Source organism: Monodon monoceros, unplaced genomic scaffold (assembly GCF_005190385.1).
Source record: "Monodon monoceros isolate NGI ecotype Baffin Bay Population unplaced genomic scaffold, NGI_Narwhal_1 Super_Scaffold_16, whole genome shotgun sequence".
Taxonomy (NCBI): domain Eukaryota; kingdom Metazoa; phylum Chordata; class Mammalia; order Artiodactyla; family Monodontidae; genus Monodon; species Monodon monoceros.
This window is the reverse complement of record NW_021703772.1, coordinates 58,855,029-59,143,386: the sequence shown is the minus strand read 5'-3', so window position 1 is coordinate 59,143,386 and position 288,358 is coordinate 58,855,029. Positions and strand designations below refer to the sequence as shown.

Genomic DNA, 288,358 nt, shown 5'->3' with positions numbered 1-288,358 from the left:
AGGCAAATTTGTTGTCAACCTAAAGCAACTGCATAGGATGTTATGAAGTCATTTTATATATTAACTTTACCCTATATTTATTTTATTTTCCTATCATTATTTTTATATTGTTTGATTTCATCTATTTACTTAACCTTATTTATCCTACATACTATTAAAGCCACCTCAAATCATTTTTGGAAGTAAGGCATAAATAAATAAATTTATTATTAAGGCAATATACCTGACACTCATTTAAAAGACTTAAAAAATATCTTGTGTGCACAGACTGACCCTGTAGGAATGTTTTCTTGGATCTCTCGGTGGCTCTTCTCACAGATACCTCAGTGTGAAACTAAGGAACTCTGTATCATGAATTGTTTTAACCAGCTGACCTGTAAATGCTCACTCAGTGCCTCTAGAAGCAGAAGGGCAAATTCAAGTTTGTGTAGGAAGTTGTCCTGATTCTGGCCAAACCCTTGTGTGACCAAGCCCTCTTCTTGGCAGTGGCCAGAATACATCGTTAGGTCCAATGACCCTAGGGAAGCTGGGGTGTTCTGGTGTCTCCTCCCCTCCACATAGTTGCGACATTGTTCAGTAAATACCAAGGGCTCTAGAATTCAAATCCCAACCTAAAATTGTGTGCATAGGTTCCTGGAAGTGTTTTAAGGTCCCTAGTAATTAGGGTTATTTAGGAGTGGCCCCAACATTTCATTTTGTACTGTTGGAGATGAAATCTAGGGATTTGCATGGAAAGTAGCTAAACATCTATGGGGTGACACAATTTTGTCTTGGTCACTGTATCCATTAGCTTTTAATTGTATATAAGAGAAATCTAACTCAAATCAGCTTAAAAAATGGAAAGGAATTTATTGGCAGAAAAATCCAGAGGCAGGGAGAATTTTATGCGAGAATTGATCCGGAAGCTCAACAATGTCACCCGTGTCATCCTGTCTGTTTTTTCTCTCTCCTCCTCCTTGCGCTGTGTCAGCTTCTTTTTTTTTTTTTTTGCGGTACCCGGGCCTCTCACTGCCGTGGCCTCTCCCGCTACGGAGCACAGGCTCCGGACGCGCAGGCCCAGCGGCCGTGGCTCACGGGTCCAGCCGCTCCGCGGCATGTGGGATCTTCCCGGACCGGGGCACGAACCCGTGTCCCCCGCATCAGCAGGCGGACTCTCAACCACTGCGCCACCAGGGAAGCCCTGTGTCAGCTTCTTTTAAGGCTGGTTCTCCTCATCGCTGTGGAATGGTTAGCAGCAACAACTAGGGTTAGATGGGTCTTAATTCTCATCTACGGGGAGAAAGCATCAGCTTTTCCTCCCTATCAGAGCTTCGTTATGCTTAGACTAACTTGTGTCGCATGCTCACCTCTGAACCAATCAGAGGAGAGACGTGATTAAGGCCAAATAGTTCCACCTGGGGAAGGATCAAGGACGTCCAAATTACACAGCTAGAAATTTGGCGGCCCTAGTAGGAGCAAGGAAAGAAAGGAGATGAATGCTTGGAGAGTGGGAGGTGAGGGAGAACAAATAACAAGCTCACTACCATCACTAGAGTTTTAGGGAAGCACTCTAGTTTGTTTATGGATCCATGAAGACCCTCTAGTGTCTACCTATAGAGTGTTGAAATGGTTCTGACAGGTTGAAATAACGGCATCATTGCTTTTTTTGAACTTCCTGCACAATATTATGGAGGAAGGAAATCCATAGTTAGAATCTGGACAATGTATTTTAGGGGAGTCACAGCAGATTATGTAAAGGGAAAAGGAAAATGGATCTGTCTCACTCATACTAAGTACGTTTAGCTCCTCAGTGAGAAGCCACAGTTAGAAAGACTGGTAACCAGCTAGGAGCCAGGCTAGTACCGAGAAGTGGAGGAGAGCTGTGGCCTCTGTACTGAGTGTAGACCAGTGGAAGAGATGCACAAAAGACCCTAAAAAAAGCAACATGTATGCTGCCTGGCAGGACCTACTGGGCAGTTTCATCAGGCAATAGAATTTAAGGACCCTTAAATTCTAATCACAGCAGCCTGTGATTCAGTAGGTCTGGGACGGCTTGTTAGACTTGGGTTTAAGCTGCAGGTATCCCACAGCCTGGAAGTTTCTGTTGGTACAAACAACACAGCCAACGGTAAAAGAGCCCTTAAAATAAACCTTCCTTCCATTTCTGTCTGATCACGAAGATCCTGACTGGGCTCAACTTTTGCTTGGGGTATGGAGCCTGGCTTTTTAATCTAAGGATTAAGAAACCCTTAGATTTTGCAGAATCATTTCTATTGTATCTCTCCTTGAGGTCTTTCTGGCTCATAAATAGTTTTGCAATGTATATCACAGCCTCTATATTTGACTAATAGTTTGCACAAATAATAAATTCTTCCAGGAGTAAACAAGCTCATATTTTTGCTGTTTGTAAACTTTATTGCTATTATAAAATCAATGTTTTGCAACCAGAACTCTTAATGGATGGTAGTGGGGGCCGTCCATGGGCACCGTGGACTTTTCTCCTTTTCGGGGTGATTTTCTTTTCATATAAAATGTTAGTGTGATTTTATATGTGTAATAATCACTCCTCATCATAAATATCTCAAGAGTTAGGCAAGCAGTGTTGTATTAGTAATGTGCAAAGCAGTGTCTGTGCTCATGGATGGATGGTCCTTCCCAACACAGACTACAGACCTGGCTGAAATATGGCCGTCTCAGGAGCGATAAAGGCTTCAAATATGATGAAGCTTAGAAATGCGTAACCTCTGGTGGAGGCTCTTTTCAAACACTTCAGCTTTCTTCCTTGACTCTCAGAATTGTCTAGATTAGAAACTCCCAGAATTACCTTATCCGTTTCCCAGTTTTGTCTTGGGCTGACTCTCATGTGACTCTTTGAGCTGTTCTCTAGTGCAGACATTCTTTTTTCTTTTTTAAAATTGGGGTATAGTTGTTTTACACTGTTGTGTTAGTTTCTACTGTACAGCGAAGTGAATCAGCCATATATATACATATGTCCCCTCTTTTTTGGATTTCCTTCCCACTGAGGTCACCACAGAGCACTGAGTAGAGTTCCCTGTGCTACACAGCAGTAGTACATACATTCTAAAACATGTCTGTATGTCAGAATTACCTGATATTTTCTTTTTTCTTAGTGATTTAAACAAATCATGTATGGACATGGAAAATAAAATTTCAAACATTACAGAAGGGAACGAAATGAAAAGATAGGTGTCTCTTCCTGCCTGGCCTTATCTCCTAATAATTTTTAAAAATAATTTCTGTTTTATATTCTTTGTCTGGTATTTACCTCCATAATATTCAATAACATGCTTGCTTTTTTTTTTTTTTTTTTGCGATACGCGGGCCTCTCACTGTTGCGGCCTCTCCCATTGCGGAGCACAGGCTCCGGACGTGCAGGCTCAGCGGCCATGGCTCACGAGCCCAGCCGCTCCGCGGCATGTGGGATCCTCCCGGACCGGGGAACGAACCCGTGTCCCCTGCATCGGCAGGCGGACTCTCAACCACTGCGCCACCAGGGAAGCCCAATATGCTTGCACTTTTATTCACGGTGTTCTTCAAAATATTTAACAAGTGGTAAGGCATATCCACCAACCCATCAAAACTGCTGCCAGTCCATGGTATTGGAACAATTTCCTGGAAACCCCTGCTGCATCAGGGATTAACTTTTATTTGCAGGGTTATGGGGAGATCTGAACGGGGTATATTAGTTTCCTGTAGCTGCTATAAAAAAACTGCCACAAACTTGATGGGTTAAAATAGTGCTTCACAGTTCTGGAGGCCAGAGGTCTGAAACCAGGGTGTCACTGAGGCCTTACCCCCTCCCAAGGATCTGGAGTAGAATCCTTCCTTGCTCCTTCCACCTTCTGGTGGCTCCAGACGTTCCTTGGCTTGTGGCTGCATCACTCCCATCTCTGCTGCTGTCCTCACATGGCCTTCTTCTCTGTGTCTGACACTTGTCACTGAATTTAGGGCCCATCCAGATAATCCAGGATGATATCATCTCGAGATTCTTAATTCACTTATTTCTGCAAGAGACCCCCTTCCCAAATAAGGTCACAGGTTCTGGGGGTTAGCATGTGGACATATCTTTTGGGGGGCCACCAGTCAACCCACTATACAGAGGAAGAGAGGGTTGTGAAAATGGCTTTTTGGCAACTAGCAATGAAGCATTGCAATATTTTAACCTATTTGTCTATGTTGTAAATCTTGCTTTTATTTCTTGATTTATCCACTTTAAATAGTATCTATTGATCTGGGACAGATTTTCAGACCCATTCAGATCTACTGAATCACCTGCATTTTTAAAATCTGACTATTCAGATGATGTTGTCTAACTGAGCACTGCTTTGGGAACTATTGCTTTAGAGCTGTGATTCTTAAATCTGGGGAGAAAGGACCAGAATCTCCAAGGTGCACAAGAGAGGGTGATGAAGATGGAAATGTGTCTTGAAAAAGTGTGTTTACCTTTGAGCTTGTCTTATTAATGACATCAAGATTACTTGGTTCTTTCAAAGCCATTAGGGGGGCTTATTTTTCTAGTTTTCCAAAAGAGGCTGTTTCAGAAGACATTTTCCAAAGAGCCACCGGTCTCACTAGTCCCCAGGTCTACAAAGATATGGCTTTACCCAGAGGTGGCTGGGCAGTCTCAAGCTGCTTTTCTATTTATTTATTTAGTCTCTATTATTGCTTTTCCTTCAAAAACAATTTCTTAAATACACGAAAGAGGCAGAAAGTGAGAGCAACATAAAGTCTGCCAGTGTAATAATAAGGTGAGGCTCGCTGAAGCTCACACACTTTACTGTGAATCTGTTGGCTCCCCTTGTGGAGTGGGGCAGCTGCCCAGCCCCCAGCTCCTCCTGCGCCCATGGAAATGCTCCTTCAGCTTCCTTGCCTCCTGGGCAGGTGCATGGGTAGCTCCTGGTAACCTGTGCCAGTTCCCTGAAGGCTACCCCACTGTAGGAGTCGGAGGCTTTAAGGCACTGAGAGACTGGCATGGGTTCCCTCTCCTCCTCCAAAACCCCTTCTGTCCTCGCCTCTCTCCCACTTGATGTCATTGTCCCGCTCTGATAGCTGGCCTGCTAACTTCAGGTCCCCCATCAGACACAGAGACAGCAGACTCACATAACTGCTTACCACGCTCCAATGATCAGGCAAGGTCTCATCCCCAAAACAATGCCTTAAAGCACTCATTGTGGTTCCACTTCTAATACTGAATGGGACATTATTTTATTATTCTGTTTTTGTTGTGTTGGAGGGGATTTATTTTGAGGACTTAACTTCCCTATTATATTTTCAACTAGAACTAGAAGCATGTTGGGGGAAATAGGGATTATTATTTTGTCTTGCTAAGGTGGCCTGTCACACATTCTGAATACCTTGGCGACCTCTCCAGCCCTGCCTCTCTTAGCTCTTGAGGTCCATCTTGACCTCCAGACCCTCAATTCCCTTTCACTGTGTCCATTTCCGGCTTTACTCATCTCCCCACTCAGGCTGGTCTATAGCTTTTGGCATCCCTGGCTTTCTCTGCTCCCACTTCCTTCACTGCCAAGCTTCTTGACATGGCAGCTTGCCCTGGCTGTCTCACTGTTTTCTCTTCTGACATCCTTTTGTCCCATAATCATTTCTCTTGCATTCTGCAAGGTCATAGATATTTCCTAAGCCTAAAACCCAACAGGTCTTTGCTTAGAACTTATCCTCCCTGACCTAGTCACAAAATGTACCATGGCTGCCGCACCTCTACCCAAGAAGCTTGTTTTCCTTCTCTTTCGTGGTATTATATTTCTGCCCCCACGTCTCTAACTGCTCCTGCTCTAACTCACTCTCTACCTTTTCTTTCTGTTTTTTAAATAAATTTATTTATTTATTTTTGGCTGTGTTGGGTCTTCGTTGTGGTGCGCGGGCTTCTCATTGCCATCGCTTCTCTTGTTGCGGAGCATGGGCTCTAGGTGCATGGGCTTCAGTAGTTGTGGCTCGCGGGCTCAGTAGTTGTGGCTCGCAGGCTCTAGAGCGCAGGCTCAGTAGTTGTGGCGCACGGGCTTAGTTGCTCCGCAGCATGTGGGATCTTCTTGGACCAGGGCTTGAACCCATGTCCCCTGCATTGGCAGGTGGATTCTCAACCACTGCGCCACCAGGGAAGCCCTCTCTAGCTTTTCTTGTCACACCAGGCTTTCAAAGCAGCCATCCCCAAGGGAAGGAGCCTGCTATGTGGTTATTTGAGGACTCGCAAGCTAGTCTGCATATATCTTAAAGCAGATACTTTGACTGACTTAACTTTGTAATCTCTCACAGTTCTTGAATAATATTTTTATTAAAATTTTCAAATCCTCAAATTTTTAAAGTTAATTATCATGTTCCACCTCCCCCATCCACCTCCCCCCCCATAGTGCCTTTCTGGTTTGAATACATAAGCCACTGGGGGAAAATAGCATTCAAAGTACTGTTGCAGAAATTTGCTTTACAGTTGGGTTTCCAGGAATATATCTATTCTTTTAAAGCAGAACTAAAGGAAAACAGTATAAATTAGTTTAAAACTGGTACCAATGCCTAGCTCTTTTTTTTTTTTTAATAGAGGTTTTTTCTCTTTTTATTTATTTATTGGCTGTGTTGGGTCTTCGTTGCTGCACGCGGGCTTTGTCTCGTTGTGGCGAGCAGGGGCTACTCTTCGTTGTGGTGCGTGGGCTTCTCATTGCGGTGGCTTCTCTTGTTGCACAGCACGGGCTCTAGGCGCATGGGCTTCAGTAGTTGTGGCTTGCGGGCTCTAGAGCGCAAGCTCAGTAGCTGTGGCGCACGGGCTTAGTTGCTCCGCGGCATGTGGGATCTTCCCGGAGCAGGGATTGAACCCGTGTTCCCTGAATTGGCAGGCAGATTCTTATCCACTGCACCACCGGGGAAGCCCTGTAGCTCTTTTGAGATAGACTGATGTTCTTTATTTTCTAAACCAACAAACTGTCCTGTCAACTCTGTATCAGTGCTTGAAATCTTACACATTCTTCCAGGTTAAGCTCAAATGAAGCCCCATGGTATCATGGATTCTTTTCTAAAGGCCCCTTAGTTGAAAACTTTCTCGTCTACTTTAAAATTCATACAGATATTCATTATTTTCTCTTTGATGGGCTTCTCACTGTTGTGGCCTCTCCCGTTGCGGAGCGCAGCCTCAGCGGCCATGGCTCACGGGCCCAGCCGCTCCGCGGCATGTGGGATCTTCCCGGACCGGGGCACGAACCCGTGTCCCCTGCATCGGCAGACGGACTCTCAACCACTGCACCACCAGGGAAGCCCCTAATTTCCTTTTTATTTATTTTTTCTTGTAGAGCTCCCTGTGCTGTACAGTATGTTCCCATCAGTTGTCTATTTTATACATAGTATCAATAATGTGTACGTGTCAATCCCAGTCTCCCAATTCCTCCCTCCCCACCGCTCTTGCCCTTGGTGTCCATTACAGTTCTTTTCATACGTGTCTTCTATCTTGTCCTTGGTAAGTTCCTTGATGTCAAGGTCCCAAAGTCAAAAGTTCACCACCACCACTCTTTTTTTGTTGTTGTTGTTGTTCTCTAGCTTCCTCCTGCTGGCTCTATACATTGCATAACTTAGGTCTTTGATAAGTGTTTTAACATTTAAATCGAATGGACAGATTTAGAAAGACAGGCCTGAAACTGAAGCAGTGTGGGAGGAGACAGCTAACTCTAAGCACAACCCCAAAGCCACCTGCAAAAGATGGAGTGAATCTGAGTGGAATCGGTGGCATTTCTTTTCCTCCTTGAGGCTGAGCGCTCAAGCACAAAGCCCACAAGGACCCACAAGGATGAGCAACCATGAGAAGAACTTTAGAATTTCAGCATGAGGTCTAATTTGAGTGTCTGAATGAAATCTCAGCTATTTCTTGAAATTTCAGTATTTCCTGAACCTGGAAGAAAAGCAGAAAATCATTTGATGAGAAAATTTTTAAAAGATATTTAGAAGTTCTGTTTATAGCCCTAGTTCAAGCCCCAGGAGGCTACTGCCTACTGCCTTCCCCGCAGCCAGGTCCTTCTGGATTTGGAGCATCAACATAATCAAAGGAAAGAAAGGCAATCTATTAACAGCTCTTCAAGGACTCCTTGAAACAAAACAGAACCAAATTCCATCTTTGTTCCCACTTTGTTCAAAAGGTTTTCCTAAAAAAAAAAAGATTTTCCTTCTTGTTTGAAACAGAGGATCATCCGTGTTTCCTTAAAATATGGACATTTTTTTAAGACTCTTAGGCTGAAGGTCAGTTTGGAGTATCAGATGGAGACAGCAAACCAGCTCAGATAAGACTTTCCAAAGCTATCCATCACTGGAATAAAAGCCGAGCAGCCGGTATTGATCCTAATCCTGAGGACAGGTTGAAAGGAGGCGGTAAGGTCACAGCTTCGTGGTTACTCACTCGGGAATATGAAAGAGGTGAGACTGTGATGAAGATGCACTGCACGGGCAACGGGAACCATCACGGACCAGGTGGAAAAGGTGCTTACGAAACACGTCAAGCATGATCTGAAAAGCCCTGTGCCCTTATGTCACCCAAATCAGGGACCCCAAAATGGAAACTAGCGGGCTTGGATTTTCTTGGCAGAGAAGACAGGACTGATTGTTAACCAGGGTGAGTCAGAGAAGAGGATTACACTCTAAGGCCATGACAGTGATAGCACATTCACAACTCTGGCACAACCAGATTGCAAGCCTCCTGATAATAAGCAGGTCATTGTGTTCCAGGCCAATACTCTCTCCTACATTTTGGGGTCTATATCTCCTTTGTAGATATTTCTATTGCTTGCTCACTAAATTTTAGAGTTTCTACTAGCTCCACTATCCTCACTGTACATGCTTTCCTGGACCCTTTTCAGGATTTCCTGGACTCCCCAAACTGTACAAAGCTCAAATCTCAGTACACATACTTGCATATGGAAAAAATGTCGCTTTCTTGATTTTTTCTATAACTTAATTTGTTTTGCATCACCATTCTACTGAAGCAGCAGAAATGTAATCTCAGGTATTTATTCTCAGTCTAGGGTTTCTGCTACCACAGGCAGACATCTCTGCCAAGCCAAGGGCCTGCCTGCCCTAAACTCACCCTACAGGCCCTGCCCTCATGGTTGCTGCAGGACGACCCTCTCCAGGGCCACCGACATCCGTATTCCTAAGGCTCCTCTTCCCTCCACCTTTGATCCCTCAGTGCAGCTGGGGCAAATCCTTTCTGGTCTCCATGCTGTTGGGGTAAGAGGTGGTGGGTGGGGAGTGACCCCCTCTCCTTCAACTCTGAAATGCTGAGACTGAAACCTTGATCTCTTTGTGTTCCCTTCAGTATATGGGTTATGGAAATACAAAACCCAAGAAAATGCTCCCAGAATCTCCTTTGAGCCCAGGGTAAAACTCAAATGTGGGAGGGGCAGAGTCGGGCCCAGGGGAACGCATTGGTTAAGGGTTCCAAAGTGGTATCCTGGGCTTCCCTGGTGGCGCAGTGGTTAAGAATCCGCCTGCCAATGCAGGAGACACGGGTTTGAGCCCTGGTCCGGGAAGATCCCACATGCCTTGGGGCAACTGGGCCCGTGCGTCACAACTACTGAGCCTGCGCTCTAGAGCCTGTGAGCCACAACTACTGAGCCTGCGCGTCTGGAGCCTGTGCTCCCCAACAAGAGAGGCCACGACAATGAGAGGTCCGCGCACCGCGATAAAGAGTGGCCCCCGCGTTCCGCAACTAGAGAAAGCCCTCGCACAGAAACGAAGACCCGGCACAGCCAAAAATAAATAAATTTAAAAAAAAACAAAACAAAAAACCAAAATGGTATCCTATAGCAACACCTGCAAAAGCCAACAGTTTGTGAACCCACCCCATGGATCGTTTTTGGTCTCCTGTCACACTGCAGTTCACGTCTTTTCTTATTATTAAGGACCCCTTGCCTGCTTTTATCTTCACTTTTTTAAACTTTCCTGAGAGAAACCACCCACTGTCCACCCCTCCAGTCTAATTCTCCTCTTCCTCTCTCTTCCTCCACAAACACTTTCAGTGACTGTATTCATCTTTATTATTGATCAGAGTTTGAAATTATAGCAATAGAGGATGTCATTGTTGTTGTTTACTGAAACATTGATAACGAATAAATCTCACATCTCAGGTCCCATTCCTATCAGACTGCAATGTTCCATACATGGGATTATTCTGGAGACCTGGAGCTTGCTCTCTTTAGGTTGTACATTTTTTTTAAAGTACATTAAATAACCATTTTTAATAAAGTAGATGTAATAGCCATTTTTAGATTTTTTTATCTTTATAAAGCACTTTTGTGGTGGTAAAATATACATCACATAAAATTTACCATTTTAACCATTTTTAAATGTACAATTCAGTGGCATTAAGGACATAACATATTGTTGTTCAACATTTACCACTATCTTGAGAACTTTTTCATCATTCTAAACTGAAACACTGTACCCAGGTATTGTCTAATAACTCCTCATTTACCCCTCCCCAAGCCTCTGGTACCCACTATTCTACTTGCTGTCTCCATGGATTTGACTATTCTATGCACCTCAACTAAGTGGAATCATAAAGCATTTGTCCTTTTGTGTCTACCTTATTTCACTAAGCATGTTTTTAAGGTTCATCCATGTTGTAGCAGGCTGAATAATATTCCATTGTACACATATACCACATTTTTGCTTATCCATTCTTCTATGTGCATTTAAGTTGTTTCCACCTTTTGGCTATTGTAAATAATTCTGCTATGAACATGGGTGTAAAAATATCTGTTCTCTAGTTCCTGCTTTCGGTTCTTTTCTGTGTATCCCAGGAAATGGAATTGCTGGATCATATGATAATTCTATGTTTAATTTTTTGAGAAACTGCCATACTGTTTTCCATTGTGTCTATGCCATTCTACATTCTCACCAGTAATGCACAAGGATTCCAATTTCTCTACATCCTCACCAACATTTCTTATTTTCTGTTTTTTTTTTTTTGGTTTTTTTTTTTTTTTAAATAATAGCCATTTTAATGGATGTGAAATGGTATCTTGTGGTTTTCTTTTTTTTTTTTTTTTTTTTGCGGTACGCGGGCCTCTCACTGTTGTGGCCTCTCCTGTTGCGGAGCACAGGCTCCGGACATGCAGGCTTAGCGGCCATGGCTCACGGCCCCAGCCGCTCCGCGGTATGTGGGATCTTCCCGGACCGGGACACGAACCCGTGTCCCCTGCATCGGCAGGTGGACTCTCAACCACTGCGCCACCAGGGAAGCCCCGATCTTGTGGTTTTGGTTTGCATTTTGTTAATGATAAGTCATCTTGAGCATCTTTTCAGGTGCTTATTAGCCATTTGCATCTCTTCTCTGGAGAAATGTCTATTCAAGTCCTTTGCCAATTTTTGAAGTGGGTTGTTTATTTTTGTTGTTGTTGAGTTGTAGTTCATTATATATTCTGGATAGCAATTCCTTATCAGATATATAGTTTGCAAACACTGTCTCCCGTTCCATGGGTTGCCTTTTCACTTTCTTTTTTTTTTTAACATCTTTATTGGAGTATAATTACTTTACAATGGTGTGTTAATTTCTGCTTTATAACAAAGTGAATCAGCTATACATATACATATCTCCTCCCTCTTGAGCCTCCCCCCACCCTCCCTATCCTACCCCTCTAGGTGGTCACAAAGCACTGAGCTGATCTCCCTGGCCTTTTCACTTTCTTGATAGTGTCCTTTGATGCACAAAGGTTTTTAATTTTTATGAAATCCATTTTTTTTTGTTATTGTTGTTGGCCTTTGCTTTCAGTGTCATATCCAAGAAATCGTTGCCTAATCCAAAGTGATGAAGATTTTCTCTTCTTTTCTTCTGAGAATTTTATAGTTTTAGCTCTTATGTTTAGGTCTTTAGATCCATTTTGAGTTAATTTTTCTATATGCCAGAAAGTAAGGATCCAAATCCATTCTTTTGCATGTGGATATCCAGTTTCCCCAGCCCCTTTTGTTGAAATATTACACACTATTCTTTCTTAAACAGTATATGGAAGACAGCAAACCTCTTCTTGAGGGCTCTTTGTCACCCTAAGATCCCCTAAGATCCTTAACTCTTATTCTATGCTGTATTATAGTGACTGTCTCAGGGCTCTCCTATACTAGTGACCTCACACTACTGGGCTTTATTTGTTCCTCTCTAGGTTTTCATTGCTTTTATTTCTCCTCCTTTGTCATCAAACTGTTTACTGTCAAGATCTTAGCTGTCAAGTCTCCCTAATAACAGTGTGCCCTCCGCATTTGTTTCTGTAGACTAACAAGCCTGAGACCCAAACTTAATAAGAATTGTATATAAACTTAAAGTCAGTATTCCCTGAGGAAGGATCTAGTGGATTCATTAACAGAGTAAAGGAAATGATCTTTAGTTAAAGGACTTTATGAGAGCTTTTGACTTTGCTAAAAGATCACTGGCATTTATGTTGAGGTCTTCATCTTTGTCTGATGTCTACATAATCAGGCGTGACTCACTGGTGTACTGATAAATGTTTAAAAACCAGCTTTCAGGGTGGGGAGAGGGAAAGCTTCATTTTATAGTGGTTGCTGATTTCCATGGTGTAAATACTCCCAATGTAGCCAATTTCAAGCTACCAGTTCAGTGATGTAACTGAATGTAGAGATGGGAAGAGATATACAGTAGTGCATCATTAGATAGTATTTTCACTATATAGATACAACAGTCATAAATAACTCCAAGAGCAGAGTTAATAACGAAATGTAGCAAAATAATTAGAATATGATGCATTTTGAGTATTTATTACATTTATTACCTTATTTTAAATATAATTCTTTCAAATGTAAGTTTATACAGTTTAATTCTTAATAAAAACCATTTAACAAGCAGCTCACAAACCTCCTGAAAATTTGACAGTCAGCTCTTGTGAGCTGGGATGAGCCAGCTGCAGCACACTTTTGGCATCACTCAACTATTTTGCACTGAGGATAATAAAATCATAAAGTTTATTATCCCCAGAATTTGCACAGACTCAAAATGTTAATGAAGCTTTTAAAGGTTCAGATTAATTAATAAATGACATGCATGACCAGTTACTAATGGAAACAGGAATATTTGGATGGTATTCTGCAGAATATTAGATAGCTAAAAATTTCTGGGTTCTTACTTTGTGCCAGGCACTATGATAATTTCTTTATTGTCAATATCTTGTTGAATCCTGATAAAAACCCTTGGGTAAGTGTTATTATTATCTCCACTCTATAGATGAGGAAACTGAGGTTTGGGGAGTTTCGTGTGTTCAGAGACATACCAGGTTTTGAACCCATAGCTGCGTGATTCCATGCATTCAAGAATTATTTATTGAAAGCCCACTGTTTACTAGATGATGAGCAGTAAGGTGGACTGAGAGGAGGGTAAGGTGGCCGGACAGAGATTGAAGGGGACCATGGTGCAAGACGAAGCTACAGGTACCTGAGTGGCTAGACCATGCAGAACCTCCTAGGCCACGTGAAAGAGTTTGGTCTTTATTCAAGAGCATTGAAAGCCACTGAAAGATTTTAACTGTAGGATGTGAAATGTGTTCAACTCTGCCTTTTGATGGAATTTTCTGTGTGGGGTGGGGCTCAGTGTACATAGGAGACCGGTTAAAAAAGTCACTACAGTCATCCTGGCAAGAGAAGATGAAAGCTTGGTCTAGGGTGGTGCTGGCTTTGGTTTCCGCAGCTGGATGCATGGAGGTGCCACTTACTGAGACAGAGGACAGTGCAAAAGAGTTCGGACATGTTGATTTTGAAGTTTCTGTATGAGTTAGGAGAAGAGAAGTTAAGTGAGACATTGGACACCAAAGTTGGGGAGATACAAGCCATTCCTTCAGTCTCTGTGCTACACTAATTATGTCATGAGTTGGACCAGATGAATCCTGAAAGCATTTGAGACCTTGGCATTTCATGATGTTACATTCCCTGACATTTCAGGTAGGCATGAAAGAGAGCTGCTGCCTCTTTCCGCATGTGTCTCAGTGCGCTACTAGTGGAAAAAGAATCTTTCTTTGGGTGGACTTTGAGATTTATCTCCTGTGGCATTGCTCCATTTTTATTTGACCATTACAGAATGAACTCAGATGTGCTGGCAAAAGTAAATCTTGACTGGCTCACCAGCCCAGTGCAGCTTCTTGAGGAACTGGGCATGGGAAGGACAAGCCTGGCGAAGCAGGAAGGCTTGCAGAGCCAGGCACACCATCACCAGGGGTTCAGACTTGACCTTGTAAACCAGTCCTTAATGCCAAGCATACAGTAGGATCCAGAGCCACTTAATATGGTTGTGGAGAGAAGGGATGGAGGAGGAAAGTGATGGTGAAGAAAGATGCTATTTTTCTTTTGCTTCTCTTTTTCATTTTTTAAAAAATTAACTTTTATTTTTTCTTTAAAAAATACATGCCAATAGTTTTAAAAAATCAATTAACTTTTAAAAATCTTGTAATAAAAACGGATCCCTTGCCCAGCCTGTCCCCACCTTCAGTCTTATTTCTCAGAGCCTAATACTTTCAACTCTTTTAACTGTTTCTTCTGGAATACACCTCCATATTTCTAAATAATATGCTTATACAGCTATATCGTCATGTATCCATTTTAATGACAAGAGTGTAGCACTTTTGAGCCAGACTGCCTGTTTTAGAATCCTGACTCTGAACGAACTAGCTGTGTGACCTTGGGCAAAGTACTTGAGCTCTCTGTGTCTCAGTTTCCTATTCTATAAAATAAGGATAACAATAGTCCCAATCTCATATGAATTAATCCTTAGAAAAGTGCCTCACAACATTGTAAATCAACTATACTCCAATAAAAATTAATTAAAGTGTGAGAGTGGCATGGACATATATACACTACCAAACGTAAAATAGATAGCTAGTGGGAAGCAGCCGCATAGCACAGGGATATCAGCTAGGTGGTTTGTGACCACCTAGAGGGGTGGGATAGGAAGGGTGGGAGGGAGGGAGATGCAAGAGGGAAGAGATATGGGAACATATGTATACGTATAACTGATTCACTTTGTTATAAAGCAGAAACTAACACACCATTGTAAAGCAATTATACTCCAATAAAAATATTAAAAAAAAGAAAAAGAAAAAAAAATAATTAAAAAAAAAAGAAAAGTGACTAACACTGGCATGTAAGTATTTGTAAAATAAATTAATAATAGGAGAGACATTATCTTTTGACTTCCTGTGGTAGTGTTTGAGGACCTAGCTCTATTACACCACTGCTGCCATCCAGACAGAGCATCCCTCCCACCCTCTGTGGCAAACATGGTTGTATCACAATTTTTGGCTAAAGCAAGGGTCAGTATTTCCATTATTATGACTATATGCAGATTATCACTGCTGAACCAAATGATATACTATATTTATATTTCCTTTTTTAATGTAAATTTTTTGTCTATAATAGAGTTAATAGTTTCCTTATTTCCCCACAATCCTTCCTGCTCCAAGATGGACTGGTTGGTGTTCTTTAACTTTGTGCATATCAAATGTCCTGGGATGTCTCCAATATCAGGTCCCTTTTTTTGGATCCCAGTCCTCTTTCTGGGCCTTTCTCATTTTTCTGGAGCATATCCTTCAGAAGCTTCCTAAGATAGGATGAAAAATAGATTAATCATTTGAGCATGCACATTTGGAAATAGCCTCTGCTACCTACCATAGACTGAATGTATGTGTTTCCTCATCAGATGCATATGTTGAAGTCCAGTGTAGCTATATTTGGAATAGAGAAGTAATTAAGTTGAGGTCATAAGGGTGGGGCCCTGGTCCAGTAGGATTAGTATCCTTATAAGAAAAGACACCAGAGAGCTCAATTGCCCTCATTTTCTCTGTGTAGTCACAAAGAAGAGAGCATGTGAGCACCCAGCAAGGTGGCGGCTGCCTGTAAACAGAGGGAGAGCTGTCACCAGATGCCAATCCTGCTGGCATCTTGATCTTGGACTTCTACCCTTCAGACTGTGAGAAAATATATTTCTGTTGTTGAAGCCACCAAGTCTATGGTGTTTTGTCTGGCAGCCAGACTAATACACTCTCCTGTCTTGCTTGATTGATATTTTGGTAAATATAGAACTCTAGTTTGAAAAGTCATTTTTCATCAGAACATAGAAGATGATAGCATTTGATTCCCATATCTTTGTATGTGACTTTTTTCTATTTAGAAGCTTTTAGGGACTTCTTTGAGTCTCCTACGTTCTAACATTTTACAACGATGTGGCTTTGACAATTAAGTTCTTCATTCATTCATCATGCTGAGCACTTGGTGGTTCCTTTTGATCTGGAGACTCATGCCTTTAAGTTCTGGAAATTTTTCATATATCATTTCTTTGAAAATTTTGTTGTCTCCATTTTCTCTATTCTCTGTTTCCAGGAACTTTATTTATCATGTTAAGAGCTTAGAGACTGATTTTCAATTTCATTTTGCAAAATCATTTCTCTGCTATCCTCCATACCTATATTTTTTATTTAGGTTTCTAGAAGAAATTAATTTTATAAAACAAAGCTTCTCCTAAATATTTTAATTCCAGGTACTATATTTTAAATTTCGAATAGGTCTTTCTTGTCCTCTATATTTTTTCTCACAGTATCCTGCATTTGTTTTATGAATACATCATCTTGATCAGAGGTTGGTTTCTTTTCTTTGGTTAAGATTCCTTTGGGAGAAGAGGAACCAAGATGGCAGAGTAGAAGGACATGCTCTCACTCCCTCCTATGAGAACACCAGAATCACAAATAGCTACTGGACAGTCATCGACAGGAAGACACTGGAACTCACCAAAAAAGATACCCCACATCCAAAGATAAAGGAGAAGCCACAGTGAGACAGTAGGAGAGGTGAAATCACAGTAAAATCAAATCCCATAACTGCTGGGTGGGTGACTCACAGACTGGAGAACACTTATACCACAGAAGTCCACCCACTGGAGTGAAGGTTCTGAGCTCCACGTCAGGCTTCCCAACCTGGGGGTCCAGCAACAGGAGGAAGAATTCCTAGAGAATCAGACTTTGAAGAGTAGTAGGATTTGATTGCAGCACTTCGACAGGACTGGGGGAAACAGAGACTCCACTCTTGTAGGGCACACACAAAGTAGTGTGTGCATCGGGACCCAGGGGAAGGAGCAGTGACCCCAGGGGAGACTGAACCAGACCTACCTGCTAGTGTTGGAAGGTCTCCTGTAGATGCGGCGGCGTGGGGGGGGGGCGCTGTGGCTCACCGTGGGGACAAGGACACTGGCAGCAGAAGTTCTGGGAAGTACTCCTTGGCGTGAGTCCTCCCAGGGTCTGTCATTAGCCCCACCAAAGAACCCAGGTAGGCTCCAGTGTTGGGTTGCCTCAGGCCAAACAACCAACAGGGAGGGAACCCAGCCCCACCCATCAGCAGTCAAGCGGATTAAAGTTTTACTGAGCTCTGCCCACCAGAGCAACAGTCAGCTCTACCCACCACCAGTCCCTCCCATCAGGAAACTTACACAAGCCTCTTAGATAGCCTCATCCACCAGAGGGCAGACAGCAGAAGCAAGAAGAACTACAATCCTGCAGCCTGTGGAACAAAAACCACATTCACAGAAAGACAGACAAGATAAAAAGGCAGAGGGCTATATACCAGATGAAGGAACAAGATAAAACCCCAGAAAAACAATTAAATGAAGTGGAGATAGGCAAACTTCCAGAAAAAGAATTGAGAATAATGATAATGAAGATGATCCAGGACCTTGGAAAAAGAATGGAGGCAAAGATCAAGAAGATGTAAGAAATGTTTAACAAAGACCTAGAAGAATTAAAGAACAAACAAACAGAGATGAACAATACAATAACTGAAATAAAAACTACACTAGAAGGAATCAATAGCAGAATAATGGAGGCAGAAGAACGGATAAGTGACCTGGAAGACAGAATGGTGGAATTCACTGCTGTGGAACAGAATAAAGAAAAAAGAATGAAAAGAAATGAAGACAGCCTAAGAGACCTCTGGGACAACATTAAATGCAACAACATTCGCATTATAGGGGTCCCAGAAGGAGAAGGGAGAGAGAAAGGGCCAGAGAAAATATTTGAAGAGATTATAGTCGAAAACTTCCCTAATATGGGAAAGGAAATAGCCACCCAAGTCCAGGAAGCACAGCGAGTCCCATACAGGATAAACCCAAGAGAAACACGCTGAGACACATAGTAATCAAATTGGCAAAAATTAAGGACAAAGAAAAATTATTGAAAGCATCAAGGGAAAAATGACAAATAACATACAAGGGAACTCCCATAAGGTTAACAGCTGATTTCTCAGCAGAAACGTTTCAAGCCAGAAGGGAGTGGCATGATATACTTAAAGTGATGAAAGGGAAGAACCTACAACCAAGATTACTCTACCCGACAAGGATCTCTTTCAGATTTGATGGAGAAATCAAAAGCTTAACAGACAAGCAAAAGCTAAGAGAATTCAGCACCACCAAACCAGCTCTACAACAAATGCTAAAGGAATTTCCCTAAGTAGGAAACACAAGAGAAGAAAAGGACCTGCAAAAACAAACCCAAAACAGTTAAGAAAATGGTCATAGGAACATACATATCGATAAGTACCTTAAACGTGAATGGATTAAATGCTCCAACCAAAAGATGCAGGCTTGCTGAATGGATACAAAAACAAGACCCATATATATGCTGTCTACAAGACAACCACTTCAGACCTAGGGACACATACAGACTGAAAGTGAGGGGATGGAAAAAGATATTCCATGCAAATGGAAATCAAAAGAAAGCTGGAGTAGCAATACTCATATCAGATAAAATAGACTTTAAAATAAAGAATGTTACAAGAGACAAGGAAGGACACTGCATAATGATCAAGGGATCGATCCAAGAAGAAGATATAACAATTGTAAATATATATGCACCCAACATAGGAGCACCTCAATACATAAGGCAACTGCTAACAGCTATAAAAGAGGAAATCAACGGTAACACAATAATAGTGGGGGACTTTAACACCTCACTTACACCAATGGATAGATCACCCAAAATGAAAATAAATAAGGAAGCAGAAGCTTTAAATGACACAATAGACCAGATAGATTTAATTGATATTTATAGGACATTCCATCCAAAAACAGCAGATTACACTTTCTTCTCAAGTGCGCACGGAACATTCTCCAGGATAGATCACATCTATCAATCAAGCCTCAGTAAACTTAAGAAAATTGAAATCATATCAAGCATCATTTCTGACCACAACACTATGAGATTAGAAATGAATTACAGGGGAAAAAACGTAAAAAATACAAACACATGGAGACTAAACAATACGTTACTAAATAACCAAGAGATCACTGAAAAAATCAAAGAGGAAATCAAAAAATACCTAGAGAAAAATGGCAATGAAAACACGATGATCCAAAACCTATGGGATGCAGCAAAAGCAGTTCTAAGAGGGAAGTTTATAGCTATACAAGCCTACCTCAAGAAACAAGAAAAATCTCAAGTAAACAATCTAACCTTACACCTAAAGAACTGGAGAAAGAAGAATAAACAAAACCCAAAGTTAGCAGAAGGAAAGAAATCATAAAGATCAGAGCAGAAATAAATGAAGTAGAAACAAAGAAAACAATAGCAAAGATCAATAAAACTAAAAGCTGGTTCTTTGAGAAGATAAACAAAATTGACAAACCATTAGCCAGACTCATCAAGAAAAAGAGGGAGAGGACTCAAATCAATAAAATTAGAAGTGAAAAAGGAGAAGTTACAACAGACACTGCAGAAATACAAAGCATCCTAAGAGACTACTACAAGCAACTCTATGCCAATAAAATGGACAACCTGGAAAAAATGGACAAAATCTTAGAAAGGTATAACCTTCCAAGACTGAACCAGGAAGAAATAGAAAATATGAACAGACCAATCACAAGTAATAAAATTGAAACTGTGATTAAAAATCTACCAACAAACAAAGGTCCAGGACCAGATGGCTTCACAGGTGAATTCTATCAAACATTTAGAGAAGAGATAACACCCATCCTTCTCAAACTCTTCCAAAAAATTGCAGAGGAAGGAACACTCCCAAACTCATTCTATGAGGTCACTATCACCCTGATACCAAAACCAGAGGAAGATACTACAAAAAAAGAAAATTACAGACCAATATCACTCATGAATATAGATGCGAAAATCCTCAACAAAATACTAGCAAACAGAATCCAACCACACATTAAAAGGATCATACACCATGATCAAGTGAGATTTATCCCAGGGATGCAAGGATTCTTCAATATATGCAAATCAATCAATGTGATACACCATATTAACAAACTGAAGAATAAAAACCATATGATCATCTCAATAGATGCAGAGAAAGCTTTTGACAAAATTCAACACCCATTTATGATAAAAACTTTCCAGAAAGTGGGCATAGAGGGAACCTACCTCAACATAATAAAGGCCATATATGAAAACCCACAGCAAATATCATTCTCAATGGTGAAAAACTGAAAGCATTTCCTCTAAGATCAGGAACAAGGCAAAGATATCCACTCTCACCACTATTATTGAACATAGTTTTGGAAGTCCTAGCCATGGCAGAGAAGAAAAAGAAATAAAAGGAATACAAATTGGAAAAGAAGAAGTAAAAGTGTCACTGTTTGCAGATGATGTGATACTATACATAGAGAATACTAAAGATGCCACCAGAAAACTACTAGAGCTAATCAATGAATTTGGTAAAGTTGCAGGATAGAAAATTAATGCACAGAAATCTCTTGCTTTCCTATACACTAATGATGAAAAATCTGAAAGTGAAATCAAGACAACACTCCCATTTACCACTGCAACAAAAAGAATAAAATAACTAGGAATAAACCTACCTAGGAAGACAAAAGACCTGTATGCAGAAAACTATAAGACACTGATGAAAGAAATTAAAGATGATACAAATAGATGGAGAGATATACCATGTTCTTGGATTGGAAGAATCAACATTGTGAAAATGAATCTACTACCCAAAGCAATCTACAGATTCAATGCAATCCCTATCAAACTACCACTGGCATTTTTTACAGAACTAGAACGAAAAAATCTTAAAATTTGTATGGAGACACAAAAGACCCCGAATAGCCAAAGCAGTCTTGAGGGAAAAAAACAAAGCTGGAGGAATCAGACTCCCTGACTTCAGACTGTACTACAAAGCTACAGTAATCAAGACAATATGGTACTGGCACAAAAACAGAAACATAGATCAATGGAACAAGGTAGAAAGCCCAGAGATATACCCACACACCTATGGTCAACTAATCTATGACAAAGGAGGCAAGGATATACAATGGAGAGAAGATAGTCTCTTCAGTAAGTGGTGCTGGGAAAACTGGACAGCCACATGTAAAAGAATGAAATTAGAACAGTCCCTAACACCATACCCAAAAACAAACTCAAAATGGATTGGAGACCTAAATGTAAGACTGGACAGTATAAAATTCTTAGAGGAAAACAAAGGAAGAACACTCTTTGACATAAATCACAGCAAGATCTTTTTTGATCCATCTCCTAGAGTAATGGAAATAAAAACAAAAACAAATGGGACCTAATGAAACTTAAAATCCTTTGCACAGCAAAGGAAACCATAAACAAGACGAAAAGACAACCCTCAGAATGGGAGAAAATATTTGCAAACGAATCAATGGACAAAGCATTAATCTCCAAAATATATAAACAGCTCATGCAGCTCAATATTAAAGAAACAAGCAACCCAATCCAAGAATGGGCAGAAGACCTAAATAGACATTTCTCCAAAGAAGACATACAGATGGCTATGAAGCACATGAAAAGCTGCTCAACATCACTAATTATTAGAGAAATGCAAATCAAAACTACCATGAGGTATCACCTCACACCAGTTAGAATGGGCATCATCAGAAAATCTACAAACAACAAATGCTGGAGAGGGTGTGGAGAAAAGGGAACCCTCTTGCACTGTTGGTGGGAATGAAAATTGATACAGCCACTATGGAGAACAGTATGGAGGTTCCTTAAAAAACTAAAAATAGAATTACCATATGATCCAGCAATCCCACTACTGGGCATATACCCAGAGAAAACCGTAATTCAAAAAGACACATGCACCCCAATGTTCACTGCAGAATTATTTACAATAGCCAGGTCATGGAAATAACCTAAATGCTCATCAACAGATGAATGGATAAAGAAGATGTGGTACATATATACGATGTAACATTACGCAGCCATAAAAAGGAACGAAATTGGGTCATTTGTTGAGACGTGCATGGATCTAGAGACTGTCATACAGAGTGAAGTAAGTCAGAAAGAGAAAAACAAATATCGTATATTAACGCATGTATGTGGAACCTAGAAAAATGGTACAGATAAACTGGTTTGCAGGGCAGAAGTTGAGACACAGATGTAGAGAACAAACGTGTGGACACCAAGGGGGGAAAGCTGCTGGGTGGTAGGGATGGTGGTGTGATGAATTGGGCGATTGGGATTGACATGTATACACTGATGTGTATAAAATTGATGACTAATATGAACCTGCTGTATAAAAAAATAAATAAAATTCAAAATTTCAAAAAACCAAAAAACTAATACAAAAAAAAAAAAAAGATTCCTTCTGCTCCTCTGTCCCCTGTATTGTCTCTGGCTTCTTTTTTCCATTTGCTTATGTTTGGTCTCTATCCTGCATGCTGAAGATTTTCTTCAAGTGTTTGCTGATCCTTTATTTATATTAAAGACTGAAGCACTGGACAACAGTTTGGAAAGTCTGTGTGTGTGTAAGTGGGGGGTAGGGGGTGGCCTTTCTGCATGGTGAGTGTCACCATAGGGTGGTTGTGTTATTTATTTATTTTTGGCTGCGTTGCGTCTTTGTTGCTGCCTGCGGGCTTTCTCTAGTTGTGGCGAGTGGGGGCTACTCTTCGTTGCAGTGCGTGGGCTTCTCATTGCGGTGGCTTCTCTTGTTGTGGAGCATGGGCTCTAGGCGCACTGGCTCAGTAGTTGTGGCACATGGACTCTAGAGAGCAGGCTCAGTAGTTGTGGTGCACAGGCTTAGTTGCTCCGCGGCATGTGGGATCTTCCCGGACCAGGGCTCAAACCCGTGTCTCCTGCATTAGGCAGGCGGATTCTTAACCACTGCGCCACCAGGGAAGCCCGGGGGTTGTGCTTTAAGCCACCCTTTCTACTTGGAGAGTCCTAAATGTCAGATTCTGAGATCTTTTCTCGGAGACCGTTCAGTTTTGTTTTCAGTTTTTTTAAAAAAATAGAAGAGTCAGTCCTCCAGTCTCCTGTCTGAGAGGCTTGACTTCTGGCATTCATGGAGTAGGACAAGACTGGGGGGCTGTGTCCCACAACTCTGTACATGGATTTTTACTTCATCCCTCTGTCTGAGCTCAAGCCTCACTCCTATCTTCCACTGACCCTAGGGCCTGGATCTGAAGCCACTTCTGTTCAGTTTCTCCAACATGAACCCCAACTCTCCCATAGCGCTGGGGGGAGGCAGGAAGTTGGATCACTGCTTCTGGTAATCTCTCTGCAGCACTTTTGCTGTTACTTCCTCAGCTCTGCTAAGTCGATTACCAGCTCTCCAACCCAATTGTCATCTTCAAGTAACTTGCTGAAATCTCTTTCACTTTTGTCTCCTCTCTGTCCATGTATGGTAATACCTTTTATTTCTTTAGTGTTATTTTAGGGACATTTGGGAAGGAAGAGGAGACAAATGCATGTTCTAATTCTGCCATATTTAACTAAAAGCCTGTCTCCTTTTTTTCTTTCCTGTTTTAAGATTTGTAATCTGTATAAGTAAAAAGAAATGATTACAGCCTACATACTAATTATTAATTAGCAGAATTAGATAACTTCTCATTCATATGAATCACAGTGACCAAAAATAAACCAAAAAATGAAATTGAGGATTTTTCCCCCCTCTAATCCTCCAATTATACCACAATAAAAGATGTTCATTAATTAACCAGACACTGTTATCACAGCATATTTGTAGATAAAATGTCGACAGGGAATGGCTTCTAAGAAGCAAATCCACCTTCAAAAACTTCTTCAAATTCCCCACATATGAGCTTTTCAGTGTCTGATATGGCAAAGTCTCGTGATCACTTTAGGCTATTGTGAGTTTATCTGAGACAAGCTCATTTTGATCAATGTGATGAGTCCTAATCATAAACGTTTCCTTTGGTTGAATCATGGTGGTGTGCATTCCTGCTAGTTGCGGGAGGGGGAAGCAGCATTTTTGTTGGTATTTGAAGTGAGGTGCTCATCCGGGGACCCCTGAAAGTGGTAAAGGAGCTGGGGTTGCAGTAAAAAGCTCAAGGTTCCTATGGTGCAGTTCTGGATAAAAGCAAGAAATTAGCTCTCAGCCACACCAAAGGAGCTGAGCACCTCCGAGTAAGCACGCCCATCATTCTGATTGAAGTGGAAGAGTAGAAGGTAAAAGAGCTTCTCCTTGGTATCTGAGTACCAGGCAAGTAAAATAGAAAGGAAAAAGCTTTCAGTGCCTCAAGAGCAGTTAACAAACCCTGAAAAGGAAGAAGTGGGCAAAACTGCACTGCCTGAAAGTTTTATTGAGAAAAAAGAGCAAAGAGCTTTATACACAGGGTGAAGAAATGACGCTCTTGGTTTGTAGAAAAGATAATAATGTGAGTTACAGGAAAGAACTGGTAAGAAAGTAGAACTTACAATTCACAAATTTTTATAGAAAGCTACATGTAGCATTCAATACTTTAATAAAACAGAATGGATTTTAAAAAGGAGTAGTTTTTAAATATAGCCAATATAGGAAAGGAATTCCATTCTAACATTGGTAAGAAGATATTCTGAGCTTGGGGAGGAATATTAGGTTTATTTAGCGATGACAAAGTAGACAAGCTAATTCTGTCTAACAGAGACTTGGGCAAGTAAATTCCAGGAAGAGCTGATGACAGGGTTTTTTTTTTTGTTTTTCTTTTTTTTAAACAGAGTCTTCCTCCACCTTGAGTGCCGTCCTATCAGGCAATGCAAGGAATATTTTATCCTTTGATCTGTTACCACATTTTCGCAAAGGCAGATGGCTTGAATGACGGCCACATGCAGAACCGCAGAATCTTACAGCTGGGAGGAGATACAAAGGTCCGTAATGCAGAGTTTGAACCTAAATCCACAGAGTTAAAAATCATAAGTCCTATACCTTTTCTTAAGATCGAAGATTGCAACCATCCCTTGAACAATGATTTTTCCCCCCTTTTATCAGCTTTCTTTAAAGATTGAATGAAATATGTGGGTATAAAATTTTAAACAAATTTGATTTCCCTTTTAATGAAAGTTGTCCTTGAAAAGAATCTCTTTAGGAGATTAAAACTTATTCAGACGATGTTTTGCTTATTCAAAACATTTGTAGGACTCTAACTTTTAATTGCTTTCAGAAATTTTAGCCAAATCAGCTCTTTTTACTCGATTTTTAAACTTGATCATCCATTTGCCGTTTCCTCTCTCCCGTTCTTTGGGACCGCCCAGTTAGTCCTGTTATTCTGCCCCAAAAACCTTGCTGAGATCTGAATGAGAAGTGGCCCATGTGGATATCCAAGGGAAGCGCATCCCAGTGGAGGGAGCAGCTGGTACAAAGGCTCTCAGGCAAGAACAGAGAGAACGACAAAGTGAAAGGAGTACAATGGGAGGGAGCCGAGAAGGGCAGGCAGGGGCCAAATCATTAGAGCATTAAAAAGTCAGAGGAGGGAGTGTTTGGGTGCAACATGTTCTGGCTTCTATGTTAAAAAGTCGCTGGAATTTGAAAGCAACGATGATGTTCTTCCATAGGTGAATGGATTAGCAAACTGTATATGTTCTTACAATGAAATACTATTCAGTGATAAAAAGGAATGAGCTATCAAGTCATGAAAAGACATAGAGAAACCTTAAGTACGTACAGCTAAGTGAACGAAGCCAGTCTGAGAGAGCAACATGCTGTATGATTCCCACTACGTGACATGCTAGAAAAGACCAAACTATGGAGGCAGTAAAAAGATCAGTGGGGGCTTCCCTGGTGGTGCAGTGGTTGAGAGTCCACCTGCCGATGCGGGGGACACAGGTTCGTGCCCCGGTCCGGGAGGATCCCACATGCCACGGAGTGGCTGGGCCCGTGAGCCATGGCCACTGAGCCTGCGCGTCCGGAGCCTGTGCTCCGCAATGGGAGAGGCCACGACAGTGAGAGGCCCGCGTACAGAAAAAAAAAAAAAAAAAAAGAAGATCAGTGGTTGCAAAGGGTTCAGGGAAGTGAGGGAGGGATGAGTATTTATTTACAGGGATTTTTAGGGCAGTGAAATTATTCTGTATGGTATTGTAATGGTAATATACATCATTACACTTCTATCAAAACCCACAGACTATGTGATATGAGTGAACCTTAATGTAAAGTATGGACTTTAGTTGATAGTAATGTATCAATATTGGTTCATCAGTTGTAACAATTGTACCATACTAATGCAAGATATTAATAATAATAGGGGACACTGAGTCAGGGATGGTGGTGGTGGTGGTGAGGAGGTATAGGGGAATTCTCTGTACTTCTCAATTTTTCTGTAAGCCTAAAACTCCTCAAAAAAGTAAAGTCTATTAATTAATTTCTTTACGTCACTGGAGTTGATATTTAAAAACTGGATGGTAGAGGGCAGAGTGATTGCAGGAAGATCTGTCTGGAGCCTATGGCTGCAGGCCAGGAGAGGCATAGGTGGCCTGGACTTTGGGACCGAGTGGGAAGAAGGGAGGAGATGGGGAGAATGGACAGATCTAGAATGTGTTCTGGAAATTATCTTAACAGGACTTAACGGATGGCCTGGATATGAGAGGGAAAGAAAGACAGGACGTGGGGTTTAAGCGACTGAGTGAATGAATGGTCCTACAATTTACGGAGGGGGGGAAAGTGAGAACGGCCTGCCAGACGCACCCGTGCAGATGGGTGGGTGGGCGGTTGGATATACAATTTTGGAGTTCTGGGGCGAGGTCAGGATGAAGATGGAGATCTGGTTGTTGTCAGAATCTGGAAGATGTCCAACCTCACAGGACTGGATAAACTCAACTAGGAAGTGAGTGTACCTAAGGGGGGAGCAAACACTAACTGCTGAGCAGTTCAGCACCAGAAGGGAGCTCAGACAGGAACTGACAAAGAAAGCTGCGAGGGAGCCTCCAGGAGGTGGGAGAAATCCAGAAGCCTGTGGTGGCAGAAAGCCGAGGGAAGACTTCTTCACGCACTGCAGGGAGAGGTACAAGCACCAATGCGGATGAAACACCCCTTCAAACAGCAGGCTCCCACTTTCCCGGGTCAGTTCTGATTCTTCAGCCAAGGGACGAACATGCATCTCTTCCGGGAACCAAAGCCTCGCCCTTGGGTCCTCACATTTAGTACTCCTCTTTGGGAGTCACACAGCATGTCGGTTTAGAGCAGGGGATGGCCAAGTACAGCCCCTGGACCCAATTGTTTTTATACAGCCCACACGCTAAGAGTGGTTTTTATATTTTTTCATAGTTGGAAAAGAATCAGAGGAAGAATATTTTGTGGCATGTGAAAATTATAATTCAAAAGTCAGTGTCTATAAGTAAAGTTTTTATTAAAACAAGCCACACTCATTTGATTGCTATTATCTTCTGACCGCTTTTGCATTACAAAGGCCGAGTTGAGCACATGGGACAGAGACTGTATGACCTGCAAAGCCTAGGGTATTTACTCCCTGTCCCTTTACAGAAAACGTTCTCTGGCCCCCGATTTAGAGTACAAAATCTCATTACCGGGCTTCCCTGGTGGCGCAGTGGTTGGGAGTCCGCCTGCCGATGCAGGGGACACGGGTTCGTGCCCCGGTCCGGGAAGGTCCCACATGCCACGGAGCCATGGCCGCTGAGCCTGTGCGTCCAGAGCCCGTGCTCCGCAACGGGAGAGGCCACAGCAGTGAGAGGCCCGCGTACCGCAACAACAACAACAACAAAAAATCTCATTACCGTGTGTGAGGACTGGCATGACACAAACTTATCTGTCCTCATCATGGATTGTCTTGGACACAGCTTAACTTGAAGTCCATGTATATATAATGTGTTTTTGTCACCATATCTGACACATACGCTTGGAGTCCTCATAGGACCATTTCATTCAGTGACTTCTGAACTTCTGCCTCCTGACGTCTCCCCGAGTTTCTTCCCGCACATCCAACTGCCCACTAGATGTATCTATCTGAGTCGTCCTTAAGCTCATCATGTACAAAATGGAGCTAGCGACCTTCCCCTGAGAACTTATTTTATGTTATCATTCCTTAGTGTGATAGAACAAAAATACATATTCGGTTTTTCTCCCCTTCCTGACACAGCTTCAAAAACTCTTGGAATTTCCTGAGTGATGGGAGCATCTTTTGTTATACCTAATGAGCCCCTTTCAACCACGCCTGAGTTTATGCTAACAAGGTGAGTCCTGGTGGGCCCTGGGGTAGTTTCAAAAGAGGGGCTGGCTACACCAGAAAGGACACATGATTAGAGGGCTGGAACTTTCAGGACTCCTCACCCCGCCACCTCCAGGGAAAGAAGAGGTGCTGGAGATTGAGTGGCCAATCATTTAACCAAACATGCCTACCTAATGAAACCCCAGAAACTCAGAAAAACTCTGAAATGAGGAGACTGGGGGCAGCTTCCTGGTTGGTGAACATACCGCTGTACCAGGAGGATGGTGCACCGCAGCTCCACGGGGGCAGAGGCTCCTACACTCAGGGTCTTTCCACATATACCCTATGTGCCACTTCATCTGACTGTTCATTTGTATCCCTTAAAACAGTCGTTAAGTACCGTACTTTCAGTGAGTTCTGAATCATTTTAGCAGATTACTGAACATGAATGGGGGGTTGTGGGAACTCTCACATTTGTAGCCAAGTTAGACAGAAGTGTGGGTCACCTGGGGACTCCACTTGTGGCTGGTGTCCAAGCCAAGCAGTCTTGGGAGACTGAGCCTTTAACTTTCCGGGTGTGCTCTAACTCTGGATAGCTGGTGTCAGAACTGCATTGAACTGTAGAACCTCCAGCTGGTGTCAGAGAATTGGTGTTAGAACCTGCTTAGTCACAGGCTTCCCCATCCAACCCGTCATGCAAGGTAGAAATCTGATGGTTATTTTAGACTTGCTTTTTAGTCCATACTCCACATTCAATCACTGAGCGATGCTGAATATGCCTTGATTCTGCCTCTCTACCCATGAGCCTCCATCTCCCTCTTCAGCTTCCACTGCCCTGGTTTAGACCCTCAACAAAACATTCACATGGACCGTGATAGTAGCACCCCAATGATCCTCCCTAACACCAGTCTTGCCCCATCTCAAATTTTTTTTTTTTTGCCGCGCAGCTTGTGGGATCTTAGTTCCCCGACCAGGGATCGAACCCATGCCCTCAGCAGTGAAAGCGTGGAATCCTAACCACTGGACCACCAGGGAATTCCCAATACTAGGTTTTAACTAGTGATCTACTGAAAAAATATAGACCAACCAAGTCTTAAAACCATTTAAAGACTGACCCTGCATACAGCAACGATTCTCAAGCCTGATGCACATCACAATCACCTGTGAAGCATTTGAAAAATGCAGGTGTCTGGACTACTCCCTCATTGATTCTGAGATCTAGCTAGGTCCTACCTGAAGGACAACCGGGTAGCTTTTTCCTAGAGTTTTTGGATCAGACACTTTAAGGATTTGTTCTCAAGTATTTGGAATTCATGCTGATGAAAAATTAAATCATGAAATCTTTGAGTTATTTCTTTTTTTTTTTTTTTTTTGCGGTACGCGGGCCTCTCATTGTTGTGGCCTATCCCACCGCAGAGCAACAGGCTCTGGACGCGCAGGCTCAGCGGCCATGGCTCACAGGCCCAACTACTCCGCGGCATGTGGGATCTTCCCGGACCGGGGCACGAACCCGTGTCCCCTGCATCAGCAGGCAGACTCTCAACCACTGCGCCACCAGGGAAGCCCATATTTCTGGTCAAAGAGTAAAGTCTTTCATCTCACCATTTAACATTTTATGGAATTTCACCATTCAGGAGTGTTCAAAGTGCACGTACTTTGCGATTCCTCTACATCCAGTCTCTTTGTTTCTGGATTCAGGCTGCAATTTGATGACTGATCAAAGATTGCAAAACTTGAGTTCTAGTTTCCAAAACTGACTGCATCTTACCTGGGATAAATCCTATTACAAGGCAACTTCTTCTTCTTTTTTAAAAAATTTATTTTTGGCTGTGTTGGGTCTTCATTGCTGCACGTGGGCTTTCTCTAGTTGCAGTGAGCAGGGGGTACTCTTCGTTGTGGTGCACAGGCTTCCCATTGCAGTGGCTTCTCTTGTTGCGGAGCACGGGCTCTAGGCGCATGGGCTTCAGTAGTTGTGGCGCATAGGCTTAGTTGCTCCGCGGCATGTGGGATCTTCCCGGACCAGGGCTCGAACCCATGTCCCCTGCATTGGCAGGCGGATCTTAACCACTGTGCCACCAGGGAAGCCCAAGGAAACTTCTTTTAACTGCCAGAAGAGTTTATGTCTTCAGTAGTGGGAAAGGCTGCCTTCAAGCAGAGAGATCCCTCTTTCAGAACTGGAATGTATGTCCAGGTTTAATGTTAGAAGACTGCAGATGTAGTAGGATTTCAGGCCATTCTTTCTCAGGGTCGTTGCTGTACAAGATGGGGATAATTTTGTTATATCTCACCCACATGGATTAACCATTCCTGTAACATCCTAGGTAATTTAAGCACTACTTCTACTATTTTAAAAGAAATCATTCATTTTATCAGCAATGCACAGGTGATTTGACCTTAAACTTAGGTAATTATAATAATTAAAGAGCTAATGCCACATCCGCAAGCCTGTGCAGACCCTCTCTCATTGCCTATTGTCTAGAAACCATTATCTTGCGCGTAGCTCTCTTTCTGTTCCCTGTTTCTTTGGAGCACTTCCAAGATCCAGTCTGTTACTATTTAAACTCTCTCTGAATGTTGGTATGTTGGTATTTTTGTGCTCTGCCTTGTACGACTTACGGATTTTTGTTTCCTTCTTGGTGAGATATTTTCCATATCCATTCACAACCATTATTCATTCCACATGCTGCAAATATAATGCCCACCTAATCAATCACCACTTCTGCATTTGAAAGTAAAACCATCCTTTCTTTATTATATTGGGCAAATTAGTCAAATGAGTGTTTTCTAAAACTTGCTGCCTTTTTAGGGCCCTTGGCTCTCAGCCTGCCTTTCTCCACTGCCGCCTCCTCCCTTTCTCCTCCTCCTGTTTGCAAACAGTATCTGTTTCCTTTTGTGGTGTTCCGAGTGGATTCTGATCCTCCTGACCGTGTCGCCTGCTTCAACGATCAAGCATCCTTCCTCCGGAGCACTCCCTTTCCGAGAGGGCCGTGCGGGTGGTGCAGAAGCCTTCATCTCCCTCTCCCCGTGACTGAGCAGCGAAGCCCCTTGGAATTAAGCAGTGGAAACTCTCCTCTCGGGCAGATTTTACTTTTAGAAAGCACGGTGACTGTGCAATCAATATTAATCACGGAAAATTACAAAATGCCTTTGTTGATGGTTTGCTGGAGACAGGGTAGTTAAAAAAAAAAAAAAAGAAAGAAAGAATGGAGCAGTTTATATACTCAACTCTTCCCTTATCGGTTCTCCCCCAGTCCACATTTCCCTTAATTTTTCTATTTGAGTTTCATTTTGAGAAGGATTCCTTTGTTTTAAGAAAGCAGAGTTCTTTTGTGCCAATCCCAACATTCTTGTCAATTAAGCCTCTTGAAGAGAGAGAGAGAGAGAGAACGTAGTGGAGCATCTGCTGCCACAAAAAGTCTTGCAGCCAAAGCCTGTTAGAGGGAACTCTGTCTAACTATTGTCCTGGCAAAGCAAATGGCCCTTAGAATCATGATTCTTTCTAATGTATGTGTTTATAAGCAATTAAACTCCAGTTTTAGGGAGGACTCACTAACAGCATACATTACTTTAATAGACATACAGTACTACTTTAAACTGTCTTTGCCATCTGCTCATCATGATTATAAATGCAAAAAGAACATATTTTACATTAGCATCAGAAACTAGTGTGATATTAGGGACTGAAATGCCCATATATGCTCTTTGTACAATACCGAATGCATCTGTGCTATTTTCCTTTTCTTTCCACAATGCAAATCAGAGAAAGAAGATGCTTGTTCCTTGTGGTCTCTTTCCTGACATGGAAGATAATTTTCAGGATGGAAATTCATTAGGAGGGGATTTTGACTTCCTATTCAGGCAAATATGCTTTTAAAACTATATGAGCCGATGTGTCAGGCTCTTGCTGGCCCTATATGGCTATCTTATCTCCTAGCCAATAAGGGGGAAAAAAACCCCAATACACCAAGGGCAGTAAATTACTGTAATCTTCTTTAATGTCCATCTGAGATACAATGCATAATATATAATGGGGTAAGTGGTTTTTTTTCTATAAATAAAATTTAAAAGAAGCATGGGATGCACATGTATTGGTGGAACACTTAGTACAGAGTTGAAAAAGCATCTGGATAGGCATATGCTGTGGTTTTCATCTGCATCTTTATGGTTGGGTGATCTTTCAAGATGGAGAATAATGCCACCATAATGTTGGAGGAAGGAGGAATGAAACAGTTCTATTTTCTCAGCTGGGCTGGTCAAAACCACCATTTAAACATATTCATCTCATAAAAAATAATGGAGATGAGTCCATGAGACTCTCCACTAAGAAGGAATTTTAGCCAAAGTTTAGAAATGTAGGTCAAAGGAAAGGATACTCAGGATGAGTTAAAAGAAGTTCAATAGCAGAGTCTACTTGGAAGAATTTTCCCCCCTCCATAGCGAACTGGATTCATCACTTACTAGAATAACTCAGTTCACACTGAATTTCCAGGTCAACAAATTTAAGAACAGAGGGCAATGACCGTTTCCCCGAGCTTATTAGTGTGTTTCTGTCTTGTTTTCCATCCTGGCCGTATTGGACAGTACAGAATGACAAAGGCATGTATTATAGGGTGAGACATGTTACATGCAGGTGAAGATGAAGACGTACATGCTCGTTAGTAATGAGTGACTCTAGGCTCTGATCAACTCTATGAAACCAGGTAAATATCACCAGAGGTGACTGCCCCCAAGCGGGCAGGACGGAGACCTGCAGTGATCACAGAAGAGCTGCTGGAGGGGGAAGACCATCGCTCTTCTCTTTTCTCAGCTCTAGGTTAAAAAACAAGCAAACACCGCTTAAAATACAGTACTCCACAAGAAAAATTCTGACTTCCTTTGGAATAGCGCAACCTTGTAATTCTGTGAAAGACTGCCTCCTGCTTGTAGTAACTGTCGTTCTGTGTAAGGGCTGAACTTTTCGAGTCCCTGCCTCATAAGTGTGTACAACAAGACAAGCCAACTACAAGACCAACGTCCCTAAAGTACCACATTCCCCATGTTACTCCCTGCTCAGAAATTTTCAGTGACATCCACAGCTGGCATTTGAAGTTGCTGCTGAAGCCTTTGTGGACAAGATCTGCCAACTTCTCATGCTAACTCCAGGAATTCTCTGGTCCCTCCAATTTCTCAAGCCTTCCATGCCCCTCGTGGGATCATGAGGGGACTTTTGCATCTCCGGGTTTGCATCTCTTGGGTTTCTATCATTTGCGCTCTCTCAAGCCAAGGGGCCAAGACTAAGAGACTCTGGGTCCTTCCTCACTGGTCTAATTAGTGCTTTAACACGAGGCCTGTCTCCTCCAAATGTCTCTCTTCTCTCCACAGCCACCCCCCCCCCCCCCCCCCCATCCTTCTTGAAAGGGCTTTTCTCCTTCCAGGATTTTAGGCACTTCCCCCCCTTCCCCCCCTCCCCTCGTGGGTTATTATAGAAACTCTGGTCCTCTAACTTCGGGTCCTTGAAATCCACCAGTCCTTTTTTCCTTCAGCAAAGGTTGGCTCTCACAAACGAAAGCCGGGGCTTTCACAACTTTTGTGTCTGAAACAGGAAGGAAGAAATATTGTCCTTCCTACAAAGCTGGGTTCTGCCCTTCTCTAAAAGAAAGATTACTTCAGCTCCAATGCATGGAGGATCGCAAAGCTGCAAGAATTGGGGGGGAGTAAAGATTACCCGGGGTTACACTTTAAAATAATATTTTACTTCATATGCATTAAGACCCAGTTCAAATTCCATCTTCACTAATCACACAGATTAAAAGTGATTTCTACCACCTCTAAACTCCTATAGCGTGTAGCCCTCATACAGGGCCTGGAGAGCCTCGCCTGCAGCCGTTTCTCTCATCTCTCCAAAGAAGACTGTAATCCTATTATCCTTCATCCTGCCTGATGCAGTCAGTTTAATTAGGAGTTACAGAGCAGTAAGCATCGTCTCCTTCCTGATAGACAGCCTCCTGGCATCTCCCTGGGGGTAATCCTGTGTCTCACCTGGTGGTATAATATGCAGGTGATGGTGATAAAGCCAACCGGAAACCTTAGAGGTGAGTCTGTGACTGGCCCAAATCTCGCCTTTCACACTTGCTCTGCTTTTTGGACTTTAGATGTTTTAAAGTTCAGAGCCACAGCTGTGCCTCACTGTCAGCCAGCCTTATGAACTTGATTTCTGGACACTGAGTAGAATTACTGAAAGGAAAAGATTTAATATTGAGAAAAGTGGACCCCTAATCAATGCAGTCTTCCGATGTCCTCAAATTTGAAATTTGGAAAAATGATTGAACGAAAGAATGTATCACACTGGTCACAAATGCATGTAGTCCTTTCTCCACAAGATTTAATAGTGTTTAATATAGACAGTATAAGTAAAATGTTGGTTAAAATACTTTTGTTTTGTTTTGGTTTTGGTTTTGGTTTTTTTTGCGGTATGCGGGCCTCTCACCGCTGTAGCCTCTCCCGTTGCGGAGCACAGGCTCCGGACGCGCAGGCTCAGCGGCCATGGCTCACGGGCCCAGCCACCCCGCGGCATGTGGGATCCTCCCGGACCGGGGCACGAACCCATGTCCCCTCGTCGGCAGGCGGATTCTCAACCACTGCGCCACCAGGGTACCCCTAAAATACTTTTTTAATTAAAAAAAAAAAATTCCTGCACCTGGTCAAAAGAAATCGAGCAACACTAAAAATTACATGCAAAAGGCCAATGTCTACCTCATCCTAAATTCCTTTCTAGTTTCTCCTCCAGAGGAACTACTGTTAACGGCTCTTTTTTAATCCTTCCAGAAAATTATTGTGCATATACAAGGTGCATTTATGTGGGTACATAATATGCATATCTATATAGCCCCCTCTTCCCCCCATAAAAGTAAGCATACCTTATACACTGTTATGAACCTTGCTTTATCCACTTAAAAATGACCTGTGCATATACCTCTGTCTATGTACAGTTCTTATTCTTTTTAATGGGTGCTTACGATTGCATTATTTGAATGTTTCATACCTTATTTGACCAATTCTCTATGGAAGAGAATTGGTTAATATAATTGACCTAATGTTTAGGTCAATTAAGTCAATTATATTAACGAGAATTTCTATCATCAAATTTCCTAGGCAAGGCTCATGCTGAGAAGTCTAGGTCTCAGGTTATGCTAAATTTCAGTTGGCTAATCCTCCACACACTTCAACTCTGCAAGACCCTTGGTGGCAGGGGGTGTCACTGGTCCTTCTCTGCACAGAAGGAAAACATGGTGGAAGTGTAGCTTTTTCCGGGCTAATGAGGAACACAGAGGCTCTCAAGGCCTATATGGAGCCTTCTTTTGTCTATGTTCCAGTGCTGACTTCATTGGGTTTTAACCCCAGGTCTCTTCTGACCCAGCCCTTGCACTTGTCCAGGCCGGTTGGTTCAGTGTGACCTGCCACCTGTCCTCAGACTATCCTGATTCTCTGCTCACTGCCGAAACCTGTCTTCTCGATCCATTTTGTGTGTTTCACATTTTTGTATCCACAAGTCTGATCTCTAGGAGCTGACCACTCCTGTCTACTCTAGGCTTCTGGGATCCCCCATTGCCCCCTCCCCTTGGTTGGCCTCTGACTCTCAGACAGCTCCTTCCTCTCAGCCCCTCTTGTTGGCCCCCCCTGCTCTTCCAGCCTGTAGTGTTAGAATGCTCCCAGGCTCTGAAATGAACAATACCTGCTTCTCTATCCACACTCTGACCTGGATGATTATGCCAATCCCACCATCTAACATGGCTGAGCAAGGAAAACACCCAGGAAGCATCCTCGACACCTCTCTTTTTCTCATATCCAGTTCACTAAGTCCCATCAACTCTTCTGCTACCATTCTAGTCGAAACCACATGTGTCTCCACGAGCTGGATTGGGGTGAAAATAAGGAAAAACAGCAAAAGAGCAACTAGCCCAAGGAATAAAAATGTGATTAGCATGGATAATGTGAAAGCTGATGTGTTTCATGAGCTTTTGAGCTTCTAATTTGAACAAAATCCCATTGCTAGCCTTTGTTTCAACTGGGGAGAAAAGGGCAAGTGTTGAAGTGACCATGCAGGGTACATCCAGTCATTGCCTGTTGCTGCCCCCTTCAGTCCCAAGAAGGCACAGGTCAAAAGGAGTATGAGGCCGGTCTAAGACTGCACTATCCAATATGGTAGCTACTACCACCTGTGGCTACAGAGCACTTGCAATGTGGCCAGTGCCAATGGAGACGTGCTGTAAGTGTAAAATACAGCCACATTTGAAAGACTTGGGACAACAAGAAAAAAAAAGCATGTGAAATATTTTATTAATAATTTTTAGGGCTTCCCTGGTGGCGCAGTGGTTGGGGGTCCGCCCGCTGATGCAGGGGACACGGGTTCATGCCCTGGTCCGGGAAGAGCCCACGTGCCGTGGAGCGGCTGGGCCCGTGAGCCATGGCCGCTGAGCCTGCGTGTCCGGAGCCTGTGCTCCACGGCGGGAGAGGCCACAGCAGTGAGGGGCCCGCGTACCGCAAAAAAAAAAAAAATAATAATAATAATTTTTAGGTTGATTATATGTTGAAATAAAAATTTGGGATATATTAGGTTAGTATATTATTACTATTCAATCAAAATTAATTTCACCTGTTTCATCTTTTTAAAATTTGGCTATTAGAAAATGTAAATTACATAAGTGGCTTGCATTGTATTTCCATAGGACAGCAGTGGTCTGGAAAGTCTGATGACTGGGGTTTTGAGAATCCAACAGAGTTTTCACATTTTAATGATATCCTGTCCCCATGAAGACTAATTCCTGAGAAGTTTCCATTGTTCAAGAAATGTTCAAGTAATTGAACTGTATTAAAATAATCTTCAGGGTCCAGAGCCCTGATGGAGGCACATCTTTGTCCTCTAAGAATGAATTTAATTTCTAGAAAGCTTTCACTCATTTATTCAGGAAGCATCCATGAAGTGCTTACTATGTGCTGACACATCCAGACAGTGATGCATGTAGAGGTGAAAATGAAAATTTCCTGACCTCAGGGAGTTTATTACATTGGAGAAATAGATCCATAAGTAAACATCCAAAAGAATGATTTTAATGGAAAGGTGTACAAAGTTGAGGAATGTCCATTTACTTGGAGCCACGATGAAGAAAATAAATGATTAAGCTGGGGTTCAAAAGAAAACATGAATATAAAGTAGTGAAACATCGCGTTGAGTGGTTTATAAACAAGATGGACCAAAAATGTGAGAAATAGCAGCATCATTGTTCGTTTGAATAAGTGTTATCATTTAGCCTGCTAACATGACCACTTGGAAAGGGACAACGTTTCTTTTACGTTTTATGTATTAGCATGCTAGTAAAAATAAAATCCTGGGGCTTCCCTGGTGGCGCAGCGGTTGGGAGTCCGCCTGCTGACGCAGGGGACACGGGTTCGTGCCCCGGTCCGGGAAGATCCCACATGCCGCGGAGCGGCTGGGCCCGTGAGCCATGGCCACTGGGCCTGTGCGTCCGGAGCCTGTGCTCCGCAATGGAGAGGCCACAACAGTGAGAGGCCCGCGTACCACAAAAAAATAAATAAAATAAATAAAATAAAATAAAATCCTATATGTGTCTGGCTCCCAGTGCTTCCTCTCAGTCCAGCATTCCCGTGAACAGCTAGGCTGGTTCTGGGTAGGTGGGAGACGTGGCCAGGGATAAGCTTGAGGAGACAGCTTCCAGGGTCTGGGAGCATCTTGTATGGAATCCTTAGTGGGCTGGAATGGGAAACAGCAATGACTGTCTCTGTACCTGCTCATTCTCCTTAGAGAAGTATAGGGATGATATCCAAGTGTCCTCTCATCTAGGCCACTGTAATCTGTCCTATTGGACAGTTAGGACATTTCTCTTATCCCAAAACCCAGTGTGTTGACAAAGGAATTCTACATGGATGCCTACTGTGCACCTCATAATTGGTTCTATTTAAATGAAATTTTTTTTTTTTTTTTTTTTTTTGGCGGTACGCGGGCCTCTCACTGTTGCGGCCTCTCCCGTTGTGGAGCACAGGCTCCGGACGCGCAGGCTCAGCGGCCATGGCTCACGGGCCCAGCCGCTCCGTGGCATGTGGGATCTTCCCAGACCGGGGCACGAACCCGTGTCCCCTGCATCGGCAGGCGGACTCTCAACCACTGCGCCACCAGGGAAGCCCTATTTAAATGAAAATGTTTTGAAGAAAGAATGACTTTGGTGGTTAAGACAGACCAGGAAATCCGTAGGAGACACACCATAATGGAGGGCTCGGATCAGTTGGGGAAGGGTGAGCAGAACCAAGCTTCACGGCCCCGAATTACAGACTCGTCTGATTGATGTATGGTCACACACAAACATTTTCTCACACTGGTAAATGGTGACAACATCGTACAGAGAGTGACTGGTCAACTCCAGTGCAAACCATTAACCACATTAGAGAAAAGAGCTCTGGAGAGGTATCGCTCCACAGTTTTTAACTTCAGAAGATGTCATGAGAAGAGCCACAAATTATTATTGCTGACAGTTTGTACAATTTGTCCCTGGTGAGATGTGTGTGTCCCTACACCGCACTATTTTACATAACAATATGAAATATTAAAAGGGAAAAACGTTTTGTAATAAACAGCAGTTTGGCTGATTGCAGCCGATTATGTTACGCGGCTTGTACTGTGGGTGTCAGAGGAGACGTAATAGCTCCTCTAACTAATCTCCACAGCTGACCTCTCCCCTCCACTGATGAAGCCTATTCAAAAACCTGCTGCCCTTTCTCATTTTCAGATCTTATATTTCTGAACTGTTTTGATCATGCATGTATCTGCTAAAGTTGGGTTCATGATTCGTGTGTGTGTGTGTGTGTGTTTTAAAAAATATATAATGCGTGAAGAAAGATTCCTACCAGGGCTGTCTCATCCATTATTAAAAACAAAACAAAACTACACAAACACTAAAAACATGCATATTTGCAACATTCTTATCAGATACCAAAATGTCATTAATTACAGGTAAAGACCATTACCCAGTCTGAGAAAACTTCTGTGAAGGAATACGGTGCTGAAATTTTTTCCTCCAACTTTAAACTAAAGGGCAAGGATGTCTTCCTGGGGAAGAATGTCGTCTTGGTCATTTCATCACCCTCGATGGCTGGTAATTAGAAGCAAAGTGCTATTCAATCATAAAGCTATTTCATTTTTCTGATAAAAGTTTTTATTTAAATGGGATTTCATAGAGCACATTGCAGAGTATGGAGAACTCCTCCATCAGTAGGTACAGATAAATATGTAAGTGCATATGTGTAAGTGTCTCTAGTTCACAGTTTGCTCTTCCTCTTTTCCCCACATTCAGAGATGTTTACAAAACCACAGGGGAAATGTAGAGGAGGTGGGAAAAGCAGAGCTTTGAAAGAGAGAGATCTTTCTACCCCAGATTATGCAAATGAAGCCATCCCAGGGAAATAAAATAAAGGCAAAAGAGGGAGGGGGAAATGGACAATCCAAAAAGTAAAGTGTATGAATGCAATTTGCTAGGGAAAGGGTTGGACTCAGTACAACAAGGTCACGAAAAGGTACAGCTTTCTATGAGGCAAATACTGGCTGAAGCCGGCTGATAAATATTTCCTGTAGGATTTGAAGCAGGTTGCCACCAGCAAAACGAAAATCCCTAGGGGGCAGTACATAATTAACAATTTGAAGATGTGGCCGTGTGTCATGTCTCAAAGGGAGCCAGGCAAACTTACCCCCCAAAACACAAAACCCGAGTTCCCCTATAATCTCAGGATTCCCGTATAAACAAACATAGGCTTTTCCCCAGAGGCTGGGAAAGCTCCTTTACTCTTGGCTGGCAAATGTTTCCCGACTAATGGTGTCATTTTCCTGTGATTTTATATCAGCATCACCAAACCTGTTCCTCTAGTCTGAGGGAAAGACAGCTTGTTTAGAAAAGCAAAGGAATCTTTTTTTTTTCTCTCTATTAACAAAGAAACGAATAAAATCAGGACTCAGAGGACCAAGCCATTGAGAAGGGGTGCCTGTCTGAGTGTTTGAAGACTTATAAACAGTGACTTTTTCTTAAACAATCGATCTGTGATTACATTGGACCCATGAATGAAAACAAAAGCTCAGAAGACAGTTAACGGCACCAGGAAAGAAGTCATAAAGAGGTTTTGGTGTGGTTTTAGAATTTCTTTGGTTTGTGTCAAGACGGGTTGGATTTTGGAGGGAGGAAGAGGTTAATTAATTGCCGGAGAGAAAGGATAGACAAAAGAAACACTAAACTTTTTATCTCGGGGTGGCACTGGCATCCATTGACGAGAAATCAGCAGTGTTTTCCTAGAGACTCCATCCAGGGCGGCGCCCATTTTGTGTTTGCTCTGCTGCTGAGATTTAGAAGCATTCTGGACCACTGCTCTGAGCCCCAGGTTTGGGGAAGGGAGGTCTGGGCGACGTTCCCAACTCTGACACAGAAACCATGTGTTCCCTGGGAAGTTTCTGAGCTTCTCTGTGTCTTGGTTGCTTCGATTGCAAACTGAGTTCAGATCACTTGCCACCTGCCTACCTAATCAGAATATTGTGAGGGTTAATGAGATTGCGTTTGCAAAGTGATTGCCTCATCATATAACTCCAAAGTATTATTATTCATCATAAAGACACAGCTGCAATATTGTATATTGTTACATACCAGACGCTATGCTTCTATTTTTAGCAACTTTGAAATGAGGGTGTCTTAGAATGATACAGTGGAAGGGTCCTCGCCATTTTACCTGCCCCAGACTCTATTCCGGGGCAGGTGAAGGTCTAACCACCCAAGAGGGCTGGCTGTTTATATTTAGTCTCATCTCTACATCTAAAGGCAGAAACTCTTCCGTTCTCCCTCAGAGGAAATTCCAATGCTGTCATCCTGCTGGTTGAGAGTTATTGCTTAAGTCTGAATTCTCCCTTATGTTTTAACTGCAATCAACTTTTTCTTTGATTAACCTGTGCTTTGGTCTCCCTCACTTAGTACTCTTGGCGGGCAGAAACCATGTCCTACTTGGATTCTTGGATTCTGTGGTCCTAGCCCTCTGGAGGATCAGGCTGGAGGATAACATAAATCCAGGAGTTCTGGGCTAAGGGACGGTGTGACTGTGGTGGGTGGGTGTGCCCAAATTTAAAAAGCAAGTTGCACTTGAACCTTCTTTTCCTTGGACATTTCAAAAAGCTCTATTTGTTGCTTCCAGGTGTTTTGTGCTCTTTGATGCAGAGATTAATGAATGATTCAATCAAATTTCCCTAGTTATCTGTGCTATCTGGTCTATAATTACTATATTAATTCATCTCCACCTCCCAGCCCCCATCTGTTTAAAGATGAATACAACATTTGCTCATATTTCCACTCGAAAGGAACTTTTGTCCTCCATAGTCTTAGAAAAAAAAAAATCTGGGAGCTCAAAGACTCTGTCTGCTTGTCATTAGAGCTGGCTCCCTTGTATCCAGCCAGTGTTTACAGATTCTCAGGAAACATTTTAGGCCCCTGGTCTCATCCAGTTTTAATTTTTCTAATACAGTTGAGTCTTCATTGGTCTACAGATCACACCTGATATTTTTAAAACGTTAGACCCAAGAGACTAATGACCACCTCTGCCTTTCATGGTCCTCTCCAACATTCCTTCCCCTAGTGGAGACCTGCTTAGGCCTCCCCTCCAACAGTTCTTGGTCGTGGCCTGGCTCTGCTGCTATGGAAGCAGTTTCTGTAATACTTGGACCCCAAGCAAGAGGCCTGGGGAGCTGGGCAAAGGATTTGGGCGCAGAATGTTATGGCCTGGGTTTGGTGGGTATCTTTGTTTGTTTTGGTACCTTCTGCATTCCTTGCTGGTTTCACCCTCCTTTCAGGTGTAGTATTCCTCATTTCCATTCTTACACACTTGTCCTATTTCTTTATAAACATCTTGAGTGATCTGGCCTAATTTCTTCTAGTTTTTAATGCTTTTTCACTTTCCCTTCAGCTCTTGATGAAGTCCTGAGATTACCCAATTTGTTTCCTTGTTACTTGTCTGGTCTCTACAACTGCTATGGTTTTTTAGAGCCTGCCTAACTATTCGAATGGCAGTGCTGGATTACTTGGCGTGATAGTAAATTTTATGTGTCAGCTTGGCTGGGCCATGTTGCCCAGATATTTGGTCAAACACCAGTCTACATGTTGCTGTGAAGGTATTCTTTAAGATGTGATTAACATTTAAATCAGTAGACTTTGAATAAGGCAGATTATCCTCCATAATGTGGGTGGGCATCATCCAATCAGTTGAAGGCCTTCAAAGAAAAGCCTGAGGTCTCCCAGGAGGAGGGCCATCTGCTTTCAGATTGCCTTGAACTTGAGCTGCAACATCAACTCTTCCCTGGGTCTCCAGCCTGCCCTGAAGATTTCAGACTTGCTAGCCCCCCATAATCACATGAGCCAGTGCCTTAAACTCTCTCTCTCTCTGAGGCTAGGAGGTATACATACATACATGTACACACTGTTTTGTTTCTCTGGAGAACCCTGATTAATACTCATGGTGTCTGAAACTCCCACTTCAGTAAACCTTTCCTAGCCTGAGTATGCTAATTTTTTCTTCTATATTATCAAGTTCACCGTTTTTTTGTTTGTTTGTTTGTTTTTTTGCGGTACGTGGACCTCTCACTGCTGTGGCCTCTCCCGTTGTGGGGCACAGGCTCCCGACGCGCAGGCCCAGCGGCCATGGCTCATGGGCCCAGCCGCTCCGCGGCATGTGGGATCCTCCCGGACCGGGGCACGAACCCGAGTCCGCTGCATCGGCAGGCGGACCCTCAACCACTGCGCCACCAGGGAAGCTCAAGTTCACCTATTTTTAAAAGCTATTTTGGATTTTTCCTCCTTTTTCTAAGGATCTTGAAAATGATCAATCACCTTGTCATTGTTTCTTCCAAGGATCCAGAATTATGGAGATAATCATCACAATCCACTTATACTTGTGTAGTGCTTCACATTTACAAAACGCATTTAATCTCACAAAACCATGAGGTAGGTAAGGTAGGTATTACTACAGGTGAAGAAAATAGGGTTTGGGCGTCGTAAGTAACTCACCTAAGTTCACATTGATAATAAGTGGTAGGATTAAAAACAAAACTTATTATCTGGCTCTCTTTTGATAAGATGTAAACACGTAATTAGTAATTCCCAAGTCCTAAGATTCCAGCTCTTCTACAGGCCTCATCCTGGATCAGCCTGCGGTGATCTACCAGCGGCCATCCCTTCTCTTGGGCTAAAGCTTTTCCGGGCCTGAGTTTTGCTTGAAAACTAGAGTCTGATGAATACTGTCAGGTCTCCCGTCCCAACGTCCTAGCTCACTATCCAGTCTCTCCCCGAGGCTGGAGTGGAGGGAGGTCATGCTTGATAAGCCATAGGCTAAGGAGCTTGAGCTCTATCTTGGGAGGTGAAGGGGTATCACTGAGAGCTTGCACCAGTCTCTCATCTCTCGGGTTTATAACTTCTGTGATCCCAAGGGAAGGTCTACAAATACTGTTCTTTGTTTATACATGCCTCCAATTTTCATCCCAATATTTCAGGAAAAAATAAGGTTGTTCGCTGCTTTCCTTCCTTAAGTCTTTACAAATGTTTAGGGAATTTAACTTGGAATTGCCGAATCTGGGTCAGAGGCTGGTTTGAGTTATTTCCTGATTTCCTGGAGCTGAGTCCTGTGACTGTGTCCTTGGCCTGCCGACCAGCCTTGACCTGCCGGCGAAGATGTGGGGCAGGCACAGGCGACATGCGTCCCTCCTGAGGGCCTTGGGGGCTCGGAAAAGCTTGTCTTCGTAAAGTCTAGGGCTGCGTGTGGGCAGAAAGAGTGCCAACAGGTCATATCACTGCCTTCATTCATAACCCTCCAGACCTGGAAAACCCACCAAAGTTCTGAAAACAACCTCCTCCTGGCTCAGTAAACCTCATTTTCTGCACAGCAAAGCAAAAGTAAACAATTTTGTTCTTCACTTCTCCTTTCTTTTCTATGCAAAGTTAGCCTGGAGAGGAAACCTTTCCTCCCACGGCCGAAGATTCCGACGTCACACCACTAGAGGGGCCACGAGTTCCTGAGTTGCCGGCTCCTTTGCTAAGGCTACTCCATTCATGCCGGCATCAGTGCCTGAGGGACATGGGGACAAGCGGAGATGGATTTCAAATGACTGTCAGACTGTTTTTAATAATATTGTGAAGTAGGAATAATAACAAGAGAAATAGCAGCTTGCTTAGCACCAGGCACAGTACTGAACCTCTGACATGCATTATTTCATCAGGGAGATATTCCATTTTCCAGATCAAGCACAGGAAGTTTGAGTAACGGTCTAAGAACCCACAGCTGTTCGTGGCTGGAGAGAGAACTCTCAGCCTACCTAAAGGCCCCCGGCCTCTACCAGGAGCTACAGCTGCTGAACGATGAATGCCACTGGGGTGAACCCGGAGAATGAAGCCATTGTGCCCATGGGCTTGTTCTAGTTAGGTCTTTTCTAGAAGAGCAGCGGCTCTAGGTCAGGGGTTCTAGGCACTCAGTATATCCAAGGTCACCCCAGAGTGGGCCCAAACTTCCTGAGCCCTGAGGTTTTCTTGTTCTGATCTCTGGGCCTCCCAGGCCACAGAATTTCTCTGAAACTCATGGCTGCAGAGCTCTCCCAAGTTTGCCTCGGCAATGCTCTCAGACGGTGTTTCCCACATCCTCTTTACCCTGGGGATGTACATCTAGGGCTGATTAGGGGTGAGAGTGTGGGAGGGGTAGGGGGAGAAACAGCCAGGCCAAGTAAGGAATTGCTTCTTAATCGCCTTTCCCTTCTTTTCTGTTGACCTCTCTCATTGCCCTTAACTCTGGTGCAACAAGATGTCCAGGACCCACCAGCCTAGACCTCTTGGGAGACTGGTCAGCTCTGAATGGCTAGCACAGGGGCCATTCCAGATTGCAGGGCAAATAAACACTACCCAGGCATCAACGCACAGCCAGCAAGTGTGCCCTCCTTGGGCACAATCAAATGCAATCTGTGACGTGAGGTGGGAAGATGTACAATTAGGTGAGGTCTGCTCCCACACCCTTAGTGCTACTGTTGCAGTGACACTTGGGTGGGTGGGTGGAGGGATGCAACGCTAATCTCAGAACCAAAGCAATTGGTGCTGCACCCTGAACCCAGCTCACTCCCCACCAAGCACCCAATTCAGAGTGCTCCCTGGCCGGGGCTTTATATTCGAATCCCTGCCGGGAGGTACTGGTAAAAGGGGAGGGGAAACTGGTAAAAGGGGAGGGGAAAATCGGAGAACTACAGCCATTGGGATCTGAAGAAAACCAGAGGCTCGCTCAGGAACCAGGTGATTCATTGCTGGAACATCAACCTTTGCTTTGCTCTTGGGAGTCCTGTAGGCACTGATGGAGCCACTAATGGATCAAGTGAGAGACACAATGAAAGGAAAATGAACACAGGACAGACACGGCTCTCTGCTCTTTCAGCTCTTTGTACTTCAGCTGGAGTGTCTGCATCTCTCAGAGCTCTCTACCGTGCCAGGAGGTGTGCTAGCCTTCTGTCTAGGTCAAGGGTTTGTTGAACACACATTTTATCTCCTCTTGCAAATATGACTACTGTGAGAGGGGACCCTCGTGTCTGTGATTTTTAGGTTTAAAATCCAAGTGAGTCATTATATTTCTTAGATCCTTAGATTGCGTTGGCTTTGGGAAACGCATTTTAAAGTTTCAAGATGAGTATTGGAGTGGTTTCTGGGGGAATTATCCTTTTTGCCTATGTGATATGAAGATTTTCTACTCTTCAGAGCCTACATTCAGAACTCAGTGTAGAGAAACACACACCCCGTCCACAACCCGTCCCACCCCATCCAGGGAGTTTTCCTGTGGAATAACAAAGTGCCCAAAGCCAAGTTGCAGGCAAGGTGGGACTGTGAAACCAGGGAAGTTGGAGGTTACCACCTGCCCCAACGTTTGCGGTACCAGTGTGATTGGGCTGCAGGTAGCGCCAGCATGGCCAAGAAGTTACCACAGCATATTACCCACAAGTCACGAATAATGCCACCCTTTTAAGGGCTATTTGAAAGACTTCTGAAAAATGTAGCCCCTTCCATTCCCAGTAGGAGGATGTTCCCATAAGAAACTTAAGAATTTAGCTGATAAAACAGCTAGAGAAAATAAATTAAGTAAAATCATTCTTTTTATTCCTTTGCAGATATACAATTCAAAGTCAGCGTTTCCCCAGATGTGGTCTGCGGGTCAACTGCAGCAGAATCACCTGGGATTCTTCTGGGTCTCACTCCAGCTGGAAAGCAGAACCTTGGAGGTGAGTCTGGAGTATGGCAGGTAATAGTTCCCTCAGATGATCCTGGGATATCGCAAAGGCTGAGAACCCCCAGGAGGAAGTAATCACCTCACAGCCTCACAAAACCTGCCACTGGGTTGATGTCATTTTCTTCCTGACTTGACATAGATAAAGGTAGAGTCACTCATCTTAGTTAATTCCATTCATCAAGCATTTATTGTGCAACATCGATGTGCTGTCAGGGATACAAGGAAGAGCAGGGCCCAGTTCTTGTCCTCACTCATCTTGTAATGGAGTCAGAAGGACCAGACAAATGCACAAATAGATATAAGGCAAGGCAGAAAACGGTGAGATCTTCCCGCGAGACAGCTCTACCAAGTACCAGCAGTTCAGAGGAGAGAGTGGCCATGTCCTGCAGGGAGAACTAGGAAAGCCAAAGTTTTTGAGATGGGCCGTGAGTGATGGGTAGAATTTCACAAGTGGAGATGTTGGGTGTGTTGGGATTCTGGGAAGAGGGAACGATGTGAGGAAAGGTGGAGGGGCGGGATGCTCAGGGACCACCAATGAGTGGGTTTGACCTAGAAAGCTAGTTTAGAACCATTTCATGACTGTCTGGAATCCTGGGTAGATACATTTTTTTATTGAAATAATTCACATGTTATAAAATTCGTCCTTTTAAAGTGTGCAATTCAGGGGTTTTAGTATATTCACAGAGTTGCGCAACCATGAACGTTCTCTAATTTCAGAACATTTTCATCACCCCAAAAAGAGCTCCCACACCTACTAGCAGCCACCCCCATCCTCCCCTCCTCTGGCCCCTGGCAGCCACTAATCTACTTTCCGTCTGTATGGACTGGGCAGATGAATTTGTACATAATTAAATAGAGAGTAGGGAGCTACTAATTATTTTAATTGAGGTACAATTTGCATATAGTGGAATGCACAGGTCTTAAGTGTACAATTCAGTGAGTTCTGACAAATGTATATACTTATCTTACTAATTCCTCCAAATACAGATGTTTTCATCACCCTAGAAAGTTCTCTGTTGTCCCTTCTAGCTAAGCCCTACTCCGTAAGCAACCACGGTACTGATTTCTATCATCATAACTTAGTTTTGTGTTTTCTTAAACTTCATGTAAATGGAACCACACGGTATGGACATGCTTTTGTGTCTGGCTTCTTCTGCTCAAAATAATATTTTGAAATTCATTCCTGTTGTTGGTGTGTCAGTAGTTCATTGGTTTTATTTTGTTTTGTTTTTTGTTTTTGCAGTACGCGGGCCTCTCACTGTTGTGGCCTCTCCCGTTGCAGAGCACAGGCTCCGGACGCGCAGGCTCCGCGGCCATGGCTCACGGGCCCAGCCGCTCCGCAGCATGTGGGATCTTCCCGGACTGGGGCACGAACCCGTGTCCCCCGCATCGGCAGGTGGACTCTCAACCACTGCGCCACCAGGGAAGCCCAGTTCATTGTTTTTTAATGCTAAAAGTCATGACTCTACCACATTTTGTTTATCCATGCTTCTGTGACGGACATATGAGTTGTATCCAGTTTATAAACAACTGTAAACAAATTGTTCGTAAAAAAAAGAGGAAAAAAGTTTCTCTTTGGAGGGATATATGCTTTCATTTTTTGGTGGGGAGGGTAAATACCCAAGAGTGGGATTGTAGATTAGGGAGCTAACGATTTTTTTAGTGCAAGAATGTGATCCCACCAGAAGTGAACTTTAAGAAAATAGATGCAGCAGCAGCAGGGAGGAAGAATTAGGGGTGGAAGCTAGGAAAAGCAGAGTGGATGACATCCTTCATTACTGGGAGTCAGAATATAGAGCACCTTGGAGAATGAATGGGTAAGTGTGGACGGTGGAAACAGAAGTTTTAATGACTGCTCCTCGGATATTTACCCTCCAAGGCATCCTTAGGGTCCAGGCAGTTCGACTGGCAGAATGATACACTTATTCTTGTTTCCGAGAAAGATAAAGGTTTTGGTTTCAGACAAGGAGATAGATCACTGTCCCCAAAAGCCCATTTCCCTGATAATCTGAGTGCCTGGCTTGGAGTATCAGTTGAATGAATGAACTGCTAGCAATCATTTGTTACTTGGGAAGAAGGAAAGGGCATCGGGGAGAGTGGGTGGGCTGAGGCAGAAGCTCACACACCAGAAATTAGCCCACTTGCTGGACTGGTTGATTAGATTAGTTACTTGGGTAATGAGGTGGAGAATTTTATTCACCAGAAATTCTCCTCCAGAATTGCTCCCAAGAAAATCAGTCAGAGAATGCCCCGTGATTCTTCCTCCCTTCCCCCACTCCCTGGGGAATCTCATGGAACTCCCAGACATGTTTATTCAAAGAGGATATTTATGGGCACTAGAGGCGCAGTAAGGCTGTTGAATTAGAATTTAGGAAATGTGGGTGGTTTTTTTTCCAGATGCTATACTGATTGTGAACAACTTTTTTTTTCTTTTAATATTTATTTATTTGGCTGCATGGGGTCTTAGTTGTGGCATGCAGGATCTTTAGCTGAGGCATGTGGGATCTAGTTACCTGACCAGGGATCAAACCCCAGCCCCCTGCATTGGGAGTGTGGAGTCTTAGCCACTGGACCACCAGGGAAGTCCCTGATCGTGAACAACGTTAACGACCTATTACTTAGTTTCCTTATCTGTAAAATGGGAATAATAATAACATCTGTTTCATTTCCCTTGTAAATAAGCAAATTATGAAAATCAAAAGAGACCGTACATGCTAAAATACTTTGAAAAAGGTATGCTCCCCATTTCCAACCAAATAACCAAACAACCTACAAAAGTTCTCAGCTCAGCTTTCAAGGTTTCCTGGGCCCCAGTGATGTAAATTGCTTCTAGTTTATTCTCCCGCTACTCCAGCCGTGGCTGGCACAGGTCCTATGCTTGCCCACAGCCAGGCTCTGCATTTGCCTCTCCTTGACTGTCCTCCTCCCCGTCCTGGTCCCATGAAATCCTTCCCGAGGTCTGTCACTCACACTAACTCCTTCATAGAGTCTCCTATGACACCCTCTTATTCTGCTTGGGTGCCCCAGATTACAGCAGAAGTCACCCGTCCTGCAGATTTCAATAAAACTGACTCAAGCCAATCCCGTGGGAAGTGCCACGTCCTCCTGTCCATCTACAACTTCCTGGCGAATTACAAACTCCTGGACACCCCTGGCTCCAAGTTGCTGCTCTCCCTGAATTATAAAATTCTCTGTCTCACCTTCTGTGGCTCTTTCTTCTCCCAGTAGATATGGGACTCACCTCACCCTCCTTTTTTATAATTCCCAACACACAAAGCACTCAGAGGAGAAGGGATTTGGTGTCATGTTTACTAGGGAATTGGGACAAAATGGGGAGGTTTATATGCCTGTACACTCTACGCTATAATAATAAATCTTACACAGCCTTACTCTTAAAAATTCTTTGGTTACCCTGCTGTAAGAATATCTCATGGGCTACTTTCCTCCACAGGGAAAGCCACTGCCATTTGGCCTGTCCCCTCTCTCCCTCTTTCTTCCCCATTCCCTCTCTTCTTGATTCTCTTTTTCTCACCCCCAAATTCCTTTAGCCAGTACTTTGTCTCCTTCTAAACTTCAGCTTTGGGGCCTCACCTTCACCCGTGGAAGAGCATATCAGATTTTCTTCTAAGGAGAATTTCCTCTTTAAATACATTTGCCACCTCATAAAATATTTTTTTCTCTCTGTTACGTTAACTAAAGCTATTCATGATTATGTCTTACAGCCCCTACTGAGTTATATGCTCCTTCATGGCATTGTTTATTTCTGATCCATATTTTAAAACATTTCTCCAGAAATGTAAACCCAATGCTCTGCATGTAGTAGACCCTCAAGTGTTGAATGAATGAGTGAGGGAGTGACTGACTGACTGAATGAATGGATGCTGGTATCTTCTATGTAATTCCAGAAAAAGCAGGGTGAAGGAAGCACTGCGTTTCCATGTTGGGGTATTAATATGTTTCAGTCACCACCAGAAGAGAGCAACATGGGGTACAGCGAGTCCCTCTGGATGGAGCTCATCTTGACCCCGGTGAGCAGGTGAACGCTGGGCCGGGGTCCATGCAGGCTTTGTGCTGTCCCTGTTCCCTGGGGAATGAGTATGCAGCACTGATTCTTTTCAAAGATGCTGCTGACCTCTGGTTGAATGGTAACAATTTATGACCATTACCAATGAGAACTAGAAGTGCTCCTTTGACCCACGGGATTTGTCCTCTCCGTCCCATTTGTAACCCTTCAGATCAGATTTCCTTCAGTGAAATCAGAGTTGTCACAAGGAGTACAAATTCAGGGCAGAATCACAAAAGCCCTTATATCTACTGATTGGAAACATGAAACGTGTATTTTATTATATATTAAAAAAACACCTCTGCCATTCATCCTATAAAAAAGGGAGAAAGAGAAAGAAGTCTATGGCTTGAACATCAGTGAAAGAGACTATACAACAAAGAATGTGCCTTTGAAATTGTTGTTGAATTCTGCCGTTCTTTAGATCCTGAAAGTAAAAAACTGTTGGTAGAACTTTATAGTTCACTACAGATTTCATTCAAGAGGTACATGATCTTGCTAAATCTTCACGATAAGCCTATACGGGAAGAATCATCACTATTCCCATTCTAAAGATGAGGGACCTGAGACCAACAGAGGCCAGTTTTCTCAACGTCACATACCTAGCAGGTGGCAGAGCTGCAACCGGAAGCCTGTCTTCTGGCTCCAAATCTTCTTTGCTTTCCATCATGCCGTGCCACCTTGCCTGCAAGATAACTGTCCAGACCTGTCCACACACTGCACATCAGAGTTCTGGGACCTAAAAACCTAAAAGGATCCCACTACCTTAAGAAAATACATAAAATCATTGGCTTAATGAGTGATGCAAATGGGCTTCGTTACCAGCGATATCGTTATATTCCTAAGAGTAAGTCACTGTATCATTTTGCTCTGCTGTATCCCAGTTTTGACCCATTACTTAGAATGAGTAAATCTGGAGTATGTAGCACCTGGTCCAAGAGAAACATACAGGGTTTCAGAAAGCTGAAAGAGAAAAAAAATAGGTGTATGCTTTCTCTCGGGCTCTACGAACTTCTTCCCTGGCTCACTTTGTTGTAAAGGTCGGCAGAGCGTATGGTTAAGATTCTATGTTTTGGAGTCTGGTTGGCGTGGGTGTGTGTCCTGAATCTAACACCAACTTTGGGCAAGTTACTAACTTCTCCAAGCTTTAGTTTCCTTTTCCTCATCTGCAAAATGGGAACACATCAGTTGGGTCCCTTGGTTGCAAGTGACAGAAACAGACTCACTTATGCCAAAAAGGGAAATTGATTAAATGATCTTAGTTCTCTTGCAGAATCAAAGGGAAAGTTGAGGGATCAGGGCCTTGCAAAGAATAGAAACTCTACAGGTCTGAATGGCAGAAGAAACAGACATTCTTGTCAGCACTCTGATATTAGAATGACTCCACCCTAGCCATTTTCCATGCTGGTGACATTCAGGGCAGGCTTGAGTCATGTGGCCACACCTGGGTAGAGAGGAGGGGTGGGGACCTTGACTGACAGCTCCTCCAGAACCGTATGGAATGGTGCAGGGGGAGTTACTCAAAGAAAAATTGGAGTGCTGTTTTGAACAAAGGAGAAGGCAAAATCAAGATTTACTACAGGAATAAAAAAATAGTACTTCATAGGGGCTTTTTTAGGATTAAAAGATACAATAAATTTAAAATGCTTAGCACAATATCTGGTACAATAGGTTCTTGATGAATATTTGGTGGTGTTGGAATGGAACAGAAGTGAGTTGAGAAGGAATATGAAATAATCCAAGGAGAAAAATAAATCAAAAGAGAAAAGGATTCAACAAGTGGCTTGGCAGGGCAAGGTAGAGACCTCCTTCTCCCCCGTTACCATGACGACCCCTAAAATACCATGAAATCTGTGATGAATGCCTTTAATTATTGGAACATTGTATGTTGTATAAAGAATACTAAGGACAGAGGCACCAGTAAATTCAAACAACCAGAGACTATTTCACTGACTAAACTGAATAACAGATACATAGACACATCTATATAGAAAGCAAATGGCAATAAAAGTGAGGTATAGGTGATTCATTTTCAGAAAATTCAGTTTTAACCATCTAAGGAAGAGAATGAGTATTTTATAATTATTATGATGGAATCATTTAAAGATTACAGTAAAATGATTTTCACTTTCTCCTCTGTAACATGAATGAAATGTATTGGCAATTAACAATTATACTCTGATATTTCTGCATACCACACTAACTGCAATGAACATTAATATTTATGTGTTACCCACACTGTTACTGACTGGGCCAGATTTGGTCCCTAGTTTCTCATTTCTCTATTCTTAGAGACATAAATGGGAGTTGTAAGTGAATATCTGAAGGCACATTTTCAACTGCTGTGGTTTATCATTCTTATAGTTTATATCCTGAAAGATTCATAACCATGCCAAATCAGCCCTCACTCTGGGAACGGTCTTAAACAAGTGCCAAATGTATCTGAACAATCACTCACCTTAATGGTGAAAACGTGGCTCTATTATTTCTAAAATCACAAATTAAGATTTTGAAGAAAACAATGATATCTATCAATCTATCGATCTATCAGTCTATCTGTCATCGTCATCATCTATGAGATCAAATGGACACAGCTTCAGACATTTACCCTACTACTGCTTGGTATGATACTGGAGGATGTAGATCTCTTATGGTTCTCAAATCTGCTTGTAAGTCTAGACATTTCTCTAGAATCTTTGTACAAAAGAAGCAATGTGTCCCCTTTGTGGAGCTTCTCCTGCAAAGTACCCCATGCTGCTGCTATCAGAACTTGCCTTTGGGGATTAAGAAATGCCTACAACATTTAAAATCATCCCAGACTTCAGGAACATATTTTGTACCCATTTCCCCCTCATTTATAAGGAAAATGATGTGGAAAAGTTTTAAAACCTCTACTTTTTTTAGAAAACAATCTTTGAATGGACCCACTGAGTGGAGAACCTCTTTTTAATTTTTTTTGAAGATGAGTATTGTTGACTTGAAATGCTTTTCATTAGTGATATCATATGACATCCCTCTAAATTAGTAAATTGTGTCATTATATTTGGGAGAGGCAGGACCCAAAAATGTAGCTTTCAAGAGAGCCAAAAACAAAGGAAGATAGGGTCATTTGTTATTTAAATTATACTATGTATCCTTTGCACTTATATCTGAAGTGGAGAGAATTTTCAAAAGCTTATACTTTTGAAAGCTTATCAGTTGCTTTCAAATGAATTTGTACTTGAACGATGATCTTTGCTGGGGTCCACAACACACTTGCTGTATGGGACATTTACATGCGCATAGTATTCTTAGAGAGACTAAGGTTTCCACAGCATCAAACTCATTGCACTGCTCCAGTGCCTCTCTTAGAATTTGGGTCAGCCTCTCCCAATCAGATACCGAAAAGAAATGAGGCATCATGGGCAAAGTGGTGGCAAATTAGTGGTTTGTAGATAAATACATGCTCATCAGTACCTGAAAGTAATAACATATGAGGTAAGCAAACCGTAAATCAAACTCTTTAACCCTTTATTTAAGATTTTGCATGTATAGTTAATTTTTCTTTTGAACCAACTTTTTTTCTCTTGTATATGGAGAATAAATACATAAAATATCTCAAAATAAATAAAATATAAAATTTCATCTATCTTTAAAAAAAAAAAGGAAAGTATCTGAGGGGATATAATATTCCCTCTGAAGAATCATGGTGCTTTCTTTTTTTTTTTTTTTGCTGTACGCAAGCCTCTCGCTGTCGTGGTCTCTCCCGTTGCGGAGCACAGGCTCCGTACGCGCAGGCTCAGCGGCCATGGCTCACGGGCCCAGCCGTTCCGTGGCATGTGGGATCTTCCCGGACCGGGGCATGAACCCGTGTCCCCTGCATCGGCAGGCGGACTCTCAACCACTGCACCACCAGGGAAGCCCCATGGTGCTTTCTTTAATGAAGCCTGCGCCCTAACATTTTCAGTGATCAGTACCCTCTGGCCCTATTCATAGGAAGTAAATATGTTCCCTTTCTCTTTTGCAACTTTAACATTTGATTACATCTTTAGAAAAAAGGTAGCACTGAATATGTGCTCTATTGTACTACCGTCATGTGGTGATTGATTATTCTAAGAAAAGTTTATACCAGAACAATATAAAATAGAACCAGGGCAAGAAAGGAGAATTTCAGAACTCCAACCATTGTTTCCCAAACTTGAGTTATGTTCAGACTTGTACAAAATAATTTTTAGATGATCATCAAAGTGAAAACATAAAATTTTAAAGTTCTTTCAGAATTTCTAGACCCTATAGACTTCAGCTTGTTAAAGACTGATTTAAACTATTCCAGGTGGATAGATTGATTCTTAGCATTATCCTTATTTTTTCCTCCTGGAAGCATCACAAGAATATCTAGGTAACCCATTCTGAAGTGAAAGTATTCTTACAGCCTGGAGCTGGCCTTTGACTCCTCATATTGCAATGTCTTTCCTTTGAATAAGTATAGTTTTCATCCTCTAGTTAGTAAACTATTCATGTATTCTAAGATAATAATTAGGTTTCCTCAGGTTTGTCAGGTAATATACATCACATCCCATAATCTTATTTAGGGTTCCATTCTTTTTATTTAAAACAAATCTCTACCTGTTTCACTGAAACTCTCTCCCTACTTTCCACTTCCCACCTTCCAAGTTGAAGACCTCTAAACTAGACACAAGTCTAACACCTGGGCCGGCAACGGTCCAGCCGACTGTGATGCAACCCATAAGCAGTCTTAGAATGTTCTTTACTGCCTATTCTTTTAATGGGGAAAAGTGAGTCCGCAAGACATATCTGTGAAGAATCAATAAGTGCTACATCAAAATGAGCCCATTGCTCTTATCTGCAAGATTGTCTCAATAGTTGTGGATGGTTCCTGGAGCCTGGATAAAGCTGTTAGTAGGGTGTTGCTGGGCAAGGCACCCCAGAACCCTGCCTCATGCATTCTCTGCGATCCCATTGTCATTTTTATTTGCATAATTGGCCTTTTCTGAACAGCTTCTTCCCTTAGCCTGGTTATGAAAGGGTGCTTCATAGAAGCTAATGATTGTTTGATTCATGAAAACATGGATGCTTGGCCTTCTTCACTTGCATATTTAACGACTGACAGAGCAGAGGACTTTATATAATGAGGCAGTGTTATTGCCTGAGAAACATGGATCACTTTCCTCCCTGACTCTTTGTGTAACTCTTTCACGTTGGTTGGAAATGTCATCCCCTGTTTCTTTCATATGCTCGCCCATTCTCTTCAGCTGGATATCGGTGGTCCTACCCTTCCTCACTGTGCCTGCCAGTGGGGACACGTGTCTCTGTTCCACGAGCCGTGTTTTTGCCAGTGTCTGCATTTCTAAGTGCTGTGAGGCCGACAACCACGCTTACTACCCTGTGGGCCCCTGTGCCGTGCCTAACCGCCATGGAGCAGCCCCTGGGGTTTACTCTCCTCGTGCAATGAGGCAGCATTTGAGACAGAGGACATGTTCCTAGCTGAGCTACCTAGGAAACTTTTTAACCCTTCAAGCTAGCATAACTTCAGCCTCATCACATTCTGGACTTTTAACACTGGTTTCAGATTCCTGCCAGTGTCCCTAACAGCCAAAATAAGGATTTCTGATGTTCCTGTATTATTCTCCTCCTATTATGTATAGTCATTAATATTGCTTAGTTATGCTCAATGTTCAAAGCACTCTGTATGTGTGTGGGTGTCAGTGTGACTAAAATAAGTTTCAATACACGTAACCTAGTATCATCTCTGTGTTCAAGGGCCGGCTCAAGGGTTCCTTGGGAAAACACGCAACTTTGAAAAATCTGAGTTAAATAGTTAACTTTGCGGTCAGGGTATCTGGACCTGAATCGTGGCTCCACTGCTTACTGTCTCTGTGGCCTCGGTCAAGCTTCTCAGCGCCTTCACTGGTCGCTGAGTAGATGACCCCGACCGGGGAGGATTATATGAGATGATCTTATCAAGCTCTGAGAGCAGTGTTTGTCGGGGGAAGCACTCAGTGATGTGGGTCATTACCAGCTGTGATTCTTCTGTCTTCTTAGGAAACATTGATTTCTGTATCAGACGAGTGACTTACACAGGCTTACGTAGAAAAGAATTTGTTTTTCAGAAGGGAAAGAGCCTTGGAAAAAGTGCATCACATGGAGGTTTCCTTGTGGAGATCCTGTTGCTTGTCGGGTGCCGCCCTGTATTCATAGCCCTAAAGACTGACTTCCAGCTCACCCCACAGCTGACCAGGGCAGAATGAACAGGACAGCTGTTCAGAGGTGAAGTCTGTGTCAGATTCCTTTGCAGAAACAGTTTTTTCCAAAAAGATACAGCAGTGGTTTTTGAAATACACAGCAAGTCTTGCTTCTCACTCTGGGCAGGGTTTCCACTTAACTGGAAACTGAAATTTTCTCTATCAATAGCATGCTTTGCAGCTGCCATTTTCTGGCTCCCGGTGGGTCCACATCTCATCCAGACGCAAAGCCACGGGGCCAATTTCTGGCCTGGGAGGGCTGTTCCAGAGCGTGAGGGTACTTGTTCTTTTAAGGGTGGCTGCCACTTGAGTGCAAGTTCATTGTTCAAAACCCCAGCTGCACTTCATTAGGGTAATGACTGCAGACCAAGAGGAAGGCTGCCTGCCAAAGGTGACTCAGTGGAGAGTGAGATGCTGCTCAGAGAGAATGCAGTTTCACAGAGGGCTGCTTAACCTGGACCCTGGCTTTCATGGGCCCAGGAGGGGAATTTGATTTTCAAGTACTGTGATTGTTTTCACAGGCCCATAGAGGGGATCTTTGTCAGAGCCTAATCATTATCATAACATTTGAGTGGCCACGTAATTCCGTTCAGTTCTGCAAATAACCAGTGGTGTCAGTTATGCACAGGACATGGAGCTGGGTCTTGAGGGAATTCAGAGAAACAAGATGTGGTTCAAGCCCTCTAGTAGCTTACAATTTAGTACAGAGCCCAAGACAAGTATAATCACCAATTATTCAAACAAACAGTCATTGGTTTTTGTCTTATGTACCCGGAAATGGGCCAGACTAGGGAAAGCAGGTGCATCAAGCCAAGTCTCTGCCCTCAGAGAATGAAAGTAAGATACGAGCCATAGGGATTCCTTTCATCGTTTTAAACTCTTTATTTTGAAATAATTTGGAGCTCAGAGAAAAGATGGAAAAAGACTACAACCTGTGTGCCCTTTACCCAGATTTCCAATTCTTAAGATTGGAAATAGTTGCTTTATCATTCTTGTCCTGTTATTTACGTATATGTACATATATAATTTTTAATTTTTATGTAATTTTAATATTTATGTGTTATATATATAAAGCATATATATGTTTTTTCTTCTTTCCCACATAAATCAACTGAGGATAATTTGAAAACTTAAATAGTTCACTGCGTATTTCCTAAGAGAAGAACACCCTCCTACCTGATCACAGAACAACCATCAAAATCAGGAAATTAATATCAATGTAATAGTTCTGTCTAATCTCTAGGACCTTAATTGTCTCAATAAATGGTCTTTATAGCAGGAAAAAAATTCCTTTTCTGGTCCATTATCCAATCCAGGATAGCACATTACATTCGGTTGTCATGTTTTTTTAACCTATCTTGTTCAGTTTCCTAATTCTGGAACACTTCCTCAGTCTTTTCTTGTCTTTTGTGACCTTGGTGTTTTTGAAGCATACTGGGCAGTTATTTTGTAGCATGTTCCTCAATTTGAGTTTGTGGCTTCTTCCTGATTAGATTCATGTTATGCATTTTTGGCAGGAATATCACCAAAGTGACATGGGTCCTCATTATATCATGGTAGAAGGGATACGATATCACTGTGTCTGATCACTGGTCATGTGAACTCTGGTCGTTTGGTTATGGTGGCGTTTGCCAGGTTTCTCCAGTGCAAAGTTATTATTTTTTACTTTGTAATTAATAAATATCTTATGGGGTACTGCTTTGAAATCATGTTAATATCCTATTCCTCCACAAACTCTCAGCTTATTTTATCATCCTTAGATGATTCTTGCCTGAATAAAATATTACTTGATAGCTGCCAAACTATGATTTTTCTAATTTCATCATTACTTCTACCTTCATTAGTTGGCTTTCTACTGAAACGAAGTGCTTTCCCTTTTCCCTCGTTTATATATTCACTCACTTGTTTATTCCTGTCAGCAAGATGCATGGATTTCCATTTCATTGAACGGATCATAATCCTTCCATCATTACTTATATTGTTGCTCAAACTGTCCCATATTTGGCTAGTGAGAGCACCTTTAAGCTGGTTGCTGTGTGATTTTTAACAGGTCCCCTTATCTTTTTGAGACTTCCTTACTTTCTCGAACAGCAAAGTGTTCCAGACCGATCTTGAACTTTGCCTGCCTCAGTCATTTCTCCAAAGAGCTCTGGTTGCCCTGAGTGGAGAACGGTATTTTAGAAACCCAGATCTGGGCACTAGGTATGCTCATTGAATCTAAGCCTTCTCAGTGGACAGATCTAAGGAATGTATGTATGCTTATGCATATGTATACACACATCTGTATATATGTCTGCATCTATGTAAATATATTAAAAGTCATGAATTCACACCAATAATTTCTATTCCAATCCAACACCACAGGGCGCATTTTAGCTTTTACTCTTTCCATGTTTACAACCCCTCTCTTGAGGGAAGAAGCCTGCTTCCATTATCTATTCATATATTCATCTGCTTATGACAGCAATCTCTGGACCCATCTACCCTGCTCTGCCTCTGCAGACCCTCTGAATCTCACCGGCCTCCTAGGCTCTGACTACTTCCTCAGTTCCAGCCCCAGTGGCCCTGTCACTCCAAGCTACGGGAAGGGAACTCATAAATATTTTTTAAAGAAAAGGAAAAAAAAGAAGGGCAGAGAAGAGAAAGAGGAATCACAGTTGCTGTGGCCTGAATGTTTGTGTTCCCCCATAATTCATGTTTCCACTCTAATGCTGAATGTGGTGTTAGGAGGTATGGCCTTTGGGAGGTGATTAGGTCATGTGAGTGGAGCCTCATGAATGCGATTAGTGTTCTTATAAAAAAAATCCCGGGGGAATTCCCTGGCAGTCGAGTGGTTTGGACTCCATGCTTTCACTGCCGAGGGCGTGGCAGTTCCCTGGTCAGGGAACTAAGATCCCACGTGGCACAGCAAGGGAAAAAAGAAAAAAAAGATCCCAGGCCCACTTCCCTCTTCCATCATGTGAGGACACAGTGAGAAGGCACTGTGAACCAGAAAGTGGGCCTTTGTCAGGCATCAAACCTGTAGGCACCATGATCTTGGACTTTCAGCCTCCAGAACTGTGAAAAATAAGCGTTTGTTGTTTCTAAGCCAAACAGTCTATAGTATTTTAGTTATAGCTGCCTGAATGGACTGAGACAATAGTCTTAATAGGAAAAATAATTGTCCAAAATTTATTCCACACTCCATCAATTCCTCTTTTATCCATAGACTCAATTATTAGATTTCATTGTTTGGAGATTTAATGTTTAATATTTTAAAACCCAGAGAATTATTGTACTATTTTAATAGTAAGTATTATAAAATATTTTTGAATTCAAAGTCAAAGCAAGTAATGTATATAATACCTTAAAATAACACCTGTATTTTTCTCATAAAAAAAGTCTTGCCTATAGGAAATTCACATTTTTCTTCTTTCTCATCCTGATTTGTTTTACTGGTTCTTTCCTAGTGACTGGTGTCAGGACCCATGTCTCGTGTGTTTTGAGTAAAAGAAGTGATGACGAGGAGTATTTCCTCCTCCACCCCTGAGTCAGGAGGTGTGTATATGCGTGTGTGTGTGTATGCACGCTACATGCACACTAGGGTTAGTCAAGGGATAACGTGGCAGAATGACCATGTATCCACGTACCATCATGAAATAATAGATATTCCATCATTGCTTTTTTCCCACTCCTTTCCCTTTCCAGAATATTTTCAATGGGCTGGATTTATCCAGGAGAAATCATAGATAGTTGTCTCTGAGCAAAAAAAATAATAATATCTGATGAAAATAAAATTTATGAAAATTTCAGAAAGATGTTACAATTGTACAAAAAACCATATTATTATTGTTTGAAATGAGCATGAGTGTATATTGGATATGTTAGTGACTGATTCATTTTAACAAGATGTCCAGTTTTCTTTCGTTCATCCTAAGGACGGGGACTGCTCCTGGGTGGGGCTGGCTACCTCCCAGCAAGGCTTAGAGAGAATGAGTCACACCATCTGGAGAGAGAGATGGTTGGGGATTACAGTCTTTGTATAACAACAGGAGAAGGGCCCCTTCCTTCCTTCCTTACCCAAAGCCAAAGAAATGGGGCCTCACTAACATCTCGTAAAGATCAGGGGTATCTATGAGAAGACGAGACTGGCACTTCATCCCTTGATTGGCTGACTACTTAGCTACCAGATTTGCTGATCTGCCCCATCATACCAGAGCAGAGGGAAAAAGAATCTGTAAATCTTGGCCATGCTCCAGTTTGATAGCTGCCAAGCTATGATTTTTCTAATTTCATCATTACTTCTACCTTCATTAGTTGGCTTTCTACTGAAACGAAGTGCTTTCCCTTTTCCCTCGTTTATATATTCACTCATTTGTTTATTCCTATCAGCAAGAAATGTATGCATGCTTATGGATGAGCATAAAAGATGGGTGCCTCACTTGCCTGGGGGCCTGAGAGTTTGCCACACATTGTAGCTGATCTTGGGAGCTACGGTGTTGTTGGGATCACTGCCTCATAGAGGGCAGGGAGGTGCACACATCAGGAAATGCAGCTTGAGACCCCCTTTTTGGAGTCAGCTGGTAGATCTAACTAAATATGGCAAGGGTGATACTCGGGCTAGTTAGCTACATGAGCCCTTGCCAGGGGCCACACGCAAGCTACCACCTGTCCACCCTTAACCCAAGACAATGGTCTGGAACAGCAGTTGTGGCCAACCAAGTAGAGGATGGAGGCAGGCCAATTAAAGAAGGAGACATCTCTGATTTTCATGCCTGCCTCACCTCCCCCCGCAAACACACCTGAGGGACTGGCGTCTAAAAGAAAGAGGAAGAGGGGCTGAGAGTCAGGCACTCACCCCCACCCCCGCCGCCCCATACAGTTTTACCCTGTGCTTAGGAAAGAGAAGGAGATGATTTAAAATCAAATTTGGAGTTGAAGTTGCATAAGAACAGGACTGGAAGAAGATTGTTTTTGTTTTAATAACCAAAAAAAGGCTAAAAGTATATGCGATCTAGCCCAGTAGTCATTAGGGGAATCCTTACCCAACAGTAAAAGGGAGGAGGGTACGGTGAACATAGTACAGTTGGTGTCAATTCTTATAAAATAAAATTCTTTAATATTCATAAGCCAAAGAGCTGAAATTTCTCAATAAACCGTTGACATGGACATCTGTTGAAAATGTTATTTCAGAGTGCTGATCTGGCTTGCGAAAGGGTTTCCAAAATGCATCGAATCCAGATATCTGCTATTAGATGCAAGAAACATGTTAGAAACCAAGCGCGATGGGACTGGAGAGGAGGGGGAGGTGACTTCCACAAGGAGACTCCTCCGGGCTCTGCTGGGAAAGTTGCCAGATTGAGCCCTGATGAACTGCCGGCTTCCACTCACTCTGACCAGGGTAGAAAGGAAATTCCTCAACTTCCTTCCTGAAGTTCAACCCAGTTCTGTACTTATTCTTTCCCCTACCCCTAGAACACACTTCTGCACTGACTAAGAACTGACACTTATTGGCCTTAGTTTGCTGGTTGGAATGGAAGACAGCAGGGCTGGCTCTCTCTGTTGTTAGAGAGTTGCTCACTGCAGTCTCTGCATGCATTTGGGATAATATAAAGAATTAGAGCTACAGGGTGTGTCTTTTTATGTGCATACCCTTGAACATACTTCATTTTGTGGGGAGAGGGGAAGGAGTTTGGGACTTAGAGTTGGACAAATGTGAAATAAAATTCTAACTCTTCCAATCCCCAGAAAGACCTGTTAAGTTCTTTGAGCCTCAGTGTCTTTATGCAGGAACATGGGATAACGAGATTGAGGTAACAGAATTACTGGGAAGCTTAAGTGAGGGGATATATCTCAGTACCTAGCACTGCCTGCCAGCTTGAGCACCTCAATAAACACACGTTCTTTCCAACGCTTCCGCACACCCAGCATCTGGTGGGCACAACAGAAGGTGCTCGGTAATTACTTTCTAGCCTGAGTTCTAGCCCTGTCTCAGGGTTGCCGGGCACAATAATCCATTCCAACTAGCCTGAGTGAAAAGGGGGTTTATGGTAAGAACCCAGGAGAATCCCACGCACTGGTTTACTGCGAGCGGCTCTTGGTTTGTAAACACCCCAGCCCCCAGCCCCACTTTGCCCCCGCTGGTAACAGATGCTGGTATATGCGACCCTGTCTTATGAGGATGCTCACTCCCTCTCAGATTCTGCAGGACTTTGCACTTCAGTGCCCCAAAGCTAGCCTGGTCAATGTTTCAGTTCTCCCATTTCAAATTTTGTGGACGGAGAATCTTCTTGTTCAGATTTAGTCAGGATTTTGTCTCTAATCCAAGCAAGCTTGGTCAGAGCTGTAAACCTTCCAGCTGGGCCTACCTCAGCGCAAGACTGCGGGGGAGAGAAAATTGCTGTAGTGAAGGGTGTGCTCGGCCAGGATAGAACTCTCATCACCCGCACAGTCACTGTGATGGAATGGGATTCATTCTTCATTCTATAACTAAGAAGACCACTCAGAGGGTGAACCTCCTAAGCTCATACTATGAAAAAACATCATGTATACATTTTATAATCAATTAAAATTTTCTACTTAAAAAACATTTACCATTTACTATGTGCCAGGGACTATTGCAAGAGTTCTACAAATATTAACTCATTCAATCTTATAACCGGCTGAATGACTCCGAATTTTACAAATGTTATTAAAGGCACAGAGAGGTGGCGTGATTTGCCCAAGGACACACAGCTAGTTGGCAGCAGAGCCAAGATTTGAACTCAGGCAGTTTGGTGTGCAGAGTCCACACTCCAGACCATGATATGATGCTGCAGCTCACACTAAGGCAGCCAACAAACACTTTGAGAGACTGCCTCTCAGCCCAAAGATGCCAGCGTATTTACTCATGGCCTAATGACTTGAGGGTATTACAACGTGTGACCATCCTCTTCAGCATATGCAGAGGTGACACGCTGGAGGCTGATGCCCACCTCCCACTTGTCTTTTATCCTTGTCTGCGTCAATGGCTGTTGGTGGGAGCTCTGCATCTCACTTCATATTACCTCGAAAGGGTTACACATGCTAATCATTCGGTTTTACACTCGTGTTTTTAAAGCCCTTTCACCTCAGGAACATTTTCCATTTTCTAACAACACTTTAAATTCCATTTCTATTACTTGAACATCAGGCACAGTTATGCCATTTTGAGTTTCTTCTTTGCAATTAATGCAATCATATGACACATCACTAATGCCAACCAGGAGTCTTATCGCAAAATAGTATAAATTATCATATTTCTACATACGTTGCAAATGTCTTATCAACATTTTAATCCTGTATATATTTTTATTAAAAAACAGTCTCTGTGCTGGATTTCTGAAACTGTTACTAACAGCCAAACTAGAACAGTTTACATGGCTGCCTCTTTCACAGAGGGAAAGTCTGATTGAAATTGGCAACTTAAATCAGGTTGCATGAGATTTCTTAGCCAATCAGAGAAGCTCTTTGAGCTGCCAAAATTGTTCATAAGACTATAAGGCCATTTTTTTGTATAGCTATATATACATATATAGATAAACAGATGTGTAATATCTATAAGGCCATTTTTCATGTAGATAATATTATATATCAATGTATAGATATGTACAATGAATTATTTTATATGCAAGTTCTGGTACTTAGTAATCAGAATATTGGGTTAATTCTTTAGACAACGATCTGCAAAAGGCATTGGTCAAAAGTGGCCCAAGTACCTCAGATCACTGATCGTGCTTTGGTTTGATTTATACAAAAATGGGTATATAATCATAAAACTTTTTCCAGAGAATCAGTGTAATTTTAACTTGGGTAAGTCACAATTCCTCTACTTCAAATCTTCTGTTCTGCTAAAAAATGATAAAAATAGCTCCCTAGGTACAAGGTGGTGGAGAAAGTGACACCGAAGTATCGGGTCCTTCCTTCACATTCAGCTCTGTCTCAGTGTCCTCTCTTATTTTTTGGTGTCTCTCTTCCCTCTGATAAGACACCCCTTCCTTAACTCTGATCCTACATGTAGCTGGGTGATCCAGCAAACACTTAATGGATGAGGTAACCTGCTGAACACTTAACTTGTGATTTACTATTTCCCATTTTGCAAGAAGATACCAGAAATTACCTCCTGCTCAGCCTTTGGACTACAAACTCACAGGGAAGAATGGAAGGTATTTCCCAGTATCTTCCCCTCCCCTCCTCAAGCAGGAAGGGTAAACAGGACTTTTTGTTTCTAATGTTGAAGCCCTTCCTGTAAGCCACTGAGCTCTCTTCTATTATTGTAGAAAGGGTCCGCAAAACATGGGTTTGGTTCAGAAAATAAGAAGGGGGAAAAGGAGGAGGGGGAAAGAAAAAAGAGCGGGCTCTGAGCCTGCTGGCTAAGTCATATGGGAATCATTTCCAGGGTTGTTACATGGTCTAGGATGTGCTGGGGCTCATGGACCAGGAAAGGATTTCTGAGGGGACATCAGGCAAATGTCCCAGGGGCACTGGTCAGACAAGTGGAACCATCCCAGCACTGAAGCCAGGAATTCTGTCCCATTGTGTGAGTAGGATTCTTGCTGTCCCTTTACTGGAGGGTCTTTGTCTACTATCCTTCTAGTCACAAGGGTATAGGTCCCTACATTTCAAGATCCCACTGGAAAATTTCCTACTTGCACAATAACAAGTACCCCGGGCAGGGCCAGCTCATGAATGTACCACTTGTACAGGACCCACAGCTCAGAAGGGTCCCATACTTGGTGTAATGCCCTGCTGTCACCATCTTGAAATTCTTAATAGTTTTATCTTTGGGCTTGTGTTCTGTAAGTGAAGTCCAGTGTGCCACGCAGCATGTGTGGGAGCAGAGAAGATACCTCAATATGCACGTCCACTGTTCACTGATGCCCAGTTCACATGTAGCACCCGCGATGTTCCACGAGCACGGAATTTCGAAGACCCATGGGGCATGAGACTCAAAAGAAGAGTACAAAGTAAGAGAGTTACATCTGTGACTGAGTAAAATGGAGGTGCTGCCATCCCTAAGACACTACACTTTCTATTTGAATCAGAGCTTGCTTCCAACAGAGAAAGAAGGAAATGGTATCCTAAGAAACACAAGTGGTATTCTATCTCCATGCTACTTCCCTGCATTAGATAACCACTTAACACTGAAAATGATGACGTTGAAGGAAAGAGAAAGATAGGGCAACACGTAATTCTTTTTCCTTTCAGTCCTTCCTTACTCGTTCTGCAAGCTGAAGATAGAAAGTATTGGTAGAATGTGCGTGTATCAAGAAAGAAGCAAAATAAAAAGCGTTCAGGTCGTTTTTTGCAGCATTTCCACTGCTCTGATAAGAAAGAAATACATATGCATGTATGAGCTAGGAAATACAAATTGTGCCATTTTAATGATTCCACATGCAAGTTAAACGTTCTTATATTTGCATTTAAAAGTGGAAATGCACAATATAAAGATGAACAGTAAAATTCATGCCAATAATTTGGAATTTTAATTTTTCTTTCCTTAGAGTGACAAAAACACCATAACAAATCAAGAGAAAGAGGCCATAGAAGAAAGGAAAAATCTTTATATTTGAGCATTCTTAACAGCATTTTTATTTTGAACTGGACTGCACAAATTATGGACAAGGAACCCTGCATTTTCATTTACACTGTGACCTGCAAATTATGTAGCCATCTCTGACCCTAGAGTCCCTCCAAGGCACCCCACTGGGTTGGGAGGGACGTGAGTACTGGTATTTGGGGGACAGGCTGGCATGCCAGGGCACTCTGAATTGGGGTCAGAAGGAAGTAGACACAGACCCCTGCTAAAAGGGCAAGTCTTCCTTACCAAGAGAAAGGATTTGAACAAGACAGGGAACTTGATAGAGTGAATGGGATGGAGATTCAAAGATATTTACCCAGGGCCAAAAATGACCATGGTGAGGGATTTGCGCTCTTGAGGACCTGTGAATTACCAGCCTAGGCTGCAAGGTTAAGGCTTTGATGCTGAAGCTGCTATGTCTCCCCAAGTCAGAGCTGATCGCAAGTTTGGACAGTATCTGATGCTGGTGTGAAGGCTTGCTCAGGCCTAGGAAAACCAGAGCATTGTGGGCTGGGAGGGATCTCTCTGGGGATTACCTAGCCCAGCCTTTTCTCTTATACACTGGGAAACCATGACTCTGAGTATAATGTGGAGGAAACCAAAGCTCTACCTAGTTTTCTTTCTTTTTTTTTTAAATAAATAAATTTATTTATTTTTATTTTCGGCTGTGTTGGGTCTTTGTTGCTGCGTGCGGGCTTTCTCTAGCTGTGGCCAGCTGGGGCTCCTCTTCGTTGGAGTGCGCGGGCTTCTCATTGTGGTGGATTCTCTTGTTGTGGAGCCCGGGCTCTAGAGCGCAGGCTCAGTAGTTGTGGTGCGCAGGCTTAGTTGCTCGGTGGCACGTGGGATCTTCCCAGACCGGGGCTTGAACCCGTGTCGCCTGCATTGGCAGGCGGATTCTTAACCACTGAGCCACCAGGGAAGTGTCTTTACCCAGCTTTCTTTCTAAGTAGTTGTGCAAACTTGGGCAAGCCACCTAATCATTCCAAGTCTCTATTTTCTTAACTTTAAATTGAAGAGGTTAAATTATAAGCCCTCAAAGGAGACTGGGTCTATTTTGAAGAGCCTAATATTTAAATGTGTCACACTGACCCCAGGTATTTGTATTCATTTAAGTCTTACTCTAAATGGCATATTATGCCATTGAAATTGGACATGAATATCTATGCTGCTTCTTTATTAAACTCTTCTTTAAGATAAAAGGCATACTTGATAGGATTATGTGCTGAGAGTCCTGAAACTTTGTGCTCTATTTCATGGAAAAACCCAGATTTTACCCAAGTTCAGTTTGTGGTATTTTGTCAGTAATTTGTGTAGCTCTATAGGACCAAATAATGAAAAACTGTGAACCAACCCTATAAACTTAGACTCATAAGTAATATTTTATGCAGTTGATATTTATATTTGTCATTATGCATTTTCTTAAGTCAGGAGAATAGGAAACCATTAACTAACTTCCACAGGAAGTGAGGTGATGGTAGTGATTTTGGTCAAATACCAGCAGCATTAGGGATTCTGTTGGTCTCTTTGGGAAACCTAATAACGAACTTTATAGACCATTCATCTGATGTGCCATGGTGGGGGCGAAGGAACAGGTCTGGAATGGAAGGCTAATTTGTGTAATCGGCCAATTAATAACTATCACTTTTATGGTCAAAAAAAGAAGGAAATGGGCTGGAGGTGTGAAGGAGCTTTGTCAGAGGTTGAATTGGTACTTCTAAGGTGCCTATCTTTGTCCCTGGCCCACAAATAACACTTTGGGCAGTATGTCGTGAGCCTTGACCCTTTGTCTCAGTTTGGGATTTGGTTTTACCCTGAGGTCATGGCTTTTTTTTTTTTTTTTTTCGGTATGCGGGCCCCTCACTGTTGTGGCCTCTCCCGTTGCGGAGCACAGGCTCCGGACGCACAGGCTTAGCGGCCATGGCTCACGGGCCCAGCCGCTCCGCGGCACATGGGATCTTCCCGGACCGGGGCACGAACCCCTGTCCCCTGCATCGGCAGGCGGACTCTCGACCACTGCGCCACCAGGGAAGCCCGGTCATGGCTTTTTGAACTGGAAGACTCCTGATTTATTTGGAAGCTGTGGCTCTGTCTCTTTCTGCATGTGCATAACCACACCTTGACCCAGCTGTGGTTTCCAACAAGGTTGAACCAGTGCACCCAGAGCTGACAGAATGATCATCTTTACAGTCCTTGCAAACCCTAGACATAGAAATGTATAAATGTGAAGTTCCCCACCTTTATTATCCTTCTCTAATGGCTTTTCTCATGGCAAAAATAATTGGCAAACGTTTAATTTTTCTATTTCTTTTTTTAAAAAAAAGTAAAATCAAGATTTAAAGTATGCAATGATCTGGTGCACAGTGGTTTATAACGCACATATGAGTTAATTTTCAAAAGTGATCTTGAATGTTAGTACTTATTACACTGTACAGATTCAAAGCCATACTCAATGAAGAAATTATCCCCATTTGATATTTGTGTTTTACATTCCCAAACATTTCTCTTTCTTTCTTTTTCTTCTTTTTGTAAAAATAAGATCTGGACCATCCACTAGGATTAGCAGATTGAGCTCCATGATTAGAAGGAGACACCAGAAAGACAAAGACCATAGGGCATCTAGAAGAGGCGAAGTTGCGGGCACTGTGGTCTGTCTGCAAGGGGCGATGGAGGATCACAGCTTCCTCACCATCACCTCCTGACCTAGACTCCCTGTCAACCCCCTGCAGCCTTTGTTCCGGGACTCGTCCACAAACTCTTTTTCTTGCACCTGCTCAGTGTTGACTTCTTGTCCTGCTGCTAAGCTGACCTGGGGTTTTGCCCTGACTGCTCCAAACCCCGCCCCCCTCCTTTTTTTTTTTAACTCTGGACACTGCTTTAGCATCAAGCCCTCGGCTCCACCAGCCTCCAGGACTGGCTTGTTACTAGTTTGGGTTTCACTCAGTTCTTGCCTGTTCTGTGATATTCTAGTTGCTAGAACTGGAGAGAGTCTCCATTTTTCTCTCCACTGATAGCCTTACCTTCTCAAATCATGGATAATGGTGTTAGTGGCAGTAGGGAATATTGGAGGAAAACATTGTGTTTGGTTTCCTGGACTCATTCTCCCTGGAACACACTTCTTAGATGAGCTTTAATTGCTGGGAGAAATTCCTTTTTTTACCCTATAAAGCTCTCATAAGTCTGCTATACTTTGGTTTCATTTAAAAATGAGTTTTCATTGGCTCTACTGTGAAATGAGTGAAGGTTAGAGGCAAATCAAGGCGTTCTAAAGAAATAAATGAATAAACCAATGAAAAAGACACTTTGTACTAAGTACAGAAATGTTGCGCTATTAAAGCTACAATTAAGTTAAATATATATATGATATTATGTGTCTGTTTTGTCAAATATTATAAATCAAAAACATAGTTGAATTTAATAGGTATTGGCAGGAAATTCTCCTTTTTTTATGAATCGCTGTTTGTATAAGTATGAAAATAGATCAGTATCTCTCAGAGTGGAAAAGGTATATTTATGATCCATTATAGTATTTAAGAGCATGGTGTCAGGAGTTGAAACCCTGGGTTCTGAACCTGGCTCTGCCACTTATTAGCCATGGGCCTTGGGCAAATGTCCCCAATTGGAAAATGGAAATAGTAGCAGTACTGACCTCGCAGGGCTGTTATGAGTTTTAAATGAATTAATGTATAAAGTGCTTAGTTCTATGCCGTGCATATAGTAATTACTTAATAAATATCAACTATCATCATCATTATTATTACATATGGGATGAAAAAGAACATAGAGAAACTCTGGAAGAGTTTTTTTTAAGTAATGGGAAGGTTTTGGGAGATGAAGAAGAGGAAACATCAGAGTAAAATGGAAGAAATAGATGTATTTCTATTTGGTTTCCAAAGTTCACAAATAATTTCAAAGATTGAAATTATTTCAAGTATTTTCCTCTGGCCCAGCATAGGGTGCTGTCACATTCACTGGGCGTCTTACTCTATGAAGATTATAATTACTATCAAGTTGATATTAAACCAAGCAAATGAGCCTGACCCAGCAGCCAGACATTGATTTTCAATATCTTCATGTTCTAAAAAAAGCCCCCTAACTTATGGTAATTTAATATGTGCATGGTGCTTCAGATATTCTATTAAACCAGTGAAGTCAAAACCCTAAAATTTCAAGCATTCTCAGATATCAGTTGCATCAGCCAGCCTAGGGCAGTGGCTGAGAGGTGGAGGAGGGAGGGAAAGAAAAAGAAGAGAATACTTTATAATAGGGGGCTATCATTTCCTTTGTCATATTTTGGTTTCTTTAAATTTGTTCAGTTACATTTAAGTCCCCAAGAGCCACAAAAATTATGTCGAACAATAGCAAGGATTTGTGAAAAGATTCCTTGGATAACATTTGAAAACCACAAGCAGCCCTTGAACCTTTTTGCATCCAGTACATGACAGGCTTTGTGAGCTGCAGCCACCTGCAAGAGTTCTAAAATAGATGCTTTCACAAAACAGAGAATTCTCAGAATTGCTGTGTTAATATCATTCTCTTAATTACTTGACATCTGACCTAAGTAGCGGTAACAAGATGATTTCAGCCAAAGTGAAAGGGACATTTGAGGCTGTCATTCACATATTTTTTGGCCACAAAAAAAGAAGAAAAGCACAGCTATTGAGGAAAAAACATCTTATGGTATCAGACAGATTGTCTACCCAGCTGAAGTTCACTAAATAATCACTTAATCTACCGCTTCACTTTTCCTTTGTATATCGGCTTAGATTTTCAACAATACGAAGAATTTACTTACCATTTATATTTGCCATTTGGGGTGAGAAGACGATAGTTTGGGTAGGGGGTGTGGAATCTTCAAAGGAAAATGTATATTATAGTGATTTTGTTTATTGAGATTTTTTAAAGCGTGAAACAAAGCATATAGAAATAAATATTGGTTTAAAAAAAAAGCACTTAGAAGCCCTGAGGTGGAGAAAAACTCCAAATAATGGAAACTTCATTAGAAGATAGAAATTATAAGTCTGAAATTCAAGTTAAATCAGTAACTTCTACTAATCCAACCAAGGTTCCCTATGAGGGTCACATCCCATCTGCTTATTTTCCAGCCCAAGACAAGATTTTATTTCCTATTTGTCTTTCTCTTTTTTCAAACTGTCAACACTGCAAAGCCATACAGCTGTGGGTAAAGCAGCTGTGTGATATTCTGCCTTCCACATCGTCAACCAAATTGTCTGCTCAGTTTTTCTTTATTACTGGTACTGATGGGATAGAATGCCAAGGGCTGAGGGCTGACTTATGTCCATTAACTCTGTGTTTCTCAGGTCCTCTCTTTGGGACCTCTCTTTTCGCTAATCTTTCCCTCCCTCATATTCTTTTTGCCTTTTTTCTCTGCCTTTTTTTTTTTCCTGAGTTTTAGAAAGATCATGTTCATGATACAGTTTTGATTCCTGATTATTTCCTTAATAAGTAGCAGGAAGTTACTGTAACGATGCACTTAAATATTCCCCTTCCTTTTTTGGATGGCTGTGTAGTACTACTGCATGGAAGAATCACACTCCATTTAACTATTTTCATACTTAACCATGAACAATTGCATGATGACTAACTATATACAAATCTTTATCTTCATCTCTGATTCTTTTCATCAGGATGCCTAGAAGTGTCATCGCTGGGTGAAAGGCTATGTGTTTTTAGAAGGTTTCTGATGCATTATGTCAAACTGTTTTCCTTTCTGGGTCTATGAGTGTAGGAGAGTCCAAGCCATTTTTAGTACATCCCGTGTGGGAGAGAAATGTGCCTTCTTTCTCTTCTTGGTGTGATACATGGGCTACGTCAGACCTCAGAGCAGCCTTTGCCAGCCGTACTTGGCGTAAGCATCCTCCAGGGTGTTGGTTACCAATATGGATGTCTGGTGCCCTCGCCTAGAGATTGGACTCAGATTCTGCACGTTAGCGGGCTCCCTGGGGCATACTTACAGCAGGGACACAGGAGAGATGCTCCCTGAGAGGTGGAGTGAGTGGAGTGGGGAGAGGAATAGCAAATGGTGTAAGGCACTTAGGCTTGTGCCTCTGAGGCAGAAACTTTGAACGAAATAATGGGACAGTGTTTGTTTCAGGGTTCTGTAAGGCTGGACCCAAAGTGATGCTGGGAGGGAGAAGAGGTGTGGTGAGAAAAGGGGTGATGTTGAAGGTCGGCATGCAAGAAGGGCAAGGTCAATGTGAGGTAATAGTGTGGGAAGGCTTCCTGGAGGAGGTGAGCCGAGCTGGCTGACAGCTTGCCTAAGGATTATTCTCCAGTTGTTAAGAGTTCGCACATTTGAAATTTCTCCAACACTGCAAATTCTTATTTTGGGCAAAGGCTGTGTGTGTACATGTGTGCATATTCCCCTATATGTATACACATGAATACATTTGCTTTGCCCTAATATCTCATATGTATAAATTGTATGACTTCATTAGATAAGAAATACATGAATACATTTCTCCTATAAAACCTTAAAGCATTGCAGATAAGTCTAAAATTATCTTTAGCTATAATTACCCAACATATACCTCCCACCCCCTGAAGTGACCACTGCCATCAGCTAGGTATATATTTATATACTAGCAGAACTTTTTCTGTACACTTACATCCACACATATCCCTGTATAAAGTATACAGAATAGTTGTAGTGTGGGCACACTGTTTTGCAACTCGCGGGGGAAGAGGGGTGGTGTGGCAGCATTTCGGCCCATTCTAACTTATTTTGGTGTTTTTTGGATTTCAAATTAATTTTATTTTTTGCATCTTTATTGGAGTATAATTGCCTTACAATGTTGCGTTAGTTTCTGCTTTGTAACAAAGTGAATCAGCTATAGGTATACATATATATCCCCATATCCCCTCCCTCTTGCGTCTCTCTCCCCGTCTCCCTATCCCACTCCTCTAGGTGGCACAAAGCACCGAGTTGATCTCCCTGTGCTATGCAGCTGCTTCCCACTAGCTATCTATTTTACATTTGGTAGTGTATATATGTCCATGCCACTCTCTCACTTTGTCCCAGCTTGCCCTCCCCTCCACCCCCCGCCCCCAGGTCCTCAAGTCTGTTCTCTGCGTCTTTATTCCAATTAATTTTTACCTGCACAGTTAATATGACAGTGCGGTCTCCTTATAAATAAATTTTTATAAAAGAAAGAAGTTGCAGATAAAGCTACATTTTTCTTTGCCCGTCTCCTCAATCCTGCTCCCCTCTTCTCCTTTCTAGAGGTAAATCCTGTCATCACTTTGAAGGGCATCCTTGACAATGGTTGTATTTTATACCTTCTCTGTATCTCCCTTAATTCCTCAACATCTAACTGAAATCGATGCAGTTGTAGAGTCTTAGAACCAAAAGGACATTTTACAAATTATCTGGTCTTGCCTTTCATTGTATAGATATAGAAATAATAATGGATCAAATGCCTGGTCTCAGGTCTCACTAATTCCCTCTGCCTTGGTTTTTATGACCCTTAGCCAGTGTGCTCCTCACTTTACCAGTTCGTGTTACTTCTAGCAATTTCCACGCTTACTGTTTAAATGGAAAACATCCTTAGTAGCAACTTCATTTGCAAGGAGTCTGTGAAATTCTCTCTTTTACCAAGATGTAGGCTTTGGGGAGGAAAGAATTAGACCACCAATGTCAAGTCTGAGCTATGTCAGGAGCTGTGCTTCCTGTGACTTAAGTAGCTGAGGGCATCGGGAAGAGTATGGCCCGTTAGTTTGACTTCTGATACTGCGGGTGAAGGGAGGCCTTGGCCCCAACTCTCTGAATCCCTCAGTGGGGCAAGATTTTCATTTTGAGGCCAACCGTTTGAAGACCAGCTCCCACCTTTTGGTTTTCTAACGATGTCAGAGGCAGAAAGAGCACAGCTTGACTCTTGAATTCCAGGTTTAGTCCATTGCAGGGATAAGCAGAAAGAAAGAAAGAAAGAAAGAAAGAAAAAAAAAAAGAACAGAAAGAAAAGGGAAAAAACCCCTCTGGCTCACAAAGTAAGAGTCTTTGAAATGGAAGTTGTGCAGACAGTAAAGGTGAAGGCCACAATGCCATCTCTAGAGCCACGATTCAGACCACAAGGGTACTCCCACTCTGCAACGGACAGTCAAGAGATCTCATGTTCCTTAAGTAACACGTGCCTCAAGAATCAGCGGGAGGCACCTGCACCGCCCCTACCTGAAGATGCCCATTTACAGAAAAACTTCCAGCCGTGGGATTCATACCAGGGACACACTGGCAATTGTGAGTTTCTTTTCAAATCGGCCTCTGTCTGTCATACCTATGTAGTTACAAAATCAAAAGGGATAATAAAGTCCAATTGTATATTCACAGTTTGATATTTCTATTGACAGGGCTCACACAAAAAACACCATTTCAGGAAACTCTGATTCTGTGTCCCTCTACGAAAGGCACTGAAAAGCTCTCCTGTGTTGGAAATCCCCACCCAGCAATCCCTCTAATTCTGAATCTATAAAGTGGCCCCATCGAGGTTCAAAGGTGTCAAATTGGGCCTCCTCTCCCCAGGTTCTGTTTGTGATTTTAAAGAATCCCTCTGATGGTGAGGTAAAAAGGAAACCACCGAGACCAAACCACAACTGAGTTAAAAATCCCAGCTCCTCAGTAGAGAAGAGCAGTTAACCCAAGCATCACCGTACCCTGGAGGGGGACTGGAGCCGCTGCTCCCTCTGAGGGCTTGGGCAGACCAGGAACGACCCTCATATTTGCCCCACGAACCTCTCCTCACCCACAGGAGTCCGTATCAACCCTGAATAGCTCTCTTGTTTTCAAGATGTCAGTATATTTCACCGCCATGGAAATATTCTTCAGGGCCTCCTGGAAAACCATCATGCAGGTGCCTCTAATTTTTAGAGATTTTTTTCTTGGAAAAGAGGTGTGTGTGCTTGGTTGGATTCAAAACCAGCAAGTCTGTTCTTATAACAGTGTATGGGACTAGGCTTACGCAAGAGCAGAGCACATCTGAATGCAAAAATTAAATGGAGGAATGGGAGGAGGGGAACAGGTGCTCTTTTATAAAGGCTAAATTCCATATTTACCAAACTGATTTGCATGAGGCATATTTTCAATGAAAATATTGCTACTCATTTTGCTGCATTTGTGCAACAGAAACATAAGGATGGAGCAGAAGAGGGATGCGGTTCTCAAGCTGTCTTCTTGTACCTACCCTTCAGCCAACAGTTAAATGGCACTTTTGGGAGATTAGCTCTTAGAACTTCTGGCCTCCCACTGCCCAGAGAGCAGGACTTTGGGTTTCCTCTAACCCCAGGGTACAGCCTCGGAGTCAAGCGTTAGAAGCGAATCTAGAAGGGATGATGAGAGGTCGTTCACTCCATGGACCTTCACCAAGTGAGAACATCTAAATTATCTCAAGACAAGAGTTCTATTCTAAGTTAATTCCATGCTTTCTCTTAGTAATCCAAGCCAGTGTTAGGTCTTAGGACCAAGAGTGTCTTCCTCTGCTTTAAATATTTTACTTGTGCTTTACTTCCTCTTCATGTAAACCCCGAATGAAAAAGTGCTGTCAGCCACATAGGTTATCTTACTTACATTCTTAAATCAACCGTATGACATGGGTACTATTACATCCCCATTTTACAGATTAAGAAACTGAGGCAGAGACATGAAGAAACTGGGAGGAGGTCACCCAGCGTGGTAGACCCAAGATTTAAATCCATGCATCTAACTCCCAAGTCTATGGTGGTTCACTTCACCACCACAAGATGCTACCTGGCAATTTCAGGTATGGTCAACTGCAGGTATGGAGTTACTGAGAATGCACTAAGGAAGCTTCAGAGAAATGGAACCCAGCCAGAAATGAGAGGTAGAAGTTGGAATAAAGTAAGGTGAGCAATTGGCTGATGGTAGATGCTGGAGCAATGGCTGGCACAGTGCCCATGCAAATAGACACAGGCTCGCTTACAGGTGGGCCGGTGGTGAGCAGGTTCCAATGAGCAAGGTAGTCTCTTGGGTATTTATAGTCCATGTTCCCCAGAGTGGGTTCCAATAGGGCATATCCAATAGACTTGTTTCACTGGGGGACTCCCCTGGGTCACTATGAAGTTTCTACTTATCTTTGAGAGTTTGCTCTGAAAAGATCTTGTAGAGGATCTTGCAGAGAAGTGAAGTTTCCAGAATGCTTCACTCTTTCTTTGCTGGAATCAGACAAACTTAGAACCAGTTCAGGTTTCCTGTGGATCTTCTCCTTAGGGAAGATCCTAAGGAAATCGTCCTGGATTTCCTTCTCCTTAGGGACCCAAAATCTTCAGATACAGCCTCAAGTTTCAGGAGGAGGGTAGAGGCCACACCTGCTGATGCCGGAGAGAGCGCCCAAGGCAGTGCCTCTTCCTGGCCTGCAGCCGATGTGAAAACACACAAGATTGCTGCACGCACACCCTGGAAGAAGCTGACAGCCTCGGTGTTGGTGTCTGAGGCCAAAGAGAGTGTTTACTCCTCACTGCTCAACGGGTTTGAAATAAGCAGCTCTGCTTTCCCAATGACCATTGAATCATCTAGTTTACCCTACACTCCCTGTAAATAGTTGTGAAACTCCATACTGGCTTGCATTTGCTTAGGTAAATGTCTTATTTCATCCTACATCTTGGCCGTCCAGCATTTCTGTTTATATAAGTACCCAAGCTTCAAACGGGTGAAACAGACGTTAGGCAGAATCAGAGCTTTCAAGACCACCGTACACTGGCCTCTCACACTCCCCATGAAGGTCCTTGGACCTGCAGTAGATTACCCTCTGGGATTTCCATACTGAATCTGTCTCCACCTGAGGAAGACTATTGGGAAGATGTTCTATGTTTAGAAATTAACGTCTCAAGGAAGATTTAATCCCTCACTGGGGAAAAACCAAGCAGATAAAATCTGGGTTCTCCAACTCTCCATGATCTATGGCAAACACAATTTTAATTCTTTCTATAAAATTTGTTATTTGAAAAAAGCAGTACTTCAAGTGGTGGATACCCAATTCTTCAGTCTCTGAAGAGAGTCCCTTGTTTTCTCCAGCCTGCCTCAGAGGGACCCTAATTTCCATGACCTACATAGCACAGGTTGTGATCTGTTTTTACTGTTGTTATCTGATGGTTTGTCTGTTTGTTTCTTAGTGAAGGGCTGGTGGGTAGAGGAAGATCATATATGTCCAAATAAAAATTTTGAAGATTGAAACACAATTCAAGTGTCTCCCTCCCAGTGACCCTCAGGCACTAGTTCATCATGGCAAAGGCAAGCCCAGTTTTCACATTGGTCCTTTGGGAGAGAGTTTCTGCATGTATTAGTGTATGATGTGTGTATACGCACAGAGATAAATGTTTTACACTAATGGAAGCGTACTCTACACACTTCAGCATAATGGTAAAGAGCACATACTCTGGACTCTGCAGTTGGTGTCTGAATCCTGGCTCTGCTGTATGACTTTGGGCAAGTTACTTAACTTCTCTGAGTCTCAGTTTCCTCATCACTGAAACTGGGATATTAATAGTGCCTACTACATATGATTTAATGATTAAATTAATTAATTAATAGAGGTGGAGGATTTAGAACAGTGCCTGCAACATAAATAGTAACTTTTTTTTTGGTTTATCACTTAACTACAGATCTTAGAACTTCTATGTTTGTTTAGATGTGGCTCTTTGTTTCTAGTGGCTGAATAGTGTTCTATTGTATGAAAATACAAAAATGTATTTAACTAGTATTTAATTAATTTTTATTTAACTTTTATTTAATATTTATTTAAATTTACTCAATTTTTATTTACATTTTATTTAATATGTAACTAATATTTGAACAATATTTAACTCCTGATGGTCATTTAGATTGTTTCCAGTCATTTGCTATTATAAACAGTGCTACAACAATTAATCACTGTACCTACATCCTAAAAGGAAAAAGAATTCCTAAGAGTATAATTGCTGAGTCTATTTTGCACAAGCTGACCTTCAAAAACTTTCTTTTAACTTATATTCTCAGAAACAATGTCCAGGGCTCTTGCCTGTGACACTTCTCAATCTTAACCAATCCAAGAGGTGAAAAATGGTCTCCTGGAGTTTGTTTCTTTTACAGTGAGTGAAACTGGGCATTTTTCAAGCACCACGCCCATTTTCCTATGGGGTTGTCTGTCTTTTTCTCGTTGAGCAGTCTGTTTTTTCAACCAGAGATCTTTTCTGAGAGCGACTGGATCTGCCTCCTGGTTGATCTCACTTAAAGTCTCATTAGCCTGTGCAGAAAGGTTTCCACTCTGGTAATTTTATTCAGAATGTTCACAGTACAAATTTGATCCCTGCAAGGATCCGTTAGCACTCATGCAACCTGATCTACTGTGCTGGGGAATGAGAGTTTATTGCATCATAAAAGTCTACCCTTCACTTGTGTTAGGCAATTATTGACATTTTTATGAGCTCTTCCTAACTAAGGTTATCAACAAATAACACACAATTCTTGACAGGGCTAATTCTAGATTGATGTGACTTATTTGATGAACCAACCCCATAAAGAAGCTCTTGGCCCAACGGCCTGATCGTTTAAGGAGAGAAGGGAGATTCCAACTCTGAGTTATTAAGTTAGATTCCAACAGTGAAAAATAATCAGGTGGGTTAGCCTTCTGAGAGTAGGTCCCTACTGGTCAAGGGCATGGATGAATCACTATGATCACTCTGCACCTAGGTTGTTATAACACTATGAATCCCTCCATTGCCTTTTTGATCTGCCGTAGAAGAGGCCAAGTTGGCAAAGGTCCTTTCTGATGGTTTCTATAGTTTAACGTTTATCAGAATCAACCAGGAAGCTACACTTTTCAACAGACTTACAGGTGATTCTGAAGCAGGTGGTCAGAAGACACACTGGGAAACTCAGCTCGCAAAAGCCATGCTGGATTACTGAATCAAGGTATCAAGGGACATGGCCCAGGAACCTCCATTTTTACAGGCACACCCGCTCATTCTCAGACCCCCTGAAGTAGAAGTTCTCCCTGTGCTAGGGAGCACCCCTATGCCATGTTATTGCCAAGAAGAGGCTGACGGTGTTGGAAGAATATTTTGGAATGCGTCCTCCAAAACTGTTGAATTGTTGGTGGTGACTGGAAGAGAATTTAAAGTTTTCCTCTTCCACACACCTACTCTTAGCATCTGTTTTACCTGCTCCCACCCCATGAAATAATAAAGTGAGTGAGGCACAAGTAATCTGTCCACAAGGGAAACAATGGGAAAAGGAGAGCAGTGAGGGGCTTCTCCCCGAGATGTCCCTCTCTGATGTCTTGCCCTCAATTGGGAACACACAGCCTGACACCTGTCTGAGTAGGTGTTTCCTGACACTCCTGTATTTATCTAAGCTGTTTCGCACCTGAAAAAGAGACCCCCTTTTGAGAATCATCCTGTAAGAATAACAGCTAACACTGAATTATACCAGATGCAGTGCTAGGTGCTTTTACACATATTATTACAACAATCCTAGGAGATAGTATTGTTATTATTCCCATTTTACAGAAGAGAAAATGGAGACTCGGGGAGGTTGAGCAACTTGGCACATGTCACACAGCAGGTAAGTGACAAAAAGGATTCAAACCTGGTAACCTGACTTGAGTCCCTACCCCTCATTACTCAGGGCGTGTTGCCCACAAGTAGTTTCTGATCCTCACCAGGTACATCTTAGAACTCTTCCTCATGCTGGTAAGGCAGCATGATCTAGTAGAGCAGGAAGAGTTCAAAACTCAAGAAAACTCTGGAATGCCAGGACTTCCCTGGTGGCACAGTGGTTAAGAATCCGCCTGCCCAATCTATGGAATGGGTAAAAATATTTGTAAACCATATATCTGATAAGGGGTTAATGCCCAAAATACATAAGGAACTCAACAGCAAAAACCCAAACAATCTGATTAAAAAATGGGCAAAAAACGTGAATAGACATTTTTTCCAAAGAAGACATACAAATGGCCAACAAGCACATGAAAAGGAGCTCTATATCACTAACCATCAGGGATATGCAAATCAAAACCACAACGAGATAGTATCTCACATCTGTTAGCATGACTATTCTCAAAAAGACAAAAGATAACAAATGCTGACAAGGATGTGTAGAAAAGGACATCTGGTGCACTGTTGATGGGAATGTAAATTGGTATCGCCACTGCTGGAAAAGTATAGAGGGTTCTCAAAAAATTAAAAATACACCTATAATATGGTTCAGCAATCCTACTGATGGGTATATATTGAAAGGAAATGAAATCACAATCTCAAAGACATATCTGCACCTCCGTGTTTACCATAGCATTCTTCACAACAGTCAAGACATGGAAATAACCTAAGGGTCCATTGACAGATGAATGGATAAAGAAGATGAGGTATATTTGTAGAATGGAATATTATTCATCCTTATAAAAGAAGGAAATCCTGCCATTTGTGACAACACGGATGGACCATGAAGACATTTTGCTAAATGAAATAAGCCAGAGAGAGAAAGACAAATGCTTTATGAACTCACATGTGGAATCTAAAAATATCAAACTCATAGAAACAGAAAGTAGTATGGTGGTTGCCAGGGGCTGAGGAATATGGGAGATGTTGGTCACACAGTACAAGCTTTCAGTTAGCAGATGAACAAATTCTGGGGATCTAAGGTACTATATGGTGACTCTAGTTAACATTATTGTATTGTACACTAGGAAGTTGCTATGAGAGTAGAGTTGTTTTTTGGTTTTTTTTTTTTTGCGGTACGCGGGCCTCTCATTGCTGTGGCCTCTCCCGGACGTGCAGGCTCAGCGGCCATGGCTCACGGGCCCAGCCGCTCCGCGGCATGTGGAATCTTCCCGGACCGGGGCATGAACCCGTGTCCCCTGCATCGGCAGGCGGACTCTCAACCACTGCGCCACCAGGGAAGCCCGAAAGTAGAGTTTTAACATTCTCATGCTAACAACAACAACAGCAACAAAGGTAATTATGTGAGATGAGGAATGTTTTAATCTTATTGTGGTACATATTTCACAATATATATGTGTATCAAACGATCACATTGTACACTTTAAACCTACACAATATCATGTCAATTATATTTCAATAAAGCTGGAAAAAAGTGAAAAAAAAAAAAAAGAATCCACCTGCCAGAGCAGGGGACACGGGTTCAATCCCTGGTCCAGGAAGATCCCACATGCCTCGGAGCAGTGAAGCCCATGCGCCACAACTACTGAGCCTGTGCTCTAGAGCCCGCAAGCCACAACTACTGAAGCCGGTGCGCCTAGAGCCCATGCTCCACAGCGAGAGAAACCACTGCAATGAGAAGCCCGCGCACTGCAACGAAGATCCAATGTAGCCAAAAATAAATAAATAAATAATATACACGTATATAAAAAACCTCTGGAATGCCTCTGACACGGAAATCTTGTGTAAATCAATTTCTTTTACTACCTCCTTCTAACCATATATAAGGAATACTGATGGTATTGTCATAATATTTGTAAAACTGTTTGGTTTGTATAACTGTACGTGCATGTGCAAATATAATATGACAACAGTCTACAGTGTGCCTGGCTGAGGGATCAACCCAAAGGGTAGTAGAGATCTCTTGCAGCCAGCTCAGAATGCCACCAGGGCACTGAGATGATCGTGAGGGTGGGATGCAGGAGATTTGCTTCCTGTCTCACCTCTGCCCGTGTGTGTGTGACTTGGACTATTAGGCCACATCTCTGGAACTCATTTTCTCAACTGTAAAATGAGAAGAACCAATTAAACCAATTGTTTAAAAGTTTTTAAACATAAAAAATAATGCGTAATATATTCCTATTATTTAAAAAAATCCAAACAATGTGGCTAAAGTAAAAACCCCCATTGACTCCCACCCAATCCCACTGATCCCTTGAGTGGAGCTACTGTAAACAATATGGTGCAATATGGCATATGATTCCACCCACTTTCACCATGCACATTCCTTTACAAGTGTATAGATTCTTTCGTTGTTACTTTACATAAGTGACTTCTGATCAGTAGTTCTTATTCATTTTTTTTAGATTTTAAGAACCCAGTGAAAGCTAAATATCTTATCCCCTCCCCTAAAATGTACACGCACACTTTTTTTTTTTTTTTTTTGCGGTACGTGCGCCTCTCACTGTTGTAGTCTCTCCCGTCGCGGAGCACAGGCTCCGAATGCGCAGGCTCAGCAGCCATGGCTCACGGGCCCAGCCGCTCCGCGGCATGTGGGATCTTCCCGGACCGGGGCACGAACCGTGTCCCCTGCATCGGCAGGCGGACTCTCAACCACTGCGCCACCAGGGAAGACCACGTGTACACAGTTTGAATAGAAGATCGTCAAGGATATTCATGGACCCCTTGAACCTCATCCATGGATTCCCTTCCTATGCATTCCAGATTAAGAAACCTGGACTAGAAGATTCCAAGGGCTTTTAGTTCAAAATTATGTCTATAATTTTAAGTACAGGGCCATTCTGTGTTTCTAAACTTTCCATGTCAACCTTTCCCCACACTGTGCCTTTCCACACATTTGCTTTATTTAAATAAAATTTTATTTTTATCAAACTTACATGCACACAGTTTTAAAAATCATATGAGCAAAACTCGTAATGAAAAAAAAAATTCTTCTCCAACTTCATATCATGCTTCCCAGAGGCAACCTCTTTCCTGTCTTTCAGTAGTTTCTTCTGGGATTTTCTCCATGTTTCTGAATAATATGCTTATAACTGGTTTACTGAAAAGGCTCAACTAGATGACGTACAAACAGAAAATGGCTTTATTTTTCTCCAACCAAAGCCTTTGCTCTTTCCCAGCCTTAATGCCATCTCAGGCATATCCCCGAGTGTGTAATTATAATTTAGACATCATAATTTTCTGGGGAAGTCAGTCTAGACCTACTTGTATGTGTCAGTCAAATCTGGGTTAAAATGTCTCCCTTCTCTCAGCTCAGGTCTGGCCAGTGGCTGAGGGCCGTGTAGGGACGAAGATGAGGACGGTGTGCTGGTCAGGGTTGAACACCCCTCCGATGCAGTAGTTCCTTTCTTTGCCTGCTGCTTGGCTCGCCTGAGAAGCCCAAAGTAACCCAGTGGTAGTCACAACTCCAAGGTTCCTGGAACCCTTAGTGCTCCCTGGCACCAGCGTGGCTGAGAACAGAACTAACTGATGTTCACGGAAAAGTCACACTGTCCACTTGGTTGTTGAACGCCTCCCCCTGTGATGGGTGCTTTTTGGTGAATACAAAGAGCCCATAGATACATCCACATACCCCTTCCCCAGTACTCCCTGTCTCTGATATTGCAGTCTTATTCATTACAGGCCACTGGCCAGGAGTCCCTTTCTAACGTCTCACAGGAAGTGATCAGCCACATGTACTGCTCGAAGCTCTGGACGCTGGGAGGGCATCCCTTCACCACTGCCCTTCAGAACCGCCTCTGAGTGAGGCTGCAATGCAGGAGAAGTCTATTCTGAGCCGCACGAACATATAATGTCAACTCCTCAGGAATCTGGCTTGAGTCCTTTCCTCTTCCTTCATTTGGCCAAAGGGGTTCCCAAGAGCACACGGGTGTGAGTTGAGGATGATGTTTTGGTGCAACAAGGTAAGTAATATGGGAATCTGGGCCATGTTTCCATGCAATTTACTTGTGCCTGGGTTAGATCCTGAAAGTACCATTTCTGTTTTTTTTTTTAAATTGAAGTATAATTGATCTGCAATGTTGTATTAGTTTTATCATTTTTGTTTTACAATGGACTGCTGCTGTGCTCCATTTTCCATGCCATCTTTCATGAATTCTCCCAATTATTAGTTTTATTAAACATCATAACATGGGACAAATACACTTGCGGAAAATTTATGCAAGAAGTTTATGCAAGAGAAAACACCTAGACTAAATACTCTCTGTGAAAACTGTAATATAGGACTGGCAAATTCTGGGCAATTTCAGCCTGCAAAGCACATTCAATTATTCCTCAGCCACAGATAATTTGCCTGTTTTCATAAATGGATGTGGAAGCTTGGAGTGCACGAGCTTCTGTGTTTCTTCTCCAGCATTTCCTCGAACTTCGTGCGTACACTCGAATGTGGACTCAAGCAAGAATTTGCTCTCTGGTTACATCAAACCACAGTCCCTTATCCAGCTATGTCTGTGAAAGCCACTGACCTGGCCATAGCTTTATGTTGTTTCACCTACTCTCTCCCAAAGACAGGAACATAGTAAGAGTGAGAGCTCCAGGTCACCTCCCCAGTGTTGCCCAAGAGAGGAGAACTGGAACTTCCAGTGGAGGCTCCAAGCTTGTGTCTCTGTTCTACTCATTGCTAATTCTCTCTTGAGCAGAGAGACACTTTCCTTTTCCAAATGGGTCCTCCCTGAGCCCATTGCTTCTCATCAAAGGTACATCACTTGTATTACCTCTATGGTACATGTTTCTAGTACAATCATATTACCAGTATTGTAAACATTTGCCCCAGTGATCACATTATAAAGAGATGCTGCTTTTTAGTTCTTAAAAAGCAGAAAGCCAGCATGTGAGATATTTCCAGATAATTCTTGCTCTTAATACTTCTTTTCTTCTGCTCTGACTTGGGACACTGAGTGGTGATTATAATTGCTCTATAACACAATGGAATGGATTATTATAGCAGAAGAAAATGTTACAAAGGAGCGCTTAAATCCGTCAAAGCATCCCTTAGCCAAGGTTGCTAACTTAAATGAAGAACTGTTAACAATGTATCTCTTTCATTTGTTAAATGTCATTCTTGACCTTTTATTGTTTCACATTTTGAAAGGAAATTATGGTAAAATTGTCTGAGCTACCCTCCTCTGGATCCAAAGTCTATTTAGTTCTATACCTTGGGTTTGCCCTGAGCTGAAGCTGTCTATACAATCCAGATCCTCTTTCCACAGGGAGCCTGCCAGACCATTTCCAGGGGCAGCAGGTGAGTTTAAGGCCCCCATGAATCCATTCATATTATTACTGAATCCGTAATGGACCCTGGTGTGAGCTTGTTCTGTTCAGAGTCCATATAGCTCTTATTAGGGCCTAATACTGTGTGCCTTTCCTGCCACGTTCACAGATCCTTTGTTAGACTTTTAATATATAACAGTAATAAAATTGTTAAGAATGAGAAAAGAGCAAACAAGATGATAAAAGAGGCAGAAATAGGTCCTATGAGAAAGTGTCTATGGAATTATAGGCTTTATCCTGAAGAAAAGGTAAAAATCTGAAGGGCCATGCTGGTCAGTGAGGCTTCCTGGAGAAGCAGGGCTTAGGAGGGTCTCTGAATGAAGGGTAGGAATCAGAAATGGAGGCAAACTGGGCCTTCTATGTAAGGGAAACAGTGGGAGCAAGTGCGTGGGGGCTGGAATGCTGTGGTTTTGTGTGGAGGGAGTAGACCCACGGCACCGGAGTAGAGATTTTGTGAAGGAAGAAGTGAGAGAGGAGCTTGCGCAGATGGATGGATTTGGGCAGTGTGTCGAGTCCTAGGATGAGGAGATGGATCTACTGATGGGGTATAGCTTGCTGGAGTTAAGAGCACCGGATGCTGGAAGGCTAGCCAGGCATCAAGGCCGTAGTAACTGGAATAGAAAGAAAGAAGTGGCCTGAGCATCAGTGGGGTGGGCATTTTACAGTTCTCCATGACCCACACTCCCTCACTTTATAGACTGTTCCAACCTCATTCCAATGGCCACAGGGATTGGCTCCAGGATGATAGGCATAGGACATAAACAGAGCCAATCAAAACTTTAGTTTGGAGTGGGAGGAATGGAGGCACAGAACTGTCAGATGTTGACCGCCGTCTTCAGCACCTGGGAACTCTCTCTGCGGCAGGTGGGGATGAGGCCAACCCACCGGCCGAGGCAGAATCCAGAGATGAGGGAGTGAGGAGAGACCTGACAACCTAACGACCTCGTTTGGGTTCCTGGACCCAGTTGTGCCATTCTAGTTTTCCAAGCTACATAAGTCAATAGATTTTGACACAGTTAAAAGAGTCCAAATTAATACAGATATTAATTTTTAAGTCTCAATAGGATTATTAGAGTGTGGAGAAAATGAGGAGTCAGCAACTCTGACATTTTTATTTGGGTAGTCAGGTGTATTGAGCATAGTGGCTAGCGTGCACTTGTATCCAGTTTTGGTGAATGAATGAATGAATGAATGAATGAAGCAGGACAAAGGGAAAGTGTCAGAGTACTGATATTGCTTTCAAATATAGGATGCTTAATTTTAAAAAAATACATATTTTATGAGTAAATTCTGTTTAATCCATACCATACAATTACATCTCTCCACTGCTATGAAATTGGTAGCGATTAGAGGAGAAAGAAACTTCTCACAGTGAAGGAAAACAGGGAGGAAGAAAATGAGGGGTGTATGAAATGTCTGTGGCAAAAACACAACTTTTCCTTATTTACAGCCCTAGAAAAATAAATGAAAGTATATTCCAGTGCCATTAAAAGATGGTGCCGCATCATGTAATGTGTGATCATTTATTGGGTGGGCCAAAATGTTTGTTTGGTTTTTTTCCGTAAGATGGCTCTAGTAGCGCTTTGTTGTCTTTAACGTCATTTGAAACCATTTTGTTAGATTGTATTGTGACAGCTGTCATATCAGCGTGCATTTAAAAAAAAACATCAAAATTGGTGAATTTTTGTGTAGTCATTTTAATATTGAATATGGAAGGAAAAAAGCAACATTTTTGGGATATTGTGCTTTATTATTTCCAGAAAGGTAAAAACGCAACTGAAACGCAAAAAAAGATTTGTGCAGTGTATGGAGAAGGTTCTGTGACTCATTGAACGTGTCAGAAGTGGTTTGCGGGCTTCCCTGGTGGCACAGCGGTTGAGAGTCCGCCTGCCGATGCAGGGGATGTGGGTTCGTGCCCCGGTCCGGGAAGATCCCACATGCCGTGGAGCGGCTGGGCCCGTGAGCCATGGCCGCTGAGCCTGCGCGTCCGGAGCCTGTGCTCCGCAACGGGAGAGGCCACAACAGTGAGAGGCCCGCATACCACAAAAAAAAAAAAAAAAAAAAGTGGTTTGCGAATTTCCATGCTAGAGATTTCTCGCTGAATAATGCTCCATGGTCGGGTAGACCAGCTGAAATTGATAGTGATCAAACTGAGACATTAATTGAGAACAATCAACGTTATACCATGCAGGAGATAGCCGACATACTCAAAATATCCAGGTCAAGTGCTGAAAATCATTTACACCAGTTTGGTTATATTAATCGCTTTGATGTTTGGGCTCCACATAAGTTAAGCAAAAAAATCCTTCTTGACCATATTTCCGCATGAGATTCTCTACTTAAATGTAACGAAAACGTTGCGTTTTTAAAACAAATTGTGATGGGCGATGAAAAGTGGGTACTGTACAACAATGTGAAACAGAAGAGATCGTGGGGCAAGAGAAATGAACCACCACCAACCACACCAAAGGCTGGTCTTCATCCAAAGAAGGTGATGCTGTGTATATGGTGGGATTGGAAGGGAGTCCTCTATTATGAGCTCCTTCCAGAAAACAAAACGATTAATTCCAACAAGTACTGCTCCCAATTAGACCAACTGAAAGCGGCATTCGACGAAAAGCGTCCAGAATTAGTCAACAGTATACGTGGAATCTTCCATCAGGATAACGCAAGACCACATGTTTTTTGATGGCCAGGCAAAAACTGTTACAGCTTGGCTGGGAAGTTCTGATTCATCCACCGTATTCGCCAGACATTGCACCTTCAGATTTCCATTTATTTCGGTCTTTACAAAATTCTGTTAATGGAAAAAATTTCAATTCCCTAGAAGGCTGCAAAAGGCACCTGGAACAGTTCTTTGCTCAAAAAGATACAAAGTTTTGGGAAGATGAAATTATGAAGTTGCCTGAAAAATGGCAGAAGGTAGTGGGACAAAAGGGTGAATATGTTGTTCAATAAGTTCTTGGTGAAAATGAAAAATGTGTCTTTTAGTTTTAGTTAAAAACTGAAGGCACTTTTTGGCCACCCCAATACATTAGCACAGTGTTCTAGTCTTTTGCTAAAGTTAGTAAACTGCTTGACAGCCTCTTTTTCAGAAGATTGCTTTCATTTCTTGATGTGTTCAAGACTTAAGTTGGGCTCTCGCAGCAGAAGCAAGAAGGATGCATCTCCACGAGAAGAGGAGGGCTTCACAGGCCAAGCGGGGATGTTACCATGCACGCCAAGCACACATCCCACACCCTCTCTTACAGTGTATCATTGACACTCTTTCCAGAGGTATGGTTCATGTCCCCTCTCCATGAACTTGGGCAGGCTTTTGATTTGGTCATAACCAACAGAGTGAAGGTGACTCTGTGTGATTTCTGAGGCTAGGTTGTAGAAAACAGGCAGCTTCTGCCTCATTCCTTGAAAACTGACACTGGAGTTCTGAGCTGCCATAGAAGCAGTCCAACTGCCCCAAGGCCACCGTGCTGTGAGGAAGCCCAACTAGTCCACAAGGAGAGAGCACATGAAGAAGCCTAAGACCACGAGAGTAGGGAGAGAAATGCCTGGCCAGCCTCTGGCTGTTCCAGACACCCCACTGGAAGTGGGTGACTCCAGCCACTGTCTGATTGCAACTGTAGGAAAGAACTGCTGGATCAAGCCCTTCCTGAATTCCTGACCCATAGAAACCATGGGGTAATTTGTTGTTTAACAATAATAACCAGACTGTTATGTAGTCACTGGAAGGGGCTTTTAGCTATTACTGGATCTTGTGATATCCTGGAAAATTTCAGACCCAGATCTACTTTACTAATTCGCAAATGGATCCTGCCTTGGCATAATTGACTTTGTCTGCTCCCAAGAGCAAATGCGTAGAATGTCACATAGACCACTTGAGCTGCCTCTACTATGGCAGTCTGCCTCTGAAAAGAGACATAAAAACATAGCTTATACCTCCACTGAAAGATACAGTGTATGCAATTAGCAGAGCTCAAATACTAATGTAAATCACCTAGATTTGTTCTTAATCATTCCTCTAACAAAGACAGAAAAAAATGAATTATTTATCATGTTAGCTTTAACCACTGGAAATGTAAAATTGTTACATATATACCAAGGTAAGGCTTGTTACAGTCTTAATTTCCCAATAACAATGGAAAATTTTGTCAGTGCACAGATTAGGCACTGAATAAATGTTCCAGTAAGATTACACTATGTAGCTTTTGTAACTCAATGTGGTGGAATGTTGCATTTTCCTGCCACTGAAAATAGAGTAAAATGCAGTTATTAGAATTACTGCAAAATCTATACGCACATTTTCAAATATAAATGGCATACTATAAACATAAATCATTCAACTATAGTGTGATTATGGTGAAATAATACAACATGGACATAAATGAAGAGAAATGATGTTGAACTGCCTTTTCAGTTACACGATTTAAAATTCTACCGTGAAGATCAGAATTGTAATTGGAAAACTGAGTAAATACTGTGGCAGTAGTTTTAACCTGAGAAAAGCACCAATTTCTTTAAAACTGAAATTGTAGACATACATTCCTATTTATCTCACCAGGCACTTCTTTTGCACTGTCATATCACAAGCAGAAATGAGGTAGGATGTTAGCTTAAATCAGAGATAAAATTTAATCTGGCGAGGTGGTTAAAATGAAAAAGAAGCAACGGTTTTGTTTGAAAGGCTCCAAATAAGAAGCAAAATATAGGGGTCCCATAATGTACCATTATCTGTATCAGCCCACAGGAAAGCAGGAGGCACTGGTGGCTCACATGTCAAATACATAGACTTTCTACATTTTTCAAAATGAGTGAACTTTGTACCCTCAGCTGCACTCCAGCTGCCTCACAAGGGCAACAGAGCACAAGGGGGTGAAATATAGCACTAGGAAGGCGTGAAAATTGCTTCTCGTCCGAAGCAGGAAACCAGCAGCGCCTGTCCATTGATTCCAACAAGACCATTGACGGAGTCGCCAAAGCTGTACCCAACAGTGGGTAGTGATCAAAATTCAGGATCAGGGATGTGGGGAGAGGAGAGACAGAAAAACCAAGAAAAGGGCTCAAAGCAGTTTTGTAACCCTCTTGTTCTTGCTGATACAGAGCAAGAGGGTTACATAGCCATAAAGAACCCTGACGAGACTTCCAGAACTTCTAGAACAGTTCATCTCAACTGCATCAATGCCAATGCCCCTCCTTATGATGAATTTCGTGTAATTTCTCCCCTTTTATTATCTTGAAAGGAAATGCTGCTGACCTAGACACAGAATTTTTTTAAAGACCTTGAAATGGCCTAAGTATAATACAAAAGCATAAGAAAAGGCAAGCAATATATGATAACCTGAGGTGTATTTCAGCGTATAGATGCTCAGCTCCAAATACTGCTATCAGCTACATGTGGCATCACCGTGAGCGTGAAAGCAGCAAACACAGCCGGGCGTAGAGTGGTGAGTTGTTGTACTGGCGCATTCAGTACCAGGAGCTGTCTTTTGTCATCGGTGGTGCGATTTTCCAAAATCGGGAGCAACTTTTGGTCAGGTTCCAGATGAAACAAAGTGCATCCTTTCCTTGATTTACACAATATTCCAGAAAAATAGAGCATTACTAAAACTATGGAAAGGACTTCATGTTTATCTATAAAAGAGTTTTTTCAAAAAAAGAGGGTGAGTTCTAGTCTTAGGTAATCATGAATGTGTTTTTCACTTGTGTGAATGTCCAGTGTGGGGATTTCTGCCAGTTAAGCAGGAGGTGAGGCAATTTTTCACCATATAGGGCTAAACATCCTGCCCCCCACTCTCATTAAACATCAGTAGGATCCCTGCCATGATTTGGACAATTCATTAGTCCCCACGAATTTCCAAAACACCACTGATTTAGATGAATCAGAGCTCTGGCTTTCATTTAGATGGGATCACACTCTCCCAATGAATGAGAGTCTATCTTCTGCTGGTTTTGGAGAAGGGAGAACTGGTATGTAAGAGGAAGGACAGGAGCCCAAATACTGGAGACTTTGAGGATGGGTGGGGAGGGGCTGAGTCACCCAGCAGAGAGTCCTGCCGGAGTCTGCTGGGCTTGGGATGGAATTCCGTCTCCACAAAGCTGTGAGTTGGGAAGGCAGAATAGAGATGTCTCAGGCGTGCCCAAGTTTCTCTCTTTATAATAGAGTTAAGAATGTTCATAAAAAGCCATCCAAGGTTGTTCTTTCTGAACCATCCAAGTTACCTTGGGACTGCGCGCCATGGCAAAACCCAGACGAGGGAATGAACAATACCGTTTATAAGTATCCAATACCCTCCTGTCCTCTGTCTCTGACTCTGTCACAGTTGGGATGTGCAGTTTTTTCCTCAGAGTAGCTCTGCTTGCAGCAGAGAGGAAAAGGTTCCTAATCGGGCTTATTTTTCCAGGGAGTCAGGATGGTTCCCTTCTGGCACTGTTCTCATTTCTTCATCCTTTCAGGAAAATCTTTGCTTTTTCATGAACCGTGTTAGATTCTTAGCATGGATGCAGTTTGTTAAAAAAAAAATCTCTTTCCCACACACAAAAAACAAAAGGGTGGGTTCTATGTCACTGAGTCCAAAGGTGTCCCCATAAGTCCCCCATGAACAGTCGCCATGAGAGTTCCCTTCTGGGGCTGGGAGCCGGGCAGGTCCCTGTCTGGAGCTGGAGGCTGGCCTGGCCATGTGTGGAGCAAGCCCAGCATCTTCTGCCACCAGGCACAATTTGGTGATGGGGGCTGTCTGGCTGCCCCTCCCCCCGCCACGAGAAGTAACAGCACAGTTGTCAGCACAGCCACCGACCAAGTGCCTGTGCAGGTGCAGGTGTACGCTGGGACCTGCTTGACCACAAATCCCAGCACTAAGGCAGACCCAACAGCAGCCCTGTCCTCCCATGTCCATTCTGGGCTATTCTGTGAGAGTAAGTCTTGCTTCCTTCTCCCTCAGCTTCTCCTCCTTCCTCTCCTGAGTGACCATCATCCCAGCAGTGAGAATACAGTGGTCCTCCACATTCCCCATACAGGCCAGGCCTCTCGAGCAGAATTTCCCTTCTATTAAACCCAGGAACACCTTACTCCAAATGACCTTTTCCCCCCCATTCAATGCCAATTTTTTTGTGTGCCTCTCTGCAAAAATCTTTCTAATCTTACCACATGTACAATGGTATTTGCTCCTTTCTGATGGGGTATGATCAAAAGTTGGACTCCTTACTGAGAACACATCTGAGTTCTGTTAAGCAGTTGCCCACAGACCCTGCAGCGCTTGGGACCATGTAATGGTCCCCCTAATGCTAGGGGCCACTGGCTCTACCACACTCATCACTTTTCCTCCCTTGGATGGTTTCGCATGCAACATTACCATGGCCTTGGCCACCATTTCTTGAGAGAACACCAGTTTCTTGGCTTCCACCGAGAACTCTGAAGTTTGGCTTATGGTTGGTGCCCAGAACGTGCTTAGGCTTTAGGAGATTCTGTCTGGGCAGATGGAACAGAGATGAGGGTCTTTGATTAGACTGAGCTTATCTGCCAACATCCTCTGTTACCTTTCTAGGAAAAATGTCAGTATTTGAATAAATTGTCGGTCTATGGACAACCACATCTGTCTGACTCCAAAGGCAGCTCTTACCCGTCCTCCTTGTCTCCTGACCCATTCCATGCTGTGGCTCCACTGCACTAACTGTTCCAGAACCTCATACCCCCAAAAGGTGCACATGCCTTGCAATTAAGAATAAGGAAAAAATATATGTATATATAACTGGATCACTTTGCTGTGTACCAGAACCTAACACAACATTGTAAATCAACTATACTCCAATAAAAATTTTTTTAAAATTAAAAAAAAGAATAAGGAAAATACATCAGATGTTTTTCCATCAATTGTTATAGAAGTATATAAAACAAGGACCCACTATCCTTTATTTTTTTTACAGAACTTTTTAAAAATTAATTGATTTATTTTTGGCCACATTGGGTCTTCATTGCTGCATGTGGGCTTTCTCTAGTTGTGGTGAGTGGGGGCTACTCTTCGTTGCGCTGCACGGGCTTCTCATTGAAGTAGCTTCTCTTATTGCAGAGCACGGGCTGTAGGTGTGCAGACTTCAGTAGTTGTGGCACGTGGGCTCAGTAGTTGTGGCTCAGGGGCTCTAGAGCACAGGCTCAGTAGTTGTGGCGCACGGGCTTAGTTGCTCCGCAGCATGTGGGATCTTCCCGGACCAGGGCTTGAACCTGTGTCCCCTGCATTGGCAGGCGGATTCTTAACCACTGCGCCACCAGGGAAGTCCCCAGGACCCGCTATCTTTTAATTATAATCACTAAAGCAATTTAAAATCTTACAAAGCCTCTCTCATAAGTACAGAATATATTTGTGATTTTTTAAAAAGAAGGTAGAAATTAGCCTTGTGTTGCCACGTTGTCGTTTGCTTGTGGACTTCAAAATTCAGTTTCAGTTGGAGTTGCTTGTGAGTGAGGCACCATCATTAATATTTCATTCCCGGGCCACGTTTCTTCCCTTGGTGACTCTTGATCTCCTCTTTTTGTAACAGCTGCCAAGAATTCAGTCCTTCCCCCAGTTGGGAGAGAGGCATGAGCTTCTTGTAGACTTCTGTCTCACTCAGAGAGTTACAATATGAAGTTTAGTCATAGCACATTTTGAGGACAGGAAAGAGTCATGAAAAAGAAAAACCAAACAAAACCCCCCCTGAAAACAAAAAGCCACCATCACTCCAAGCCAGCCTGCTTCTGATCCACCGAACAGCCTCTGTCATGCTCCAGGGTCTTGCTTACTCTAGAAGTATCCGTCACCCTGCTATTTTCCCATAGTGGTGACATTTTTCTTTAGCTGAGCCGTAAAGCTTGAACTTGGAAAGGAGAACTGTGGGAGAGTAGTCACCAGTGAGCAAACACCAGCTGGGGACAGCAGGATCTTGAATCAAGTTTGCTACATTTCTGGAGGTCATGAAAGCAGGCTGAATAAAGTCATATTTTCAATCTACATGGCCTTCCCTTCCTTTTCTGAGAAAACATAAACTATAGGATTTTATAAGAAAATGCTGTGGACAAAAAAAAATCAAGAAAAAGAGTAAGAGGAGATAAATGAGATATAGGAACAAATGAGCAAGGAAATTAGTAAAATAAACAAAAATACATAAACTTTCTGGAGGGCAGTTTGACAAAATGTACAGAATTCATCAGAGATGTGTATAGCTTCGATCCCAAATACCCACTTCTAGGAATTTCTCTTACAAAAGTAATTAGAGAAGTTTATAAACCTTTAGCTTCAGAACATTTGGCCTAACGTTGTATGTAATGACAGAAAAATTGGAGACAATATAAACATTCAATAATATAAGATTGGTTTAGAAAGTTCTGATCTGTCCAAATGGTGGAAAGCTATGCAGCCATTTAAAATAATACTGTTGATGTTCTTTATTGATGTCAAACTAAGTTATTTAAATATTTTAGAGTAAAAAAACGTCAGGTTACAAAAACAGTGTGTCGGAAATTCTGCTCTGGCCAAGAAGGAGTTAGCAAGAACCAAACTGAACCTCCTGCCAGAAACAACCAAAAAATGGACAAAATATATGAACAATTTTCAAGATACTGTACATTAGTCAACCAAGGACAGTGATTTCCCAGAAATGGGAAATAAGTGAGGTGAGCCCTACTACTGTCTTAGTTTCCCACCTTGACAGGATTTCCAGAGCACAGTACAAGGAGAGAAAACCTAGTCAGAGACCACTGGGTTCCCTGAGTGGCAGAGATGGAAGAGAGAGTACAAGGACATTAAGATGGATAGAGTTTTCAGGAAAGAGCACCTGAAAGGAGAGAGCTACACAGAGAGAGAATGCTGGAAATATGCAGAAGGTCAGTGTTGAGTATTCAGCTGATCGGTGCGTGCATGTGAAGAAACTGAGGGAGAGGGAAAGAACTACTCACGAGGATTAGAGAGAACCATGCCTGATACACAAACAGGGCCAGGAATAATGCCCATTCCCACTAGACAGACTAAAAAAAAAAAAAAAAAACCCTCATGATTCACAGGGCCTTGGGTAGAGTATACAAAATGGCCAATAATTAGCCCTAGACAGAGCACTACCCTAGTCCTGCATGATAAACCTTAAAAGCAAGACCCAAAAGGATCAAACTGTTCCAAGTAAGTTAACTATGTCACAGAGTTCAATATTATTTATAGGAATACTCAGCAGGTAAATTCACAATGTCTGGCATCCAGTCAGAATTACCAGGGATGAAAAGAAGAAAGAAAGTACAACTTGTAATAAGGAGAAAAATCAGTCAATCAAAACTGACCCAGAACTGGCACAGATGTTAGAATTGGTAGAAAAGAACACTAAAAGAGTTATTATAATTGTGTCCCATATGTTCAAAAAGTTAAGTAGAGACATGGGAGATTTAAAAAAAAGACCCCATTCAATCTTTAGGGGATTGAATATACAATGTCTTAAGATTTTTTTTTTTTAACCCACTGGATGGATTAATGACAGATTATACATTACATAAGAAAGGAATGGTAAACAGCAATAGAAATTATCAAAAATAAAACAGAGTGAAAAGGGAATTTTACAAATATGAACAGAGCCTTGGTGAGCTGTGGAACAACTTCAAGCAGACCAATATACATGTAAGTGGAATCCCTAAAGGAGAGGAGAGAGAGAGATGGGTAAAAAAAATTAAAAAAAAAAAAAAATATATATATATATATATATATTTGAAGAAATAGTGGCCAGGAAGTGTTCAACTTTGATGAAACCTATACACACAGGGATTCAAGAAATTCAACAAACCCAAGCACTCAAAGAAACAAGAACAACATCAAGTCATATCATAATCAAATTGCTCAAAATCAGTGATAAAAAGAAAATCTTAAAGGAAGCCAGAAAAAAAAAGAGACATGTTACACACAGAGGAACAAAGATAGGGATGACAGAAGATTTCCTGCGGAAGAAATTCAAGCAAGAAAACAGTGGATCTTTGAAGTACTGAGAGAAAAAGACTGCCCATTTGTATCCTATATGCAGCAATATCTTTCAAAAATGAAAACAAAAGCATTTTCAGACATAAAATAGCTGAAAGAATTCATTACTAGCAGACCACATTATAAGGAATGTTAAAAAAAAAAAGTCTTTCAGACAAAGGGAAAATGATTCCAGATGGAAATGTGGATCTAGACAAAGCAATGAAGAGGACCAGATATGGTAACTAGAATATATAAGGTATTTTTCTTAATATTTAAATCTCTTTAAAAGAACTTTTAAAGATAATTGACTGTTTAAACAGAAACAATAACAATATAGTGGGAGGGAATATAACACATGTAAAAGTAAAATGTGTACCAACAAGAGCACAAAGGTCAGGAGAGGAGAAATAGAAGTACTTGATTATAAGGTTTTTATACTGTACATTAAATGGTTTAATATCACGTAAAGGTAGACTGTGATAAGTTAAAGATGTATACTATAAACACTAAAGCAAACAATAAAATAAAAAAAACAAAAAGTTATAGCTAATAAGCCAATGAAGGTGATGAGATATAATCACAAAAATATCAATTAATCAACAAAAAGGCTGGCAAAGAGGAAAGGGAAAACAAAGAACACATGGGACAAATAAAAGGAATAGCAAGATGATAGATTTAAACCTAGCCTCATCAACAGTCACATAAAATGCAAATGGTCTCAATTCCCCAATTAAAAGGCAGAGATTGTTAGAATGTGTTTTAAAAGCAAGATTCAACTTTATGTTGTCTACAGGAAATGCATTTTAAATATAAAAATACGAATGGGTTAAAAGTTAAAGAATAGAAAAATATACCATGCTAACACCATTCAAATGAAAGCTGAAATGCCTATATTTAATGTCAGACAATGTAGATTTCAGAGCAAAAAATATTACCAGGGATAAAAAAGGGCATTTAATAATAATAAAGTATTCATTAAAAGGACATAACAATTCTAAATGTTTATGTCCTTAATCACATTTCTGCAAAACACATGAAGCAAAAATTGAAATGGCTTCAAGGAGAAATAGACAAATCTTAAAACATAGTCAGATATTTCAACTGCCTTCTCTCAATAATCGATAGAACAAGTAGACAGGAAATAAGTAAGGATAGAGAATATTTGAACAACACTATCAACCAACTTGACCTAATTGACATTTAGAGAGCATTCCACCCAACAGCAGCAGAATACACATTCTTTTCAAGTATATATATGGAACATTTCTAAATATAGACCATATTCTGGGTTATAAATAAGTATTACTTAAGACATTTAAAGGAATATAAGTCATACAAGTTTTGTTCTCTGACTATGATGGAATTAAATTAGAAATCAGTAATGAAAAGATTTCTGGGAAATCTCCAAATATTTGGAAAATAATATATTTCTAAATAATCCGTGGGTCAAAGAAGTAATCAAAAGGGAAATTATAAAATATTTTGGACTAAATGAAAACAAAAACATAACATATCAGAATTTGTAGCATACTGCTAAATCAGTACTTTGAGGGTAATTTATTGAACTAAATGCCTATGTTGGAGAAGAAAAAAAGGTCTCAAATCAATAATTTCAGCTTCTAGCTTTAGAAACTCTAAATGGAACAGCAAATTAAACCCAAAGTAAGAAGAAGAAAAGAAATAATAAAGACGGGAGCAGAAAAAAATAGAAAACAGAAAAACAATAGGAAAAAACAATGAAACTAAAAGCTGGCTCTTTGAAAAGATCAATAAAATTGATAACCTCTAGCCAGAATGTTCAGAGAGAAAAGAGAGTAAAGACACAAATTACCAAACTCAGAAATGAGACTTCACTACAGATCCTATTAAAAGGATAGTAAGGGAATATTGTGAATAACTTCATGCCAATAAATTCAACAGTTCAGAAGAAATGGACAAATTTCTTGGAAGACACAAAAAACCAAAGTTCCCTCAAGAAGAAATACATAACCTGAATAACCCTATATCTATTAAAGACATTGAATTTGGAGTTTAAAATCTTCCAACAAAGTAAACTCTAGGCCCAGATTGCTTTACTGGTGAATTCTACCAAATATTTAAAGAAGATAGAATAACAATTCTATGCAAACTTCCAGATAACTGAAAAGAAGATGAAACTTCCAAGCACATCCTACGAGACCAGCATTACCCTGATACCAAAATCAGACAAAAACATTATAGGCAAATAAACCTCATTAACATAGATACAAAATTTTTAAACAAAAATATAGCAAGTCAAATTTGACAATATATAAACATGATAATATATCATGACCCAGGCATAAAAATCAATCAATGTAATTTACAATATAAACAAACAGTAAAAGAAAAGACCCTAAGATCATCTCAATAATGTAGACAAGCATTTGACAAAATCTACCACCAATTTCTAAGGAAAACTCTCAGGAAACTAGGAATAGAAGTTAACTTCCTCAACCTAATAAAGGGCATCTATGAAGAACCTACAATAAACATCATATTTAATTGTAAAATACTGAATGCCTTCCTCCTAAGATCAGGAACAAGTCAAGGATATCCACCCTCACTATTTCTGTTCAACAGTATACTGGATATTCTAGCCAGTGCAGTATGGCAAGAAAAAGAAACAAAAGGCATCTAGATTAGAAAGATAGATGTCTTTGTAGACAACATAATCATCTGTATAGAATATAATTAAATCTATAAGAGAGGCTACTAGAACTAATACGTGAGTTTAGCATGGTTGCAGGATACAAATATACAAATCTATATACAAAAATCTACTATATACTGTGCACCAGCAATTAGAAATTGATTTTTTTTTAAAAACCACCATTTATAACAGACTAACAGTTAATCTGACAAAATATATGAAAGATCTGTGCACTAAAAACTGCAAAAACACTGAGAGAGATTTTAAAAGACCTAAATAAATTGAGTCAGATGCCACATTCATGGGTCAGAAGACTCAATATCATTAAGATGTTAATTCTCCTCAAATTTATCTAAAGATTCAAAGTAATCCCAGTCAAAATCCCAGCAGGCTTTTTAATAGTATTTGACAAGCTGTTTATAAAGTTCATATGGAATGAAATGCAAAGGACCTAGAATAATCAAAACAACTCTGAAAAAGAACAAAGGTGGAGAAGTAACATTGCCTGATTTCAAAATTTATCATAAAAATCATAAATTTATCATAAAAATACAGTAATAAAGACAGTGTGGTGTAAAGATAGACAAATATAACAGAAGAGAGATTCCAGTAATAGATCAATGCATATGTGGACAAGATTTTTTACAAAGATGTAAAGTAGAAAAAGGATAGTATTTTCAATAAATGATGTTGAAACAACTGAATGTCCATAAGCAAGAGAGAGAGAGAACTTTGATGCATATCTCAAACCATATAAAATTAACTTAAACTGGATGATAGACCTAAAGATAAAATTTTAAACTATAAAATTTCTGGAAAAAAATATAGGAGAAAACCTTTACGACTCTGGGTTGAATAAAGGTTTCTTACATATGACACCAGAGATTTTAAAAAAATTAATAAACTGACTTCATCAAAATGAAAAATTTCGACTCTACAAAAGATACTATTAAGAGAATGAAAAGATAAGCCATAGACTTGGAGAAAATATTTGCAAGTCATATATCTGATAAAGGACTTGCATTCCAGAATATAATAAGAACTATCAAAACTCAGCAAGAAAATGACCCAGTTGTTAAAAATGAGTAAAGAAGGTATATGATGGCAAATAAGCACACAAAAAATGCTCAACAGTAGTCATTAGGAAATATAAATTAAAAGTGCAATGAGATACCCTTATACATCTACTAGAATAGCTAATTTATTTATTTATTTATTTTTTTGCCGTACGCGGCCCTCTCACTGTTGTGGCGTCTCCTGTTGTGGAGCACAGGCTCCGGACGTGCAGGCTCAGCGGCCATGGCTCACGGGCCCAGCCGCTCTGCGGCATGTGGGATCTTCCCGGACCGGGGCACAAACCCGTGTCCCCTGACATCGGCAGGCGGACTCTCAACCACTACGCCACCAGGGGAGCCTGCTAAAGTGTTTTAAACTGACCACACCAAGTGCTGGAAAAGGTATGGAGGAACTAAAACTCTCATATACTGCTGGTGGGAATGGAAAGTGGTATAAGTACTTGGAAGCAATTGGGCAGTTTCTTAAAAAATTAAACATACAGCTGCCATATGATTTAGTTATTTCCATTCCTAGGCATTTACCCCAGCAAAATAACACGTATGTCCTACAAAGACTTGTACACAAATATTCATGGAAGCTTTATTTATAATAACCTAAAGAGGAGGGCTTTCCGGGTGGCGCAATGGTTGAGAGTCCACCTGCCGATGCAGGGGACACGGGTTCGTGCCCCGGTCGGGGAAGATCCCACATGCCACAGAGCGGCTGGGCCCGTGAGCCATGGCCGCTGAGCCTGTGCGTCCGGAGCCTGTGCTCCGCAACGGGAGAGGCCACAACAGTGAGAGGCCCACGTACAAAAATTACCTAAAGAGGAAACAAACCAAATGTCCTTCAGAAGTAAAAGAATAAACAAACTGTAGTATATCCACACAATAGGATTCCGTTACGCAGCAATGAAAAGGAATAAACTACTGATCGTGCTACAACGTGGGAGAATCTCAAGATAATTCTGCTGAGTGAAAGAAGCCGGAAAAGAAGGGTACATAGTGCATGATACTATTTATATAATATTCAAGAGAATTTAAACTAATCCATAGTGACAGAAAGCAGATCTGTTATTGCCTGAAATTGGACCTGTGGGAGAGGAGGCAGGATGGAGGGATTACAGTGAGCATGAGAAAACATAGGGGTGATGGATTTGTTCACTGTCTTAATTGCGATGGTTTCACAGGTATATACACAAGTTGACACATTAAATTGTACACTTTAAAAAAAATTTTTATTGGGGTATAGTTGCTTTACAATGTTATTAGTTTCTACTGTACAGCAAAGTGAATCAGCTATATGTATATTTTAAAATGTGCAATTTATGATATGTCGATTATTCATCAATAAAGCTGTTAAAATAGTATAGCCTTATTTTGGTAAAAATATCTAGGTTGGGAGAGGATATATATACACTGAAAGACTGAAACACAGCTTATTTTTCTTTTCTCTCCTTTTCCCCCTTCTTCCTCCTCCTCTTTCTCTTCTTCTTTTGCTTATTTACAATTTATGATTTTCCAAAAATGACGTGGTACATGTGTAACCAAGCAAAAAAAAAAAAAAAAAAAAAGTGAACAATGTGGAGCAAAGGAACCAGAGAGATGAAGAAGAAAAGCTGTGAATTTTGTTAACAAAATCAGAAAAAAGCACAGGAGACGCCATTTGGAGGAATTATAAACAAGATCTTTTTTTAGAACAAAGATTTTTAGAAAAATTCATCAGGAACAAAAAGTTTAAGGATCAGCTTTATGGACTTTCATGCACACCAACTTGTTAGAAATTTCCAAGGCAGTTTGACCAGATTATCACAGTTTCAGAAATATGTACATAAATAAATAATTATGGTTGGTTATTTTCCAAGCAGCAACTTCACCCCAATATGCAGAAGGAGAAGACAAGCCCACTGGTGGCTGAAGGTTTGGAAAGGACAAAATTATTTTCTACATAGTGATGAATTTCCAGTTAAGAGAGGATGGATGGTCTAGGTCAGATTTATTGCCAATGGCAATTCTGAAAGACAGTTTTCTCTTTTTGGAAGAATTACCATTGCATTATGACAGCTGACATACTTAGTGACCTAGATAATTTTCTGGAATCAAAAGAATTGTGCAAATGACATTTTTGTGTTAGAGCTGATAGCTAGTGAAACAATGACAACGAAGTACTAGAACATCAAATGTTTTACTACGTCCCAAAGCCCTCAGATGAAGCATCACTTCAAAGCAGGATGCTCCAACTGTCTGCTATTTTATAAAATACACAGTAGATGACACTGCTGATTGGCTGGAGAAGGAGAGGGGGCATTATAGCTCAGTAGTCATGTCCATAGTCTTGGGACTCAGACGACGCAAACTGAGACCCCCAACTCTACCCCTGTCTTTGTGGTCGTGGGCATTTTATTTTTTCATCAGCCCAATAAGAATTCCAACAGTTAGTTGTAGGATGTTATGAAGATGAAATGAGATAATACATGAAAGGCACTTACGTTTAAAATGTCATACTTACAATAATGTCCTTGATATATTTTAGAATGTTTCGGTTCATTCCTAAATGAAAACTAAAATAATAAATTAGACTAATAGAATGTCAGCGTTGAAGAAATCTTAGAGTCTATGGTCCAGTTCCCCAAAGTGAGGCCTGGGGAATTTAAACTGAGACAGAGCCTGATAGCTCTCCCTGCTTAAAGCGTGTCCCGTTACACAGCACAGTTGCTTGATAATGCTCATCTGGATTCACTGTAAGTTCCTCAGCAGCTCATAAGCTTCTACTGAGCAGTGATTAGGATGTTTTAAGCAAGTACAAAATGGTCAGCAGAGCCCAGCTCACCAGGGTGCTTGAAAAGTATTACCTGGTGATGGGAATTACATGACAATGTAGAGACAAGGAGAGAGACTGGTTCCAGAAGCTCCCCAGAGTGAAAATGAATCCTGTTCTCCCTCGCTCTGCTCTCTCTCTTACACACACACACACACACACACACACACACACACACACACACAGTCTATTCCTCTTTGTCTTCTTTGCCTGGCTCAATAAGCATTTATGCAGCAAAACCAACTCATTATCATACTAGAATGTCCAGAAATATAATTTACCCTTAAAATAAACTTTATGTAAGGTTACATTATTTCAGATTTACTGACTGTCTATACCTAGCCTAAGATACTTGCTTAGCACATTGTTTATAAGACAGAAATCAAGTCCTTAACTACCCCACCCCCTTTCATGGCAGCTTGGTTCTAATTCTTATTCTGCTTGGATCTGAGCTTCAACAGATTCAATCCCAGCATGCACTGGAATATAGGGCAGTGGAGACCAAATGGCAGAAAGACACTCTTCCAGCTTTTCCTGAGTGATGTCTCTACGGTGTGGCTTCATGATTGTTTTTAAAGCAAATTCTATTCAACTTAAAACCATGCACCAAAATGTGTTCCAAACACAAATATACATTATTTTCAGACTCTCAACAATTTGAGGCCATTCCGTACACATCCACTCCTCTCTCCACTACTTCCAAATGATCCAAACCGGACTCACGGTCTTTCTACAAAATTCTCTTTTGTTTGTTCCAAATTCTGCCTTGTCTTCCTACTGTATTTTCACAGATAATGGAAAACAAAGTGACAGTGACATGAGGAGGGTCCGGCTCTACACAGGAAGCTAATCGAATCCTCCCAAGGCAGTTGCCAACAGCATCCTGACCTTTGCTGGGATTCTTCAATATTGCGATGAAAAGTGCAAATTGTACTTCAAATATGCCTTCACTCTAAGTGCATTGGGTCATTTCCGTTAACAATGTGAACGTGCTCTCATTATCATGTTCAACTTGATTAGTGTATGGTCTAACATTTAAAAGCACACTTCAGATAAAAGAATGTACAAATGCATGATCGGTTCCTAATAAATTGAGCAACCCCTTAATGAACTGTGAGCCATCTAGAGAGGAACTATTACTATTCCACAGAAATGGCAAACCAGACAAAAATAGAGTGTGTGTGTGTGTGTGTGTGTGTGTTTGTGTGTGTGTAGGGAGAGAAGACGATCTTTCTCCATCTTCCATGATACACTGCTAACTTCATTGAAAAAATAACTAAGAGAATTCAAGGCAACCAGAGAAATTAGTTCATTTAAGAGCCAAATATAAACAAATATCATCTTTTGGCAAATGTTCAGCATGGCTGACCTAGCACAGCTAAAAACGAAATTCAGAGGGGTGTGTGGAGAAATCTCTTGAACAAGCTTTCTTACTGTTTTCTTCAAGGTAAGCTAGAGCTGATATAGGATGTAAGATTTTCTTAGTCATTTAAGATAAATTGTCCCACCCCTCTCTATTCCCATTTCTCTTTCTTTTCTGTCTTTTTTTGTTTGGCTTTTACTTCCTAAACATGTATTTTATAGTGTTAGAATAAGCCATGGCACTGGCGAAGTGGTCTGTTCACAGAGTTTAAAACTAGTAGTTTGGTATCTTATTTGTGAGATATATCTTACATTTACTCCTGTTAGCAACCTAAACATTTTCAGAAGAATGAGGCAGCGTGCCTCTTCTCTGAACTTTATTTCTAACTCGTATCAGATAAACACTGGTGAAATTTAAATGTGAGCTTGAAGAGTTTACATATTACTTGGCAGCAGAGGCTCATCCATGAGAAGTTTAAGAACGACGCAGACCAGCATCACCAAATGTTTACTTGGTGCTGAGTAAGCACAAGAGGAATACAAACAACTACGAGCCAGGGTCCCTCGTCGTGAACAAGGCAGCACTCGCCACGTGCGTGCTACAGGCAACGCACCTGAGAGAGGAGGGCTCATCAGAGGCAGGATGCTGGGGGGAAGGGCTCAAAGGAGAGATGACACTTGAGTTTGGCCTTAAAGGATGTGACTGGACCAAGACAAATCCAGTGAGGGACAGAGGACATTGGGGCAGGAGGCCCCAACTGGGAGAGAACACTGTGTGTCTGGGGCCTATGGAGGAGTGCAGTTAAGGCTGCCGGGACATTCCATGGAGGGGAACACGATGACACGGGAAGCTGAGGACCATGAAACTGCCTAAGAATGGGAAAGTATCAAAGGCTTCAGAGGAAGGCAGTGACTCCTGCAGAGACAGGTGGCTCTGGCCTGGTGTGTAGGCCAAGTTGTAAGGGGAGAGTATGGCAAGCAGAGCGTCCAGCAGAAAGTTGTCTGAAGAGGGGCAGGCACGTGTGAGCAACAAAGGAATGACAGTAGTGAGGATAAGCAGTCTGGAGGCAAGGATGCTCTGGGTGAGGGGTCTTACCCCATGTCGCAGCTTTTACAAAGATGGAGGTATATGTAACTCCTGTTTGCTTTCCTTAAAATGAGACATGGATACTCCTGTATCAAGAACTGGGTCTGTATTGTCTCCTCTTGGCCTGGGCAGAATGTTGTAACTGCTTCAACCAATGGGATAAGAGGAAGTGATGCAGCCTGACTCATGCAGCTAATGCAGGTCATAAAAGACTTCAAGCCTCTCCCTCCATCTCTCTCTCTCTCTCTCACACACACAAACACACACACACACACACACTCACACACCCACACACACACACACACACGGGAACCCTGAGCCAGCAGATGCGAATGCTGGAGAGATTGCATAGGGAGAGCACAGAGAGAGATGCTTAAGGAGCCCCAGGCTTTCAAGCCTGTATATAGCCATAAACTCGTCCAGCTGAGACACCACACATCATGAATCAGAGATAAGCATCCCGTCTGGGCTGTGTTCTGACCTATAGAATCCATGAGCCTAAGAAATGGTCATTTTATGGCACTCACTACGTTTTGGGGTAACTTGTTCCAAAGCTATAGCATCTGTAAACATCCCATCTCTTGACTGTAAATCCACTAAGCATACCTTATCCTTCCACAGCCCCTACTCCAGTGGTCAGATTTTTTCTGTAAAGGACCAGAGAGCAAATATTTTAGGCTTCGCATCTATTCTGTCATTCTTGTATAAAAGCAGCCATAGACAATACCTAAATGAATGAGCCTGGCTGTATTCCAAGAAAACTTTATATACAAAAACAAGCAGTGGCTGAATTTGGCCTGGGAGCCTAGAGGGATGACCCCTGTCCTATACTTAGACGTCATCAGTACCATGTCTCATGATCATAGCAGTTTAGGTCGGTCCTGCAGGCTGTACCAAGAGGACAGGGATGGTACATGGGGCCCATTCACGTGAGCCAGAGTGAACAAAAGGTCTGGGCTGACATATTTTCCCACCCTTTACCCCTATCCATTGAACAACCCTAACCATTTCCACCACCATGGTAGTTAGGTCCTCAGAACTACCCTAAGCTGGCTGGAGTCCTTCCTTCTCCTTCTTCCTATTTTACTTGGTTCCTAATTGCTCCATATTGACTGAGTTTAACACCGTAATCCTGAGGGTTTTCCCACTAGCTCGAAGTATAACTGATTTGTAAAACCCAGCTCCCTGTCACTAAGTGCTCGGAATTCATTTCAGAAGCCAAGAGGGTGCTCTTCACCCATGATACATGGAACTCAAGGATGGTCAAGAATGCATCCCATAGTCCAATTCCTATTCCTTGAAATGCCAGCAGCTGTGAGCAGCAGAAAGTGACAAGTAGACAGGAGAGTACAATGGGCCTGTGCTTTTGTTCTGCCTCCTGAGAGCCGAGTTGCTGTTGGGTCCTTGATACCTTTAAGTGCTGATTTTGCAATGATGGTGAAGTAAGCGGTACTGAGTTCACAAGTTCACATCACAGGATCCGCCGAGAAAGAGGCCTTAATGAGAGACAGAAGGACTATAAGCTAACCAGAAAATTCGCCTCTCCTTCCTCCTGGTTTTACAGGATTCTCTAATAAGGGGATAACTTGGAGAAAAAGGAGAGAAACTCAACTAAGTGTAACAGCAGGAGTCCCTCCAGCAATCTTCTAAGCAGCTTCCTGAGAAGGCCTCCAGCCATTCAGCAGAGCCTGGGAAGGCTTAATGAGAGCAGCCTCACATGTGGGACCTGTACACAGCCGCTCCGATGCCGGCTGCCGTGGGCCTTTGCCCTCCCCAAGTCAGCGGGCCACTCACAAAAAGCAGGACAGGAGGAATTCTCACTGACTACTCTCAGCCCCGACCCAGCTGTTACTATATTATATTATAATATAATGTAAACATATAAAATAAAAAGGCCTTAGAGGAAAACCATATACATATATGGTTTTATAATGGGGTCACGGAAATGTAGGTAGTAAAGGGTGCTAGGAACTTGTGATTTCGCTTCTAAGATAAATGGAAAGTGAGAATAGAATTATGAAGAAATCTTTTGTTTCATCCAGTCCAAAAAAAAAAAAAAAAAACCAAACATGGCAATCGTCAGCACAGGTTGTTTAGAGGGAAGATATGTCACCCTGAGAAGATAGACAAATGCCTTTCAGACTGACCTAACGGACTCTTGGGCATCACAGCGAGTTAGAAATTTGGCAAGCTCAAACGGCCAAAGTAGGGATGGTTTGGGGATCTTTGAATGGAGAATATCCTTTCTTCCTCCTTCACCTGTCCCCTAACTTATGACAGCTTTATAAGGAAGCAGGACAGCAACTGCAGTGAACTCTCACCTCAGGCCTCAGAGGAACCACCATATGGTTTCAGAAAGCACTTGATAAAACAGCTGTTTGTGTGAGAGCTAGCTCAAACCTTCTGGGAAAACTGTGTTTAAAAGAGGCACTTTGATTTATACAAGGTAGCAGAGTGAATTTCTGTCCTGAAATACCACAGAAAGGCTTTCCACAGAATCAGAGAATACTTTCCAATGCAGAGTGCCAGGTGGTGAGTGGAATGGCTGGTTCAGAGATCCTAGCCTGGGCCCAGCCATGTGACCAGGGGTGAGCCATTGAACCCTCAGTCTTCTCGTCTGCAAAATGGGTCTAGTAAACCAATGTAGCTCCTTCAGTTGTTGTGAGTAAAGTCCAAATGAGATCAAATACGGGAAGACCTGAAGTGCTTTGCAAACTTATTACTTTTGTGACATTCTGTACATCTGTAAGCAAAATTCAATAGGGAGAGAGAAAGAGAATGGAGATGATCTGGTGACCAAAGTGTTTTTATTATTAAGCATTGATATAGCACTTTCGTTTTCAGAGAGCATAACAATCTTTTCCCCTGAGTTACTTCGACAGGTTAACATCTCATTTACTGACCTTGGAGCAATTACCAGTGTCAAAACATGGCAGAAAGGGTAAAAGTTCAGAAAAGCAGTAGCGCAGCTATTTCCTTCCTGGATGCACGTGGATGTCGTCAGCCATCAAGAAATCGCTTCCCTCCTCCCCCTTACCCCCCACCCCAACTTATCTAAACTAGGGGCAACATAAAATAGAACCCAAAACGAAATTTTAGCTACAAACTACACATATTTCTCTTTTCTTTATCACAAAAGGAGGCTAGGAACTTAAAACTCAAGACTTCTTACGAAACCTACCTGCCAAAGTCCTGATTTTCCTAAACGGCACAGAAAAAGCCAGATTCTTGGGCTTTGCCCTGGGGAGGGGAGATAGACCTTCTGGAGCTCCACCTTGTGCCCTAATCATAGCTATATGCTCAGGGCCAGCTGGTGAAGGGCTGCAGGTCAAATACTGATCCTCTAATCTCTGATCCTTTAAAACAAACTCATCCTGCAATTGCTGATATCTTAAAAACAAATAAAGCTTTGGTGGTTCTTTCTATTGCTGGAGATGGAGGCCTAAACTGAGGGCCAGGGTGCATTTATCTTCAGGGAGTAAAACACAAACAGAAGGAAACATTTCAATGGACTAGGCAAATGTCGGGCCAAAATCCTATTCTGACATGGAGACATTTGGGGCCCTGTGTTGAAAGCTTGGTTTTGGCTGTGGCTGAGTTATATAGCAAGGCTGGTTTACTTCTGCCCTTTTGCCCTCCCCTGGGCTGGGTCCTGAGAGCAAAGCGGGGGCCTGGTCCTAGGGTGGGGAGAACATGGACAAAGGCCCTCACAAAGGTGGCGGGCCAGGGTGCCGAGGAGGAAGGACAGACGGATGTGGAGGAACAACAGTTGCCGCAGGGCCTCGTCCTGGAGGGTTATGGCTGGTGAACTCTGAAAGGAGTTCCAGCTCGTATTGAGGTTTTCTTTTTTTTGTGGTACGCGGGCCTCTCACTGCTGTGGCCTCTCCCGCTGCGGAGCACAGGCTCCGGACGCGCTGGCTCAGCGGCCATGGCTCACGGGCCCAGCCGCTCTGCGGCATGTGGGATCCTCCCGGACCGGGGCCCGAACCCGTGTCCCTTGCATCGGCAGGCGGACTCCCAACCACTGCGCCACCAGGGAAGGCCTCGTATGGAGTTTTAAGTTTGTTTTTTTCTCATTGTAAATCCCATCTGTAAACTCGTCAATTTTACTGTGTATTAGGTATCCTGGCACGTGAGAGAATGGTCCTATCAGCAGTGCTTTGGGAAGTCCGGGAGGCGGAAAGACTTAGCAGAAAATAACCATGTATCTTTGTGGAACAGGTTGGGGCTTAGGATCCAGAATGGGGGCAGGAAACATCAGAAGCACAGAGCTAAGGATGCCGCATTGAAGGCGACCCTAGGGAACATCTTACCCCTCCCCTCCCCCACACCACAGATAAGAAAACTGGCCCAGAGGCCTTCATTCACTTCCCCAAGTTCGATGAAAAGTTCCCATCTGCTGTTTATAGATTTGGGCTGGAATTCCCCTGCCAACCCCTCCCCCACCTTATCCAAGAAAAGGTTGGAATTTCTCATTCTGTTTCTCTGCACCCACCCTCACTCGCCCAATACCAAATTGCTAAAATATATTGACTAGAAGCCACGTCAAAACAATAAGTATCCAAACAAGAGCAATGGCTCGTTGAGACTAGGCCGACTCTCATTTAGGTTTGTGCTGGGTTTTTTTTCCTCAGATTTTCTCTATCCTAACAGGCTCTTTTCAGTGATGGCCCGTGACATTTTCTTAGCTGCTTGGTCTGCCTACAGTCTTTCGAAAGATGTAGTTATTGCCTTACCCCACTCAGCAAACATTTATTGAAAGCTTGCTGTATGTGCCAGGCATTGTTCTAGACACTGGCTATGTGGTGATGGAAGGGAAGACCCTACCCTCCTGGGGTGCACACTAGAGGTTTGCTGCCTCTTCCAACTTGGGGAACAGCCCTCAATGGAATAGCACAGTCTTTATTTTCTACTAGACTCTGAAAGCATGTTAACACTCAGAAATCTAGCCATAATCAGTGGTAAACAATTCTATTTCATTCAAGCTCTGTTGATTCTTTCCTTTATTTTGTCTTTTTTTTTTTTTTTTTTTTTTGCGGTACGCGGGCCTCTCACTGCTGTGGCCTCTCCCGTTGCAGAGCACAGGCTCCGGACGCGCAGGCTCAGCGGCCATGGCTCACGGGCCCAGCCGCTCCGCGGCATGTGGGATCTTCCCGGACCGGGGCACGAACCCTCATCCCCTGCATCGGCAGGCGGACTCTCAACCACTGCGCCACCGGGGAAGCCTCTATTTCGTCATTTTTAATCAGTGCGTTTTTTGTCTGTATCCTCCAGCTCCTACACTCGCAAGTAGCTCAGAAAGTACCTTTAAAATGCACATAATATTGAAAACCTTCAAGAAATTTAAGTACAGCTCTCTTTCCCATTTAGCATTCTGATGCCAAGTCAAAAGGAAGTTCATCAATGCCAAGTGCAGATAACTTGGAAGTGTTTTTAGAGGTTAGGTCTCTACTACACCAGGATGCCTCTTCATTCTGAAAATACAGGCTGAGTTAAGGATCTCTTAAGGAAAATGAGGAAAACCTGGGAAGCCAGTTGACTTGATACCTTGAAGTTGAGAACTACCATGCATGGCCCCCCTAATACTTCTGCAGAGCCCCAGGTTGACAGGAAGTCACCGCTGTGTGGTGCAAAGGCAAAAGCCAAGGAGACCCACCCCTGTGTCTTCTTTTCCCTTTTAAGGCCTTGACAAGGAGAGAAAACAGAACTGCCAGCACATCAAATCTTTCCAGGGTCATCCTAGTGGAATTGGCTGGAGTCTTGGAAATATACAGGCTTGCCAGCTTCAGGGCCTGGTGTAAATCGACAATTGCAAATACTGTGGGGACCGGAACATCCATAAGTCAATTATAACCATCTAAATCCATAAGATTAACCATGTCACTTGCTTGTGACTTCGGGCATTAACAAAAAGATGAGATGAACACATGAAAAGAAGCAAGCAAAGGTGTATTCTGGAGACACATACTACTCTCCAAGACAGGCCAAAAGTGTTCCTTAATCAACAGTAATAAATTTCAGTGAATGATATTGAAACAAAGGCTGCTGGTTTACAACTGTGATGAATAAGTTCCCCAAATGCCAAGAATTTCCATGCATGTTCCAAGGCAACTTTTCCTAGCCCAAGTGACTCACCAAGGTCCAGGATGCATTACCTAGAGTGACTTCATTCTTTCCAGCCACAGTGAAACTGCTGTTCCCCTCTGTGTTTGCTCACTTTTTGAATCATAGCATGAACTGACAATAGAATCATGTCAAACAAAATCCCAACATCAAGACGAAGTTTTCTGAAGGATGTGCCTGTATCCACTCAGCCTCTTGCAATGGAGATGCATGCATACCCACTGCACTTAAAACATGAAAACCTGTATTGTTTTTTAGCAAATCTGTGAATAGAAGGGTCACTTTCTGCTTTGATTTCCTTAAACTTCACGTGTTTAAGAAGGATAAAAAAGCACGTTAGGAACAGTATCCTAGCTCTGTCGGTCCTATTCAACTCTTTTTTTTTTTTCCTCTTCAGTGAGCTTTGCATAAAGCTTACCCAAACCCACACGGATTTCTATAATATCCAAAAAGAATGACAATGAGTGATGTGATGTAGGTGGAAACCGCCTGAAGAAACCTAAATTGTAACAGGAAAAAAAAAATTGACATTTTAGATTTTAAATGTTACACAGTTTTTATAAAGCTTCAGTCAATTTATTTTATTTATTCTAATGAAGAGCATTACAACTGCTTTACTGCGCTGAAGCAAGCATTGATCACATCATTAATCACACCTTGTGAATAGCCACAAATCAAGTTCTAACAGCAAGCACTGAATCAGGAGCAATGAAGCATAAACTCCTTCACAATTTATGATCTCTCCAATTGCATCTTTTCAACCATTAAATTGCAAGATACCATAAATTTTTATCTTCTTCACTTCAGTCACATTATTGATTCTGCCGTGTGAAATATAGAAGCGCCGTAAATCTCAGCTATTGAATTAAATTTAAAGTCCCGACTTCAGAAAAGAAACCTGACCCACCGCCATGGCTGTTAATTTACACTGAGGAACAAATGATAGAAACATTAAAATTTAAATGGACAACGGGGATTTCTAAAAGCCATAGTACTGTCAATCCTAGTCCTTGCCAACCTTGAGGGCTTTTTTTACATTTATTATGAATTCAAAATTTAAAATGTTAAACAAAAAAGAATCAAAAACTTGGGCTTCCCTGGTGGCACAGTGGTTGAGAGTCCGCCGGCCGATGCAGGGGACACGGGTTCGTGCCCCGGTCCGGGAGTATTCCACATGCCGCGGAGCGGCTGGGCCCGTGAGCCATGGCCGCTGAGCCTGCGCGTCCGGAGCCTGTGCTCCGCAACGGGAGAGGCCACAACAGTGAGAGGCCCGCGTACCGCAAAAAAGAACAAAAAATAAAACTTAAAAAGTAGAAGGCAGATTGTTCATAAGAACAGATCATAGAAAACTTCCTCAGTGGGAATGGCTGCCAATACTGGATATTTTAAAAAGCAGGACGATGATATTTCCCCCCCACCCCATCCCATGGGATAGGTCCAAATGAATCCACGTGCCCTGCATCCCACTCAGGACTCCTCTGGCTAAAGTGGTGATCCCACAGGAGACACCGACAGTCCCTAGGCAGGTGTGCTTGTCTCCGATTACCACCCGCACTCCTCATGCATTTGCTGCCCTGCTGCCCCTCCCTGTGTCCCAGGATGCTGCCCCTGCAGGCTGCCTTACAAGGCCCTCTTGCTGTCTGGCTTCCTGTTGGGCTTGGCCCATGGGAAGGACCAGCAGAATGGCACAGGGCAGAGTGAGAGAGAGCTTGGAGGAAGAGTCCCCCACTCCCTCCCTGCTTTGATGCCAGAGTTTGGCAGCGGTAGGGTCCCTGCCTGACTAGATCTCCTGTGTGTGTGTGTGTGTGTGTGTGTGTAGGGGATGGTAACCCTCCTCGGTGCAAGTTCTCACAGAGCTCCACTAACACTCTTCCTCCCTCTGCCCCTTCAGGCCTGGGGTTAGGAAAGACTCTTCCAGGTGTTTCTCTCCAGGTGCCTCAGAGTCCACTAAGGTACCCTTAACCCGCCCATAGCTCCGTAAAGAGGCCCTTCATTACAGTCTCTTTGGAATGTCTGAATGCATTCTGCTGCCTGCTGGAACCTTGACTGCTACAAGCAGGGCACAGGGAAGATCTTAAAAGCTCCAGAAAACAGCAGATAGCAGCCCAGCCTTGCAGTAAAAGCCAGAGATATCACACCCCCAAAATGATGAAAACTCTAAGTAAACCCAGACCACATACAGATCAAGAAATGCCAATTATGTTTTGGCAGATAGCTGACCCTGGCTATTATGAAGCTCATGCGTTGCACCCAGAAGTGAGACACATGAGATCATGACAAGAGGCTTTTTTCACCAGCCACCAGGCAAGCTGAGATCTAGCCACGGAGCATAAGGGGGAGGTTGCTGAGCAGTGGCTGCACTAGAGGAAGAAGTAGGGGCTCGCTTTCGTGCACAGAGCGTCCTAACGCAGATGGAGGCCATCCAGGGTCCACTGCGATGTTCAGGGCTGGGACTCAGCAGGCATAAGCAGGCCACTAGCCTGTGCTCGCAGGATCCGAAATAACCCTATGGTGTGTGAGTTGTGATCTGAGGAAGCCCCGAATGGCTTCTAGCCTTATCTACTTCCCAATGAATTATCATACTTCCTGCATGAATTTTCTATGTCCTTCAAGGTACTCCCAAATCTCAGACCCAGCTGCTTCCCTCTGGCAGGGTGAGACAGCTACGAATAGCAGTAATTCAAAAATACTATTCTATGATGACTGTCCCATGATCGAACAAATACTCCTCCCCCCCATAACTGACCAAAGACTTGGAACGGAATATGCTAACTTCTCCAACCAAATGACAATCTCATGAGATAGAGGGATTGAGTGTCTCTCTCAATCTAAGGCCGTGCCAGAGGTCAGAACATCCCTGAGAGCCAGCAAAGCCATTCTGGGACCAATTGGTCCCAACCTACCAGTAGAATCCAGGCAGGTCCAGGCTAAACAAGATTTCTGGGATTATCCTCCATTTGATTGAAAGTCACGTGAGCAGTGGAAGAACAAAGAACGACACCTGAATCATCTGTTAGACATGTGTTCTGAACCTGGAGATTCCTGCTCCAGAGTGACTGAACCCCCTTCAGTCTATCACAGTAATGCCTCCAATGCCTCCAATATCAGAATGGCAATTCTTGGGACTTCCCTGGTGGCACAGTGGTTAAGAATCCGCCTGCCAACGCAGGGGACATGGGTTCGAGCCCTGGTCTGGGAAGATCCCACATGCCTATGTGCAACTAAGCCCGTGTGCCACAACTACTGAGCCTGCGCTCTAGAGCCCGCGAGCCACAACTACTGAGCCCGCGTGCCACAACTACTGAAGCCTAGAGCCTGTGTTGCACAACAAGAGAAGCCATTGCAATGAGAAGCCCGCGCACCACAACAAAGAGTAGCCCCTGCTCGCCGCAACTAGAGAAAGCCCACGTGCAGCAACGAAGACCCAACGCAGCCAAAAATAAATAAATAAATTTATAAATCAGTAAATTTATAAAAAAAAAGAATGGCAATTCTTGATATTCAGACGAAATAACTAAGACTCTGGAAGAGGTGATGAACTGATGATTCTCAGGCCCTTCACAAACATCTGTTTGGTAAAATAATAATTATGCACATGGCTCAAAATTCAAAATATATTAAAGAAGATAAGATAAAAGCTTTCCCTCCCACCTTATCTTTCAGCCATCCAGTTTCCTTCCCAGAGGCAACCAGTGCTGCTAGTTTATCTATAAGTCTATGTATGTACCTGTCTGTTTATCCATCTACCTAGATGTAGATATATGTATGCATATGTGTATACATATATGTATACTTTCAGAAATATTCTATTCATATATAAACAAATGAATACATATGTATATATATATATTCTCCCCCCTCCTTTACATAAATGGTAGCATGTCATACAGACTGCACGACATTTAACGTTTTTCATTTAATACGTCATGAAGCACATAAAGATTTTCCTTGCTGCTCTTTTTTTTTTTTTTTTTTGCGGTACGCGGACCTCTCCCTGTTGTGGCCTCTCCCGTTGCGGGGCACAGGCTCCGGACGCGCAGGCTCAGCGGCCATGGCTCACGGGCCCAGTCGCTCCGCGGCATGTGGGATCCTCCCGGACCGGAGCACGAACCCGTGTCCCCTGCATCGGCAGGCGGACTCCCAACCACTGCGCCACCAGGGAAGCCCTCCTTGCTGCTCTTTAAGGCTCCAGAGTAGTTACATAAGATGGACCGTAATTTATTGAATCGGTCTACTGTTGAGGAACATTTAGGTTGTTTCTAATCGCTTGCTATGCCAAACAAGACTACAGTAATAAAATTATGCTTGTCTTTGCACAAACAGCATAGCAGTTTTAAAAAATTGATCCAACATTTTTTTAAAATCCAATTTCACATGAAAAGTGGATTTAAAGCTTCTCTTGAAAAATGTAAGATTTGGCAGAAGGGAACTCCCACTCCCACATGGCAACAGGCAGCTAGAGCTGAGCAGTGGACGCGCCTTTGGAAGAGTCGTGTGCTCTCCAGTTTGTCATCTTTTCCATGCACTTTTTCGTGGCCTGCCTGGTCCCTGTGCACATTTAAAATCCTGTCCACCTTAGACTGTGGTAAGGATTAAATGAGATAATGAAGTTAAAGCACCTGGCTCCCTGTGAGTGGTGGAGACCTCTCAGGGAAATGAGATACTTATTAAAGGGCTATTCCCGTCCATTTTCCTTCCCCTTCCTTGCATCTGTGAATCCTGGTTCTTCAGCCTCTCTCTAATCTCATAAGAAAGTAAACTCCATGAAGACACAGACTTTATTTTGTTCACCACCACGATTCCAGTACCTCAAAGGGCACAGGGCGTATGAAATGAACGAGTGAGTAAATGGATGAATAAAAGAAAGACAGCACCAAGAAATAAGCTATTCCTCAACTGTATACCTGTTTCTCAAAGCTTTCTTGTTTTCATTCATTTTCCATAGTTTTCCGTTTACTTGCCCAATCCAAGCTTTTCCATTTTGTCAATTACATAAACATTTTCCCAAGTTCTTTAGTATTTACCTTCTATTCCTTATCTTTTGAATTACCGTTACTGTTCTGACTGCAAATTCTTTCTGTTGCTTTCAATCGTTTCAACCTCATGGTTTCAAACCAGAAGAAATCAGTTTAATTTTTTTTATGTGGTCCCCAAAGCCATAAATCTAATTTTAAATTCCAAAACAGCCCTAACATCTTTGAAATGTTAATAACCCTATAAAAATATTCACATTAGTCCAAATTACATGATTAATGTGGCATCTTCCCCAGGAACATTTAAATGACTTTAAACACAGGACTTTGTGACATTTGCTATGTGACACAAGTTCCTTCTTAGAAAATGAAGAAGGTGAAGAATGTTACCTGATTCACGTAGTTTTGAAATAAACACCACAGACTTTACCAGTCCATAGTTATTTTCCAGCTTGCTCTGTTATACAATGAATGGAATGCCATGGTTGTAGGAGCTTTAACGTTTGCAAAGTGCTGGCTCCGCATCACCCTGGCTCATTTGCTCTTCTCTGCAACCCATGAGGGAGTGGGTCAGGATGTTGGAGATGGTTTGAGTGAGTTACAGATGATCAAACTATCTTAAACTAACATGAACAATTGTTGGGGAGAGACAGGTATCTCACCACTTGAGGACAGGAATCTCACCACTTGAGGACAGGAACTGTGGCTCCACGCCAACAGGAACTGAGAAACTGCAAAATCATTGGGAACCGAGACATCTGCTCCATTGCCTCTCAGTGAGGCCACAGTCTCTCCTCTCAGCTTCTCACTGTGCACCTGTTCCCCGACTTCGTCTCTACCTGCAGGGGCTTTCTTTGTTTTCCCTATGCATAGAAGACAGCTGCCCTCCAGTTTCTGATTGGTCCACCTTGGGTCAGATGTCCCTCTCAGTCAAACACGAGATAGGAACAAGACACTACTCACCACGTTTTATTCTTTGACATTCCAGCTACGTGAACCAAGGGCAGCTTGCATGTGACTGTGAGTTACCGAAGCCATCCAGACAACCTTGAGCATAGAGGGGGGGTTGCAGGGGAGAGGCGTGGGTATCTCTTGGCTCCAGTAAAGGAAGGGCGGCTCCACCCCTGATTTGTTCTGAGTGACTCACCCACAGCCGGGGCGCCCCGTGCGGTCACCTAACGTGGGAGTCCCGTGCTAAATGAAAACGCAGCATTCCTTGTTCAACAACTATGAAGAATTCAAGATGCCGACAGCAGAACTGTCCGAGACTAGGGCCCTTCTAAGCCCAGGTCCCATGAAGCCAGCTCTGCATGGAAGGTAGACCCTTGAGAAGGGAGGAGGACATAGGTCACTAAGCACCCCCAAAGGTCTCTATCTTAAGCAAGTGCTGATACTTTGACCATCTTATAGGTTTATTGTGATTAGGTGACTTGCCCAGGGCTATAAAGGTAGCAAGTAGACTTCTGACCTAGATCTCTTCCACTCCAACCATATTCTTTTCATTTTACCACATTCCCTTTTCCACAACTTGGCACATAATAGGCACTCGGGACACAGAAATTTCCAGAGCAGAAAAAATGATAAAATATTTATGGATAGGCTGCTAACATCTCCATGCTCTGGTATGATGTCCGTCCATTTAAAAGCCACCAGATTTCAGTAGAAATTGAATTCTAAATACAAGCATATCCTCACCATCACTGTAATTTTACCATAACTATCCTATCATAATTCCTGGAATTCTTTCTGAACCCCAGACAGAGTGTCAAATTGACACTCACTTTCCAGGAATCATCAGAGTTTTAGACATTGACTATTACTGTCAGTTCCTCTCCCATCAAGGCATGTGATAATTCTCCCCAAATGTGCTGCCCCTACCTTTTTACTTTTAATAAATGTAATTGAATCAGTCCTGGGCAGGAGCTTCTAGCCTTGGGTTGCCGTGTGGAGTTTTTTTTTTTTTTTTTGGTCCAGAGGGCACATTTCTTGTTCTGGGGTCAATGAAATAATCAAAACCTAGTCCCTGGGGAGGAAATTTTATGGTTCTCATTTATTTGATCCACAATCTACTAAACTCCATGCCATAGTCAATCAGCAGCAAAATGAAGGAGAGAACAGCTAGTTTGCTCTAGATAAGGTAAAATCCATTGGATCCTGGGATGGTTGAGTTAGAAATAGATTGATTAAACCTAAGCTGGGGGCTCACAGTGCTTCAATGAAAATGCTCAGGAGTTGGGAGCTCACTCATTTATTTTGCCCACAAACAGAAACTGCCTTTTGAATTGACAAGATGAATCCTAGTTAACCAGGTTTCCAACCCAGGCAATGGTGGAGACTGACAGGCTCACATTGCCAGAAAAGAACAGCAGGAAGGTAATGAAGGGACAGCACTTTAGAAGCGACGGGCCAAGGTTCACAGGGAGAAAGCGTGTGTTCAGAGGTGCCCACCACCGCCCCGCAGACACCCAGGGCCATCTCCTCGGTGACCCACCCCTCTCAGCCCTCACATCACTGGGCTGGCCCATCAATTGATCTCTAATGCCTGCCTTGGTTAATGTAATTGGAATGTCAAAGAATAAAATGTGGTTAGTTACGCGTTATTCTCTTTCTCATAAAACTCACCCTTGGACAGAGGGAACCAGCCTTTGATGAGGTCTGTCACGGGGCTTCCAGAGAGCACTTATTTCTACATGTTCTCCAGGAGACATTTGAAGCATTGGCGACTCCAAGTTGAGCATGAATTTAAATGAGTGGTACAGTGTCAGCAGGTTCTCAGACAATTGTATGACCAGGGGCTCTAAGAATTTTCTTGCCAGCCCATAGGAATAGTCACCACCCAAGGAATCCTCTCCATCCTCGCTGTCCCACCAGTTCCCGCCACTTAACATGGAGGTAGCAGTGGGGATGGAGGGGCTTTCCTTCCAGGGTTTGCCTGGGGACACAATACTCCCTACCCCAGTGTCGCTGTGATTTGAGGCCTTATGGTACTCTCATATTTGCATTTGAGCTCTGATCCGCAGCCTCCAGGAGGGCAGGGACCATGTCCATTTGCTTACGGCTACAGGGCCAGGGCCCAGCTCAGTGCCTGACACACTGTAGGGGCTAATAAATGTTTGTTGAGTCATTAAATGGATCTGTAAAATTTTAAGGGGAACATTCTGTGAAGAGAGATCTAAGCTAGCAGGACAGGTGTGAAATTGGTGTTATAGATACTACCCCTCAGGTAAGAAGATAGGAAAAAGGTGCGTTAGTTTTGCTAGATTTTTTTTTTTTTTAATGATCATAGGTTCACTGGTCAGGGTAGTGAGATGGAACAGAAGCTAAAGCAGGGGCAGCCTGGGGATGGTCTGATGTAGAGTGTACAAATGAAAAGCGTTTAGAAATGGCCAAAATATGGGCCAAACAGCCATTGATTCTCCCTTGACCATCCTCCTGATCAAGGGAGACCATCCTCCTGCCTTCAGGTAGGGCCACATCTAAGACACTCCGTGAGGTGAGAGCTTGTTTGGAAGAGAGCCAGAGAGGGGCCTCTAGGAGCCAGCATGGCCCCTGGGAAGCCCTGGCCAGCAGCACGCTAGCATGCCTGTAGGTGGAGGACCTTCAGGTTCAAGTGAAATCAGACAAAGTGTCTCTGTAGGAGACCCTCCTCTTCCATCGAGAGAGGTAGAATCCAAATTCAAGGGCAGGTGGCCTACCCCACTTTACCTCTACTACAGATTCTTTTTGTGTGTATATTTTGAGCTATTTGCTATTAGAAAACCCATAAAGACACTCTAAATTCATTTTTCTTCAAAAGTAGTTGTAGCCTCTTGCTAAGAACAATTTGAGCATGAAATGGTTTTTCTGTCTAGTTTAAGCTGCTTCTGCAAGTCACCAAAGTTGGAGTGGGCTGCAAGCATGTCAAAATGAATCCTCCCATTCATACTGAATAGGCCCAGAAAATGCCCTGAGAGACAGCAACTGCCTATTAAACATGATAGAGAGGTGCTCTGTCCAGCAGAAAATGGACAGGGATGAGAGGAATAGGAACTCCCGTGAGCAAACAGTGTTTGCAGAGCGAAAGCACCCTCAATATATAATGAAGCAGGCACACCCGCTAGGGGAACACGTTCAAAAGTAAGTAATAAATATCTCAAACTCATCGTATATTGATTTTACATAAATATCATTGATGCATGTTGAGTATCATTATTTTTACCACTTTTTTTTACCCCCAGAATTAAGCCAATTCTACCCCTATAAGGCTTTTGATACCAAAAAATGACATATGGGGGAGATTTGAAGACCAAGTGGAGTTTTATGTTAAGAGATTCCCCCCCCCCCCATTTTTAATTCTCTTTGAATGCAGTCACTTACCTGATCCCGGAAGGCCCAGACACTTGCAAATGCAAAATAGGTTTCACACGGTGCAGGAGGAGAGTCTGGGGGAGTATTCTGGGCTGTCAGGAGACAATCCAGTAATGAGCACAAAGTCTTCAATAAAGACAAACAATAAAAGGGCTGTATTGAAATTACTGCAGCCTTGCATAATAGCTGAGCTGCAAAGATACTGCAGAAATGTTAATGAGTACAATAATTCTCTGAACTTGGAGTGTTTTTATTTAAAAGATTTTAATTAACCAGAAAATGAGCATTAATCCCGGCAACTTGAAAAATAACAACATGCCATCTTTTTGCTACAAGCAAAAAGGTAAGAAAAAGAACAAGAAAATGTTATCTGGGGAAATAAGCCCTTTGAAAGATAAACAATTCAGAGCACTAGCTAGAGTATATAGCATGGCCACTTCTAAACGGTCAATTTACAATGGCTTGTTACATTTGACATTTCTACCCTTAAATTCTTGGGAATCTAGTTCTATTCCATGCCCTGGTTTCCCAAGTTAAATAGAGTGAATGAAATTTTCAGTCATCTAGAATTTATATTCTGAAAAACTTACTCTTTGTTGGGAAATCCAAAGAACCAACCAGCATCCACTGCCTGCAGCCTCTCCAAAAATATCAGAGAAGTGCGCAAACGCTAAAAAGAGGCCAATGGCGACATTTTTACCTATAAATGTCTCTGCAAAGGACATGCTACCACACCAAGTTTCCTACTGCTGCTCAAAAAAATAATTATAATTTCTATCTACTACATGAGCTATAGTTTCCAACAGAAGAGAGCCTGGGTTTATTACATGAATAACAGAAGCAAACCTCAAAACATGAAATTGATTGTCCTAAAGCTTCCCATTAGCAACCAGGCACCTGCAAAATGCAGGCATTGAAAAGGCAAAGTTCTTTTATAAGGAATTCTCCAAAATGCTCCCACACCATTTTTTCTTCGATTGACGCTCGGGATACAGATCTCAAAGCTCTATGGCTGTGATTTCTATTGTCATTGGCAATCACATGATAGCTAGAGTTAGGATCATAGAGCCTCAAACTGAGCGCGTCCAACATTTGACTTTGCAACCTGCACCTTGCCCTCAACTCCTTCCCTTGGGCGATGCACCGTGAGTGCCATGGCCTTCCAAGCTGGAAGTTATCTTAGACTATCTCACAAAATCTTGTCAATTCGACTCCAGAAATGTCTCCTGAATTGGCTCCTTCCCACTTGTCCCTCAGTTCAGGCATCCAGCCCTTCTCTCACTCACAAAAATTCCAATAATCTTCCAGTTCTTCCCACTGTCTTGATTCCATTTGTCTCCAGTCTTTTCCTCCTAAGAAATAGTTAACAAAACTCTCACGCTTAAAGATGCCCCCTGCCCACCAAACAAAGTCCACAGCACTCAACATGCCCTTTACAATCTTGCCCTATTTTTATCTTCTGCCCCTTACTACAAATAATCCATGTTTGGGACACACTGAATTTCTTAATATTTCTCGTGTCCAAACATGTTCTTTCACAACTTCAGTCACTATACAAGTTGTGGGTTTTTTGCTTGTTTTTGTTGTTGTTTTGTGCAAAATTGTCCTTTGGTTGTGCAAGAGAAACCCCTGTCTAGGTCCCTATGCTTTAGGGGGGTCCTGCTCTGACCCTCTCCTCTGGCCACCCTTCTCCAACAGGCAGGCAGTCCGTGGGACCAAGGTTATATGCCTGCACAGGGGCTGCACTTCTCCTTCTAGACCACACTCCCAGTGACCAGGGCTCCGGTGTTGCCTGTCCAAAAGACCCAAGCCTGCCTCTAGGGCCGGTGTGGGTCTCTTCCTATATGCATCCTTCAGAGCTCAGTCCAAACCATGAGGCTGACCACTCCTAAGCCTGAGGGTGGCCAGGAGGCGGCTGTCTGCAGAGGGGCTGGGGTAAAACCAAAGTGTCCACACGTGGCACATGAAGACCTTGTAATACAGGATAGAGCTGGAGGGTGGGAACAGAAGGAAAGAGGCTCCCAGGAAGGAGCACAGGTGACAGGGACCAGCTCACCTCATGCCTTTACATTCGAGCATGGAAATCCTAAGAGGGCTAGAATTCAAAATTTGAATTTGGTTTTCCCAGTCATCATAAAAGTAAATTTATCACGGGAGTGGAGTGGATTATATTTTCTTTAACAGTTTACTAGCTTGATTTATAACTTGTCAGTATTGACATATATGGCATTTGGGCCTCGGTACTCCCGTTCTGGACCCTGTGGTAAACATTAGGGGCAGGCCTGCTTTTCCATTCTGCTGTTATCTCCTTCCTGCTAATGTCTGTCTGGTGAACTCTTATTCACCCATCAAAATCCACTGCAAATAGATGAACTCCTTCTTCTTCTCCCTCTCACTCTCCCTCTCCTTCTCCTTCTTCAGTAAAGTTAGGAAACTGGAATGCAGCTGAACTTAGGCCTGCAGCCAGGAGGTGGGGTGCTATCAGGTCCCTAGGTGTCATGCTCAGCCATCTTCCGTCAGCTTTATCTGACACTCATCCACATGGTGGAAGATGGCCATGCCACATTTAGAAAATGAAAATTAGGTGGGCTAGACGATCTAGTTTCCTCTCAAAAACGTATACTTACAAGGTTTGTGAGTTTTCTCTTTCTGAAATTTTGATATTTCTTCCACTCAAGAGGCCAGCCCCAAGAGAGGCTAATTTCATAATGCCAACTCCAGATTCCCAGGGAAGGGACTCATATAATGGCAGGAACAGATACCATGTCCTTCTGAGGTAAGATGATACCTTGAGATATGAACCCCCTCTTGTACCCTTGTCTTTCCCTTATTCAGTCCGGAGCATTCGTTGCCTTGGAGGCTGCGGGGGGGCAAGGAGAGGAAAGTCTGTTGAGTTGCAAAAGGCTTGGCTTCCACTTCATAGAGCCTAGCTGCTGAGGTGACTCCGAACTTGGTGAATCTGTTTGGATGCAAAACAAGGTCCCATGCACCCCGGGGAACACACACCCTCAAGTGAGTTAGATCTGCTATTCCCTTTTGACATACCATTGTCTAGGCTGAGCCTCATGGAAAGAGTAGAAACCACAATGGTTTAGAGTTGAACCCAGAGCAGGCAGGCCCTGGGTCCCATTCATTGCGAAGTGGAGCCTTCAGCAGTGGTGAGACCCAGAGTTGCCCACCCCTGAGGGCGTCATGGCACAGAAGAAGGAGAGCAGAAATGGTGCAGCAGCGTCTCTAGGCAGATGGGCCTGGGGGAGCTGTGCTCAACATCATGCAAGCAGTGGATGGTTTCCTGTGTGCCAGAGGGAGGGTCCCTGAGGGAGCCTAGAAAACCTCCTGGGTGTGAAGGCGCCGTTGTGGACACAAACGAGGGTGACCCAGGGGCAACTGGCAAGAACTGACAGACAGTCTTGGGTGATGACAAAGAAGGGAAGAAAGCAGCCAAGACTGTCTACTGATGTTAACCCCCAAGCTTAGCTTTGAGGAAAGAGGGGGGATCTCTGACATGACTGCCACATGGTCAAATGGAGGTTTGGAAGGCAGATGCATGTTTTAGGATTATTATTTTAAAAAGAAAATGTTTTTTGCTTGATTGTGATATATTCCCTAGTCAAGCTGTCCCAGAAAATAAATGTGATGCATGTCTCAGAATTTGCATTTTCCCCACCAACTTAAACCTGTGTTCTCCAGAGGGGATTTCAGCCATCATGAGGAGCAGACTTTGCCCAAAAAAGTTAAACCTTTGAGCTCCCTCAGAGGCACATTGCCTGTAAGGAGAGCTAAGCAGGCACCCGTCTGGGAGGACACAGAGCTCTGAGCTCCGCTGCAGAGTCAGGGTGGCAAGGAGGATCCGAGCCGGACAGCGTGTCCAGGGCTGCTCTGTGGAACTGGCAGCTGTCCTTCAGCATCAAGTCCCGAACAGAATCGACTAAACATATCTCAGGGACATCGTACAGACTTGCAAAACACCCCATGAAAACACATGAAAATCAGTGTACAGATGACCTGTTTCTGTTTTCTCTCAAATTATATTTAAATAAAACATCTGAGGATTTCCTCTTTCTGGCTATTTTTCATCTGTAGCAGTTACTGAATTTGAATCAATGCTTTTTATTAATTAATTTATCTATTTTTGCTGTGTTGGGTCTTCGTTTCTGTGCGAGGGCTTTCTCTAGTTGCAGCGAGCGGGGGCCACTCTTCATCGCGGTGCACGGGCCTCTCACTATCGCGGCCTCTCTTGTTGCGGAGCACAGGCTCCGGACGCTCAGGCTCAGTAGTTGTGGCTCACGGTCCTAGTTGCTCCGCGGCATGTGGTATCCTCCCAGACCAGGGCTCGAACCCATGTCCCCTGCATTGGCAGGCGGGCTCCCAACCACTGCGCCACCAGGGAAGCCCTGAATCAATGCTTTTTAAAAAATTAGGTAGGTTATGGCGATGAAGGTCTCTCTGCTCATAAACTTCATCATTGCCACGCTTTCATAAAAGAACATCTGAAGTCACTATTTCATTGAATGAATGATATTATCAGGTTAATTCTCAAAGTTGCCAAAGACTTCCATGGTATTCCTGTTGTCTGCCATGATTTCTGTGGATTGGACTGGAAGTGGCAAACCGTGTTACCTCTGCTCGGAGCACCACCAGCAAGGGGGCTCCAGCAGAGCAGACTTTTGATTTGTTTTGTTTTTCTAGTTCAATGAGAACTTAATAATCTATTTTTTTCTCCTTCCTTTGAAGACTTCAGGAGAGAAAGGGTCATTGCTCAACATGAGGGACAAATTTGTACCGTCATAGGCGAGGGCAGGAGACGAATTGTACGGTTCTGGAGGGATCTGACAGATTGGGATATGAGCACGAAAGCACACTCACCTCTCCCGTGCACCACCCTTTCCCCAGGCTTCCTGGAAGGGCAACCACTGTCAGTTCACACAACAGCCATGAGCATCGGCAGAACAATAGATTTTGATTAGAAAAACACTAATGCCAGATCTATTTGTTAATTGTAGACTCTTAACAATTTCTGTCAAATGTGGGATTCTTTTTTTAAATTTCAGAGATGTAATCACAGCCTCCTGAAATTCGGTGCGAACCCTATCCATTCAGGCTTTTGTTTGCCTAATGTGTGGAGGGTTGGGGAGGGAGGCACCATGAGAGGAACATAATAGAGTAGTTCTCTTTCCAAGGGCACTTGAGAAAGCGTGTTGAGCTTACAGTTTTAATCATGAAGGACTAAAGATAACCAACTGAAAAGTTTTTGATCAAGATGTTTACACTTTCAATTTAAGCCCTGGAATTGAGAGAGCAAAACACACGCAGAAGCCATGACTTTAATTCGTTTACACGGAATCTGAGTGTTTACCTAGTGTCTCAGAATTTTCACATATTTATTGCCTACCGCTAAAATGTAAAAAGGATAAGAAAACCATTCAAATGAAGAGAAAAGAGGAAAAATAAAAACCATGAGAGAAAAGAATTCTCTGGGGAGGTTGTTTGGGGTGATCTACTCTGAGGAAACAAGAAAATTAAACTAAATATCAATTTTAAAATGTATCATAAAACAAGAACATTGAACAGCCACTGAACAGGGAGTACAACAGGGTGCAGTAGAGTCATTCTGATTTATCACCGTGTGGCAGTGAGAATTATGTCAGCTCAACTTGTGGTTAAGAACCTGCCGAGAGGCAAACATGTCTGCGCGTATCTGACAAATTGTTGGGGCAGCCCTGCCTGAAGTTTTTTTGCCTAAAAAGTGAGGAGGGGAGCATCTTGGGTAACACCTCATCCTTAGAGGAGGATCCAGGCACATTGAGCCTGACCCAGTGACAAAGAGGGAGGGTATGTGAAAATGAACACAGCTCTAAGTCTGTGAGTTGGATTTGTCTTCTACTCTTGCCCCACATTTGTCTCATGGTTGGATCCTCATAGGACATAGGGCAGAGGGAGTATGAGATGTTTGCAAAGAACGTCTATGGGAAAATTTACATAAGCACGTGTGGCACAAGCAATTCTGCTTGGGGATCCCTCCCACAGCAAACACAAGAGAGAAAGTTCTCCTGTCTTGCCGCCTGAACACCAAGCACCTTTAGTATTCTAGAGGGACCTGGTATTCCCATTGGGGTGGGGACTCATTGCCTGGAGACACCCAGTGGAGGGAGAACCCCTCGCCTGCCCAGACTAGCTTCAGAGCACTTATAAAGACACCCTCTGGGGACTCTCAAAAATACCTAGTGATGAATGTCACTTGCAAGAGACTGAGACAAGGGGATCAAAAGCCAATGAAATATTTATTACATACTCGTTTCCTTTTTGGTTGACTATAATGTTTAGGTAGGTTAATTGGTGTCATCATTCTAACATCTTGCTATATCTCATTGTTGATTAAGGATATAAACTCTGACTGTAAACACTTTTTAATAGCCTACAGTATTTGAATTTTGGTCACAGAGCTCTCTTCCTCAGTTACGTATTCTGATGCTTCTAACCATGAAAGGGCCTGAACAAATACAGCTTTTAATGCACTTTAAAATGGTTTACATTTATATTCAATTTGGGGGAGTTAATCTTTCATCCCATGCCAGTTATTTATTGCTGCTTAACACTCCAAACTTAGTGGATTAAACTACACAAATATTGAAATGTCTAAAATTTTAAAACTGACTATACTAAGTGTTGTCAAGGAATTAGAGCAATTAGAATTCTCATTTTTCCCACTGCTAGAGGGAATGTAAAATGGTATAACCACTTTGGAAAGCAGTGTAAGACAGTTGGTAATTCCTTAAAATATTAAACATACACTACCATGTGATCCAGCCATTCTATTCCTACCTATTTACTCAAGAGAAATGAAAGTATACAGCCATGCAAAGAACTATGAATGTTCATAGCAGCTTTAGTTTTTAATCAGCAAAAACTGGAAACAATGTCCAACCACAAGTGAATGGTTAAAGAATTTGTGGTATATTCATACAATAGACTACTACTCAATAAAAATAAAAAGGGGGCTTCCCTGGTGGCGCAGTGGTTGAGAGTCCGCCTGCCGATGCAGGGGACACAGGTTTGTGCCCCGGTCCGGGAGGATCCCACGTGCCGCAGAGCAGCTGGGCCCGTGAGCCATGGCCACTGGGCCTGCACGTCCGGAGCCTGTGCCCCGCAACGGGAGAGGCCACAACAGTGAGAGGCCCACGTACCGCAAAAAAAAAAAAAAAAAGAAAAGAAAAGGGGAAACAGACGCTACCTCTTGATAAGGAGTAGCAAAGTCTGGTAGGGCATGTGGAATGGGAATTATTATTGAAGCTATTTTTTGGAAAGTATGATCTACCACAGTCCAATTTCTGGCCCAATAATTCACATTCCTCATACATTCAAAATGCACCCTCTCCTTCTCCGAGGCCCTCAAAGTCTTATCCCATGATGGTATTAGGCTCAGGCTTGAGGTCCAGGATCTCACCTTCTAAAGCAAATCCATGGAAAACAGTTTCCTAAGAAGTTAAGATTCTTCAAAAGTTAAATGTACACCTACTATATGATCCAATCTTTCCAATTCTAGATATTTACCCAAGAGAAATGAAAGCACATGGCCGAAGAGAGGAAGCCCTTTGGCTGAAGTTCCTCAAGTACAGCTCCCCATGTGAAATATCTCTTGATCTTAAAATCCATGAATTTCAGAGAAAGTTATTTACACCATACACACCCAACACATAATGGTAGCACAGATATAATATATATATAAACACTCTTGTTCAAAAAGAAAGAAAATGGAGGCACACAGAAATCATTGCTCCAAGGTTATTCTGAAATCCAGTTGGGCACATTTTGCCAGTTCCTTGATCAGAGTTCAATTCTACCTCCTGTGTAAAATTTGCTAAATCTCTTAACTCTACCCTCTGGGCTCCTGATTCTATACTCTGAATTATTCTTACTTTACTTTTCAATCAAATATAGCCAACATTTGTTAAAAATATTTTCTGCCAGTTTTTCTTTTGTCTTTGTCTTTGCTTATTGCATTTTCTGTCGGGCAAAAGTTTTCCTTTTCAGTAATGCAGTCAATTGTACCCATGTTTTCTTTTGATTGCAAAGAGGAACAAATGATTTTAACTGTAAATAAATTGGATAACATGACTACATAGGGAAAAAATAGTAAACTCAGTATCTGGGTACACATCTTTAATAGAATGTATTGTTGTCAATGGTAATGGTGCATTAATTTTGAGATGATTTCATATGCCTACCATAGGAAAGAGCAAATGAATTACTATATTTAAGGAGGAGGAGAAGGGGAAGGGGAAGAGGAGGGAGAATGCTTTTCCTAACTCGCTAGGTTTTCCACTGTCAGCCCCTCCCACCTGAACCGTGGTAATCCAGTCACAATCCATAAAAAAGCAAGAGCTGTGCACCGACATACAGAATGGAGATTTAAGGAAATTCTGTCACCAGCTTCACTTTGGGGAGATGTGCCTGGGAATAAAATGAGGACCCCCAACAATGAGATAACACTAAAACACTCTCTCATCTCTAAAAGGACTTTTTATTTACTCTTCCTCTTTGCAAAGGGGAAAGGCAAGGTAGTTAACATTTTGAGAGTAGCTCGCATGTACTTTACGTACATTACCCAATTTAACCCTTGGAACAACTTTGTGGAAAAAAAAAAGTTTTCAACCCACCATTTCAGTGAAAAGTCAGAGACTCAAAAAGATAACACAACTAAGATATTGAGCATTTTCTATTTTTTCATTTAATCCTCATGATAATCCTATGAAGGGTCACTATTACTATGTCCATTTTCCATATGCGAAAGCTGAGGTAGATAAATGTTAAGTAACTTGCCCAAGGTTTTACAATTAAGTTATGAAGCTAGAATTTGTACCTCAGCAGTCTGGCTACAGAGCCAATGCTTTTATCTCTTCCCTTTAAAGGGGGTCAGACACAGGATTCAACCTGAAGGGGCTCACATTGGCAAAACTGGGGATAACTGGGCATCAAATAAATGATAGCAAAGGATTATAACCCACTGAATAAAACTGGGATTCATGAATCCATACAAATTAGAGAGAAAGAGAGAAAGAGAAGAGACAGAAGGATGGACAGGAGGATGTAGAGGGAGTGTCTTTAATATGTATTTTTTATATATATATATATAATATTAGAAAGCCAACTAATAAATGTACAAGGAATGATAGAAATGTCACCATTTGGCAATTACCACAGTAATGATCATTTTAGGTGAAAATCATGAATGGATGCTGAAATTCATGGATAGAAGTTTGAGGAGCATCAGGGTGTTCAGATAGTCTCAAAGTATCCCACCACGATACTTACTAATTACAAAGAGAAAAATGTTACATTTACAGTACAGAAACCTAGCAGCTAGCATCTTAACAAATGCTTGAAATTAACATCAGCAGTAATAGGACAAATGGACATAGGGTGGCTCCTTATACAATTCACTGAAAAAAACACAGCATCGTTTCCCTTATATTCCTGCCAAAGATTTACAACCTGAATCTTATCATGAGGAAACTTCAGACAAACACAAACTGAGGCAAGTTCTATAAAATATCTTGTCTGTACTCTTAAAGAATAGCAATGTCATGAAAGACTGAGGATTTTAAGACTAAAGAGACATGACAATGAACACAACACGTGGGCCAAAATTTTCTTTTGCTCTGAAGGACAGTTTGGAGGCAAGTAGTATAATCTATACAAGGTTAATAGATGAGATAAGAGCATGATACCAATATCAATTTCCCGACTTTGGTAATTACACTGTGGTTATGTAAAAGAATGTCCTTTTTTTTAGGAAACACACTGAAGTGATTAGGAGTAAAGGAGCATCTGCGTGTGTGTGTGTGTGTGTGTGTGTGTGTGTGTGTGTGTGTGTGGAGAGAGAGAGAGGGAGGGAGGGAGGGAGGGAAAGTACAAATGTGGTAAAATTGTTAGCACTTGGGAAATCTGGGTAAAGGGAATTCTTCTATATTATTCTTGCAGCTTTTCTGTAAGTTTGAAATTATGTCAAAATAAAAAAGAAGAAAGTAAGAAAAAGGTATCAAAGCCAGAATCCAAATTCAGACCCTCTGTGTCTGAGGACTCTTTCTGCCACAAGTGACAGGAAATCCAATTCAAACCAGCTCAAGCAAAGTAAATAAACCCAAATGTTATGCGTCCATGTAGCTGACAAATCCCAGGGAAGGGATGGCCTCAGGCACAGCTTGTGCCAAAATTCAAACAATCTTGAATTGTTTTCAAATCAAAACAGTTCAGGACTTGGTTTCTCCATCTCTCAGCCCAGGCTTCTGCGACGTTGGCTTCATTTTCAGCCTCTACCTGATGGACACTAGCAATTCCAGGCTCATATCTTTTTGGCTTTTGATCCGGTTGAAAAGAAAAAGGGCTCTCTCACCAGTACCAGAAAAAGTCTTTTATTGTACCTCACTGGCTCTGACTGAGCCACACATCCGGTCCCAGAAGCAATCTCAGTGGCCAGTTCCTCTGATTTTGGTCATGCTGCATCATGAGCCCATCCCTGGAGTCAGGGGTGGAGTCGACTCCATTCAAAGCATATGTACTGAGAGTGGGGACGGCATTGGTTCCCCCAAGGAAAATAAAGGTAACCTTACCACAGGATGGGCACATGGGTTCTGGAAGCACAAACCCTAGGCTCCCACAGACACCACACTTTCTACGGCTGTGTAACAAGCCCCTCCAAAACTCAGTGGCATGAGACAGCAGCAATCATTTATTTGCACAGACCTTTGCAATGTGGTCAAGGCTCAGCAGGGACGGCTCACCTCTGCCCCACATGTTGTCAGCTGGGGAGGCTTGCCTGGGAATGGAGGGTCCATTTTCAGGATGGCTCCTTCACATGCATGGCAATTTGGTGCTGGACATCAGCTGGGGCCACAGCCCTCCTCCATGTGGGCCTCCTGCACTGCTGCTTGGGCTTCCTCATAGCATGGAGGCTGGGGTTCAAGAGGAAGACACAGAAGTTGTCCGTCACCTGAAAGGTTAGCATCACTTCCCCCATACCATGTTGATTAAAGTAGTCATAGGCCCAGAACAGATTTAAGGGGGTGGAGAAATAGAATCCACCTCTCCTTGGGCAAAATGACAAAGAATTTGCAGCTGTCTTTAATCTACTACAGATACCCTCTGTCTCATTCCATAATCTCACAACTACCAGAGTAAAAATTAGAGTTCCAGTGTCTTAAAGCTTCGCCCTCACAACCGCATATCCTGGGTCCCCACTAAACTCTGAGGGGCCTCTTGCTAAACATTTAAGAGCAACCCTATCCTCTGGTCACTAAAGCAGGGGATGCAACTCAAGTGTCTACAGAAGTCAGGCAGGAAACCTATGTAAGTGAAGTGGACAGGGGCATCGGCAACTTGAACATGTAAGAACATTCTTCTACTCTACACACATAAAAATGCATTCTATCATTTCTGGGAACATACAGCCCTGTTCGTCTTCTGTTTTCTCCCTTTCAGTAAAGATTGAGTACAGATATATATTGTTCTACCATAAGAAAAAACTCATGCAGTCACATAGAAGAATGACATTTAACTCTAGATATCGACAGAGTTGATGCCTTCTAAGGGGTCAGCTGCTACTCAGCTCTGGTCAAGCACTGCCAAGTAGAGTTCAGGCCCTCTATGACCCAAATTTTCCATTTTCCAAGAGAAGTTGAAACTTTGGAGTTTTATATGAAATCCTATTTTTAGATGTTGGCTTATCTTCTTGAAAACACTGTGAAGGTCAATCAAAACATCCTGAGGCAAGTTCAGCCAATAGATCACCACATTGTGACTAAAAGTATTAAAAAGAATTTAGCATTCATTGTCAAGCATTTACATACTTAAAAAGAAACTAAAAAAATCATTTTACTTTTCTAAGCTAATGCTTCAGAGCATAATTAAATCGAGTAGTTCATTAAATATGAAATAGTGTGGATTATTTCGTATCTTAGACATATTTCCATCACCACCTATAGTACATTAAAAACAGTCTTAAATCCTTTAATACTCCTCCCATCTAGAGGTGGGATCTGATTCCCCCTCCTCTGAGTATGGGCTGGCTGTGATGATTTGCTTGTAACCAATAGAATGTGGCAGAGATGGTACTGATGACTTCTGAGGCCAGGTCCAGGGAAGCCTTGCCGTTCCTACCTTGGCCTCTTGAACATTCTCTCTCTGGACACTCCCTCTCTGGATATTCCCTGTTGGAATCCAGCTGCTATGCTGTGACAAACCCGCAGCACGTAGAGGCACCACGTACGGACACCCTGGTCAACAGCTTGGCTGAGCGCCCAGCCAACAGCCAGCATGAGCTGCCGCCACAAGAGGGGTCTCCCTGAACATCCTTCCCAGTTATGCCTTTAGAGCGCTGTGGCTCCAGATGATAGCTCATTGCAGCTGAATGAAGACCCCAGAAGGGAACTGCCCAGACGAGTTTCTTGGGAATTTTGGACCTAAAAAATTGGAAAAAGTGGCTGTGTTACAGTGCTAAATTCTGGGGTTGTTCATTACCCAGCAACAGATAAGAGGATACTACCTTAATGTAGTTGATCAGGAAAGTCAAACTTCTCAGGCCTAAGAAAACTTGTCTGCTGCTAGCACTATTTCCACTTAATATTCTTTCTTATTGCCACTGTTATGAAGGTTTATGGATTAAATTTTAAAGAATAAAATGTCTGAATCTTTAGGCATTTAAAATAAAATACCTGATGTTAATGTCTGATTCTTTTTTTTTTCTGCCCTGATTTCCTGTTGTGGTGGTGAAAACATGAGGAATAGCTGTAAGAAGTCAGCAAAAGAATTACCAGAAATGTTTGTTCTCTTGTTTCTTTATGGCACATACTATGGATTTCTAAACAACATACTTGATGGAGGGTAAGCAGACTTTCAAGATGAAAAAGGATAAGTAAAGCTCTTCTAGAAGGATTTGGAGACTGTAATCAAAAGTACTCAAAATAAAAGGATGACTAATTATCTCATTAGTAAAATTATGAACTAAAGATGCAATTTAAAAATTAAATATATAAATGCTCCCAGTTAGGCATCATACACGTAGGATAAAGAAAAGTTTCATGTCTGCCTGGAGGGCAACATAAAGGAACCCAAGTTTTCACATATGGTGCCCAGAGAGGGTAGGTTTGATAGTATGTGTTTTTAGAAGAATAATCTATACCCATTTGCTATTTTGCAATGCCCTATACCTTAGTTCATAAGTCCAAATAATAGGAAGGTAGGAAAAAAGATCATTTAGGGAACAGAAAAGTAAATACTTAACAAATCTGCTAGACCCTTCATCCACTTCCATTTTTAAAAGAACAAAGAAATGACACATATATTTATACTCTTGTAATGAGGGAAAGATAAAACTTCAGAAATGAAAGTGTCAGCCAGGAAGCTCTGATTGTTCTGCAAAAGTCCCTATACCCAGTGAACAAAAACTCTTCTCTCCAGCTGGTTTCACACAATCCAGGCTTCGAGTAAAAATGCCCAGTCACTGCATTTCCTTAAGAAGGGCCACCTGAATGAGTCAAAATAATTCTTGTGATAACAGGACAAGATTTTCTTTTAAAGAATAATGTTCTAAAATGGGAGGATGAATTACCTTGCTTAAGAGTATGAGAATCTGGTCATAAATGGGGAAAAGTGTGGGTCTGGTGATTTTTGACTTTGACTCTGCAGGGGAAACACAACCTAGAGGAAGCCCAGAGCCAAGTGGGAATGTCGGCCACTTCCAGCGCTTAGCAGTGGGGAGGCATTGTAGGAAAACCAGCCTCGGCCACATCAGTAACCTCAGACCTCTGCTTTGCAGAAGGAACGCCTGTCTCCTGCAACCACCCGTCTTATACTAATTACATTGGCCCTGTTCACATCTCACAGCCTTGTGGGGGTCACTGCAAAGCTAATGGCTGCTGATCTGGAGCAGGGAGAGACTCGGGCCCTGTCAGTCACGGGAAAGGAAGGAAGGAAGAAAAGGCACCGATTCCAGCAAAACTGACCCACCTTGGTCTCCGTGGCTTATTTTCGGCTTCCTGACTGGTTTGACTCAGGGGAAAACAAACAAACAAACCCCCAAAAGCTGTTTTGAACGAGAGCAGGTATCCCTAGAAAGATTATTAAGGAAGAGGCCACATTTCACGTTAGAATAGTGTATACCAGCGGCCATGGAAAGACGTGGAAAATCTTTTACCTGCTCTGTAGGTAGGAAGTGAGGCAAGTGGACGCCTTGGCTGGGAAATTCATATTCCTCTTTCAAAGAGCAAGATTCGGTGTTCTTCATTCATGTTAATCTGAGAGCAGAAAGCCAGTCTTAAAAGGAGCTTTACAGTGAGGACCGCCTGATGCCATGCTGCTCCTGCAAGGAATCCTCTTGTTGAAAACTTCAAGAGCAGGTGCAGCATGAGCCCTGCCCCAATGTATCCAATAACCACAACTGGCTGACTAATGAAAAGAAAGCAGATCAAGAATGAGCAGGGGTTCCCCGTAGGGTGCAAATAAGGACACATGAGAGGGATGGATGGTGACAGAGCACACAACCTCCCTGGCAGGGTACTCAAACTGGACTGTAGAAACCCTATCACTGTGAGGGCTTCTGGGCCACGGATTCACGTGGCCAACACTGGCCTTGTAAGTGGTTTTCACACCCTTCTTGTTCTGTTTTCTGCAGCATTCTCCCAACTTACCATCTCCCAGAACTTCATTGAACATATAAGAGGATCTGGTGCAATGGTTCTCAAGGGGTCTGGAACTGCCCCACAGGCGATGTTTTGGAAATTTGTGGGTGTGCTTTTGGTTGTCAAAATAATTACTGGAGGCAGGGCCTTTAGTGGGCAGGGCCGAAGAGGCTGGATGTCCTGCAATGCATAAGCACTCCCAAACAACAAAGAATCATCCTCCCAGCTGCATCCTTCAGGGCTTTCAAATGATCCACTGCACATCATATACATGAACACCATCTTATTTTAAAGCCTAGAAACTTCTTCCATTTTACCTATAAACACAGAAGATTCTTTTGCATTTTGCATGATTTTATTATGCTCTGAATTTTCCAGTTGATTGTGGCAAGATTATTCTTAGCTTTGTTGGAGACTTTACTAAGAGCAGTCACTGTTGCAGAATGTCAGTTCATGACCATAATGCTGCTCTAGGAATCTGAGACTCTGACACAGTACTCCTGGGTCACCTGCTGCTCTAGGTATCTGAGACTCTGACACAGTACTCCTGGGTCACCTGCTTCTGTAGCTGCTGCTGGACTAGGTCTGGATTCTTATGCCATTGCTCACAAGCATTTACATATTAAAATAAAGAATAGTTTAAATGTCTTTTATTTCTCTTTTATATTATAACTGGGCATTCTATGTTTTAAAAAAATTCGTATGAAGTAGATTATATTACCTATGAATGTCATGACTGGACAGGAAAGAGTGTTAACAAAATGTTCTGGAGCACAAGGTCTGTCACCGTTGAGAAACTCTGCTATAAAGAGCTGGAGCGTCTAGAAGTTAGTAATTTTTCATTTACTGAATCAAGTACTCTCCTCCTCCTGCTTATTCTCAATAAAATGCTAAGGAGGAAAGAAGAGAGAGGAAAGCTAAAAGATTATCACCCACAGAGAAAAGGCCCATGGAGACGCCTCTCCAGTCCCAGGACCCCTACAGCAGCCTCATTTAGTTTGTAGCATTTTTTCATCTGGGGCCTGATTTAACTAGTATTTGCTCTCTTTTCTCCCAGAATCCTCTCCACCCTCTCCCTGTTCACTGGTGATCATTTCTTATCTTTCTTTTTTCAATTGTGTAATTTTGGTTGTGTTCATTTAAAGTTCTCAACCCGGTACCCAAATTCTTTGGAAGAAGGATGCTATATGAATGTCTGTCAAAAGCAAACACGTTTATAGTTAACCCATGAATAAAATATTCATAAATTCTAACTGTCCCTATTTGGAAAAGAAACTTGCAGATTATTAAATTTCTTCAACATTAGGGGCCTAAGTTTCTTTTAGCTGATGAACTGCTTCCTTAAGGTCCCAGTTTCATTTACTTTAGACCTAACATATAGATGTGCCCTAAGATCCTCTTTATAGTGTCTCAGACTTCTAATTTAAAACTGGTAGACCATTTCCCAGGCATATCCAGAATCTGACCGATTCTGAATCAAGAACATTTCCAGAATCAAAATATTTCCAAATTTTAAAAAGCTTACATCTGAAGCAGCATAATCAGAAAAAGATTCAATTCAAACCCAAGAGGTACTTTTTTATTATATAGAATAAAGAGTGGGCTATGCAGTGTATATTTGCACAGTGCTGTAGAACAGGTGTTTCCCATAAGCATATAAGCCGTGCATCCGGAACAGTGACACAGCCGTGATGTCCCCGACACATATCTTTGTGTTGTGGTTTAGACCCATGACTTCACCAACCAGCCTTCAGAAGCCCAGCAGCTCACATGTCAGCAAACACAACACAGTATATGGACTCAGTCTCAGGTATTGCAATGGCGTAATCTTTAAAATGGGTGACTGTAAAAAATATTCTGTTTGGCTGCATCTTGGGTTTAGACTCTGAGATTAAAATCCTTAATCATAATTACATTTTAAAATATAAGAAGTAAAACACCAAGGAGCCAAGCTGAGGTCAGGAAGGCAGTGGACCTATCTCTACACCTCTGAAATCAAGCAAGCGCACCAGGTGAGAAACACCAAGGCAGGCAGACATTTTACTTACATACAGTGGAAGCAGGTCTCAGGCACAGTACTGGTTAAACTAGTCAACAGAAGGTTTGGGATTTTTTTTTTTTTTTAGAAACAATTAGGTACTTGTCTTCAACACATACACTCACACACACAATCGAAAGTATTGGTACAGAGTAATGGAATGTTCATATCCTTTAAAGAGAAATCTAAAGTAAAATAAACATACTCATCTTTACCCACCCCCCCCAAGGCATAGGCAACCTTCTTGGAGACGGGATCTGGATTCAAGCAGGTAGCAGAGTCAGCGGTGCCTGGAAAGGGGAGCCAGCTAGGGGAGGCTGAACCCGGAAGCCCCTCCTATCCACTGGCTCCACAGCCTGAGGGTCCCTCTTGGACTGTCTAAAGAGCCCAAGGAACTGGGCGTGCTGTGATCCTTTGCAGGCCCCTGTGGCTGTGGGAGAGTGTACAACACTATTTAAGCATCCTGGTATTCTCTAGTTTCGAAATGAGTTGATAATGGGGAGTGGGGAGGTGGGGGAAGGGAAGCAGGAATGAGGGAGGGAACAGAGACAAAGAAAGAAGACGTACACAGGCCAGCCACTCTTACTTATCTAAGGAGTGCAATATGTACTTTTCCCTAATTTTGGTTTTTATCACACTCGCATTACTAGATCCATTATTCATATAGATGCCAACTCTGAACACAATCAAAGTTGCTTTCTGGCAGTGGCTAATTTGAAAGAGTAATCATGCTAGTGGGGTTTCTAAGATGTGCACCAGTCCTTATAAAGCACTAAAACACTAGACTGTTTAAAAATATTTATCTTACTAGTTCTAGACTTTTTATTGACATGACAAAAATCTCTCTGTGATTGGACAGTAGAATAGCTATAAAAACATGGTTCTATTTGTAAGTGTAATATATGTATATAATATGTAGTATATATAATATGTAGTATATATAATATACAGAATATACCATAAGTATATACATTATAATTACATAATATAAATATATTACATAGTTTTGTTAAGCATAATAGATGCATGTTATCTATATGTTTATACACATATATATTACACTTATAATTATCCTCTTATTCAATTATATCCTCGTGCAAACCAGCATTCCTGAGTCATTATTTCTCCAGTGTAATTTTCATGTATATTTCCTTGCTCTCTCTCTCTCTCTCTCTCTCTCTCTCTCTCTCTCTCTCTAAGGAAGGCAGCTTGCCAATAGCTGACAGGCCTGGTGCTTTGCAAGTGCTGGGAGATGCTATTAATCCTAAAGGATTTCATTCTAGATGATACAAGGGATTTATTGTCATGGAGTTTAGTAATAGCAGTTAGTAGTAGTGGTAGCAGTAGTAGTAGTGGTAGCAGTAGTAGGAGTAACAGCAGTAGTAGGAGTAACAGCAGTAGTAGGAGTAACAGCAGTAGTAGTAGTGGTAGCAGTAGTAGGAGTAACAGCAGTAGTAGGAGTAACAGCAGTAGTAGGAGTAACAGCAGTAGCATTTTAGAATGAGGCATCTGCTTATCATAAACTCCTTGGTTTACTTGCCTTTCAAAACTCAGATTTATGATTGCAAAGTCTAAAGTAGGTGACATTGTGAATGATGCATTATTGTTGATTTTGAGGCAGATCCTGAAAGCCATTTTCATCAAGTTGTACGGAGAGTGCAAAATGAGCCAGCATGTTCAAACCCAGTTAGCCAGTCAAATGTAAGCATACTCCAGAAAATAAATGTTAAGCCTCTCAGATACCGCATGTGGAATCTAAAAACAAACAAACAAAAAAAGGTTCTGAAGAACCTAGGCGCAGGACAGGAATAAAGACATAAAGAAGATATAAAGACGCAGATGTAGAGAACGGACTTGAGGACATGGGGAGGGGGAAGGGTAAGCTGGGATGAAGTGAGAGAGTGGCATGGACATATATACACTACCAAATGTAAAATAGATAGCTAGTGGGGAGCAGCCGCATAGCACAGGGAGATCAGCTCGGTGTTTTGTGACCACCTAGAAGGGTGGGTTACGGAGGGTGGGAGGGAGACGCAAGAGGGAGGAGATATGCGGATATATGTATATGTATAGCTGATTCACTTTGCTATACAGTAGAAACTAACGCAACATCGTAAAGCAATTATACTCCAATAAAGATGTTAAAAAACAAACAAACAAAACCTCTCAGATAAAAATTAAGCTAACACTGAGTTATGCAATTATTATTATGTCTAGTATATTTATAAGTAGCAGCACAAATTGCACGTTAAGAAAGTAATAACAAACGTGACTGAGGGGAACAGGTAATAAAATAGGAAATTTAGAGGTTGCAAACCCAAATGCTTGCAAGGGCAGGCAGGTAATAGCAATAAGTACAGGCTGGTAAAAGACAATGTGAACGGTAGGGTTGTGAAAACCAGATGGCGTGTTCCTTGTCTGATAACATTCTACAACATAAAAACAAACACTGTGAGTCCCCAAAAATCTGCAGATGAAATTCATGCCTGAGATTTGCCTCAAAGTAATCCAGGGCAAAGTGGGAAGAGGTAGAGGCGAGGGAGGATTATAGATGAAACAAGATTAGGTTTAAGTTGATAGTTCTTGAGGCTGGTGATGGGCACCTAGACTTCATTTTACTATTCTCCTTATTCCTGCGTAGATTCAAATGTTTCCACAAATAAAAAGTAAAAACCATTTTCAAATATTCAAAAATGAGGTCCAGGGCTTCCCTGGTGGCGCAGTGGTTGAGAGTCCGCCTGCCGATGCAGGGGACACGGGTTCATGCCCCGGTCCGGGAAGATCCCACATGCCGTGGAGAGGCTAGGCCCGTAAGCCATGGCCGCTGAGCCTGTGTGTCCGGAGCCTGTGCTCCGCAACGGGAGAGGCCACAACAGTGAGAGGCCCGCGTACCGCAAAACAAAAACAAAAACAACAACAACAAAAAAATGAGGTCCATAAGGTTGCTAATTTCCCGTCCCAGTTATAATTGAAAAAACACAAAATAATGACTTTAGCATCTAGTACCTGATCACAAGAATGAAGACAAATAGTAAATTCACTGTTGCCATTAATAAGAGTGCCCCAAAGCCAGTAGGATCATGTGAGGTAGGTATGGGTGGTTTTGTTTTTATGTCTTTAGTATTTATTCATAATTATATAACAAATTCAAAGCATGGGAGAACTGAGCCCTAAAATGTAATGTTCAGATACCCCCAGGTGCATGCACGCACACGCACACACACACACACGCACGCACGCACATCTCACTTACTCAGCAACGTCAGGCAGATGCTGAGATGCCCTGTTCAATGAATTACTCCTTAGCAGGTGCATAGCTTTATACTGTCCTCTTAGCATGACAGTTGAATTCCCAGAAGTCGGGATTAGGACTTTTTCATCTCCAGACTCCTGGAACGCAGTAGCTACGTAACAAATATTTGTTGAATTAATTAACAAAACAGCCTTCGTGCATTGGGAACATCACCTTGACAACCCACAGCAAGGCTGTGTGTTGAAAATGAGTAAGATGAAATTATTGGGATAATTTAGAAAAACTTTAGCAAAATGTGAAATGTAGTGAACAATGGGAGAACAACTGCACTTCCCCAGTTTAAAAATAAAATAAAATGTGATTCTAAATATATTCAGTAAATCACTTTTTCTGGAATGGACTTAAAAGCTGCCCTAATGCATTCCATCCCCCATTTCCCAAGGCTATCACACTCTCTGAGACTGGAATCACAACAGACGATTTTCCAGTCAAGTGCCAGAGACTTACATAACAGGCAAGTTTGACCACAGAAGTACAGCTATGGGAGCTCTTCCCTCCAAGAGGCTCCCTGAGCTCGTGAGTGTCCTGGAGCCCTGAGGGACCTGTCCTCAAAGGATGACCCAACAATGTGGGGTGGATGCATTTTGGTCATGGGCAGAGTATTGCTCCACTCTCAGGGCTAATTGGAGGTAGGCAGGTGAGGTGCCTAAGTACAGGTGGAGGAAAGTGCACACAACATGAAGATAGCACGGTTAGCCAGAGAAGCCTGTGATCCAGCACAACTCCTGAGCCCCCAAACCGGGCTCCTTACATTTAGCTGGGTGGATGCAAGAGAGAGATGCCAGTTAAATAAAATGAAACCCAACTCAGGAGGTAATTCAAAATATTGTCACCATCACAAGCAGGTCACTTATTCATATGCTGATACATTATGCCCCTTTCTCCACCCTTAGAAAATAATAAAGCCAGTCCCTTTCACAGAAAACACACATGTCACAGAGTCATTTCCCTCTGTGACTGTTACTAGAAATGCTCTCCTTTCCACTTCTTGGATCAGCCTGATTTGATGACAGCACAAATGACAGAATAATTCAGTTGTGACAAGAGTACCACAAGGGGACACACTTGTCAATGGGCCCATCTGTCTGCTGTCATTCTCCATACCCTCAAATGCTTAAGAGATTGTCCTGCTACCGAAAATGTTATAAGCAGACAGAGTTACACCCATGCATCCCCATTCCAAATGGGGTGAAGGAAGGTCGTGAATAATAGATGGTGCATCCGTAGAAAAAACAGTCACCCGCAGAGCAAGAGATGAATCTAGAACTTCCAACTCTCTCGGTAATTGTAGCCTCTCATCTTTCTTATGCTCTAGAATTCCACTAAGACAATAAGAAACTATAATGTATTGTACTTATTTCTTGAATGTTTAGTGAGTGCCTACTGTATAGATAGCAATGGGCTGGAGATTAGAGAGAACACAAAGCAATAAAATTCATAATTTCTGCCCTCAATAAATTTAACAGCTAGTTAAGAAAAACTGCACACGGGGCTTCCCTGGTGGCGCAGTGGTTGAGAGTCCGCCTGCCGATGCAGGGGACACGGGTTCGTGCCCCAGTCCGGGAAGATCCCACATGCCGCGGAGCGGCTGGGCCCGTGAGCCATGGCCGCTGAGCTTGCGCGTCCAGAGCCTGTGCTCCGCAACGGGAGAGGCCACAACAGTGAGAGGCCCGCGTACCGCAAAAAAAAAAAAAAGCTGCGCACCAATAAAAAGTTAAGTTATAAAATGATACAAGTCCTAACTGATCACATAGTCCCATGAGTTCCATTTTATAATTTAGAATCAAATGAGTAGAACAGATCCCAGATATTGCAAGTTGACTACTATTGACACCCCAAATACTACCTCTGGGAAATGCAGCGGAGAAGTGGCATCTCCCAGTTTGGCCCCCCATGGTTCTGTTTCTTATGTGTGAGTCTGGTCTCCTCAGCCAGGCTGTGAGGTCTCTGGGGGCAGCCTCTTATCTCCTGCACGTTACATAGACTTCTTAATGCCCAGCACATTGTTAGGTGACCAGTAGAACCAGGTAGAGACTCTCCTCACGGATCCCACTGTGTTCTCTTATTTACCTCCTGGTATTCCCTCCCATAGAGCTTAACACACTCCACTGTGGCCATTTAGATTGGTCCCTGTTAAAATGTAAGTTCTAAAAAAAAAAAAAAAAAGTAAGTTCTCTGGGTAGGAGTTGGGTCTTTCTTTCTTATCACTGTGTTCCCAGCGGCCACCTGGGCACAGTGACTGAAAGAATGTACAGCTGTTACAACTTTGCTCAGACAATCAGCAATGTAACTAGGGAATCTGAGAATTTGTAAAATAGTACCAAGATACAGTTATACAAAAAATTAAAGGGAATGGATAGAAAAGGATAAAAAGATAGGAGAAAATTCTAACCTACATCACAATTTTATAGGTCATATTATTGCCCATACATATTTTTCTCCTGACTACCCAAGGCTGTCCCTGTTTTAATTGCCATCTGAAAAGTCATGGGCCAAAAAGACCATCTTCCATGTTGTGATCAACCTGCAGCAGCAATAGATGCAGGACTTATGCTGATCTCTGAATGACTTCAATCACTAATCTACGAGCAGCTTCTGCACACACCCTCTGAGCTGGCCCTGTTTTTGGGCTCTGCTCAAATACATTGATGCACCCCCCCATGGAAACACTCAGATGCCATCCAATCTGATATGGAGCCACGGGCATACTGGTAAAACCACGAATGTCTCAATCCTTGCGGCTCACCCAGGAGACAAAATACAAAAGAGCAGAAGGTGGGAGATGCCCACATAGCTCCGTGGATGTACAAAGATCTAATTACATATGCTGGGCCGCCAGCCTGATGAGACCGCTGACCAGCCTACACATTCTTTGTTTTGTCATCACCGGCTGTTTTGTGGTCTCAACATAGCCCAAGGTGTTGAGAAGGGACTAAGACAGGCCTGGGTCACATGGGGAGAAGTAAATTTAGAACTTGGCTTAGCAGTGAGCAGGTGAAGAAGATAAAGGTCCACATATGGCTTCTGCCTTTGCTCCTTTTCGTCGTGTCACACTGAGTCTACAGACACACATGCACACACACATGCACACGGCATGCCAAGGCAGACCTCATAGTGCCAGGTCTGGATTCCAAACAGCTGGAGCAGAAAGCAGCAGTTGGCAGGAGCAGACAATAACGAGAGACACAGTATTGAGTCCAGATTGACACTCAGAGTTCTTGGCATGACCACATTGCAACCCTTTTTCAGGAGAACTGGCAAACTTCCAGGCCTCCCCAGCCCTTCTCCAAATGTCAAATCCTAGACCGTCTAGGATAAAGAAAAACTTAATAGGTAAAGCCATTTGCCTCTGACTGTTTTCCAGCTATATCAAATTATACTTGTTAGACTAGGTTTCAAAATGAAATGTGTTTGCATGTTAATAAGAACAATGGCATGAAAGTAATAAGGCCCATTTCCTCATATGTTGTAACTTGAAGAGACCTTGGACATAATTACTCTAATGTTCTCGTGTTATCACCGAGGAAAATGAGTCCCAGGGAAGTTATATGACTTGGTGGAGGTCACACTGAGAGTTAGTGGCAGAGTTCCTGCCCTGACTTCCAGGTAGCTTGCTTTATTTTCTGCCATGCTGCCCTTGTGATTCATTTCACATCCATCGTTAGCTCCCTGTAAGATCATAATATCCAGTTATGATTTTGCCATGTCTTATTCATAGCTAAAGCAACATCCTGTGCTTTCACAAATATAGTTGCATGTTCTGACCCGGCTGCAGGATAAAGAAAGATGGTCTGGGGTGGTGGTGGGAAACTTAGTGATGACTTGAGTGGTCAGGAGGCAAGAGAGCAGTGACTTCCTCAGTAATTTTCTCTTGCCGAAAATCAAACACTAAGTCTCTGTTGATGGTGGTTGGGTTGATGACGTTTTAGTTTAGGATGTGACTGGGTTTAAATTCTGGGTTTACCACTTAATAGTGGTGTGATCTTGGGCAGGTTCTTTACTCTTTCTAGACCTCAGTTTCTGTATCCATAAAACAGGAATGAAAACAGCACCTCCTTCACTGAGCTCTTATAAGGATTAAATGAAACAAGGCACTAAAGATGCTTAGCACATGCCAGTTGCTCTTATATACCTAATGAGTTTAATCTTTCATTTTTCTTTGATTCTGGTTTTTAACGTACTCATACAACCCATCCGTTCACTCATATATCAACTCTGGACATTATCAAATTTGCTTTCTGGAGGTAGCTGATATGAGCTATCAGTCTTACCGGTGGAGTTTCTAAATGTGTATCAACACTTATAAGGGCATCTAAAATACTAGGCTCTTTAAAAAATAATCTGTTACTATTTCAATTAAGGTTAGCTATTCTCCTCAACATCACCGTCATCTTCTTCTCCCTCAATACCATCATCTACCAAGTGACCAGAACAATCTAGAGGAAATCCACCTTGATGATAATGTTTGGCATTTTTACAGAGCAGGAAGACATAAACCTGCATCGTTTCTGGTAGTAGACATGGCAAGGACACTGAAGATCAGAGCAGTGAACATTTCGTCTTCTAAGTTAGCAAAGTGGAAGCATTTCCAGATATTAGAATTGTCTCAACTTCTACTCTCCCAGGAGATTCCACTTGTTGCTTCTAAAAGTAGGCCTTCTCTCTCTGAAAAGTTCCTGGAGCAGACATTATCCCCTCTTTTTCCTTCACCTCAAAGCTTCTCACTTGTATTTTCACATGGAAAGTACACAGTTGTAGGCTGACTCTTTTCAGATCATAATTCTACCAACCACCCTGGTTCTTGAAATGGCAGATTCATGGCCAACAGACCCAAGCCTGCCTCGCTCTCAATCTCTCTCTCTCTGTCTCTCTCTATCTCTGTCTCTCTCTCTTTCTCACTCTGATTTTTATCAAAATAGCTTTTGCTTCTACAAAAAAAAAAAAGCCAAAATTCCACAGTCTTTAAATATAGTAACAATGTTTTTAAAATGTGAAAAGAAATAAATCTGGGTAAAGCAATTAAAAATGACCTTTTAATTATTAAAAAAATGATAAGAGAAAAAACTATTTAAAAAAATTTTAAAAACCTCAAGTAATAATTTTCTTTTCAAATTTTGCTTTTATTCTTATTTAAATGGTATTAGTCACAGAAAACTTAGATTTAAAGTATCTTAGCATAATCTTAGTGATGGAAATATTTACACCAAACACCTTGCCTATATTATTATTATTTCTTAAATTCCATTCTTTAAAATAATAGACAAACTGCTTATTCCAATTCAAGGTACTATACTTTTCAATGTTACCCCTTCAATCTGTTATCTCCAGAACACAAATTGTTTCCTTTTTTGTTGTATGAGTTTTACTGATTCAGCTTCAACCTGATCTCAGGACATAAGCCAATTTTCCTAAATTTATCTTGTGCTTGTTAGCAACTTGGATTTGTCTCTGACAGAGGCTAAACAGGGCTTAGAATATTAATTTAAACTCATGCTAAAAATGTAATAAAAACCTTGGGTTTTGAACGTAAAGGCTGCAGCATTTCCATAACAATATGCAAAAGGCTCTGCTTTTAATAAATGTACCAGGGTGAAGTTAATCCAGAAAATAAAGTTGTTTCTCTCTCTCTCTCTAATGTCTTGATACATGAACTAGTGATACTTACTTCAAGCACAATTCCCAGCCTACTTAAAACTGTGATACCACGGCTAACAGCTGTCAGCTAGTAAAGGCATTTGCCAGATGTTGGAGCCCAGAGGCGTCCAACAGCAGTGATCATTACAGCCTTCAATCACCCCATTTAGAATTTACAACAAACTGAGCAGAAAGCTATTATTTCCACCTTTAGTATAAAGTTTTCCTCAGGCTGCAAGTGGAGTTCGGCAACGGACGGATGCACCATCTGCTCCAAGTTCACATTGCTCTTTGCATGGAACTTGCACCCATAGAAATAAGTCCCAGATAAAGTCCAGAAATACTGAGATGTTATTCACTCTTCTTTGAGGGAATATCAAGATCCCTAAGGGTTCTTGATCATGGCTAGAAAAAGGACTTACGTTGTAATTAAATGAAACAATAACAAATCATAATATAAGGCATAAAATGAACAAACATTATGAATTAATCATACTCAGACAATTACAACCCATATGGCTTGTTAAACTCAATCTGCTACCGGTAGTGACATCAAATGCATACTGCATATTTGATGCTGCAGCTCTTTCTCCCCCCAGGATATAATTACTTAATTTTGTGAATGAGCAAATGAGATATACAGACAACGTGTTCACCATTTGGTATCCTCTCCAGTCTCCCTTAATGGTTCGAAGGATGCCTTCCATACACAGCTCAGAAGCCTTCTGCATTCCTTTCCTTAGAGACACTGGTTCCTTTGTAGACAAACGCCCATCTTCCTCCCACTCCATTCTAACTTTTCCCTCTTCTCTACTTCAAGGTACTTATAGCAAGAAGTTAGGAGAGCCAACTTTCTGCGCACCTTAACAGGGAGGGGAGAATGTCTCCTGTGTAATTTGACACCACGGTCAAATTGACACCAGTTCTCTGGAGAAAGCCTCGCTTTTTCTATAATAAAATCAGGCATGTGACTTAGAAGATCTGATGACTTCCCCGCGTACCAAGGTCACTGCTGGGAACAGCAATAATATCTACCCGTGCAGAAATGTTGTGAGAACGAAATGAGACATGCTCCGTGAAGGGCCTAAGCCCAGGCTAGTCAGTGTTCACTAAAGGGGTAGTGAGCTTCCATCCTAGAAACACCACGGGGAGTTTGATTGTTCAGAGAAATTATAAAAACAAAAAACAACTAAGGAGCTGCTGAGAATGTTCTTACTTTGGAAGGACACAGGTTATCAACCCCCTGGGCAGTGAAAATGACACTAGAAAAATTAAGGGCTGGGCTTCCCTGGTGAAGAAGTGGTTGAGAGTCAGCCTGCCGATGCAGGGGACACGGGTTCGTGCCCCGGTCGGGGAAGATCCCACATGCCGTGGAGAGGCTGGGCCCGTGAGCCATGGCCGCTGAGCCTGCGCGTCCGGAGCCTGTGCTCCGCAACAGGAGAGGCCACAGCAGTGAGAGGCCCGTGTAGGGAAAAAAAAAAAAAATTAGGGGCTGAACCAGTCTCAGGCCCGGCCTAGAGGTTTGGTGTATCACAGAATCACCATGTTATCCACCAGCAGGTAAAGCCGAGGGAATTCCACTGGCATGTGGGCTCAGAAACTGGGGACAAAGCCCTGACCAGCTGCACCTACCCCAGCAACTCTTGCAGACCAGCTGCAGAGGCAACAGATGCATGAGGGCAGCTGAAGGTGACCATCAGTGGAAGAGTCAGCGGGGGGCTCTCAGCCTCCTACCTCGGAGGCCAAACTTGTCCACACATCCCCACTTGCCCTGATCTGAGCAGCCGGTTCTAGCATCTGTGCCCAACTACAGGTGCAAGATCTGCTGTCCGATTGAGAGAGGTAGAACGAACCATGAGCCACCCTGACTCCAAAGGGGCCCGCAGAATCAGTCTCTATGAATAAGCCTTAATTAAGCAATTTTCACACTATCACAGAAAGTAGACATGTGAAGCCTGTTTCACCATTTATCCTCTTACAATCAGGTACTCTGAGTATGCTATAATACGTCGGACAGAAAAACAATCCCCAGATTAGCTCTTTGCATAAACTTCAAGTACAGAAACTATCTTGCTGTATTCTAATTAGTTGTTTACAGCTGTCAGGGAGCCCCGAGGCTTTTTGAGTTAAATCAAGCCCAGATTCTGCACTGTTGATGATGGAGGGAGGACCCCTCTTGGAAGGGAGCCACAGCCCATAGACTTAATTCCTGTGTGTTCTGAGGTTCACATGCCCCCAGAGGTCCTTTGCAATTCTTGCTTTACCTCCAGCCCACCCTTTCAAGAATGCTCTGAGGCACAGCTGAGACCACTGAAATGAGAACATTTAACCCTAATTTTGTTATGTACTTGAGGAGAACAAAAAGGAAAGCAAGAGAGATTGGGTATCTTAGAGCCTGGGTATGAATCTTGGCTGCCCCTTTGTATACCTTGAGCAGGTGACAGCCCCTTCTATCCTCATGTATGATACGTAGGCAATAGTATACCTACCTCATTTTGTTGTGAGGATTAAATGAAAAAAAAAAAGGAAAAGGCTTAGCGTACATTCTGGCACATGGTAGGACTTTTAAAAAAGTTAGCTGTACTCTGTGGGGTTTTTTGTTTAGTTTCTGCCTTATAAAGTACAGCTTTTTCCTCTTATTCACCCTGATCCAAGCTGCCATCACTTCTTTTTTTTTTTTTTTGCGGTACGCGGGCCTCTCACTGTTGTGGCCTCTCCCGTTGCGGAGCGCAGGCTCCGGACGCGCAGGCTCAGCGGCCATGGCTCACGGGCCCAGCCGCTCCGCGGCACGTGGGATCTTCCCCGACCGGGGCACGAACTCGTGTCCCCTGCATCGGCAGGTGGACTCTCAACCACTGCGCCACCAGGGAAGCCCTGCCATCACTTCTTGCCTGGATTATCACAGTGGCCCTTAACTATTCTCTGTCTTCTCGCTTTGCCCACCACCTGTAGTCTATGCTCAACACAGCAGCTATAGTGATTGTATTCATTTCCTAACGCTGCTGTAACTAATTACCTCAAACTTAGGGGCTTAAAACAATACAAATGTATTATCCTACAGTCCTGGAGTTTGGATGCCCCAAATGGAGCCCATTGGTTTATTTTTTTAATTTAATTTTTATTTTATATTGGGGTTCAGTTGATTTACAATGTTGTATTAGTTTTAGGTGTATATCAAAGTGGTTGTTATACATTATTACAACCTATACAATATATAGTTACATTATAGTATAGTATATAGTATACATTATTACAACCTATACAATATATAGTTATTACAGAGTACTGAGTAGAGTTCCCTGTGCTATACAGTCAGAAGGTCCTTGTTGATTATCTATTTTATATATAGGAATGTGTATATGTTAATCCCAACCTCCTAATTTATCCCTCACCCCGACTTTTCCCCTTTGGTAGCCATAAGGTTTTTTGTTTTTAAACTTTTCTCATTTTTTTCTTTTCTTTTTTCTTTTTCTTTTTGGCCACACTGCATGACATGCAGAATCTTAGTCCACAGACCAGGGATCAAACCTGTGTCCCCGGCAGTGGAACTGCAGAGTCGTAATTAGTTACCCTAATTTCCAAGGGAATTCCCGGTAACCATAAGTTTGTTTTCGAAGTCTGTGAGTCTGTTTCTGTTTTGTAAGTAAGTTCATTTGTATCATCTTTTTAGCTTCCACATATAAGTGATATCATATGATATTTGTCTTTCTCTGTCTGACTTACTTCACTAAGTATGATAATCTCTAGGTCCATCCATGTTGCTGCAAACGGCATTATTTCATTCTTTTTTATGGCTGAGTAATATTCCATTGTATATATGTACCACATCTTCTTTATCCATTCCTCTGTTGATAGACATTTAGGTTGCTCCCATGTCTTCGTTAATGTAAAAAGTGCTGCAATGAACATTAGGGTGCATGTATCTTTTCGAATTATGGTTTTCTCCAGATATATGCCCAGGAGTGGGATTGCTGGATCATATGGTAGTTCTATGGTGGGGTGGGGTCTGCCAGCCTTGCAGACCTAAATGTAAGACCAGACACTATAAAACCCTTAGAGGAAAACATAGGCAGAACACTCTTTGACATAAATTGCAGCAATGTCTTTTTGGATCCACCTCCTTGAGTAATGAAAATAAAAATAAATAAATGGGACCTAATTAAACATAAAAGCTTTTGCACAGCAAAGGAAACCATAAACAAAACAAAAAGACAACCCACAGAATGGGAGGAAATATTTGCAAATGAAGAGACTGACAAGGGATTACTCTCCAAAATATACAAACAGTTCATGCAGTTCAATATCAAAAAAACAAACAACCCAATCAAAAAATGGGCAGAAGATCTAAATAGACATTCTCCAAAGAAGACATACAGATGGCCAAAAAACACATGAAAAGATGGTCGACATCACTAATAATTAGAGAAATGCAAACCAAAACTACAATGAGGGGCTTCCCTGGTGGCGCAGTGGTTGAGAGTCTGCCTGCCGATGTGGGGGACATGGGTTCGTGCCCTGGTCCAGGAGGATCCTGCATGCCGCGGAGCGGCTGGGCCCGTTAGCCATGGCCGTTGAGCCTGCGTGTCCGGAGCCTGTGCTCTGCAACAGGAGAGGCCACAGCGGTGAGAGGCCCGCGTACCGCCAAAAAAAAAAAAAAAAAAAACTACAATGAGGTATCACCTCACACCAGTCAGAATGGCCATCATCAAAAAGTCTACAAATAACAAATGCTGGAGAGGGTGTGGAGAAAAGGGAACTCTCCTACAATGTTGGTGGGAATGTAAATTGACAACCACTATGGAGAACAGTATGGAGGTTCCTTAAAAAACTAAAAACAGAACTCTCACTGGTTTAAAATCAAGGTGTCAACAGAGCTGTGTTCCTTCTGGAGGCTCTCAGGAAGAGCGCACTTTATTGCCTTTCCCAGCATCTAGAGCCCACCCCAGCCTCATCCCAACCCCTGCACTCCTTGGCTTATGGCCTCCTTCCTCCATTCTCAAAGCCAGCAATAGTGGGCTGAGTCCTTACACCGCCGTCCCTCTGGCTTTTCCTTGCCTGTCTCCTTCTTCTACTTATAAGGACCCTTGTGATTATACTGGGCCCATCCAGATAATTCAGGATAATCTCCCCATCTCAAGGCTACTTGGTTAGCAACCTTAATCCTATCTGCAACCTTAATTCCTCTTTACCATGTAATATATTCACAGGTTCTGCAGACTACATCGTGGACATCTTTGGGGGCCATTATTCTGCCTTGCAAAATGATTGTGTTAAAACATAAGTCTGATCATGCCACTCTCTGCCCAAAGCTCTCCACTCAGAATATAAACCACAGTTCTACATGGCCCACCAGACAATGTGCTCCACCCATTTCCTCTCTGGCCTGCTCTCCTACTGCTCTCTCCCTCTCTCCCTCTGCTCTAGCCACACTGGCTTCTTGACCTTCACAGGTTAAATGGACATCCCATGCAAGCAGCACGTGGGGTTTTGGTACTTGAAAAAAGCACATCACACACGAAAAAGGATATCCAAAGTGCAAACAAGCATATGAAAATGCACTCAACTTCATGAGGTCATTCGGGAAATGCGAATTAAAACCGTAATACAGTGCTACTATATGCACCCCAGAATGGTGAAATTTGAAAAGGATGGAAAATATCAAGTGTTGACAAGGGTGTGGAGCAATGGGAACCTCAGACACAGTTGGTAGGAGTCTTACTTGGTATGACTACTTTGGAAAAACTGTTTAGCAGCTTCTACTAAAGCTGAACATATTCCGTGGCCCAGGAATTTCACGCTATATTTAATTGCTTGTTAATCTGCATCTCCCACAGGCCGTGAAGGCAAAGCATCATGTCTGATGCACAGTGGTTCCTTGAACAGTGCCCAGCGCACAGTAGGCACTCAATGAATCCTTGCTAAATGACTGAGTGAAGGCATCTCCGAGCACCTTTCATGACCCATGACCCTTGGAGGTTCATCCACCTACCTCATGCAGTTACATTGCTTCCATTCCAGCCTCTGCAGTTCTGGATTCGATGTTTGTGAATAACTGATCCGATTTCCTTACCACATGCCTTCCTCTCCAGCTACTAAGCCAACAAAAACGCTGGTCACTCGGGAGTTGACCTAGAGCTTGGATGGCTCCCAAACATAGCCCAGGCCTCACCAAAGAGCTGAGTGAGAGACTGAGTGAGTGAAGTTCACAGCTAAAGCCAGTGGCGTGCCGCCTGTGCTTCATACACTCTGACCCCTTCCTCAGACCCCTGAACCTCCTCTATCCCAGAGACTTCTAGAAGTCTCCAGATGGTGTCTCCCTGTGACATGCGGTGCCGCCATTTTCTGAGCCCTGTTCTGCTCAGCTCCTGTCAGCGCCAGGGCTCTGCTGTCGCTAAGCCCCTTCTTGCCAGGTGCCACCGCTGCCCCCCAGGGCACTGCTGTCATCAGTGGCGCCCTGCAGGTTCCCAGGCACCACACAAGCACCATATTCTCTGCGGTTTTCAAGTCACTAAAGTCTCTCCTCGCTCCAGCAAGAGTGGTGTGTTGCTCCCCCCCACTTGTGCTATACTTTGTCCCTTGGTCCCCAAAAGAAAATTACTCTTGTGACATCTGCCTCTAGCATCCATCTCCTTAAGGTTCAGGTACACGTTATTCTGTGTACCATCTTCCCAATCTCCTCCCCCTGGCCCTACTTCTTCACACAACCGCTACAAAAACCCTAGTCACACGAGCTAATATTTATTCTGTGCCAAATATTGCCAGGACCCTTCTAAAGGCCTTACACATTTCTAATCAGTTTATCATCAGCACAGCCCTATGGGATAGGCACTATTATAATCTCCATTCAACAGATGAGGACATGAAGGCATGGAAAGATCTAGAAACTTGTCTGCAGCCGTGCATTCAGGAAGTACCAGCATCAGAATTAAAGCCCAAGCAAACCTGTGTATATCTACTCTTGGCCTGTTCACCCTCACCAGTCAATAACAGCAATGGAAAAAGAAGGAAAGTCAACGTTGATCTAGTGTTCACTAAGGATGAGGCTGTACTCCAAGCACTGTATATCTGTTGTCTTATTTGAATCTGTCAGTAACTAACAACTGTTAGGATCTTTTCTGTAGAGATGAAGAATCTGATCTGTAGAGAAAAGCTGAGTAAATTGCCAAGGCCACACAGTCCTTAAGTGCTAGAGTCAGATTTCAGTCACAGGTACTGTGACTCTGGAACCCACCACTGTAACCTCTGTGCCATGTGGCTTTTGCCTCTGGAGGGCCACAGCAGTGGCAGAGGGTGCAGGGGAGGTGACGGTGGAGCTCCAGGAATGACTGAATATTTCTGATTCCCATTCGTGGACGTGGCTTCAGCTCCAGTTGGGAGCCACGCTACGCCAGGATATGTACTGTATTAATACAACAAAATGTTATTTTTCTCCATGTTGCCATGACAATTACAACCTTTAAGTGCTCTTAAAAGTCTCTAAAGATCACCAAGCCATATTTCTTTTCTGCCTTTAAAAAAGTAAGAATGGGGCTTCCCTGGTGGCACAGTGGTTGAGAGTCCGCCTGCCGATGCAGGGGACACGGGTTCGTGCCCCTGTCCGGGAAGATCCCACATGCCGCGGAGCGGCTGGGCCCGTGAGCCATGGCTGCTGAGCCTGCACGTCCGGAGCCTGTGCTCCGCAACGGGAGAGGCCGCAACAGTGAGAGGTCCGCGTACCGCAAAAAAAAAAAAAAAAAAAAGAATGAATACCAGAGTTAAGAGTGTAGTTCGACTATCAAATTTGCAAAAAATAAAAGAGGCAGAAGGCTAGCTACTCTTTGCCTCCCCATCGGCATTGTGCCCTGATTCCACAGACCATAGCTTCTGCCGTGATTAGTCCAAGGGAAACGGAATACCTTTCCAGACTGAACACATGCACCTTATTTACAATTCTCAAGGAAGAGAATGATTTCCTGTTCATTTCCCTGCACTCAGGAGGAGGCCACAACATGCTTTTCCTGTCGCTTGGATAGCTGGTCACGTAATCATTTGAGCCGTCATGTTCAATACAAATAGTAATCCTTGCAACTAGATATGTTTTGATGTTTGCTACAATCCTACTGATAAGATGCTGGCAGAGCTCTTTAATAAACTTGTTAAGAGGCAGGGTTTCACAAGGGGTCACACCTGTCATCTGCTAAGAAGGCAATTGTCAACAAACTGCATAGAGACAGATAAACTTCCTGGCAAATATCTTGGAATGCAAAAAGCCTTTGCCACAGGAAAATTTCCCATGAAATCTTGACTCTTGGAATTACAAAAACTGTCACAGTTTTTGTCATTTCTACTATACTTCCGTATAGTAGAAAACAGTGAGCATTTATAAGAGGAAATGCCAAACTCTGGATGCTCTATAGATGCCAGTAGAAGTATAAATAACTAGATAAGACTATTTTGTTGTTATATAACATTCACACTATACTTAATGGCTGAAGAAATGTTCTAATCTACACTCTCTTTCAAAGTAAAATATTTGAAATAGCGGACTGGGATATGGCCCATTGCTTAGAGAACATTCTTTAAACTGTGAACCATTTGGGGCCCGGAAAATTTCTAAGAATCTTCATTTCCACACCCCTACTCTTCCCCCTTAGCTTCTGTGTCTCTCTTTTCTATACAGGTATTGTGTACACTATGAACAGCATAAATTGATTTTTTAAACTTTGTAATTGAAAAATGAAGAGGAAAAATATCAAATAATTACGAGCTTAAGGGTGAAAAAAAAGAATTTTACCTCCATAACCTTTCAGAATGAATAGTTCATTCTAGGTACCTACATTCAGGCACCTACAAACAGCCCTCTCCTCTATTGCTACGTAGAGATGTAGTCTTCATGCAAAGTCCATTCTTGACATACAGGATTTTGGCCCAGGGATTGAGTATTTCACCATTCTCCTAATGATATCACAGGTACTACTGATTAAGCAAATTCAGTGGCCAATGCTAAAAAACAATGGACTCTTACTCTGAAAACTTTCAATTAAAGGAAAAACTTAAGCCTTTATTCTGTCTTCGTTATATGAACTATGTTTCAGAGTAACCAATTAGTGCTAGTTGATGAGGGAAATCTTTTTTAAAGAAGAATTCCAGTTAATACACAGTAAAGGAAAGATAAAACTATAAAATCATCATTTTGTAACTCTTAACGTAATAATTGATTCAGTCAACAAACAGCAATGGATCCTAATAATGAAGGACCAATGAAGAAGCAGATATTTGTGGCTGATTACTTCTACTTATAAGCGGAAAACCACAACATTATAATGGAGGGGTCTGCTGAACCCATTGATCAATCTTGGCATTTTGAAATACACAGATATGTGTTCTCCTGACATGATGCAATATGAGGTAAAACCCAAAACCCTTCACCCAAATATATTAAAGCTTTTATAAATAAAAGAAAACAAAAGACAGGAACAAACCCAATGGCATAATGAGGAAGACAGCAGACAAATCCAGAATGTGTACAATTCTACAGGACAACCAAGCTGTTTAAGGCAATGGCATGAATTAGATGGCAGTGGTTTTCTCTCAATTTTTGATTTAAAGAGACTTAAAAGATATGCAGCCTAATACAGCATGTGGACTTTTTTGGATCCCTATTTGAACAAAACAACTCCTAAAAAAATTGAGAAGACAATTGGGGAAACTTGAATATGGATAGGATATTGAATGATACAAAGGAATTATTGCTGGAGAACCATAAAGGCCTAATGTTTATATAAGAAAATGTCTTATTTGTATGGAGATGTATACTGAAGTATTTGAGAGTGAAGTCACAATGTTTGGAATTTAGACTATATCAGCAGAAAAGAAGACTGGTAAATCAAACATAGCAAAATGTGAACAACTGCTAAGTGATGGATATGTGAGGATTCATTATCTCATCATTCTCCTTATATATCTTTGAACTTTTTATAACGAAAAGTTTTCAAATTAGACTAAATTCCACCTTCATTTCTGGAGGTTGACGGAATAAATACTGCTAGAATAAAATCTTTGGTATAAAATGAGAAAGCTAATTCTTAGGCCCAACTTTACTGCTGACCCCAAAATTCCACTTGCAAAGAATCTTTTCTGCCTTTGAAGTTTGTTAATGATATTGATATGAACACTACTAAAATGGACTCATAAAATTTATAGATATCCCTGAAATATGTTGTGTTTTTTTTTTTGCGGTACGCGGGTCTCTCACTGTTGTGGCCTCTCCCTTTGCGGAGCACAGGCTCCGGACGTGCAGGCTCAGCGGCCATGGCTCACGGGCCCAGCCGCTCCGCGGCATGGGGGATCCTCCCGGTCCGGGGCACGAACCCGTGTCCCCTGCATCGGCACGCGGACTCTCAACCACTGCGCTGCCGGGGAAGCCCTGTATGATTTTTTTGATTCAGAGTTTTTAAAAAGAATAGTGTCCCCTCTAGTTGACCATCTGATCGTCAGTAAAATGAAAAATGCACTCTTAATGGGCCATTAGAAAAAATTTTAATTATATTCAATTCTCACTAAAAAAAAAAATCAAGCGTTAAGTTTCTCTGAAAGTTTAATGCTTCCCACATATCAGGGATTCAGGATTAATAGTTATAAGTTTGTCCACTGTAGCTTCCAACGCTGTAGTTTCTCCTAAAAATTTTAAGCTAGGGACAAGAATGATTTGCCAGCTAGTTGATCAGTTTTTCCTGTTTTTGAAAAGAGGTGAATGAAGGAAGTTATAAAAACTTTATTTTATGGGGCTTCCCTGGTAGCGCAGTGGTTGAGAGTCCGCCTGCTGAGGCAGGGGACACGGGTTCGTGCCCCGGTCCGGGAAGATCCCACATGCTGCGGAGCGGCTGGGCCCGTGAGCCATGGGCGCTGAGCCTGCGCGTCCGGAGCCTGTGCTCCGCAACGGGAGAGGCCACAGCAGTGAGAGGCCCGCGTACCGCGAAAAAAAAACACAAAAAACCGAAAAACTTTATTTTATGAAAGATGCTTTTATAATTAAATGCATGATAACTGATTTCACCATCTGCTCAAGTATTAATTACATATTTCAAGCTAAATTTAATTGCAATAATCCTGACAGCCCTCCTTGGACCTAGGCAATGCTGAGCTAAGTCTTGGTCTTAATTTTAGGAAACAGCGTGATTGACAATTACCTTCCTTTGCCTTAGCTTGTCTCTGAAATACCAGTAAAAATGTGTACCCTGACATACAGTCCAGAGACACAGTGAGGAGAGGGGATGATAGATCATATCCTTTGTACCATTGGGAAGAAATTCCCCTTATGAAGTGAAAGAAAAATAGGACTGAAAATCAATATGAAGAGTTAGGCATTCCACAAAGTAATTTTTAATCAATTCATGCAATTTATGGTAATAAATTAACATAATAAAACAAATATAATTAGCCTGCTTTGCTACAGAACTGCCACGAGTTGCTACTAGTTCTGGCTGTACAGATTTATCGTCATCCACAAAAAGGTAGTTCTTGACGTAAAGCAGAACAGAGCTGGAATCTTATGACCATCTGAACAGATTTCTTTCCAGTTTCGGACTGTGGGTGAGTGAAAAAGGTCATGAAGAACCTAGGGGTAAGACAGGAATAAAGACACAGACCTACTAGAGCATGGACTTGAGGATATGCAGAGGGGGAAGGGTAAGCTGTGACAAAGTGAGAGAGTGGCATGGACATATATACACTACCAAACGTAAAATAGATAGATAGTGGGAAGCAGCCGCATAGCACAGGGAGATCAGCTCGGTGCTTTGTGACCACCTAGAGGGGTGGGATAGGGAGGGTGGGAGGGAGGGAGACGCAAGAGGGAAGAGATATGGGAACATATGTATATGTATAACTGATTCACTTTGTTATAAAGCAGAAACTAACACACCATTGTAAAGCAATTATACTCCAATAAAGATGTTAAAAAAGAAAAAAAAAAGGCAAATTTCTATTTGATCAAGATTCTTCTGGCACAAGTAATAGAGACCCGCTCAAACAAGCTAAGGCACAATGGTGGGGGAAGAGGGATTATCATAAGAAACAAGTGAGATGGACCCCGGGGCAGAAAATGGAGTGGGGCCCCATAACAGACCCGGACCAGGAATCAGAACGCTGTCCAGTGTCAAGGTCCACCTTCCATCTAGAATGCAAGCTTCCAGGGAGGTAGATTGTTGTCCTGACAGCGTAGTATCCCCAGTGTCTAAACAGTACCTAACCAGAGTAGGAACTCACATCATTGTTGGGTAAACAAATGGATTTGCACTCCCTCTCCCCTCTCCCCCGCTCCCTCTTTCCTCTCCCCGTCCCCCCTCCTCTCTCCCCTCTCCCCTTCTCTCAGCCTAAATGGCCTCTCATCCCTGCCTCTCCCTGCACTCCTGTCATAATTAATTCTCTTTTTCTCCATAGATTGCCTTTTGATGCTTCTTTATACACAGAGCCAAGCATGGCCACACTCACAGTTCCTGAATTTACATATCTTTATTTAAAGCAATTGCAGAAACAGAGTAGCTCTCTCAGGATCAATTCCAAATTCCCAGGGGAAAAAAAATCTGAGTGATCCAGCTTAGGTCAGGTGTCTATTCCTGTTGAATTGACTATGCCAGGGGAGCGGTCATGGTCAACATAATATAAACATGTCTTCTGGGTCCATCCTCATGGGTGGATGAGGGCAGTCCTTAGAAAGAGAGGTCATGGCCAGGACAATGAATCTTACATCAAATTAGCAGATGTTAGAGATCGTGAGATGTTTAGCCTTGTCCGGTCAATGCTACAACCTCATCAACACATATGCTACAGCTGTCATTGGGTCCCCCATTCCCACAGGGCACACTTCCAGCTCTGCCTTTATAAGGCAGGGACTTCAGCTAATCTGTTCATGCTGATCCCCAGTGCTTAGAATAGTGTTTGGTAAATAGTAGGCAATTGATAGACATTTGTTCAATGAATGTTGGATAGTGTCTTAGTTGGGGCTGCTATAACTAATTACTCCAGGCTGAGAGGCTTAAACAACAAACATTTATTTCTCACAGTTCCGGAGGCTTGGAAGTTCAAGATCAAGTGTGTCTGGTGAGTACTCACTTCCCCAGTTGGCAGGTGGCCATCTTCTCCTTGTATCTTCACAGGTTGAAGAGCAGAGAGCAAGAAGCAAGCTCTCTTTTATCTCTTCTTGTAAGGTCATTAACCTCATTCATGAGGGCTCTACTCTCATGACCTAATTACTACCCAAAGACCCCACCTTCTAATACCATCATGTGGGGTTAAGTTAGGATTTCAACATGAGTTTGCGGCGACACAAACATTCAGTCCATAAGAGGTAGTATAACAAGCAGATGCGACCTACCTTAACTCACTGCCCTGTGCGTGCTCATATGCATACACAGACACTGACACACGCCTACAACTCATTGACAACCACAGTCATCCTTCCTGCCAATCTCAGGGGGTTGACCTGGCAGAGTTGATCCTGTACCTGCTCAAGGCCAGTCCATAACTTGTCCTCATAACCCTAGACCCCCTGCTCTCCTAGGTCTTGGCCCATTGTTTATCCCCTCTCTGCCTTCTCCCTTGCTCTCGCCTCTCCCTAACCTCCCCTCAGCCTATAAAACACATTCACATCTCTCCCACCCTAAATCCACCCTGGTTGGGAGGAGTCCCAGAGCTGCTTTCCCTGTAAGAGTCACCACATTTCGCTTTTCCTTTACACATTTATGGACTGTTCAACTGGACGTGGATAATTTTTGTAATTTAAACTGCCCCTGCCCCCCCAAATGTACAGACAGAAAGATTTACCACATGGGTCCTGTTCTTCAAGGAGCCTCTCCTGACTTGTGCTGGCCAGCTAAGCATCCCACAGGCCCTGGTGTACGTCTAGAGCTGCACTGGCCACATGATAGGAAATCATCTGCATGCATGTCTATCTCCCTCCAAAGTGTCAGCTCTTAGCGGACAGGAGCCATGGCTTTTCAAATCTTTGATTCTTTAGGTCTTAGAACACATCTGATGGTAGTAGAATTCCACTAAGAGTTTGTTGAAATCAGTTTCAACAATTTCTGTCAAAGAAAGGAGAGGTACCTTTATATATTATTGGCCAGTCTTAATACTACATTACATAGCGAAATAGAAACTGCACAAGTAAGTGAAAACTTACAGTAACTAAGTTGTCTGAGTGAAAAACTCCATGTGTCGGCCCTGATTTATAAAGTAATTGACCAGTCACTTATCCCTGCAAGGAATTTGCTGGCATTTATTATAGTTGCAATTTTTAAGGCAGTAACTCAAGCAAAAGAATCATCAAGGACTCTTCCTTTTCAGGCCTTTACACAGAATATGGGATGAATAAAGCTGAAATTCTGTACTCCTATAGAACAGAGTTTGACCACAGGCAGTTCTCTTTCCTCAAAGATTGTATTTTGAAGATAGACTTCTGACATGAATCATTTTTCTTTTATCTCTGACTTGTTTTGTAGAGTGCCCTGAATGATGGTGTTAATGGCCCTCCATAGGAAACACCTCCAGAGAAGAAGGGTGGAATTCATCCACACAACACCATGGTCTGTGCAGTCATTCCCCATTCATGGATGTGGAAGGAAGGACAGAGAGAATGAGCAGGAACCCCTGCTAAGACCCAGGGTTCATAATAGTGAAACTGAATTCTCCCTCCAAATGAAAACACCACAGAATTGTGATGATTTTTTTTATATCAAATCTACCCAATCTATGACTTGAAATCAAAACATTCTTGGGAAGAAATCTGCAAGTCTATCCCTGGAGTTAGGGCAGAGCAGATGCTACTGCATGTACTTAAAAACTCTAGCAGGGGGCTTCCCTGGTGGCGCAGTGGTTGAGAGTCTGCCTGCCGTTGCAGGGGACGCGGGTTCGTGCCTGGGTCCAGGAGGATCCCACATGCCGCGGAGCGGCTGGGCCCGTGATCCACGGCCGCTGGGTCTGCGCGTCCGGAGCCTGTGCTCTGCAACGGGAGAGGCCACAACAGTGAGTGGCCCGCGTACCGCAAAAAAAAAAAAAAAAAACAACAACTTTAGCAGAAGAATTAAAGAAATGCAGGCAGAATCCCAAATGGAACTCTCCTTTCTAGCCTGTATGTAAATTTAGGGATGGGGTGAAATAGAGTATTATATTCACTTGGGAATCTGAGAATATCTGCTCCAGGTGGGTGCCCATGTTCTACGAGTTTAGGAGTTAAAGAAAGAATGAAATGGTATCATTTAGAGCAGGTTCAAGCCAATGAAACATTTGCAGGTCTAATGATTCTTCACTACCCAGAGGGCGTGAGTCATATCAGGACTGTTCTTTTCCATGACACACGTCCCTTCACCAATTTATTATCCATTTAGACTGCACACCAACTCCTTCCAAAGGACTTACAGTAGCTCTGTACAATTGGAATGCTTTTTCCTGTTCTAATCAGTACTCGGCCCCATAACTTCCTTCCTTCATGGAAGCCACAGCCTTGGGCTTTAGAGGTGAGCCAGCTGAATTGGCAAGAGCCCATCCTTCCACTGCGTGCACGTACCACAGCCATTTGCATTTTTCTAATTTTGGATTCCTGCTTCAATAGACACATAGGACATTCTTGAAGGTATCTTGGCAACCCATCCCCATATTCATGCATGAAGGTGCCTAGTCCCAGGTTGACTAATCCACTCAACTAGATTACACATGTTGGGTGACCATGGGATTTGCTGACTGTGTTCAACTCAGTGCAGCTACTGGAGTTTTTCAACATCTCAAGTTACATGAAGCATATGTTAGAATAAATCGACTGCCTTCTGCTGCTAGGTTTTGGCTCTGCTTCCAGAGAACTTCTGAGGGGGAAAATGGAATAGGCACTCAGTATGCAAGATCCTTTTCTCTTAACTGGACTTGAAACAGAGAAAACAAGGAAGTTGAACCTGACCCTGGTCCTCTGTGGTCTGGCATGCCAGAATATGAAAGGGAAAGGAAGCAAAGAGGAAAGAGTAGCACTAATAGAAAATTCTCTGTGGGACTGGAATGTGATTACAAGGGTTTCTACTTTAAAAAGTACTCTCCCATGTGTTCTTTGATTCTTTTACTAAGGAGGAAGCGAGCCATTACAACAGAAGCTCAAACCTGCAATGCAAACATCTGTATAATAAGGTGACTCTAAGTTGTCTATCTCATTAAGGGTGAGTCAGGCAGCATCCTGGGCTCCTTCTGCCATACACCTGTGCGCCCACTGATTCACCTATGAGCTGAGGGGCTGGCGAGTTCAGGCAAATACAGCGATATCTGATGGTGTGAAATGCTGAGGACCTGGCCCAGGGGTAGAGGGTGGAGGATCCACAATGCAAGGAAAACAAGAGGGTCCCCTCAGCATAAGCGAAGAAGGTGTCTGCGTGATAAATGAGACTCAGCCAGTGGCCTGAGGCTGGCGAAGTCTAGCAGCCCTGAGCACTCAGTAGAGGGTCTCGTGGCCCCAGGTCTTATTCAGGCTCTAGGCAGCTTGTATTTGGCCTGGAGAGAAAGTGGCTCTATATCAATTCAGTTTTCAGTTCCAGGCTCTGCGAATTCTTGGGCTACAGAGTTGTAACATTTTGGGGTTCAGTCGGCCTGAATTCGAACTTCCAGGACGGTGCAACACAGATGGAGCATTCTCCCCTCGTCATAGTCTTTAAGTAGCAGGACTGACAGTGACCATGACCATCTCAAAGCACCCCGATCACTGCTTCCTAGCTGAGGTACTAACCTTGTCATCTTTTCCTGGAAGGCAGGGAGTTATGGAAGGCTGGGGCAGGGTTCTTGGCCTTCCCCACTTGGGAAAGGATTATATCACAGGGGACCAGAAGCCGTGTGGCCAGGTGGGTATCAACCATCTCAGTAAAAAGAGCCAAGAGCATTCCTGGGACTACCAAGAAAAGCATCAAGTCCAAAGGACAAAAGGTGTCAGGAAGCAAAGCCAGGAGAGGCTCAGAGCTTGATGGAATCAGGTTTGAGGGACCAGAAAGGGGAGCAGTCCTAGGACACTGCAGTATGGCAAGGGTCCATTGGGTCAGGGAGCCGCCCAAGGCCAGACACCCCCATGTACCCTAGGCTTACCAAACTACATGCTCCTTTCTCTGTTTTGAATGCTGTCTCCCACTTGTCCATCCAAGGACTCACACCAAACAGTGCCTAACTGTTATCCCACACTACCACTGAACCTGACACAGACCTCTGATGTGCAATTATCACTGTGCATTTTATTTTTATTTAATTTATTTAAACTAAAAAAACAAAACACAAAAACACTTCATCCATTTCTCCCACACCCCACTCCCGCCTCTAGCAATGACCAACCCATTCTAGGAGCTTGGTGGCATATTAGTAACCTGGCTGGTCCTCCCAATTCCCATAAAACTGAACTACTTGGTGTCAAAGACTTTGTCTTGCCATTTTTTAAGTCTTAGCACTCAATCAAGCCCTGGCATGTGAAGACTCTCAAGAATGAATGAATGACTGGAAATGTGATAGATGGCACAAGCATATCTAATTTAACTCTCTCCCCTAAATCCCACTAAAACTACGGCAAAGAGATTTAAAATGAACAAACAAACAAAAACAGATAAACCTACAAGGACAGGGAAAATAAAGGGGAGACAACAAAAATAAAAGGTGGGAAGCTGGGAAACAGATGGACAAGTGGTGCCTGACTTAGCAGATCTGAAAAGCTGAATTCTAAGTCAGCAGTGATGAAAGCCAAGAACCCACCTGATCCACACAGTCAAGTGTTCAAAAGGCTCATAACTCTATGGCATCAGATACCCTTGGAAGTGGGATGAAGGGGCAGATTAGTGAAAAGCTGTGTGAGGAGCAGTTAGATCCCGGTGTCCCCTCTTTTCTATAGGCTCCTGGACAGCCACCCCTCCCAGCCCCAGCAGATGCCTGGGAGGTTAGTCTCTCAAGAGAGTAAAATAAAGGGTCTCTAGACTTGAAGCCCCAGGCACAGTGGACGAGGGTGCATCAAATGGAACACTCTGAATGCAGAGACGCTTCTCTATTTATGCATACACACATCCAATCACATTTATCCAGATTATAGATAATCTCTGATGGCTGCAAAATCCTAACTATAATCAACACATCTCTCAATATTTCAGTCAGTCCCCAACATCCAAGCTCACCTTGCCAGGCTTAATAGCTTATTAACAGAGATTTATGTTCTACCAATTTCTGGGATGTTTCCAAAGGCATTGAAAGTGACCTTTATATTTTCCAATGAGTTCCTGTATGTCCATGAAAAAGGTCCTAACTATCTAAGGAAGAATTACTGCAGCGTAAGGGCACTTCCCAATACAAATCTTGGTCTTTGGATCTTATTTAAGTCTTCAACATAGTTCCACAGGTTAAAAAGCAACAACAAACAACTGCAACTCATGACTGTAGGAACATAAATGATAACATTCTTAAAATCAAATATGCCGCCTTCGTGTCAAACTACAACCATCATTTTATTTTAAAATTCCATTTTTGTGGATTAAAAACTGTGTCGTCAGCCAATTACGGGTATATTTCTTATGTTCTAAGAAAAAAATATCGATAAGAGGGTCATTTTGCTCTTTAGTTTTTTCATAGAATTGGACTAAATCATGGCAATTAGTGTAACGGAAATGTTTATAGCAATCTCTGATGGCAGTTCCACTAATGTAATGATTTAGCTCAAGCCCAGTAAGACATGAACATGTATCATCAAGTGAATTGGAATCAAAAGCAAAGCAAGTTTTTCTTACAGTAATTCAACATACATCATCTCATCAGCAATGCCAACTATAAAATTAAGGATATACAATTAGTCAATCAGACACTTCCTGAATTAATTAATTAAGCAAAGAAAATCAGCAAGCAAGGACAGGACTACATCCAACAACATACTTACACCTCTTGGAGCAATCCCCTCCATTAATTTTCATCTATCCCAATAAATCACAGGACTAAATCTTCCCCATATGGTTTTAGTGATCAGGACACCTCCCAGATCTGCCTTTGCAAAATTCTTAAGTTAGTAGCCACCACTTTGGTATCTCATAAACTCACCCTCCAAGAGGTCACATAGCTTTGTTTCTACATTTGAGAATTATTTGTTTTGTTGTCTGCCTGACAAAGCTACGCCCATAATAATCCTCAAGGGTTCATTCAACAGCTGCCAATAGAACTATGCTTAAACACAGGGTTAAACGTATTCCTCCATTGGTAGGAATAAGAAGAAATTCAGTTACCTCGAGGCTTAGATTTCAAGACAAGGAGTATTACTGGAAATAGAGAAGAACATTTTATAATGATAAGAGAAGAATTGTAAAATGTCAATGGTGGAGTCTAGGTGGTAGGTATTGGGTTGGCCAAAAAGTGCCTTCGGTTTTTAAGCAAAAATAAAAGGCACATTCTTCATTTTCACCAAGAACTTTATTGAACAACGCATTCACCCTTTGTTCCACTATTTTCTGCCATTTTTCAGACGACTTCATAATTCCATCTTCCCGAAACTTTTTCTCTTTTTGAGCAAAGAACTGTTCCAGATGCCTTTCACAGTCTTCCAGGGAACTGAAATTTTTTCCATTAAGAGAATTTTGTAAAGACTGAAATAAATGGAAATCTGAAGGTGCAATGTCTGGTGAATACGGTGGATGAATCAGAACTTCCCAGCCAAGCTGTAACAGTTTTGGCCTGGTCATCAAAGAAACATGCAGTCTTGAATTATCTTGATGGAAGATTATGTGTTTTCTGTTCACTAATTCCAGACACTTTTTGTCGAGTGTCACTTTCAGTTGGTCTAATTGGGAGCAGTACTTGAAATTAATCGTTTGGCTTTCCGGAAGGAGCTCATAATAGAGGACTCCTTTTCAATCCCACCATATACACAACATCACCTTCTCTGGATGAAGACTGGCCTTTCTTGTGGTGGTGGTGGTTCATTTCACTTGCTCCACAATCTCTTCAGTTCCACATTATTGTATAGTATCTATTTTTCATAGCCCATCAAAACTGGTTTTAAAAACAGAACGTTTTCATTACATTTCAGTAGAGAATTGCATGTGGAAACATGGTCAAGAAGGTTTTTTTCACCTAACTTATGTGGAACCCAAACATCAAAGCGATGAACATAACCAAGCTGGTGCAAATGATTTTCAACACTTGATTTGGACATGTTGAGTCTGTTGGCTATCTCCCGCATGGTATAACATTGATTGTTCTCAATTAATGTCTCGATTTGATTGCTATCAACTTCAACTGGTCTACCTGACCGTGGTGCAATGTTCAGTGAGAAATCTCCAGCACAAAACTTCGCAAACCACTTTTGACATGTTCGATCAGTCCCAGTACCTTCTCCATACACTGCACAAATCTTCTTTTGCATTTCAGTGGCGTTTTTGCCTTTCTGGAAATAATAAAGCATAATATGCCCAAAATGTTGCTTTTTTTCTTCCATCTTCAATATTGAAATGGCTACAAAATTCACCAATTTTGATAAGTTTTTTTTTTAATGCATGCTGATATGACAGCTGTCACAATACAATCTAACAAAATTGTTTCGAATGAAGTTAAAGACAACTAAATGCTACTAGAGCCTTCTTATGGAAGAAACGAAAGTGCCTTTTGGCCAACCAAATGTATGAGTGTTCACTGTGAAACTCTTTTAACTTTTCTATACACTTGAAAATTTTCAAAATATAATATTGGAAAATATGTGGAATTAAAATGTATGACAACAGCAGCACAAGACAGAAGGTGTTAAATAAAGTTAAAGTGTTCTCAAGTCTTTCCACGGCCAAGGAAACCATAGAGTAAAATTCACAGTAGAATCAAATAAGTCAGAAATTCATATCGTAATTGCTAAGGTAAGCGCTAACAGAGTAACAGAAGCTACATAGCAAGCTAGTTGGCCGGCAGACGGGGGCTGGAATAATAACTTCTCCATCATTCTCAGTGAAAGTAAGAAAGGAGAGAGAAAGAATCTAAAACCACTAAGTTAAATAGCAAACAAATAGTAATATGGTAGATATAGCCCAAGTATATCAATATTTATTTTAAAATAACTAAATACTCCAAAGAAAGGAAAAAGTTGACTACACTCAATTTTTTAAGTCCTTATGCTGCTTATAAAAGTCATACCTTAAATATAAGGACACATAATGGTTAAAAGAAAAAAAATGGAAAAATGTATACTAGATAAACAATAGTCAAAAGGATCGGTGTAGGTGGTTGAGACCATCTGAAAGGCATGGGTGTCTGAACCCACTGAAGGCCTCTGTATAAGCTTTTAAGATCCTGACTGGTGGGGTGGGGGTGGGGGTGGGTGGAGATCTACTTGTGACCACCAAGACAAACCTTGGGAATTTGGACCTCAGTTCTAGCAGGGTCTGAGCCAACAGCAGCTCTGTCTTCCTGCACCAGCAGGACCTGACCTCAGAATCTCTCCTGGACCCTGTTTCTGGAAACCCGGCTTCTCCCTGTTCACCCTGTTCCTACTGCCAGCAGTAAGATGCAGAGGTTCGGATGGAATAAATCATGAGGACCACAGTGGGATGAAGTGTGAATAGAAGATGAGGAGCTAGGGACACCATGGGGCTGACAGGGTCTTGCTGCTTTGGCCTGGTGGCAGGCCTGAGCCTCCGAGGTGGGAGAGCCAAGTTCAGGACACCGGACCACCAGAGACCTCCCTGCACCACATAATATGAATCGCTGAGAGGTCTCCCAAAGATCTCCATCTCAACGCTAAGACCCAGCTCCACCCAACAGCCAGCAAGCTCCAGTGCTGGACGCCCCATGCCAAACAACTAGCAAGACAGGAGCACAACCCCACCCATTAGCAGAGAGGCTGCCTAAAATCATACTAAGTTCACAGACACCCCAAAACACACCACCGAACGTGGCACTGCCCACCAGAAAGACAAGATCCAGCCCCACCCGCCAGAACACAGGCACCAGTCCCCTCCAGCAGGAAGCCTACACAACCCACTGAACCATAAAAGAAATGAAATTGAGTTATTTGTAGTGAGGTGGATGGACCTAGAGTCTCATACAGAGTGAAGTTAAGTCAGAAAGAGAAATACAAATACCGTATGCTAACACATATATACGGAATCTAAGAAAAAAAATAAATGTCATGAAGAGCCCAGGGGTAAGACAGGAATAAAGACACAGACCTACTAGAGAATCGACTTGAGGATATGGGGAGGGGGAAGGGTAAGCTGTGACAAAGCCAGAGAGAGGCATGGACATGTATACACTACCAAACGTAAGGTAGATAGCTAGTGGGAAGCAGCCGCATAGCACAGGGAGATCAGCTCGGTGCTTTATGACCACCTAGAGGGGTGGGATAGGGAGGGTGGGAGGGAGGGAGATGCAAGGGGAAGGGATATGGGAACATATGTGTGTGCGTGACTGATTCACTTTGTTATGAAGCAGAAACTAGCACACCATTGTAAAGCAATTATACTCCTATAAAGATGTAAAAAAGAAAAAAAAGTGGTGCTGGGAAAACTGGACAGCTACATGTACAAGAATGAAATTGGAACACTTCCTAACACCATACACAAAAATAAACTCAAAATGGATTAAAGACCTAAATGTAAGGCCAGACACTATAAAACTCTTAGAGGAAAACATAGGCAGAACACTCTATGACATAAATCACAGCAAGATCCTTTTTGACCCACCTCCCAGAGAAATGGAAATAAAAACAAAAATAAACAAATGGGACCTAATGAAACTTTAAAGCTTTTGCGCACCAAAGGACACCATAAACAAAGAAAACGAAAAGAAAACCCTCAGAATGGGAGAAAATATTTGCAAATGAAGCCACTGACAAAGGATTAATCTCCAAAATATACAAGCAGCTCATGCAGCTCCATGTCAAAAAAACAAACAACCCAATCCAAAAATGGGCAGAAGACCTAAATAGACATTTCTCCAAAGAAGATATACAGATTGCCAACAAACACATGAAAAGATGTTCAACATCACTAATTATTAGAGAAATGCAAATCAAAACTACAGTGAGGTATCACTTCACACTGGTCAGAATGGCCATCATCAAAAAAATCTATAAACAATAAATGTTGGAGAAGGTGTGGAGAAAAGGGAACCCTCTTGCACTGCTGGTGGGAATGTAAATAGATACAGCCACTATGGAGAACAGTATGGAGGTTCCTTAAAAAACTACAAATAGAACTACCATATGACCCCGCAATCCCACTACTGGGCATATACCCTGAGAAAACCATAATTCAAAAAGAGACATGTACCACTATGTTCATTGCAGCTCTATTTACAATAGCCAGGACATGGAAGCAACCTAAGTGTCCATCGACAGATGAATGGATAGAGAAGATGTGGCACATATGTACAATGGAATATTACTCAGCCATAAAAAGAAACGAAGTTGAGTTATTTGTAATGAGGTTGTTGGACCTAGAGTCTGTCATACAGAGTGAAGTTAAGTCAGAAAGAGAAAAACAAATATGGTATGTTAGCACAAATATATGGAATCTAAAAAAAAAAAAAAAAAGGTTCTGATGAACCTAGGGGCAGAACAGGAATAAAGATGCAGACGTAGAGAATGGACACGAGGACACGGGGAGGGGGAAGGGTAAGCTGGGACGAAGTAAGAGACTAGCATTGACATACATACACTGCCAAATGTAAAATAGATAGCTAGTGGGAAGCAGCCGCATAGCACAGGGAGATCAGCTTGTGCTTTGTGACCACCTAGAGGGGTGGGATAGGGAGGGTAGAAGGGAGATGCAAGAGGAAGGGGATATGGGGATATATGTAAATATATAGCTAATTCACTCTGTTATACAGCAGAAGCTAACACAACGTTGTAAAGCAATTATACTCCAATAAAGATGTTAAAAAAAAAAAAAGGATCAGTGTAGGGAAGTCCTTGATGGTCCAGTAGTTAGGACTCTACTCTTTCACTGCCAAGGGTGCGGGTTCGATCCCTGGTTGGGGAACTAAGATCCTGCAAGCTGTGTGGCACAACCAAAAGAATAAAATAACAATGCATACAATGTTCAGAAATGAAATATAAGATTAAGAATTTTTAAAAAAGGATTGGTGTAACTATACTTATATCAGACCAAGCAGATGTTAATACAATAAGCATTACTAGCAATAAAGAAGGTCATTTCATAATTATAAAAGGATTAATTCACCAGAAAGATACAAGTTAAAATTTTACACATCAAAATATGTAATGTGAGAAATGGCAATACTAAAGAGGAATAGACAAATTTACAATTACAGTGAGAAATTTTAGCAAGCCTCTCTCTGGAGCTAACAGAAGAAACAAACAAACAGTAAGGATATGGAGAACTAAAACAACATGATTAAACATGAGCTGACGATATAGACAGCAGTGCAGCCAACAACTACAAAATTCATATACTTTTCTATTGCACGTGAAGCATTCACTAAAATTTACATTTGCCTGGCTATAAGCATCTCCAAATAATTTTGAGAAGATTGAAATTATACACACCATGTTTTCTAACTGCCGTGGAATTAACCTAGAAATCAATCACAAAAAGATTAATTTTAAAATCCTCAAATGTTTAGAAATTAGGCAAAACACTTCTAAAAATGCTGTGCATCAAAGGAGAAATCACAATGAACTTAGAACCTATTTTGAATCGAATGATAGCAAAAGTATAACATACCAAAATTACTGAGTTGCAGTTAACATTTACTTCCATGAAGAATTATATCGCAACTTATTATAATGCAACAATTATCAAGACAGAGAATCGTGTGCAAGGATAAATGGACCAATGGAATATACTTGAGTCCAGAAGCAGATCTGCACACAATCAATTACTTGATTTATGACAAAAGTGCCCCAGTGCAGTGGGGGAAAGGATGGTCCTTTCGTTAATGGTACATGGTCAGTGGGAAATCCATATGGCAAAACAAATTATTATTGATTCCTACCTCGCATACACAAAAATAAATTTCAGATGGATTATAGGGTTAAATATAAAAATTAAATAATAAATCTAAATAATAAAGTTTAATCTAGGAAACAGCATAATAGAATACCTTCATGATCTTGTTGTAGACGCTGTGCTGGACATGAACAAAAAGCAAAAATTAAAAAGAGAAAGACTGAATCGTACTGTACACAAATTATTAGTGACACAAGAAATGTTGATGCTATATTGTGAAAAACTGGTTATAAAACTATAACCTCATTATAATCCCAATTTTAAAAAGTATATTTATACTATGTTATATATGTGCAAACAAAAAAGGCTAATCACCAAAATGTGAATAGTGGTGATCTCTACATGAATGACAGGTTGGGTAATTTTTATTTTCTTCTTTATATTTTTTCTGTATTTCCAATTTTCCTTACATTGACATATATCATTTTTATATCACTCAAAATAATATTTAATTCCTGTTATGGTCTGAATGTTGCATCCCCCCAAAAATTCCTATGTTGATATCGCCCAATGTGATGTATCAGTAGGTGGAGCTTTAAGAGGTACTTAAGTCCTGAGAGTGGAGCCCTCATGAAGGCTCCAAAGGAGCCTCCAGAAAGCCTCCAGAGAGATTCCCTCCTCCCTTCTAACATGTGTTCATGCTATGTCCACAGCAAGAAGGAATCCTCTGTGAACCAGGAAGAGGACCCTCACTAGAAGGTAATCACGCTGACACCTTGATCTTGGACTTCCCAACCTCCAGAACTGTGAAAAATAAATTTCTGTTGTTATAAGCTAATGATCTGTGGTATTTTGTGGTATTTTGTTACAGCAGCCTAAACAGTTGAAGACAATCCCCTTTTTAAAGAGTAAAAATTTTACCTACCTAAAAGTGTGAGGTATTAATCTGATAAAATCTGAGACAAGGATTTACTGCTGAATGAACACATGACCAAGTAACAACAAACAGTTTGACATTTAGGTTAGGAAACTAATCCATACAGTTTTTTTTAATTAAGAAGGTTTTCAGTTTAATTTAATAAATGAGAATCATTCTTTAATTAGCATAGTTTCCAAAGGAAATCTACATTTCATCATAAAGACAGAACAAAACGTCCGTATTTTCATCATCCAGGAGCAAGTGGAAATTCTAGTGCTTTTCTAGTGGAAAGCACTAGAATCTGGCAATGTAACAGAGTGTTACATTCTATAGCAAGAAGTGCTCATGAAAAGTGGGGAGATCTTGTTCCATTCCAGGTTCTGACCCCAACTGCAAAGCACTTAGCCTCAGACACGGTGACAGCATTTTCTGACGGGACTGTGGTACCAGAACTGGTGACAGAGAGAGGAGCAGAGTTGGAGGACTGAGTGAACAGAAGTGTCTCTGGGGATGATCTGGGGAAAGATGGGCAAAGGAAATACCCTCTGGCGGGAACTGGAAAAGACTAGTGAGAGCAAAGAAAGTAGGGGAACTTCCCTGGTAGCGCAGTGGTTAAGAATCTGCCTGCCAGTGCAAGGGACACGGGTTCTATCCCTGGTTCTGGAAGATCCCACTTGCCACGGAGCAACTAAGCCTCGTGCACCACAACTACTGAGCCTGTGCTCTAGAGCCCGCGAGCCACAACTACTGAGACTGCGCGCCTAGAGCCCGTGCTCGGCAACAAGAGAAGCCACCACAATGAGAAGCCCATGCACCGCAATGAAGAGTAGCCCCCGCTCGCCGCAACTAGAGAAAGCCAGCACGCAGCAACGAAGACCCAACGCAGCCAAAAATAAAATAAATAAATAAATAATAAAAAGAAAATAAGAAAATCAGGGAATGCCAGGAAATGAACTGAATCCTGGTTCCTCACAAGGGAATACACTGGGGTGGGGGGGCGGTTAATGTGAAGCCACAGATGGCTAAAAGCAGATTTAGAGAAGTTACAGAATTTACCCAAGGTCACACAGTTGGTAAATAACTGAGCTGAGATCTGAACAAAGCCCGTGATCTCCCCGCTGCCAAACACCTCCCAGGACACAGAGAAGGGTGAGCCAGAGGTCCCTCTTCCTCCACTCTATGCTACCATGACACCAAACACAAATCTGAAGCCTCCGCGTCTACAGCATTCCTCTTCCAGCACTCCGATTGCCAAAATCCCAGAAGAAAACATGATTAAACATTTCCCCAACCAGGTCTTTGTAAAAAGAGCGGGGAAAAAAGAGAAGGAAAACCAAGGCAGTGTTAGGATGTGTAATCAATGTAATAAGAGTCGTGGTTGTAGACTCTACTCTCAAGAAACAGAGGGGCCTCCAATTTGCACAACGTGGAGTGGGTCTGGGGCCGTTGGAGAGGCCTCATCTGGTGTGTGTTTATGTCCTCAGACGTTGTGCAACATGCAGCCTTACAAATGAATAAGTAAGTTGAAATAATGCAAGAGTACATCACGGAATAGTTCTCAAATATTTGCTTATTCTCAAAACATGCAACATGCAGATAAGGGAAGAGAAAAGAAAGAAGGGATGACAATTTATCTTGTCAGGGTACCTGCTGGATACAGGTACTCTGTGAGTTTGCTGCCTAAGTAGGGAAGTGACCATGTCCAAAGTCCTTGCAGGTCACTTTCCCAGAAGTATTAAAGGAAGTTCAGAGCTGACAAGAGCTCTCTGCATTGAGGACAAACGGCCAGGATGTCTATTCTCAGACCCCTGCTAGATCCTCCACACTTGAGGACCACAGCACGGAAGGACTGTGGGATATTTATTGTCTCAATCCAAAAACATCACCTTCCTCCACGTGGCACAACTAGTTCCTGGACCTTGTGTCACTACCTGGCTTTTAATACTTTTCTTTTCAACTATATTTGGTTTTATTTCTCAAGCTTGTAGCTTTCTGAATTAATCAAGTGATAATTACCTTTTTAGTTGCTATTTTCCTTTGTTTTTGAAAAATAAATTACACTTAACTGCATAAGTAATAAGCACATTCTTGTATTTATTATGCCAGATAATATACATAATAATACCCCAAATACAATGTCCTCCTTGACTACCAGCCCTATCCCACTGTCACTGTCACCACTGACCCAATATTATTCCCCTCTCCAGAGGTAAAACACTATAATCAATCTTATACGTACCTTTCCAGACCTTTTGAAATATACCTAAAAGATATATGTGTCCATAAATATGCAATTACATGGTGAAATCTTTTACACAAGTGGTGTCATGCCATGTATATTGTTCTTCAATCTGCTTCATGCACTTAAAGTCTGTCTTGGAAGTCTTTCCCTGGCAGCATACCCAGATCTACTTCATTCCTGTTAGCTGCTGTGTGGTTAAAATTGCTGCATAGCCTGTGGTATCCTAGTTTATGTAACCGCTCCCCGACTGCTTTCAATTTTCACTATCACCAACAATGCAGTAATGAACGTTCTTGTATGTAAAACTCTGGACACATGTCCGAGTCTTTCTTTGGGACCAATGTCTTTAAGTGGCACTTCTGTAAATTATAACAGCTTCAATAAAATTATTTTCCCCCAACGCCATACCAATTCACACCCTCACCAATCATAAATGAGAGAGTATGTTTTCCCCAATCTTCACTACCACTGGACGTTGCTGGATTTCCAGGAAACCCAATGGGCAATTTCATTTCCCTGAGTGAAGAAGTGTAAGGGTGGACAGTAATTTTCAAATGTCTGTTTTCTTTGCAGTTTCCTGTATTTTATACTCCTTCTTTGATAGCTTTGTTTTTTCCAATTAAATCCATGGTCCATCTGGAGTTTATTTTAACTGCCTACTTTGGTATGAGGAAAAACCCTAATTTTATTCATTTTTTCCAAATGGAAAGTCAGTAATCTGCCCATAATTTATTGAAGATTCCCTTTTTTCCACAGTGATTTAAAATTCCATCTGAAATCTGTATGAATCTCCGTTTATCATGGGCTAGTTTCAGAAGTCCCTATTCTCTTCCACTAATCTATTACTAAACCAGGCATTGTTTTAATTACCAAGGCTTAATTGTACATTTAATGCCCAAGAGGGTGACATGGGATGTTTTGTACATTTTCTTTTCCAGATAAATTTCAGAACTAGCTTGACAAATTTCTCAAGAAAATTCCATTAAGATTTATTTAGGTTCCCTTTTCTGTCATTTAATAAAGTTTTATAGTTTACTTCCTATAAATCTTCCATAATTCTTGGTGGATTCCTTTCTAAGTCTTTTGTTTGTTTGCTTTTTTTTTTTTTTGGCTGAGCACATATATTTGAAGTCACATCTGATGCGACTTCACTGCACTGCCAATTAACTACTACCTTAACCACAATGCAAATAAAACCATCAATTTTGCTAGACAGTCTCCAAAATTCACTCAGTCATCATTCAATTACTGCAGGTCATGCTGTTCAGTTTCCTGAGTCTACATTTCGCAATTAATTTGGTCTGTGAACAGATAATGGAATAATCCATGAGAACATTACTAAAGCTTCTTGACTGTGATAAGTGACTGACAGACCTGCTTCAAGAACTTTCCTGTCCCAAACCCCTTCTGTACCAGGCCCTAAACCTTGTTTCAGCCAAAGCAGCAATGCTTTTGCTATTTCATACACGAGGGTTCTACATACAATTTCATTTGAAAGCAAACTCCCCACTGAAAAAATTTTTTTTGTTTTGAAGATCACTGTGTTGTGGTATGAAACTCAGGAGACAATGGACCACTTGTTCAAGGTTGGAACACATTCCAGCTGCTCCCTAAAGGAACTGCTGGCTGGGCCTGCAGAAACCCCTGGACCCACTTCCTTGTAGGTTTGTGCTCTACAACTTACCATGTCTCCTCAGACTGCTAAACTGTCTTCAACCACCATCTCTGTTCTCTTCGTTGCCAAAGTCAGAAGATCTGCCTTCATTCAGCAATATAGAGCTTCGGCATTCTGAGCCTTGGTCAGTGAGTCCAGTCTTTTCTCCAGCACCTCCCAAAGGTTGGCTGTGACTAACGATATTTAGCAAAGACAGTCTAAGGGCTGTATGATCTACATACTTATAAAGGACCCTCAAGTTCTATCCTCAGGTGGGACTGGACAGCCAGCAGGATAAATGTCTGGACCTTTTGAATTCAGCTCTTAGAGAAATCACTTTTGCTCACCTAAATATTGTACTCTTGTTTTGTTTTGTTTTGTTTTGTTGCGGTATGCGGGCCTCTCACCGCTGTGGCCTCTCCCGTTGCGGAGCACAGGCTCCGGACGCGCAGGCCCAGCGGCCATGGCTCACGGGCCCAGCCGCTCTGCGGCATGTGGGATCCTCCCGGACCGGGGCACGAACCCGTGTCCCCTGCACCGGCAGGCGGACTCTCAACCACTGAGCCACCAGGGAAGCGCCCGTGCTCTTGTTTTGATTTAAGGTCATTCCAAGAGACAAGAATGAATGGATAAATGAGTGAATGAATGAACAATCAGATTTAAAGAGAATCAATTTGCAAAGCAGGAAGCTATAGTTTTGTCACTGTAGGCAGCTTTATTTAATTTTAAGTCAAGTACTGCAAAATATGCTATTTAAAAGTCTGTTAGAAAAGGAACTAATTAACTTAGCCTCTTCTCAATTCAGTTAAATTCTGCACAGTCAAAATAAAGTATAATTATCAGAAACACCTCAGTATTAGCTGGAAATTTTAAGTCAAGTACTGCAAAATATACGTTCAACATAGAAGTTCTCAGATTAAGCAGTATTTCTGTCTTTAACAATCCAAGATGCTAAAACTTCAAAATGGGTGTTCACTACAAAGGGCTTGCTTTGTGCTTAATGACTGATTACGCCAATTTTATGGATCGTTTAAAATTCTGAATTTTGTAATGTAGATGTAATGAAAATTTCAGGATAGATTTACTTTACACCTTAGACCTTTACATTGAACAACGGCATTTTAAAACTAAGTCATAAAATAATGGGTGTATGATCTGATGGCTACAGGAGCTATCCATTTCTTTCACCATAGAAATGAGCCAGAATAGATTTTACTATTCACTTAACATGTTTTTTAAAAAAATGTATTTCATGGCACTTCTTACTCCACTCTGATTGAAAAGGTTATTTCCTTACACACACAAAAGGGAAAGAAAGGGGGGAGGGGTGGAGAGAGAAAAGGAAGCAAGTCCCTTCAACAATATAAAGATTGTATCGGGCTTCCCTGGTGGCGCAGTGGTTGAGAATCTGCCTGCTAATGCAGGGGACACGGGTTCGAGCCCTGGTCTGGGAGGATCCCACATGCTGCGGAGCAACTAGGCCCATGAGCCACAACTACTGAGCCTGTGTGTCTGGAGCCTGTGCTCCGCAACAAGAGAGGCCAGCGATAGTGAGAGGCCCGTGCACCACGATGAAGAGTGGCCCCCGCTCGCCGCAACTAGAGAAAGCCCTCACACAGAAACGAAGACCCAACACAGCAAAAATAAATTAATTAATTAATAAACTCCTACCCCCAACATCTTAAAAAAAAAAGATTGTATCATCCTCAGGGATACTCTACAGACCATATGTTTAAATGGGATTTCTGTATCATTATCATATATATTATATCATTATTATAATATTCTAACAATGGTAGAGCCGTTGGCTAGATTTATTTCCCAGAACTTTCTCTGGGTGAGAGAGTCTCTGCTCTCCACGTCATTTCCAGTAAGCTGCACCATGTGTGATTCTACACTATCTTACCACACCTCTGTTTCAGCCCACTTAGGGGGAGTGGTGGCAGAGGGGGCAGGTATTATTGCGTTTGTGCAGCTCTCTGGGCACTAAACCAAGACTGGGTGAACTTTTGATTTGTTATTATGCATGGTCCTCCAGATTGTTTTCTAAGGATGATGTATACATTTTTAATATTGCATTATTTTAGCATTAAGTTTTATCAGGCTATGAAGAAGAAATTTTCCTCTATAGAGCCATACGAGTTTTATAGGGACAATTTTGTATTTTCCACTCAGTTCGGAGAGCTAACACCTAACCACTTCTGATATATAGTTGGTCTTGACATCTTTCAGGGCACACATAACGCAACAGAGAAGCCCAAGGTTCTTGGTATCCAGCCTGTCCTTTCCCAGAAGTGCACCACGAGTGAACCACCTACTTGTGGTTGGGTGAAGGCACAGCACAAGGGACACATAAATCAATAGGCATGGATTTTTTTTTTTTTACATTTATGTTTGATTACGTTGGGTCTTTGTTGATTACATTGGGTCTTTGTTGATGCACGCAGGCTTTCTCTAGTTGTGGCGAGCGGAGGCTACTCTTTGTTGTGGTGAGCAGGCTTCTCATTGTGGTGACTTCTCTTGTTGCCAAGCACAGGCTCTAGGAGCACGTGCTTCAGTAGTTGTGGCACGTGGGCTCCGTAGTTGTGGTGCACGGGCTTAGTTGCTCTGCAGCATGTGGGATCTTCCTGGACCAGGGCTCGAACCTGTGTCCCCTGCATTGGCAGGCGGATTCTTAACCACTGTGCCACCAGGGAAGCCTGGCATGGGGGTTTTAAGACATCTTGTGTGGAAAATAGATAAGCAACTATGTTTATTGTAATTTTTGCTTGTGTGTTTGCCAGGGGGATTTATGGAACATGCTAAAAAGAAAACCCTTCCTAACACATGGCTGAGGGTATGGACACTCATCTGGTCATGAACATTCCCTGACTCTGATGGAGGACAGAAACAGTTCCTGGTAGAAGAGAGGTCAGACATCAATGAGAGCCCCTTGGGAAGCCTTGCTCCAGCTCCTCTAGGGCTGGAGTATCACTGAGAGAGACGGAGCAGGTGGAGAGGGGCCCTGAAATTTGCCCACATGTGGCATCAGGCATTTTGTTTTCAAAGTGTATTAAAAACAGAAATTAACTAACTTTGAGGCCCTGAGGAAACGAAGTCAAGCATCGTAGGATTTTTTTCAAGGTATAATGATGAATCGGTAACAAAGTCAGACCTCTGACTTACATCATGGAAAGCACCTGAACCCACTTCAGTTCTGAAACGCAGTCAGTTCAGCAAATCTTTGAGATGCCTTAGTCTGCCCTCTCTATTGGTAGATTGGGGAACTGAGACTTAGGGGTCAAACGACGTGCCTCAAGTCTCCCAGCTAATGAGTGGTTGGGTGAGATAAGAATCTGGGTTTTCCCTGACATCTGTGAACCTCTCTCTACACCCAAGGTAGAGTTGAACATTGCCTCTTTCTGTGGTCCCGGCTCCTTGCACATATGCCAGGTATGGTCACTATCACACTGAATTTGCAACTGCTTCTCTGTCGCCCTAGACCACAAGCCTCTAGAGGACAGGGATGTGTTTCCTCCACCTGTTGCTCCCAGCTCCTGGCATAACACCCTAACCCATGGTGTAGTATAAAGTAATGCTACTAATAACAGCAGCTAGCTTTTCCTGAGCCCCTAGTTTATGTCAGGACTGTGCTGCTCCCTTAATGCATTACCTCATTTGGTCCCTACAATATCCTTGGAGGCAAGTACTAACAAATTGTTGGTCCCACCTAACAAATTCAGAAATTGAGGCTCAGAGGGGCAGCACGCCAGCCGAGCCTGGACTCCTTCTCGGATCGGTCTGGCCGCTCATCAACATTTGTTCAGTGAGTGAACGAGTGAATGGGACTGGTGTCAGGCCCCTGCACTTATCTCCATGTTAGCTTTGCCATTTCATGTGTCTGGACTGAAAATAAAAAGCCATTGGCTCCTTTCATTCCTCCAGCATAAAGTGGAAGGTTATGCATGTGGAAAGAGTAAGACTGCGGAAGCTTGTCAGGGCCTCCCAGTGATTGCGGGATCACTGGATCACTTCCACTGTCTGAGGTTCTCAATGTAATTAGATATGATTAAATGCCACAACAGGGTTACAAAAATAACAGCATAGTTTCAACATTCGGTCTTGGCAATGTAGCCCTATGACTATGTGTAGCCACATTTGAGGATAATGTCAAAATGTAAATTTCCAGACCCTTTGTAAATGTGAGCCCAGGACCAAAAGGTCTTCTGACCCATCCTGTGATAAGTCCCCATTAATCCTAAAACCACTCACCTCAGTTCTTTTGTGGAGTTGTATTGAAACTCTTTGCTATTGTTCCAGTAAAGGATTTACTGTACAAAGTACCTTACAATCACTAACTATACTGAGTGGTTATTTCTGCCACTGAATGTCATTGAGGCAACAAAAGAAAATACCTTTCTATCAGATAAAGTGACCCTCTACCCCACACCCTTTTGACAAAGTAGACATACAGGTGATTGTCTCAGCAGAGCAATAAAGGCATAATGAATATGCTCAGCTGCCTTCTCACGGGTACAGAGGATGGCACAGGGGACCACTCTGGGGGGGTTGCAGTGCCATAGCCCACACACCACACGCCATCCTGAGCATCTGGAGAGGTGTCATTCAAGTCAGTATGTGCAGAATTTAAGCACTTACTACTCTACGAAGAAAAGCCTTCAAGAGGCAATTGCTATATTGACTCCTAGTTGAACTTAGAATTATTCAGCAATGCCAAGACTTTCTCTGCAGGTCAGTAAAGAATGTCTGAATTATCTTTTTATAAATTATTACTTGGAAAAATTATTTGTTGTCCACATTTTCACTTTGGGTTTAACAGCTGGTGCTGAACTGAGTATCAGAAATGCTAAGTCTCAAATACCGTATGCTAACACATATATATGGAATTTAAGGAAAAAAAATGTCATGAAGAACCTAGGGGTAAGACAGGAATAAAGACGCAGACCTACTGGAGAACGGACTTGAGGATATGGGGAGGGGGAAGGGTGAGCTGTGACAGGGCGAGAGAGAGTCATGGACATATACACACTACCAAACGTAAAATAGATAGCTAGTGGGAAGCAGCCACATAGCACAGGGAGATCAGCTCGGTGCTTTGTGACCACCTAGAGGTGTGGGATAGGGAGGGTGGGAGGGAGGGAGACGCAAGAGGGAAGAGATATGGGAACATATGTATATGTATAACTGATTCACTTTGTTATAAAGCAGAAACTAACACACCATTGTAAAGCAATTATACCCCAATAAAGATGTTAAAAAAAAAAAAGAAATGCTAAGTGTCATCTCAATTGTAACTAAATTGAATAAATGTGATTAAGGCACTTACCTCTTCTCTGAAAACTGCAATATTTTCCACCTATAATTCTTCAGAAGTATAACAACTATAAAGACAAACTGTGACTTGTCAGTCTCTCGTCCATGTCTAGCAAAGAACTGAAACATGCCATCCAGGTCTGATAGTACCAGTTCTAACCCACATATTACAGTTAACCTTCACTTCCTAGAGCAGGACAACTGAGCACTGACCCATCCACAGAGGTGCCTTTTCTTAGGCAAACTTGAGCAACATTTTGCTCAATCTACCCCAGTGTATGAAAGAGCACTCCATCCTCAAACCATATATTTATTCATTCAGCAAATATAAATGAGCACCTACAATGTGCCAGGTATATCAGAAATGTGTTACTAGTGCTCTGAATTGAGGCTAATAATGCACTTTCCCATAGAAATATTGTCACTGACATTAATCACTCTTTAACTCGGGCAAGCAGGGGGCCTTGCCCAGAACCTGGGACTCAGGGGTTTATGTTCTTTAGAGTCCCTCCTGGTGCCTGGGACGGTCCAAAACTGGCAGTGCCAACTGGGCAGGTACTCTGAGCCTGGACCAGGACCTGTGTGTGCCCCAGTCTACATTTCCCACCTTCTGGGGGCTCCTCAAAACTCTACTGCTTTTGCACATTGTGGGGTCTACCAGATGCCCTGAGGAGCTCCAGAACTCACACCTACAAGGGTCATCCCAGGGTGCCCTAGTTTTCCCTGGTTCTCAGAGGAAAGCCTGGCAAATGTATAGTCTCTGCTGGCCAGTATGGCTTTTTTCCCCACATGATCAGATGAGCCTGCCCCTCAGGATAGCACTGACACTCTGAATTTTGTATAACACAAATTGTTTATACAGACAGGTGCCCCACAAAACCTGGGACTCCTTCATACCCCAGGGGCAGGTCTGGTCACTGAGTCCCTTGAATGTTATAAAAGCAGGTTAGGTACTCCTGAAAAGGAGTTAAAATTTCAGTTTATATCTTAATTTGGGCTTAAAATTATGAGCTAAAGAAATTCTTGTGGACAAACTTAGGAACCTGCCCTATATAAAATTTTTGGTATAGGGAAATGCTTTCTGGCCACCAAACAACTAATTTTCAAATGGAGTTTTAGAACCCAATCCATCTTAAATTGGAGACTTTCTGTATCATTCTATGCATATACTGTAGAATTCACTTATAAAGACAGTCAATTTCTCCATGAGATTCCCACTGTAAATCCTTTTGGAAACAACGCAAAGGAAACACCACGTGCATGTTTCTGTGTCTTATTCATGTGATTCATCCTGAAGCCTCAGAACACCTAACGCAAAACATTGCCCATGGTGGACACTCAACAAATATTTGCTGGTGAGCATTTTTAAGTAGACAGTCTTCATTTTGTATTTTCCTTCAAATAACAAATGTTTATGGGAGCTTCAAAACCAATTGAGTTGAGTCCTTTTATGAAGAAAATGAAATGAGAAAGTTCTTACATAACACATGAGAATATTTTCCTCAAGAAATTCTTCTGGCTTCATGATCTTGTCAGAACTGCCAATGTTTTCCTTGTAGCTCAACAACAATAACAAAAATGACACAGCCATCCATAGCACTAAAAATGGTTTTAAAAAATAAAACCAAACAATGGGAAAATGACATACAAATCTCCTGAAAATGATTCAAAAACTCTCTCACTCAGGGAAAGATTCTTTCTATCTCAGTCTCTGTCTTCTTTATCTTTGTTTTTGTCTGTCTGTCTCTCACATACACTCACAACACGAACACACACACACACACACACACACACACACACACACACACACCACTTCCATCAGCTGGGAAGCAAGACAGTGTGGGTGTATGGTTTAGGTCACCGTGAGCGCAGTGAAAATAGCCAGCCACTTCCAAAACAGGCATGTGCTAATGTGAAAAGAGGGAGCCATTTCCTGAGCCAAAGAGAAATTGAATTGCTGGCTCACTTAACTGGATATTTCAGTCACAACGTTAACAAGGGAGTAATTTTCGTACTCAGTGTAAAAACCAACATTTAAAGAATGCTGTGGCACATATTTGCCATTTATGCAAATATCTATTAAGACCGTCTAGCAAATGTGTAGTATCTCCTATGTGTTAAGTGTCCATGATTATAAAACATCATTAGAGTTAACAATACTACATGGTTTCCATGAAGTAAATGAACTCTACCTTTCTTGACAGTTCCACGACATCATTTAAGTAGAGTCTTTCCAAACCAATGTTTACGATCTATTTTTTTTTAATGTATTACACATGCTGGTAACAAATCAACCCCCACACACACACCCAAAACAGCTGAAATGCACCTCTGAGTTCAACACCTCTCCTTGGGGGTTTCTGCAGGTCAGTGTTCTCACGGTTCAGCTGAAAAATACCTATTAGTTCCTCTTCTCCATGTCAGCAGATGGACAGGTTGACACTGTCTGGTGTCCTCACAACATCTCTTGCTGTTCAAAGAGATGTGACCTAAAAGGTTGTATGTTAACTTCATCTGTGGAGTACATCATATTTATATGCACCAAGAGAACTTTTTAGAAAAATTTTTATTGGAGTATAGTTGATTTACAATGTTGTGTTAGTTTCGGGTGTACAACAAAGTGAATCAGTTATACATATACATATTATCTACTCTCTTTTAGATTCTTTTCCCATATAGGTCATTACAGAATATTGAGTAGAGCTCCCTGTGCTTCACAGTAGGTCCTTATTGGTTATCTATTTTATATATAGTAGTGTGTATGTGTCAATCCCAATCTCCCTAAATGCACCAAGAGAACTTGATGCTCTATTTAAACATATCCTCTGCTGAATAACCATTGTTTGCTTCATATGTGTTTTTATATAAATACAGAATTAAGGTATCAAATTGTCCTAAAGAAAAGGAAATTGAATTTGAATTCTAAAGCATATAATCTGAGAGTTCTTTCAGTGGACATTCTGGCTCTCTCTTATTTTCATACGAAGGGGTAAACTGTGGGTCAGTGTCCTAGTTTGCTGGATTTAATGATCATCAAGATCAGGCTTGTGTCTCACCTCCACTGGTATCATCCCCAGTCTTCAATAGTAGAGCGTTGTTCTCACAGACAAAAGGCATTGAGACAAAAGCCACTAAGGTGTCACTCCAGAAACGATTTCCAAATAACGGCCAGGACTAACTTGCTGCCCCAGCTGGCAGAGAGCACCCACTCTGAGCATCACCTACCTTTCACCTTTGGTGGAGAAGGAACCAGCCTGTGAGGGAATGAGGAGACTCATGCCCAGGTATTCACGCTTCCACTGCAAATGGACCTTGTAAAGACGGTCTCATTCCTGGACGGTTCCTCCTCTTCAGCCACTCTCAGGTTATTCCCACCTGAAATCGTACTCCAGCATTCCACCCAGTCCCTCAGGAGGACAACCCTCCCTTCAGAGTCCCCATCTGCTTCGTTCTCTCTGTGCCATAGCTTCAAAGATTCCTCTGGTCCCACCTCCAAGATTTTCACTGCATCTTCATTTTTCATTCCTGCTCTGGCATAATTTCCAAGAATCTTCTTCCAGATCCATCAGTTCTAAGCAACGAGGAACCTTCAAGAGCTGACAATAATGCTGCAAAGCAGGGAGCTGCAAATGTATTTTTGATCTTCATTAGATCTACAACTCCAGAAATGTAGTGAATTCTCTAAAACAGATACTTTCATTTCAGGGTAACATGAAGAAAAATATAACGAGTGGTGCTTTGGACTGAACTGTGTCCCCCCAAATTTATATGTGCAAGCACTAATCCTCCAACTCCCACCATATAAGGACACAACAAGACAGTGTCATGTCCAAGCCGGGAAGAGAACTCACCAGAACTCAGTCATTCTGGCACCCTGATCTCAGACTTCCAGCCTCCAGAACTGTGAGAAAATAAATTTCTGTTATTTGAGCCACCCAGCCTCTGGTATTTTGTTATGGCAGCCTGAAGCTGACTAATACTAGTGGCTTTGATTAAATTGTCCCTAAAATCCTTTCCACCTCCAAATTCTTTGAACCTATATGTCTTTCATAAAAATGCTTATGCTGGTGTGGGTAGTGATGAGTGAGAGGGTACGGCGGGTGGGGAATGGAACTGTTAGGGTCAGAGATTCGAAAAATAGTGAAGTAAGTGACAAACTATCAAAACTCTCAAAAGGTAGTAAAACCCTGTCCTGAGACTTATCTGATGCAAATTCTATCTTGATCTCCTCAAATATGAGTTAACACTATTCCCACTTTCGGATTGACCGGCCAGACTTTGATGCTTGAGTTCTAGAATGTGAGTGGAACACATACAATATTGATAAACCAAACAAAATTGTGGAATCTGCTTCAGGTATGGTGTAAAATATAAAATTCACTTTCACAACATACTCTGATTAGGTAAGCTATTAAGACTGACCAAGACTTTGTGATAGGATACTATTTCAGCTTGAGATAAGAGTAGAAGTAGATTGCTTTGATTTCAAGACATGGAAATTAAGCTGAATGCCTTTACATGCCAGGGCTAGTTTCTCATCTGTTCTGGAAATTTTCCCTATCCTCTCCTCTTGGCCTCACCCTATGCACAGACCCACACAGACACACTCTCCATCACACCCCCAAACTACTCACACATAAGAATATCTGGCTCTATAGAGACAGAAGGTAGATTCGTGATTGCTTCAAACAGAGGAGGGGTGATGAGCATAGGAAATAATAGCTAAAAAAGGTGGAGGTAATGAACTTTTTGAGGTGATGAACTATTCTCCACTGGAGTCTGGTAATGGTTGCACATATCTGTGAATATGCTAAAAACCACTGAATTGTATTCTTTAAAATGGGAAAATTTTATGATATAAAAATACAATTCAATTACAACTGAATTAAACTCAATAAAGCTGTTGTTGAAATATATATCTGGGTTAAAGCTGAATGTCCACTTTGGAGGACAGTGGACAGGACGGAAGGTAGGGTAGAGAAGGAATAACAGAGCTGAAGTCAAGCCTTGTGGCCTAGACTTGACAGCAAGGAAACACAGGGTCATGGCTGTGGTCCACAGGTTGGTTTCCTCATTGAACCACCCTCTTTGGAGGTCCAGGTCACAGCAGCAGGGTCATGGAAGTTTCTTCCACCTCATGCCGAGTGAAAATTCCTTCCCCATCCCCCCCCAAACAACTGAATCTTTGTCGGGGGCCTGACTTAGGAAGGACTTTGATTAGCGTAAAGGATCATACAGGTGGAGGAAGAGGAGTGAATCATGTCTTAGAAAGCTGGGGTTATTAAGCAGGCTGCAGGGCCCTGGGCTGGCCTCTCCAGCAGGAACACATTAACATGCAGATCTGGCAGAACGGTTTCCCCTCAGCCTTGCAACACACCTCCTGCCTGACTCCTATCCAAAATTCTAATTAATAGGAATTCATATTTTCACACAGCTCTGACAGTTTGAATATGCAAGTGCCTATTCAATGCTCCAAAGACCCCAAGCACCCTTTCAATGCACATGGCTCCCTATACAAGGGCTCCTGAAATGCGGACGCTGTCTCCTTCACTGTCACCATCCTAAGAGCGTGGCAGCTGCACTCCCCAAAGCCAGCAAAGTGGGTTCTGTGCACAGAAGACATGCCTCAGCTCCCATCCACCATCTGCCTGGTTGGTGGGTGTGCAGCCTCAGCTCAGACAGACAGCTGCCCCTGACAATGAGGGAAACAGCAGCACTTCCTCCGCGCCTTTGGCAACAAGAAAAAAAAATTCTGCAGAAAGAATATGTAAAATTGCTGCAAATTTTGGATGCAACTGCTATTATGCCTCCTCACAGCTAAATGATCACACTCAGTAGGATGGGTTCTGTTTAGCAACTGTAACAATTAGGCACATTTATACAGAATAAGACACTAACAAGGCTAAAAGACTATTGTCCTGGACAAAGGGCTCCTCTCATAGTCTCTTCCATATAATAAATGATACCTTTAAAAAAAATGCTCTTTCAAAACCCTTCTTTTAAGGAAAATGACTGTCACTAATTATTTTGTTGTGAGCACAAATAAAAATTACTTTCTTCAAAAATTCTAACTCTAAATAAATTACTCTAGTCAAAAAGATGTACTCAATTAATTCTTTATTAAGGGTGTTGTAAAATCTAAGTGATTGTTCTTGGGTGCTGCATAATAAAGTTAGGCAGTTCCAGGAAAACATTTATCACTTAGCTAAGTAATTAGAGTATTTACTTAGAAAAACTTCTATAAGTTAAAAAAAAAAAAGACTCAAGAATTATTTATACAAGTCAAGTCTCTGAAGAAAAGGGAAAATACACACAAATAGAACTATAAAGAACATATCTCTTTTAAGGAAAGAAGCACCCAAATTTTCAAATGTGTCTTATTTGAGTCCCTGCACAGTTATCCCTCAGCTGCCCAAGCTCAGGTGTCCCCTTCCTGATCACCCCGCAATTTCATCAATGCACAACTGCTTCAGTGATGTGCACAGAGTTGTGAACGTTAGTTCTTTAGTTAAAATAACTCAGATTTTTTTGGACAAAGCACCTCCTAGAAGAAATGTCACATAATCCAAAATGGGAAGCTTTTGGGGGATTGCTCAGTGACAGATTATCCAAATCAGTTAGAATTATGTTCAATTGTGGGTAAAAAGAAACTCTTTAGGATTCACAACTAACAATGGCTTAAACAGTATAGAAGCTTATTTCTCTTGCATGTAAAAGAATATGGAAGTGGGAATCCAGAACTGCTTTGATGGCTTCATGTCACTGGCAGGGAGATGGCCTCCTCTTACTAAGCTGCTGCTATAATATCGTCAACATGTCCCACCTCATAGTGCAGGATGGCTGCTCAGACTCCAGCCATCTTATCTCCATTACAGCCAGCCAAAGGAGGAAGGGAAGAAGAACATGACCATTCCCTTTAAGGCCACCCCCTGGAAGCTGCACACCTGGAAGCTGCACACAACATTCCACTGACCAGACTTCAGTGGTCCTAGTAACTGCAACAAGGGCTAGAAAATGCAGTCTTTATTCTAGGCATCCATGTGCCTAGAATAAAGAAAAGATATTGGGAAACAAATAGCTGTCCCTCTCACAGCATCTGAGAAGCAAACTGCTGCTAACCATGAGGCCCCACCCTGCAATAACTTAGGGCTTCATTATTATTGCTGGACACGTGGTTCAGCAGAAATTGAAGGGTAAGGGTCACCTGCAGTCAACACACTAACAGCTGTATCCCCCCAGACCAGGGAGGAGCAAGCTGTCTGTGAAGGCCTGGATAGGAAGTGTCTTACGCGCTGCGGGTCATACAATCTCTGCTTCAACTATTCAGTTCTGCCGTCGTAGCACAAAAGAAGCCATAGAAGGGCTTCCCTGGTGGCGCAGTGGTTGAGAGTCCGCCTGCCGAGGCAGGGGACATGGCTTCATGTCCCGGTCCAGGAAGATCCCACATGCCGCGGAGCGGCTGGGCCCGTGAGCCATGGCCGCTGGGCCTGCGCGTCCGGAGCCTGTGCTCTGCAACGGGAGAGGCCATAACAGTGAGACGCCCGCGTACTACAAAAAAAAAAAGAAGCCTTAGAAGATGTATAAACACATGGATGCTGCTGTGTTCCAGTCAAACTTTACCAAAAATGCCAACAACTGCTCCAGACCACGGGTCTCCTTACAACTACTGATTCTGTACCTCCACAAAAAATGTTTGAGCAACTCATTTATTTATGTTTATTTATGAAACACATATGTAATACTGTACTAACATATGTACGTAGAATCAAAGGGGGAGGTTTAAAATATGTAAGTAGAACTTCCTCACATTTTCTTCCCACGCCCCAAAGGACTGTCTTGTACACCCCACTTAGGGTGACCACACTGGTCAGTCTGACATTTGCAGGTGCTGTTTACTGAGCGCCACTGTGTGCCAACATTCTGCCTGGACCTCAGGACACAACGACTGACTAACCATATCCCTGACCTAAGGGAGCTGGAGTCCTAGGAAAAGGGGAGAGATATTTAGGCAAACACTGTGATGCTCTGTCCAGATTTCCCTTAAAGGAAGAGCTGTTGCAGCAAAGGTTAGGAGTGTTGTGGACAGATAGGGATCCGCGCCCAGGGCCTGATCAGCAGTAGGGAGCCTCACCCACGCCCAATGACTGATTGCTGTGTGGGTATAAAGGTCATCTCCAGAGCTCCCTTGGGGTCAGCCAAGCTGTCCCTGGCCTGCCTGGGCCTGCCCTCTCCCTCTGCCCACTCAAGCTTCCTCTTCCCTTCTTGCCAAAAGCACTGATGCCGAGGGGACTCAGACGTGTTAACATGTCCGTGACAGACATATAACAACAGTGTAACGAAGTCTTTCAAGTGCATTCTGTTAGAATTTATGGAGGGCACAGATAATGGCTGCTCCCTTTGGCCTGGGGCACCTCAGTCTACTTGTATGTATGGGCGGGGGAGGCAAGGAGAATGGTTGTGGCAGAGGGAAAGTCATTTTTTAAAACATCTTCGGGATGGTTTAGCCTCCAACCAAGTCTTAAACAATCCCTGGTGTTTGCCAGGATGGGGAGAGAAAGAGAAGAGCATTCTTGGCAAAGGAAGAAGCATGAGCACCAACTGACAAAACCACATGGCACGTTTGGAGGACCTGCAAATTTATGTTATGTCTAGATCACAAATAACTAAAGTAACAGAGACCAGCTGATGGTGTTTCTAACGACATTCTAATGAGTTTGGACTGTATGCCCCAGGTTCTTGCTACTAGTAGTGTGTTCCCTGGACCAGTAACAGCAGCATCACCTGAGAGCTCATTCCAACTGCAGAAACTCAAGCCCCATCCCCAGACCTACTGAATCAGAATCTGCATTTTAACAAGCTCCCCAGGTGATTTGTGAGCACATAATATAATTTGAGTAGCATGGCTCTAGGCGACTGACACCTAAAGTGTAGTGCACAAAACCGTCTACTAGGGGTGTGGGAAGAAAATAGTGAAATATCTATTATTATTAATCTTATCTCATCCTTTAAAAAATATATTTTGGCATATTTATATCCTATATAACGTATCAGTACAACACTACCTGCATATAATTTATAAATAAATACATACATAAATCGGAAGTGCATGCTCAGAGACATCTGGAGACACCCCACACACTCTGGGCAACAGGAAGGCACTGAAGGCTTTTATGCTGAGAGGGTCATGATCAGATTTACTGCTCAACAGATTACCTGGAAGCCAGTGGCATGGTAAGCTGACTGGAGGAGGGCAAGACAGGAGGTGGGGAGATCTGTTAGGTTGGTGTTTTTTTAGAATTTTGGTTAGGAAAGATTTTTTTTAGACTATTTATAAAAGCAGGTTTTAGGTTCACAGCAAAATTGAGAGGGAGATACAGAGATTTTCCATATATTCCCTGCCCCAAATGCATAACCTTCCCCGTTATCCACATCACTCCTCAGAGTGGTACATTTGTTACGACCGACAAACACATCATTATCACTTAGAGTCCACAGTGTACGTTAGGGTTCACTATTGGTGTTGTACATTCCATGGGTTTGGACAAATGTGTAATGACATGTATCCATTATTATAATGTCATACAGAGTATTTTTCACTACCCTAAAATCCTCTGTGCTCTGCCTATTCATCCCTCACCCCACCTCCCAACACCCTGAAACCACTGATCGTTTTTCTGTCTCCATAATTTCTCCTTTTCCAGAATGTAGTTGGAATCATACAGTATGTAGCCTCTTCAGATTGGTAAAATGCACTTAAGTTTCTTTCATGGCTTGATAACTCATTTCTTTTTAGCACTAAATAATATTCCATTGTCTGGATGTATCACAGTTTATTGATCCATTCATCTACTGAAGGACATCTTGGTTGCTTCCAAGTTTTGGTAATTATGAATAAAACTGCTATAAACATTCGTGTGTGGGCTTTTGTGTGGATATAAGTTTTCAGCTCCTTTGGGTAAATACCAAGGAGCAGGATTGCTGGATCATATGGTAAAAGTATGTTTAGTTTTGTAAGAAATTGCCAGGCTGTCTTTCAAAGTGGCTGTACTATTTTGCATTTCCACCAGCAATGTAGGAGAATTCCTGTTGTTCCACATCTTTGCCAGCACTTGGTGTTATCGGTGTGCCAGATTTTGGCGATTCTAATAGGTGTGTAGCGCTATCTCATTTTTATGTTAATTTGCATTTCCCTGATAACATATGATGTGGAGATCTTTTCGTATGCTTATTTGCCATCTGTACATCTTCTTTGGTGAGTTGTCTGCTAAGGTCTTTGGCCCTTTTTTTTTTTTTCTTTTGCGGTACGCGGGCCTCTCACTGTTGTGGCCTCTCCCGTTGCGGAGCATAGGCTCCGGACGTGCAGGCTCAGCGGCCATGGCTCACGGGCCCAGCCACTCCGCGGCATGTGGGATCTTCCCGGACCGGGGCATGAACCTGTGTCCCCTGCCTCGGCAGGCGGACTCTCAACCACTGCACCACCAGGGAAGCCCTGGCCCATTTTTTAATCAGGTTGTTTTTCTTATTGTCGAGTTTTAAGATTTCTTTGAATATTTTGAATAATAGTCCTTCATCAGATGTGTCTTTTGCAAATATTTTCTCCCAGTCTATGGTTTGTTTTCTCATTCTCTTGACATTGTCTTTCACAGAGCAGAAGTTTTTAATTTTAATGAAGCCATCTTATCGATTATTTCTTTCATAGATCAGGTCTCTGGTGTTGTATCTAAAAAGTCATCACCATACCAAATGCCATGTAAGTTTTCTCCTACGTTATTTTCTGAGAGTTTTATAATTTTGCATTTTACATTTAGATCAGTGATCCATTTCGTGTTAATTTTTGTGAAGAGTATAAGTTTTGTGTCCAGATTCATTTTTTTGCATGTGGATGTCTGGTTGTCCCAACACCATATTTGAAAGACTACCTTTGCTCCACTGAATTGCCTTTGATCCTTGTCAAGATCATTGACTATATTTATGGGGGTCTATTTCTGGGTTTTCAGTTCTGTTCCCTTGACCTGTTTGTCTATTCTTTCACCAATACTACATTTCTTGATTATTATAGCTTTAAAGTGTCTCGAAGTTCAGTAGTGTTAGCTTTCCAACTTTGTTCTTCTCCTTCAATATTGTGTTGGCTACTCTGGGTCTTCTGAATCTCCATATCAACTTCAGAATCAGTTTGTTACTATCCATAAAATAACTTGCTGAGATTTTGAAAGGGATTGATTTAATCTATAAATCAATTTGGGAAGAGGTAACATCCTGACCATATTGAGTCTTTCTATGCATGAACATGGAATATCTCTCCATTTATTTAGTTCTTTGATTTCATTCTTCAGAGTTTTGTAGTTTTACTCATATAGATCTTGTACATGTTTTGTTAGATTTATATCTAGGTATTTTATTTTGGAGGATGCTAATGTAAATGGTACTGCGTTTTTAATTTCAAATTCCATTGTTCATTGGAACAATTCCATTGTTCATTGCTTCTGTATATAAACCTGGTATCCTGCAACCTTGTTATAATTGTTTATTAGTTCCAGGAGATTTTTTTTGTCAATCCTTTAGGCATAACGATTAACATAGGTAGTCATGTCACTTGCAAACAAAGACTATTTTATTACTTCCTTCCCAATAAGTACACATTTTATTTCCTTTCTTCACCTTACTGTATTAGCAAGGACTTCCGGTATGATACTGAAAAGCTGTGGTAAGAGGAAACATCTTTGCCTTGTACTTGATCTTTTTTTTTTTATTTATGTTTGGCTGTGATGGGTCTTCATTGTGGTGCACAGGTTTCTCATTGCAGTGGCTTCCCTTGTTGCGGAGCACGGGCTCTAGGCACATGGGCTTCAGTAGTTGTGGCTCGTGGGCTCTAGAGCACAGGCTCAGTAGTTGTGGCACACGGGCTTTGTTGCTCTGTGGCATGTGGGATCTTCCCGGACTAGGGCTCGAACCCATGTCCCCTGCATTGGCAGGTGGATTCTTAACCCCTGGGCCACCAAGGAAGTCCCTGTACCTGATTTTAATGGGGAAACTAAGTCTCTCACCATCAAGTATGATGTCAGCTGTAGGTTTTTTTGTAGATAGCTCCTCAACTTTATTAAGTTGAGAAATTTCCCCTCTATTCCTAGTTTACTGAGACCTGTTAGGTTTTTACATACAACAACTAGAATTGAAAACCTGTCCCACATGAAGGGAAAGGAGGCTTCAGACTCTCAGTGTTCATTTGGAGAAAGAAGTCTATGTCAGGAGAGCCTCGGTGCTCTTTAATGGACGGGGAGCCTCCCACGGGAGCTGTGGGACTTCTTTCAAGCGAGCTAGATCACAGCAAGTTACCAGGTTTCCCTCAGAAATCTGCTTCAAAACTTCGATTTGCCTGTCTAAGAGTCAAGGACAGAGTGCTGACCTGATTGCTTCACCCCATCGTTGCTGTGTGTTTTTGCACCATAACTTCACCATCTCCCTTCTCACTTCTCCTGGAGGTTATTCCTGACCTGAGAGAGCTCTCTAACGCTCCTGGCCATAGATCAACAGCTGCCACAGGCAGTGAGAAACACCCCATGAAGCAGTCCCAGAGCCCAAATCTCTGCCCCTAGCTCCTCCCTCTTGGTGGAAGCTCAAACACATTCAAGGATGTATCTACTCCCATTACTTAGATTAAGGGGACCAAGGAACTGTGTTTCTTACCAGTTTCTTGCCCCATCCCCTATGCCAGCCTCTACATGTTGCTTTTGAATATTCTAAATGTTCCTAGGCTAAAGCCAAAGATTAATCTAAACAGGGTGATAACCAGTATGGCCCAGACACCCACCGACTGGAATGGATACTAGCCTGGCTGGGACAGAGCCTGGCAGCCCCCGGTTAAGGCAGGCATTAGTCCTTTGGCTGCTGGATGGAGACCTAAGGGAGGGACCTGAGGGGGCTGGACTTTTACCAACTTTTTACCAACAAGTGAGCAAATATTTCAGTGTTGTAACAACCAGTACAGCCATTCTGGTGTATACCAGTTGAATGAGGGGCCTAAGTAGATGGATAACATTTGGCTGTTTTACTAAAGTTTTTCCCCATCATCTCTCTTATGCATGAGACAGAAGGTGCCCCGGACCACAACCCACTGGGAGCTTTGCTCCCTGGAGAGATTACTAAAGAAACTAAACACACACATAACTGCAGAACCTTTCTTAGAAGTGTTATCTGAGCAAAATAGCGTTATCTTAAAAATCATAATGCCACCCTCACCATACTCTAAAGATCTTGACCCCAGCTAGCACTGAATAAGTGTACATTTTTTTATCCTAATTGTTTTCAGACCACCGACTAGAATTACAGCATGAAAAGGCCGCTGTCATGTTCAGTATACATTTTTAATAGACATCTTTAAACATTTAGACAAAATATTATTTTTAAATGGCAATTCTTTAGCTGGTAAATGTAATTATCTAACTTTAGAGAAAAAAAAAGCTGACAATCAAAATATTCTGTCACTGCTTTACTGAAGCACCTAAAATATCTTTTCAGCAAATGAAATGATTCTTTATTTTATGCTTTTAAAAATGCATTAGGGTAATTGCTCTGCAACAAATCACCTTCTCTGCTCCAAGCTCGACTGCCACATCCCTCACGTGTCCATCAACTGTGCACATTGTCATGATCTGATGATCGCCTGGGGTGAATCCCCCAACAGCATGTTTATAAGAGTATTCAGTTGAGCAATCTGCAAAATAATTATATTTCAATGGAGATATTATGCTGCGAAAAAAATCTATTTTATGTCAAGTGCTAAATGAAGCAGTTATAGAACCAAGGCACATTTATTGGTGCTTCTAATCAAAGCAAATAACTTTTGCAAGCAGATCATTCCATTGTTTTCTTGCAATTTTAATTTGCTTCCTTAATAACAAAAATATACTTTTCAACCAGCAGTCGTCACTTTACTTCTGAATGAACAAAACGCTAGATCTTTTTTTTTTAAACAATTCCTGGTTTACCATCTCCATATGGTTGGAATCTATTTTCCCAAAGTCCTATGGTTAAAAAAAAAAATTGTACAGAAGTTAGTCTCCTTACAAAGGTTGTCTCAAAGTCCACATTTTCCTTAAGTCCAAAGGGGGACTAAGGGACCTTTAACCCTATCTGTTGGTGGCAGAAGAGTTGAGGAACTTTTGCTCCGATGCACTTCATTTGTTCCTTTGTAAAGTTTAAGGTTCAAACCCGAGAAGGTTCTTTGTAGGCTTCAAGTTGAATGCATCCTGCTTTCTTTCAACATGCAGTCATCACCACCGCAACAGCGAGAGCCCCGAGCTTACCTCTTAGGACCAGATTTCAAACCATGCATTTGTATTTCCAGAAAATGTTGAGTACATAAAGAAATCACTCTTTTAAGCTTCAAAATGTAATAAAAAGCCGTAGACTTTCACATACCTCAGCAAGCCTGACCACAAACACTGTGACATAGAGTATTGATGAATTTCTCATGAGAATAATAGTTCACATTTCCTGAAGGCTCACTATGTGCCAGGTCCTCCTTTAAGTGCTCTTAAGGCTCCCCTCTTCTAATGCTCACAACAATCATAGGAAATATAGTCTCTGAGTAGCCCATTTCACAGATGGGGAAGCTAAGGCTAGAGAGATAAAGTAACTTGCCCAACGATCTAGCCAGTTTTCCTAGATGTCCTCTATCAGTGCTCAACAGATGTTGACCCACAGCCCCACACCTGCTTAAGAAAGTCTTCTCCCACAAAAAAACATTTAATGTCCTCACCCACATCCCAATGGTCCACCAAGTCTGAGTGCCGGTCAAAGTCACTTGAACAGCCAAGTCCACCACATAATGAAGATGCAGGGAATGGAGGTCCCAGGATCTCGGGGTATCCTTTTCTCTAAGGCTCAACAAGCACTAGCCCGGGAGAAAGTTCTTCCCTCCTCCTCCCTCTTTCAACCTTATTTGCAGAAAAGACCCATTTGAAATCCTATCCAAACCTCACAGTAGGATTTCCCTTTCCAATGTCTGCCTGTTTTCAAGCAGGAAGTGTGACTAATCGCACCACTGTGATCGGAAGAGCTTACAGAGGGCTCTTGGCCTGGCTCTGATTACACAGCACTCCTTCAGCGCCAGCCAGCCGCTGCCCCAGGAGGATGCTCCGTCTCCACTTCGCCCCCAAACCTGGCACGAAGGCCCCAGAAGGGGGATGAGGGCGCCTTCCAGCTTCTGGCCGCCCCAGGACAAAGCCGTTGACGGTGCCGCTTGCTCTACCCTCTCCACCTCCCGTTCCTGCCCTCCAGCCACCCTGCTCTACGCGCTTGTTATCAGGAAGCCTGTGCCATCTATAAGGGACTGATTATTACTGCCGAGAAATAGTAGTGATATGTATTCAGAACTGAGCAAGTTAAAAAAAAAAAAAAAAAAAAAAAGAGGGCAATTATTTACTCCAGGGGAAAAAAGGTAGTTTGAGGAAAAATGATCGTTACACTTATTGACTAGATAGTGAACAATATTCACCCAGTCCTAACGATGTAAACACGAATATTAATTGAACAAAAATTGCGATATGTAAGGGTTGAAGGTGAGCAGGGAGGGAGGTAAAGTAGAGAGCTAAATCGTCATCTACCGCAAGAGAAAGTCAAGCGGAAAGGACTAAAGCGTGAAGTAACAGTGTGAGCACAGGATCTGGAAATAAGGGGGTAAATACCGGAAGAAACAGTTTAAAAAACTGAAAGTGGTCGCCTCTGGAAGAAAAGATTTGAGGTGGGAGGAAGAAGGCAGAGGCCTTCTGCTCTTTGTTATAAGCCTTTCTCCTTGGTTAACTATGTGCATGTATTGCCTTAATAAACTTCCCTGGTGGCGCAGTGGTTGAGAGTCCGCCTGCCGATGCAGGGGACACGGGTTCGTGCCCCGGTGCGGGAAGATCCCACATGCCGCGGAGCGGCTGGGCCCGTGAGCCATGGCCGCTGAGCCTGCGTGTCCGGAGCCTGCGCTCCGCGACGGGAGAGGCCACAACAGTGAGAGGCCCGCGTATTGCAAACAAACAAACAAACAAACAAAAACTTAAGTTAAAGATATAATCAAATGAGATACTGTTTGTAAATGACTCCGGCGCCTGGAACACAGCGAGCACGCACTAAGGCGGATAGCGCAGCTGCTCCTGCGCTGTCCCTGCTCCGCTGCCAGCCCGTGGGCAGAATCTCCCGCTGCCCGTGCCACATCTTGTGTTCGTACTACTGATGATGACTGCATTTGGGGTTCTGTCTCAGGCTTCCCCTCCACTTCCATCACGCTGCCTTCCTGCTGCTGCTTGCTTCTGGCTTCCCTGTCTGCTGCTCCCTCTGCCTAGAAGGCTTGCCTCCCAGATATTCTCACCTACTCACCCTTCAGTCCCTCTCAAAGTCACCCTCCAACAGAGGCCCTCCCCCGCCATCCTAGCTAAAGTAGCACTTCTGATCCTCTTTCGTCTCTCCCCTCGCCCTACTGTATCTCATTCACAGCACTTGTCACTACCTGAAGTATCCGTTCACCTATCCATTCCATCTCTCTCAAATGAATATCACCTTCCAAAGGGCAAGGACTGTCTTCACTGATGTGTCCCCAGCACTGGAACCAGGCCTAGTAGGTATTTAAGTGGATAGAAGGCTGAATGGGTGGGAAGATGGATGAATAAATAAATGAAATCTGGTTTGGAGGTTCTAGCAGGAGCTCCCCTGACTGAAGAATGGTCCACCTCTATCAGAGGAGGTCATCCTTGTAGACTGGGCACGTGGGAGGGACACACACAGAGCAGTGAGGAAGGGGACACCCCCTAGCCAACCAGATCAGCCTCATGTCCACTGAGTGAGCGAACGAATGCTCTCAGGCTATGAAAGGGTCTCAGCCTATGGCTTGTGCAGTCCTTGCGTTAAGATGATTTCCAGGTGGACCCACGTTGTTTCCAGAGATTGCTGCCTCTGTCCTTATCTCCGCTTTACCCATCAAAGCCTGCCATGCCCGTCCCTTCCCCTCCTGCCTCGTCACATTTCTTCCAACTGCAGGTCTCCATCTCTCAGGAAGAAACCTACTTGGAGCTTCTTCAATTGATGAGGTCAAAACATATTTTGCATAGTCAGATAGCTTTCGTAAGTTCTGGACATCAGGTTTCCAAGAGCACAGAACAAGGACAGCTACTAGAGTGACATAATAATGAATGCAAATGCACTTGACAGAGAAAAAGGCCCAGGAGATTGTACTGTAGTCTGTCTCATTTGTACTCATGGGATTTTAATTTTTGGAGGTAACAGAGTAGCAACACAGAGAGGCCAGTGCCACTGAAAGATTTTTATCACATTTCCCGAGAGGCACACGGCGTCTTGCAGCACCACGCCCAGTGAGGAAACAGAAGCAGGCTCAAGGGGGAAGCCCAGGCCAGGGCCTTTGTTGTGTTTTCCACAGGAAAGGCAGAGCAGGGTAAACAGCTTGAAGGATTTGCTAGTTTGAACTCTGTGGGTGGTCTCTGGTCTATCGGGGTGGTCTCTAGCTGTCTGGGACCTGGTCTGGGGGACTTAGGGCAGGGAGAATATTGGCTTGATATGTGAGAATTAGGTGATAAGGAGGGTCAGAGCATGGGCTCTGGATTGATGGAGAGATAAACTGTGGCCCTTAGTTTGGCCCTGCAATTAATGGGTGCCAAATAGACAGCCGTGGAATCTAAGAAACGGTCAGAACACCTGCACCCATAATATTAACAGGTCTTTCCTTTACTTGGCCAAAGGTAGATACCGCAGCTAAGGAGAGAGTGGGCGACTAACAGGTTCTAGACTCACCTGTCTCCTGAAGAAGTCTTTAAAAATGTGCTTTGTGCCATCTACTGATTTCTGTCAGCACCAAAAATTATCTTTAAAAAACATGTAGTGTCATTAACCAATCAAAATCTTTAACAATTCATATCTCTACAATTCTTTTAACAAAAACCAGATATACTACTGTAACTTATAAGATTCAGAAACTTCCAGTAGATAGCAAGGAAAGGTAAAAGAAATCCAAACTCAGATGCTCTTTAGAAATTGGTGGGCTTTTATTTTACCAGTAACATTAGAAACATCCATTCTAGAATCAGAAAAAATACTTTTCTCAAGTTAATAAAAATCAATAACCTCAAATCATAAAGAGGCGATTGGACCCCTCTCTAATTCACACACCACATCAATATGGATTGTGAAATTGAAAAAAAGTTGACTTATCATGATTTGGTTTAAAGATGAATGTAAATCCCCCCACCCCTGATGATGTTAAAATATTGTTAGGAAAGTTTAATATCTCCACGATCAAGTATCTCTGTTCTTGGTGGTATCAGCAATGTTCAGAAACTTCCACCGAGCCTTTCTTCTATCCCAGTGTAACTTCCCATCTTTGAAAAACGATGCCAAATAAACCAACATGCATTTATGTACTGTGAGTGCCTTGAAGGTTATGCATCTTTTGGTCCTTATCTAGGAGACACAGCAGAGCCACAAGATCATAAGATTTGGACCAAGTAACATGTATGAAATGATGAGAGAAAAATTAAGAATTTAACTGGGTTGAAACAACTAAATCAGGGACCAGGTGGGCTACAATACCACAACAAAATTTCACAGAGAAAGAAGTCTCAGGGACTCCCCTGGCGATCCAGCGGTTAAGACTCTGTACTTCCACTGCAGGGGGCACGGGTTTGACCCCTGGTCGGGGAATTGAGATCCCACATGCCGCACGGTGTGGCCAAAAAGAAAAGGAAAAAAACGTCTCAGACCGGGACTCAGTGACTGGATAGGCCCGAGGGAAATGGAAGACAAACCTGTCATTTTCCCAGGTGCAAAAATGGATGACTGAAGGGAGAGGGACAGAAGCCAGAATGCAGTGAGTCAGACGAAGTGTTGGCTTGTATGGTCATAGGGAGCTACAGAGGGATTTAGATGGAAGGAATGGCTTATTACAAGCAGTATTTGGGGGCAGATGGTGTGAGGTATGTGCCATTGCACAGGAGGCTCTTAGAAGAATCCAGGCATAAGACCGTAGGCCACAGGGAAAAGGACAACCCCTGGAGATATTTTAAAGAGAGAAATGGCCCAGTATTCTAAGTGAGGGGAGCAAAACCATGTGGAGGTTAAGAGCATGGGCCAGGACCAGGAAAAAAAAGGGGGGGGGGGAATTCCCTGGCTGTCCAGTGGTTTGGACTTGGCACTTCCACTGCCGGGGCCCGGGTTCAATCCCTGGTGGGGAAGATACTGCAAGCCTCATGCGCTGGCCAGGGGTTTCTGGAGACCTGTCCCTCCACTTATGACTGAATGACCTTGGGCACACTGATTAGTTCTTTCACCTGAGACGTGGAACAATGATGCCTGCCTGCCAAGGACTGTTGTGAGGATTAAAGGCCCGGAAACATGTTAGCACAGTGTCTGGGGCATAGTAAGTGTCCAATAAATGGACAATAGTATTTTTGATTATTTAAATTTTAAAATTATTATTAAGAGAGCAGACTCACTGATCATTTCCACATTTCTAACCGAGGGTACCACAGACAGAACTGGGAGAGAAAGGCTCCATCGGGAGGTGAGCAGCGAGTCCCAATGACCTGAGACTTAAGCTGACTTCACGTAGATAGTGAGAATTCTGATGGAGGTCCCTACAAAATTAAAACCCAGCAGTTCCTATCTAAGCACACAAATAAAGTTCAGAAATGAACGGTGCTCTTCAGGAAACAAAATATTAGGGAACTTGCTAAATTTTACTTCCAAAGCCTGTTTCTTATAAGACTTTGCTGAAAAGAAAACTAACAATTCTTTGGAAAGCATATATTTTGTTCAGTGATTAAAAGAAAAAAACAAAACAAACAGATAAAACATGAAGGGCACTCGAGTTGAAAAACGGAGAAAGAAAAGTTTCTGAAATTTGATCATTTGGTCCTGAAATTGACCATACTTAGAACAAACAATTGAATGATTTCTATTTTTTCTGCATGTGTTTCTCCATCTCCGGCCTTCTATAATAAAAGTTTGCAATAGTCAATTCTCAATTAACTTTGTTAATGGAGAGGAGCGGTGACATAGATAAAAACAAACTACAGATAACACAAAAATGATTTACTGCCACTCATAGGTTCCACTCAACCCCCAGCCTCCCATCGTCTCAAAGCCCTCCAGTCAGCGCCTTCAGACCTCCAGTGTGTGGTGTCAGAAGGAGACTGTGGGTCACACAGATAATCTACTCAAGGGTAATGGATTTGACTACAATTTAGCATTGATTAATTATAGTGTCCAATTTTAATTCAGTGCTATTCGCTAACTAATTAGATAAGGTTTTTCTATGTCCTATTTTTGGCACAGAAAATTCTAAGCATACGTACTTTAAAATTAGCAGCGCTGTTGAAATTTAATAACTATTTATCTCCAACCTCACAATGAACACTGTGCAAAGGTCAGGAGACCTAGGTTCTTCCCAGTCCTACCTGTGACAGGGGCTTTGCAACACCAGCTAATACATTCACTTCTCTGAACTGTTTCCTCATTTATAAAGTGGGGTTGGACAAGGTGGATGTCTGAGGTTGCCTCCAGGGCTACCATTCTTGTCGAGGTCATCCTTATGATGCATACCTTGTTTTCAACATGTTTGCCCTAGGACCTGTACTCTTAAATTTATGGCAGTGGTTCTTATCCAGGGGCAATTTTCCTCCCAGGAAACACGTGGCGATGTCTGGAAACATTTTTAGTGTCAGGACTGGGAGGGAGAAGGTGATACTGGCATCTAGTGTGTAAGAAGCCAGCGACGCTGCTAAACACTGTATCAATACACGGCTCAGGACAGTCCTCTACAACAAAGAATCATCTGGTCCAGGATGTTAATAGTGCCGAGGTTGAAAAGCCCTAATACATAGGAAGGTATTCTGACATAGGTCAGTGGTCTAGGAATTGCCCTATTTTGGAAGAGGAACAGAAGTTTAAATTATAGGATAATAGAATATTAAATTGGAACTGACTACTGAAGCACCAATGATTCTATAAATATGAAATTCCAAAGTGAGGTACCACATCACCTCATGGAAATTTCAAACAGCATTATTAAAAGCTGGATACGCAGCCCTAAAACCTACAAGGAGGCCATAAAAGGGTTGCAAGTGTAGATATTGGGGGTGCATGTGTAAAAGGAACCCTTTTGCAGACAGCCACTGCCCTGTGTGACTCTTAATCCCATCCTACAGGGAAAGAGCTAAATTGGAGCCATTTTTAATTCTGCCCCCAGAGAGCCTCCTGGGAGCAATGAGGTTCCAAAATCTCTGTGGAGCGGAAAGTTCAGAAAACGAGGAATAAGAAGAGAGCACGGCTAGAGGATAGTATGTATGGCCCATCTCCCAGAACTATTGTTGGAGGGACCCTGCAGGGGAAGCTCTGGAGAGCACAAACACCCTTATGAGAAAAAGGTTCACTTTTAAGCACCTGCCAGACCCAGATGGTGCCAAACTAGCTCACAAACATACCATTCAAGTAAGCACTTTCCTGTACCCTTTTCCTTCCAGCCTCCCCTGTGCTCTGACCCCAGCGGAGTCTGAAGCTTAGAAAGTAGAGAAAGAGAAAAAAAAGCCATTGGCACTTCCTTCCCCAAAGGCAGGTAAAGAACAGCCTATGGGTGGGATAAGAGAAGTCTTACCTTTTAATGTATGTTGAAACACTGATTACTACATCCAACTGGAATTCTATTTCTAATCAAGATTGTGTGTTTTGGCTTAGGTTGATAGTAGGTACGACTTTCTATTCCTTAGTAACTAGAACATTCCTGGAGGATGTCAGAACTTTCACCCACCAAAAGAGAAAAACCCCTCTATTAAATAAATTTTAGAAAGCAGTGGACGTAAAAAATATGTTGCATTCCATTACATCTTACTGGTCACACTTGTTCATATACCAGTTATATACACAAACTTCCATTTTCCTTCCTTTAGAAATGTAGTCAAGATTCCTTATAAACTCTGTCTACAGGGAAAAAAAACACCCTTGCTAGATATTCTCTTTTGAGCTATACTAGAAATATCAAATTTCCTGAGTTCAAAAAATATAATTTTGGGGTTCCTATGAGTTTTGAATCTTGTTTATTATACTTTGTACTCTGAGGGGAAAAAATTCTTACCTGTCATTAGACACAAAGTTCTCCAAAGATTATACACTCCAGAGATTATGCACTCAGCTATGAGCTCTCCCAGTACCTGCAGACTAACTTGGATGATCTCAGATTTTCAAGATTTGAGTTTAATAACATTGTCAGATATTTTGAAAGGATGCCTTTTCAACTATTGACATACATTAAATATGTTAACTATTTTGTTAACTACAGGTTCCTGATTCACTTAAAAGCCATAGGATCCGGGATGTCATCTTAAATTTGCATGGACCTGAAATAATTTCTCCTGGGTGTCTTCAAAGGTACAATAGAGAGGTTTAAAATTGGTAGAAATGTCATGCAAAGATGGAAAAACAGTTTTGTATTTATTTAATTGTATACCACAAGTAAGTCTTCACCTAGAGATTTTTTCAAATTAAATATTATTGTTTCTTTTCCTTATACTTCCCTTTATATGATTATGACTAAAGAGAAAGAAGAATAATCAAAGCCTTTAGAATATTTCCCAGGGTCCCTGATCCTCTAAAAGTGAGGTCAATAGACCAGTAGGTTCAGCAGGACCTGGGAGCTCATTAGATACAGAATTTCAGGCTCTGCCCCAGATCTACTGAATCTGAGCCTACATATTACAATATTTCTAGGTGATTCTCGCAGACATTAAAATTTGAGGACTGAGCTAAGTCACCGTTGAAGAGGCCTGTGATGATACTGGATAACAATTCAACCCGAGACAATTAAGTGGAAATAACCCAGTTAGGATGAATTTCTTTAGATTCAAAAAATAAATCCGCAGTCGAAGCAAAGTAAATCCTGGGAATGAAAATCCATCTGTATCCAAAGAGAGTGCTGCCAGAGACATGTCACAAAGCGTCATCTGTAACCATAAGCAACTGATTCAGTGGAAATACAGCTTGGACTCAGTGTGTAACTCCCCAAACTGTGTTGGCCAGCTCTTGTGTAGAACTCACAGTATTCCTAATAATCCTGGCTGACTAATAATGGTGAACATGTTTTGTGTCCTCTCTTTTTGGCCTACCTCATGACTTCCTAAACCCATGGACAAGATTGGGAAGAGAGGAAGAAAAATATTGTCCCAATACATATTTTTCTTTTTATGCTGTTTGGGTGATACCTGCACCAGTGGTTCTCACTCTTTGCTACACATTCTAGAATCAGCTGGAGAACTTTCAAAGATCCCCCATACCCAGGCTGTACCCCACACCAATTAAGTCAGAATCTCTGGAGTTGAGACCCAGGCATCAGTAGTTTCTAAAAGTCTCCACGTGACTACAAGGTGCAGCCAATGGGAGCCAAAGACCTATCCAAGTCAAACTGAAGATGACAATTACGTGATGGATTCATCAAAAGAAATAGCTAATATTCATAATTTATGCCCCGACTAGATTGGGTGGAGGTTAGGGGTAGTCATCTAAACTGACACATTACCCTCTCCCCCAACCACTACCCTTACTCACGCTCTCAGGATCTCTAATCTAGACCATGATAGTGGCCTACTCTCTGGTCTTCTGCGCCTAGTCTTGGCCCATCATACATTGGTCTACGTTGCCCGTCTTCTTCTCTATCTACACCGCTCCCACAACCCAGTGATTTGCCTAGAAAAAATCAGACCATGTCCCCCCAACCTTAAAACACATCAAAGGTTCAACTTTGCCCACCTAATAAGTTCCAAACTCCTTAACCTGGCAATTTAGGCCTTCCGTGGTTTATCCCATGCTAACTCCTCCAGCTTCACCTCCTGATCTCCTATCTCTAAGCTCCAGCAACTCTGAACCAGTAACACATTTCCACATTCCCTAAGCCACTCCATGGCCTTCAACCTTCGCCCACGCCTTCTTTTCATTTCTTGGACTAGCTAACTCCTGCTCACCATTCAAGACCTCAGCGCAGGTGTCCCTCCTCCCAGAAGCCTTCATTTTGCCCCACCCAACTCCCTTAAAGGTTGCTTTCAGTGGGGCTCCTTTGTGCTCCAAAGGGAAGGGAATAGCATGTAAACAAGCACAGAGGTAAAAGAGCATGATATGTTCTGAAAAAAGCAAATAAGCATTTTAAATAGATGCAGGAGAGAGATGTAGTGCAAAAGAGATGGGAGTCCCAAATAACCACCTCGTTTCCATCACAAGGCAGGTACACACAGCCAGGTGATGACAGGCTCTCTAAATCATGAGAACTTGGGTAAAAAAGGAACCCAAGGGGATTCCCTGGTGGCGCAGTGGTTGAGAGTCCGCCTGCCGATGCAGGGGACACGGGTTCGTGCCCCGGTCCGGGAGGATCCCACATGCCGAGGAGCGGCTGCGCCTGTGAGCCATGGCCGCTGGTCCTGTGCGTCCGGAGGCCCGCGTACCGCAAAAAAAGAAAAAAAAGGAACCCAAGCCAGTAAAAGGGAGAATTTTCCCTGTCAAAACTATAAAAACTGCATTCATTACAAATTTAATTTTAAAACTTACTGAAGAAAGCTGAATACCTAAACTCTGAATGATAAATAGACTTCATATGATTCTATCTGTAACTACTATCTAATCACTTTTACAACCCTCAGACTTTGATGAAGTTTCAGAACAATTTTGGGTTATTTTTTGTGTGAATAGTCCAGGAACCTCCTAGCCTGTGTTATTCTCATCAGAACCTATGAATTTTTTTTTTATTTTAAAAATAGAGTTTTCATAACCATCTGGCCCCTAAAATAATAACAGTAAAGCCATCCAGCTAGATTACAAATGGTACCAGGGTCACATGGACTGTTTCCAGTGCTGTTTCTTTTGCCTTGTTAGTCACAATATTTTTTTAGTTTCTCTTCCAGGTGGGTTCAATGGAAGGAAAGAAAATAACTAACATTTATTCTGTACCTATTTATATGCCAAATACTGTGTTTAAAGTATTTCTGTATATATCTCCATATATAATAGTTACAACAACCTTGTGAAATAAGCATTATTATTTACCTCTTGCAAATGAAGAAACTGAAGCTCGGGAAGCTTAAGTAAGCTGCACAAGATCATGCAATCGGTAAGATACTAATAAGTTCCATAAAGCTGCATCTTTATTCACAAAATAACAATGACAATAATACAATTAAAGGGAAAAGGAAACAAAGACTCAAAGCTTATGCCAAGCCCAAAGCAAACATAACAAAGTGTTTACAAGTAGCTAACAGTGTCATTTCTCTGCACAAGGTACTAGAATTCAACAAAGAGCTCTTAAGGATACCAGCTAATCTTTGACTGCCAATACTAAACTAACAGAAGGCTCTCATGTTTGTATTTCTTCATCAAGGAACAAAATTTCCAACATAGAGCACAAAGTCGAGAATATTCTAAGAAAATGTTAAAAACATAGCTGTTTTTCAATGTTGTGTGTGTGTGTATGATCTCAGATATCAGACTTTTTCTCCTCATCTAAAATCATATTATTTTCAGACTACTTCTTTCCTAGAAACTGCTTTTCAGTGATAAAATCTGAACTTACAAATCAGCTTCAGAAGGATTTGTTAAAGATTCAGACCACAGCATTCCAAAATCCCTCCTCCATCACCCAAACACAAGTTCTAATGTACAGGTGTTTCAAAAGTGGATGTCTCTTACCTCTTAGCTACACTTTAAGAAATGGAAGGGGGCTTCCCTGGTGGCGCAGTGGTTGAGAGTCCGCCTGCCGATGCAGGGGACGCGGGTTCGTGCCGGTCCGGGAAGATCCCACATGTTGCGGAGCGGCTGGGCCCGTGAGCCATGGCCGCTGAGCCTGAGCGTCCAGAGCCTGTGCTCCGCAACGGGAGAGGCCACAACAGTGAGAGGCCCGCGTACCAAAAAAAAAAGAAATGGAAGGAAACCTCATTTGGAGCCTCAGAAGAAGGAATCACTTGTAAAAAAATAAAAAACAAAACATATACCTCAACTTGTAATTTCAGTGCAGCTTGACCTTTCAATGCTGATGTGGCCTATTTGTGGTGGTGGCTGTATTATGTGCATGAGTCCATTAATATCTTCTGGATATAATATCATACTCCATTCACCACATTAAGAGTTTAGCAGCTGAAAGCTCCAGATACACTGAGGTTGTCTGGCTAAAAAACACTGACTGTTTTTGGATGGAATGTCCTATAAATATCAATTAAATCTATCTGGTCTATTGTGTCATTTAAAGCTTCTGTTTCCTTATTTATTTTCATTTTGGATGATCTGTCCGTTGGTGTAAGTGAGGTGTTAAAGTCCCTCACTGTTATTGTGTTACTGTCGATTTCCTCTTTTAGAGCTGTTAGCAGTTGCCTTATGTATTGAGGTGCTCCTATGTTGGGTGCATATATAGTTATAATTGTTATATCTTCTTCTTGGATCGATCCCTTGATCATTATATAGTGTCCGTCCTTGTCTCTTGTAACATTCTTTATTTTAAAGTCTATTTTATCTGACATGAGTATTGCTACTCCAGCTTTCTTTTGATTTCCATTTTCATGGAATATCTTTTTCCATCCCCTCACTTTCAGTCTGTATGTGTGCCTAGGTCTGAAGTGGGTGTCTTGTAGACAGCATATATATGGGTCTTGTCTTGTTTTTGTATCCATTTAGCAATCCATTCACGTTTAAGGTAATTATAGATATGTATGTTCCTATGACCATTTTCTTAACTGTTTTGGGTTTGTTTTTGTAGGTCCTTTTCTTCTCTTGTGTTTCCCACTTAGAGAAGTTCCTTTAGCATTTGTTGTAGAGCTGGTTTGGTGGTGCTGAATTCTCTTAGCTTTTGCTTGTCTGTAAAGCTTTTGATTTCTCCATCGAATCTGAATGAGATCCTTGCCGGGTAGAGTAATCTTCGTTGTAGGTTCTTCCCTTTCTTCACTTTAAGTATATCATGCCACTCCCTTCTGGCTTCTAGCGTTTCTGCTGAGAAACCAGCTGTTAACCTTATGGGAGTTCCCTTGTATGTTATTTGTCATTTTTCCCTTGCTGCTTTCAATAATTTTTCTTTGTCTTTAATTTTTGCCAATTTGATTACTATGTGTCTCGGCGTGTTTCTCCTTGGGTTTACCCTGTATGGGACTCGCTGTGCTTCCTGGACTTGGGTGGCTATTTCCTTTCCCATATTATGGAAGTTTTTGACTATAATCTCTTCATATATTTTCTCTGGTCCTTTCTCTCTCTCTTCTCCTTCTGGGACCCCTATAATGTGAATGTTGTTGCATTTAATGTTGTCCCAGAGGTCTCTTAGGCTGTCTTCATTTCTTTTCATTCTTTTTTCTTTATTCTGTTCCTCAGCAGTGAATTCCACCATTCTGTCTTCCAGGTCACTTATCCGTTCTTCTGCCTCAGTTATTCTGCTATTGATTCCTTCTAGTGGTTCTTACAGGATTAAAATGAGAATCATACTCTGGAGCTACCAACAATAAACACATGTTAAAAATAACAACCTCACAGCAACAGAAATCATGCCCAAGATTTAATAGAAGATCAATTAAGGAGCTACTAACCCCTAATCTGAGGTCCCTATTTGTTCATCAAGGTTCACCATCATTTGTTCCCATCTTAGCCTTAAGGAAAATAAACTAACATAAAATAAAATAGGGACTTCCCCGGTGGTCCAGCGATAAACAATCCCCCTTCCAATCAACCTGGGTACAATCCCTGGTCCGGGAACTAAGATCCCACATGCTGCGGGGCAACTAAGCCTGCGTGCCACAACTACTGAGCCCATATGCTCTGGAGCCCGCACACTGTAACTAGAGAGAGAAAACCCGCATGCCACAACTAGAGAGAAGCCCGGGCACCACAACAAAAGATCCCACATGCCGCAAATAAGACCCGACACAGCCAAAAATTTAAAAATAAAATAAAACAAACCACAGTGTGTAAATAAAATAAAATAAAATAAAATGTTCCTGAATACCTCATGATACCCAAGGAGACCACAACACTTCCATATTGCATTAAAGAGGCTTTTCCCAAGGTCAATGTGAGCTTTACTACATAGATTGTGTTTATATATAAGATACAAGCACTTTTTAAACTGTCTGAAAATACTGGTAATCTGAAAACTATGACTTGCTTAAAATCATACACTCTGTGATGTCTTTTCAATAGTCCCTGTGATCTTCTAATATGGGGAAATGGTTTTTACCAAGCTAACCACCAGCCTTGAAACACCTAATGATGCCCTGAGACTGGAGGGAATCATTCCAAATTGCTCTAAATTGAACTTCCCATGGTAAGAACAAAGGGTGACACTTAACTCAAGGCCAACAGCCATGGACCTTGGGGGGCTCCAATTTTCGACTCAGGATTCCAGTCTTAGGAACTTCAGGATTTTAAAGTACAGTATCTTAACCTGGTATGCAGAGTGAACTTGCCCATTTACCCAGAGAAAGAGCCTGTGTGGTGGTTTTGTGATTTTCCTAAGATTTCCCTTCTTTGCTAGAAGCTGGAGATCTCCAGACTAGAGATGGAGCTAACTGGGAAAATGGCCACGGCACCGCCCCCCTATGTCATCATTTATCCAGACTCCTCCTAGATTTCTAAATGTTCTCCTTAAAGATAAGCTACCTCATTCTCAAAATGCATGTCAGCACTCTATGCCAGACCTATTATAGCAAATCATGAATGACAGAGGAAATCAATTTCCCTCTGGGAAGAATCACACTTCATTAGGATATTTTCTGGTTGCAAGGAATAGAAATCCATTTGAACCAGCTTAAGCAAAGGAAATGTGCATTATAAGAATTCTGGGGTATCTTGAGGAATTCAAGAGTTGTTAAACAGCCAAGCTTCAGAAACGGCAAGAAGCAGGAATTAGAACATTTTAGGGAACCCTGAAAGTCTTCTTTCCATCTCTCAGCGTCGGCTTCCTTCTTCTGTTTCCCAGTCTTCATGGTAGAAGATGGTCATCACCAGAACTTCCCTCGTTGATGTGCTCTCCTCCATTCGAGGCAGCATCCAGACCTATGTACTCTTGCCGCTAATCCCACTTTTCCAAGAAAGGAATCGATTGACTTAGGTTGGATAAGGTGCCCAACTCAAACAATCACCTGTGGCCAAGAGGAGGTGTCACTTGTTCAAACATGGCTGCTCCCACTGAAACAATGGATTGGAGGCACATGAAGACAGAATAGAGTTGACAAATTTGGAAAATAATAATACAGGATGCCCAGTCAAATTTGAGATCACATAAATCACATAAAAAATTTTTTTAGTATAAGTATGTCCTATGCAGGACACTAGTATACCGTGTGATGGTAATAGATATTCCATAGAAATAGTTTCCGTGATTAAAAAGGTTTGGAAAACATTGGGTAACATCTATCAGCTCAGCGGGCAGTGTAACTCTCTAAGCGGGGACGTGAGGTGGACAGTGTTTCCCAAACTTATCTGACTTTGGAAGAGTCACCAAATACCTAGTGTTGCTCAGAAGCCAGTCTGAGAAATGCTGACTTAAGGCAAATATATCAAGAAGGATGAATTATGAAAATTAGCAACCACTTATGGATGTCTTGATGTTAAGTCACACAAGAGCTCCCAACAATTCTGAAGGTAGCCCAATGGAAATCTACACTATCAATAAAACGCGCGGTACAGTCTTGAGCCGCATCCATGAGTCCTAGCACTGATCATTTCTCCTTTTATTCTCCATTATCACGATGACTTAAACCTACACCCAATTTTACAGTTGTTTGATTATTTTATTGAGGCCATTTCAGCCCCTTTTCATAATGCTTCTAGACCATTCCTAATACCTGCATCCCCTACCGAAATCACTACTCTATTTACATATTACATTATGATCCAGAAAGTTCATGTTACATTATGATCCCAAAAGTTCTGATTGTGCCTATAAGAAATGACAACAAATCATGCCAGCAACAGATGAGTAGCCAAAGGCTATTTTTCCCAATCATACAACTTACCTTCTTGAAACTGCCGTCTCCTCAGCACCTTTTGACCTTACCCTTGAATCATTTACTGTCTCTTCTTTTGGCATCTTGACTTCTCTGCTGCCCACTCTCATTCAGAATTTTTGTCAGTCCCCTCAATCCGTCAACATACCCTTCCATGATAAGTCCTTCTGGGGGTTCTGACATGCCTCCAAAGACAGAAAACACAAACATAATCCTGTTTGAAACACCTCTACCATGTGCACCCTCTTGAACTTAGATGTACCAGTTTTCAAAATGTATATGTGTCATGAAGCAAGTATGAAAAAAAAAAATCACAGCTTAAAATTTGTCCCAGGTTATAAGATCTACAAGGACCCAGTATGAGTGACTTAACCAGGGTAAACTGGAAATTTAAATACTGACTGGATATGTGATGATATTAAAACTTTTTAATATTTAATATTAATGATATTTTTAAAAGTAGTGTTTTTAAATGCGTTAGTGGGCTTTGCGGTTTTGTTAAGAATAAATAGGGGAAAGGAAGATGAAAAAAAGGGAGAGTGCCTTAACTGCTATGAAAAAATATGTCGTCTGGAATTCGCTTCAAAATAGTACAGGTGAGAGGGAATGGATGAGAGTGTAGACGGGGCAAGGCTGGCTGGGGGTTCATGGTTGTTCTAGTTGGGTAATGGGTACTTGGGAGAGGGCGTCCATTATACTATTCTGTTTATTTTTCTGTATGTTCAAAATGATCCATAATAAAATATTTTAAATAAATAAATAGGGCTATTTGATGAGGAAAACCTGGGGCTAGAAAGTGGGAATTATGGGACCAGGTCTGCCACTGATCCTGGACTGGAAACTGAAAGAAAGCTTGAGAGATTACCTTCTTGTCCGTTGTTCCAGGCTTCATCCTGTAGAGCATTTACAGTACTGAGGAACTGGTGGTGGCCCTCACCCAAAACTACAGAGATGTTTCTGTTCTGGGGAGATCCCTTTGCTCTGGCTCCTTACCAGCTGGGCATGGGTGTTCACTCCCCATGTTGGGGAATTTTCACTAGGTCTTGGTTTTTGCTGGTGCAGTCACTCAAGGAGTAGACATCAAGTACTGAACGTTTCTCTGAGGCCAAGTTTTCTGCCCTTCTCACGTGAGCCCTCTGGGTTGCTATTCTCTTTGCTGATCTTCTTTCTCTCGTGTTGAGATGACAAGAGGTGCTCTTCAAACCCTAGCAGGAAGAGTGCCTTTCTGAGAAGAGCACGAGCTCCAAGCAGAGCCACCCCTCAGAAATCAAAGACATGACAGTTCCTGTGGGACAGTTTTCAACAGCCCACTGCAGCAGCAAGTGGGACAACCAAGGGCCAACATCACGTGCCCTACAAAAACACAAGCTCTGAGGGGAATTCTGGCTCACAGTCAGATGGAATTCGTGACCTGCTTACAGGATAGGTGTTTGGGAGACATATCAATGCTTTCACGGAAAGAGATGACTTCCTGGATCGGTCTAGGCTCTTAGCTTCAAACCACAGGAACCAATTCTGGCAGATGTAAGCAAGGTAATAATTTACTGAAAAGATGTGTTGGTAGCTCAGATTCTCCAGGAAAACTAAAAAGCCACATTGACAATCCAGGTTGGAACAGGGGAAGTGAAGTTTCCAGTGTCATGGCTAAAACCCACTGCCCTGTTCCTAAACACTGAGAACAACCACCGCTGTCAACAGACCAGCCCTCGATGCTGCTTCTTCAGCTCAGTAGCTCCAGAGCCAGGTCCATCCCAGGGGCATCCAATTGGCTGGGCCAGGGATCTGCCCACACCCCACCTCTAGGAAAGGATGGGGAAGGAGCATCTGGCCTTTCCTATCTCCCCACTGGCTTCCACGGGGGGTGTCATCACAATGAAGTGTCCATTTCACATGTGTTCCCTTATGATCCAGAACAGCTGAACCCATATGCCCTTCAGATGTGGAAGATTTGAACCCCAAACCAATGCAGAAGAAGTCACCGTGGGGGCTCTGACAAAGAAGAGCTGCTGAAGCAGGGGAAGGTCTCCTTGTGAGGAAGAAATTAGGGGCGCGAGAATGAGAACGCTGCTAAAGCATTACGCTTTGAAGACTCACAGAAGCTGCCTGTCTGCAGCCGTGCCTTGCCTCCGCCTCACCTCTGGACTTCTAACCTTTGCACTCAGCGTTTATTACACACTCATTTTTAATTTTAAGAAAAAAGACTCATTGAAAAGAAAATGATGAATGAAGAGAGCAAAGGGACTATGGTGGCCACCTGCCATTTTTATCCCTTTACCAAAACACAGAGGGAATAAAAGATATTTGCTAACCCTGAAAAACTGCCCAAGAGCCTAGACCCTTTGGAATTTGCCTTTCTGGATTTGGGAAGAGGATCCCCAACATAGCCAGAGAGCAGAGTGGTAGCACAGATTCTGGGCAACACACATCCGCACGTTCTTCTGCCATCCACTGCCGGTCCAGCGGATACCACCCTCGCACACAGCCTGAACGCGGTTATTGTAATGAGTCTGTGCTCACTGCAAGAGTGTCAAGACTTAAAACCAAGCCTGAACTCCTCCTCTGAAATATCATAGTTCTGTAATATGAACAGTTCACTGATGGAATAATCCATGATCGTATCTTGGACTACTTCAGAATTAAACGTACAGATTTGGGATAGTGAAGCAAACCTGAACTGCCTGCTTCCAAATACCATCTTCATTCATATCAATGATCACTGCCTTCCATGCCTGCATTTATAAATCTACTTGGCCCCCCTGCCCGACACGTGTAATTGGCCATGCAGTATATTGCCTTAGTGATGCTCAAGGCTGTGATGGGGTGATCTCACTTCCCTTAATTGAGGGCACTTGTTTTCCCTTTTGCCAGTGAGGAGAGCAATTGGAAATCCTGCTGAATCCACAGTTCCTCTTACAGCCTGAGCTGGAAGTTACAGCCATTTGCTTTTTCAAACTATGCTTTCCAGGAATAAGCCAGCTGCCTGCTAATGTGAAACATCATCTAGATGGGCCCAGGTCTGCACTAGTGGTAAATAAAACACCTGATCATACCTAGGAAGCTATCAAAGACTAGTAGGGTCAGGTCAAAAGGACTCAGGTGCTAACTTGAATAGGCTCCCCTGACCAAAGAGGACACAACTTAGGTATAAAAGAGAATAATAACAGCAAGAAATTGAAATTATTTACAATCCATAAATTATAGTGATAGTAAAAAAAATCACCATGACTTAGTCACATTTGGAGGAGGCTGGGGAACAAACTCGTTATTTTGAACTGATAAACAAAGGTAAGGAATCGAGCACTGGGCTTCCCTGGTGGCGCAGTGGTTGAGAGTCCGCCTGCCGATGCAGGGGACACGGCTTCGTGCCGCGGTCCGGGAAGATCCCACATGCCGCGGAGCGGCTGGGCCCGTGAGCCATGGCCGCTGAGCCTGCGCGTCCAGAGCCTGTGCTCCGCAACGGGAGAGGCCGCAACAGTGAGAGGCCCTCGTACCGCAAAAAAAAAAAAAAAGAATTGAGCACTTATGCCATTTTTCCCATATAAATGATAGTCAAACAGTAGACAAGGGAAATTTTCTCTTTATAGAAGTATTCCAGCTGAAAAATAAAGGATAATTAGTGCAATAATAAAATTATCGCTTTGCAACTTCTAATAGATAAATGAATCAAGGCAATAATCATTGGTGCGTGCTCACATCGCAGAAAGACAGACAGTCATACACCATGAGCCTCCTCGTGGAACCCACCACTATCTACAAAGTAGTCTTGCCAAGAAAAAAAAAAAAGGATCAACCCTGGCAGCGTCCAAGTGGGACAACCTTCTGGGAATGGGAACACAATGCGAAGCAGACAGCTCTTTCAAAATGTGTTCTTGCCAAAAAATGTTGAACTCCAGTCCAATCAAGCCTTTAGATTTCCAGTTTACAGGAAAGCCTGTCTGCCCACATTGCAAGTCCTTCACTGAGAAGGGATCTGCACAGCACGCCTGTAAGTCATGTATTGGACATAATATAATCAATAATATAATATTATATATAATATAATGAGTGCATATAGATGTTTATTATGATTGCCATGTGCTGGGCACACTGAGTGCTTAGCTAATGTGTGAGAACAGATTTATTCATTGGATGTTTTTATTAGCCCTTCCGGAATCTTTTCTCATTTAAGAACCCCAATACCCTACCATTTAAAAATCATCCTGGAAGAGCCTCTTCAGCGGATGCAGCACCGTCATCCTCACTTGACTTCAGAGTGCTGACATCATCCTTTAAATATAAAGCAATCACTGGATTCAACAGATGTGCAAAGCTTGCTCTCTGATAGAGACTTTCAAGATACTTGCAGTGAATGGCAAATCGGCTACACGATCTGCCAGAAACCTAACCCCATGGGCTGACAGCAAAGTGTTTCCCTTGGGAATGTACCCTCCACTTACCTGGAAAAATGCAGCTTCCTCTTAGTGGAGGAGGAAGAAGACAGCTGGCAGGAGGTAGCCATTCTAGACACACCAGCAGCTTAGGCACATCCCACAGAGGGGAGGAGGTTAAAGTTGGGCCAGTGTCCACTTCTGATCGAATTGTCTCTAACCCTGGAGAACGCAGGTACACTGTGGAGCATTAGCGTGGCCGAATTCGATCTTGGTGGGGTTCTAGGTGAGCAGTGCTGTTTTCAGAGATGGGTGTGTCTACTTACTTTAGGTAGTCATTGTGAGCAACTGGTTAAATGTAAGTTACTGCCTTGATGCTTCTTGGCTTCAGGACCCTCTCTTCCCCACCATGACCCATTGGTCTGCTTAGGTGAGTGTCTTGTGCTGATCATATTGCTTGTCTGTGTAATTCTTCACCCTCATACTGACACATGTAAGTATGTCAACCATCGTGTATCCAGACTTCCTTCTCTCAACATTCTAACCTCATCTTCCCAGAGCACTTCACCCTTTCTTCTACCTCTTGCATAAGGGAAAATGCTGTCCCCAGTGTTCCATCTTTTCTACACTTTTGCCACCTGTTCTTCTTCTTGAGGACCTCATAAATGATTGTCAATTTCCTTTTGTCTTAAATGAAGGAGTTGTATTAAAATTATCTCTAACGTTCCTTTTAGCTCTAAAGTTCTGTAATGCTATAATTTTTAATCATTCTTTTGCCCTGACCCTCTCATTATCTGAAGCTGTTACTTTCTTAGTTCACGGAATCCTTCATAGTTGGGGTTATAGCATACTTCTGTAATTCAAGCACAATATTTATAACAGGAATCATTTTGCAGATACAATGTAAAATGTATAAATATGTGATTAGAAGATTGTAGGGTAATGGGGTATAATCTGATGATTTTAATGTATCATACAGCATTTTACAATATTGCTACACAATATAATGTATATTTTATGAGTTCTTGACAGCATTTTAAAAATCTTCTGACACTGCTTTTCAGGTGGTTTAAGATGTTCATTAACTCTTTACTACTTCAGAATAATCTTTACTAAGTGAAACACCTGCCCTCAAATCAGACTATTTTTATCCAAATGATGTGTCTCTGCAGCACGTTAATAGGTGCTCCATATAAAAGGATTTTATAATCAAATAAATATTGGGAGAGGCTGGGTTAAATACAGTTAAATAGGTTTTCAACTGCAGGACATCTCAGAACCTTTTATGAACTTCGAAAGCAACCCCTTTCCAAACCTTTTTTCACCCAAACACTGTTTAAAATCTCGTGAAGTACTATTCAGTGAAATACAGGTTGGGAAAAGCTGCCCTTCCCTTACTTGAGACATACTTTGTGTTCTAATCTAGAACCGTATTTAAACTAATAAAGGAGAAAAAGGATAGCTTTTGAGATTTTTTCTCTTTGCATTTCTTTGCCTGATCTGAAGTAGAAGGAGTCTCATCCTGACCATGTCTCTGGATGCTTCTTCCAAGTGCTGCTCTTTTATTTAATCTGTTGGAACTAAATCTATGACCAGAGGTAGAGATGGGGGGGGGAAAAGAAGAAGGAAGTAAATACGAGAAAATGCTTCCACCGAGTTCCTTTGATGTGAAAAGTGATGTTGAAAACTAGGCTAGTACCGTAAGCAAATACTTTTTATTTAAGGAAGCGTTTATGAGTCTTTTCCCCCCTCTTAGAGCGTACCTTATTAGCGAAAATGATAATACAACTACTCTAAACATTACTAAGTTGATTTTGAACAATTCATGAACATTCTTTAAACAAAAAAAGCTGGATGTCCGCTAAGGTTTTTTTTTTTTCAGTACCTTACTTTTTTTTAACATCTTTATTGGAGTATAATTGCTTTACAATGTTGTGTTAGTTTCTGCTGTATAACAAAGTGAATCAGCTATGCATATACATATATCCCCATATCCCCTCCCTCTTGCGTCTCCCTCCCACCCTCCCTATCCCAACCCTCCAGGTGGTCACAAAGCACCGAGCTGATCTCCCTGTGCTATGCGGCAGCTTCTCACTAGCTATCTATTTTACATTTGGTAGTGTTTATATGTCAATGTTACTCTCTCACTTCGTCCCAGTTTACTCTTCCCCCTCCCCGTGTCCTCAAGTCCATTCTCTACGTCTGCGTCTTTATTCCTGTCCTGCCCCTAGGTTCATCAGAATCAATTTTTTTTTTTTTGTGGTATGCGGGCCTCTCACTGTTGTGCCCTCTCCCGTTGCGGAGCACAGGCTCCGGACGCACAGGCTCAGCGGCTACGGCTCACGGGCCCAGCCGCTCCGCGGCACGTGGGATCCTCCCAGACCGGGGCACGAACCCACATCCCATGCATCGGCAGGCGGACTCTCAACCACTGCGCCAGCAGGGAAGCCCAATTTTTTTTTTTTTTTTAGATTCCATATATATGTGTTAACGTACGGTATTTGTTTTTCTCCTTTTTTTTTTTTACACCTTATTGTAGTATAATTGCTTTACAATGGTGTGTTAGTTTCTGCTTTATAACAAAGTGAATCAGCTATACATATACATATATCCCCATATCTCTTCCTTCTTGTGTCTCCCTCCCTTCCACCCTCCCTATCCCACCCCTCTAGGTGGTCACAAAGCACAGAACTGATCTCCCTGTGCTATGTGGCTGCTTCCCACTAGCTATCTATTTTACGTTTGGTAGTATATATATGTCCATGCCACTCTCCCACTTTGTCCCAGCTTACCCTTCCACCTCCCTGTGTCCTCAAGTCCATTCTCTAGTAGGTCTGTGTCTTTACTCCCGTCCTGACCCTAGGTTCTTCATGACTTTTTTTTTTTTTAAGATTCCATATATATGTGTTAGCATACGGTATTTGTTTTACTCTTTCTGACTTACTTCACTCTGTATGACAGACTCTAGGTCCATCCACCTCACTACAAATAATTTCTTTTCTCTTTATGACTGAGTAATATTCCATTGTATATATGTGCCACGTCTTCTTTATCTATTCATCTGTCAATGGACATTTAGGTTGCTTCCATGTCCTGGCTTTTGTAAATAGTGCTGCTATGAACATTGTGGTACATGACTCTTTTTGAATTTTGGTTTTCTCAGGGTATATGCCCAGGAGTGGGATTGCTGGGTCATATGGTAGTTCTATTTTAATTTTCTAAGGAACCTCCATACTGTTCTCCAGAGTGGCTGTATCAATCCACATTCCCACCAACAGTGCAAGAGGGTTCCCTTTTCTCCACACCCTCTCCAGCATTTATTGTGTGTAGATTTTTCGATGATGGCCATTCTGACTGGTGTGAGGTGATACCTCATTGTAGTTTTGATTGCATTTCTCTAATGATTAGTGATGTTGAGCATCCTTTCATGTGTTTGTTGGCAATCTGTATAACTTCTTCGGAGAAATTTCTCCTATAAGTTTTTACAGGATGTAATTTACTTAAGCTTTACTTTCATGTGCTTCTTCTTTCAGCGTTTCCACATGCCCTCCTCCAGACAAGAAAGAGTTAACACCCCACACCTCTTCTGAAATTCCAGAGGCAACTTAACTTACTTTGGAAAGAGAGGATAGTTCTTAAGATTCCCAACATCCAACTGGCTCTGAAGCCATATTTTTCTTCACGATTAGTACTCATTTTTTCCTTTTATCCAACAAACAAGACAAAGAGACAATTTGGAAATGGTCTCTGCCCTCCAGGGGCTTAGAGTCCAAGCAGACAAGCCCAACTTGAGATTAGAGGGTACATAAAAGGGGGTTACCAAGTGGGCTGCTTGAGGGTGGTGAAACTTGGGCTGAATCTTTCAGTGTTTGCTTAGTAGACCAAGTAAAGCAAATGCATGCACGAGAGAGGGCACAGCCTGAGAAATCTCACAGAAACTGTAACATCCTGACACTATTGGGAACAGCAACTTGTTCCCAGGACTGGGGCATAGAGCAAGGCAGAGCTGGTGAGAGAGGCAGGTGGGGTCGCATGATGCAGGGATTCAACTTTATCCTATAAACTACAGGGAGTCATGCAAGAGTGTAAAGGAGGGGAGACAAAATAAGTTTTCCATGCAGTACAATTCATGTAGTACTATGTGGAGAACAGACTTGAGGGTACCACATTGTAGAGAGAGGGAGAGCAAAGGGAGGGCATGAGGATCCAGGAGAGGGATGGCAAGGGCATGAATCACGGAGGCAGCCGTGGGGCTAGAGAGGGGATGGATACAGGAAATATCAAGGAGGTAAGACAGATGGAATGATTTTTCTGTTTTGATATGTATGTGGAGGGAGGTCTGAGGTTTCCAGCTTCGCTGACTGGGAAGATGGTGGCATCTCTCACCAAGTTAAGGAACCCAGGAGGAACAGCCAGTGTTACAGGGACAGGAGGGAGGGGAAGGATATAAGAAATTAATTTGTGTATTTCTGAGTGTAAAGGGCCTGTGAGACATCCAGGTGGAAGTGAAAAGAGAGGAACTGGATATGTGGAACTGAAGCTCAAGAGAGGTCTGGGCTGGAAAAAGTGATTTTAGAATTTTTGTGTAGCTGGGTGGCTGGGTGAGGATTCTATCCTACTGGCAGAATATTCTGACTATAATGTTATAAAGTTAGAAGTAAATAACAAAGAATAATTTCCATATATTTAGACATTTAAATTTTTTTTCAAATATTTCAAAATAATTCATGGGTCAAAGATGGATAACATAGCAGAAATTAGAACCGAAAGATAATGAAAACACTATGTATCAATAATTATATATCAAAATACAACTATGTATCAAAAATAATGCTAAAGTAATATTTGGAGAGAACTTTTATAGTATTAAATGAATATATTAGACAAGAAGAAGCATTTAAAATTACTGAGCTAAGAATCCAAATCAATAAATTAGGAGACAAAAACAAAAACAAGATAAAACAAAAGATTTAACTCAGGGAAAATAGAAGAAAATAAATGTAAGAGCAAAATTAATGAAGTAAATAACAAAACAAAGAAATAACAAAAGTAATCAAAGAAGTAAAAAGCCAGATTATTAAAAAGACTAATAAAATAAACAAATTTCTTGTATGATGGATAAGAAAAGAATCCTGGCACAAATAAGGTATTAGGAATGGACAAATACCAGGAATGTCCAAAAAGAACACCTATATACAGTGATTTGCAAATAAGAATTTCATATAAATAACATTGAAAGTTAAACAAAATAGATCATTTCCCCCCCAAAAAACTTTATGAAATGGACTAAAAAAAAAAAAATCTATAGACCTAGAACAATTACATAATTTGACTAGTTTAAGCACACACATAGACACATACACAAATATCATTCTATATATCACCAACAGTCAATTAGACAAAGTAATTTTTTTCTAGACAAAGTAATTTTTTAAAATACATATTGCAAAAGCAACAAAGCATTTAAGATATCTAGGAATAAATCTAATAAAAGATATACAAGGGAGCGTTATAAAACTCTAATAAATGATATAAAGAAAAACTATACAACATATACCGTGTTCACAAAAAAAAAAAAAGAAGACTCCATAGGTAAAGATGATTGTTCTCCCCAATTTATTCTAGAAATTCAATGTATTTCTAATCAAAATCTAAAAGAGTATTTCACATAATTTGGTGATCTTGAAATTCAGGTAGAAGAGTGAAGAACAAAGAATAGCCAAGAAAATTTAAACAATAAAGGTAGAGTCACCCTATAGGAAAGATTATTATAAAACTATAATATTTAATCAGTGCAAGTAAAGACAAATGAAAAGAAAGAAGGCCTAGAAACAGACCCACATAAAAAATAAAATCCAAAGTGGGACTACAAGTCAATGGGAACAGGATGGATTACTCAATGAATGGGTCTAAGACCACGGGCTATAAAATTAGATTCCTACCTCACCCCGTAGATGGGCTAAAGGCCCATAGATAAAAAATGAGACTAGAACTTTTAGATGCAAACACAGGATACGTTTATGGCATCAGGATAAGGAAAAATTTCTTAAATGAAAAGCCAAACAATGTATAAAGGGAGACACTGTTAGATCTGACTACATTAAAATTAAAAAATTTTATGACTGAAAAATGCCACAAACAATTTGAAAAGATAAGCCACAGAACAGAAAGAGATGTTTGCTTCCCAAAGTATTAATGTCCTGGATATGTACAGAATGTCTACAAATTGTTAAGAAAAATATGAACAACCCAATTTAAAAAAAGACACAGGAGATGAACAGGAAATGCACAAAAGAGAATATTCAAATGTCCAATACACGTAAGAAAATATGCTCAACCTCACCTGAACTAAGGGACATGAACATTTAGAACATCATAATAATAAAATACCATTTCAATCTATCAGATTGGCAAAAGTTAATAAATCTTTTCTTTCTTTTTTTGGGGGGGGGATTTATTCCATCTTTATTGTGTACATGATAAACATAGGTCATCCTCACGAGGCACTCATCTGCTGTCCTTCTCTGGGTGAACAACCTCTGTAGGAAATTCTAAATTTAGCCCAAGAGATCAGGATCAAGAAGGGAGGAAAAAAAAAAAAAGGCCGAAGCCACGTCACCATCCTGCTATATCCCTATCTTAAAAGCAACACCTGAAGTCACCGAACACTCACCTGCACGTGACAGTCCCATGCAGGAGACATGGGACCCTGCTAGGGAAATCACTTGTTCTGCTAATGAATTTTTTTTCCCCATAAAAGGACACCTGGCTCCCTAATACAGATGTGGAATTACAGAATGTCTCGAGGACTAAGCACAAGTCTGTTGCTTTCCAACAAGGCTATAATCCCATTCCTTGCTTCAGTGCACTGTTTTTCATACACTCAAAAGTGGTTCTAAAACTCCAGAAACGTGAGTACCTTTGTCACATCCTGAGCACTCAAACACCACCCAGTGAGCTTCCTGCCGGCAGACACAGGCCTGGACAAACCAGTCCCTCCCTGGAAGTCCTGAGACTGGGCACTGTCAGAAGGTTGCACGTTCATGCGGAGTTTCTACATGTGATCGAGCGCTTGTGTGAGGAAAGCCCCGCTGGTGTTGATCTCCGTCAAGGTCAGGTTATCCAGCTTGGCGTGTGCCTCCTGCTGTCTCATGAAGCTGTTGGCAGACACCCGGAGCTTGGCTATACGAGTGTCCCGCACGTCCTTGATCAGGCTCCAGATCTCATCTGCTTTCAGGATGTAATGTAGTCCGAAGCGTGATTTAACAGGAGTTTGATGAGCTCCATGTAGTAAGGGCTGGGCATACGGGTAAAAGTTTCTTCATTTCATTCATGATCCCTAATCTTCTCCAACTTTTCCACGTCCATCCACTGGGGCTGGTGGGGCAGGCGTTGAGCAGCCGACACTTCTGTCTCTGTTTCAGGTTGATCGCCAGCCACAGAGGCACCTGCACTGGTAAGCCGGGGTTGAAAGGCTCCAGGCCACCCTCGATGAGGTGGATCTTGTCCAGACTGAAGTTCAGGATTATGGTGACCGGATCCTATTCGGCCAGAAACTCCACCTCAGCCACGATCATGGCTGCGCCCACGGCCAGCCCGAGACTTGCCAAAAATTAACAAATCTTATCATATCAGGTATGTTGGCATAGATGTGCGGACAAAGAAATTCTTCATGCCGCTTTCTGTAGTATAAATTGGCATAAATATCTTGTAGAACAGTTTGGCAATACCCAGTAAACATGAAGCTGTGACTACCCTGTGAGCAGCAATCTGCTTTTCAGGAATCTCATAGAGAAAACACGAGCTCACGTGGATGTGAAGATGTCTATTATATAAGAACGAATGGAAACAAACTATCAATTGGGTAAATGGAAAGTAGTTTATTCAAACACTTGAACACAAAGAGCTGCTAAAATAAATGATTTACATCTACATATTTCAACATGGATAAATCTCAAGTATATAATTTTGAGTTAAAAAAAAAGCAAGTTGTAGGAAATGTGTTCAATATGATGCCATTTATTTAAAACTTAAAAAACCCATAGGACAACACTCTATGTTGTCTTTCTGATATATACAGATGTAGAAAGTACACCACGTCGGGCAATAATACTGGCTACAGCAGGTGCTGGCAGGAACCCACCCATATTCCCTCCAAGCTCATTATTCCTGAGCCCTCCAGCTTCTTAGTGCAAACACCCTCCACTCTACCTGAAGGCTGGAGGAGAATGCTCAGCCCCTCGTGGGGCAGGCCTGAATGCCAAGGAGTCTACAACCAACGACAAAGGGAGTTGATGGGTAAACACCCCAGCTGCCTTAGCCCTCAGATGGAAAAACTCTAGGGCTTGTCTACACAGGCCCCCAAAGTCCCTTATGGGATTGAGCCCCAGTTGCCCACAAGGATAACCTGCTTATCAGCACACTGCATTAACTTCTTTTCCTTCCCGGTATCACTTTCCCACCCCACTATTCTCAAATAAACTACTTGCATTCAAATCCTTGCCTCTGGATCTGCTTCTAGAGGATCTCACACTAAGATGTTACCACCGTCAGGAGACGGGCTACCTCTGCAAAAGGAAGAAGGCGGAAGAGATTGGGGGTACATTTTCATTGTATTCATCATGCTTTACTTATTTTAAAAACCTGAAGCAAATATTAGCAAAATGGTAGCAAAAATTAGCAAAAGGGTAGTGGATTCATATGTCTTATTTTATTTTGTATATTTTCTGGGTTTTAAAATGTTTCATATTTAAGAATTAAAAAATTATAATAAAGTAAATGCTTACTAAATCTGTGATAAGCAGTTAGAACGCTAGTTCTGTATTTAATTAGACCCTGCCAGGGCCATCTCTAAGGTGTTTGAGGTCTCAGGCAACTATTTTTCTTTTTGATTTTAAAACGTATATAAAATTCATGGGCCTTCCAAAATATACAAGCAGCTCATGGAGCTCAATATCAAAAAAACAAACGACCCAATCCAAAAATGGACAGAAGACCTAAACAGACATTTCTCCAAAGGAGATATACAGATTGCCAACAAACACATGTGAGGATGCTCAGCATCACTAATCATTAGAGAAATGCGAATCAAAACTACAATGAGGTATCACCTCACACCAGTCAGAATGGCCATCATCAAAAAATCTAGAAACAATAAATGCTGGAGAGGGTGTGGAGAAAAGGGAACCCTCTTGTACTCTTGGTGGGAATGTAAATTAATACAGCCACTATGGAGAACAGTCTGGAGGTTCCTTAAAAAACTAAAAATAAAACTACCATATGACACAGCAATCTCACTCCTGGGCATATACCCTGAAAAAACCATCATTCAAAAAGAGACATGGGCTTCCCTGGTGGCGCAGTGGTTAAGAATACGCCTGCCAATGCAGGGGACACAGGCTCGAACCCTGGTCCAGGAAGATCCCACATGCCACAGAGCAACTAAGCCCATGCGCCACAACTACTGAGCCTGCACTCTAGAGCCCACGAGCCACAACTACTGAGCCGTGTGCCACAATTACTGAAGCCTGCTTGCCTAGAGCCCGTTCTCTGCAACAAGAGAAGCCACTGCAATAAGAAGCCCACACACTGCAACGAAGAGTAGCCCCTGCTCGCCACAACTAGAGAAAGCCTGCGTGCAGCAACGAAGACCCAATGCAGCCAAAAATAAATAAATAAATAGATTAAAAAACAAACAAAAAAAAGAGACATGTACCACAATGTTCATTGTAGCACTATTTACAATAGCCAGGACAGGGAAGCAACCTAAGTGTCCATCGACAGATGAATGGATGAAGAAGATGTAGCACATATATACAATGGAAAATTACTCAGCCATAAAAAGAAACAAAACTGAGTTATTTGTAGTGAGGTGGATGGACCTAGAGTCTGTCATACAGAGTGAAGTAAGTCAGTAAGTCAGAAAGAGAAAAACAAATACCATATACTAACACATATATATGGAATCTAAAAAAAAAATGATTCTGAAGAACCTAGGGGCAGGACAGGAATAAAGACGCAGACATCGAGGATGGACTTGAGGATGAGGGGAGAGGGAAGGGTAGGCCGGGATGAAGTGAGAGAGTGGCATGGACATATATACACTACCAAATGTAAAACAGATAGCTAGTGGGAAGCAGCTGCATAGCTCAGGGAGATCAGCTCAGCCCTTTGTGTCCACCTAGAGGGGTGGGATAGGGAGGGTGGGAGGGAGATGCAAGAGGGAGGGGATATGGGGATATATGTATACGTATAGCTGATTCACTGTTATACAGCAGAAACTAACACAACATTGTAAAGCAATTATACTCCAATAAAGATGTTAAAAAAGAAAAAACTTCGGGCTTCCCTGGTGGCACAGTGGTTGAGAGTCCACCTGCCGATGCAGGGGACATGGGTTCGTGCCCCAGTCCGGGAAGCTCCCACATGCTACAGAGCAGCTGGGCCCATGAGCCATGGCCGCTGAGCCTGTGCGTCCAGAGCCTGTGCGCCACAACGGGAGAGGTCACAACAATGAGAGGCTCACGTACCGCAAAACAAAAAAACAGAAAAAAAATTCATGGGCCCATGTGAAGCAAAGTGATTTATCAATGACAATTTAGAATAATAGGTAGAGAGGAGCTATTTTTGTATTTGTTATTGTCCATCAGGGCATGGGAAGATTTGATTCATCATAGTGTCAGGCACCATCTATTCCTATCAGATACAGACACCATCTCTTTGTGTTCTTTATTATTAATTGCACTGGACCTAGATAATTTTGTGTCTCCCATGCATGAAGAAAGGTAGCAATGATGGTATTATAATGCATGGCTCTTCAGACCTGCTTGTGGTTCGCAGTTCCCTAATACCATTTATTTAAGTCTGGTTACAGCATCACTCAGGAACCCATTAGTTCAAGGAATGTCCATCCCCTGTCCAGCATGGCTCAAGATGGATCAGGGAAAGCATGGCATTGCCACACCCACCCAAGGCAAGAGACACAGGTTGGAAGGGCCCCTGGTATAGGCTCAAAAACTCTTGGAGAAAAAGTGAGTCTCCTTGAGGATGGCCTGGCACGTGGCACAGAGCCCGTGGAAGATACGGGGTATCCCCCCTGGGGTCCATCAGTGGGGTCACATGGACTAAAGGATGCCTGCCACCACCCCTGCCGCCTTCAGGTGCATGGGCCAGAGGTAGTACCATGGTTGGAGCCAAGTCACACAGCTCAAGTCCAGAGGGTCAGCAGTGGACTACTTACAGTAATCCAGCACCCAGAACTCATCCTCCTTCAGTGACCCAAACAAGCCCCAATTCAGCACCATTCTGGCAGCCAGTCTCACAGGATCCAATGAAAGAAATGCTGCACAACCAGCAGGAGGAAACTGCTACCAGGACGCCCTCGTGGAGCCAGAGCTGAGCCACAGGACCCACAGACACAAGGCCCGGAGCTCCTCGAGGTAACAGCAAGGGTAGAGGGTCAGAGAGAAACAGAAGCCCCCCAGGGTCCTGGTCCTGGCTCACGGCAGCACTGCCAGCCCACTGGCCTCAGACACCACAGGGGGACTGTGAAATTGTTGAGGAAGTCACCTAAAACCCAAGGCCCCCTGAGTGTGGGGTGCGGGGCAGAGGGCCACTTGGCCCTGTCTAAGGGTAGAACAGTAACTCACCTCACAGATCTCTACCTGTTTCATATGTATCCATTTGGTATTCACCCTTGATCGGGAATTCTTTAAAGAGAAGGATTACATCACAAACGTCTTCTGTGTCGGTCACAGACCCCAGCCCCATGCTAGATTCATACCTGATGCCCAGTGGGTAACTGCAGACCCAGGGACTGGCTGAATTGTTTCCCTGGAAGCAGAGTCAGAGAAATGCTGGCTTAGGGGGGGTGACATTTGCGGAAACACCACACAAGAAGCTGATGTTGAATCATTAAATTTCCCCTTTGCGTGAACCTTCTGGTCTGGTGTGCAATCATCAAACAGCCTCTTGTATGACAACTAGGACTCCTGCTGTTCCATCCATATGCTTCTACACTAACATTCTGAAATATCCTTTTAGCAATGCCAAAGAATATGGATGTTATCTTGTAGCCTAGAATCTTTTTAATACTCTGAAAAATCGTTTTCTGTGTCTCTGTCCTAATAATATATCTCATCATCTTTTTGCGACGAGTGTATGTTTCTGTGTGTGTGTGTGTGTGTGTGTGTATGTGTGTATTTCTTACACTGGCTTTCACGGGAAAACACTGAAACAATTAATTACTCTACCCAGGCTTCTACTTCTCTTTCTCTCTCCTGCTCTCAATCTTCTGGCCAATTTAGCCTTTCCCTCCTGTTTTGCCATTTCACAGTGAAACGGCAGTGTTTCCACTTTTGAGTGTCATTTCATTACATTTCTAAAGCAACAATCCTGCATCCCCAAATTAACTCTTGTCTGGCGGGAAGTGTAAATGGCTTACGAACGCATAATGCACTTTGTCAAAAAAAAAAAAATCCTCACTGTAATGTATATTTCCTCCTTGTTGTGCTTCGGGCCATCAATTAATGTCAAAAGCCTGACAATCCCCTGAACACATCCCTTTGACTACTGATACGGGTGTGACATTTCCTGCCATGTGAGCAATGTTTTCTACACGTGGCTCACTCCTCTTGCCCTCGATTTCCATGACACGCTTGTACTTGTTCCCTATTCCCTTCTCCTTCTGGGGGCAAAGAGTGTAACAGAAGTAGGTTCTTCATGGACTATAAACCCCATGGTATTTCTTTCTCTTTTTCTTTCTTTCTTTCTCTCTCTCTCCTTTTCCATAAGAAACTTACTCAAACTTGAAAAATCGTAAAACAGTACTATATCAACCCTTTCTCCTACATTCTCCTAGTTATTCAGTGGTTAGGTTCTAAAGAAAGTCTTCACCCACTAAGCTTCCAAAAATGACAAGTTCAGAATAAGAGGCCAAGATTTTCTTAGTTTTTGAGAAAAAATAGACTATATGTAACAAAAAGGACTTCCATTTTCAAAGGATATACATGGAATACTCTCCAAGAACAGAAACTGAGACTAAGCGGACCCACCCTGAGTCAGTTAGACAAGGGAGGGTTGACCCCTAGGAAAATAAGCCTGATTCACTTTCCTGTATGCATAGACAGAAATTGTGCCTGGGTGGAAACAGAGAGAGGAGTTCAGAGATGAGTTATAGGGAAATCTTATAATCTGGGTTCACAGGGGACCACAGGCAGCGTTTCTTGTTCTAAAGGCCCTACTGGCTGCTGGCATTCTGGAAAACCCTTAGAGAGAGCCCCCTGTGTGCGGGCACTCGAGTACTCTGCCCTCATGCCCGCATCCTCTCTTATTCTTCCTAGTTGGAATGTCAGTGGTAACTTCAGTCACAAAAGCATAACTGATGCCCAGTGGGAAAATCTAACATACACTTTTAGAACATAGAATTGTTTACTCACTGCGCAGCCCTACACATCTTCAGATGGATAGAAAACACAAACCAGTCAGAAAGAAACCAAAGGGACACGCCACTACAAATAAATGGGGAGATTTTTCTTGCATCCCCACAGAGTTTGTGTGAGAAAAAAAAAATTGCTTGTTTATAGAAATTTGACCTTAAAACTTCAAAACAAAGAAAGATGCGATTTGAAAGAAATGCCTTTTTCTTAGATTTTTTAAAAAATAATTATTAGCTTTTCTTTTTAAAAAAAATTTATTTATTTTATTTATTATTTTTGTTTATTTATTTATTAGTTTGGGCTGTGTTGGGTCTTGGTTGCTGTGCGCAGGCTTTCTCTAGTTGCCGCGAGCAGGGGCTACTCTTTGTTGTGGTGCACGGGCCTCTCTCTGCGGTGGCCTCCCCCGATGCAGAGCACGGGCTCTAGAGTGTGCAGGCTTCAGTAGATGTGGCACGTGGTCTCAGTAGTTGGGGCTCGCGGGCTCTAGAGCACAGGCTCAGCAGTTGTGGCACACGGGCCTAGCTCCACAGCATGTGGGATCTTCCTGGACTGGGGCTCAAACTCGTGTCCCCTGCATTGGCAGGCGGATTCTTAACCACTGTGCCACCAGGGAAGCCCTTTTTCTTAGATTTTTTTAATGTCAGTTTTGTAAATGGGTCAAGCCAAAGTGAGCTAAGAGATCAGTAAAATGACTTTTTTTTTCCTCCTAAGAATCAGCTTAGTCCCACTATTCTTTATCATGCTAGGGTCTTACCCTAGATAAAAATATAGTTGCTCTTAAGATAAACTTGGGGGAGAGGGAGGATGGGGACCTAGAAGGATTATGGTGTTAAAACTTCAAAGCCTTTTGCTATCAAGCACAAATTCTAATTATCATTTAAAGGATACTCTGGAAAAACCTTCCAAAACCAAATCAGGAGAGACATCCAAGGCAGCAAAAGACATCCCCGTTGGCAGTCCAAAAAGGATTAGAAGCAAACCCAAGAAAAATCTACATGATGACAAATTGCTCCAGTGTCTTCACCTTTAAGCCCCAGTTAAACACTCCTAACTATGAATTAGCAATTTTGTAAGACAGAAACATTTTCTGAGCTCTAATAAAACATTTCTTCCCTGCTTTCTCTAAATTAACAAATCTAAGAAGAGGCCTCAAAAGTTTTATCAGGGTAGCATTTCTACAAATATAACCCCGGCAACAGCCCCTGGGGTCCCAGGTCAGACGATGCCAAATATTATCCTCGAACACTTTTCTTCTTTGATATTCCACAGCACTCAGCTACCTGGAGTGCATCTACATAAATCAGCGGAGAGAAAAAGAATTCTAATAACAGTAAGAACTGCATCCTATTCGGTGATTGAAAACCGCAACTGTGTTTTCCAATCTGTTTGCAATGACAGAGTGTCATGATGTGGAATGAAAACCCGTGGATTATAGTCCCGGTGCCCATATGCTTATGAGGCCCTGTTTGCATCAAACCTAAAGATGACTTGATTTCTAACCTGCCTTGTGAGCTGAAAGACACGATGCATTTATTCAAGGAGAGTTCTGTAGAGGTGAAGCAGGTGATCCACGGAGACTCTACCATAACTTTTCCCCAACTGCCATTCATTAAACATGTTCCATCTCATGAACCGTGAATCATTTCATTTTTAAGTACTCTTTTATTTCCTTTAAATTTATTTAAAACTTTATTAGATTCAACTGGCACCGTCCTGACAGACAGCCTGCATTCATTTTAAAACTTCCCAGCGGAGAAGCATAAAACATTTAAAATCTATATTTGATCTGACAACAGCAGCACAGTGTTTGAATTAGAAACAGATTAGACATAATTGAAGATAAAGAGGATGCAAGAACCACTCCCATTTTGGTGAAGTGGGCTTTAAATTATCAGATTCATCCAGAATATATTACCGAGAAACATTGAATTGTTATCTGTAGACAGCCTTTTCTAAGAGTTTACAATTTCTCAGTTCAGTGAAGCTTACCACCAGCTTGTTATCAGAAAAAAAAACAAAAAATCATTCGGTTCAGAGCACATAACTGATCTCACCTCAAAAAGTACACATTTCCTTCTGATAACAGACACTTCATTGGACGGCCAAGGGCGTACTTCACGCACAATCTTTTCAGGTCCTTCCACTTCCTAGGTAATTCCTGAGAAGGCTACAAATAGGCATTGTTTACCAACAGGGCTCCCTGCCAAGCCTGCCTCCATCTTTAATTAAACATCCCACAGGACACACACCCTCACTCACACCCGCACGGCCACGCACGTGCATGTGCACGTGCGTGTGCGTGCCACGTGTGTGTGTGTGTGCATGCACGTGCAAGAGTGTGTACACACACGCACGATCTTGGCTTTGCCAGAGTCCTTCCACCATTCTCATTAGTAATGGAGCTGCACTTCTTCCCGGTGTCTCGTCGTCGTCGCAGAAAGACTTCAGAAAGGAGTCAGGGAGGTCAGGAAAGTAAGTAAAGGGAGGCTTTATGTAAGTGATAGTACCCTCCCAAGGTGAGAGCAGGCAGTTTCAGGTGAGTAGCTGCCCTGAGTTTCTTTGGCAAACCGGTTATGTGGGGCGTACAAATGAAGGGGAGGAATATTCACTGGGGAGGGAGGGGTTTGGGGTTCGTATCCCCTGATTTTCATCCCAGCACCACCTTCCCCAGGGGAGAAGGATTCTTGTCCTCATTTAGCTTTGATCGGAAGTGTCATGGCATAGGTGCCTGATGGGTACTTCTTATCTGCAAGGCTAATTTTATCGTAATGAGAGAATACCGAGCAAAAGGTTACATTCGGACACTGGAGATTCCCGCCTTTTCCCACCTTTCTTTGTGTGTCTCCAGGACACTTATCACCGCAAAATGTGTGGTTTTCTATCAGTCTGGAGGTTCCTGCTTTTCTTTGTCTGCCCATGGACCCATGCTGTTTACAAGATGTGTGGTTTCCTGCCACCTGGTCCGTACCTCCCTTTCTCTGTTCATATCTAGCTACCTGCCTGCTGTAACACACTCATTATACAAAGAAAATTTGCTACATTTAACTAATGAAAGTTAAATAAGTTAAGTCTGGATACAATAGCTTGCTATGTTTGCAGGGGGTGGTTTGTTTTCACAAACAAAATCAGACTTTGGAACGTAAGTCAGACTAACAAAACCAGAAGAATAATTCCAGTAAGATGAGAATAACAGTGTGAATCTGTCTAGGCTACTTTCTTCTCATTCAATATATTTTTACTAATTTTCAATGTAAGACATATAAATACTCCTATAAAGCATCAAATCTCAAGTTTTTTAAAGACAAAAATAAGGAAAGAGGAAAGGAGAAGAAATGCTGAATTATTTTGGAAAAATTGAGGGTCCAGCTAGATTGTGAAAAGCTCAGAACCCTTTCAGTTAAGCCAAATCTTGAACTTTAATTTTCAATTAGAAAACAATGGTTTTTGAAAAAAATCTTGAAACTTGAAAAACTTTGAAGTACATTGTGACTTCCAAGTAATTCAAATTAGATTATCAAGATTTAAATCAGGGAGAATCTTCAAGATGTAAGGGTTAGTCTGTGTGTGTGCAGGAGGTATAGCTATGTGTGCGTGAGAGTGTGTGTGTGTTTGTGTGTGTCCACGTGTGCATGCTATTAAGAAAGCTGGTTAGGCTGAAAGTCAGAAAGTACTTTTTAACTGCATAATTCCTAGAAGGCAGCCTTCTAAGATAGGAAAGAACAGAGATTTGGGAGTCGGACAGACCCGTATTTAAATAATAATGCTTGGTGACTGACCACAGGCAAATTACTGGACCTGATTCTTCCTCAAGTGAGGAAAATACCTCCTTCCAGGCTGCCAAGGTTTAAATGAGGCCACATCTGTTAAAAAGCTTCATACTGTGCAAGCTCTAATTTAGAACCTAAAACCTTATGTCCTATTCACAGAATGTTAAAAACTGGGGTTGTGTTCCTCAAATGTATTTTGAATGATAAAAATACCCAAGTGATGATGAAACAAAAAACGCATTTTACCATACACGTTTACCCAACACAAATGATTTTAAAAACATGTATTTAAAACGTAAATACAGAGCTATCAGAGCTCTTCCTTTTCAGAGAGTTTGCCCGATGAGCTGAACCAGGGGAACTTTCTACAATACAGTGAGTTTGGAAAGTAGACACCTTCCATCCCAGGTAAATCTTGTTGCTGTTAAAGGATACTTTGATGGCTCTGATGATTCTGGAATTGTATTTAAATTAGGGTCATTTGTCTGAAATTTTTTCTTAACCTAGCCTATATGCCTGACTGATTATAAAAGTCTTTGGTAAATGATGGTAAATACTGGGAGAACAATGTCCTTGACAAATTCATATTCTTCGAAGATTTCTCACTCTTTTATTTCAAAAAGTTCTCACTGCTATACCACTGAGTCTAATCATTTCCCTTCTCCAGAATGCTGAGGTTCTACCAAGTTGTTTTCCTTGAAGAACCAAAGTATCCTTTGTTCTCCCTGACAGCATATTCCTTTGATGTCTCTGGGAGTCTGTTCCTCAGCGTGGAAAATAATAATAATAATAATAATAATAATAATAATGCTCTTGCCAAATCTGATACTTAGTTTTAGACACAGAAATTTGCTGCATCCAATCATGCATCCATGCAAGCAAGTCTTTCCACCTCAGAAGCCATTCCATCACATTTTCTTATCACTGCAGATTGCATCCACCTAAGCGCTCTTAGCTTCCTTCAACCGTTTTCCCTGCCCTTTAAAATTGAGCTCTCAGGCAAATGCAGCAATTTGAAACTGCAGGCTAGCCCACCCACTTTCATAGCTAACTCATGTTGCCTCAAATATCATGCTTTATTTCCATAGGGATGTGTTTTCTTAATGTTTTTATTTTCTCTTTTTTGTACCGTATTTCCTCTTCTTAAGTCTGTCAAAGAGTAAAAATCATTTCAAAATTTGAAGCAACTTTGCAAGAAAGAGAGAAATCCTGTGATACAGATTCACTCCGAGGGCAGTCGCAGAATCATTTCCAACTAGGATGCACCCTCTGAGTTTTTATTAGAGTCAAAGTAGCCCTGATTATGACATGAGACTGGATCACAGTCACAAATCAGGTGGCCATAATCTGAGCGCAGCTGGGAGCTTTAATTTCTCTTAAGGTAGTATTTTGCTGTTTTGTGGGTGACAAGCAAATTTTGCATTCAAGAGAAGAAAATGGGATTTGTTTTTTAGAGAAGACCCTCCATTTAGTTGGGAGTGACCACTCTGATGAGCCCTTTTAGTCATGTAAATATAACGTGAACACTTACCCAGTGTTCTCGGGAAGACCCTGAGGTAGAGAAGTGACCCAGAGGCCAGGGCTTCAGCATGAGAGGTTGAGTATCCTGTTTATAATGTCAATTGGGCTTCTTAGCAGCACTGTTCTCTGTGGAGTCTCAGCAGACTATCCCCCATACCCAGATTTAGACCACCTACAGCCTGGGAGATCTTGTGTCTTGTTGGATTCCAGGCATTATCTTGTGGGAGGCTGGGACCTGAGGCTGAACTCTCAGGGATTTGCAGATCATATCTCCTCCTCTCCTGACGCTGGTGACACAGTGAAGACCCTGGATTATAGCCTTGGTAACCAGCCCAGCCTGGATGGGAAGTGTCCCCAACAGGGTATTACCCACAGCTGAATGAGTCCATCATCATAGGGAGATGCATGATGAACTCTCACTGGGGCCATGGAAAGTCCTTCTGGAGGAAAGGGATCTGCCCACTGTCAATCACCCAGAAGCAGGAAATGAGTGGGCATGCACTGGAGGATGGCAGGACAGGTTCTCTCTGAAACTGGGAGTTGATTGGACTCCAGGTCGGAACGCCTGGGAATTCCCATTGTGGAGGCTGAGCTGCCCCCACCACTGGGATGTCTCTGGGGATTAGGAAGGAAGCTATTTGGCTTGTGGGCTTTAAGAGCGGCCCCTGCTGATGCGGTGAACCACTCTGTGTTCACAAGCCTGACCGAGTTACTCAGAGGAGAAGTAAGGAGGGCAATGGTCCCTCCCCAAGGCTAGAATAGGCATGCGCTGGAGGTGGGCTGGGAAAAGGCAGGTGAGCTCATCAAAGTGGCCATCTCTTGGGAATCATCAGTAGTATGGGCAGATTCTGGCATCAAGACAAGAAGGCTGAACAGAAAGAAAAACTAGAGGGACTTGTTCTCAGGAACACTTGCATCTGGTTGTCAGGAGCCCAGATTCCTGAGCAGCTCACAGTGATAACTGAGAAGATACTTTGAGGGGCCTTCATTTCTGGAAAGAAGGCCAATGGGAGCCCATGCTGTAATAATCTGGGTAGAAAAGGATGGGTTATTTCATTTTGTCACAAAATGGTCAAGCAGTAGACAGATGGGCTGAGTTTTAACAATTACTATGGGGTCTATTTGTGACATGAAAGGTACTAAAATCAGATCACCTGTAAAAGACAGATAAGAAATACTTATTCCTTTTTCCTTTTCTCCAAATTCAGATAGATCTCCTTTTCTGAGATTTAAGAGTAGAACCAAAAGGTCTCTACCCAAAGGAATATGATAGTATGTCAAGACAAAGAATTAATAATGGCCTAGTGCATGTAGTAGAAAATTTATGACATATCATTATTGGCACTTTTTTTTTTTTTTTTTTTTGCGGTAAGCTGGCCTCCCACCGCTGTGGCCCCTCCCGCTGTGGAGCACAGGCTCTGGACGCACAGGTCCAGCGGCCATGGCTCACGGGCCCAGCCGCTCCACGGCACGTATGGGATCCTCCCGGACCGGGGCAGGAACCTGCCTCCCCTGCGTCAGCAGGCGGACTCTCAACCACTGCGCCACCAGGGAAGCCCTCTTTATTGGCACTTCTAATCCCTGGAAGTACAGTGCTCTTACCCTGAGTGTAGCCACTCACAAATGAAGGCGTGCTGTGGGTCACAATACGCTGTCCTTTCACAGATCCTGTTTTTCACAGTCGAAAGCCAGATTCACCAAATATTTTTTGTACCAATACCTTTCATCAGTGAAGAAGAGCTAAGTGTAATACTTAGCTTTGAGAATGGAAGTATAAATAGAATGTTCAGCCACAAAAGATATACACCTTCCCAAAGACAGGGATATAAGGGAGATACACTTCTAATATCCTCCCTTCTCCATGACTCAGTGAGTCTATTGCTGATTCTACAGCATCTCTGCTTAATTCTGATTTTTCACAGCTAATACAAAGTCAGGTGTGAGTCAGTGGCAGCCAGAAACAGGATTTGCTAGAAATGAGGCCTCAGATCTAGAAGCACAGCTCTATCTAGCTCCCCTTACATTCTCTGTTTCAATAAAATTTTGTATGATTCTCAAGCTCTATAGTATTTACCCCTACATCACAGTTAGATTCATTTAAAGTGAGATATGGTTTTCAACTTGAGTCATCTTTAGGCCATTTGTGGACGAGCTTTGCATAATTCAGGGGGAAAAATGTTCAACATATTGAACAAGTTTGATAAAAAGACACATAGCTTGATTCAATTTTTATTTATTGTTTTTACAGCTTTATTGAGGTATAATTGTCATACGATAAACCACACCTATTTAAAATGTGCAATTTAATAAATTTTAATTGATGTATATACCCATGAAACCATCACCACAATCAAGATAATAAACATGTCTATCACCCTCCCAGATTACCTCATGCCCCTTTGCTTGACTCAATTTTTAACCAAGGAGAATATACCCACAAGGTCTTTCCTATACTCCCTGCCTCAGAAAGTCAAATTGCCAAGAAATCGATTTCTGAGCCTTATTTGGCTTTTATTTGGACACGTTGAATAAATACATGCAATCTGTTGACAATGCATTCGTGAGAGTACAAGAAATCTGTCTTTAAATTGCATCTTCAAAGAAGACATTTCCATAGTAAACTCTATTTGTCCCAGGAAGTATTAGACTACTTGAAAGATGGAAATTGAAAAGTAAGCAATCATACTTTGAAAGGTCCCTGGTTTTCATCTCTTACAGGTCTGCAAATTTCTCAGAAGCTAAACTTGAGAAAACAACAGATTTCTGACGTGGGCATTACAGCTTCTGCCCTGCCTCAGACTCAGTGATGGAGGTGAAACCCCAACCTTGAGTCTTATGTTGGGGAAACCACATTTCCAACTGGCTTCTAGTTAAATGTTATTTAAGAATTGTTTGATAAAAAATGTTACTGTTCTAGATAAAATAATGTCAATAGCAATGTTGATAATATGATAAAATATCTTCCTTCTATGGCCTCTGCCTCAGTTGGAATCCAATTTTCCTGGCTCTGCTGCTACTAACTATGAGTGCCCCTAGGTAAGACATTTAACATCTCCAAGACTCAGCTTCCTCGTCTATAAAATGGGATTCATGATATGATAGGGTTTCCTTGAGGATGAGCTAATATAATAGATAATTAATGTCAACTATTATTGTATATGTATTGCTTTTGCTAACTGTGCTATAGGTTAGAAATGAAAGATAAAAGCCTCAAATTTCAGGGTTGCTGACATTCTGGAGCAAGTATTTACTACCCATCAATCTTTAGTGGAGCCAGCTATCTTCTGGTGGTACCTGGACACCTGCCTATGGCCAAGAGGTAACTTGCTCTCTGGATCATTTTGGTTTAGGGAGAGAAGGAGGGGACACTCACTGCCAGGGATGAAAGTTCCTCCCCAAACTCAGCTTCCTGAGGATGGAAGTAGCCCCACCTTTCCCTGGAAGACCTCGATATTACAGTACAGTACTCATGTTCTCTTGCAAGGCCCCAAGGAAGCAGTTCTCTAAGTTTGACGTGGTCCCATGGGGGTCCAGCCTGTCCTTTGTCAACAGCCCTGAAAAAAACAGAGAGTTCCAGTTGGAACAGCTCTCTTGAAATGTTGTTTCACATTGTAAATTATAATCATTAAAAAGTGTCCATCTTAGTTCTGGAGCTTATCCTAAGGAAATCCTCCAAAATGAGAAACAATTAAAAAAAAAAAACCACATACATAGGCTATACCTCCAAAAACAAACGGAAAGTATACCCAACACAGAGGCTAAAAGTGAAAAATTCAAAAACATAATGCAATATCTAAAATTCTGGCACATCCATGGGCTAGGATATAATGCAGGAATTAAAAATTATGTAGAAATGGAAAATGTTTCTGCTGTAATATTAAGTTAAAAAACATTTGATTTATTGCGCAAAAAATCTAACTTCATAAAAGTATATATAATATGAGCAAATGAAAGCAGTTTTATGTTAATAGAGTAGGTGATATTTTTCTCTTATTTTCCAGACTTCCTATAAGGTTTTCTTATTGCATTTTTTTACCTGTATAAAAGGGTAGCTTCCCAGATAGCTTCAAAAGAAATTGTGACGTCCAGGATCTTTTCTACAGTAAAGAAAGTTGTATGCAAGTACTTACATGATGTGTGAGTGTTATCGTTTTGTGGACTTTTTTGCTTCATCATGGGTGGATAGGGGGGCTGTCATGCCAGAGTTTGCCTGGTAACCAAAAAGAATCCCTCAGGGGAAGCATCTCAGTTGTAAGAGATTTGTAACTGTAAATATGGCAGTTAAAAGGTAACCAGAGGGCTTCCCTGGTGGCGCAGTGGTTGAGAGTCCGCCTGCCGATGCAGGGGACACGGGTTCGTGCCCCGGTCTGGGAGGATCCTACATGCCGTGGAGCGGCTGGGCCCGTGGGCCATGGCCGCTGAGCCTGCGCGTCCGGAGCCTGTGCTCCGCAGCAGGAGAGGCCACATCAGTGAGAGGCCCGCGTATCACACAAAAAAAAAAGAAAAGAAAAAAAAAAGGTAACCAGGAAAAGGGGAGCCTGGCAGATCTGGCTCCAGGCAAAAACAGAGGTAGTTTTGTATGGTGTAGAGAAAAAATGGCTGTGGGGTATTACAGATCTGTGTTCAACTCTGTGACCTTGGGACAACCAATTCTACTGCAATTCAAGTTACTTAACTTATCTGAACCTCAACTTCTTCATCTGTGAGATGTTAGTAATTATGATTATCCTCCCCCAGAAAGCTCTAGTGAGAACTTTAGTTTGGTTTACTGTACTAGTTTCTGGGGATAAAATAATGAATAAGATACCAGCCTTGCTCTCAAGGAACAGACATGGGAAGAGGATTCTAAGTAGAGGGTGAGGCATAAGTAGAGACGAGAAGAGTGATATCCCCGTGCTGTGGACAATTACTAGCACGTCAGTATCATACGGTACTGCAGAGCTGGAAAACTATAGAGGTAGGGAGGAAACAGACTGATATGTCCCATACCATTAAACTTTACCCTGAATGTAACAGAGAACCACTAAAGGATTTTGTGCAGGAGAGTTGGAACCTTTTTTTTTCATTGATGTAAACAGTCCTATGAAGGATAAGGTTCAAGGCACAGAAATCAAGTGAGAGGCCATTGGGTGGTCCAGTGAGAGATGATGACCGAATGCGTCCCATCTCCTCCCTACTCATTCCCACCACAGACCCAAGAGCCGCCCCAGATTGGTTAGTGGTTAGTAGCAGCCTTGACTACTCACTCTCACATCCCACATCCTTTCAATCAGCAAATGCTCTAGTTGGTCCCACCTCTAGCTTATAGCCAGAATCCAGTGATTTCTTGCCATTTCCACTGTTTACCACTCTGGTTGATATACGCCAATATCATCTCTTGCCTGGAATACTGCAGTAGCACCCTAACCATTCTCCCTGCTTCTGCTTCTCCCTCTCCAGGCTTCCTTCAATACAGCAGCCAGAGGGATCCTTTTAAAACATGGCAATCATGTCATTCCTCTACCCAAAACTCCCCAGTGCTTCTTTATCTCTCCCTTGCTTCCTTTTCTTCTTTTCAGCTTCTACTTCTAGGTGATTAGTAGACAAATATATGTTAAAGGAATGATTAAATGGTGAAAGTCGTGATCTAAGTGGTAGAAGAGGGAAACAGTGGAAAAAAGACATTTTTGAACATGACGTTGGAGGTGAAATTGACCAGATTCAATAACTGGCGAAATGTTTAGAATGAGGAGTTAGGACAACTCGCAGGTGTCTCACCTGGGCACCTGGATGGGTTGGTGGTGCCATAACTTGAGCAAGGGAGAGAGGCGGTGAAGCAGGCATGAGGCATGGAACGTCTTGAATGAGAGGGCCCTGGTGGGGGCACAAATGCATGCATCCGGTGGACAGCTGGGGACAGAGGTCACAAATGTCCCTTCTGCCCAACCAGATTTACCCTTGCCTGGGTTCCACGTGATAATGGAGAGGGGCAAAATCCAGTTCAGAAAGTCTCAAACTTCAGGGTACATAAGAATACCTCTAGGGATGCTTACTTAAAGTCCAAATTTCCTGCCCTATTGATTCTGATTCAGTAAGAGCTGCATGGAGCCCAGGAATCTGCATTTTATCTAGGGCTCGGGGGATTCTGATGCAGGTGACCTGCAGGCCATACTTTAAGAAACGACGACCTTGATCTTCTCTCTCACTTTGGTCCCCTTCATTGCTCCCAGCTGACTGAAAAATATATTTACATTCCTATCATTAAAAACCTGGATGTTGTCAGATGGAAACACCAACACCTGAGTAACACATAAACTGCATTATTTGCATGTATTTGATAAGGAATTTTATGATAACATTATATGTCATAATTATATTATAGAATGCAATAGCAGATTCCAGTGAGTTACACATAATTATATTAAAAGCAGTATTTAGGGCTATTATATTGTTTGTTGAATTGTTGTAATTTTGTTAAGTATAGGAACCTATAATGGATTAAATTCAGAAACAGTGAAGTTTTACAGTGGTTCCCCTTGAAAAGTATTAAAGAATATGGGGTTTGTATTGTTCTGTTGAGTTCCAGTTAGAGACTAAACACAATAGGGAATTAGTTGCAGTTTGGCTTGCACAACCCTCTTTGGTTTTGCTCCACCCTCTCCTCCAAACCTACCACCTTCATTAATCACTTACTCCAGTCTCCCTGGGCCTAATCCCCCACCTCCCAGACATCCTCAGCTTCTCTCTGCTACGCTCTCCATTCATTGAAAAATTACAACATCTCATTTTCTCAGAGACTCAGGGGTCCAACTTCAGTTTGCTTTTTCAGAGTATCCTAGCAGATTCAACGTTAGATGATGACCCTGGTTAGGGAAAGCAAGGTCTGTGTATCAGCAAGATCCCCTGCAGCATCACAGCACCTGGCAACTCTTTGGGCCTCTGCAGACTCTCCGACCACACCCAATGCAAACCTACTGAATCAGGATCTGCCTTTAAACAAGATCCCCAGGTGATTCCTCTGCACCTGCAAGTTTGAAACACTCACTCAAAAGTCTAGAGTAGACCAACTTTCCAGATGAGAAAACCAAGACCCAAAGAGGTGAGCTCACTGGCCTAGGGCCCTACAACTGGTGGTTAGCAGGGTCATGCTAGAGCAAGAAAGAAGCTTTTACTAGTTTACTAATAGCTACAATTAAGCACCAACTATGTGCTTTACATACATTTTCTCTTTTAAGCCGCCCAACAACCCCACAATGAGGTTATTAGTGCTCCCACTTTCCCAAGCAGAAACCAAGACTTAGAGATGGAAACTTAGTCAAGGTTAGAGTTAACCAAGTTTCAATACCAGATCTTTCCAACTCCAACTCTATTTTCCCAAAACAGTGCTTTTCATTTCTAACCCTTCAAAAACAAATTGTTGGGATACCAGTCAATGAGGCTCATGAAAGAATTATTTCTCTGCATTCGGGGTCTGTCCTTGGCCCTCCCAGCCCAGGACCAAAGGGCTCATGAGCTCTTTTTTCTGAAAGAGACTGATTATGTCTTCTTACATCCACCAGCTCTCTTACTTTTCAAAGTATTTTACATTATTTCCTCCAACTTCCAAGCCTTCACACTGGTGTGGTGGTTAATTTTATGTGTCAACTTGATTGGGCTAAGGGATCCCCAGATAGCTGGTAAGACATTATTTCTGGGTGTGCCTATGAGGGTGTTTCTGGAATAGATTAGCATTGAAACAGTAGACTGAATAAAGAAGATTCCTCCTCACCAGTGTGGATGGGTGTCATCCAATAGTTGAGGTCCCAATAGAACAAAAAGGAAGAGTGCAATTTCTTCTCTCGTTTCTTGAGCTGGGACATCCACCTTTAGACTCTAGGACTGCTACCAGTGGCCTTCCTGGGTCTCCAGCTTGCAGACAGCAGATCGTGGGACTTCTCAGCCTCCATAACTGTGTGACCAAATTCCTATAGTAAATAAAAATTTTTTTTTAAGATTTATTATTTATTTTTGGCTGCACCAGGTCTTAGTTGCAGCACGCGGGATCTTCATTGAGGCGTGTGGGATTGTTCATTGCAGGGCGTGGGCTTCTCTCTAGTTGTGGCGTTCGGGTTTTCCCTTCTCTAGTTGTGGCAGCAGGCTCCAGGGTGCTTGGGCTCTGCAGTTTGAGGCACGCGGGCTGTCTAGTTGAGGCGCGCAAGCTCAGTAGTTGTGGCACGTAGGCTTAATTGCCCTGTGGCATGTGGGATCTAATCCCCCACCTCCTAGACATCCTCAGCTTCTCTTCTCTACAGATTTTCAACAATTTCAGATATACAGAAGGATGTGGTTATCCACTGTTTGGGACAAACTAGTTTTCACAGAGTAAACTGTCTTTGTGATGTCGATGGTGTTCCTTGAACAGGCCCAGTCCCGAGGCATCATTTCCTCCCTGACCTGAGAATCTCTGTAACCTACTGCTCCTCTGATATACCCGTTTAAGCAGCAACCCTGATAGATCTTTCCTTCTGTATGGGTGAGAGCTGAGAGATCTCTGGCTTTATTACTTAGGTTGACCCCTTCCAAAAGAATATAAGCATATAATGGGACAGCAATAGAAGATGGGACAACAATAGAAGATAAAAAGTAATACAGCTGTTATCAGAAATGGGTGCCTGCCAAATTCTTTTCATTTCATGTCATTAAAGCAAAAAGTGGAGTTTTTAAAATGAAAAGTTCCCTGATTGCTATGAATTTATCTCATTGGTTTTTTTTGCTTAAGTAATCAATCTAATGTTTTCATATGGCGAAACGAGTATAATCCTCAAGAAGCAAAAATAAAAGTGGGGATTCTTTCATTCTTTTAGTCAGATATCCTCGTATTACTCTGTAAAGGACAAAAGTTATCCCTATTTAAAACTCTTTTGTCTGTTTTATTGACCACCACCTTTATGCATTTTACTTCCTACCTTTATATGTCCTCTCCCAAAAAAGCCATGTATTTGAAAGAGTATACTGATTGCATAATTATTACATTGAAACCCCTACAATAGCCCTCTGTGAGGAAATACACTCAGATTAACTCACTCATGTAAGATCACAGAGCTCAAAAGTGTCCAAGCAAGGATCAGAACCGCTGTTTCCTCCTTCCAAACTCATAGATCTTAGCACTACATCACCACTATCCATCTTCAAAAATATTCTGGAAATACATAGAACATACTTAGGAAATTGAGTTTCCTTTGATTTGCGGTTTGGGGCCCAGTTGGTGAAGAGTGTTATCTACTATCTCTTGGAGGTAGTCCTTCTTTCTTGAGCCCATATCACCTGAGCGGATGTAAATCTCTTCTGGAAGCTTTAATTCAGCAGTTAAAATAGTAGAGATTTCAAGGGCTGCCCATAGCCCCCAATCAGTACTGAATGGGCTGAACCTACCCCTCCCTTCCTCTGCTCAACTTTTTTCCTAGTTCATGAATAAACTGGCCTAACTCAGTTATACTAACATGCAATGTGAGAAAATGCCAACAGTTAATTAGGGATGAGCCTGTGAAAACTTGGGGGAAGCTACATGTTTCAATTATATTAATGAACACGCAAATGCAATCAAATCAAATGGATAAGCATTGTGTCAAGTTTTTACAAGAAGAGAATTGCATTTCACATGCATGAAAGCAACTCTCTTATAACTTACAGAATACGAGACTAAAAATAAGCACACAGGAGAACCATTAAAATACTTATTATTTGAGTTAAATTAGAATTCTGTGAGGATGGTTTCATCAAATGATTTGTGTTATTTTAATTTCCTTTCACAATCAACCAGATTCAAATGACTATATCTGTAGGTTACATGGTTAAGCAGATGCTCCTTAAACATCAAACCCGCTTTTTATAACATTCGTCATTGATTTTTAAAAGGTTTAATATCAACCTAAAGCTAGCCACTAAATATCCTCTGATTTTTAAAGTTGTCAACTCTTTCACATAATATTTCATAGATGTTGATCTTAAAGAAAAAAAGAGAATATCTCTCAGAGGCAAGAGCTTTATATCTCAAAATATTTTATGATTTAACAGGTGTCCTTGGAATTGAAAAGATGATGCTATACTCAGGTAAAATTCAATGCCTGTTCTTTGAAGTGTGCTAACAGCAGCGTGGAGTTCTGACACTCATAGTGTGCATGAAATTCTAGTTCTTCAGCACCAAGAAATCACCCATGGAGAAGGAACTGCTTCACGAATTCAATTTTATCACCCATCCATAAGCAGCTGTATTTCTTCAAGTAGCTTTGATATTTGTGAGCATTAATAGTGACTGATGGCTCCCTGCTTGGGATTTCTCGGTGCATTTCCTTTAGCACATCTGAGAGCCATGTGCTTCCCTAATGGGAAAATAAAATTTTAAAAAAAGTAAGTGGGGTCAGTGATTTCATTTAAAACTAGGAAGAGGGCTTCCCTGGTGGCGCAGTGGTTGAGAGTCCGCCTGCCGATGCAGGGGACAGAGGTTCGTGCCCCGGTCCGGGAAGATCCCACGTGCCGCGGAGCGGCTGGGCCCGTGAGCCATGGCCGCTGAGCCTGCGCGTCTGGAGCCTGTGCTCCGCAACGGGAGAGGCCACAACAGTGAGAGGCCCGCGTACCAAAAAAACAAAACAAAACAAAACAAAAACTAGGAAGAATTAGAAATGGACCAGAAGACAGACTTGCTACCGTCCAAAGCCCAACTAGTACGCCACCAAGTAAGTGCAAGAGTTTATGTTACACAAGAGTTCTCAAAATGTTGTACGTTGGGCTTCCCTGGTGGTGCAGTAGTTAAGAATCCGCCTGCCAGTGCAGGGGACACAAGTTAGATCGCTGGTTCTGGAGGAGCCCACATACCGCGGAGCAGCTAAGCCTGTGCACCGCAACTACTGAGCCTGCACTCTAGAGCCCACGAGCCACAACTACTGAGCCTGCGTGCCACAACTACTGAAGCCTGCATGCCCTAGAGCCCATGCTCTGCAACAAGAGAAGCCACCGCAACGAGAAGCCCACGCACCACAACAAAGAGTAGCTCCCACTGGCCGCAACTAGAGAAAGCCAGTGTGCACCAACGAAGACCCAATGCAGCCAAAAATAAATAAATAAATTTATAAAAAAAAAATATGCTGTACGTTAGCTGAATTTTTGTAAAGAGAATCACACTCTCAATATAATAGAGAATCTTGTTATTTAAGGAAATATATTGTAAATCATTCGGTAGAGAATTCTTTTGGAAAGGGAAAAATTACCCCTGTAATGTATCTTTCATGTGGAAATAGAATAATATGGATATACCAGAGCCTATGTTAGATTTCCTAAGTACAGAAAAATATGCAACTAAGTCTCTGTATAAGTGATTTTTCTTCACCATAAACATTCATAAACCACCGGAATTAGACACCAACGGAATGGTAGATAAAAAAAGAAAGCCTTCCCTCTGACGGAATCGTCTCCTTATTACCTCAGGAGATCAAGGTAAGCAAGAGGGTCCCAGCTGCCACTATTTCCAAAGCCCCTCTGATGTCTTACTGTAAGCAACCCACACCCTCCTTCCCAGCCCTCAAGCCAGGAGACTGGTATGAGGAAAATGACGCCAAATGAGAGGTGATTGTCTACAGTTGACCATGGGCATCTTTGCCTTACAGTCCCTACTCTCTCTTGGCTAAATACATACTAAACCAACCAACGTTTATGGTCAATTTTGTATAGTCTTGGTTTCCATTTTCATGCTTGATTCAACATTATGTCATCCTTACAAAGCAAGTTGGGAGAAAAAAGTGATGAGAGACTCAAGTATGTTTGGGGGAATAAGCCAGTTACCCTAGAGATCGAATCTTTTGGATTGCCCTTTTTATTTCAAAATATCAATCATTTATCACAACTTGCACACTATATATGCAAGACACTGTGCCAACCACGGTCACATGTCCTTATGATAAAAAGATGTATAAAGAGGTAAAAGATGTATAAAGCAAATCAGAACTATTCAAATAATACAATAAAATGTTAGAAGATAAAGATAACCTTCAACTAGTGAGGTGTGCGAAGAGAGAAAGAGAGTGGAATTCAAGATGGCTCCACAGAGAAGGTGACACTGGAAAAATAGGTAGGATTTGGACATGCAAACATGAAGGAAAGAGACCTGAATGCAAATTATACTCCAGGAGTTTTGTAGAGTACTTTCACACATATGACTTCATAAAACCCTTACCTTACCTCCATGAAGAAGTTGGAGACTTGTGGCTGATACTTGCTAGAGGTCCCTAATTGCATTTCTTTCCCTTGCAGTGGGGTTGGAATCGTGTTACTCAGTCTGGTCAATGGAATGTGGATGGAAGTGAAGGATGCCACTTTCAGGCTTGATCATAAAAAGCCATATAATCCTCCACACTTTCTTACTTCTTATCAGCCAGCTGAATGCAAAGAATCCAGCAGAGAACTCCAAGGAGGTCTCAGAATGCGACAGCACCACAAATAAAATGCCCTCAAGGAAACCTGAGTCGCTGCTTATACTAGAATTCCACTCCTCACCACACACAGTCTTGTGACAGCTGCTTTAGGCTTCATAAGAGCAGGAAATAAACCTCTATGGTGCCGAGCAATCAGGATTTGGGGACTGATTGTTGTAGCAGCTGGCATTAAATGCCCTGATTGATACAGGGAGTTACTACAACCTTCATTTTATGCGGGAGAAAAAAACGAATCTCACAGAGGGGAGAGCATGCCTAAAGAATACAAGAAAGTAGAAAAGCATGGTACAAAAGCAAAGAAAGTACAAGTTCAGAGCCCTTCATAATCATACCCCCTCTCAGTTCTCCAGCAGCCCCTGTAGGACTTGCCATGTTCCCAACATGCCATACCTGTGCTGTACCACTTCTGCTTTTCTGTCCTTTCCTTCTGGAATTCCCTTCCAAACTGTGTCTTCCAAATATGGACTAATTTTTGTAAAAGTCATCTCACTGATTGACCCTCAATAATACCGTCCTTATTGCAATGTGATGTGGCAGAAATAGTGACAAACTGGAGCCAGAAGAGAAGGGTGTAGACTTGGGGTTCACCTCTTACGAACATGACCCTGAGCAAATGACCCAAACTTTGCGTCTTTTTCCTCTTCTCTAAAATGGATTTAACAACAGTTATTTTACAGGACCATTGTGAAGACAAGGTGAGGGAATAAGTGAAAAGGTGTCCCTGGTACACAGAAAATGTAAAATAAAATTTTCTCCATCTATTCTATAGCCCTCTACTATTCTATTCATTTATATCTCCCCATGAAGATGGAAGTCCAGAAGAGCAGAAGGCTCATTTTATTCACCTTTATAGTCTGCATCCAATAAGTAGTAGGTGTTTTAGTTAAAATTAGGTAGAGCTACATTTGACACCACCACAACCGCCACCACCCCTGAAAAAAAGCTTAAATCCACAAGGTTTTTATCTCTTAAGTAAAACTCCAGAAATAAGAATCCAGGGCTGCTAAGGCAGTTCCACAAATGAGTCAGGATCCCACACTCCTTCCAGCTCTATTCCCTGCCACCCTAAGGATGAGACCCTTGTGAACCTTGTCTAAGATGGCAGGTGGGCTCCAGGTAGCATACTTATACTCCAAGTAGTACAGAGGAGGAGAAAGACACGGCTCTCCCTTAACAGACACTTCCCGGAAGTTGCACGACCACTTCTGCTTACCTACCATTGGCCAAAATTTAGTTGTGTGGCCCCACCCAGCTGCCCGGGAGGCGGGGAAATGTAGTCTTTAGTTTGTGCCTCCATATACCCAAGTAGTATTCAAAGGTTCTGTTATGGAGGAAAAAGACAGGATTTCTTAATGGAGAGACAACCAGCTGTATCTGTTATATTAAACATATGACTATGTTTTGGGAAGCTGATTCTGGCAGTGATGTGGAACATGGAACCAAGGGGCAAAAGCTAAGAGCAAGGAGAATAGTTGGGATGTTATTACAGTAATACTTACAAAAGTGAACTCTTGCTGAGCGTTTACTAGGTGCCAGCCACTGTGGTAAGCTCTTTACTCACATTAGCTCATTTGCCACTTCAGTTTTTCAAAGCAGCATTACAGTTCAGATTTTAGCAAAACATTTATCCTAACTTGAGGTTGTTGGATGGCTTAAAACAGCAATCATGATATCTCATGATTTTGTAGGTTGGAAATATGGGCTGAGCCAGGTGGTCTCGTTTACAGGGCTCTAAATCCTTTATTCACAGTCTGAGCTTAGCTGGGACTGTACCAGAGCACCTACCAGTGGTTTCTCCAGAACAGTGTCAGAGCAATAGGACTTCTTACATGGCAGCTCAGAGCTCCCAGAGAGAGTCCTCCAAGAGACAGAAAGTGGAAGTTGCCACCTTCTTGAGACCTGGGCCCTGATAGTATTCTACTGGCCAAAGTAGTCCCAAAGCCTGACCAGAGTCAGGGGAGAAGGAAAAGACCCCACTTTTCAATGAAAGCATATAAAATTGTTTGTAGCCATCTTTAATCTTCCACGGTGCCTTGTACTTAATCAGCATCCAATAATGTTTATTGAGTGGTTCACAGGTTTGGTTCAGTTCTAGACCCTGAAAAAATAATATAACAGGAAGAGATACTGAGTGGAGGATAAGGATTTCAAAAATGAACATGGATTTGGGGCACAGGATCTGATTCTATATTAGGCAAATAAAAATGCAGTTTATTCCAAAACATGAGGGAAGAAAGTTAACCACCATTCTTCCTCATTTCCTATACTTCACCAACAGTTTGAATTGGTTGATTGCTTTTTGGTATTAGCTGGGAATTTCTCCAAGATTCAAGCCTGATTACTCCTTTCAGTCCTAGAGACAAGGAAACAAAGCCAGACAAGAGTGAGTTATTGCCTAAATGTAAGCTTCCTTGGCAAGTCTTGGATAATGGAGGTAAAAGGCAGTGGCTGGAAAATACCCCAGGGAGAGCGCTCACGTGTGGAAAGAAAAGCAGTAGCTGACAGGTGTCTCTTCCAAGGTGTTTAGCAACTCCCTCTGCAAATGAGGCAACACTCAAGTCTTGATGAGGCGTTCTTTCCTGCTAGTGACATTTTTACTGACAGCGTGGTACCAACAAGTTTGGAAAATCACCTCATTGTCATTCAGGACAAGTGGGGCCCCAAATAAAGGAATGGATTTAGAGTTGGTCTTGAAGTTAAAACCATCAGATGCTGGTTCTAATGATACTGATACAAACCCTCAAGCATCCCGGACAACCCACAGAAAACCAAGTAATTGCAATGACGACTCCCATTCATCAAAATCAGACTGGAGTAAGTTCTGCTTGTCCTGATAATGACTTGAAAATGATAAGTTAGTGAAATAAGCACTTAGAAAGACTTTTCCTTTTCACCCAGTTAATTGGCCATGTCATTTGCAAGGGAGCTTTGGCTTTCTTTTTAACTAGCTTTTCACTCCAGCTATTACAAGACTTCCTAGACCGTAAATCTTTCTAGGGTATGGCTTGACCACACTACCTTTGAGACAAGTTCTTTAGAAATGAGTTTCACATCCATTCCTGCCATGCCATGCAAGTCCTTTAAAGGCCATGAAAGCAAAAGCTAAATAGATCCAATTCTGTAAGAAGAATAAAAATGGGCTTAAAGGAATTCAGCCTGTGTATCTTATAAAAATCAGTAGTAACCTTTCCAGAAATATGATATATTGAATAATATTTCTACTGTTTTCACTTGAATCCTTAAGGGAAATCTCTATAGTACATTCGCTAAAAGAAAATCAATACTTAATGTTTTTGCTTAGTGAGAATGAAAGGATGAAAAGTTGCTGCGTTTGTTTACAGGGATGATGAGGTATTGTAAGCACATGTAGGAAGGACCGATGCAAATTTAGCAAGTCAGATAATAACTGGACAAATATGACTTTTACCATAATGGTAGTGTTGTTTAAGCATGTGGAGAGCCTTGATTGGCTGACCTGAGAATAACCTTCTTTGACTGTGTAAACAGGATCAAACAAGTGACTTCATTGGCCCTGAATAAGTTATAGAAGTAGTTATCCAGCCTACACCTATGTATAAGCAGCTCCTTTGGAAACTTCATCCTTTCTTGCTCATAGAGATGTTCCTTGACCCAAGCTTTGCCCAATGGTAAGTGCAAAACTTTAGAGGGCTGTCACCTAAACTAGCTAGAAGCTGCTCAAAATCTTGTGGGATGGAGAACTTAGACCAAGCATTCCTCACTAGCAAGGCAAGCAGACCGCCTAATACATACATCTCAAGAAAAAGAGGGCATTGCTCAATCAACCTCACTCTCACCAAAGCAGCTCTCCATTGTCCTTGGATTTCTTGACCTAGATGTCTTTGCTCTCAACTGTGTCCAGATTTACAAGAGAGTTTTCCACAGTGCATCAAAACCTGCCAAACCAGACCATGCTGGACACAATGGCATAATGGTCAAGTGCATGGATTTGACATGAAATTACATGGGATGGAGCCCAGCTTTGCTAGTCTCTAGCTACTACTATAACTCAGGGCAAGTTACTATGCTTTACAGATGTTTCCTCATCTGTACAATGAGAAGCATAAGGGTTGTGAGGATTATGAGAAACCACACATCTGCACATGGTAAGGGCTGAAGAAATATTACCTATCATTATTATTATCAGTTGCCAGCTAATGTTCTGTACTTCGGTTGCCCAAAGGGACAGGGCAGGGGGGTCCTGATTGCACAGCCTAATTCCACTTAGTGACTGAATTCAGGCCCTCATATAAAAACAGCAATGTGTTTTGTGGGCAATAAACATGAAATATTCTTTTTGCAATCACATTTTTTTACCCCCTGAGGTAGAAAATAATACCTCACACAAATATATATATATATTTTTAAAGCACATTAAAATCTAATCGTAGTAATACCTGCTGGGCATTCCTGCTCCCATACTTAGTGCAGTACGGAAAAGAACAAAACCAAAGCAAAAATTGGGGTGGGAAGGGGCCTCTTCTGAGGTCGTGTCCACTACAAACCATGACTGACAAACTAGTTCAACCAAATTGATGTCTATGACAGGGAATGAGGTACAGTTTAACGATCCTGATGGCAGACAGGCTAAACAGGTCTTAATTCATCAACATTCTTTGATTGGAGCTTGAATTGAATAGAGATCCAAAGTGATTGCTCAGGATGGTTCAGCTCTCCTGAAGCTTTTTGTTCTCACCTACATCTGTCAGAGAAAATGGTCCGTATTTACCTCGTGGAGAATTTCTTTTAGGATGTAAGTGTGTCAAAACTTAGGTTATGTCAGGATCTTTCAAAATCTCTAGGTATTGCACTTCCTGGGGAACAGCTGAAAGCTACAGACATTCACAGCCTGACTGATTTTAACCCTTCACACTGAGAAGGTGATGTCTCATTATAAATCGGGAGAGATTTCCACCCACCATCTCACACTCCGTGAGAAATATTTACCATCCCCATCAGCCACTGCTAGCCTTTGAGCTGCTCTGTGAAAAGTGTAAAGGAGGGGGGCCAGGGGGACCAAAATTCAGCTGCCAACCTCTGTAGCAGGAAAGATGTATCCCTTGGAAAATGTAGGCTATCGCTGAAGAGATCCACCCCTTAATGGCTTTCAACTCTGCAGAAATTGTTGTCAGGGAGACTGAAGTGGGTGTTTGTCATGCAGAGACCATCTTGTCGGCATACTCGCCCAGACGGGAGGACTCGCTATAAGTTACTGGTTTCTACATCCCATTTACCCCAGCTCCGTCAGAACCGATATGCAATCGAACATACAAAAGACCTGATGTTGCCATTAATGATAGATTCACAAAGTGGGCCAGATGAGCCTCACAATCAACTCCCAAAGCAAGTGCCCAGACATCTCTTCCTGGAAGCGAGATTGTCGGCACGAAATGCTGTGAGTTGTTCCATAGTCTCCCGCTCCCGTTCTCTGAATCCCTATAGCACTCATTACCCGTACCACACAATTTAGTGCTTGATTATGTACTGTCTCGTATTGTTCTCTAATTGTTTCTCCACCCAGATAAGAGGTGGAGTTTCTTAAGATGTATTTTTTTCCTAACATGATTTCCATAATTGTCTGTAGCTGCTTCCCTTAAACCTCTGTCTAGTAATTTTCTCCCATCATGGTATAAACTTCAAACGTACCTAGATGAGGAGAAATAAAAACATCGACCATCTCCCCTCAAAAAAAAAAGCAACTAATAGAAAAATACGAATTACCTGCACGCATAATACATACCAAGCAATGGGATCTGTGGAAGAAAATATCACTAAAGGTAAGAAATTCAATCAACATTTGTCTCACTGGCCACCAAAATACCTCGCCTAGTACGAGAACACACAAAATCTCTTCACTCTGCTGTGTCCTCCTATCCTTTTCAACAGGGAGAGGAAAGTTTCTAAAATAATATGAATGGCAATAACCCGAATCCACCTCTGCATTAAAGTTAGCATCGTATAACCCACACCCATTACTCCCAGAATTGGTTGTTTGAAATGCAATCTGCAGAAACAACTAGGACTTTTGTTTCTAGAAGGAATATATTATCTCTCCCCTCATCATGGCAAAAAAACAACCATTTCAAATATTTTTGGAAAACCAGATGGTTTTCTTTTACTGGGACCCGTCTCGAAGGGCAGAATCGACCTCATTGTGAATTCCTTTTTAAATATGCGGTGGGGCCTGTCATCAGAAATGCTCTCAGCCTTTCCCGGACAACGGTTTACAGCAGCCCTGGCAAGCCTTCCACGTGCCCTGAACGAACAGGAAAGTTGTGCTGGGCGGGGACACTCCCTTGCATCTCCCGGATCATTTCAGGCTGTCACAGACAAGTTTTTGTGAAGTTCAATGCAGGCTATAAAAAGGGAAAAATGGTTTCTTCACAAAACTTTTATGTAACAACTAGAAAAGAAAAAATCCAATGCCACATGGATTCCCTGACCTTCCTTGAAGTTCTCTGTTCTCACAAAGGATTTGTAGACAGGCAGGCAGTCCCTCCAGAATAATGCCCATGTGCCCACCATTAAGCAGAGCCGTACGTTTACACATCGCAGAAGAGTGAGGCTTTATGCCATTTTTAAAACTCTTCAAAGAAAGGGGAATCTACAACCTCCTCCAGTTCATGGTTTATCAACGGCTGTATTAGAAAATGATTCTGCGCACTGACAATTCGTGCTTCACCAACATCTGCCCAGATTGTTCTGCCCCGTCACCCCCTCTGCCCTCGGGCAGGACCCGGGACAGGACAAAATGAAAATACAAGGCCCCTTGTTAAAAACACTAAGAATTTTAAGATGACAACCGCAGAGCATTAAACCACGAGCAGTGCCCTGTGTGGTCAACCTCAGGGAAGGCTATGCAGAGGTATGGCAATCGCAAGCCCAGTTCAGTCCATCTCTGTCACATTACCTTCTCTTTTTTTTTTTTTTTTTTTTTTGCGGTACGCGGGCCTCTCACTGTTGTGGCCTCTCCCGTTGCGGAGCACAGGCTCCGGACGCGCAGGCTCAGTGGCCATGGCTCACGGGCCCAGCTGCTCCGCGGCATGTGGGATCTTCCCGGACCGGGGCACGAACCCGTGTCCCCTGCATCGGCAGGCGGACTCTCAACCACTGCGCCACCAAAGAAGCCCCCACCTTCTCTTTTTTAAATTTCCTTATGTGTATTTCTTTGTTTACTTATTTACCGTTTGTCTTTCCCATTAGAAAGTAAAGACCATAGATCTTGTCTGTCTTATCCAGCACTGTATCTTCAGCATCTATGCTGGGCACATAGTAGGTATTCAGTTTGCAAGAAGAAGGGGACAGACGGAAGAGGGGAGGGAGAGCAGGAGGGAGGGAGGAGATAAAGAGAAGGGAGGAAGAAAGGGACCACTGATTGTAGTTCATCCTCGGTCCTCCCCCAGCAACTCATGTATGTTTAAGTGCCTTATCTCCCCTTGCAGTCCTTGGGGCCCCAGCTCTATCCTGACAGAGCGGGATCAAAGGAAAACCTGGAAGGGGTAACAGAATGTAACTAACATGACTGAGCACTTGCTACAAGACCCCGCTCTGCGCCTGTCCTTTAATACACAGAATCTCCTTTGTTTCAGCTGGAATCTTCTGGCTGAGAGAAGCAGGCACCCACTACATCTGCTGTGAGACCTGGGCTGGACCAGGACAGCACCCGCAGCAGCAGTTACCCCACCCTCCCACCCCCGTACTTTTGCTTTGGCTGAAGCTCCGCTCTATTGACACCCAGCTTCTCAGATTACCCACAAGGGCTTCGCCCCCTAACTCCAGCTTTCACATGGCCTCTCGGCCCCTGACTCCACTTCATGACTTTTCAGCTAAAGAGCCCACATTTAGCGACTCATCTCAATATCTGTTAGTCCAAATTCCTAAGAGAGGCATTTGAGTGACCCAGCTGTCTTTCCACAACTAGTCAGCCAGGCCTGTGGACTGTCTGCCCTTGCTTGGGTCTTGCTCCAGTCAGCTCGCAGCGGGAGGGGGAAGGTGGAGGCGATCACGTCACGTGATACATAACTCCGCTGCCCAGGGCGTGTGAGCAGAGTAACTCCCATGAAATGGCTTTTGGGGTGGGAAGGTAGCTTCTATGTTCATTTGACAGCACTAGGTCCTTGCAATAACCCTGATGGGGTAGGTGTTATTAGCTCCATCCTACAGGTGCAGAGCCCGGGGACCAGAGATGCTGAGCAGTTGGCTCAAGCCCTCACAGAGGATACGCATGGGTCAGAGATCAGGCTTAGCTGAGACCGCAAAAGGCCTACATGAAGCCGTCTCCAAACAGAGGAACGAAGCAGAGGGTGGCCCGGCATGCTTTTCACCTCCTCTGAAAACCAGGGCTGCTTCTTCATACACAAATCCCAAAAAGCCGGCCTATCCGTGAGTATATTCGTTTGCTAGGGCTGCCACAACAGAGTATCACAGGCTGCACATGGCTTAAACAACAGAAGTCTACTGTCTCACAGTTCTGGAGGCTGGAAGTCCAAAGTCAAGGTACATTCGTCTGTGTATAAATGTCCCCTTTCTCTGAGGATGCCAGTCATAATGAATTAAGCCCCACCCTAAAAAGCTCATTTTAACATCTGTAAAGGTTAAAAAATTTCTCTCCAAATAAGGTCACAGGCTAGCTACTGGGGGCCAGGGCTTCAGCTTATGAATTTTGTCAGGATGCAGTAAGTGAATTGCAACCCTCTCACTAAGTTCCTGCTCGTTACACTGTTCCTCACAATCCACTCGCCTCCACTGCTGCCGGAGCCACTGGAGACGGCTTTCTTTGGTGCCAGGAGGGGACGAGGCTCGCTCTTGCTTTTCCTCCTGCCAGCCATCTCCGCCCTCACCTAACCTCAGGGGAGGCCTCCTTCCCATCTCACTGCCCCAGCCCTCAGCCCTCACAGACGGCCTGATGGGCGCCAATGTCAGGTCACTGGTTCAGCCTCTTGACACAGCAGGGGATGCTCCCATGTGCCTCCGTGCACCCCAGGCCAGGCAGGACCCTCCCTTTTAACAACTGTCACCTGCACTGTTCTATAAGATAAGCAGACTTAAAGTCAAACACAGGTTCAGGAAACAGCCACCCACAAGGTATGAGTTGAGAGTATAGCAATGAGGCTACAATACGTGAGTCGGGGGATCATTCCCCAAAATCAGTGGTACAGAACACAGGGATCCTGAGTGGGAAGAAGAGATTTAACACTTTTCACATAAATTGGCTAGTGTCACCCTAAATCGTTGACACAGGGTTTGATGTCAACCTAAAGTTTTTGGTTTAGTGTCACCTGAAGCCTGGTTTAAATCCCTGCTCCACCACTGATTGTATGACACTGGGCAACGTTTTTAACCTCTCTGAACTTCAGTTTCTTTATGTATAAAATAGGCATAATGACATCTACTTTGCAGAACTATGTTGAGGATTAAATGAGGTGATATATATAAAATATTAGCATAATACCAGGCAGTTAGTAAACATTCAAAAAGTGGTCATTGCTATCATTATTATCATCATCTCAAATTTTTGCTTAGATCTCATCTTAATAACAAGGTTATTTCCTACCACTTCCTAATGTAACTTGCACAACTGTGTAGAGAATATCAATTGAACTTGAACAAGAAATCTAATGGATGGGTTTGTAAGTCAATACCTGCTTGTCAAAATCAATCTATTAAGCAGGGTTTCCCTGGTGGCGCAGTGGTTGAGAGTCCGCCTGCCTATGCAGGGGACACGGGTTCGTGCCCCGGTCCGGGAAGATCCCACATGCCGCGGAGCGGCTGGGCCCGTGAGCCATGGACGCTGAGCCAGCACGTCCGGAGCCTGTGCTCCGCAACGAGAGAGGCCCGCATAACGCAAAAAAAAAAAAAAAAAAAAAAAAAAATCTATTAAGCAAAGATAATTCAGATTCAGCAAACAACCCCTGGGCATCTACCAGGCATATTTTATGTTCTTGGTAAAACCCTTTTCTTTCTTATGGCTCAATCATATTCCATTATATATACATACCACATTTTCTTTTTCCATTCATCCACTGATGTACATTTAGGTTGTCTGCACAGACACTTTTTAGTTTACAAAATGCTTTCAAATATGTTATCACGTTTGATCCTCACTAAGGCTGGCAACAGCTCCATTTCCATTTTACAAAAGAGAATATAGAGTCAGAAGGTTAAGTGTCTTGTGGAAAGCTAAAGCCAAGATTAGAGATTTTATATATATATATATAGATATATAAAATCTTCATGCTGACACTCCACTTTCTCTTATAGTGGTAACCAGGAAGATAGTCTTGAGAAGCCTGCTGGGAGAGGCAAAAAGAAGGCAAGGAAAAAGAAAGGAAAAAAAAAACTGTTCTGCATGAAAAACAAATGGGAGTTTCAGGAAAAGGGGAGGGAGGAGAGTGCACAGCTGAGCAATATGAACAAGTAAATAGATAAACGGTCCTTTAGAAATGGGAATCTCTGGAATTAAAATTGTTAAAGATGTTTGCATTTCTTTGATGTAAATCTCCAAATTCCTAAACCTTTACAAACATCTGCTATGTACCCCAAAATTCTTGTGAGAGTGGGTTTTAGTAAACAGGCTGAAACGTCACTTCAGACCCAAAAGAAAACTCGCAAAGGAGAGTGAGGTGACCCAGACACTGAAGAGTTCAGCAGATGTCAGAGCCAGGCCAGAGGTGACAAGGAAAACAAGCCACGCCCCAGGGTGCCCAGAGAGCTCATCGGAGGCAGAGGTGACTCCTGCTCTCAAGATGGTATTCAATCCAATTTCATTTGAATTTCAGGGGACAAGGAATTACAAAACGATTTGGCACTTTGAGGAAAGATAGGGTCTAAAACCCGTGACTGATTGCCAATTTGGGGGAAGTTTTCAGTTTGGAGTTTTATTGGCTGGAGATGGGGATGAGAAGATAATTTGAACAGAATACCTCCTGGCTACAGTTCCAAGGAACCTTGAAAGCCCTTGGACTTCTTTGCAAGGGAAAGATTAGGCAGGTGGCTCTCATGACCAAGTAATTTTGGACACTATTAAGTGTACAACTTCCCAAGGACTCCTGTGGCCAAATGTGTTTACAAATGCACATAAGCTTGGAGCTGAAAGGATTAGAGCATTGGCTTTCAAGTTTTCTTTAGCAACAAATCCTTTTCCTCATACCAACTCTTACACAGACAGCACAGGAGAATGAGGCAGGGAACACGAAGCCCACCCCCCCAGCCAAAACCGGGAAAGCACTTTTTTAAAACCCTAGACATTTAGGGGGAAAATCAATCTTTCCTGGAAAAGTTTATGTGATGTTAATTTTCTGTTACAACAGAAAAGAAAAATCCTCAAAAATATTGTTTTGACCAATCTAAGGTGGAAAAACATCAGATTGGGTTGGGGAGTGTTGGTGGGGATTGACTAGGAAAGGGGCATGAGGGAACGCTCTGGGGCATTAGTAATTTTTTTATATCCTGTTGGGGGGTTGAGTTACATTTGTCAAAATACAACAAATGTATATTTCAGATTTGTATATTTCATTGATGTAAATGTTATATCCAACGGGTAAAAAACTATAAAAAATATTGACCTCTAATGATATGCATGTTGAAGTATTCAAGGGGAAGTGTACAGATGTCTGCAAATTACTTTGCAATACATCCAAAACAAAACAAGATGGCTTGATGGATGGATAGAGGGGTAGGTATGTGACAAAGCAAGGATGGTATAATGTGAACAGTAGAATCTAGGTGGTTGAGCACACAATTTCAATTGTGCTGTATGCTTAAAATTTTTCCTAACAAAATGTTGGAGAAAAAGAGTCCTTATCTTTTAGAGATACATATTAAATACTTACGGATAAAGTTATACAATATCTGATTTGCTTCAAACTAATGTGGAGGATCAAGTGTGAGGGAGCATAGAGGAAATAAGATTGGCCAACAGATCCTAATTGTTGAAACTGGTAGTGGGTACATTGGGTGGTCTTAGTCAATTCAAGCTGCTGTGACAAAATACCACAGACAAGGTGGCTTAAACAACAAACCTTCATTCCCCACAGTTCTGGAGGCTGGGGAGTCCAAGATCAAGGGGCTGGCAGATTCAGTGTTTGGGGAGAGTCCTCCCTCTGCTTTCAAATATGTTTCAAATATGCTTTCAAATATGATATACCATCTTCTCAAAGAGGAAGCAAACTCTCTCCTGTCTCTTTCTAATCTCCTCATGAGGCTCCACCCTTGTGACCTAATCACCTCCCAAAGATCCCAACTCCAAATGCCATGACTGGGGATTAGACTTTCAACTTATGAATTTAGAAGGGGACACAAACATTCAGTCCACAACAGGAGTTCGTTTTACCATTCTGTCTACTTTTGTGTATATGTGTACAATTTCCATAATAAAACCTTTTTAGAAATGAAGAAAATAATACTGCATTACATATCCTTTTTTAAATGTTTCTCCTAATTTCTATTTTGTAAATATGATAAACTATTGTGTTAAAAAGCTTTTTAAAAAGCAGCAAACGTTTTACTCCTTATGTCCACTAGAGTAATGGGTCCCCATTGAAAAGATCAAGGTAGCAGACTTCCCTTGTGGCACAGTGGTTAAGAACCCACCTGCCAATGCAGGGGATATGGGTTCGAGCCCTGGTCTGCAAAGGTCCCACATGCTGCAGAGCAACTAAGCCCGTGCGCCACAACTACTGAGCCTGCGCTTTAGAGTCCGTGAGCCACAACTATTGAGCCCACGTGCCACAACTACTGAAGCCCATGCACCTAGAGCCTGTGCTCTGCAACAAGAGAAGCCACCGCAGTGAAAAGCCCGCACACCGCAACAAAGAGTAGCCCCAGCTCACCACAACTAGAGAAAGCCCGCGCGCAGCAATGAAGACCCAACGCAGTCAAAAATAAATATAATAAATTAATTAATTTAAAAAAAAAAGATCAAGGTAGAGATTGTGCTCTCTCATCAAATTCGTTTAACTATATTCATGCCTGAAGTGAAGAGCCAGTATCCATTCTGAAAGGATGTCTCATGAAGCATCAGTAGGGAATTCCAAGTTATGAAATTATACCTGACTCTGGTTCCTGACATAGGTGTCCCCGAAACAAGATAATAAGAAGCTGCTCTTTCGGGTGTGGCTGCCGTGCCAGCTTCTGGAGCACAAGCCCCGGCCACCCCGGCCAGGAAAGAACCCCAGGCCCAGGGAGTTCCAGGACTTGGCCGCACAGGAACCCAGGTTTCCTGTGGCCAGAGTCACTGCTCCTACTTGTTTCCACACTGCCTTTCTAGCAAAATGCTAGAACTCTCAAACCAAAAAGAAAAAGGGATCACAGTCTTGCAATTTATCAAAATTAAATTTCTCCTGTATGTTCCCTATGCAACAAAGCTTGTTTCAAAGCAACGCCCCCACATGCTGACGTTTGGCCAAACCAGCTCAGGCTTCACAGTGGGGTCAGAAACATGACAAAGCCCAGCTAGGTTCCCAGATCTTCCATCCTTCCCGCTCTTAAGAAAAGCTCTCTCTCCCCCACTCCCTCCTCTGGGCACTCTCTCCCCCGACTTGAACTTTCCTGTGGTATTTCAAAACTTTCCTTATGAACCTGGACAAAACCTGAACAATCGAGGCCTTGGAACGTTGTTTCCTGAACAATTTCAAACCTAAAAATAAATGAGTGACCGTGTGTTCTGAGTTCTGGACAAAAGCCCCAAATGTCATTCTTTTGCCCCTGAACTGGTTCACCTGTACCTGTGCAAGGGAGCCCCCCACCTCCCTGGGTGGAAATAGTGCCGGTTATTGTGCTGTGTGTTTTAAGCTTTGGGTATTATTAGAGAGCATTCCCCTAAGGGCAACAGATGTACCTGGATGATGGAGCACAGAGAACAAAGCGAGCGTGTGGAGGGAGTGATGGGCCAGCAGGGACTGGCGGGTTCAGTGTGCACTGGTTGGCCAGTAGGCTCTGCCCCTCGGTCTCCCTGAGGCCCGGTCAGCGCACTGGTAACAGAGCAGGGAACATGCCCAAAAGCTAGAAGGCCGTGTGGGAGCTGTCACGGGGAGCGGATGTAGGTCAGCCCTTGGAGATGAGCCGGTACCACACACTGGCTAAGGGAGAGAACTCCGGTGCCAGTCCACCTTGGGCTTGGACCTCGGCTCCCACTTCTGGCTGGGTGGCCTTGAGGAAGTAACCCGGTTTCTCCAGGTCTCAGTTTCCCCATCTCTAAAGCAGGGATCATCACAGCCACGTTGATCAAGCACCTTCCACAAGCCAGGTCCTATTCCGAGAGCTTGATGTGCAACCTTCTGGACAACTACTTATATCGATATATTCAATATGCATGTCCCCATTTTAACTGTCTAAGTCAATGTCTAAAGGTCACACAGCTGCTCCGTGGTGGAGCCCAGCCACAAGCCAGGTCATCTGACTCCAGAGCCTGCTCCTTTAACCATTAGACTCTCTTACCCCCATTTTGGGGTCATTTTGCAACAATGATTATTCATAAGATCCTCTGGGGGCCCCCCGAAAAAATGTTATAAAGCAATAGCTGAAGGAGCAGGTCCTATTCACCTAAGACTGGAACAAGCAGGAACAAGTTCCCCATGGCTCAGTTAGACTCAAACCAAACTGGGAAGAGAGGAGAGGGCCAGGGCCCAGGGGAGGACGTCCGGAGGCTGATGCCACGAGGACCACCGAGAGACACCAGAGGGGGCTGCCAGACCCAGGTAAAAAGGCCAGAAGGGAGTCAAGGTCCAGGTAAAGAATAGCCTTCCACAGGGAGCCCAGTTACTGTCGGGAAATGTGACTGTCAATCCTGGAAATGACACCAACCCCAAATCTAAGAAGTTCAGCTCAGCATCCAACCTGGAGAAGGCTGGACAGAACAATCACCACAGGCAAACCCTGGAGGATTAGCACAATGCCACCTAGAAGGCGGGTGTAGAAAAGGGGATGAGAAGAAGCCCAGGCCATTTGTAACTCAGGGTAAAACCTGGAACAATGCACAACTGTTATTTCTTAGTCTACGTTCCTATCCAAATATGTGTTACTTGTGTCAGCTCCCCTGAGAGACTAACAGTAAGAAGCCCTTACAAATGAAAAATATTGTGCATGTATTTCAGTGACAGCAAGGAAGTAGGGTTGATGGAAAAGACACAGCTTGCTTTGAAGACAGCTCCAGGAGAGGGAGAATTTGGAAATGAGAGACAAGTGGGCCAAGTCCCAAGGGCTTATCGGATAAAAGAACGAACTACGTGGCAGCCCGTTGAGGCTGCTGAGATGGGTGCAGGGTAGCTAGGAGGAGGGCTTGTGTTCTCCAACTCATTACCTAACCCTTTGGTGACACCCACAAGGCCTGGAAGGGTCCGCAGATAAAACTTAGACCCAGAGAGGAGACAGTCACGGGGCGCTGCCGGCTGAGCACAAGCGCGTGGGAGCCCAGGGCAGGGTCTACACCCTGCTTTGCTTTCCCATCAGATCACCTTGTCATCAACACTGTCAGCCTCTGATGAGCCTCCATCCTCTCTGCACCTCTGTCCTTGTGAGGAGACGTGAAGGGAAAAAGGAGCTCTGGGTCTCTTCAAGACTAAGAGGCAGTCAGAACTGGGGCCTGTAAAAAGTGAGGGGATGGGTTTCCCTGGTGGCGCAGTGGTTGAGAGTCCGCCTGCCGATGCAGGGGACACGGGTTCGTGCCCCGGTCCGGGAAGATCCCACATGCCGTGGAGCGGCTGGGCCCGTGAGCCATGGCCGCTGAGCCTGTGCGTCCGGAGCCTGTGCTCCGCAACGGGGAGAGGCCACAGCAGTGAGAGGCCCGCGTACAGCAAAAAAAAAAAAAAAAAAAAAAAAGAGTGCGTACTAGCAACATGCTTATCACTATTGATGTTGACCTTGATTATCTGGCTGAGGTGATATCTGTCAGATTTCTCCACTATAAAGTTACTCTTTCTGCTCCCCTTTCCACACTGTGCTCTTTGGAAAGCAGTCACCGTGCACAGCCCACAGTTACGAGCGGAGAGTTAAACTGCCTCCTTCAGGGGGAAGAATCTACATAAATTATTTGGAATTCTTCTGCACAGGACATTTGTGTCTTTCCCTCTGTTTTTCTATTTACCCAATCCTTTATTTATATCAGTATGGACTCTTGGACGTTTATTTATACTTTGGGTTATAATCCAACACTATTTTATCACTCAAAATCTTCCAGCTTTGGCCGTTGAAGCTCTTTCAGTGGGTTCCAGTCTCCCTTTGACATGCCCCCAGTCAATGCGGGTTTGGTTTGGTTTGGCTTTAAGGACTTTCCTACTCTCTGGCACTTCAAGAATCAACCTGTTTCTTAAATCACGTCCTCAGCATACCCTGATTTAAGGCAGCCCCAGAAGTAGGTAATTAAAAGGATGTCCCTGCCTTTTATCCAAGGGAAGGGATGTTTCTAGACTGTAAGGCTCCGAGGAGCTCACTTTTATGAGGCTTTTGCTTTGCATCTCCACCAGAGGTCATTTGTCAAGTGCCAAAGGGCACAGGAAGCCACGGGATATGAGAGGTGCCAATAAAGGAGCCTGAAAGACTGGGATTGGCTGTGGCCTCCATGCTAGCTGAGTTACCTTAGAGACATCTCTGAACCCTGGAGTCCTCATCTGTTTGTTGCAGGACTTTGTGAAGATGAGAATACGCATGAACACCCAGCACAGTGCCGGGCCCAAAGTTGTTGCTTAAAAAATGGTTAGCCTCGTAGGAGAAAGTACAAGATAGCAGGTCCACTCAGCAGAGATCCCAGCGCTGGAAGGAAGAACAACCAGCTCTCCCATCAGCCACAGCTCCATCAGTTCAAAACCAAACAAATGACTCATGAATTCTAATCCATTCTTCTACTCTCAGCTTCCCTCCTTCATGCTGGGAGGCCAAATTACAGTATTTTATTATTTTGCCTCTTTACTGTGCATTTTATTTATCTCTTGTTGGGCTGCCTAGTTTTAGGCATTTTTTTCAAAAGCCCTACTTGTTCCTACCTGCTATTTGTATTCCCGGTAAAACCACCAATCGCTACAATGTACCTCTCCCAACCCTCGGGAGGATTTCTATGTTGTATTCTTGCCAAACTGCTAGCTTCATTAATCTGGAACTGAATGCTGAAATTCCACTTACTGTTTTGATCTATATGTTCTCTCAGTATGCTTGTCATTTTCCAGAATCAGAGCTTCTGCTCCGGGATAAGTGGCTGCTCACCATGGCCCCCACCAACCAACCACCAACTGAATAATGGAACAGCTCTTGATAGAATAAAGGTGGGTTGTATCAGACTTCTAAACTGACCTGAAATCAGGAAGAGCAACAGTGCTGCAGTCAGCCATCCTCTGCATATAGAGCATAAGTTGGTGTCTGGCTTTCCTTCACTAAGCTCCAAGAGGGCAAGCCACCTCTGTCTTGTTTACTGCTGTATCCCCACAGTGTGGCACAGCGCCTGACACACATTAGGTGCTAAATGAATACTGAATGAATGAATGGGGTTTTTTAAAAAGTAGGCACTCCAGTTTTTCTTTCATTTCCTAGTAGATGCAGAAAAAGTGCTCTTTTCCTTACTCCAAAGGTTGGCTCCACTTTATGTGGCCTACCATGTTCACCGTCTTCTAAACTGTAATTTGAGTTACAGACTGGGAGGCAGTGCTTCCAGCCAGGGCCCTGGAAGACAGAACCAAGATGAATTTGAATAAGAATGCTCCAGTCTAAATGTCTGTGTCCCATTAAAATTCATATGCTGAAACCTAATCCCCAAGGGCATGATATTTGGGGAAGGGGCCTTTGGGCGGTGATTAGGTCAGAAGGGTGGAGCCCTCATGAATGGGGATACAGAGGGCCAATTGTGCTGTGCTATTTTTATGTAAGGTACTTGAGCATCTGCAGATTTTCATACCAGAGGGGACTCCTGGAACCAATCCCCCGTGGTTACCGAGGGATACCTATCACTACGGGGTCTTGTGAAAAAGACCCCAGAGAGCTCCCTCACCCCTTCCACCACATGAGGACACAGTGAGGAGACTGTGGTCTATGATCCTGGAAGCTGGCTCTCACCAGACACTGAATGTGCCAGCACCTTTATCTTGGACTTTCCAGACTCTAGAACTGTGAGAAAGAAATTTGTGTAGTTTATAAACCACGTAGCCTGTGGTATTTTGTTATAGCTCTCACCTCCTTCTCCACTGAACTTTCCCAACCATCCTAACCATATATAACTTTCCAGGCCTGGCCCCTGCCCAACACCAAGATGGACCTCTTCCATGAAGCCTTCCCAGCCCCACTGACTCACCTTCCTTTAAACCTATAGCATGAATGACCCACGAGGTTCCTCCACATGACAGGCATACTTTTTGAAGACACTTCTTGGACTGTCATTTTCTCTCTTATAATCTCACACTTTATGACTATTCCACTTTTCATGTCTTCATATCTTCCAACTACATTAAAAAATTCCTTGGGACTTCCCTGGTGGTGCAGTGGTTAAGAATCCACCTGCCAATGCAGGGGACATGGGTTTGAGCCGGGAAGATCCCACATGCCGCAGAGCAACTAAGCCTGTGCACCACAACTACTGAGCCTGCGCTCTAGAGCCCGCGAGCCACAACTACTGAGCTCACGTGCCACAACTACTGCAGCCTGTGTGCCACAACTACTGCAGCCCGCGTGCCTAGAGTCCATGCTCCGCAACCAGAGAAGCCACCGCAGTGAGAAGCCCACGCACCGCAGCGAAGAGTAGCCCCCACTCGCCGCAACTAGAGAAAGCCCGCGCACAGCAACGAAGACCCAACGCAGCCAAAAATAAATAAATAAAATAAATAACTTTATAAAAAAAAATTCCTTGAGAGCAGAGACTGTCTCATTTCTTTACAGTTCTCTCTGACGCGCACCACCTCTGGCACGTGGAAAGTTCTTTCTAAAGTCCACCTTCCAGGCACTAGCTTTAATCACTACATCCCTTCATTTAAAAAGTCAGAGAAAGGAGGATGAGGAGAGAAGTTCAGAGAAAGGAAAGCGAGAGGATGGGGCAAGGCAAAGAACAGGAGAAAATCAAAATACAAAGGATTGAGCCAAGACACGCCCTGAGGTTAAATTTGGCTGAAATAGAGAGCGGATTAGAAAATCCGGTGCTGCTAAGGAAGAAAGGACGAAGCATTGTAAACCAACTTAATAACCCCCCGCAGTGCATTTCGCACATCTGCATTTCGCGCTGAATAGTAGGACTCTTTACACAAGCTCCAACTACCTGCCTTGTGCCGCAGCTCTGCTGAGTTAAATGCTATTCCAAATAACAGACCCTTAGCCACCTGGAAATCCTAGAACACAGGTTTTCCAAGCTGGAAGAGCTATAAGAGACCAGTCAAGGTTACAATACTAAACTTAAAGTCCAGTGTCTCCTTTCAAAATATACATGACCCTCTGGAATTGGTATGAAATATCTAGTATAAGCCCATGTAAACCTGCCTCGGAAGAAGACATAAATTTCATCGGATTCTTAAAGGGGTCAGGTTGCCAAAAGGTTACAGATCACTCCTCGGGGCTAAGTCCTTGATGTTACAGACCAGAAAGGTTAGCAAGTGGACCCACAGAAACGGGGGGCGGGCAGGGAAAGCACCAGAATCCTGGGCCAATCCTCCTGACTTCTAGCTGCCACTTTCCCTCCCGCGCTCACACTCCTCCCTCTTTTGTTGTAAAGGGATTTTCTCTGTGACACCATTTGCTCTAACAGGATTTGACCTGTGGCGTCTGGATGCTTTGCTCTGTTACATTTTAAGTGTCTTCCATTGGCCTGCTTTCCTTCATTCACCCTAATGATGCCCACAGAGATGTAATTTTCTCACTTCTCTTTTTCTATTATCACCTTATCTGGCCTTTGCCCACTCTCTTTTCTGCTACACATGGAATGTCTCTGGGTACCCTTTTGTCCTCCCATCCTGATTTTATGAGAAGTATTTATTTCCATGTTTTCTGTATTTGCCTGGATGTATTCTCACAGAGCTGATGGTAAAACTCTTCTGTCTCAGCGGGAAACGATTGCTCACGGCAATTACACCTGCTGTCTTCCTTTTCATTTTCCTTCAGCTCTTGATGAAATTGTGTTTCCAGAAACCCTATGAATTCTTTCTCCGACTCTTACATAACTCAGTGTATTCAGACGTTTCTTTTCCATATTGTTTTGTTTGTTTGGTTGGGTATCTGGCTCATTTTCTCTTCAAATAATTTGGTGGCTGTTGTATCTTCGGTTTCTCTCACGCTGTAGAGGATTTTCTGCATCCAAATGAATGGCTCAAGATTCAGTCAGATTTGGTTGGTATTTGTATCGTTAGCTGCAAAAATGAGTCTATGAACCTGCCAGTTGTTTGCGAGCCTGTTTTGTTGATTTGATGTTTTGGGGGGACTTTTTGTTGTTTACTCTTTTAGGGGGAAGGGATGTTCATTTTGGGTCCAGTCTTAGGGCTAAAGTTTAGAATGTGTTTTTTTGCCCCAAGTTGTATCCTTTATACCTTTAAAGAGTTTGCCCCTTGGGCAAAACTCAACGTGTGTGTGTCTATGTGTGTGTGTTTTCTGGGAATGATTCTAGAAAATATTTCATTGGGGCTGGAATATGGGTTTCAACATCTTCACTATAAATAAATCAACACGTGAGGATAAATTCTCAATTCCACTCCCCCTACCCCACCCAGCCCCATGCTCTTGTCCCATTCTACTCTCAAGGTAAGATTCCAACCCTAAAGAGAAGCAGCAGCAAAATTAAGTCCGAAATCAGGCCCTTAAATACCACATGAGGGTTCAGAAGAGGCCAACAGAGTCACAGAAAGGGGCGGGGGATAAGGAGGCGGGCTGGGGGGTTGCAGGAGAAGATAATCCAAGAGCAACTTGGACACCAGACTATTCTTTCTCTGGGCCAAGGGGTTCACTGATAGTAAATGTACCTTAGGAACAAATGAGACTAACTGATTGTATCTGTTGGGACAAGGAGAGAGAAAATCCATCCTAAGCCCCACTGAATAAGCAAAGGAGTGAAGGAGGGGTAATACTGAACCTTCGCTCTACTTCCTGGCAGGGTAGGACCAATTGTATAAGGAGTTCATGATGATCCCTAGGAAAGGAGTTGGGGGAGGCAGAGGCAGTGAGGCAGGGCCTGACATCCTTAGGGCTTTCACTATGGCAACCGCTTGCATCCCACTTGTTCTCTGTGTGTGTGGTACCCCGGTGAACCTTGAACCCTGCCAGGGGTGCCATCAAAGTTCGATCACAGTGTAAACTGTATTTCTGCTGTAAATGAGGACACATACAGGCACTGCCTGCCAGATAAAATCTTGAGCTGAATGGGTCACAGTATGCAGCCTGGGGTCTGGTACCAGTTCCTGCCAGTAGAAGGAAACAGGTATAGGATAATGTCAAGCCAGCCTGGAAGAGAGATCCCACGTTCAACGCAACTCACTAGGCCTTTACCCCTATGAATTTACAAGACAGTGTAGCCCAGCCAGTTAACAACGCTATGCAAACAGCATTTGGTGCTAAAAGGGTCGGCAAATAAATAATGTGATAACTGTTTAAAACATTTTTCAATTTTCTTTTTTTTTTTCTTTGACCTTCAAGGGTGCTGGCAAAAAATTCAAGTATTCAAAAGGTTGCCATGAATTCAGAAAGAACCAGTGGAACAGATGATAGGATTTTAGAAACCTGGAAATCAAAAAATAAAAATAAGACACATACATTCTCTTCCTCCCTCCTAAGATACTCAAAATGCCAGCAATGGAACTTTGAGAGGCAATATAATGAAGCAAACAGTGGTGTCAGAAAATGAAGGCATTGACTTAAGTCTGCCTTTCACATGATATAGGTCCCTGGGCAAGTTACCAAACTTCTTAGATTCTCAGCTACCTTATCCATACAATGAAAAGGTCAACCTGATTAGTGAAAGTAGACTTTCTCAGAAAAGGCTAATTAAAGAAAACTAAAGACATCAATGAGCCAAGTGTGTTCCTTTGTTCACTCAGAAAGTGAATTACTGGGTTTCCTTGGTGGCACAGTGGTTAAGAATCTGCCTGCCAATGCAGGGAGGTTCATGCCCTGGTCCGGGAAGATCCCACATGCCGCGGAGCAACTAAGCCCATGTGCCACAACTACTGAGCCTGCACTCTAGAGCCTGCGAGCCACAACTACTGAAGCCCGCACGCCTAGGGCCCATGCTCTGCAACAAGAGAAGCCACCGCAGGGAGAAGCCCGCTCTCTGCAACTAGAGAAAGCCCACTTGCAGCAAACAAGACACAACACAGCCAAAAATAAAATAAATAAATTTATTAAATAAATATAAATAAATAAATAAGAAAGTGAATTACTTTGATTCCCCATGGCAAAAAGTGAATATTATATCAATTACTTTATGAATAGAAGAATATTAATGAGAATATAATCATTGCATTTACTCTATTAAAATGTTAACAACGAGACGTTTTTGAGAAAAGGCAATAAGGACACAATTTTCTAATCTTTCCATCCTTCCAGCTGTTTCCATTGCCTCTCAGCCCTCACTGCCATGACTTCATTTCTTCCTCCAAGACACCCTGGGAGAAAAGCATATTCATCACCCTCATTTTACGCATGAGAAAACTAAGGACAGTGAATTGAAAGCAGAGTGGAAGCTAGAATTAGTTCATTATGTTCAATGCACGGCACAAATGTGGGGAGTTTTTTATACTGTATAACAGAATGTGTCAACATTTAGAAGACGTGCATAGCTCAGTGGACCAATATTTCCCAAACAACCAATGAAAAATAACACAACATCATGCATGGGCAAGAGATCCATTCAAAGTACAAGACAGATCAATGAGTTTTAACAGAATATGAAAAGTTCATTGATCTATTTTCAGATTTCATATTATAACTAACCTGTAAGGAACCACCCCTTTTGAGTTTTAGAGTAGTATCAGAGATGAATGTACATGACTGTCTGAAAAGGCTGTGACAATGCTGCTTCCTTTTCCAACGACATATCTATGTAAAGCGGGATTTTTTTCATATACTTCAACTTCAACCAAAACAACATATCCCAACAGATTAGATGCAGAAACAGAAATGAGAATTCAGTTATCTTTGAATAAACCAAAATTTAAAAAGATTTACAAAGATGTAAAGCAATGCCACTCTTCTTGCTAATTTTTTTTGTTTCAGAAAACAGAACTTTTTAATTTTTAAAATGTTATGTTCACATGTAATGAGTTTATTACTATTATTTTTAATGAATTAATAAATAATTAATCTTTTTTTAGTTTCTAACATGGTAAATATGGATAGATATAACCCATATAAACATAAATCTCTGGGGTTCTCAATAATTCTTAAAAATGTAAAGAATCCTGACCAAAAAGTATAGAGAAGGCCACTATATCATGATAAAAGATTCACTTCACCAGGAAGATAGAACAAATCTAAATGTGTATACACTTTAAAAAATAGTCCCCCCCCAAATATATAAATCATAGAACTTAGCAAGTCCACTGTCATAATGGAAGGTCTCATCCCACCTCTCTCAGTTCTTGTTAAGTCACACAGCAAAAATGAGTCCAGAGATTGTATCAGTCAGATCTTAGCAGATCTGAGCAGTGATGCTACACTCAGATGAGGTGAAGAGAGAGAGTTTAATTAAATATTCACAAGGTATGGGTGAGGTTAAGGGACCCAACCAGGGATGGGTGCAGAAGCACATCCAGGGCTAGCAACAGGGGCAGCTTACCCCACCTAGACCTAAAGGACTCGATCACCAACACCAGTGAGAGCTGTAGCTGAAGGAGATGGTGCCTGACAAGCTCGGTGGCCTTCTTCAGAGGACTGCAGTCTTTGCTGAAATGCCCAAGAAGGAGGGAGCTGGATGAGTTAATATTCTGACCTTTCTCTCTACCTCTTTCCAATCTCCTACCCACATCCCCATTGGCTGAGCCAAGGAAGCCAGGGGTAGGGAGTCCTTGATCTAGTGCATACTGTCAGCCTCCTGCAGCACAAAGCAGGGTGAGGAAACTTAGACAGAACGTCTGGAGGGGCAAAGGAAGAAGAGCCAGCACAGACATAGCTGATCTGAACAACATCGTTTTTAGGTTTAGTTCACTGGATGCAAACAGAAGCCTGGATCCAACAAGTAAAGAACATACATTCTTCCCAAGTATCTGCATGGGACATTGATAAAAACTGACCACAATTCTAGGCCAACAAGCAAGTCTCCGCAAATTTCAAAAAATCCATGTCAAATAGAACCTGCCCTCTGACCACAAAACAATTCAATACTGAGAGATCAGAAGTCAATCACAAAACGATAGTGGGGGCCGGGGGGGACCTACATATTTGAAACTTTTAAGAACAAATTTCTAATAACTCAAGAAAAAAGTCATGGAAATTTAGACATACTCAGAAATTAATGATAACAAAAACACTACCTATCAAACCTTGTGGATGTAGCAAAAATAGTACACAGAGATGTATATCCTTAAATGCTTATGTTAGATCACTTAAAAACCAAAAATTAATGAGCTAAGCATCCAATTTAGTACATTCGGAAAAAAAGAAGTTGATAAAAATATAAGTGCAGAAATGAATGAAATGGAAAACACACAAAAATAGAGATGATCAACAAAGCCAAGTGTTGGTTCTATAAGATTAAAATGAAGAAACTCTTTGTGAAATCAATTTTTAAGAAAGATGAGCAAACAAGAACACACAAAGTTTCATCTCTGCGTCCCTCTTCATGGCCTCAGTCCCTACATGTCCAACCTCCAGCCATCATTTCTCTTGCTTTATGTGAGCTGAAAGGGCGTATGTGAAAGGAGAGCCTAAATGAGCAAAGTACACAGCTGATTAGGTGACCTTACTGCATCTGTTGACATTCTTACAGATTCTGCTGCGTCTCTGGGCTTAGTAACAATGGCTCTGGGTTCTGTGCTCCTGGGTCCTGGAGGGCAGGCTTTGCTACCTACATGAGGATTAAAAGAGCAAAAGGGATGCTCAGTGCCTGAAGTGGAAAAAGAGTAGAAGTGAAGCTCCTGGGGGGGCGGGGTGGGGGGGAGGACAGTGCTGACCTGGGAGGCTAAACAAGCCGAAGACAAACCAGAGACCTGCATCACTATTTTATCTAGAGCCGGCTCTGCACTCAGCTGTTCGTGAGGCATGTGAATGAACACCGCTGTTCAGGTGGGATTTGGGTACTGAAGGGCTCTCCGTGGCTACAGAAAATCTTTTTGTTGTGCTGTTGGGGGAATTTTCTTTGGGTTTTTGTATTTTCCATTTTTCTTCTGCCGCTTTATAATAATACCTTTTCTGCAGGGACCACAAACACCCTCACAGTGTTCAGGCACCTTTATACAATGCAGGCCCGTTGACACATCCTATCTCAAGATGTGTGGACCAGAAATAAACATTCCCCCAAATCAACCATACCCCAGGGTTTTATATTCATGGAAGACTGTGAACAGCAGAAAGAACCGTGAACCAGGTGCAAAGAGTCATTTCCAGCTTCATAATTACTGAAGGGAAATGGCATTTCTAAACCTTAGGTGTGGAAATGAAGTTGGCATAGGACAGAGGTGCTATTACACAGGTTAAATAATGCCAACTACACTATAAATTAATAATATCAACACTCTAACTTTGAAATCTATTTATTGTTAATGCATCTCAAACTACAGCTGAATAAACGCTTAAAACGGAAATACAATGGTTCCTTTCTCTCACATCAAAAGTTGGTTCAAGTCCTTTTCACTCTTGAAATGATTGGTCATTAACAACTAAAATATTCCATGTAGTTGGAGAGAAATCCCTGCATTCCAATTTATTGGAAACTCAATTCAGAATTCAATTGAAAATATCAATATTCTTCATTCAGAGAAACAGCTCCCAAATAACTCTTTCATCTCCAACTTTAATTAAAAGAACTGTCTACGAATTGCATGTTCTGTTGCTTTACACACCCATTAAAAACCAGAAATGGACTGAAAGGGATTGATATTATCCTTGCAGTAATTACTTTAAAATTTTCTCGCCCTGGTCATTTATAATCACCATAAATAAGTGAAATACTTGTCTCTATTTGTTTAACGCCTAAGGAAAGAGACCTCATCTGTTCTCCAGTCATTTCTTCAACATGATAGAACTCTGACTTGAAAAAGAATTTTCTTCCGTTTCAATATCGGGGTATGATGAGATCTCCATGGACGATTATTATTCTTTTGTTTTTTCATTTTAAATTTGGATTATTCTTGTATATGCATGAAGTCATACTCCATGCTTTTTAACTCTATGACCCAGAAATCAGAAACAATATTTATAATCTCTAAAATTGCCCAGTAAATACAATACATAATGATTTTACTGTTCCAAGGTTTGCATTATATTGGCATTTGTATTACTACTATCAAGCTAAGACATAGATAAGGTAATAAACCTCTAGGCTAAATCTTATTACACAAGACTGTAATTCTTCTGAATTCTTCTTAAGAATTACCATATGCAAAATATGAATGTTTTCTTGTTTCAACCTATTTTTCTTCCTTTGAAACCTGGAAATTATTTTTGTTAAAAATTGTAATGTAATTCCATGATAAGTCTTACTCCACATGGGGTACAAGGAGCTCATCTTATTTAAATAAAAACATGGCTCCCATGCAAAAGCAATACTGAATTTTCACCCAAAACTGCATGTAAATGACGCGTAAATGAAGTGCTCCCTGAAGAGGCATTAATGAGCATTAAGAGGGAAGACCATAAAATTCCATCATTTCACTGGTCCCAGCCCAAAGGTGCTCGAGTCGCTTTGACACATTCGAGTGTGACAGCTTCATAGACATTGTTTCAGGCTGCTGGGTCCAAACTCAGTGGAAAAGAGGGAATGGAAATAAGTCCAGGGAGTCACTGAAGGTTGTAGCCTATGCCCTTGGCCCCAGCTCACAAAGCTTATCACTTTCCCAGACTGGATTGGCCTCCTCCTTGAGGAAGGAGGGCTCTATGTAATTTTACTTTAAGTAGGTGATGAGCAACAGATAAGCCAACCAGTTAACTTTTTGTTTGAATCCAAATCTTGAGCAATGTTCGCGAGATGCTTCCCAAAGGACAGGAAGTGGTTCCTATCCCTCCTGGAACATCTCAGAGAGAGCAGCCTCTCCAGAGTTCCTACTCCAAGCTTTGCGTCACATGCTGAAGGTGTGCAGGGTGAATACCTAAAATGCTCTCTGCCTTTTGCCAGCCAAAGACTACTATTTGTAGATTTTTCTCCCATAAAGGAGACCCCATACAACAGTCCAATCTCAGTAAGAATGCATTTGATCACATAGGAGAACAGATCCAATGCTGTTATGGGATCTCCACATATCCCAGTACCTATCAAGCCTTGAGCATGGTAGATACTCAAAATTATGTCATACAAGTCAACCTTAGGCATTTCATAAATATCAAGGGTGGATATATGCCATCCATCCATGTACTTGTATCCAATCCCCTAGGCCTGCATTTGCACCATGTCTAGCTGGAGGTGGGAGTGAAATCTATGTACAGAACACAATGTCATCACTCAGTTTGTAAGAAAATTACCCATAAATTGGCCTCATTAATATCATTCCCCACTGATATCATCAACCCACTGAATGTTCTACTTCTCAGTTATTTTGTTGAAGGAATATATTTTATATCTAATAAGGAAATTAATATCTAAATATTGGGATCAAAGAATATATTTCCAGGAAATAAATAAATATGTATGTATAGGCATACACACACACGTATATTACACACACACACACATACACACACGCTATAGTCATCTGACCTCATGTATTAGTTTATTTTACAAATAATCGTTTCTTTTCGAAAGTAAGTCTTGATTTTTATCATTTTTATGACATTTCTTTTTTAATATGTGAATGCAATAATGTAATTTAAACTTTTCTCAATATTTAGGGTTGACCTTAGAACAGAAGTTAATGTTCTGTGGTGTGATGAATTGGGAGATTGGGATTGACATATATAAACTAATATGTGTAAAATGGATAACTAATAAGAACCTGCTATATAAAAATAAATAAAATAAAATTCAAAAAAAAAAAGTTAATGTTCTGTCCTGTAATACAGCGGTACTCTTGGCGCCTGTCAATGTACATAAAACTCTCTTTTGGGGGGGTTACACTGAAAGGCTTCAATCTTGGGGTCGGCGGAGAAGGTGTCTATTTTTGGTTACGTCTTTGCTTGTTTGGCGAGTTCTGTCTCCTCAAGCGAGAGAACGAGAGACCGTCATCACTTCTCCCTGCTGTCATGCGTCATCTGCCTCTGACTCTCTTCTTTCCTCCTCAACACACACCCCACGACACCACTGCATCTTCTGATGCTAAATGCTTGTTGGAATGTTCATTCACTCATTTCTTCATCCTACTAGTACTGAATGAGCGTCTCCTATGTGCCAGGCACCATCCTGGGGATAGTGTAGAACCTGTTCTCGTGGAACCCACAGCCAGTGGGTGCAGACAGACATTAGTCAGAGAATCGCACAAATGAATGCAACATCCCCTCTGAGGAATGAGAGACTCCGATGCAGTGGAGAACCCGGAACAGGTCAGGGAGGCCAGAGGAGGCTTCTTTGAGCAAGTGGTGTTTGAGCTGAAATCCGGAAGTGTTGACTCGGTGAGGAAGAGCCTAGAGAGCTTTCCTAGCAGTGGGAAACATGTGTGCAAAACCCCTATGGTCTAAGAGAACAAAAAGAATCCACGACACAGGACCCCCATGGCCGAGACCCAGGCCTTTCAGTCTCCAGTCTAAGAGCAATGGTGGCAGCTGAGGTACAAGTGAGTGGGGGACAGGTGACAACAAATTTTGCATTTTGGAAACACCACCTTGGCCACAGAATGGGGGATGGTTTGGACGTGGGCAAGTGTGTACATCCAACAGGAGACTGTGGCAGTACATCCAGTGGCTTGGACTAAGGCTTGGGCTCCACAGAAATCTGTGAACTTGGGTGGGAAAACAAGCACTTCTTTACTTTCACCAACTTCTGTTTCAAATTTAATATTTCCTTCCATGATGATTGTAGATAATAAACCACAGTAGTATCAGCAGCATCTGTGACCCTGCAACCAAGAGGAGTCACAGGTGTGTTCAGATCACATTACAGCTGCTGCAGATACATCAAGATACCATTTATGCTCATCACTACTTGAAAATTACTGTAGTTGTCAGGCCTGCCACTATATCATATTATACAATGCATTAATAAAGAAGCACGTATTTTATTATAATTCAATTTTTTAAATGTTTTCATAACTGCATTTTAACATAATTAATTTCCTTTGTAATCCTATGTACTTCATTTAATGAATTTCAGTCTTATTCTGAAAAGGGGCCCGTGGCCTTCACCAGGCTGCCAAAAGTCTCCATTGCACAAAATAAATGAAGAACTCCTACGGGTGAAAGGGAGCAGACAGTTTGAGAACTATTTAGAAGGTCAATGCGGCATGGCCGGGATGGGTGTGCTAGGATGAAGGAAGGAGCCTGGGAAAATTATTAGAGGTCTGGTTCACGCAAGCAGATGGACAGTGGCACACTAGTTTACTCAAGCGAGAAAACACCAGAAGAAAATCACAAGAACATCTATGGATAAAGTGCAAGGGCTTTAGTTAATGGACGTGGGGACGTCTCGTTCAGCCAATTTTTTCTCACTTTTTGAATCATGGCAAAGTTGCAGATAACTGAGGAACATTGATAAGTTAGGTGTCACCACAAACAGACACACGTATATAATAGAAATTGTTATCAAGAAAAGTACAAGCTTCTATTAACAATGTCCAGTTACAAAGTATTTTTAATATTCACAAATGAAACAGTTATCAAAAAGTCTGCCACTTCCTCTACAAGATTGTTTTCCAGGGGATTGAATTCCTTTTCCTGGAGGAGCCTAGGAAACCCTTTAGTTAAGGAATGGATGTCATCCCCCAACATCTTCTTTCCTGGACTCTTAATCTCCTTTCTGTTTATTTAAGACCAAAACATTCTACTGCAGCTCCTTCAAAAAAATCGGAAACAGCATCAACCCAAATATCCTCATTATTTCTACTTCCACCCATGAACAACATACTGACTTTGCCAAAACAATTAAACAAACTTAAATCATGAGTCACTAGCCAAACAGTTCCCTCGGTGACTTCATCCAAGCCTCTTGCCAGCTATCCCATCAGGCATCTGTTGAATTCCAGGCAAAGGAAGGGTTGCAAACAGGGAGTTTAAATTCAGTGTATGTCTCTATTCCTGTTTACCTTCAAAGTTGTACAAACCTTCTAAATACTTATGCATTCAGAATAAAGTTTTAAATATGAGAGTCAGGGGATGCAAATACTGGTTTGCCCTTAGCTCTGCATAACTTGATAGAAATTTTCTGCTCTTTTTCCTTTTGCTTGTGGAAAGAACACTTCTGGCAAGAATAAATTCAAAAGATGGTAGACGGTATTTGAGAAAAAGTGGTTTCCCTTGCCCCTATCATGCCCAGGTGTTCATTCACATTGTGCCAGCATTATAACTCTCGCGATCATTTTTTTCTTTTCATTTTCTTTTGCCCGCTCACCAGGCCCCAACTCTCTCCTGTGGAAAAATCTCAAAGGAACCAAAGCCATGGAGATTTTCTTTTTTTAAGTCCCCTCTCCCATCAAGAACTCTATGATTTACACTACACTGTGTAAAATCCATTTCAGTTGTCCTGCCTTCAAATTTCCAGAATTTAATACAAAAGGTTATATTTGATTTGATTAATGTACCTATTCAGTGTTCTATTACTACTTTTGGTCAGGTGCTCAAGACAAAAACATTTTTTCCCCCAAAGGTGTTAATTACTATGAATAGGTTGCTTTTTGAGAGAGCCAGTTCTTCTCTGATCTATAAAGCATTTCAACAAAAATGTTTGCATCAAACTGGTTCGTTTTAAAAGAAAATTTCCAGATTAAAGTCTGTCTGGCAGACTGGACTGCGTGGCAGTTGCATGAGCTTAGCCAGGTGGCTCGGCACATTTCTCAAACTTTATTTTTCTAACTTCCTATTACATAAATGATATAGAAGAATTATTGAAGTAGGAGAGAACTTAGAGGAAAAAAATATAGCGTGCCTGTACATATCTGCCTCATGCAGACAGTGCAATCTACATTCTAGGGTAGAGAAGGCATATTTGCTTAACTTGTTTATCTAACAAAGCAAAACAAAATCTGCATGTTAGAACTGTTTGGTTCTAACAAAGCGTTAGTTGGTTGCAAAACTTCAAAACACAAACTAGCAAAAAAGAAAAAGAATAGATCCCATTAGCCAATACCAGACCACAGGAAGAGGGGGTGCCTCCTGAGCAAGAGAACCAGATCCTCTCACACTGTCAAAGATCTCTCTCTACCCACTCCTCCTCCTCTCTGCTCCTCTCTGCTGCCGGCCTTCATTCCCTCAGATCACCTTTACCTCCAGGCTACAACCAGAGCCACTTACAGTTCACACAGTTCCACCTTCCCAGCATCCAGGCAGGAGGGTAAAGTACCACTTCCTCTTTCCTACGGGCTTCTGTTTTTCTAAAAGCCAAGGAAAGACGCTGATTGGTCTAGCTTACGACGCATGCGCATTCTCGGAGCAATCCTTGTTGCCCGGGAATCAGGTGCTGTGACTGGCCCAATTCGCGCCAACTTCTCGCTTGGTGACGAGCACAGTGCCAGACAGTTGAGGTCAAATTAAAAAATGCAACTCTCTTTTAAATCATATATTAAACCTGCAGCTTCCCGAAATACAGTCTCAGAAGGGGGAGTGCTAAGCAAACAGAATAACAAATGCTCACCCCATTTATGCGGCAGTCACGACCCTACAGTCTTTGCCAGGTAAGATTTTGCCCTCATTTGACATTCAAGATGCCAGAGATTAAATTATTATAAATTATTTTATATCAGAGGCCTTGTTTCCCCAAAATACAATTATAATTGTATGAATCATTAATTACGATGTAACATGAAAAGGAATAATTCTAGGGGGCAGAGAAATGGGGAGATGTCTGGTCAAAGGGCACAAAGTTTCAATTATGCAGTTTCAAATATGAATAAGTGCTGGAGATCTAATGTACAGCATGATGACTAGCTAATAATACTGTATACAGTACTTGAAATGTGCTGAGACATTAGATCTTAAATGTTCTCATTACACATACACATACGAATGGTAACTATGTGAGGTGATGGATATATTTATTAGCTTGATTGTGGTGATCATTTCATGATGTATACGTATATCAAAACGTCACGTTGTACATCTTAAGTATATACCGTTTTTGTTTGTAAGTTATACCTCAATAAATCTGAAAAAAATAAACTGATATAGTTCATTTTTAGCATTTCTCTGATTAAAGGAATAATTCTGTAGTGACATTAGTTGAACTTTCTTTTTTTCATTTCTAGCATTCTCTTTTATTCAAGTAGGTCTTTGTGGAAATAAAATAAAACACTAAAGAGTTTTCTCATCATTTATAATAGGCTACATTAATAATTTTAGAGTGCCATTAATAATCTTTCCACATAAAAATAAATTCTCTAGAATTGTTCTAATTCAGCAATGTCAGCAGCGCCCAGGACACTAAATGAAAACACCACAAACACCTGTTATTAGTGGAAATGGCTGTGTCCTTCATCATACATAGCCAAGCAATACTAGGAGCCAGTATAAAGGTGTCTTTTCTGCTCAGTGTTGGACACCATAACCAACTGACACATAGGACTCTGAACCAGAGAGTTGGAGGTTATTATGGCAGGCAAGTGACCTCACTACTCCCAACCATCATTTCCTTGGCTTTTTTTTGTGTGTGTGTGCGGTACGCACACTGTTGCGGCCTCTCCTGTTGCGGAGCACAGGCTCCGGACGCGCAGGCTCAGCGGCCATGGCTCACGGGCATGTGGCCACATGCTCACTCCGTGGCATGTGGGATCTTCCCAGAGCGGGGCACGAAGCCGTGTCCCCTGCATCGGCAGGCGGACTCTCAACCACTGCGCCACCAGAGAAGCCCCTTTCCTTGGCTTTTAGAATGACAGATTTGGGGTAGATAAACTTTAAGGTGCTTTCCAGTTCTAAAATATTATAATTCTAACAGAAAATAGCTTAGTGTAATTGGGACATCAAAGAGCCATTTGTTTTATCATTTAGAGGAAAGCCAGTTTTCAGCCTCTCACTTATTAAATGTTTACACAGCCCCTTGCCGCCCTCTGGGCTGGGCGTCAGGGGCACAGAATGAGTATATTGCAGTCCTTGTCCTCAAGGAGCACACAGGCTGGGGGTGCAGAGGGGAGACAGGTGTGTAAACAGATTAACATGCAATGGCACAAGGGACCTGGCAGAGGAGCAGACAAGGAACAGACGGGAGGAAGTGACTAACTCACCCTGGGAGATGCCCAACAGAGGAGGCGCTGTTCACGATGAGCCTGGAAAGGCGAGTTCAATAGATCGTCTGTGCAGAAGGCCAAGTTAGAGGGAAGAAGATCTGGGTAGAGGAGAAATCATGTGCCAAAGGAGCCCAGGATGTTCCAAGAAAGGAAGTCTGGTAAGAATGGGAGAGGCATGGGGACTTTCTCCTGTTGACAGGAAGAACCACTGAAGGGCTTCACATAGGAGTGAGGCAGGCTCAGACCTGCCTTACAGCAAGCTTCCTGGTACTGGTGTGGAGGGTGGACCAAGGGAGAAGGGCCTGACGGCGGGGACACTGAGCCTTTGGGAAGCTCCTACATTAAGAGTTGAATGAGCTGGTGAGGGTCTGGGTTAAGGCAGGGGCAAGGGAGAGAGAAGACAGGTGCTACTGAAGGAAAAGAAGTTTTTCCCAGGGCCCATGAACTGAATTGCATTTATCATGTTGAGGAGGAAAAACTTTTCTTATGCCCTCTTAGGTTCAGTACCTAGGGGCCTGTGAATTAAACTAACACAAAACAGATTAACAGGAGAAAAAGCACAGAACTTTTGTTAATATTTAAACACATAGGAGTTCACAGAAAAGAAGTGAAACTCAAAACAGCAATCAGACTCAGAGGCGTATATACCATTTTAACAAAGGAAAGAGGGTTTGGGCTTCAAGGGAGGATAAATCATGGAAAAGTGACTAGGAAATATATAGGGGAACCAATGGAAGATAAGTTATCTTAGTAAGTTTTAAGTCTGCAAGTTTATCTGGGTATCGACTCCCCAACTTGGTCTTCCCCTCCTGGTGGTGGGGGCAGGTTAGGGTTCTTAAAGGAAAATTTATGCCCTCCTGTTAGGCAGATAAAAGAAGGGTAGGGGGCTTCCCTGGTGGCGCAGTGGTTGAGAGACCGCCTGCCGATGCAGGGGACACGGGTTCATGTCCCGGTCCGGGAAGATCCCACATGCCGCGGAGCGGCTAGGCCCGTGAGCCATGGCCGCTGAGCCTGCGTGTCCGTAATTTGGAGTTTCCGGGAAAGGAAGGAAGTTGAGGTTGTTGAGACTTGATAGCTTATATTTTGACTGAAAAGCCAAGCTTGGTTTGTGTGAAAGAGTTGGCAGGGTGATGGTGGGGAAACATGAGGCTTAGGATTTCCTGGAAGGGGCTCAGGACCCTGAAATGCACGGAGAGGGCTGGCGATGGGCACTGCCCTAAGCAAGACCTGGCTTTCCTGGACCAGGTGCTGCTTCTAAAGTCAGGAAGCCCCAGGGGGCCTTTAACAAGACCCAGCCCAGAGCGCTGGCCTTTTTAAATGCTGATTTGGGGAGTCCAATACAGACAATACATGTGGGGGCCCCTCTAACGTGTGCCCATGGAGAAATGGACTAGAGCCTGGCTCTTTCTGATGCAGCCCCAATTCAGCAGCAGCACAGGGAATTCGTTGCAGACTCTGGCCCGCAGTCACATTTACTGAATCAGAATCTGCATTTTAACAAGTTGCCCAGGTGATTCGTGTGTGCATTCGAGGGTGAGAAACACTGCTCTAGAAGGCAAAATGCCCAACTCCAAAGCGGCTGTTCAAGCCTCAAAGTCACTGGGGGTTGAGAGTCTCATTACCATGTTTCTCATCAAGATGAAAACCTCTGGAGAATCAGCAGTGCTCGAGCCTGTGCCAATGATGCTAGAAAAAGTCTCGATTTCAACGTTCAGATGAAAGATGACATGGGATGACTCCGTATGTTCTCTGCAAGGAGAAGGAAGCTGGTCTGAATGTGTGGCCTCGGGCAGGAGAGCATTCCTGTCTCGTATCCGGTGGCCTTGGGCAGTGTTCCCAGCACCATCCAGTCCTAACTGAGCACCTACTAAGTGCCAGGCGCTCTCCTAGCAGCTGGGGAAACCACAGCGAACAAATCAGGCAAAAATCCCTGCCTCCAAGAAGCTTACATTCTCCTGGGGAAAGAAAATAAATCAAATAAGTAAAAATACCTAGTTTGCTAGATAGTGTCAGTACGATGGAGGAATGTAAAGCGGGAAGGAGTGCAGACGACATCAGTGGTCTTTGCAGTTTTAGATAGTGGAGACCAGGTAGGCCTCCCTGAGAAGGTGACATTAAGTCAAGGCCCAGAGGAGATGAGGGAGCAAGCTCGACAGTGGTCTGGGGAAACAGCATTGCAGACAGAATAAACAGTCAATGCAAGGGCCCTGGGGCAGGAGTATGGCTCGCTTGCTTAAGGAACAAGGAGCCTGGTATGGCTGGAGAGGATGAATAAGAGGAGTAGGAGGGGCTCCCCTGGTGGCGCAGTGGTTGAGGGTCCGCCTGCCGATGCAGGGGACACGGATTCGTGCCCCGGCCTGGGAGGATCCCACGTGCCGCAGAGCGGCTGGGCCCGTGAGCCGTGGCCACTGAGCCTGTGCGTCCGGAGCCTGTGCTCCGCAACGGGAGAGGCTACAAGAGTGAGAGGCCCGTGTACCGCAAAAAAAAAAAAAAAAAAAGAGGAGTAGGAGGGTTGGTCAGAGAGTCAGCACAGGGCCAGATCCTGTTAGGCCCTGTAGAGTGCAGCTGGAATTTTCACTTTTACCAGGAGTGAGATGGCAGGCAAAAAGGGTCTTGAGCAGAGGTGTGATGTAGGCTGACCTGGGTTGTAACAGGATCACTGTGTCAAGGATAAGCAGAAGCAGGGGAAACAGTTGCGAGGCTCCTGAAAGTGTCCAGCCAAGACATGCTAGGGACTTGGAGCTGGGTGGTAGCAGTGGCAGTGGTGAGAAGAGGCTGGATTCTAGATATTGAGCGAAGGTAGAGCCAAGAGGATTTCCTGGCCAGTTTAATGTGGGATGACTCCAGAACTCTTGGCCTGAGTAACTGGAAGATGAAGTTGCCATCATCTGAAATGGGGAAGACTGCAGGCAGAGCAAGCCAAACAAAAGAATCTGGAGCCACAGAGCCTGGTGCGAGCGCTCAAGGAGAAACATGTCATGTTTTCATTTCATATGTCTGGGAGCAAGTGGTTTGTAGTTTTTGTTGGAAAATTAGTTAGGTGTCTCCCGCTCCCCCACTTAAAAGGATAAACTAAACTATCGGATTACCAAGTCCTCGCAAATGTCAACAGTTGGCAGGCACCAAATGCATCTGAGCTAGTACATCACCCTGAGCACAAACAGTGAAGGTCCAGCTCATTGCGATGGAAATGGAGGGCCGGACGGGACCGGGAAATCAGGTTAGCGCCAGAAGTCGCACTGCCTGGGACCGCCCTGGCCCCATCCTCGTTCTCTCAGAACAAACCTTTAGTGAAAGCCACTTGGTGCTTGGCTTCTTCAGGCACAGATGAGAAGAGCCTTCCTCTGCCTACAGGGCCACCAGTGAGGCCAGGAGAAGACCTGTCCAGGGCACAACGTGGCCAGGCTTGATCAGCAGCTGGAGACCTCTTTATTCCCCCCAGCTTTACTGAGATATAATTGATGTGTCACGTTGTGTAAGCTTAAGGTGTACATTGTGATGATTTGATACACGTATATATTGTGAAATTATTGTCATAATAAGGATAATTAACACATCCTTCGCCTCACATAATTACCATTTTGTTGCTGTTGCTATGGTGAGAACCTTAAACCTCTACTCTCACAGCAACTTTCAAGTATACAGTACAGTACTGTTAACTAGAGTCACCAGGCTGTACGTTAGATCCCCAGAACTTATTCATCTTATAACTGAAAGTTTGTACCTTTTGACCAACATCTCCCCATTTCCCCACCCCTCAGCCCCTGGAAGCCCCCATTTTACTCTCTGCTTCTATGAGTTTGCTGTTTTTAGATTCCACATATAAGTGCAGTCATATGGTATTTGTCTTTTTCTGTCTGACTTATTTCACTTAGCATAGGCTAAGTGAGGCTCCTGAAAGGGACCCTCAAGGTCCATCCATGTTGTTTCAAATGGCAGGATTTCCTTCTTTTCTTTGGCTGAGTAGTGTCCCATGGTGTATATACACACCACATTTTGCTCATCCATTCACCTGTCATGGAAACTTAGGTTGTCTCCATGTCTTGGCTATTGTAAATAATGCTGCAATGAACATGGAAGTGCAGATATCTCTTCAAAATAGTGATTTCATCTCCTTCGGATATATACCCAGAAGTGAAATTGCTGGATCATGGGGTAGTTCTATTTTTAATTTTTTGAGGAACCTCCATACTGTTCTCCATACTGGCTGCACAAATTTACATTCCCACCAACAGTGTACGAGGGTTCCCTTTTCTCCATATCCTTGCCAACACTTGTTATTTGTAGACTGTTTGATGATAGCCATTCTGACTGCTCTGAGATGATCTCTTACTGTGTTTTTGATTTGCATTTCCCCGATGAGTACCGATATTGAGCACATTTTCATGTACTTGTTAGTCATTTGGGAAAATGTCTGTTCAGGTCCTCTGCCCATGGGATTGTTTGGATATTTTGCTGTTGAGTTGTGTGAGTTTCTTACAGATTTTGGATATTAACCCCTTATCAGACATATGGTTTACAAACATTTTCTCCCATTCCAAAAGTTGCCTTTTCATCTTTTTGATTGTTTCTTTCACTGTGGAGAAGCCTTTTAGTTTGATGTAGTCCCATTTGTTGATTTTTGCTTTTGTTGCTTATGTTTTTGCTGTCATATCCAAAAAGTCATTGCCAAGATTGATGTCAAGGAGCTTCTCCCCTATGTTTTCTTTTAGGAGTTTTACAGTTTTCGTTCTTACACTTAAGTCCTTAATCCATTTCGAGTTAACTTTTGTGAGTGGTGTAATTTGGGGTCCAATTTCATTCTTTTGCACGTGACTATCCAGTTTTCCCAACACCATTAGGAAAATGGAAGAGACTATCCCTTTGCTGTTGAGTGTTCTTGGCAGTTGGGGACCTCCTGATGGAACCTTTATGAAAATCAACAAGGAACATGCCAAGGTCACCTGACATATGTTGTCCTTTTAAAAAATTCACTGAATTTGTACACAGCCCTGTGAAGAACATTTGGCTTATATCGTGCAGTTTCAGCACTAGGAGCCTTAAAAATCATCAATTTGATGATTTTCCAGATGATGAAAAAGAGTCTATAGGTTAGCGGGAGTCACACAGCTAGTCAGGGGCCGAGCTGAAACAGAGATCCCACCATCCTGACACCCCCGGGGCCATGAGTGTGCTTGGGGAAGCCAAGAGATGGCAATGGTCCACCAGTTCTTGTAGAGAGAAAACTTTGAACCTGTTTCTTATGTATACAGTTGAAATTATATTCGACCAGGATTTGTAGAGCCCTCCCTGGAAGCATCCTAAATTCCCAGTTATTATTTTGACCTGTGAGACTTCAGGGTAGCATCTGCCTCCACACTGCTACATCTAATGTGGCCACATTTCACAGCACCACCCCCTGTTGTGTTGCTCTGACACTGCGGGTTTTGTCAGTGCCATGATGTGAGAAGGGTCGAGAACTTTTCCTTTTTATATATATTTTTTATCTTTTGATAATTTTAAAATATATCACTGTTGGTGGAATCTACTTTCCAGGTCATCAACCCCTTGACAATCATATTTCTTAAGAAGCTTGGCTGAGTACTTCCCTGGTGGCACAGTGGTTAAGAATCCGCCTGCCAATGCAGGGGACACGGGTTCGAGCCCTGGTCCGGGAAGATCCCTCGTGCCGCGGAGCAACGAAGCCCGTGCGCCACAACTACTGAGGCTGCACTCTAGAGCCCACGAGCCACAACTACTGAAGCCCGCGCACCTAGAGCTTATGCTCCGCAACAAGGGAAGCCATCGCAATGAGAAGCCTGCACACTGCAACGAAGAGTAGCCCCTGCTCACCACTACTAGAGAAAGCCTGCACACAGCAACGAAGACCCAACACAGACACACACACACACACAAAAAAAAGCTTGGCTGAGAGTCATCTTAGACCAGCCTTTCCAAGGGCAACGGAAAGATGCTCAGCGTGGCCCACGATGGGAGGAAGGAGGCTGTACCTCTCAGGCTTCAGCCACAGTGACAGGAACCCGTCAGGAACGCTCAGCCTCCATAAGGAAGGCGGCACCTGGACCTCCTTTAGACTGTGATTGATTTCCTTGTGATATATGTTCTGAAGCTCTGAAATTCTTGCATTGTTTCTCGAAGTCTTTCTTCATTCTAAGTGCATTTTTTAAAGTCTTCTAGATCCCATTTTTTTTTAATCTTAGGAATAAGGTGTGTGTAAGGCTGGCATAAAGAATCTGTTCAATAAAATGAATAGTTTTTGACTTGTGTGAACGGGAAAGGAGATATTTTTTTGGATTTCTCCTAAGGGCTTGATGCTAACACTAAGTAGAGTCTGATTTTAACTCTTAAATGCAGCATATTGCCGTGCACATTTACAGAGTCTTTGCTGAGTATCTGTGTCCTGATTTTTTTTCATGCTGGTCATGACCTGAAGGAAATTTATTAGCACGTATACTGTATGTCAGGTGTTTTCGACTTGATCATGATCAGCTCTGAGGTGCAACTTTGTCTCACATACTGTACATACCTGTACCTCCCCTGGGGAGGGCTGCTGTTCAACTCTTGTGCACAAGTTCTCTTGTTCAAATAAAATTTATTACTAAAATCTATACAGAGAGACAGATACACTTTTGACTGTTTTCTAGATATCTGCAAATAAATGCAATTTGTGACCTGTCTTAATGATTTTAGTATAAAACGGGAAAACTAGATTAAAATATGTCTTTTAAATAAAAAAAATAAAAATAAAAAAAATAAATGTGTGTTGAAAGCATATTGTAGTTAAAGTATACAAAGTCGTATGATAAAATAAGTGATCGTGCTCATTATCGGCTTTAACTGAATGTTTCATAGGGCTTTTCCAAGTTGTAAAAAAAAAATAGTAAATGGGTTCATTCAGTAAAACAAAACAGCAAATATTTGCTAAAAGGTTAACTTTAAAAAAAAAGAGATCGAGTGAGACTAGATTCAGCAGGTATCATCAGTGCATTATCACCAGAATGGTGTGATGTGATATGCAGATTATTTTCTTAATAATCCACAAAAACAACCCAAAATAACCAAATGGTAGACTGTCTCAATCACCACTTTATTTTTTATCCAAGGATAATGTAAACTACACTGAAATTACTGTAATATGTGGGATACTGGCAAAGCCTTCTAGCTAGAAGTATGCAACTGTAAATGAGACGAGCTTGTACACTTTGTTCCACTGTGCTCACCCATGGGATCTCAATTGTACAGAGTACTTGCTTTCTTTGGAGAGTTATTGAGTTGAAGGTTTCATCTCTGTTCTTATATTTGAGGTCCTCCTTTGCTTCTTTTTTGGGGGGAGGGGAGAACTAGAGGTCCACAGCATGTCATGTCATATGGATATGCAATCAATATTAACCCCAAATCATTAAAGAATATGTTCTTCATAAAATTAGGCCTTTGTTACTCTTTATACTCTGAGTAAGCATTCACACACACACACACACACACACACACACACACACACACACACACTCTATATTGTAAATCGATGTACCTCAATAAAAAATATATATATATATGTCAAAATAAGAAAAAGCGACACTCTAACCACCTACAAATTAACTATGTGAGTTTCCAGGAGCATTCACAAAAGCAATACCATAGAATTATTCTAGCCTGAATTCCTGCCCCTTTACCACACAAACACACAGCCAATTCATCCCACCTGCCAAATGACCAGTTTGATGCCTGCCAGTGAACTTCTGGGAATACTGTACTGTATTTGTGAAAACATATTCTAATCCTTACCCACCACCCCATCT

General features: G+C 42.4%; 1 pseudogene; it reads right to left on the bottom strand.

Annotated features, from left to right (window-relative positions):
* Nucleotides 1-222,877: 222,877 nt before the first annotated feature.
* LOC114896575 lies at nt 222,878-223,559 on the bottom strand (annotated as a pseudogene).
* Between the last annotated feature and the right edge of the window lie 64,799 nt (nt 223,560-288,358).